At 40.5% G+C, this 288,358-nt stretch overlaps 6 protein-coding genes across 12 annotated transcripts; 3 read left to right on the forward strand and 3 right to left on the reverse strand.

Moving 5' to 3' along the window:
• The first annotated feature begins 9,565 nt into the window (after positions 1-9,565).
• On the forward strand, positions 9,566-164,839 carry LOC109427360 (salivary glue protein Sgs-3). Of its 7 annotated transcripts, none has more exons than XM_019702895.3 (6): positions 9,566-10,212; positions 10,280-10,590; positions 69,796-70,035; positions 131,483-131,578; positions 163,994-164,194; positions 164,313-164,833. In XM_019702895.3, exons 3-6 carry the CDS (start codon positions 69,901-69,903, stop codon positions 164,559-164,561), a joined length of 681 nt encoding a protein of 226 aa, XP_019558440.3. In that variant the 5' UTR covers positions 9,566-10,212; positions 10,280-10,590; positions 69,796-69,900; the 3' UTR covers positions 164,562-164,833. The 7 variants fall into 7 exon arrangements, with proteins under 7 accessions (XP_019558440.3, XP_062701034.1, XP_062701033.1 ...); XM_062845050.1 differs by having other exon boundaries at positions 9,566-10,190; XM_062845049.1 differs by having other exon boundaries at positions 9,566-10,590.
• LOC134288745 (uncharacterized) lies at positions 12,376-13,674 on the reverse strand. Its single transcript, XM_062854545.1, has one exon. The coding sequence runs from the start codon at positions 13,672-13,674 to the stop codon at positions 12,376-12,378; it is 1,299 nt and encodes a 432-aa protein (XP_062710529.1).
• On the reverse strand, positions 161,214-163,969 carry LOC134285054 (uncharacterized). Its single transcript, XM_062845053.1, has 2 exons — positions 162,821-163,969; positions 161,214-162,762 (listed from the first exon to the last, which is right to left on the reverse strand). Exon 2 carries the CDS (start codon positions 162,681-162,683, stop codon positions 162,024-162,026), a length of 660 nt encoding a protein of 219 aa, XP_062701037.1. The 5' UTR covers positions 162,684-162,762; positions 162,821-163,969; the 3' UTR covers positions 161,214-162,023.
• Positions 164,840-178,407: 13,568 nt separating the features above from the next.
• Positions 178,408-201,907, forward strand: LOC134285328 (uncharacterized). Its single transcript, XM_062845905.1, has 2 exons — positions 178,408-179,036; positions 201,769-201,907. Exons 1-2 carry the CDS (start codon positions 178,707-178,709, stop codon positions 201,865-201,867), a joined length of 429 nt encoding a protein of 142 aa, XP_062701889.1. The 5' UTR covers positions 178,408-178,706; the 3' UTR covers positions 201,868-201,907.
• Positions 201,908-202,048: 141 nt separating this feature from the next.
• Positions 202,049-233,584, reverse strand: LOC134285323 (uncharacterized). Its single transcript, XM_062845899.1, has 3 exons — positions 233,147-233,584; positions 202,243-202,548; positions 202,049-202,187 (listed from the first exon to the last, which is right to left on the reverse strand). Exons 1-3 carry the CDS (start codon positions 233,267-233,269, stop codon positions 202,080-202,082), a joined length of 537 nt encoding a protein of 178 aa, XP_062701883.1. The 5' UTR covers positions 233,270-233,584; the 3' UTR covers positions 202,049-202,079.
• A 15,797-nt stretch (positions 233,585-249,381) lies between these two features.
• On the forward strand, positions 249,382-252,066 carry LOC134285333 (uncharacterized). Its single transcript, XM_062845912.1, has 2 exons — positions 249,382-249,638; positions 250,189-252,066. The coding sequence occupies exons 1-2, from the start codon at positions 249,630-249,632 to the stop codon at positions 251,419-251,421; spliced, it is 1,242 nt and encodes a 413-aa protein (XP_062701896.1). The 5' UTR covers positions 249,382-249,629; the 3' UTR covers positions 251,422-252,066.
• Positions 252,067-288,358: the final 36,292 nt, after the last annotated feature.

The raw sequence follows: 288,358 nt of genomic DNA on the forward strand, positions 1-288,358 counted from the left end.
GATTCCCTGGAGATTCCTTCGGAAATTTATAATGACTTTCCTCCATGTTTTTTTTTTAAGGATTCCAAGTTCAAGAGAATCTTCAATGCATTTCTTCCATAAATCCTTCCATGGAATCCTTCAGCAATCACACATGAAACTCGGTCATGGAAACTTCCAAGCATTCAATCAGTAACTTTTCCGGTGTTTTTTTTTTGGAAATTCTTCCAGGGATTTAGATATTCCCCCATGAATTTCTACAAGAATTATTTTAGGCAGATTTGTATGGGTTTTCATCTGAAACTCCACCAGGCAATAATTTAGAAATTCTTCAAGGAATTCGTTTAAAAAACTTCATCGGAAATTTCTCCAGGGATTTCTTAATAAGTTTCTTCAGAAATTCTTTCAAAGATTCTCCCATAAGTTATTCTAGTAGTTTCATAAAAAAAAATTCCAGAGATTCCTTCAGAAACTTGTTTGGGTATTTCTAAACCAACTCCAACAGATATGTTCAGGAATTGCTCCAGGGATTACATTGAAAATTCTCACATGGATGTGTCCAAGATTTTTTTTCAGAAATTTGTCCAAAAAATTCTGCAAGGGTTCCTCCAGAGATTATTGCATCGTTACTTTCTGTTAATCAGACTGAAATTCTTTCAGTGATTCTTGCGGGAGTTTATACACGGTTCCCTTCAGGATTTCCTCCATATTTTTCCCCAGGCATTAATCCGGGATTTTCTCTGCGGATAACTCCAATAATTCCTCCACGGATTATTTTAGAAATGTATTTAAACATGTTTTCTACAGTTTTTACAGAAATTTCTTGAGAATTATCTCAAGATTTCCTTTTTTAGAAATCTTTGCTTACGTGTATCAATACGTTTCACCAGGTATTCCTACAGGATTTTTTTTCAGAAACTCATCCACAGATTTCTACAAGAATATTTTTAATTTTTTCTTCCGAGCGATTTATCAATAAATTTCACCAGAAATTCTTTTAAATTGTTCAATATTTTTTCTAGGATTTCCACTAAGGGTTTCCTGTGAAATTCTATAGGTATTTCTCGGAAAAGTTCTTAAAAAATTCTTCCTGAATTTTTTTCAGACATCCCTCCAGAGATACATTCAACCTAAGCTCTATACATGGATTCTGCTTAAGGTTTGTTCAGGAACTACTTAAAGAGAAAATATGTTTAACTCCAGAGATTTCCTCGGAAATTGTGCAGGAACTTTAGCAAGGATTTTCTTCAAAAGTACTTCCATGGAATTGGTCAGAAATTAATTTCAAAGTTTCATTATAAATTCTACAGGAATTTCTTTGGAAATTCATCCCACAGTTTCTCCAAGAACACTGTAGGGAATTCCTTCAGAGGTTCCTGCAGAAATCCCTACAAGGATTTTTTTTTTAGAAATGTGTCCTATGGTTCCTTCAGAAACATCTCTTGGTATGTCTTCGGAGATCCCAGTAGATTTTTTTAGACATTATACCATGGATTTTCCAGAAATTTTATCAAAATGTTCACAAATAATACTGAAGATTTTTTTAAGGAATCCTTGAAGGACTTTCTAAGAAACCTCACGAGGTTTGTTTCGAAAAACCTCGTAAAAATTCTGAAGACACCCAGCCAACACAAAGTCTTATACGATGTAGAATAGCATGTTGAAGTGGAGGCCATATACGTACATGCTTCCATTCAATCGCATCCTATTCAATAGCATATGCGATCGTGTGTTGGCTGGGTACCTTTGGGAACTCCCAGAAGAGGTTCTTCAAAATTTTCAGGAGGAGTTCTGGGGCAAAAATTGGTAGAGAAATTTCTGACGCTATCTCTAGCGCAGTTTCTGGATAAATGCCTAGGATAATACCTAGAAGAGTACCCCTTTAATTCTTAAAAAAAAGTCATGAGAACATCTGCAATAAATTTCAAGGAGAAAATGTTTGAGAATTGTTTGGAGAGATTTCTGGAAAAATCCAAAGCGCAATTTTTGAAGAAATCTCTTAAAATTGGCAAAAATCTCAGACAAAAATACTGGTGGTATTCTTAAAGAAACCCCTGAATAAATTTCCGACGAATCTCTGGAGGATTCTTTATGGGAATCATTGGAAGAACTTTTGCAGATTCTTATATAGGAACTCACATAAAAAAATATCATACGATTTTTGAAGGATTTCTACACAAATGTCTCTTAAATACAACCAGCAGAAATTTCTGAAGGAAATCCTGCATAAACAGAAAAGACCATGAGAGGATTCTTTGAAAAAAAAAACCATTGAAGAAATGGAAAAGGAATCTTTGAAATAATATCTGGCAGACGCTGGGGGCTGGTGAATGCTCTGCAGGTGTTTAGAGAAAAAAATATTTTAAAAGTCCTTGTAAAATGCTTAAGAATGAATTCTGAAATAATTTCTGCTTAAATTGTTAAAATAATCATAAGAACAAATAACTCTGAAAGAACCCCTGAAGGAATGTCCGAATAAGCTCAAATTAATGTCTGGAGAAATACCTGAAGGAAGTATTGGAGAAACCCTTGGTGGAACTTCCAGAAGAATCTCTTGAGAATGTTCTGTTAGAGTTACAACCTCCAAATATTTGCCTGACCTGATACTTGTATTACCTGGAGGAACATCAGGAGCAGAGCAATAATTTCTGAAAAGGTTTTAAGAAAATATTGGAACTTTGATGGAAAGCCCTAGAGAAATTTCTGGGAGAATCTCCAAATCATTGTGAAATATCTCCTTGAATTGCATGTTTTGAAAAATCGTTGGGAGAAACTAACGGAGAAATTCCGGAATGAAATAATTGAAGAAATTCTCAAGAAATTTTCAGATAAACTTTCGGAAAAATTCCCAAAAAACCATCCTGGAAATAATTGCGATATTTCCGGAGGATTTTTTTTTTCACAAATATTAAAAAAAAATGAAACAATAGCAGCATGAACTTTGATGTAGCAATCCTTGAAGGAATTTCCTAGGATACGCGTGGACCAGTTTCAAAATGAATCTAGGGAGAAATGTTTTGAGAAACTCCTGCCGAATTCTCGAAATTTCTAGAGGAATTCCTGTAAAATCTTCTTCTTCTTCTACTCCTCAGGGGTGGCCAGACTGATGTATTCCTGTAAAATCTACGGAGAAACCTTATTGAAATGTCAAAATGAAATGATAAAAAATCCTTCAAGCATCTTCTTTCTGTAAACATTCCAGAAAACCTTCGATAAATGGTGTAGAAATCCTAAGGAATTGCTTGCGGTGTCCCTGAAGGTTATTCTGGAAAATTTTCTGAAAATTTTAAGGAGAATTCTTCTTTAACTCATGAAAAGGATTCCCTCAAATATGTCCTTTCCTAATTACAGAAAAAAATCGTGAAATAATAATGCTTCGAGCGGTTTCCCCGGAACAATATTTAACTAGGCGCAATAGTGAAATCATTTCCTTTGGGGCGTACCAGAATAGGGGGCGCTGAAATTTGAAAAACTTGAGTAACCAACTCTGATTTTTCCATGACAGCACTCATCATCAATACAAGGTGCTTAACCAGCTCATTCATAATTTAAAACAAGCAAACCCTGCTTACCTCACAGCGTTGATTAAGTTTTGGCAAAACCCGACACAGTTGTTCATCTCACCGGTTTTATAACTTGTGCCCAGCCTCCCAGCCAGCCGTGCTCTACTCTACTCTACATTGTTGTTGTGGTGGTGATGGTATGAATAATGGACGACATCGTTTATTAAAGTTTGCGCACGGCAACTGAAACGCTTCTTGCTTGGGGGCGAACAAGAAAGTGACAATATTGTCGACTTAATCGACTGTCCAGTCCACCATGTCTCTCCGGTGCGCATTTGGGTAAAAGTAGGTTAACGACGACGCATAATACCTTCTCGGGAAAAATGAGCCGGAGATCAGCCCGAGCAGGAGGGGATGTCAAGATTAAAACAGAAATATGATGCGTTCAGCGAGTAGCACAAACTTTTATGTTGTATCAATGATTCGGTGACTCAGTTTCACAACTTTATGAACAGTAACTACCAAAGATCAAAAAAAAAACAATTCTATTCTGTTATGTTCAGCGAGTCAGGCTACACCTGCATAAGCTTAAGCCCGCAGGGTTGGGGACACAGACCATCATCAACGTAATTCGGCTATAGTTTGGTGACTCAATGATCTAGCCGGAGAAATCATAAAGTCGAGAAACAGTCGTCACTCCCGAAAAGGCTGATTTGCAAGTTTACCCTACATTGCATTGTATGAAAAGTAATCGCCTTAGCTTTGTCCGCAGTAGTCAGTTGTAGGTTAGAAAACCATTACATATACCATCAATCCACTATCGCGGTGGGTAAGTACTGAGGCCGAGTTGGCCACTTTGCGCAATTCAATTAACCCCGGTGTTACCATACTGATGATGGTCGGTGGTCTGGCCACTACTGTTCGCTGTTCAAGCTCAGACCCGTGCCAGATAATAGGAGGACTAGGAGGAGGGCTTTTAATATACGCGAGGCTAGCTCCTTGTTGGCAGCTGATGGTTGCATGAGCAAATATGAGGAAAACGAAGCTTAGCTATCTACAGTACATGCATTAACGGTTTGAGTTTTTTGTTTTCTTGTCAATATACGCCCCCATTTCGCGCCCAACTCCTTAACGATAGCGGTTTACTGTGTCAGCGAAGAAAGAAAAGATTCGTTTTACAGAAGTACGATTTTCTACGATTATTGTCGAATCAATTTGAGAGTGAAATTCTACAGGCACACAACAGCACTTTGAGTGATTCATATAAGTGGTATCTTATGTTCTACACTGGAACCTTTAGGTTAGGTAGAGCAGGGCATGTACAATTATAATTGTTACCTTAATTACGAGATTTCAGGTTTGTTTCAAGGCGTGGCTTAAGGATGTTTCAGTGGAGGTCTTAAAAGGGTTTCAGGGTGTTTCAGGTAGCTTCAGGAGGTTTCAGAGGGGCTTCATCGAGGTGTTCCCGAGAGTATTAAGGGGACTTCATAAGGTTTGAGGTGTTGTCCCATGTTATTAGAGAAAACATCGGACTACCATGCTGCACACGGCAGTGTAGGTCTCAAGAGGCTTCAAGGCTTTCAGGAGAGTTTCAGGAAAGATCCTGAGGGATTTTAGAGCACGGTTTCAAGACGTTTCACGACGACGTAGGAAGCTGGCTGCATCGACGGCCGGTCGACAACGGACCAGATCTTCACTATACGCCAAATTCTCCATAAATGACATGAATATCAAGTTCCAATGCATGAACTATTCATCGACTTCAAGGCGATATAACAACAGGTCCAGGAGGCTATCCTCGGGAACTTTCAAGATTGATAAAAGTATCCAACAAGAAAAGTGCAGACTGAAATTGATTCTCAAATAAATTTCATTGCTTTTTTTTTCCGGATATGCTTCCAATAAAATTAACCAAGCAATCAAAACACCATTCTTCTTCACCACCGTAGGAAAGAAAGGGTAAATAAATTTAAAATCCACTCTCACTTTATTTTTCGCATTTCACTATCGGACTATCGGATCGACGGAGGAACGTACGAAACGTAAACAAACCAACCAACAAAAGCCGTGACGAAAGTGGCTGGCCGACTGACTGTGGGGGGTGCCCATAAGCAGACCAAGCCACCGGCTGCGGCGATGAGGAAACAGGTTTCGCTCTCCGATGCGCTGGTGTGGTAAGGTGATCTCATCGTGCGGTGAAACGTCACGGATTACGTCTTCTCCGGATCGTGGATGGTTGGAGGGATGGACGGACGAAACAAGCCTTGAAAAATCGTGTTTTCTCCTTCTCGAGCCCGCGGTGATGATGCGATGTCTGGAGCTGGCTTGTAATGAATGGTTGACGTGCTTGTACGGAAGTTTGGATGAGAAGCGTAATATTTGTTGCGGAGTAGGATAGGTGAAAGGAGTGAGTGAAAGAAGCTGGTAATAAAATAATTAATTGAGGCACGGAGGAAAATTTAATATTTTGGAATGTGCCTCAACATTCTGTTGAGGATGATCTTTTCGAGTACCATCCCCGTCGTGACCATCGAGCATGTTGTTCTATATGCCGACGGGTCTCTGGGGGGATTCCCCACCTTTGGCAATAGAACCAGGCTCTGCCTCTTCTAAACTTCTAAGAAAACTCTCTCATCCAGGCATTTCTGCATAGCAGACCTGAACACCTCGGGAGCCTCTGCAATAGCTACTTTTAATGCCAGGTTTGGGACTCCGTCCGGACCTGGGTCCTTACCTACGCTAAGGGACGTTGCTATCTCCGCAAGTGCAGATCGGTTACTCTCTCCTAGACGTAAGCCGAAAACCCCGTCTGTACTATGAAAGGAGGCGAAGGACTAGGATCATAGCACGGCAAAAGCAGAACATCTCTGAATATTGTTTTGTAGGAGCCATTACACCTCTCGTCTTGGCCATCAGCATCCTTTAGGCATCACCGCACGGATTCGCACTCTGACCGAGACCCTCGAAGCAGGCCTTTATGCTTGCCCTTATCTCGGTCTTCAGCGCGGCTTTTGCAGCGGCGAAGTCCACCCGTCCGTCGCCCTGTCAGCACGTTCACTTTGGCGGCCACGAAGCCCTCAAAGGTGGTAGACACCAACTCCTGGACGGGGTAAATAACCGTCTTCCATATCTCCGCCATTTTTCTGGACCCACCCGCGACACAATTGCCATTGCCGGCGGGTACTCAGTATGGGTCCGCTATGATGGCGATATCCGTCTCCCACTCAGAAACTACCGACCTGACAAAGCAGTTGCCGAGCTGCGTCACAGTGGTTCAGGTTCAGCTGCGTTACCTGCAGTGTGCAGGGTGCCGGGCACCTTGCACCACCCGTTGGGTGCCTATTGTTCACGGATTTCCCGGAACATACATCATACAAATGGGTGGACTCGTGCTGCCTTGTGCCTTATGCCCTTCGGCGCCACATCTCCTACACAGTTTGCTCCTGCCAGGGCCTTTGCAGTTCCATGACTTGTGTCCTGGTTCCAGACACCTGAAACAAACCTCCGGTAGCTCGTGGCAGGTCAGATGGCATACTGACCAGCCCACCTTTATTTTAACGGAGGTACCATGGCTACCTGTGTCTCTGCCAGCCCCTTCCGTAACCGAACGGCTGAAGTGGCCACCATGCCTCAGTGCCGTCACGATCTCTTCCATTCCAGGGATCTCGTCTAGGTTCTTCACCTTCACAGCCACCTCCACTGTAAGAGCCCACCAGACTTTTGTAGGCGGCGCGCTTGCGTTCCTTGTTGCGCTTGAGCCCTAGGAACATTATGCATCGCCTTCAAGACGTTAGAGTACTTAGACTATCTCGTCTTAAGGACGAGTGCGTCGCCTTTCTCGCGCTTGGCATATACGTCTTCTGGGATTGGTATCCCTACGCTTCTGCCCATCTAACAGTTTTTTTTTCTTCTTCTTCCTCTTCCGCTCAACTGTTGTCCATAAGGGGTCCTTCCCTGGTTAACCCTAATTTGTGGTTGCTGAGAGCCCAACAACGGTCGTAATCCGACTTACTGGCATTACTGCCGGCCTCGGTGTTTGTAACCACCTAGCCTTGCGGGCACCACCAGGCAACTCCTTACCTGACGGCTGCCTCACCTGCTTCTGCGCGTGCTTACCAAAAACAACCGCATCCACCACAGCGTTTGGGCTACCCCCGAAAGTGAAGGCCCCTCGTCTGGGTAGACGTCGTAACCTTTGCTTTCGCCGGTTCTGCCACTGCTTCCACAGTTTCTACGAGTTACTCGTGGTCTTGCTTGGCTTCGTTCATTGACTTTCGAAGTTGCTTATGTTGGACATATAGGATGCGAAGTCAATGCTGTTGCCAAGCTGCTTCACAGCCATTGCAGAGAGTGCCCGTCTCACTTTTGATTGGTGGCCTTCATCAACCACGCTCAGTTTACTATTTTCCCCGACAGGCTGGCCGGGGAAGGAACCGGACTTTCAAAGCCGGCACTGTGTGCACAGCTCCGTACTCCTCCTTCCTGTCCTCTCCACACTCATTCCTCAGTACGGGTCGGTTGACACCTTCAATCGGGGTTAGTAGTGCAATTCTTAGCCAGCATCTACGCGTACAGCCGTAGACTTTAGAATCTAAACTCAAGAACAGTTTGGATAACCTAGGATATCCCGACTGATCTGATAGTGTCTATTAATCTTTCATAAGACATTACGGACATGATAGATTACAAATCGTAGCTTTGTATAATAAAAGAAGTTTCCGTTACAGCCGTAGACTTTAGGATCTCAACTCAAGAATAGTTTGGATGACCTAGGATATCCCGACTGATCTGATATTGTCTATTAATCTTTCAGAAGACATTCTGGACATGATAGATTACAAATCGTAGCTTTGTATAATGGAAGAAGTTACTGTTACAGCCGTAGACTTTGGGATCTAAACTCAAGAACAGTTTGGATGACTTAGGATATCCTGACTGATCTGATACCGTCTATTGAACTTTAAGAAGACTTACTGGACATGATAGATTACAAATCATAGCTTTGTATAATGAAAGAAGTTACTGTTACAGCCGTAGACTTTAGAATCTAAACTCAAGAACAGTTTGGATGACCTAGGATATCCCGACTGATCTGATATTGTCTAATAATCTTTCAGAAGACATTCTGGGCATAATAGATTACAAATCGTAGCTTTGTATAATGGAAGAAGTTACTGTTACAGCCGTAGACTTTGGGATCTAAACTCAAGAACAGTTTGGATGACCAAGGATATCCCGACTGATCTGATACTGTCAATTGAACTTTAAGAAGACTTACTGGACATGATAGATTACAAATCATAGCTTTGTATAACGAAAGAAGTTACTGTTACAGCCGTAGACTTTAGAATCTAAACTCAAGAACAGTTTGGATGACCTAGGATATCCCGACTCATCTGATATTGTCTATTAATCTTTCATAAGACATTCCTGACATGATAGATTACAAATCGTAGCTTTGTATAATGAAAGAAGTTACCGTTACAGCCGTAGACTTTAGGATCTAAACTCAAGAACAGTTTGGATGACTTAGGATATCCAGAAAAAATATTCTGCATCATATTCCACCATTTTTATGCAATTGACCACCAAAACAACAGGAAAACGTAGAAAAAACTCCATAATAACGCTTGGAAAAAATCCGGCTTCAAAGGGTTAACCCCCCTTAAACCTCCTGAAAAGTCCTGAAACGCATTAAAACGCCATGAAACGCCTTGAAACGCTTTGAAACACCTCTAAAACACAAATTTAATCCATGTGAAACACACCTGAAAGCTTCTGAAGCCCCCCAAATACCTCTGACACGCCTTAAATGCCTTGAAACGCTTTGGAACGCCTCTGAAACTCCCGTGAAGTTCACCTGAGAGCAAATGAAGCCCCCCAGAAGCACTCTGAAACCTCTTGAAACGCCCTGAAACGCCTCTGAACCTGGGACTTTATGGCCTCGGACGTTATGATACTGCGCCGTTTGCAAGATCTAGATATTATCTTCAGGCTTTACGTTTCACTTCACTCTTTATTTTTTTTTCCCTCAGTGCACCCGATCCATAACGTGTTGCTTATTCGATGCTTACATCTCACACTCTCTTCCTCGTCCAACAACGTCCAACCAATTGTTCAATCCACACATTCCTCAAAGCGTGACGTATAATTTGGTATTCCGGGGGAGTGCATCCCCACACACACCTGCACCACTCGCCACGGCGATGGATCACTCTCTCTTTCTTTCTTTCACCATGAACCGTTGCTTTTACTACACGTCGTTGCCGTTGGAGGCGAGGGATCCGGCCTGGCGCTGGTGATGATAATGGGGATATGCGTCCGGTCCGGTTCGGTCCGGTTGTTTGGTGTCAGTTCCAATCAGTAGTTATCATTGCGCATCGCGTTCGACCCGCATTCGTCCTGGTCTCCGCTTGTTTGACGACATCGGCCCGAAAAAGAAAAAAATAAGGTGGCACGCGACCTCCACCCGGTTAATCTAATAATTGCGCGGTTTATTTGTTTTGCCCATTTAGATCTGGGCTTGTAACAGAAATACCAATTTTAGAGAGCTCCGCGCAAGAGGGCTCTTCAGCAACGCTCGTCCACCAAAGAGTGTGGCTTGCTGACGCGCGAACGCGCGGAAATCTCCGCGTCTGACTGCTGGCTGCGGTTTGGCCTCGCTCGTTGCTGCGGCTTCTTACTTGGTGCTCTGCAAACAAAGCTTGCGTAACTCCGAATTTAAAATTAAGTAAGAAGTGGCTGCGTATTAACAACTTGAACGGTGCGCGTTTTTATTTTCTGTTTTTTTTTTCTAGTCCGCGATTTACGCGTAGGTATTGTGTTTTGCTTTGGTTTGCTTGATCGAGTGTGAAGGAGGCGCCGTCCGACGCTGCCCCCGTCGAGTGCGTCTACTACATTGTCGCAGAAAAGAGTGAAGGAAAAAGGAAAAGTGTAAGAAATTTAGGCAACAAGTGCTTCTGAAGTGTAACCAAAGTGATTAACACTACCGCCCGCGTCGGTCTATGATAAAAGTGATCCTGCCGTCGATTTCGAGCAACTCGACGGATAGCGAATCAAACGGTTTAGGAACGGTCCAGTAAGGCACTGGAAAGTGAGGAAAATTTAGGTAAGTGGATCAACAGCGTTTACTCGCTAGTTTAACGCAAATATTACTAAATCAAATCAATTTTGACAAGTTCAATGATCAGTTTAGGGTTATGACTTTCTGGTAGACAGACAGATGGAAATTCTTAAAGGAATTTCCAACGTAAACTTGAAAAAGTTATGTTGTTCTCTTATTTTACATTGTTTTTAATGGAATTCCTAAATATAATGACAAATTTGGCCATGTAGTTTCCGGCTTAGAATAGCACACGGATATTGGTAAGAACAATCAACAGACTTCTCTATGGATTTCTCCAGAAATAACACTATATTTTCATACAGTGATTTCTCTAGGCTTTCTTATGGATTTCTACCGATTTTTCTTTCAATAAACTTCCCTTAGGATTCTCCAGGCAGTCCTGATGGGGTTGTACATACTAGAAATTTCTGCAGAGATTGGTCCAGCAATTTCTCCTAGGATTTCTTAGGAAATTCTTACTTCGATACTTCTCGGATTTTTTTAGGGATTTCTCTAAAAAAAATCTATTGAGATTCCTTCAGGAATTCCTGACGGGATTATTCAAGACAATTTTCTTGGGATCATTTCAGAAGTTTCTCCGGTGATTCTTTCAGCAAATCCTTCAGAGATTATATACAGAGATTCTTCCAGAAATTACTCATGGAATTCCTCCAGGAGCTAATATTAGCCTTCCTCCGGGAATTGTGGCTAAGATTCTTCAAGCAACTCCTGCTGTGATTCTTGCAGCAATTTGTCTTAAAACTCCTCCAAAAATTCTCACTGTGATACCTTCAGGTAATCTACTAGGGAAGTTCCAGAAATTCTTCCGGAAAATCTCCTTGAGATTTATCTAAAGATCCCTTCGGTGATTCTTCCAGAGATTTCTTCAAGGATTTATCCAGGACTTCCTCCAGAGTTTCTTCCAGAAATTCCACAGAAGATTTCTTCAAGAACTTCTATTGACCTCCTTCCATGAATTCCAGCTGGAATTCTTCAAGCAATCCCCATTAGAACTCCTTCAGAAATACTTGTAGGGAATTCGCCTGGCATACTTACTCGCTGCAATACTTTCGGGAAATCCTCCTGAGATTCCTCCAGAAATTCCTCCTGCGATTCCATCAGGGATTCCTGCAGTATACTTCTTCCGATTCTTCCAGGAAAACTGTAGGTATTCCTCCAGGCATTTTTAGGGGAACTATTTTTAAGATACCCCCGGTATTCCTGCGGTTATTCCAGCTATTCTTCCTCCAGAAATTCTAACTGTGGAACTTTAGAAATTATCCTACGGATTCTTCTAGAGCTTCTCCTGGATTTTTGCTGGGGTCTTTCCAAGCAAACTTCCTGGAATTCTTGCAGAAATTTCTTTGATTGTTCTACCACGGATGTTGCGGTCGGGGTTACCTTTCGGAGCTCTTTGTAGCAAAATTCTACCGGTGAGAATCAGCTCAAAGCTGTAAGATTTTATTAATTAGAAGAGCACAAGATAGCTAGAATTAAGTTACTTACAATTGGTCTCATACTTAGTAATTTACGGTATTTTTAGTTCACTTTTGTTTCGCAATAGGGTAGTTTATAAATAAATCTGTAATTAGTTATTTTACTATTAGTATTTCAGGGTAATTTAATAAAGAATAATAATTCACTTTTACAATTCAGGTTGCACTATACCGTATCAAAACAATGATAATCAATTTATCGCCTATCACCGTCTCTGACAGTTCGCCTTCTCATGAATACTCTACTCACACTTTCGTATCCAAACGTTCTAAGCTTTCGGGGGGCGCGCCATTAGACGCATTCGTCACAACATCCTCCCCCCTTGCTGAACCCTTGTTCAGCGGCACCGTATCCGCGACTGCTGGCTATACTGCGCCCGTCGCTATCTGCATCATCACGATCGCCCACTGCTATTTCATCCTGCCTAGCTACGTCTAAAATAGCCAGGTTGCAAACCGCTCTCCTTCTTAAAGTTCCGTTAGTTGTCTCAACGTCCGCTAGTCGCACTGCTCCGTCCTTACCTGGATAGGTTCGACAAACACGACCACGTATCCATTGGTTCCGTACCTTCCCGTCGGCCACCACAACCAAAGATCCTTCCTTTATGGGCGCAACATCGGTGAACCACTTTGACCGCCGAGATATTATTGGAAGGTATTCATATTCAACAATCCAACGATTCCAGAACGAGTCCAATTTGTTCTGGATCAGCTCCCAGCTGCCTTTTAAAGCTTGTCTCTCGTCCACTGGTGCTTTGACTGGTTGCCGAACACCGTTTGAGTTGAGCATAAGGAAACGGTTCGGTGTTAATGATTCATGCTCCTCGCTGTCCAATGGAAGAAACGTCAAAGGCCGCGAGTTCACCATGTGCTCCGCTTCAGCCAGCAAATTGATGAACGACTCGTCGTCCAACTTTCGGGACATGGGCAATGATCCGAGTGCCGTCTTCACGGATCGAACCATCCGTTCCCAACATCCACCCATATGTGGGGCAGACGGCGGGTTGAATCTCCATTGGGTATTCGTGTCGGTGAAAGTGCTGCTCAAGCTACGATTAATATCCCGCAATTCATTCTCTAGTTCCTTACTGGCTCCAATGAAGTTCGTGCCGTTGTCACTGTACACCTCTTGTGGCGCACCTCTGCGAGCAACGAATCGCCGAACTGCCTTCTTGCACGAATCGGTAGATAACGTATGCACTACCTCCAGGTGGATGGCCCGAACTGTTAGGCACGTGAAGATCGCTACCCAGCGTTTCACAGCACTGCGGCCAACTTTCACTTGGTAGGGCCCAAAGTAATCTATGCCTACAAAAGTGAAGGGCCGAATAAAAGGTGTTGTACGAACTTGCGGTAGCTGGCTCATCTTCGGAATTACGGGAACAGTTTTGTATACACGGCACCATTGAAAGCGTTTTGCTACGACTCGGATCCGTGTTCTCAACTTGGCGACGTAGAACTTCTGGCGAACTTCATTCACAATGGTTTCATTATTGGCATGACGAAATTTCCTGTGATACCAGTCCAGTAACAGGATAGTTAACGGGTGTCCTTTGGGCAGTATTATCGGGAACTTGGTGTCGTAAGCCATGCAATCTGCGGAAGCAACGCGGCCATCTTCGCGCAACAATCCATATTCGTCCAGCAATTATGGAAGGTTCGCTAGTGGACTGCTCCGGCTCAGCGCTCGTCTATCTTCGAGAGGCAATTGTGCGTTCCGGCTCATTGTAGCAACCTCATCTGGGTAACCATCCGACTAAGCCAATCGCCAGAGGTAGCTCTCGGCAACTCGCAGATTCTCGCTGCTAATATCCGTAGTTTGCTCTCTTTTCCCTTTTCCGATCCTTCGCAGAAGCTTTTCAGCGAACCGGTGAACGTATGCCAGACTTCGTAGCAGCCGCTCAAATTTCGAAAACCGCGACACCTCGATTATTGGAGATGACAAAAAATGACTGCAGACGTAGGCAGGTCGCAGCTCTTCTCCTGTATCTTCCATCGTCACCTCGAACTTGTCCTGTGACCAATTGCAGTTTGGTCCTTTACCCCAATTTGTGGCTTCATCAGCTACGTTGATTTTGGTTCCCAGCCAACGCCACTCATCGATCTTCGACAAGCTCAGAATCTCGTTAACCCTGAACGCTACATACTGCCGATAACGTCGAGTATCCGATTTTATCCACGAAACAACGGTGCTTGAGTCGGTCCAAAAGAACGTTTGTTTGATCCGGACAGAATGACCTTACAGAATGGTCTTACGCAAGCGTGAGCCTATCACGGCGGCCTGCAATTCTAGTCGAGGTACGGAGGTTAGTTGTAGTGGAGCCACCTTCGTTTTAGATGCAACTAGTGCACAGCGTATCTGTTTACGATCTCGAACACGGAAGTATGCTACGCATGAGTATGCTTGTGCACTCCCGTCCACGAATATGTGGAGTTCCACGTTTTCGTAGCAAGTAGGTTCGTACCCCGGAAAATAGCTCCGAGGAATTCGCACGTTGTCCAGCTCATTCAAACTCTGCAGCCATAGTTTCCATCGCAAAAACAGGGCGTCGGGTATCTTTTCATCCCAATCCACCTTCGCTCTCCACACATCTTGCAGCAGTATCTTCCCTTGAACTACTAGTGAGCCGACTAGCCCCAAGGGATCGTAGATCTTCATCACGAAGCTTAGCATCGCCCTCTTAGTCGGTGCAGTCTTGTTTTCCAAGTCATCTTGTAGGCTAATCGTGAAGCAGAACAAATCTTCGCTCGGCAGCCACGATATTCCAAGCACTCGTTCGAAACCACTCACTCTGGTTGATCATTGAAAGGCTTTTCACCGTAGTTGGATTCACTTCCCCGATGGCTTCCAGAACTGAGGACCGGTTTGACACCCAGTTTCGAATATGGAAATCTGCTTTCCGGTGGACTTCTGCTACTTCCAACGCTAGTTCGACGGCTTCTTCTTCTGTATCGACGCTATCAAGATAGTCGTCCACGTAATGTTTGTTCTTGATCGCTGCTGCTGCCCGCGGATATTCAGGCTCATTCTCCGTTGCGTTGCGGTTCTTCACGTACTGTGACTGCGCGGGAGAACATGTTGCTCCGAAGATTGCGACGTCGGACTCCATGGTCACAAACGGTTCACTTGGCGAATTACGGAAGACAAAAAATAGCGCACTTCGATCTTCCTTCCTGATTCCCACTTGCAGGAACATTTCCTGGATGTCTCCGGAAAACGCAACTTCGCGTTCTCGAAATTTGAAAGTTACGTTCAGCTGCGGAGTGAGCATATCAGGACCCATGAGAAGCATCGAGTTCAACGATACTCCATTTACTTTCGCCGCCGCATCCCAAATAACACGCAATTTTCCCGGTTTGTTTGAGTTCAGCACGATTCCTAAAGGGAGGAACCAGATACGCCGTGGGTCGAACTCGGCCATTTCTTCATTCGTTACTACGTGGACGTAACCTTTCGATTCATAGTCTGCTATCTGTTGCCGTATGCTGTCGTACAACGTCGGGTCCCTTTGCAAACGCTTCTCAAGACATCTTAATCGACGCTCCGCCATCGGACGGCTGTCCGGAAACTCGATGGAATCTGTTTTCCAAAGCAGTCCGGTCTCGAACTTCCCACTTGCGGTCCGAACGGTAGTCTCCTCAAGAATTCTACGCACTCGTTGGTCTTCACTTCCCTCCAAGTTAGGAGCCAAGGCAACTCCTAAGCTTTCCACTGAGAAAAACTCGCGTACGTAGTCGTGAAGGTCATGCTCTGTCGTGTCGGCGCATATGTGCATTTGACGGTACTGGAAGTTTTCTTTTCCCCCTCGTACGCGACCACATACGACCCAGCCAATGCGAGTTTTTGCAGCGATTGGTTCTCGTTCTTGGCCTTCTCGAAGTTTCGTTGTCGTCAACAGGTGCGAGTTACTCAACCGATCAACAGTCCAGGCACGGCCCTCGATAACTGCTGACTGGTAGACGACGCAGATGCTGGAACTCTTTCGCCAGTTGTACAGCATCCAGCGACTGTTCCGGTAATCCTAGGTTTTCGACGGTATACACTTCGGACAGGTTGAAACGCCTGTCACCCCCAAGTTCCGAAATGCTCAGCGTGTCCAGTTCCGTAGTTGCAATTTTCTTGTTTACTCCACTAGTCCAATGGATGCACAAGGAATGTGCTCGCCCGTTTACTCCCAGTTTGTCGGCAATAGCTTTTTCCACGATAGTCACAGATGAACCGTCGTCCAAGAATGCGTACGTATTCACCGAACCATTTTTCCCGTACAATGTCACAGGCAGAATCTTGAACAACGTCGATGGAATGGGCTGACGGTGGATGGTAACAGTGGCATCGGTAACTGGCTGTTTCTTGATAGGATCCGAGTGTAGTAGACGATGGTGGCGCTTGTCACAGTTGTTGATACCGCAAACCTCTCCTTCGCATGACCAGCGTGTGTGCGAAACGAGACATCGACGGCACAGTTTGTTTTCCTTTACGAAATTCCACCGTCCATCCATCGACAGCTTCTTGAAGATTCCACAACTCGCAGCTGTGTGGTCGTGAGCGCTGCATGCAGCACAACTTTTGTTTGCTATTGCCTTGTCTTTTCCGCTTTTAGTTCGCCCTTGCCGATCCCCAGATGGGTTGACAGCTTGAACTGCATCCTTCTGCTCTTTGTGTCGAGGCTTATCGTCCTTTGTTGGTTTTACTGCGACAGAAAAGTTCGTTACTCCACTGGTGGCGGTTGTGACCTTCCTCATGTACTCGCTGAACGCCTTCAGATCAACTAGTGGTAAGTTCTCTTGGTGCAGTGCCCAGTTGAACTTTATGTTGGCCGGCAGCTTATCCACGAGCTCTTGCAGAAGGATGGGATTAGAAAGGTGATTTTCCATTCCCACCGCTTGCAAGTGTCCACACAAGTTGGGGGCAGGTGTACCTCGGACCTTGGCGACCAGATTGTGAACGATCTGTTCTGGTCTTCCGTACAGTGTCTGAAGCGTCGATAGAACCTGCGGTACGGTGAACGGATGGAGAAGGAAACTGCTAACAGCTTCCTTGGCGACTCCTTTCAGCGATCGTTGTAAGCGTAGGAGATTTTCCGAGTCGGTGTAGCCACACGCCACGGTGGAATGGTTGTAGCTACTGATGAAGAGTGGCCATTCGATGGGATCGCCACTGAACGCTGGAAGATCTCTGGATATGACCTGCCTCGCTGCCAACTGTTGGGGATTCGGGCCCTGCATCACTGATTGGCAGTGCAAGGGCGCGAAACGGTTCGGGTTTGCGGAGCCATACGGATCGAACTGAGATTGCCCTAACGGATCTGTCAAAGGTGGCCCTAACCTTGGAGGTACAAAGTTTGCATTGGGTGTTCCTACTCTCCTATCCTGACTAACGGCACTTGGGCAAGGAGACACTCTGTTTGAAACATTGTTTGGCGTACCACTTACCGGAATCGCTGGTGGGTTTGTACTCACGGCTAAACCTCACTGGAACGTTCCTTGGAAGTTAACGTTCTGTTCTGCTGGTATGCGTGTGTTCGTCACCGAGAAATGTTCAGCTGCTGAGCGTTGTTCTGTCGCCGGAAGTGTTCGACCGCTGAGCGCTGTTCCGCCGCCAAACCCTGTTCGACTGCTGAGCGAGGTTCCGCTGCCGAAAACTGTTCGCTGCTAAGACGCAAAACTTCCAGCTGCTCGACTAATTGTTGCTCCTTCTCCAAAAACGATTGCTTCTCTTCGACTCGCCTAGCTTGTTCCTGGTTGTACTGTTTCTCAAAAAGCTTCAGCTGATTAACAAGGTCCAGTTCACGCTTCCTCCGTACATCATTTTCTTTCTTATGCTGCGCTTCGACGTCGTGCTGTCTCTTCAGCATGGCTTCGATGTCTTGTAGACGTTGCCTGTCCTGCTCACGCTGTTCCTCGGATTGCCTCAGTAGTCGGATTAATTCCTGCTCACGCTGCTGTTGCTGCTCAGCCGCTTCCAACTCGTCATGGCGCCGCGTGTCACGAAAATGCTGCTGCCGTATCTCGCTTGTTTCGCGCTGCCACACTGCATAGGGTAGAGGATTACCCATTAGCTTTGGGACGATCCGCGGAAGCCTTTGCGTATTTGCACTTCGGGCGATCTCCGAACTCGTCTGAACTTGATTGTCGTCCAGGAGGCGGACATACGGTTGGATGTTAACCAATGGTAGAAGTTTAGGAATGTTAACTTGTCGTTCCACTTCACATTGCTGTGCGCTGAGAGGTTGGTTTGCACAACCGTCTTCGATTACCGGGCTGTCTCCGATGGAAATGCTAACTGTGGTGCGAGGAACCGATTCTGTAATTCCAGCTCGGATCCGCTGGTGACCACGATTGGAAAGTTCGCTGATTTCCAGGGGTGTTGACGATCTGGCAGGCCCACCAGCTTGTTCTGGTTGCATCTGTTGATGATCTTGTGGCTTAAATCCGGTAGAACTTGAATCGACAGCCGGGCCACCATCGGTAGACATTTGCTGGTGTTTGATCCATGCTTCTACTTTTTGTCAGCTGCTTGCCTGGCTCCGACTGCTTCGTCCGCTTCTTACACTCACCAGATCTTCATCCTGTTGGCGCAGAAGCTCATGTTTCCGAGCTAAGTATTCTGTCTCCCTTTCCAGCTTCTCGTTTATCGCCTTCTCAATCAGCAACTTCTCTATCTGCAATCGTTCTCCCTCCAGCTTTTCCCGCAGGCATCTTTCGTCCTCCAGCTTCTGCAGATCACGGGCGATCTGGGCTCGCCGAGCACTCGACGTACTAGACTGGCCGGCTCTGGAGCTAGCGGGGGGCGGATGGACTTTCGGTAGACATTTTACACAGATGAAGTCTTTAGCTCGTACTGTAGCTTTATCCACTTTCGCGCAAGAAAAATGGTACCAGTGCTACCATTTTTCTTGCGTATTTTCTTGCGTATTTTTCTTGGTACATACTCCGCACTCTACCATGTAAATCTCGGCATTGTTGGGCCGCGTACATTCCGTACATTCGTAGTCTCCACCGTGCTCTACGTCGATCACCGAAGGTTCGAAATCCCCGTCATTCCGAAATCGCACCTGCGCATCGTCACTGGAAAAAGGTTGGGAGCCTCTGTCGGTTGCATTTTGAGTCACTCGAGTTTGCGACCGAGTCTGACGCACGAACGATTCGTGCTGCATGATGGTACCACAATTCTTTGAGAATGTTGCGGTCGGGGTTACCTTTCGGAGCTCTTTGTAGCAAAATTCACCTTTTGCCGGTGAGAATCAGCTCAAAGCTGTAAGATTTTATTAATTAGAAGAGCACAAGATAGCTAGAATTAAGTTACTTACAATTGGTCTCATACTTAGTAATTTACGGTATTTTTAGTTCACTTTTGTTTCGCAATAGGGTAGTTTATAAATAAATCTGTAATTAGTTATTGTACAATTAGTATTTCAGGGTAATTTAATAAAGAATAATAATTCACTTTTACAATTCAGGCTGCACTATACGGTATCAAAACAATGATAATCAATTTATCGCCTATCACCGTCTCTGACAGTTCGCCTTCGCATGAATACTCTACTCACACTTTCGTATCCAAACGTTCTAAGCTTTCGGGGGGCGCGCCAATAGACGCATTCGTCACAACAACGGATTTCTCCTGGCACTCATCCAGGAATTCCTTCCGAGATTTTATCCAAAGATTCCTCCAGAAATTCCTGCATACACTCCTTTTGGCCTTTTTTCAAGGATACCTCAAACAAGTTTTCCTGCGGTTCTTCCAGCAATTCCTCCAGAAATTCTTACTAGAATACGACCAGAAATTCTTCTAGTGATTTCTATACGAATTTATCCTAGCATTGTGGCTGGAATTCTTCCGGAAAATCTTCCTGAGATTCCTTCAGTAATTCCTCCTGTAATTCATTCAGGGCCTTCGTTACAAATACCTTTACCGGTTCTTGCAGGGACTTCTCTAGGTATTCCAAGGATTTTTTTCTTTGGATTCTCCCAGGCAATTACTCATAGGATTTATGCTGAGATTTCTACAATAATACATCCCAGAATCCTTCCTCTTGAGATTTTTCCTTTGATTTCTTCAGAAGCTTTCCGGTTGTTCCGCCAGGAATTTTTATCCAAGGATTCTCTCATATGCTTCTCATGCTCTTCCTCCAGGAATTTCAGCTCGATTTCTCAAGCTATTCCTGCTGTGATTCCAGCAATTCCTCCTAGGACTCCTCCCGGAATTCTTCCATGGATTCTTCTAAGAATTTATCCAGGGGTTCCTCCAAAAACTTGCTCGGATTATTCAAGGCAATCTTCATAGGAGCATTGCTTTCTGGGTTTCCTCCTGGAAATCTTAAAGGATCTTAAAGGAGGAACCCCTCTTGATTTTCATCCAGGAACACCTCCTGGGATTCCATAAGCGATTCCTGCTGCCCCTAATGTGTCAGCAATGCATCCTAGGTCTCCTCCACAAATTCTTATTGTGATATCTGCAGGAATCCCTATATTTTTCTTAAAACTCACCCAGGAGATTCTCTAGAGTTTTTATTCATGGATTGCTAGGGTGGGGCTAATTTCAAAAAATCTCTCCGATATATGATTTCCCAAGTGGAAAGTGATCTACTAGTCCAAATAAGTCAGCTGTACAAAAATGAGCGATTTCGGTTGATATTTAGGGGTGGCGCAAAGGGTTCAAGTGAAATTTTTGCTAGAACAAACCTTCAAAAATCATTTCAAATTTAATTTTCAAACTTATTTTTTCTAGACTAAATCGGTGATTCTAGAACCCAATTGGGCCAAATTTGTGCTCAAAATTGCGATATCTCTACTGGTTTCTGAGATATTTGAAAAAAATGTCGTTTTTCAGTTTTTTTTTTTGGGTTGGGTACCAAAATATGACATAAACAATAAATTTGCAATGGAAGTCTTATAGGAATTGCCGAAGGTATTCCAAAACTATCTGCTACAGAAATTCATTTAATACAAAGAAATTTCAAAAAAAAAATGTGTGGAATTTCCCAGAGTAAAAACATTTCAGAGGATTTGCCAATGATATTAAAGCCAAATAAACTATATCATTATACTAAGAAATTGATCCTGGATCGGTATTTACTTTTACAAAAAAAAGCAAAATAATCTAGTAGTCACTGAAACTGGCACCCTGGGAAAAATCCAAAAAATTCCAATGAAAGCCCGTAACGTGGGAAGATCACTTTTTCGGGTTGCGTTACGGAGCAACCTAACCGAAACGTAGTGTCGTTCTTTTTTTCAGTTTTTGAATATATGGGTTCTGGTTCATGACCACAACCAAGTTAACTAATTTTATTTTGCAAATAGGTAAAAGCCTCCCCATCCGAGGTTAAACTTGATGCAAAGGAAATCAAATTGAGTTAGGGATCATGTATGTACTAACTCAGACTGGTAAGTGCTGGTATGCAAAGAACATACCAGAATCCTTATTACTGAACAAATATTCCTTTCTTGGAATAGTATTGCTGCTAATGTTAAAATCCGGAGCTTATGCTTTCTACTTGGGAGAGTTTAGCACTAAAATAAGGGCGATGCTGGGTTCCCGATGCATGGTCAATTACCAGTGCTCTTTTTGTGTTTTCTATAGGAAAGAAGAAGAAAACTCAACAAAAACTGTACCAAAATCGATACTTTATTGACCTTTAATGGCAATGGAGTAAAGCGACGTGCACTACACCAATGATACGGGTAACGTTGCAAAAAAGATCTAAATCTGGTTGCAGGAATATGTAAAAAAAAATCCAACAACATTTGTACATACATTTTAAGCAAGATCCATAAAAGGAGTTTCATAAGAGGATCAGGGCATTCAGTAGTCGTAAAAACTTGAATAATTTGAAGGCACAGTGTGTATAAGGCTGATACAAATTCAATTTTGACTTTTGCGGAATCCAAAGTAAGCTCGATATCCTGCCACAATGCGTCTCTGAATTTCTCTGCTGGTGTCGTTGTCGGCGGTCACCAGTGAGCCCTAGTACACGAATTCTTCAACCGCCTCGATTTCAGCACCGTCGATAGAAATTCGGGTTGGCGGGCGCGGTGATTCTCGCCTGGAGCCCTTTGCCATAATGTACTTTGTCTTCGACACATTAATGACTAATCCGGATCGCCTAGCTTCACTCTTCAGTCGGATGTACGTTTCAGCCATCGTCTCAAATTTACGAGCTATCATATCAATATCATCAGCGAAACCAAGCAGCTGAACGGACTTCGTGAAAATAGTCCCACTCGTGTTTATCCCCGCTCTCCTTATTACACCTTCTAACGCAATGTTGAACAGCAGGCACGAAAGACCATCACTTTTCCGTAACCCTCTGCGAGATTCGTAGGGACTCGAGAGTGTCCCTGATACTCGAACTACGCACATCACTCGATCCATCGTCGCCTTGATCAACCGTGTCAGTTTATCCGGGAATCCGTATGCGTGCATAATCTGCCATAGCTGTTCTCGATCGATTGTATCATACGCCGATTTGAAATCGATGAACAAGTGATGTGTGGGCACGTTGTGTTCGCGGCATTTCTGCAACACCTGGCGGATGGCGAACATTTGGTCCGTTGTAGTGCGTTCACCCATGAATCCAGCCTGATATTGTCGCACGACCTCTCTAGCTATAGACGGCGGCATAAAATTTGAGAGAGTATCTTGTGGGCAGCGCTCAGTAGTGTGATCGCGCGGTAGTTTCTGCAATCCAACTTGTCGCCCTTTTTGTAGATGGGACACACGATACCTTCCATCCACTCCTCCGGTAATACTTCCTCCTCCCAAATCTTGTTATTAACCCTCTAATGGATACCTGGGGTCCATTGGACCCCAGACCCACTTTAAAGTGGTCGCAAAAAAGTTTGGATTGACACATCGGTCCCGTTTTCACAGTACCTTCAAACTACACCACGATGAGTTATTTGTGCAAAAATAACAAATATTTCATGGCGTACTATAGATTATTTTTTATGTCAAAGTTGAACCGGGCGATTTTGGTCCCCTGGGGTCCATTGGACCCCACGACACGAATGATTATATCTTGTGATCGTCACTTCCTAGAATAATGCTGTCTTCGACAGCATTGTTCAATAGACCAAGGGCAATCTTGTGACGAACAAATTGGATTGGAATTAGCCCAGTAGGAGGCGCTATTGTTTATTCAAATTATGGATTGAAAGTTAAATTTAGCTTGAATATCTTGAGATTCGGAATGTATAGAAAGTTTATGTCTTCGGCAAAAGTGTTCAATACATCAAGGATTATTTGGTAATGAAAAATATTTTAAAGTTTTTCTGCAAAATGGCGCTAATTAGTTCGTATATGCCCAGCATCCTAGATTACCGAGTGGCAAGCGTCCTCAAATAAGAACGCTTCTTTTTAAGTGAATTTCTTGAGAATAACACAATATAATTACGTTCTGTTCACAATACCAATACTTCCAATTTGGTGGATTTACTTCAGAATTGACTCACCCGGATACCTCCAGGAAAATTTCTGAAGGAACTCCTACCAGGATTCTTCCAGAAATTAATACAGGGATTCTTTCAGTAATTCTTCCCGAGGTTCCTCTACGATTTCATCTGGGAAATCCACTTAAAAGCCCTCCGGAAATTACTCCCAAAACTACATCAGGAATTCCACCACGGATTCAACTAGGAATTCGTAAAAGGATTCTTCCACAAATGCTTTCCGAGATTCCTCCACGAAATCCTCCCAGAATTTCTTCAGGAATTTGTCTCCGAATTGCTCCCGGGTTTTCTCCAGAATTTCCTCCCGGGTTTCCTGCATGAGTTTTTCTAGGAAATCCACTTGAAATTCCTCCTGGGATTTCTTCAGGAATTCTTCCGGGGGTTGCTTCAGGAATTCCTCCTGGGATTTCTCCAGGAATTCTTACAGGTATTTCTTAACGAATTTCTCCCGGGATTCCTCCAAGAATTCTTCCTGGCATTCCTCCAGGAATTCCTCTCAGGATTCTTTCAGGAATTTCTCCCAGGATTCTCCAGAAATTTCTCCCGGGATTCCTCTAGGAGTTGCTCTCGAGATTCCCCTAGAAATTTCTTCCAGGATTCCTCCAGGAACTCCTCACGGGATTCCTCCAGGAATTTCTCTCCAGGAGTTCCTCCCGGTTACGGGAAGGAAACGTTGAAATTTACATTCCATTTTATTCGATTTTTCATGAAAATATATTTTGTATCACAGAGAACAGACATCCAAGCCTATAGAAAATTGTCTCGAAAGCTGTGCAAGGATTCAATTTTTTTAGCGTTGACAACACTAGCGTCACCTATGCGGCAAGTTGCTACAATTAGTGGTGAGTACGCATATCTACATTAGTTTTATATTCACCACCGACAACAGCGTGGGAACATTGGGATAGCAGCGCCACTACGATGTTGCACTTGTGTTGCCATTTCAAATGAACGTTTAATTCCTTACACAGTTGTGAAACTGAGCTTGGATGTCTGATCTCTGTGCTGTGGAAAATTGTGTAGATTATGATCAAAGTATAATTGTGTATATCCCATAATCTGTAATATAGACACTATAGATTCCATATGCTTTCCAAGGTGCAGACAACTGTAAGGGGCCGTCCATAGATGAAGTGGGTGTAAAAATCGTCAAAAAATGCTACGCCATTTATGGATGGCCCCTAACCAAGCGATCTATCAATTCGTTTAGCCAAACGAGATTTACGGAACGATAACGACTGTGGGTTGTGTGACGTCATTTTCTATTAGTCACACTAAATTCACTATAAAACACTCTAAAATTGCGTAATTCAACTATTTCTCCCCATGTCTGTAGATTCTATAGCAGTGGTCACCAAACTGCGGCCCGCGGGCCGCATGCGGCCCTCGACCAGGTTTCGTGCGGCCCGCGAGCTGATTTTGAAATGTATAAGAAAGTAGCCCACGCATAGATTCCATAATGAAAATATTTTAAAGCTTTCATGAGAATGAATATTATCTACTGAAGTTTTACCAATATCATGGAGAGTTTTTCAAAAGAAGTAAGATTTTTGAAAGCTTCACAAACTGTAAAATAATACTTTTTATAATTTTGTTCCGAAAATATTATACCGTTATTAACAACAGTTTCGGTTAATAACGGTTTGTTCTCTATCATGAATTTTGGACAGAATTCGTCATTAGTAATTTGTTTAATTTCACGAAAATATAATAAAAATAATTTCTCTTTTGTTTTTATCGGTGAAAAAAATTCTAGTATTCGATATACTTTATATTCAGTACTTCTACCAGGAAAAAATACCGAATTTTCACCCTCAATTTCTCTTCGGCCAAACTTTCGGAGTTTCGTAAAAATCTTCAGGGATTGGGCTTCTGGGAATTCCTTTTAAAATATCTTTTCTAAATTGGCTACAAATACTCGCATGCATTGCTCAAAAAATATTGTCTGCAGGTTTTTCTTCATTGGCTTCCTAAGAAATTACACAAGAAAAACTTAAAAAAAAGTATATCCAGGTAGTTTTTCGCAATTTCTTCCGAGAGCCCTGAAATCTCTACAAATCATTCTGACAATTTCTCAAAATCCACGAGAAGTCCCAAAAAACCTCACACTTCCAAGATTTTTTTTTTAAAGAGAGTTCGATATAGTTTTCAGGAAATCCCTAAGCTGCAGTGAGAAACTCCATTCTGCACTTATAATCTGCGCTATAAGACGTTGTAAGTTTATCCACAATATTCTTAAAGTGGTTAATGTTGTTCTAGCCAGCGACTTTATTGCTTATTTTTTGTATAACTTTTAAGTTACTAGTCTAAAATAATTTGCTCAACATTATTGATACGAAGTATACAAAAATTAAATATTACTGTCTTGAATTTCCTATGAATTGCAGAATTTTTCCAAGTGAAATAAAATCTCCTGGCAACTCCAAGTTGTGCAGTTCTTTGCTCTTGTTCAATATTAAAAAAAAAAATAAACGAATGGATTGTGTGTTGAATCATGAAAATTGTTGAAGATAAACTCTTGAATGACTTGCGGCCCGCAGTCTCTTTTCGAAATTCAATTTTGGCCCGCAAAGACAGTTAGGCTGAGGATCGCTGTTCTATAGTGTCTATATTCGGTAGGTCCATGTCCTGCCAAATAACAGCTGTAGACATCATCTCTATAAATAATAAGCATCCCGCACCTGCGTCTCCCAATAGGAGAGTTCGTATCAAATGGCTCATCAACTGAACATTTTTAACCTGCCCAACAACTAAGACACCATTTTTCTAAGAAATCAGGATCCTGAGATATTATGAGATAAAAAATTTGCATGCTATCTAACACTGCCTAGTGGTGGAATATCGAATCAAACGGTCCATAATCTATAAGTTCTTGACCAACCAAACAACTTTGCCGAAGACATCAACTATATAAGTAATCAGGATCCTGAGATATATGAGATTTAAATTTTAATAGTGTTACGTCTGTTTGTCTCTGATTCCTCTTGGGTTTATTCAAATATTACGAAACACAAAATTTGACAACTTAAGGGCTCCTCCCTTCTCCGTGCAACAACTTTTGTATGGAAAATTTTGAATGAAACGTAACACAGCGCTAGACCACCTCCCACTCCTTTGCGTTACGTAATATTTGAATGACCCCTTTTGACCCGCTGGACATATATGTCTACTCGTCTACAGCAGTGCGATTTACCCTATTGTTTCGGTACGTCTTGTCCTTGTCCACTTGTTAAGGTACGTTATATCCTGTAGATCGGGGGCATTTTTCAATGCTCACTAGCACCACCTAGCGGAAACTTCCCGAACTAAATTGTTCATCACTAGATAGCCTTGACTTTCCTAACATCTTTGCTGAAAACATCACCCTTTCAAAAAGTAAGGATCACGAGATACGCGAGAATATATGTTGGGGTCCAATGGACCCCAGGGTCCCAAAACGGACCTTCATTTAAGGTATCCTCTTGAGGGTAAACCAAGTGTAGTGCTTCTCCACCGTTTTTTCGAAAGCTTGCTTGGTAGTTGATCTGCTCTAGCGGCTTTGTTGTTTTTCAACCGGCCAACCTCCTCCTCAATCTCTTGGAGGTCAGGGGTCAGAAGTCTTTCGTCCTGTGCACATACTCCTACATCTGTTACCACGCCACCTTCGGTAGTTGCAACGTCGTTATTGAGGTGCTCATCGAAATGCTGCCGCCACCTCTCGACCACCTCACGCTCGCGCGTGAGAATATTCCCGTGATTATCTCGACACATGTCGGCTTGTGGCACAAAGCCTCTGCGCGAGCGGTTCAGCTTCTCGTAGAACTTTCGAGTGTCCTTAGCGCGGTACAGCTCTTCCATCGCTTCGCGATCTCGTTCTTCCTGCTGGCGCTTCTTCATCCGGAAGAGTTCTGCCTGTTCCGCCTGTCTGTAACATGCCTCATTCGCTCTCGTACGGTGTTACAGCATTCTCGCCCATGCTGCATTCTTCTCGTTTTTCAACTGTTCACATTCGCCGTCGTACCAGTCGTTTCTGTGATTCGGAGTCGCGAAGCCTAGTGCTGTATCCGAGGTACTACCCATGACGGATCGGTTGTCCCTCCGGCCATCTTCAAGTGTAGCTGCGCATTTTCGGGGCTATAGTAACCTGCTAATCAAGCGAGCACCAACTGGTAGCTCCTCACTTGACAACTGCCTTGCACACTTCTGCGATTGCTTGCCATAAGCAATCGCGTCCGGTGTACCCTTAGGGCTTCCCGCGAATGTGAAGGCCTTTATCTGGTTTAACAACGGCACCTTCAGCTGCCTATACCGGGCTATGTTGCTGCCGTAGTAGCCATGAGGTTATCATGGTCCTGCTTGACCACTATCGTTGACTTCTGCAGTCTAAATAATGCCCTTACCGATGTTCGATTTCAGGAGCTTTTGGTGTATAAGGTCAATATCTGATCCGTAGTTAACCAACCATTGACAAATCCGGTCTGATAACTATCCACGAACTTATTTGTTATTGATAATAGACGACGGAAGATGATCAGGGATAGCACATTTTATGTGATGTTTAGGATAGTGATCGATCGGGAATTATCATGCTTTAATTTGTCTTCTTATTTGTTTACAGAGTCCACCAAACCTCCATTCCACTCCTTCGGAAGCTGTTCGGTTTCCCAAATACCAAATCAACCAGTGACTTCCAATATTTCTTCTCCTATGATGATCTTGACATCTTATCACGTCAATAAATCCTTCTCAAGTGTAGCACATGATAATTAAACTTTGCCGGGCATCCAACAATTAAATAAACTTTTTCAGATTTCCCATACATGGTTTGTGGAACAACATCAACATACCTAATTGTGTGTAAAAAGCATTTATGGAAATCAAATTTAAATAATCGCACGATACACGAGTTTTAGATTTCAAAGATTGCATTTGCAATCATTTAATTCAAAGGACAACTCGTTCGTAGACATTTGATACAGGTCAAGTGATCGCAAAAACAACTTCCTCAATGAATTCCCTTTCACCACCGATCTCGGACGACCTTCCCTGGATGCAATCACCCACGGATTTTTTGCCTTATTTTCTCCGAAAACCAACGCCTTTCATACCCTGTGTGCAGTACTCCACCGTGTATACCGGCTTTGACGGTAAGTGAAAGTCCGAACTCTAGCTAGTAGCTGCATTATCCTTGACATCGATAGCCTAGTCTGATCCCCATGATTCAGGCTACCATCGAAGACAAACAGACGTTTATATTTTTTTCTGATTTTTCTGTATTATACAGATATTTGAGCATCTATACTGATTGCGTTTGTATGGAATACAGATTTTTCATTTGTATAGGATACAGATTTTCCACCCAAATTTTGAATGGGATACAGATTTTTAAACGAGTGATACAGAAATTCATCTGGCATCGCTGACTAGAACTGATGCACTATTTCAATCAGATTTTTTTGTGACAAGTTCAACTCCTGGTTGGTTTGAAACTTTTTAGTGGATTTTAGGATAGATTATCTTTGTACCTGCCTCAACGAAAGCAAAATTGGCCATTTGCGAAGATAGCTCTTGGCTAATAACTGTGGAAGGCTCATAGCTATGAATCAGACTATGACACTGTTAAGACATTACGCAAAGAAAAGGAGAACAAGAAGACTTACAATTGTTTAATGGAGAATTTCGATGAGCGTTAGGCCTGATTGTCTGTGCTACACTCAACGACGACCGACGGTAGCAACAAGGACCTATGGAAGACAAAGGCCTAGTCACTGATTCATTTGTTCCCTCGCTCGCCATAAAACCTGTGCCCGTTGGGTCGGGTTGACTGCACGGTTTATGCAGTTTGCAAAAAGTGAAAGGACCTCTAGCCAGTGTGCGACAACTCCACAGCAACCCCTTTCGAGGAGACCCACGGAGGTCACAAACTTTTTCGTCACTTTTTCCGCGGCCACTGCCTGCCTGAATGCATTGCAACAGCCACCACACCATCGTCCAGCAGTGACCGCAAAAGACCCGCGAGTCGAAACCTTTCAGCCCATCAATGACAGACCTTGCTCGCTCACACACTGCACGGGGCCTGTCAAATTTTCTCTGATCGAAACCTAAAATGTGAACTAATCGGGTTATTATTATTTTTTGGTCAATTTTGCGTGATGCCGAAAATCCATTCGATGCAGCGATGCATTTCGTGTGCACTAGGGTGGACCACACACGTTTCTTGTTAGGAAAATTGGCAAGGGCAAAAAACTCGTATTCAAATTGTTTCACGATGAACATCCAGCTGATTCTTAATTGAGTACTAATTGTAGAGAATTAAAAGAAAATCATTTCTAAGGCCACTCTGGTTCCCACATACACATCTAGGATCCTTCATGCATGCCCGACACACATTGCATCACGCCACGCTGCTGCTGGCCAAGAAGACGCGTAGAGAAAGAGATGCGGCAATGGACCTAAAATCGTTGCCGGCCTCAGCTGGCCGGGCGGCGTCAAGCCATGAAGAGCCCGAGAAAACCCCCATCACCCCAGTCAGTGAGGCAGTCAGTCAATCGGTGAGGAGAGTTTGGCAATCCGACTTTCTGCACAACACATTACTACTCATGACGACGAGCAGCACAACAAACGCAGAATGCAGCAACTGGTGCAAGAAATCAATTTTTGCAGATCTTGATCGGTCAACCGGCAGGCGATTGATTTTTTCTCTGCATATTTGCAGAAATAATTTCTGCGGCGAGGTACACACAATGCCAAAACGGTTGTTTTCACACCTATCAATGGAGTGAGTAGTGGACCGCCACGGTGTGGTGTCATTGAACGCTGCTGCGCCAATCGTGATCGATGGACATCGATTAGATGCAGGCATGATTGGTTTGTTAAGTGACATTTAGATGTCATTTCTAAGTATAGATCAATGTCGTTTCAATTTTGGAAAGGTTTTTAGTAATGGTTTTTAGATTTATTGCGACTTGGGGGTTCATTACGAACTTCAATCACAATTTTCTAGAAACGCCTTACATGGTTCTTGAAAACTCGTCGCCCAATTGTTAATGCTTTCCTGATGAATTCCTTTAAGAATTGAAAATTTCATTCTCTTGAGAACAGTAGCAATATCTGGTTTGTATTGTAGTTGTTATTGTAATAGAAGTGTTTTGCTGCATATCTGCGCGTCATATAGAATAGATTTCGTTTGCTTGCTATGCAACCTGAGCTACGTAAAAGACCCTTATCGCAACTGGAATGTCACGTTTTATTTCACGACAAACGTAAGAAGTTCTTCATAAACTTGAAGCATATTCCCATCAATCGCTATCTCTGCGCCTACACCACCAGACCGGCCTCCTTTGTCTCCATCCACAATCATGTACTTCATCTTGGTGAACTTTTTCGTCGTTACTGTTTTCATCGAGTACATGGAAGAGACTCGGGAAAATGAGATTATTCTCTCCCTTGTGTACGCCAGACTTTTTTCGATTCCCGCATAACTTGTGCCGTAGAAATTGGTGAGCTCGTTTCATGCTTTTATTCCAACGTGAAAGTTTGAAAGAATATTATGCTCCCATATCACTAAATGTTGCGACAGTAGAGTGACATGAGGATATTCAGGAGGAGCATCCGAAGAAATTCCAGAAGAAGTTCAAGAAGAAATTCCAGAAGCAATCCTTGAAGGAAAACCAGCAGAAACACCCGAAGGAAGTCCATGAGGAATCCCTAAGAGATTTCCAGAAGAAGTTCTCAAAAGTGTAACCGCAAAATTGGTTACAAATGCTTTTTTTTGTGTGTGAGAGAAATATATTTACAATCGATTTTCATCGCCTTATTATTGCGGTGGAAGAAGGGTGATGTTTAGAACCCTATTACTCCACACACGCTACCAAAGTGGGTAGCCACAAGAAAAATCCCCAATAGGTGGCTTGGGAGGTGACATTCTGTCAACCGCGGAAAAGTCAACGGATGTTATGGTCAAGGAACAGGGGCGAAAACGGACCGTCTCGGAGCTGGAAAGGTTGAGTGGACAAAAATCGCGATCGGCAGCTCTCTTGTGTTTGAGCCACGAAACCGGCAACATCTAATTGTGAAAGTAAAAGTTTTTTGTGGAAACCAAAACCGTAGCCAAACCGTGAAGAGTATTCTGGACAACTTACAATCCGGTCTACTGGATTTTCCGAATCCGGCAACTGCCCGGAACTATCAGTGATCCCTCGTGGTGCGTTGGAGAGTGGTTTCGTCGATATTGTGGACCCCGGAGCGAGATCTATCGACCAGCTTTGTGACACGTGGTCCGGCGGGATCCCTCGCACCTTTTGAAGACCAACCAGAGCCTCGCCGAACGCTGGCCGTGATCACTGCCCAGCTGAGTTCCTCGTTAAATTGGTCTTCCGTTGCTCCACGACCACCTCCACCTCCACCGTTCGCCACCACCGTTCACTATAACCGGCCGCCGTACCCGGCCGCCCCAGCCAAATGTTACCGTGTCTGGTACGGCTCTCTTAGCCCTCGAGGAAACTCACCGGACCAAGCCGTACCAGACACGGTAACATTTGGCGCCCAACTAAAATTCTGGAAGTTACCAGGCAAGGAAAAATATTCACAGAATATTTTTCCTTTCGAGGTGTGGGGGAGTTTTCGCGAAAATCGCATTTCTCTCAAAAGTAAATTGAAATTCGCCCTGGTTGGTTAACCTCACTGAAATTCCTGGTAGAGCTAGTGAGAGTTGGAGCTTTTGTTCGTGTTCGTTGATTGAAAAGCACGTGCTCAGAAAATAGACACTTTTCGAAGGGAAAAAGGAGCGAGAGCTGTAGATTTGTTCGCGAAGCAAGTGAAGTTTATCGGAGAAAGTTACAAACTACATGCTATTTAGACCCACCGGAATCTATCGGAGATTTGAACCGTAGAACTCGAGATTGTTTTTCCGTTGAGCAACATAGTTCGCGAATTAATCGTCCTTGCTTACGTGTTCGGTCGTTGAAGTTGGCAAGATGCCGCGTTTTTCCGGAGAATCGTTCTGCGCCATGTACCGCACTTTGCGCGTAGATCATCTGGAACCGGGTGAGCTCGACTATGAGTTACTGCTCAGGAATATCGCGATTGCAGATGATGAGTCCAGGTGTAAGCGCCGTCGCCGGTTAAGGGAAGTTCTAAAACAGGAGAGAGAAGGTCATGAACATATCCTGGAATTTGATCATGATCCAGAGATAGATCTAGATCATTGTTTGATAGTGTTCCAGCAAATTAAACGAATTCTTGAGTCGAAAGACAAAAACAGTAGTCATTGCAAGGCAAGATTATTACATCTAGGTCACCGGTTGACACTCATTAGAAATCACTGCAGTGAGGAGCTAACTACCAAATGTAGTGATGCATACCAGGAAGTGATTTCCCTTTTTTCAGAACACTTTTGGAGCGAGCACAGCTTCTTTGCTGATGATGATTCATCCACTAGCAGTAACAGCGAATCTCAACAGGGAGCGTGTGCGTTAAACCCCTCCTCTGTACCCTACACTGGTACGAAACCTAAGCGTGCCAGGTCAAAATTTGTGACAAAGCTGGACTTTACATCAGCGATGAAAGAAGTGGCGGACCTTTTCAGCGGGTTGACCACGGAAATCCGAGAGTTGAAGTCGGAGTTAAAGTCGCGAAAGTCCAGCACAACGAGCGAGTTAGACATATCTGACTTCCTCGTCGAGCCCTTGGTGACGTCTAAGCAGAAAGTTGACGATACCAACGTTCCACCTGCGGCCGGGTATCCACGGTCTAGGTCGTCCACGTGTGTAACGACGGCAATTAATGAAAGCATTCCCTTCCCAGCACCGTCATCGACTCATTCGACTAGAATTTCACAAAGTAATCAAATATCGGTCTCAAAGTTAAACACCACCAATCCCTTCTTGCTAGATTGCCCCATGGATTTGCCTCAGCCAATCGAACCGACTCGATGTGAGCCGACTGTCAAATTTACTGTGCCTCAGACCCCGATCCACGAAGGAGTTCCCCAGCCAGCATCGGTTTATCAACCATCTGGATGCATCAACTCCCAATACAATGTAGCGACCAGCTACTATCCCCGGTGGTCGGAGTCAGAAGCTCCACCACCGGTGGAGCACCGGAGTGTTTCGGATGCAACTTTTGCACGTTCTTATCCGACCGCTCCATTAGCACAATCAAATCTTCCAACGGGCACTGGAAATCTACATGGTTATCAGCAGGAACGGCGTCAGCCCGTCGCAGATGCAACCTTTGTGCGTTCTTACCCGAACGTTCAAATAGCGCAATCTATACCAACGGGTCATGGAAATCCACATTTTTATCAGGAGGAACGGCGTCAACCCGTTGTCCATCCTCGCAAAGTGATTCCGGTTTCACAGTGGAAAATCCAAAAATACAAGGCTGACGATCAAGGGCTTGGTATGAACGAGTTCCTTGAGAATGTGAATCAGATGGCTCTCTCGGAACATGTTTCGGAAGAGGATTTGTTTGATTCCGCAATCCACTTATTTGATGGTCCGGCACTCAGCTGGTATACAGCCATGAGAAGCCAAAACCGATTGCGAGACTGGCGCCATCTGATTCAGGAACTTCAAAAAGCCTTCCGCCACCCCGATTTGGACGCCGTATTGAGAGTGAAAATCTATCAATACAGGCAACAGCGGAACGAGACTTTCCAGCAATACTACTTGCACATGGAAAAACTGTTCCGCAGTATGAGCCAGCCAATGTCGGAACCAGACAAGATCGAAGTAATCAAGATGAATCTGAGGTTTGATTATCGTAAGCTGTTAGTGGGAAGGCGGATTACTTCCCTACAGACACTGATAAATCTTGGCAACGACCTCGATGCAGCAGATTCTTCGGCTTTCGCTAGGGTCTTCGGCAATCCAAAAAAGGAAACTTGTGCGCTCACTAGTGATAGGGTTAGCCCACAGCATACACGGGTGTTTTCTAACAAACATCAGTATACTGGTAAAACTAACCAATTTACAAAACCTGACAAGAATTCAAAAGGGTACCCTAACTCAAAATCAGCCAAAACTGAGCCCAAAAACAGCGAGCAACCAAAAGCAAAAACCGAAGTGGATCCCCCTAGGCGCGAGGCGCGTGGAGCGAAAGATCCGTTTTCGAAGATGGTGAGCAATTATCGCCCTCCGCCACAAGGGGAATGCTTTAACTGTCGAGATGATCACGACACGGGTAACTGCCCACTACCAAGACGGTTGTTTTGCCCAATTTGTGCTTTCCCAGGAGTAGTGTACAAAAGTTGCCCGTATTGCTCAAAAAACTCTCCGAGGGAGTCCTAAAGTCGCAGGATTCTCCCCAAGCGCCCCTTAATAGTTGCTTCGAAGCGCTTATCTCAGATCTGAGTGACTATTACGTGCCCCGATCTGAAGACGTCGAACACGAAATACGTCAACCACAGGTAAATAAAATAACCCTTGCATCTCCCGAGGGCGACGATGATCGACCCCATGTACATTTAAGCATATTCGACGTACCTTTAAACGCGCTCCTCGATAGTGGAAGTCATCGAACGATGTTTAATTCTGAAATCTTCGATCAACTTTCAAATGTCCGTCTTCGTCAACCCGCTGAACCTATTGAGTAACGGCTGGTGGAGATTCTTTGGACATTGCAGGTGAAGTTCTGGTACCCTACACGTTTCAGGGCAAAACGCGAGTTATACCCACACTCTATGTCCCCGGGTTAGCCATTAATTGCATTTGTGGCATCGACTTCTGGCGGGCGTATAACATCCGACCGACAGTATCCGCCTTTGCCATAACTTCCCTCGCAACTACCCACTACCAGGAGCCTGCAAAAACTCCGATTTTGAACGAAACGCAGAAGAAAATCCTAGACGAGGTGAAACAATCTTTCAAGGTTGCTTCTCCGGAAAAACTGGACACCACTCCACTGGTAGAGCACAAGATTATTCTCGGAGATGTTTTTCAAAACATCAAACCAGTCAGGCAATATCCCTACCCGATTTCCCCAAAAATTCAGGCCGGACTGTTTTCCGAAATAGATCGGTTACTAGCCCGGGGAGTCATTGAGGAATCTAATTCAGAGTGGTCCCTGAATATAGTTCCCATACGGAAAAGTTCTGGGGACATTCGGTTATGCCTAGACGCTCGCAAACTTAATGAGCGGACGATTCGTGATGCTTATCCCCTCCCCCATCCTGGACGCATTCTCGGTCGTTTACCGCCGGCTCGTTATTTGAGCACGATTGATTTGACAGAAGCATTTCTTCAGATCCCATTGGCCCGTGGTTCACGAAAATATTGTGCTTTCAGCGTCCAGGGTAAGGGGATGTTCCAGTTCACCAGGCTCCCATTCGGTCTCATCAACAGCCCAGCGACCCTGGCACGGTTGATGAACCGAGTGTTGGGGCAGGGTGTACTGGAACCAAACGTCTTCGTGTACTTGGACGATATCGTCATAGTCACGGAGACGTTTGAAGAACACATTCGTCTGCTCAATGAGGTTGCGAGGCGCCTTAGGGAAGCCAATTTGTCTATCAAATTGGAGAAATCCCATTTTTGCGTGACAGAGATCCCATTCTTGGGATATATTCTGTCTTCTCGAGGATTGCAAACCAATCCGGAAAAGATCAGACCGATTGTGGAGTATGAGCGGCCGACAACCGTCACGAAGCTGCGCCGATTTCTCGGCATGTCGAACTATTATCGGCGATTTATCGCCGATTATAGTCACATCACCGCTCCCCTTTCAGAACTTCTGAAAACCAACACGAAGAATCTGAAATGGAACCAGGAGGCGGAGGAAGCCTTTCAACGCATAAAAGAAAAGCTCATCACCACACCTGTACTCGCTAGTGCTGACTTTGACCACGAATTTATTATTCATACAGATGCTAGTGACCAGGCTATTGCGGGTGTTCTTACCCAAAAGATAGACGGTCACGAGCACGTAATAGAATACTTTTCTAAAAAGTTGACAACCCCTGAACGTAGCTACCACGCCACTGAAAAAGAAGCGCTGGCCGCATTGCTTTCCATAGAGCATTTCCGTGGCTACGTGGAGGGAAGTCACTTCTCCCTCGTAACTGACTCGTCCGCATTAACGTTTATAATGCGGACAAAATGGAAAACCTCATCGCGATTGAGTCGATGGAGTTTAAACCTCCAACAATTCGATCTCACAATAATTCACCGTCGCGGAAAGGATAATGTTGTACCAGACGCCTTATCCCGGAGTGTGCTAGCGATATCAATGAGGTCAGATTCGGCTTGGTACAACACCTTGAAGCAGAACGTGTCCGAATCCCCAGAGGATTACCCGGACTTTAAAGTCGAGAACGATCAGTTGATGAAGTTCGTTTTCTCCAACGATCCGGTAGATCATAGGTTCGACTGGAAGATTGTCCCTTCGCCCGACTCAAGAAAACACATTATTTCCTCCGCTCATGATGAGGCCATGCACATAGGAATTGAAAAAACGATAGGTAAAGTTCGACAGAACTATTACTGGCCTCGTTTGACTTCGGATGTCCGCGCGCACGTGCAGAAATGCACTGTGTGCAAGGAGATTAAACCACCCAATACTTCAACAGTTCCATTGATGGGGGATATGCGCGCTTCTAATCAACCCTGGCAGATTATAGCTCTTGATTATATCGGCCCTTTGCCAAGAACGAGAAGTGGCAAGCAATACATCCTCGCCGTAATGGACCTATTCAGCAAATGGACACAATTACACGCTTTCCCCAGTATTTCAATAACCTCCTTAAAAACCGTATTGCGTGATCACTGGTTCTTACGTAATTCGGTCCCTGCTATCGTATTATCGGATAATGCCAGTACGTTTACGTCAAAGGAATTTGGCTCTCTGCTGGAAGGCTTTGGGGTGAAACACTGGCTTACCTCCAGATATCATTCCCAGGCCAATCCAGTAGAGCGTGTGAACCGCTCGATTAATACAGCAATTCGATCGTACGCTCGCGAGGATCAGCGGTCGTGGGACACGAAGCTGTCCGAGATTGAACTGATCATAAATTCTACAATCCATTCAGCTACAGGTTATTCACCTTTCTTTGTAGCCAAAGGTCAGGAGGTCATCGTTGATGGGAGAGACTACCATCTTTTCCAGAACGACGATGAGCAGTCTTTGCAATCCAGAATTGCCCGAATAAAAGAAACTACACCCAGAATTTTCGAGATCGTTTCGAAGAACTTGAAGCGGGCTTACGATTTGTCGAGCCGCACCTACAATTTACGCCACCGTAGAATGGCGAAGCCTCTGAAGGTGGGAGACAAAGTTTATAAGAGAAACACAAAACAATCTAATGCAAACGAGCATTACAATGCCAAGTTGGCGGCTCAGTACTTGCCATGCACAATAGTCGAAAAGCATGGGTCCTCATCATATGAGCTGGTCGACGCAGCAGGCCGAAACCTTGGAGTTTGGCCAGCAAATTTAATCAAACCGGCCTAAACGGTTCACAAAGGAACTATCAAACAATAGTTCAGGGATTATGTTCAGACTCTACCTACCTTTCACTGGGTCAAACCTAGAAAGAACAAAGGAATTAGTTCGAAATTATCCCGTCCGAGGGCAATGACCCCTGCTACTTACCGAGATCCTCAGCTTCCCAATCTGAAAGCCACTGCAGGGCTGGATAACCCGGAAAGCATATATACACCCCTCGTCGGTGAATGTCCCGAAACATACCCTTGGACACTAGGTCATCCGCGTAATTTAAAATAAAACGATGCATCGTAGAACCAAATCCATGCGCGCGCGGATCATGGAGCATGCTGATCGATGGTCGATCATTAACTGAAATCAAATCAGTGTCCGGTAGTCGGTTCGTAGGTAGCCGATGCTGTTTAACAGTGTGCGTTAACAATTGTAGAACCCGAAGCAATAGAGCTGGGTTCGAGTTAACAAAATTCGAGCAGTTTTTACTGAAGCTTTGAAAGCAATCCCAATACTTTTCCATCGCTTTATAGACAATCGGCTCGTGTTCTCAATCCTCGAATCAAATGTAGGTCGTACGAAATTAAGACTTGAATACAACCCCAGTGCCAACTCAACCGTTGGTGGCCTCGGATCGGTCTATATTAATAAGAATAAACCTCGTCGCGTCGCGGTCGTCGCGTATGTTTTCTTCGTTGTTTTTGTAGAAAGTATGTATAAGTAAAAATTGGTAGTTCTAAGTGTTATTTTCATTAATATAAAGTTCATCTCCGTATAGCTATCCATAATTCCCTAAGGTGCATGTAGTTTTCGTTTATTACTTTAAAAGATTAAGTGTTGAAAAATATAAGTTCTCGTGACTTGTTTCTCAAGTTAAAAGTGTTTATTTCCTAGACGTGTAATGGATTATTGTCTCTGTATAGGCCACAATTTGAGTGGACGCACTAGTTCTGTTAGAAAAGTTAGTGATATTGGATACGCTGAAAAAGAAATATTTATAAGATATTTCTTTTTCTCACCGACCACAGGCGGATTGTAACCGCAAAATTGGTTACAAATGCTTTTTTTTGTGTGTGAGAGAAATATATTTACAATCGATTTTCATCGCCTTATTATTGCGGTGGAAGAAGGGTGATGTTTAGAACCCTATTACTCCACACACGCTACCAAAGTGGGTAGCCACAAGAAAAATCCCCAATAGGTGGCTTGGGAGGTGACATTCTGTCAACCGCGGAAAAGTCAACGGATGTTATGGTCAAGGAACAGGGGCGAAAACGGACCGTCTCGGAGCTGGAAAGGTTGAGTGGACAAAAATCGCGATCGGCAGCTCTCTTGTGTTTGAGCCACGAAACCGGCAACATCTAATTGTGAAAGTAAAAGTTTTTTGTGGAAACCAAAACCGTAGCCAAACCGTGAAGAGTATTCTGGACAACTTACAATCCGGTCTACTGGATTTTCCGAATCCGGCAACTGCCCGGAACTATCAGTGATCCCTCGTGGTGCGTTGGAGAGTGGTTTCGTCGATATTGTGGACCCCGGAGCGAGATCTATCGACCAGCTTTGTGACACGTGGTCCGGCGGGATCCCTCGCACCTTTTGAAGACCAACCAGAGCCTCGCCGAACGCTGGCCGTGATCACTGCCCAGCTGAGTTCCTCGTTAAATTGGTCTTCCGTTGCTCCACGACCACCTCCACCTCCACCGTTCGCCACCACCGTTCACTATAACCGGCCGCCGTACCCGGCCGCCCTAGCCAGCTGTTACCGACGGCCTCGTGGCCGGCCTCGTAACCGGTCTTCCTGGATAGCCTTCGCCGTTAACACACCACGCCGGCCAATATCTGTGACCGCCCGTTCCGGCAACCGTCGTAGGGCCTTTTATAACGCCTGCCAACGGCCCCCTCGCTGCCCACAGTCGATCTCCGTCACCAAGCTTCCTCGTTGGCCACTCGCCGCCGGCTGTTGCCAGCGCCAATTGACACCGCCGGCCTCCACCGTGGACTGGCATCCCAGGCCTGCACCGTCGCCGGTCCGAATCGCTGGCCCACGTGCCCCTCCTTGCTGCCCACCGTCAATCTCCTTCGCCGAGCTCCCTCGGTGGCCCTCGCCGGCACCAGTTCACTCCGTCGGCCCACGTGGACGGGTTTCTTCTACGGCACCCCTGGCAGACATCGTCCGTTCACCTCCCATTCACGGCAACCGCCGTTTCCGGGCAACGTCTCGCCCGTCAGCAAGCTAGCATCACCCTGCGACCGCCGTCGCTAGCACAAAATTAGCGTGAGTAAATACTTCTTCTAAAACTAACCCCAAATCCATTCCATAATAAGGTCCGAAAACTTCCACACGTCCTCACTATACGACCCTGGGACTCGAGGACCAAAAGAGGCCTTTCGAGCCCACCCCGCCGGCTGCCGTGGTCAGACCAGCAGCCTGGGGTTTTGACCGGTGCCCCCTCTGGGTTCCGGTGAGTTTCCTCGAGGGCTAAGAGAGCCGTACCAGACACGGTAACAAAAGAATTCCAAAAGGAATCCTCGAGGGAATTCTACGAGGAATCTCCGAAGGAAATCCAGGAGGAATCCCTAAAGGAAGTCAAAGAGGAGTCCACGAAACAATAACTGGGGGAATTCTCGAAGGAAGTTTTGAAGAAATCCCCATAGGAATTCTGGCAGGAAAGGGATTCCAGCTGGAATTTCAAAGGAGTTCTCGAGAAGTACAGGAGAAATCCCTTAATAAATTCCAGGTGGAATCCCCAAAGGAATTCTAGCATGAGTCCCCGAAATAATTTCAAGAAGAATTCCCGGAGGCAGTCCAGGAGAAATCGCCAAAGGAATTCTAAGAGGAGTTCCCGAACGAATTGCAGAAGGAATCCACGAAGAATTCCAGAAGGAATCGCTAAAGGAGACCTCGAATGAGTTCCAAACAGAATCACTGAAGAAAAGCCAGATCGAATACCACAAGAATTTCAGTAGAAATTCCAAAGAAATTCCAGCAGGAATCCCCGAAGGAATTCCAGCAGGAATTGCCAAAGAAATTGCACGAAGGATCCCCGTTCGAATTTTAGGATTTATACCCGAAGGAAGTCCAGGAGAAGTTCTCAAAAGAATTCCAGAAGAAGTTCTCAAAAGAATTCCAAAGGAATCCTCGAGGGAATTCTACGAGGAATCTCCGAAGGAAATCCGGAAGGGATCCCTAAAGGAATTCAAAGAGGAGTCCACGAAAGAATAACTGGAGAAATTCTCGAAGGAAATTTTGAAGGAATCCCCATAGGAATTCTGACAGGAAAGGGATTCCAGCTGGAATTTCCAAAGGAATTCTCGAGAAGTACAGGAGTAATCCCTAAATAAATTCCAGGTGAAATCCCCAAAGGAATTGCAGTAGAAGTCCCCGAAATAATTCCAAGAAGAATTCCCGGCGGCAATCCAGGAGGAATCACCAAAGGAATTCTAAGAGGAGTTCCCGAACGAATTGCAGAAGGAATACACGAAGCATTCCCGGAGGAATCCCCAAAGGAGACCTCAAATAAGTTCCAGACATAATCCATGAAGAAAAGCCATATCGAGTACCACAAGAATTTCAGTAGAAATCCCAAAGAAATTCCAGCAGGAATCCCCAAAGGAATTCCAGCTGGAATAGCCAAAGGAATTTCACGAAGATTCCCCGATAGAATTTTAGGATTAATACCCGAAGGAAGTCCAGGAGAAATCCCCAAAGGATTTCCAGGAGGAGTCCTCAAAAGAATTCCAAAAGGAATCCTCGAGAAAATTCCACGAGCAATCCCCGAAAGAATTCCAGGAGGAATCCCCGGAGGAAATCCAGAAGGAATCTCTAAAGGAATTCAAAGAGGAGTCTCCGAAAGAATTCGAGGAGGAATTCTCGAAGGAAATCTTGAAGGAATCCACATAGGAATTATGGCAGGAAAGGGATTCCAGCTGGGCTTTTAAAATGAATTCGTGAAGGATTCCCCGAAGAAATTCCAGAAAGAAACCTCGAAGAAATTCCAGAGGGAATCCTAGAAGTAATTCCCTAAGGAATTCTCGAAGGAAGTCCTGGGGGATTCTCTGAAGAAATTCCAGGAGCAATGCCCTAAGGAATTCCAGTTGAAGTCCCCGAAAAAAATCCAGGAAGAATTCCCGGAGGAAGTCTAGGAGGAATCGCCGAAAGAATTGAAAGAGGAGTTTCCGAACGAATTCCAGGGGGAATTCCTGACGAAGACCCCGAAGAAATTCTAAGTAGAATCCTCGATGGAAGTCCAGAGCGAATACCGAAAGAATTTCAGTAAAAATCCCAAAGAAATTTCAGCAAGAATCCTCAAAGGAGTTCCAGTAGAAATAGCCAAAGAGATTCCAGCTGGAAAAACCAAAGGAATTTGGGGAGGAATTCCTGGAGGGATCCCCAAAGGAATTCCAGAAAGAATCCTCGAAGGAATTCCAGGAAGAGTCCCCGAAAGAATTCCAGAAGAAATCCTCGGAGGTATTCCAGGCGGAATTTCTAAAGAAATTCAAAGAGGAGCCTCCGACAGAATCCCAGGAGGAATCCCCGAAGGAATTCCTGGAAGAGACCCCGAAGTAATTACAGCTGAAATCTCCGATGGAAGCCCAGAGCGAATACCGTTATAATTTCAGTAGCAATCCCAGAAATTCCAGCAGGAATAGCCAAACGGATACCAGCTGAAATGTTCAAAGGAATTCGGAGAGGAATCCTCGGAGGAAGTTTTAAAGGAATCCCCAAAGGAATTCCACGAGGAATCCCCGAAGGAAGTCCTGAAGAAGTCCTCAAAAGAATTCCAAAAAGAATTTCCGAAGGAATTCTAAGAGGAGTCCCCGGAAGAATTCCACGAGGAATTCTCGAAGGCCTTCCAAAAGGGATTCCCGATGGAGTTTAGGAGGAATATCCGAAGAAATTTTAGGAAAAATCCCTGAAGGATTTTCAGAAGAAATCCCCGAAGGAATTTGAGGAGGAATCCTCAAAAGATTTGCGGGGGGAATCTTTCCAGGAAGGAGGAAGGATTTCCAGGAGGTATAACCGATGTATTTTCAGGAGGAATCCCTGAAAAAAAAACCTGGAGAAATTATTATAGCAACTACATGAGAGATCTTTCAAGGTAATCCTGAAGATATGCCTGATCATCTTTCTGGAAAAATCATCAAAACAACCTCCAGGAGCGATCCCAGGAGGATCCAGGAATAGAATCCCCAAAAGAACTTCTCAAGGAATCCCCTTAGCAACTCCTGGAGGGAACTTGGAAGGAACTACTGCATGAATGAACTTCTGTAGAAATCTCAGAAGAAACATCTGGTGGAATTCTTGAATTCTCTTGGAGATAACCTTGGACCGTCTTTTATTATCTGCAAATTGTCTTGAAAATATCTTGGAATTATTAACCCTAGGCTAGCTCATCTTGGGACCCACGCTGTACTTCCCTTCCAAAAGAAGATCTCACATTTTTGCAAGTTTGTCGGGAAAGGGATTCTATCCCAGGTCCTCGGCGTGATAGTCAAGTGTTTCTATCATCACACCAGGTCCGCTCACCTCGGACCTTCTTGTAGGAATCTCCAAAAGAAATTCTGGAGAGATCCCTGAAGTCCTGGAGAAATCTCTAACGAAACTTCTGGAGGAATCTCTGAAGAAACATTTGAACGAATCCTTGAAACTCCTGCTTCCTAGATGAACTCCCAGACTAATTTCTGCCTGTGGGAACTCGTGAAGGAGGAATTTCTAATGGATCTCCAGGAGACGTTTCCAAATCTTTCTGAAAGAATCTCTGACGAAACTTCCGGAAAAATACTTGAAAAGGCTGCTACATATTCGAATAGCTTAGGGAAGGAATCCCTGATAAAACACCCAAAGGCATACCTGACTCCTGCTGGAACTACTGGGGAGATTCCTGCAGGAGCTCCTGGAGAAATCACTGAAGTAACTTCTAGGGCAATCCCTAAAAGAACTTTTATACTGCAGGAATCGCTGAATGAACACTTGGATCAATTCTAGGGGGAACATCTGCAGGAATACCTGAAGGAACTCCTAGAGAAATCCTGAAAAAACATATGAAAAATCTCCATGAGGCACCCCGAAGAAATTCCTGGATGGATTCAAAGTTCCTGGAGAGATCACAGCAACCGTGCAGTACATATGTCACAAAGGAGTACCCAACTAACAATCACTCATTTTACAAGCACCTTTACGACGAATTGATTCAGCATGATGCTGAATAACATTTGAATAATTTTCAGGCACAGTCTTTGTTCACACATATTTGGAGAAACTATAAAGCATAGTATTATGTACCAACTGAACGGATTGTTGTTAAATCGTTTTACAACTATATAGTAAAGCTGTTATTCAGCTTTAGCAAAAATGATTAAAAATGAAAAAGTGCTAAATTTTTCAATTTCCACGAGAGTTTATGACTGGAACTTAATGCTGTGAACGAATATTGTGAAATAATAACTACACATAAATTTACCTAAATCCAGATTCGAACTCGAGACCCTTCGATTGCCAGCCGCATGCCTTCCTATCTGCGCCATCCTAGAGATAATGAATTGCAGCGCTCAAATCAAAACATTAACTTCCCGTGGTTTTTTAATGATCAGACTTCGACTCCTATTCAGCAGTGGTGAATTTGCACAGCATTATGGTTAACGACTGAACAACAGAATAGTTCAGCTGTTGTTCAGTAAAAACACGTGTTTTCATCATGTACTCGGAGTCGAAGTATGATGAAAAAAAGCGCTTATTTGACTTGTGAAAAACACATTATACAGATACATGTGCTAATTTTTACATGAACTTAACAAGAAGCAGAAAAAAGTCTTGTTAAATTAAGTTGTAAATGAATTACTGCGAGTCGAATAAAAATTGTATTAAACGCTCGAATAATATTGCATTGTTAATACAAATATGAAAAGTTAAAGATTGGCTACTTTTTCAATTGAAATAGCATTTATACAGTAATGTGTACAGCATAATTTTAATTCAGCGTTAATTACTAATATAAAGCAACAATTCAGCATGCATGCTTGTTTGCGGCTGGTGATTGTTAGTTGGGTATCGACAGCGCAGGTTTTTGGTTGGAGACGAAATTAACTGTCTTTGCGTTAAAATGACTTGAAAATGACTCGAATCCAACCAAAAACCTGCGCTGTAGAACTCCTCTGAGGCAGTGTGCTGCTTGGGAAGGAGCTCCTATAGGAACCCTTGATGCAACTCCTGGAGCGATCCCTGATAGAACCCTAAAAGAGATCTTTAAAGTAACGCCAGGAGAAATCCCTGGTTGAAATTCTAGAGTTATTCCTGAAGGAACTCCTAGAAGAATTTCTGAAGGAACTTCGTTACTAATTCCGAAAAGAACTCCTGTAAAAATTCCTAAAGGAATTTTAGAAGAAATTCTTGAAGGCACTCCTTGAATAATTTGTCTTTATTTAAGAGACTTTCAGCTCTTGGTCCTAGAATAATATTTGAAGGACCTTTCATGGTAATCTCTGAAGGGTTTTCTGGATGAATCACTCATGGATCTCCGAAGGCATCTCAAAATCCTCTTTACAGAATCCGTTAAGGAACTCCTGACCTAACCCCTGTGGGAATTCCTGAGAGAACATAAAAAAAATCCACGATGATACTCCTAGAGGCTTTCCCCGAATTCTCCTGGATGAGTCTTTGAAGAAACTACTAGACACATCTCTGAAGGAACTCCTTAAGAGATCTCTTAAGGCATTTCTGAAAAAAAAAACTTTAAGAAGAAATTTAGAGGAATCTTTGAAGGATTTTTAGGATGAATGTATGAAACCATCCTGTCGGAATCGCCGAAGAAATTCCTAGGCTAATTCCTGAAGAAACTTACGTAGAATGTTATTGACGAATTCTGATGCATCTCATGGAGACATCACTGAATCTTTCTGGAAGAATCTTCAAAGAAACTTCTGGAAGAATGTGAAAGATAAATGATGCATGAAATCCAATAAAAAAAACTAAATATTTCCAAGAGTTTCGTATTTGAATCACCCTGGAATATTTTGAACACCCTTTAATTACATTTCTTAATGAGAGTCTTCTGCACAGTTTGCCTAAAACATTAAAAAGAAAAAAAAAATAGACAGACCAAAGTTCCAATGACCAGACTTCAAAATGTAAGAACATATTGTTTCCATAGCTGGAACATAAGGCCATAGCTTTAGTGATTGTTTTCTTTTTGTTGATTTTCATTTTATAGTATAATTTCCGAGAATATGATCCGTTTTATTGATAATTTGATGGTGATCCACTAGATAAAGGTTTTGATTAGCGTCTAGAACAACCTAGGTAGCCAAATATGGATAATCCATTTTCTCTTTCGTTTTTGATCATATAATATGTATCAATTTCAACTTTATGTAAACTTAGTTATTTAGTGCACTAATAAATGAAAATCGGTGGCGTTAGAAGCAGCGGCGTATGGCATGTCGCCGATGCCTCGTTTGGCGTGAGACAAAAAGTGTCGGCGGCGGTGGTGTGGCTCAGCGGCGCACAGTTCTAGAGCTTGATTCAGTTTTAGTGCTCAGGGATGCCATATATACAGATTCATCTGTATTATACAGATTTTTGAGCACCCGTACAGATTTCGTTTTATATGAAATTCAGATTTTTGAGTCAAAGCGGCCATTTATTTTTGTATGGGATACAGATTTTTCGATTTGTGCTATTATCAAAAAAAATCAGCCAATGATAAGCGCCTTAAAAGTGAGCGAATTTTTTTTTTACGCGCAGACATACATACATACACACATACAGACATCACCCTAATTCATCGAACTGTGTTGATTGATATGTGAGTTCATCCTCCCAGCCTTCTTCAAAAAAAAAATGTTTTTTAAGTGAACACATAACCTTTCAGTACGCATTGGTGTACGAGAAAGGAAAAATCCCATAAGGGAACGTCCATAAATTACGTCACGCTTTGAGGGGGAAGGGGGGTTCAGCAAAGTGTGACGACCCATACAAAAATTTCAGAGGTCTCATACAAAAAGTGTGACATAGGGGGGGAGGGGGGTTGAAAATGGACAATTTTTGCGTGACGTAATTTATGGACGCTCCCTAACATCAAATTTAAACATTTTGAATTGAAATCATTTAAAGTGCTTCTTGTATGCTTGTTATATACCCAGAAAATGAATTTTACCTAAATATGATTGAAGGTGAAAAGAGTATCTCTTCTTAGTACACTTGAAGAGAACTTTAGAACAACAAATATTTACCAAATATGCATTTAACAAATGCTCTGGGCTCATAACGAAAAACCAATAAGAATATGTGATGCTTTGATAAGACTATCATAAAACTTAAATCAAAGCAGTTAATTGGGTGGTTCACCCTTACTTCGATACTTTTGGGTGAAGGCAAGTGTTGTCCTAATCAAGTCTTTCCCACTGCCCTAAAAATGCAGCGGTGAAAATTTATTCACCATCATAGAACAGTTCAGCACATACAACATTGTCACCGGAAAGTTAAAGGCAGTCTAACAACATCAGCCCAATTATTTTATTAAATCAACTCCACCAGGAGAAACCCGTTCCGATCACCACCAGCAAACACCAACCGCGGCGCGGTCCAATGCATGTGTGGTTCACCAAATTGCAAGGTTATCAACATTTATCGAGAGCACCAACCAACCAACCAACCAACGCCACTAGGAGTTTTGCCGAACCGACTTCCACTTCACTTATCGTGTTAATGTTCACCAACCACATACGACAACGCGTATGCCGCCAAAGACCAATCCTTAACAACATTATTTTTTATTTGCTGCCTGTACATGATATTTCTTAGATTTATGGCAGCTCTGAGCGAGCAGTCAATCCGTGAACCGGGTCGAAAGCCAATCTCGAAGTCGATCGACATGAGCCGGTTTATCGATGGATTTTTTTTTGTGCGAAGAGAAGCAATTGATCAAGTCCGACAAAAAGAGTGTTTGTTTTGAATCACAAATGTGACCTCGAGGTCATTCGAATGGCGCCAAAACCAGATGGATCCGGTGCGGAAATTAATCCTTCCGGTACCGGTGCGGTTGAATTGGAAAACAAACAGGAAGTTCATCGAAAGTCTGTGTTGGAATGTATGTATGATGCTGTTGTTAGTCAATTCAGAGCACAAAAAGTGTAAAATCTGATGACGCATGGCCGTGATACCCACCACAAGGCACTATCCACCACAGACTCATTATTTTCAATTTATTGTTTGGATGATTTACGTTTGATGTGGTTTTGACAATAATTGTTGAAATATTGTTGAAATAATAATGATTTTGGTCAATAGGTCTAGGGTAAAAGCTCCCTTAGTGGAGGTAGTACCAATAGTGGTGGTAGTGCCAATTCAGCACTATTTCGACCAAAAAGCTTACAAATGACATTTTTAATAGATGCATCATAACTAATTAATAACATTAATTCAGTTTTGTGTTCAGGATTTGCCGAAAAACCTATTTTAAACAATTATTTTCCTTAATTTTTTTGCTCCTTTGCACCTATAGTGGTGGTAGTGTTCCTATAGTGGTGGGTCCCATAAGAATTCAATGGGATGCGCCACTATAGGAACCAATGTTAAATTTTACCTCCATAATAGGAACCGTGTACCTGTAGTTGGTGCAAGTGATTTATTAGCAAAAACTGAAATAAACAATGGTTTTTACATTTTTCCTAGCAAATTTAAGTGAAAATCTGCCGATTAACGTTTTCAGATGTTTTATTTTGTGGTATAATCAATTTTATTCAATTATTTTACTTCAAGGAGCTACTAATAGCACCACTATTGGTACATTTACCCTAATGAACGTTTTGATCATTTATCATTTAGTTTGAAAAATTGAAAAAGAATTCAGCTTACATTTGCGACTTGGGCACAGGTTGGTACAGAGGGCAAGTAGGTTTTTGTGCGTTTTCGAGTCGGTCATATACAACTGATTTGTTTGTTATAAAACACTGCTTATGCCGGGGCCCGTTGCGTAGTGGCTACACGTTCACTTCATAAGTGGATGGTCATGGGTTCGATCCCAGCCCCGGCACTTGCAATTTTTCTTCAGTTGCTCTTCCCCTCGAGAGTGACTGGCCCCTGATCCTCTTCTGAGCATATGCTCTATCGGACCCAGAAACATGGATATCGGCTAACGGCAACTCATAATGGACCCTCATCGAACTGAGAAAGGAGCAAGAGCCACACATTAACATCTTCGTGCTTATCATTCTACCAAGGACAGGGTAGAAAAGTGACAGCGCTGCAAAAAGACAACCAGTTCGATATAGTAGAATAAGAATCGAATACATTTAGGCGTTGTAGAAAGTGTAAGTGTAGCTGCCAATTGGAATCGCTCACGCAGTGCCCTAGTGGACAAAAGAGCTGTAAATTAGGTTAATTGGTTGAGGAATAAAAAAAATCACTCCTTATCAGAACCCAAAAATATAATTTAGAAGTGATTATACAGAGGAGAGACAAAATGGTTGGTTTAGGTAAAAAGTATAAGATTTTCAAAAAATTCCAAGAAATGTTCCTGTAGCTGTATTTTGAGATGCAACAGCAAATTCTTAAATTTAGATTCTAAGTTTATTAATAAATTAAAATTAACATGAATGAATTATTATTGTATTATACAGGTAGTTAGATCCTCAAGGCTAATCCTTTGTGGGGTGATCAAGGATCAAATTTGGTGAAAAAATTGTTGTATGTATATGGTTAAATCTCAAACAATACGGAATTATTAAAGTTTTAATTTTTTAACCACGCTCGTTCGAAATTGACTAAAAATAATTCATTCATTTTTTGTTTCAAGATCCATCTCGGCCAGAACTAAACCGAGATCTATCACTTTTACCAAAGTATGAAATGTAATAAGGACCGAGGTTTTTCCTTTAATTACTAAAATAGGCTGTTCCATAGTTGGAAGCAGTTAGGACTAGGGTTCGATTTGGTAGATCTTTCGCCGCAACGCAACCCAAAAAGGTGATCTACCCACGCTACGGGCTCCGTTAAAGATCGTGTAACTAGTGGACGATCCCTGCCCAGCACTGGTGAGACCCCCCTCCTTCAACTGCCTCAGGGTTGGCGTACGCACTTGACTATCGCGGCCAAGGAAACACTTAAACACTTTACGTTTAACACAAACCCATTTTATTTTAACTTTCACTCTACATACAGGTACCTTTATTGACTACTTTCTTCCCACTTTCTTACTGTCTATCTCCTACCTCTTTTTTGCTAATTCTTCACTCTAAGCGGGGCCCCTTTCTTCTTGCTCCGCTACTACACTTTCTCCTTCGTCCTTCCTTCGGTGTCCTCCTTTGCTGTCGTTGGGTTGGACGGCCGTTCGATGCAGTCTGAGTCGCGACTTTTGGCGTGACGCGTGAACTCTAGGACTCTTTCAAAATGGCCGCCTCTATCGTCTAACTAGAAGGCGGCTAACTGGCCAACGGCGGTCTATCCGGTTAACGGAGTGGCTTACTTGACGGTTGGGCCAAACTCCGGACCTTGATTGGTTCGCACAGCGTCAAGGCATACTTTCGGCAATTCTCCGGCCAGGTAGGCTATTTTAACTATAGCACAGGTAAGTACTAGCTTTTAGCTTAAGCCCAGGGGTCCTGGAGGGGGTTTTTTTTGGCGGTTAATGTTAGGTCGGTCGGGAATTAATGCGCTATGTTGTGAATTACCTGGATGCTATCACCACTTCTTTACTTCCACTATTCACTCTTTGCAGACCAAAGTCTTAATTTTGCTGGCTTTGTAAATTCACTTTTAGCTTTCTGTTTGCTAGCTCACGTCTTGCTTTCACAACTGTTGCAAGGTAATTGCTGGATTCTTAATGGTGGTTCATGATCCAGGCCTTCGACCGTCCTGTAATCCGCCCATCCAATTTCACCCCATCATGGCCCCCTTTACACCACCCACAATGGCCGCCCAACATATCCTTCTGCGACGCCTGGTGGTAAGTAGCGGAACTAATTGCTGCGTTACCTCACAGTGGATGTTGGGTAGTGTCCATGTTTAGATATTTAAGGACTTCCTTGGTTTGACATAAAAATACAACGAAACACAAAATCACGAAAATCTCACAAATCTTGGACACTTCAACACACCACTGGTTACAATCGAGTATGTTTTAAACCCCCTCAACCATTCATCCATCAGCATGGGTCGCCTGACACCTTGGATTGTAGTTACCTGTTTGGCGGACTTTTACCCCCGGAACAGGTGGTCCGTAGTGCTATTCTAAGTCGACAGCTACACGAGGTTACTCCAAGTTAAGAACCCACGACTACTAATTCCCTAGACGGGAGCATCTAATCCTTCAAGCTTCGGAGTCACAAGACTATCCACATTCCCTGTGGGCGTAAGACTGCACTCGATTCCAGGATTTCTTTAGATATTCTTTACGAAATTCTTTCCGGAATCCCCCACAACAATCGCTTAGGGATTCGCAAGGAACTTCTACAATTTTTTCCCCAAAAAATCTAACAAGATTTTTTTTAATTACTCCAGAAATTTCTCCATAAAATCTCCCAACGATTTTTTTTTAGAAATCTCTTTAGTGGTTCCCTCGTATGTTCTTTAGGAAATTCTAACATGAGCCCTTCAGATACTCCTCGATTTAAAACTATTTTGAAAGCATTTTACAAAGATACCTTTATAAACCCTTCCATGGATTCCTTTAAAAACTCTATCTGAGTTTTCACCAGAAAATCTTCTAGACGTTCCTTTAGAAAATTCACTATGGATTCGTTCAAAAATTTATCTAGGATTTTCTTCAAAAAAAAAAATCTTTCAAGGATTCTTCCAGAAATTCGTTTAGAGTTTTCTCCAGAAATTTTACTAGGAGCTCCTTTAAACAAAACTTAAGGTATTCTTTTAGATAATCGTTCATTTCTTGTTTTAAAATTTCATCCTTGAATTTCTTTGGAAACCACTCCAAAATTTCCTTCAGAAATTCATTCAGATTCCTCTAAAATTTTCTTCAAGAACTCCTTGAAAAACTTCTGAAGATCTCTCTACTAATTTCTTCATAGATTTCATTAAGAAGCTTCCACAGAGGTTCTTCCGGAAGTTCCTCCATAAATTAGAATGCCAAATATCTTCCGAAAAAAAAAAACATTTTCTCATCGGTTTTTTTTAGAAGTTTCTCCAAAGCTTCTTCCAGACACGAAATTCCTCTAGAAAACTTCTCCTCCAGATATGTGTCCCGATGAAGTAGTTGTAGGACAAAAGGTCGAAAATCAAAAGATCGACGATCAAAAGTTCGAAAGGACAAAAGGTTGAAATTAAAAAAAAAACTAGACCAAAAGATCAAAAGGACAGAAGGCCGAAAGGTCAAAGTAACGAGAGGTTTGCGTGATTTTGTGTAAATCTTGGATATATAAATATAGCAGCTAGTATGCGTGTTAAGTTGTAAGAATTGACTAGCTCAGGGCTCCAACCTCAGGGTTGCCACCTACTTGCTACGAGTGGACATCAAGTATACCAAGAGACTGAGGAACAGGGGCGAAACAACACAAGACATCCAAGGACCTCTTCCCGTTAAAAAGAATGGCACAAACACAATAAATTTAGCTTATACATGTATTTCTTTTGACTTACAATCGTTTAAGGGGGGAATAATCGTTGCGGCCGTTCTGTTCTTGGTGGGTCCCATGGTGATGCATGCTGGCTATGGAGAGAGAGGTGGGTCGTGTTGGCTGGCTTTGTGGTGGAGCTGGCTACTTCGCTTGGTGACACGGTCGTAGGCTATTGAAGGCGGAGGTGGTACACAGTAGATCTCCAACGGGTACTTCTGGGGTTATGCTGGGACTCGACGTTCCCGGGCTCGCTCACGGCGCAGAGGCTCATCGGATATTGGGTTCTAGCTGGCTAGACCCTCACCTCAAAGACTACGGCCGGTGCAGCTCGTGGCATGTGGGCTGGCAGTGGCGTGACGCCCAGGGACCACCAGCCCGGAACTCGCCGAATCGTTCCTATCGTCCGATTGGGGAAGTTCTTGGTGTGGTCTTGTTGGCGCTAGAGGGTTTATCCGACGTTCCGCTTGCTCGCTCACGGCGACGTGACGCATTGGATCTTGGGTCTAGCAAGCTAAACCCTCACCTCAAAGACTTTGGTCACTTCTGTCCGTGGCCGTGTGGCGGTGCAATGGCGAGACGCACGAACAACCACCAGCAAGGGACTCGCCAGAATCCAGAATAACGGTCGCTTTCCTGCCCGGCGACCTGGGATGGTTTTCCGGTTAAGGGAGTCGCAATGGTCCGATTCAGCCCGTCCACGTGCACGAAGAGGATTCTCCGGGATTCGCTGAGCCGTATCCGATCGAAACGGGCTGGTCCAATCTTCCAGTTCGGTCTTGGTAACCAGGATAGCGCTGCTGAGTCCACGCGCCCGGAGGAGGCCCTCTAAGAACCTGTTCCCTTCGGACACTAGGGGCCTTGCTGATGACTTCGGCGTATCGGGAAAACTCCTCCGATTCTGACGTGAACCGTATCACGAACACTTTTTTTGATCGTTTTCAACTTTGAGTCACTCCCGTCGTTTCGTGAACCGTCCTTTGAAAAATGCGTCCGCTCGGTTCTAAGGTCGTCACTACTCTCCCTCCTTTCTTCAATATCAGCTCACATCACTCCTTCTCCTCTCTCCCTTCCTCCTCTCCATCCCTCTCTCCTTCTTTGCTTCTTCCGGGACTCAGTGATGACAACCGTCCCGACTAATAGTTCACGTAACGTCGAGGGGTTAGTGTTGAGGTCAGATTTTTATAGCAGTTTATATACACGTAGATATCTTATGCGTCTGTTTTATATACTTATCGAATTTAAACTAATTTAGACCAGTAATTGTTTAGAAGATTTCTGTTTTATGTTTTATGTTAGGATAGTTTAACAATCTGTAATTGTACCATAATTAAATCTTTTGTACCTATTTTAATTTAACAATCCATTGTCCTTGTCAAGACCTACGCTTCTCAAGAAATGTGGAAGATCTATGTACCTATTCCTATCCCTACAAAATCTTGAACACCCTGCCTTGAGCAACCCACTTGTTCCTAAGCCTTTGGTAACAAAGTGCAGGTTTTACCATCTAAACTCCCGACTGCCGGAAAGTAATTTAGGATCGGGTTCCACCACCCTATAAGAAAATCGCCATCATCCACCCATCGAAGTACCAAAACCCACCGCCAGATGGATGATTATATTTTTGGGTTTCGTAGCCATGAGGGGTGGCGTAATGAAGTCATTAACCTTCTTAAGTCGCGTGGCTAGCCAGTACCAGCACCACGCTTATGCTCAGTACAAAAAGCTACATTTTTTCGATGTGTTGTACAATAAACATAATACAACAGCGCGATCTCTCGAGGGTTAAGGAATACACAAATGGGATAAGGGTGTAATGGATCATTTGAAGTCAGAAGGTATCGTCCCGGGTGGTTAAGGGTTTAACATTGTTTTGCTTGGATTTTTGCGCTGAAATAACTATTAAAACCATGAAGGAATACATTGAAAATTATCTGGAGGATTAATATCTGAAAGTACTGCTGGAACACGTTCTGGAAAAAATGCATGGACACATTTTCGAAGACATCCCTGCCCCAATCTTTTGAGTAGATCTTGAAATACTGAAGAAGTTTCTGATGATAATTTCGAAAGAATCACTGTGAAAATTCAGAAACAATTACTAAAGGAATACATACATAATTTACAAGACTACTAAATAAATTCATAGCAAAATTTCAGAAGAACAGGAAAATCTGAAAAAAAAATGCAAATTCTTGTAATTCCGAATTTTCTGAAAAAAAAAACCGTGGAAAACACCTTCAAAAACCCACGAAACAGAACCATTCCATTCTCTTGAGATGTATCTTAAAACAAGTCTTCATTGGCGTATCTAGGATTTTTTCCTAGGGGGTGCCTAGGGGGTGCCAGTTTCAGAAGCTTCCAGTTTGCTTTTTTTTGTTAAAGGAATACCGATCTACCCTCAATTTTCTAGTTTAATAATATACTGCGGCGCGGGAAGAACTAACAAGTTTGCTTGGCGTTTTTTTAATTCCATTAACAAATCATTCGGAATTTTAGTCTCTCAAACATTTTCAATTACGTCAGCAGTTTTTTTTTTGGTAATTAATTCGACAATGACTTTAACAACTTCCTCGTGAATTATTTTGCAAATATCTTCGGAAATTCCATCTATTTTTTTTCGAGAATTTCGTCGGAACTTTTTTAATGTACTTACCTTACCGGTCAGGCTAAGGCCGGGGTGGCCTCTGCTGTACATAGTAGCCGCCTCCATTCCACTCGGTCCATGGCTGTTTGCCTCCAGTTCCGCACTCTGCGTAGGGTCCGCAGATCGTCCTCCACTTGGTCGACCCACCTAGCTCGCTGCGCACCACGTCTTCTTGTACCGGTCGGATGACTCTCGAGAACCATTTTAGTCGGGTTGCTATCCGACATCCTGATGACGTGACCCGCCCACCGTAGCCTCCCGATTTTCGCGGTATGGACGATGGTTGGTTCTCTCAGCAGCTGATGCAGCTCGTAATTCATTCGCCTTCTCCAAGTCCCGTCTTCCATCTGCACTCCGCCGTAGATGGTACGCAACACCTTCCGTTCGAAAACTCCAAGGGCGCGTTGGTCCTCTGCACGTAGGGTCCATGTTTCGTGCCCATAGAGGACGACCGGTCTAATCAACGTTTTGTAGATGGTTAACTTCGTGTTACGGCGAACTTTATTCGATCGTAGAGTTCTGCGGAGTCCAAAGTAGGCACGATTTCCTGCCACAATGCGCCTCTGAATTTCTCTGCTGGTGTCGTTATCGTCGGTCACCAGTGAGCCCAAGTACACGAATTCTTCAACCGCCTCGATTTCATCACCGTCGATATGAATTCGGGGTGGCGGGCGCGGTGATTCCTCCCTGGAGCCCTTTGCCATCATGTACTTTGTCTTCGACACATTAATGACTAATCCGATTCGCCTGGCTTCACTCTTTAGTCGGATGTACGTTTCCGCCATCGTCTCAAATTTACGAGCAATAATATCAATATCATCGGCGAAACCAAGCAGCTGAACGGACTTCGTGAGAATCGTCCCACTCGTGCTATTCAGTTTTACTTCGGTATTTTCTTCAAGATTTCTTCAGTAATTATTTAAGGAATTCATATAGCCGATTCTTTCAGAAAACATTCGGCAATTCCAATGTTACTTATTTCGAGTTTTTTTGGAATTTCATTGACGATTCCTTTGAAAAAAAAAATCTTTCAGTCCATACAACTGTTATTTCCAGTAAATTTTTGTTTGCGCTTAATCTATTGCAAATCTAGCAGAATTTTTAGGTCGTTCTCACCAAAAAAAAACTACCATTGAGTTTTTCTTATTCCTATTCCCCAAATAAAATATTGTATTCCAGAAATTACTTCATCAATTTCACCAAGCATTTCTTTAGATTTTTTTTGCTAGGTTGCCATCAGAAAATCTTTCAATCTTCCAAAAATTATTTCAGAAATTTTCTCAAGGGATTTCTTTGGAAAATTCTTTAAGAATTACTTTAAAAAATTCTCAGAAACTCATTTAGGGATCCTTAAAAAAATAAAAAAAATAAATTCTTCTCCAGCTTTTCTTGAAATTTCGGAGTTCCTAAATTCTATCAGAAATTCTTCCAGGGAGTCTTTCAGGCAGTTATCTAGGAGTTTATTTAGTAATTAGGCATAGGAATTGTCCCGATATCTTTCAAAGATTTTTATTGAATAATCTTCCACAATTTCTTCAGAGTTCCAAAGTTTTCTTTGGAATTCTTATGGATATTCCTGCAAAAGTATCTTTTAGGATTAGGTACCGTAATCCGGGGTAACATTGATCAGAATTTTCGATCTTTCTTCAATAATTCTCTTGTTAAAGCAAACCTCACATGTTTTATATTTTCAAAACAAGTACTGGCCCTCTGAGTATGTGTTAAGCTACTCGAAAAAGTATTGTAAAACTTTAAAAACATGTTTAAATAGGTTTTTTAATCTAATTTTTGATTTTGTTGATTTGGGGTAACATTGATCATATCAGTGATCAATGTTCGTTTGTATTGAAAATACCCTTACTTGCTAAATTCGGGGTCGCTGATTTCGAATATGTTGTCCAAATTCTTACAAATTATGTACTTTTTAAATTATTTTAGGAATTAAATTCTCTAAACCACGAATAACGCCTAAAAATAGGCAATGGCTTAAGGAATTGATAGCCGACTTTTAACAAATCGTATATTTTACTGAAAAAGAGCATTTTCATAAAAGTTTCGTTTATTAAATCCAAATCTAGGATATCATATTGAAGTAATACAGTGATTTCAAACCTCATATTGTATCTAGTATTCACGCCAACCATGAATGTTTGACAATGTATCTCATTAGGTTACGAAACACAATTATGGAAAAATCGATTTATTTCAATGTTTATGAAATTCAATTTTCATGAATTGCATGTCATTTAATAGCTAAACGATAGCAGGTTACGATATACCATTCGATAGCAAAAACTAATTCAATGCAAAATGCTTGTTTGAACATTTCATGAGGTCGGTCAAGCCGATCAATGTTACCCCGCTGATCAATGATACCCCGGTTTACGGTACCTAGAAACTCTTCATTTTTGCAGTAATTCCTCCATAAATTCCTATGGAACACCCTGCAAAGATTCCGTAAGAAATCCAAAGAATTCCGTCAGAAATTCTTCCAGGGTTTTTTTAGAAAATCTTCTACAGCGTTCTTTACGAATTCCACTAAAGTTTCCTTCTGAAAGTCAGCTATAGATTTAAAAAAAAAACAAGAAATCTATCACATCGCTTAGAAAGTCTTCCATTCCGAAATTCTTCCATGCTTACTAAGCATTTTTCCACATATTTCTGCTAGAATTCCGCTAATTTCCTAATAAACTCTACCAGAAAACCGTAAATTTTAAATTCATTCAGAATATTCTCCAGATATTCCGTTACAAAATCTGCCTTTGATTCCATCCAAAATGTCTCTAATGGTTTCTTTTGAAAACTCTTCATGAATTCCTTCGAAACTTCCTCCAGGGATTTCTTCATAAAAACACAGAGAACAGACGTCCAAGCTAAAGCAGTGCGGTTGTGTAAAGCATTGAAACGGTTGTTTTAAAATAACTGGGAAAGTGACCATTACGCGGCGCTGTCACATTTCGAATAGGGGTACAACCCAGGTAACCACTAAGCACTGTTGTAAGCGTTGAAATAGCCGTCAAACAGCTTTTAATTGAAAATAAGCTCTATGCTAGTTTTTCAAATGCTTCTAAACACTATACACCGAAAGTCTTGAAATAGGCCGTATATAGGTACATAAGGCTATGTTGTAGTGCCTGTAAACTTTGTGCCTATAGGCCGAATATGAGGGCTGTCAATGCCGTTTGAATGCTTGTCGTACATGACGTTTGTATCGATAATCAAACAACCAAAACAAGAACCGATGAACGACGAAAAAACAGCAAGAATTGGCATTGGATTATGGAAGACTCGATATATTTCCCGGTGAACAAAAAATGTTTACAATTGTTGTCCTTTCTGTAAGTTTTTCGTATAAACGAATCTTAGCATAGTTTCATTCTATTTTGAAACGGTACGGAACAGCATTGTGAGGCCACATACCTCCGGACCTTTCCTGCTTGTTTCTTTTACAATTTTATCTCAGTTTCTGAGTTTTTCTCTCGGTTTTTCTCACCTGCATTTTGACCCCCCAACATCGTAAATTCATCCTAGTCCATTGTTTTAGAACCTTAGTTGAATCTTAATTTCTGATGATACACTTCTGCTCACAGAAAAAAATGATGCTGCTTCACGTTATCGATTTAAATATGGGTTTGAGCATATTGAATTTATGATGCACAGATGGAGTAGGCGGGAACATGACGGACATCTGCTTGAGAAGAGAAACCCGAGGGACTTCAGTTGAAATCTGGATCAGGCAGCAAAAAAAAAATCAACGCTGATGGAAGTCAAAGAAGCGAGGGAAGAATAGAAGAGATAAACAAATCTTTTTTTATATTTTTCCTTCGTTCCACTTTTGACAATTCTATCACCAGAGACTCGGTACGAACGGTTGGAATTAGCCGCTTATCAGCCGAATATTTCGCCAAAAGTGGCTTTTCAGCAGCCCTATTAAAATATGTAGTTCCTAATAGCTCTGTTAACCATGTTCTTTATACGCATATAGAGCCGACTTGGTACCATTTTTTACTGCCTAGCGGTTACTTGGGAAATTTGCCGTTGCTTTGCTTTTGGCGCTAGTATTGCCACGTGTGCAGCCCAGTATAGTTCCACCGAGGAAATGTGTTGGTTTTACTAGGAAAACAATAATTGTATTGTTGCTCAACTCATTTTTAATTGAAACTGGTGAAACTAATTATCAATGGGTTGCTCAAAATTTATTGATGAATTAGTGAAATAATCATGAACATCTTGTTATTTGAGCAAATACAGCACAGTCTCTGAGTAGGAAAAATTAAAGGTGCGCTAGTGAAATCCATGTGCCAAATCCATGCGCTAGTGAAATCCATGGGATCACGCTACGGCTCTGTTACTGCTTTGGGAACTTTTTAGGTAATGCTTTAAAATCTTTTTCGGCAAATTCCTTATAGATATCCCTCAGGAATTTCTTTGAAAAAATCTTCGGTAATTATTTCAGAATTATTTCGAACATCCCTTCAGAATTTGCTTGAAAATTGCTTCGGCAATTCCTTTTGGAACTCATTCTAAAATTCCATCAGAAATTCCTTTGATAATTTTGCTAATAATTCCTTTAAGAATTTCGCCGGCATGGTATTTGGAAAATTGTTCGGTAATTTCTTAGAAAATTACTCAAGCAATTCTTTGGAATTTTTTTTCAAAATTTTTTTGGCATATTTTCCGATTTTCTGAAAACCCCTTTGAGAAAAAAATGTTTTTATTACTTGTAACAAGTTTCATGGAAATTTTCTTCGGAAAGCTTCCATAATTTCTTCAAGGATGCCTTTAATAGTTCTTCTAAGAGTTCTTGATATATTCCCAAAAAAAAATCTGGATAAATTGCCATCAAAATTACCTAAGAAGTTTCTAAAACAGTTGCCAATTGTTTGGAAACTTCTTATTTAATTCTGATGGAAATGTATCCTGCAATTTCTTTGGGAATTTTTCAGGATTTTTTTGGATTTATTATGGTTTTTTTTTATTGAGAATCTTTTTGAGTTTTTCTTTGCAAATTGATTCGGCAACACCATTCCGCAACATCACAATTCCGTTGTAAATTATGAATTTTTGAATTTCCGAAGGAACTATCAGGGAATTTGCAAAGGAATGGCCGAAGAGATTCGCAAAGAAATAGCCGAAAAATCCCCAAATAATATACAAAAGAAATTGTGAAATGAGTTCCCATGGAATTATAAAAATAATTGTTTGCGAAACTTCCAAATACTGCCAAGGGAATTTTCAGAGGAATTACCGAAAAAGCTTCCAATGAAATTGCCGAAGATCTGAAAGGCATTACTGTAAGATTTTGCACATAAATAACAAAAGGAATTCTCAAAGAAAGTGCTGAACACCGAAGTAATTCACAAAGGAATCGCCGAAAAAATTATCGATGATGCAGCCAAAGGAATACCCCAAGAAATTTCCGAATTAATTAAAAAAGACAATGCAGAAAAAAATTATAGACATATTGCCGAGGCAATTTTTGGAAGCAATAATTATAAATACACTGAAATCATAAATAACTACAAAAGAAATTGCCATCGAATTGCCAAAGAAGTTTGCAAAGAAACTGAAAAAGGAATTGTGGAAGGAAATTTAGATGAGTTGCCATTGAAATTTCAGAAGAAATTTCCAATGAAATTGCTGATCAAAAAACCAAGCTCGTCGCATACAGCGCGAGCGTGGTGCAGTTTTAGGGTCAATGGTTAAATTAAAATTAATCACCCGAACCACTGCCAGAACCGAAAAACTGATACACATTTCATATAGCATCTTAGGATAATCCTATTTGAAGGGTCTTGAACAAATTAATCAGAAAACCATATTTTTAGTGCTTAAATTATAGAATATAAGTCCAAAACGCTAATACGCAAAATTATCAATGAAGTCATTGCGTTTGTAGCTTTAGTTTTGTTTAAATGCGCCATCAATAAATATTGGAAGTATCGTGTGAAGTTTTAATTTCAATATCAACGAATATCAAGGCTAATATCAAGGCAAAATTCTAGGGGGTGCCAAATTCATTCTAGGGGGTGCCAGGCACCCCTGGAACCCCCCCTAGCTACGCCAATGCAAGTCTTGTAGAAATACTCTAATTAAAGCCCTAAACGATATTTGAAAAAAAAAAAAATCCTGGAGCACTTCACGAAGGAATTCCTAGAGGTATCGTTAGAGAAATTTCAGAGAAAATGAATAGATGAATACACAGCGAATATCCTGCAAGAATCTTTTTATAAATTTCTGGCGAATCTCTGCAAAAACTTCTAAAAATCCCTCAAGCATTACCGTAAAAATCCTAAGAAGAATCACCGTTATATTTCTGAAGGAATTGTTGGAGGAATTTCTTTTTGTTTCTTCAATCACTGAACTTAATTTACAGCTCTTTTGTCCACTGCGTGAGTGATTCCCATTGGCAGCTATACTTACACTTCGTAAAGCGCATAGATGTATTCTATTATAATTCTATTCTATCGAACTGGTTGCCTTTGCGCTGCTGTCACTTTTTTTATACCCTGTTCATGGTAGACTGATGAGCACGAGAATGTTACTATATGGTCTTGTTCCCTTTCCAGTCCGATTGAGGGCAATTATGAGTTGCTGTTAGCCGAAATCCAAGTTTCCGAGTAGAACAAATCCAGTTAACATCTAGATCCAGTAATAACTTTAACTTTCCATTGAATTTGATTTTCATTGAACATGAAATAAAACAATTGTATTGGATCTCTGGAACTCATATGTTGAACGCATCCTTAAGCTGGTTCATCCTTATGTAGACATGATTATCGCTCATTGAACCCCCTGGAAACCTCTAAAATCCACTTAAACACACTGAAACCATCCCCTAAAACCCTCTGGAACACCTCTGAAACTACTCTGAATGTCCCTAAAAGTCCTTAAAAACCCCTGTAACGCTCTTCAAACTCCCTGAAACCTGCTGGGATGCCCTGGAACGTCCATGGAACCACATGGTAGTCTCCCAAAACACATTGAATCCCACTGGAATACCCCTGTGATCCCCTGAAACCCCTTAAACATATCTGAAACTTTTTGAAACGTCCCTGAAACTCCTTAGGAACCGATATAAACTAGTTCCGCGTTAAAAATCTCGTTAATAAAGACAAAAAACTACTTAGGAATCCCAAAATTGCCCCTAAAAACTCCTCATATCCGAAGAAACACCCTGAAAATGCCTGAAACTCCATGGAACTCCCCTGAAACCCCTGCAACACCTCTGGAACGCCCCTGGGACCCCTCGAAACTCCCTAGAACACCCCAAAACTTCCTGGAACGCCCCTGAAACCATTTGAAAACCTCATGAAGATGCCTGGCACGCTCTAGAACGTCTCCATAACACCCCCCTCCCCCTCATAAAACCCACTGGGACATCCTTGAACGTCAGTGGTACTCCTTGGAAGCCCTGGAATGCACCTCGGTTTCCTGAAAGCCCGTGAACACCCCTGAAAACCCTTGAAACACCTGAAACTTCTCGGAATGCCTCTGATACCTCTTGACAATCTCTGAAACGTCCCGAAAAGCCCATAGAACGCTCCTGGATCTACCTGGAATACCCATGAGACGCTTCTTAAGCTCCCTGGAACCCCTTGGAACGCCCATAAACCTTAGAAACCCCTCGAACGTTCCTCAAGCCTCCTGAAACCCGAATGGAGCACCCGATGGTAATTTAGTTGTCATAAGGTATTTCAAATCTTATCGATCTATATCATCTTCCCCTCAACCACAAATATAAGCATCTCTGCTGTACATATGTACGACGAGCGAAAGCTTTTTTCTTTGTCTGTATTAACGAGATTTTTAACCCTAGGCTAGTTCATCTCGGGACCCACGCTTTACTTCCCTTCCGAAGGAAGAACTCACATTTTGTGAGTATGTTGGGAGTGGGATTCGATCCCAGGTCCTCGGCGTGATAGTCAAGTGTTCTAACCACCACACCAGGTCCGCTCCGCGATTTATTTATTGTTTGAAACTACTTTATGACAACTTAATTGCCGTGTCATTAATTGGCTCGGTAGCTTAGTAGCTCTAGTAACTATGGTGTGGTTTTGATATTTGTGGCCGGATTGTCAGCAAAGCTTAAGGCTTCTTTCGTTACTGCAATTTTTTTAAATAAATTAAAAAAAAAAAACTGTGCAGTTTTCGTGTCATCAGCGGTACAAGCTTTTCAATATCTGTTTTTAAATAGATAATGTGATCTACTTAAGGTCCCCAAATTAATAACATAAACCGTTTTGAGGCATGAGACGTTTGAGAGGTGTTTTAGGAGGCTTCGGAGGTTCTCGGGCCATTTTCAGAGCCGGCCCAAAGCGTTTCATGGCGGCTCAGGCCATTTCAAGAGGTTTCAGAGGGATTTTTGGGGACTTAATAGGCTTTAGGATGTGAGTTTCATAAAGATTTCATGGGATCATCAGAGACGTTTCATGGCATTTTGGGTGATTTAAGAGAGGTTTTATGGGGCTTCAGAGACTCTCAGGTAAGTTTCACGGAGATTTCAAGGGGATTTCAGAGACGTTTCAAAGCGATGCAAGGCGTTTCAAGTTCAAGGCGTTTAGATGCGTCTCAAGGCGCTTCAAAAGGTTTCAGAGGTCTTAAGAGGCTTCAAAGACTCGCAGGTGAACTACACGGAGATTTAATAGGAGTTTCAGATGTGTTTGAAGGCATTCCATGGTGTATTAGGGCTTTCAGGAGTTTTCAGAAGGATTTCAGGGGCCCTCTTTTGAATTTCTTGAAGTTTCCTAAGAATTTAAATGGCGTTAAGGCATTTAAATGCGTTTCAGGGCGTTTTAGGAGGTTACAGACGGGTTTTAAGAGAGGCGTTTCAAAACGTTTCAAAGCGTTTCAATGCATTTCAGGGCGTTTCTGGGGGTATCAGAAAGGTTTTAGTGGGACTTTAGAGGCTCTCATGTGAATTTCACGGAGATTTTATGGAGGTTAAGAGGCGTTTCGTAGCGTTTCAAAGTCTTTTAAGGCGTTTGCATGCGTTTCAGGACGTTTAATGAGGTTTCTGAGTGGTTTAAGTGGGCTTCAGAGGCTCGCAGGTGAATTTGTTTGTGATTTCATGGCGGCTTCAGAGGCTCTTCAAAGGGTTTCAATGCGTTCCAGGGCGTTTCAGGAGGTTTAAAGTGTCTCAAGTGTTTTTCACGAAAATTTCATGGGGGTTCCAGAAGCGTTTCAATACATTAGTAGATCAGATGGCCTGAACTCCTGGAATTCTCGAATACTCACATACAATAATAGAACTTAAGGTTCGATTAAACACAGTCTGAGTCTATATGAGTATGAGCCTCATCCATAATGCCCTTAGATACAACTAGTAGATCTCGTTGATCCGATGACCTATACTCAAGAGCTTTATTGTAGTTTTTCAAACAAATAATGAATTCTCCACTTGACGTGCGGTCAGTTACGCGAGGATATGCAATAAACACCAGAGTGTTCTTGGATACTTCTATACAATCATAGAACTTTAGACTTGATAAAACATAGGCGGCCTAAGGCTGTGTGAGTATGAACCTCATTCATCTTGCCCTTAGAAACAACTTGTAGCTCTTGTAGATTCGATGATTTTTATTCATGGGAGTTCTTGGAGACGCTGGGGAATCATTGAACTCACCACTGATTACGCTTGTAGGTCAGATGACACAAATTCCAGAAAGTTTTTGGATACTTCTATACAATCATAAAACCTAAGACTTGATAGAACATAGATGCCAGAGGCTGTATGAGTATGAACCTCATGCATATTGCTCTTTGATACAACGTGTAGCTCTCGTACATTCGATGACTTTTACTCAAGGGAGTTCTTGGAGACCTTTAAATAATCATTGAACTAATCACTTAATAGATCATAGCTACATGAGGCTGTGCAAGCACAAAGTTCATTCATAATGGAGAAATAGATCACTGATTAAGCTTGTAGATCAAATGGACTAAATTACAGGAAGTTCTTGAATACTTCTGTACAATCATAAAATCTAAAACTTGTTAGTACATAGATGCTAGAGGATGTGTGAGTATGTAACTTTCCAGCCGACACACGATCGCATATGAAGTTAAATAGGATGCTAAAGGGCTAAAATATAAACAACTCATAGAAAATTCATCATTTTCCATACCAAAATCAGAAATTTCCAATAAAGAAGTAAGGGTGGGAGCAATAATAAACTATAAAATTTCCATAAACAAATCAAAAAGTGCATAAATAAATCAAAATTTCCCATAAATAATTGATTTTCGAGCAATAAAAAATGTCGGAATTTCCCCAAATAATTCAAAAATTTCAATAAATAACTACAGTAAAACCTCCATGAGTCGATATTGAAGGGACCATCGACTCAAGGAAATATCGAGTAGTGGAACAAAAATCCTTTGGGAAGCTTTTTGAGGGGACCATCATAGTAACCCAGAAATTATTTTCCAGTATGGAAAAATTTACCTCCATGAGTCGATATCGAGTCAAGGAACATCGACTCATGGAGGTTCGACTGTACATTTTTTTCCAACAGAAAAGTTTAAATTTTCCATAAATAAATCTGATTTTTCCATAAATAATTCAAAAATTCCCAATTGAAAAACATCAAAAAAACAACTGAAAATTTAGCAATATATACGAAACAATGTGTAAAGTAAAAGTTTCGGCCGAGCCATGCGGCGAAGCCGCAAAGAGGATTGAGGAACTGAGGCGGCAGAAGGCCGCCGAAGTTTCCGAAATCCGACGCGCCGTAACTGCGTCGATTCGGATCTAGGCAATCCACAGATCCAAGAATTTGCCCGGTAGAATGCGAACAGAGATGTTATCCCTTTTTAAAGTCCGACGAGCGTTAGCGAGTTCGGACAGCAAGCGATTGTCTGTTTAATTGCACACATAGTTTCAGTCTTTCTAGCATAATAGTTCTGTGATGTAGTATGTTCGAATTTTTTTGTTGGAAAAATGTAGTTTTTTATTGCAATTGTTGATTTATTTGTGGAAATTCTGGCATTTTTTATTGCTCGAAAATCAATTATTTATGGGAAGTTTTGATTTATTTATGCACTTTTTGATTTGTTTATGGAAATTTCATAGTTTATTATTGCTCCCACCCTTACTTCTTTATTGGCAATTTTCGAATTATTTATGGAAACTTTTGAATTTATTATGGGGCGTTTAATTGGCTGCCATGCTAAAGTGGAGGCGATATGCGTACTCTTTATACGCGGTTAAATGGAAGCATATACGTATATGGCAGGGTGGCCAGTGAATTTCAGATTTTGATTTCCCGGTTTTCTCCCGGTTTTTTTCCCGAAATTTTCATTTTTTCCCGGTTTTACTTGCTTGTTTACTTGTGTTGAATAATCAGTTCAGGAGCTGTTCCAGGATAAATTTCAGAACTAACATATGTTTGAATTTTCAATTAAACTCCTGGGTGAACTACAAGAGATTCTTTTGGGTAAAATTCAGAAATAATCTCTTAAGAATTTTAATTCCTGATGACATTTTTTTTTGCAATGCCAATGAAACATAGGTTTCTGTAAAAACTGTACATGTACATTTTTGCAACTGTAAAGTACTTTCACATTTCTTCTCATTTTTAGTTTGAACGTCAAAACATCATTTCCACTAGAATTGATACAGTATGCCTGATACTTGTGTTAAAATTTTGAAGATGTTTCATATCAACTTAATTTAAACAACATGTTCAGATTCAGCCATTTTTGGCACACAGGCTTCTTTGAAAAATATTCAAACTTTTGATGGAAAGCAATTATATAACAGAAATGCTTGCATGAATCGCCCAAGAAACCGTTTTTCTTACGCAGTACGCAGTTGCAAAGGAATGACAATTCAAATGGCTGTCACTGTGGAATTTTTATTCCAGGAATTGGTCTAAAACTTTCTTGAGCGATTCCTTTTGAACACGAAACTGGCCTTTGCTGAATTCCTTTGAGCAATCGTTAATTACTTTTAACAATTTAACATTTTTTTTTCAGAAAGCCTATAGGCTTTATTGTTTTGTGTTCGTCTCTCATGTTCCATATAATAACATTATTTGTTTTAGTAACACTTGCCAAAAAAAACTGCTTAGAATTACGTTTGGCCAAGTAAAAATACTGATTCTAGGTTTCAGTTTAGTTGTACATAACTGTTGTTAAAATTTAGCCAACGACAACGTCCTATTTACTCCATTTAGTCTGTCTTACATCAATTCCTTGTTGCTGTTGTTAAAATACATTTCCCACAATTTCAATTTGATGTAGGCAAGTGAAAAGAAACATGTGAGTGCCCTTGTTAGTTTTTTTAGCATTATTGTATTTTGGTGACATCGATACAAGACTAATTCAGAGGAAGATTGCCCTTTACTAAAGATTACTGAAACTCTTTACATTATTACGCAGGAATTATAAATTATTGTTTCTTCTTAATTTGCTGAAAACTAAGAATAAAAACAGTTATAACTTTTAAAATGACTTAACAGATCGACTTCAGCAACCGATATTATGATTTTAAAATTCTCAACATCTAAATATAACGCAAGTCGTATTTTCAATAAAATATATCGAAATATTGCAACTTCTGTTAAACCAGCAACATGCTTGGCATTACAGATTATTTTCATGGATGATAAAAAAGTGATTAATAATTAGAAATAATAGAGCAGTATGGAATTATTCCTGGAAATGCAAAATTTTCCCGGTGGCAATCTGAATTCCCGAATATTTCCCGGTTTTTTCCCGGTGATTCCGAATTCCCGGCTTTTTCCCGGTTCTCCCGGTTTTCCCGGTTCGCTGGCCACCCTGGTATATGGCCTCCACGACTTCGTGTTGGCTGGGTTGGGTTAGTCATAAAACTCTTAGAGACTACCAAAAATGAAGGTAGATCTAATGACGTATACTCAAGTTCTTGGGTACTCTCGAAATTTTCAGAAAGTATTCATCATTTGAATAGTTTTGAGCGTTTGGCGAATCACCCTAACGCAACTAATCGATGTGTTCAGTACAGAACAAATTGGGAACTCACAGTTCCGATTACCATAAATCGTGAACATGACTCAGCTAAAACGACCAGAGAATTAGGCACACCAACTAAACCAGTTTCACTTTTCAATGAACTTCACCAGATGAAGTCGCGTCCTTGCCAAAACAACAGCTCAACGTCGCAACAACAACAAACCCCGTGCCATCGAATCAATGTCACAGCTACCTGCTGGACCGATTTCCATCTCGTTGAAAGCCCACATTTTGCCTAAGCTTCGATTCTAATCCTCGCGTGCAACTCATCGTCGGTGTCGATTCGACCCGATCCGCCGATCAAGGGTTCCTCGGTTCGCCTCCTTTTCGGTGTCACCTGCCGACGACGACGACGACGACGCCTCCAAGCAAACCCTCAGATGCTCTAGATCGGACCACCGACGGAAGGTTGAAGCGGCGCGGCTATAGAACCTTCCTCGGGGCCGGGCGGCTATGACTACAAAACGGGTGGTTCCTTTTAGTTAGTAGTTCACTTTACCATTTAGCACCATTGGATCAGGTTTGTGTTGAGTTGGAGAGTTGGTGGGACTGGATCGATCGGATTAGTTGTTGAGACATATGCAAACAGTGGAGATTGGAGTGAAGCTGTCTCCAAAGAAAAACCAGTTTTCCTCCAGTCAACGAGATATTGTAGAAACGGTTGCGGCGGAGTAACAGCATCAAGAGCAGAAGCAGGTAATTTGTGTTTATTAGCTTTTTGGGTGCAGGGCCTATTCACCACTTCGACTGAAGTGCGGGTGATTTTCACCACACTCTCTTGGTGAGAGTGGGTGATCGACTGATCGAGCTCCCGTGTTGGCAGGGTTCCTTGCAATCTTTAGATTGACAGTGACTGGTAGAAGATTGACCTTGGTTATGTAAATCCTGGGAAATTTGCAGAACAGTACATAGAAGATTGTAGATTTCATCTGTATGGGAGTTGGTCGCATGAAACATTCTCAATTCCATGGATGTTCAGGGTTTTCCGATGACTTGGCAACGCTGTCGAGCTTTCGTGCGTGACTCTCTTCTAACGTCGATGCGAGAGAGTAATCTTTCCCCAGAGAAGAGAGTGAGCTTTTTTGCCGAAATTTCAGCTAACGATCACGATCGTCGCGATCGTCAAACGGTGGTGAAGGTGGGAGTCGGCCGCCCGACGATCGATCACCCTCGCTTTCGTTTGGAGCCGCCAGCAGCGCAGCGCTCGGAAAGCTACCTCGGCCGTGAGCTTTCCGAAGCCCGACTGCTGCTGCTGCACCGCACTGCACCAGCTGGTTGAGCCACACAAAAAAAGTGGCGAATGCGGCTGCGGCGGCTATGGAAAAAAGGCAAAAAATAACCAAATTGATCGCGATCAGTGATTGCCTTAGCCCGTGTGCGGTTTCTGCTCGAGGTGTTCGACGCCGCGGCAAAAGGCAACTCCGGCTGGGGCCAACCGATCATTACGCCGTTTGGATTGGTTTGAGGCACACCTCGCGCGGGCTCACATCACACATTGGACCTACTTGGAATATTGTTTGTGTCGATTCTTTTTTTTATTGCATTGCATTGCATTTCCTTTACATACCTGTCACGCTCTGTTTAACCCGCCCCAAACTAACTTCCTTTTTCGTTGAACGCTTTCTTTCACCGTGTATTTCGCAGACTGAAGTGTCCAGCTCAGAGGAGAACCCACCGGGACAATCTGCCGCCACCGCCAAGGAACCAGTATTCGAGCAGTGATTCGACGATCTTCCGAAACTTGAAACCATGAAGCCATTCAGTTGGAGTACGAGTGTGTTGGTGGTCCTGTGCCTTGGCGCCTGCGCCCTGGCCGCTCCCAGCAATGTCCGGGTGAAGCGCGGCGACACCGAACTCAGCGACGTCGAGCTTGTTGGAGCCGAGGTTAGTGGTGATCTCTCTGTACCTACTCTCTATGACCTTATTCTATTGATTTTGAACGATCATCAGTTGATCCGTTTCGCAACTTTCCCAACAACCCAATTGACTTTTTCAAAAGATCACTCAACCGCGCGAAGTCTCGTCATCCACGCTTGATCGAAAGTGTCCGCGCAAACTCGCGCCGAATTTCGGTCGGAACAGCAGTGCGAACAAGTGAGTGAACAAGTGAAAGGACGCATCAGTTATCGCCTCGGAGTCAAGGTCACTCGCGCGCCGTAGAAGGCTCGATCGTTGCAGGCAAGTGAGTGAGTGACATTGTGCGCACCGCCGATCGCTTTGCATACACGCTGGCAGGTGTTAATTGTTGCGGGCGCGCGCGTACTTGGTAAGGGGCGAGTGGGCGTATGGGAAAACAGCGTGCTGGGCCGGGACCGTGATGATGCTCTATTGTTATTGCGAGAGAAAGAACACGTGTCCGTACCCGTTTCAAGTTCAATCATAATTAGAGCCGCACGCCGAAGATAAGCATCTCAAGTTCAACAATTGTGTGATAAGCCGGAAGATCAAGATCAACCTGCCGTCGCCGCCGCCCCGCGCCGCGATCGATGGGGAGTTGATCGCGATGCGATTGCTGTGCGGTGCATGCTTGTGAAATGCGCTGCGCATTCGGGTGCAGTTATGCGTAATTGCATGCTGGAATGGCGACGATCGTAGTACGGATGGGTACGGTAGCATCGCGCCTCGATAATGATCGGCAGGAAGTGATTTGGCACAGCGATCAATGAGTTGCGTTCAAGTGATTCGGGTGAAATACCCGTTTGATTTCCTAGTTAATGGAAGTTTTTTTTTCGTGAGTGGCGAATGATAACTTAATGTGTGTTTCCATCGATCGATTTGTGTTTCCTTGCTGATATGTTAATGTGGGATTATCATTTTATTATAATTTAATAAATAGGTAATTTGGACTGAGAGTTACTTATTAGTGTTTTCTATGAATCTCCAGCCAGCTTAAGGTTAATCCTTTAGCGACGGATATGATTTCCGGTTAAGTCAAAGATCTTTCCGAATAGGAGAGTTTCCAGACTCAGTACACTGAAGGTAAACTAACAGTGTAGTGGAATTGATTGCAGTATTGAGAGGGCTCCAACTGCAGATAAAATCCCGAATATGGCATTCCATGAATACCCCGATCAGAACGGGAGTCGAACCCGCCGTCTCCGGATTGGCAATCCATAGCTCTAATCACTAGGCTAGTTGGAGACCCTTTTCTAGAATCTTCATAATTTGTATCTGGAGGTTTCTCCAAGAAATAATTTGTCGATAATTCCAGAGACGGGCTTGGTGGTCTAGTGGCTACCGCTTCTGATTTATATGCAGAAGGTCCTGGGTTCAATCCCTGGCCCGTCCCTTTCCTCCTACTTTGTATCTTTCTATATACTTTCTCTCTGCTCTCTACATATACAACTCATGTATATAAACATGTTCATAGCCGTCGCTAGAACAGAAACGGGTTGAAAAAGCCGTTTCCCTTCCTTCCAAACTTTCACAGCACAGTGTCACAATCCTATTAGAAAAACGCCTACAAGTTATGCAATCAAGCGAACTGTGCCGCACATCTTTAAAATAATAAAAACACACAATTCTATCACCTTCCCCTGGTATCCACACACCAATGTGTGAACCTTCTGCCAACCAATTCCCACCAACACTCCAACATCCGCATGAATTTGTGCTGGCGCAGAGGTATATTCGGCCAGATGTGGATACAAACGATTGCAATCATCACTTCCTTACCCCTACCCCACATTGACCTGCAACCTGACGTGGCAGGCGCCATTGTCGCCTAAAAATAGAAGATCACCAACGCTCACACACTGAAGATGCCTGCTAGTCCCCAACAGTTATCTCATTGGTCCTTGTGTGAGTGTAGCTGGTCTGGCGATACTGGAGTAGCATCCACGGGCGGTCAATCAAGCTCAAGCTCAAGCTCAATTCCAGAAATGCCATTAGGGATTCCCTCCTAGAAATGCCTGCTAAGGATTCCTGAAAAAAGTCACTTCTGAGTTTTCTTCCACGGATGCCTTCAGTGGAATCCTCAAGAATCATTTATGGACTTTTGGAAGTCCTTCGCAAACTCATTTAAAGATTCATCCAGAAGTTTAGTCCGGGATCCAGCCCAAGCAGCACACATGTCACAAAGAAGTATCGGCAGCACAGATTTTTGGTTGTACCGGAGCTGCATTCATGTAATACTAACACAAAGGCAGAATAACTTGAAAATGACTCGTGTCCAACCAAAAACCTGCGCTGTCGACACTCTTTTGTGACATGTGTGCTGCTTGAGAGGGATTCAATCTAGAAATTTCTCCAGAAACTCCTGAAGGATTCTCGCAAGCAACTCCTGAAAGGTTTCTAGAAAGTGTTCCTGTAAGTTTCCCAGAAAGAACTTCCGAAGTATTCTCATATTTTCTAAACGAATACCTGGAGGACTTCTAGAAATATATCCTGGAATAAGATAAGGAACGCCCAGAGAGCACACATGAGAAATTTTTTTAGAAGAAACTCCTCAAAGATTCCAAGAAAAGGCTACTTGAATATTCGCAGAAAGAATATTTGCAGCATGCTCGGTAAGAAACATAAGCAAATTTCCACAGAAAACACACTTAGAAATACAGGTACTCTTCTATATAACGTACAAAAAATAATTCTCTTTGTACGTTATATCGAAGTGTACGTTATTTCGAAGCAGAGAAAAATTTAATATTTTTCATGCTAGTGTTGATGTATTCGACGTGAAATTAACCCCAATTAATGATTTCGATGACATTTACAAAACCAATAATAATAAACTCTAATTAATCCACCTAGCGGTGATGGTGCCTTTCTCGTGCTTTAAAATATCCTTTCAACAAAACTCGAGCGACATGTTGATGACATTGACATAAATACAAAATGAAAACTGCTTGCTAAATCTACTCAATTTGGATACATTTTATATTAGCATATTATCCAATATTCAGAAAATATAAGACAACGATCCAAAACTCAAACCAAACAAGTGTCATGAAGCCGCTTAATTTTGAAACGTCATTTTAGATTTTCCGGTCATCATTTTATGACTCCGGATATCTACCCCAAATAAACTAACCGCCATCTTGAACATTGAGACACCATTTTGGATGTTCTGGTATTCGTTTTTGGACTCTGCACCTAAAATTACATAAAATAGTCGCCGTATTGAATTTTGGCATGTCGTTTATGATTTTCTGGTTATCAGTTTTAGACGAAGACCGGCATTCTTCCCCATTCAAACTATAGTCATATTGCAGACCTTGTGAAACAGCGCACAGCTTGGGTTTTCTGATTACAAATTTTGAATTCTGGACATATTTTCATACAAAATATGCCCATTATGCAAGAATTAAAAATCCTATAAAATAAGCACTAACTTGAATACTGGGCCATTATCTTGGACTTTGGACCGCTATTTTGGATACTCTGGTGGACTCCAAACAAATTTCCCATACCAAATACACTTATTTTACATAGTTTCAGAGCTCAAAATTCCTTAAAACAGCAACCATCTTCTGTTTACGCGATCAAATTCTTATTTATCCATTCAACGTTGACCAATCCTGCTATAACTTTACACCTTAAGAATCTGAAATGGTACAATTTGATAAGATCGCTTTAGTTTTGTCTATATTTTGTTCTCATATATGAGAGCTTAGACCTATACGTCACTGTTGTTCATACCTAATGTTTATCAGGCCATTAAACAAAGCCACGATTTAATTTTTCACATGAACGTTGGTTCTGCTACACAACAGCTAGTCTCTAATGTGATCTAAGGCTATTTTCTTGCTAACCGTTCATTAGATTATCAAAAAATCTGCGATCTGATGTGTCGTATGTATGGGTTTGGTTCATTTTTATACTTGGTAATTTCCGGTGGGATAGCCGGATCTGATTCCATGAGTCATGGACCATGACACTACCGGTTGTCCCAATTATGGTCTGAGAATATTTTATTGCTATTTATTCATCTTTACCTAATCACCGCGGTTTGATATATCGCATGAATGGGTTTGCTTCACTTTTACTTCTAACCACTTTCGAAGCCACAGCTGAACCCGCAACACTACCGGGAATCTAATGTGGTCTGACCCTATTTTTCCATCAGGTTGTCGATAAGTCGTGATCAGTCTTCGTTCTACTGCTCGTGTTGTGAGTAGGTAAGAGGTAACGATAGCGCACGAATGTAACAAAGCCGACTGACACCCGACTGCGGCAACGAAATGAAGGTAGTAAAAAGTGTCGAATGTTTACAAGACTGGTCGTGATTTGATGTACCGCATCCATGGGTTTGGTTAAATTTTACATTTTACTACCCGGATATGATTCCGGGTAACTACCGGCTGAACCAAATATGGTCTAACATTATTGTCTTGTTAACTGCTCATCGGTTAACCAAAAACGCTGCAAATTGAAGGTGTCGCATGCAGGGTTTGACAATTTCGACGGGATTCTCTGAACCAATTCAGGACCACTACCAGTGACGTAAGGCTATTTTCTAGCTAACTGTTCATCAGGTTATCGCAAAAGCCACGATTTGATGTGTTACATGCCTGGATTTGGTTCACTTTTACATTTGGCCTCTTCCGGCCTCTCAAAACCGATTCCGAAACACTTGCTGACCGTTCATTAGGTAATCTAAAAAGCCGCTATTTGATGTGACGCATGTACGGGTGTGTTTCTCTTTCAGATTTAACCACTTCGGCGGGAACCCCGGAACGGGTTCCGGAACACTACTGGTTCAGATATGATCTGAGATGGTTTTCCTGCTCATTGTCCATCAGGTCATCGAAAATGCCGTGGTTTGATGTGTCGCATGTATGGGTTTGGTTCAATTGTATATTTGGCCACTTCCAGTGGGACGCCTAGAACCGGTTCCGGAACACTACCGGTTCAGGTATGGTCTGAGATGATTTTCCTGCTCATTATCCATCAGGTCATCGAAAATGCCGTGGTTTGATGTGCCGCATGCATGGGTTTGGTTCAATTGTATACTTGGCCACTTCCAGCGGGACGCCTAGAACCGGTTTCGGAACACTACCGGTTCAGATATGATCTGAGACTATTTTTCTGCTTACCGCTCATCAGGTTATCGAAAATGCCGTGGTTTGATGTGTCGCTTGCATGGGTTTGGTACAATTGTATATTTGGCCACTTACAGCGGAACGCCCAGAACCGGTTCGGGAACACTACCGGTTCAGATATGGTCTGAGACTATTTTCCTGCTTACCGCTCATCAGGTTATCGAAAATGCCGTGGTTTGATGTGTCGCATGCATGGGTTTGGTTCATTTTGATATTTGCCACTTCCGGCGGGTCACCCGGAACCGGTTCCGGAACACTACCGGTTCAGATATGGTCTTAGACTATTTTTCTGCTTACCGCTCATCAGGTTATCGAAAATGCCGTGGTTTGATGTGTCGCATGCATAGGTTTGATGCATTTTCATATCTGGTCCCTTCCTGGGGTACCGTTCCGGAACACCTAAATGGCCATATCTCCGGAACGGCTGAACCGATCCGAACCATTTTCAATAGGAAACAATGGGACCAGATTCCGCGTCGAATGAACCGTCGGTCATTGAAATCGGATGAGGTTTACTGCCAAAAAGTGATGTGAGTTTTTTTGTACACACACATACACACACACACACATACACACACACACACATACACACACACAGACATCACCTCAATTCGTCTAGCTGAGTCGATTGGTATATAAGACTTGACCCCTCCGGAGGCTCTATCAAATTTTCGTTTTTGGAGTGAACATATAGCCTTTCGGTACACCTTGGTGTACGAGAAAGGCAAAACATGAGTTTTCATGAAAAACTCATTTCGTTTTGCCTTTCTCGTACACTAAGTGTACTGGAAAGGCTATATGTTCACTCCAAAAACGACTTTTTGATAGAAGGCTCGGAGGGTCAAGTCACATATACCAATCAACTCAGCTCGACGAATTGAGGTGATGTCTGTGTGTGTGTATGTGTGTGTGTGTGTATGTGTGTGTGTGTATGTGTGTGTACAAATAAACTCACATCACTTTTTGGCAGTAAACCTCAACCGATTTTAATGACCGACGGTTCATTCGACGCGGAATCTGGTCCCATTGTTTCCTATTGAAAATGGTTCGGATCGGTCCAGCCGTTCCGGAGTTATGGCCATTTACGTGTACCGAACCAGTACCCTTGGAAGGGCCCATACATAAAAATGTAACAAACACATACATGCGACACATCAAACTGCGGCATTTTGGATAACCTGATGAACAGCCAGCAAGAAAACAGTCTCAGACCATATCTAAACCCGTAGTGTTCCGGAACCGGTTCCGGGAGTCCCGCCGGAGGTGGCCAAATATAGAAGTGAACCAAGTCCATGCATGCGACACATCAAATTGCGGCATTTTGGATAACCTGATGAACAGTCAGCAAGAAAACAGTCTCAGACCATATATGAACCGGTAGTGTTCCGGAACCGGTTCCGGGAGTCCCGCAGGTAGTGGCCAAATATAAAAGTGAACCAAATCCATGCATGCGATATATCAAAGCGCGACTTTTTTGATATCCCAATGAAAGGTTGGCATAAAAAAAGACTCAGACCATATCTGAACCGGCAGTGTATCGGAACCGGTTCCGGATGTCCCGCTGGAAGTGGTCATATATAAAAGTGATCCAAACCCATGCATGCGGCACATCAAACTACGGCATTTTCGATAACCTGATGAGCAGTTAGCAAGAAAACAGTCTCAGACCTTATATGAACCGGTAGTGTTTCAGAACCAGCTCCGGGTGTTCCGCCGGAAGTGGCCGTATATAAAAGTTGACAAAACTCTTGCATGCGGCAAATCAAATCACGGCTTTTTCGACAACATGATGACCGGTTATTGAGGAAGTAGGCTAAGACCACATTATGGACTGTCAGTAGTGCCGAAACTAGTTCCCTCCGAAAGCGGCTAAATATAAAATTGAACCAAACCCATGGCTTTTTTGATAACCTAATAAACTGTAGCAAGAAAATAGACTCAGGCTATTTAAGAGACTATCGGTAGTGTTTCGCAACCGATTAGGGGCCGGAAGTGACACCAAACCCATGCATGCGATACCTCAAATCATGGCTTTTTAGGTAACATGATGAACAGTTGCAAGAAAATAGACGCAAGCCCTATCAGTGTGTTCCCGAGCAGAAAAGAATAACAACTGAATAACATATCAAGGTATGTATTAATATTTAATACTATCATACCTTGACATGCCCTGCATTAGTGGTAATAAGAGGCAAAATAACAAAAACGAATACCATAATTTTGTATAAATAACACCTGGAAAATACCAAGTCTTGTTATTTGAATAATATTTGAATACCTGAAATTTCAAGCACACTACTAAGTACTGTATTTGTTATTCAAAACGTATTGGATAACAAAGTAATAACATTTCCTATTATTCGATTGTTCATTTTGGGGGTACCTCAATTTGTTATCAACCTGGTATTTAATAACAAAAGAATAACAACTGTTACTATTGAATTGTATAGTTGTTCGAGAGCTCTATTTGTTATCAGACAGGTATTCAATAACAAAAAAAATAACAAATGTTCGTATTAAATTGCGCATTTGCTCGATAGCTCAACTTGTTATCAAGCAGGTATTTTATGGCAAAGAAATTACTCTTATTGAAACTGATAATTTCATGAATAATTTATTTTGTTATATATAGAGGCATACGCCTTCTTATATTTTTTAAAAGAAAACTTAGATAAATTGAAAGGGAAGATATTTCAAAGTATTTTTCGGTCGTTTTTCAATACAACTGTGCGGAGTTCACATTATGTTTCTAGAACCGAAACCATTGTTTAGGAAACCATCAAAAATTGGGATTCTCCTAAAAAACAATAGCGTAGACTTATATCAAGACTTTGAAGTACCGTAGAAAATCGTTTAATATTGACGAGCCAGCTGTGCACTTAATAATATTAGGTTTCGCGTCGAATACACATATACCTGATAATGTATGGCCAATCATATATTAAGTATTGGGTACCAGGGTTCGTCTATGCTCTACGAGCTTGACTGCTATTCTACCGCTGGCACGACTTTTCCCAGATATACTGTGAGAACTATTATATCGATCGCGAAAACTATCAAACAGCTGTAACTTATTGCGAGAATTATATCGATCGTTAAAACTACACAGCAAAAAAAATCTTGTGATATCACATCATTTTCGCTGCACATCAGTCGCGTCGTAAAAGTGATGTACAAATTACATCCTTTCCACGTAGCAAATTAGCCGCCGCAGCTTGACAGAGGTCTAGCAATCGCTAGAACCGGAACGATAGATGAATCATATATAAGTAAAATATTGGCATGGATTCGTACACTGATCCGCTGATTGTGAGGCATATCCCTTGCCTCTCGGCTATTTCACCGAGTTAGAAGGAAGGTGATAAATATGATACTGCTTCTAAATATTCGCAGGAATGGGTTTGTTGACACTTTCCAGTGCCAACCAGGGTGTACATGGTGAGTGTGATAATTGTTGGAAAACGATGCAACAGAGTGAAATTGCGTTCGAAATTGGGTACGTCGCCAGAAATTACGCGCCTGGATATTACAAAATTATTTGCTGTGTATCAAATAGCTGTAATGCAGAACTATCAACTTTGAACGATAAAATAAGGTTTCAGTGTCAGGAATAAATCTTTTAGGGAACTCGCGCAGTAAAGTCTGATAACAAATTCCACGACGATAGTCATGTCAGGTAGGTACATAGAATTTTCAGCAGGAATAAATTGCACAGTGAATTTGTCTCAGTTTTTTAGGCCTTCACAATTCGCAACATTGATTTTGCATTAAAAGGATCTGATTTGTACCTGAGAGGCGACACTAGCTGAAATACCCATCCCAGAAAAGACAGAAAATAATCGCAAAAACTTTTGCGGGTTCTACCGGTTTTTCTGGTTTTTCCTCGTCTTGGCAAACCAGTGCCACAACCCAACAAACCATTGAACCATGAAAAGTTAGACTCACCATTAAAATCTGAAATACCCTGCCTTCCAATCTTGGCGGGCTTACGTGAGTTCTCCTCGAGCGGGATGTTTGTCGATTCCAAACTCCAATACCAATCCAACGATGTTCTGGTGCTTAACTGCTATGTTTCACAATAGCATCGTTCCTTAAGATCTGTCTGCTGTAACGTTACAGTAACGTCGACCAGCACTTCTAAACAGATCAGCCTGAAGCCTACTTCCAGATTTTGTTATCGACATCAGGTTCTCTTTGTTGTGATGCTGCCACTACGTTAATGTCTTCATTTTCCGCTCACAGGCTTCTGTTAGCAAAAATAAAGAATAAATGTATTATGTTGAAAGCTCGCAAAATTATGTAAAGCTATGATAATATTTTTATTCACTTAACAACGTAAACCGCTTATTAATGATTTTATTTATTTATTTATTTATCTACTCTACGCTTATTAATGATTACATCGCGATCACCTAAGCAATCTTCGATTATTTCATTCGTAATAAGGCCGGAACAAATCTCATTTTCTTCTTTTGTCACTTTGGTCATTGACTCGTCAAGGGGGGACGGAAAATAACAAATGTGTTTGATGAAAAATTACCCAAACAATTAGGCAAAATCATCAAACATATCGGATTTGTTAAGGAATTTTCTCGGTAACTCTAATTTTACCTAAAAAAATACAAATCTCTTGAATAATTTATTTGTGTTCCCCTTCAAGTTGTCTTGGAATTATTCCATGAAACATTTCAAATAACAGAAAATCATGGCTTACGCAGCGGTTTAAACTGTTTAGTGAGTCCCCTTAATGACGGAATTGGCACGCTGTATTGTACACCTTGTATTCTTTACAGCGTGCCATTCCGAAGCAGCGGAAGGAAATGAAAACAATGTTGCTATTTTGGTTTCGAACTGAAAACACAATGACATAAAATGATAACGGCAATCGCCAAAAGAAAATTGCAAACACAAGTTCTGATTTCAGATACACGCATCACAGACCTAAGGAGATGACTAAAAATTTCTTGTAGTAAATACCACTTATACTCATACTAATAGTGGAAAATGTTCCACAAAACTAGTAAGTTTAAAACTTTTAGTATAATTAATGCTCTGTTTACTTTTATTCAGAACAATAATTGAGGGGCCCAGAATCAAAGGGGTGTAAGTGATCATTTTGTAGATTTTTAACTGAGCATATCATAAAATTCTTCAGATTTCAAGCTTTCAGAAACTTTTTTGAGATTGTTTCTACGATGATTGGAAAAATCACAATAAATCAGAGAAAATTGGGTAAATTTTGAAACTCCACACATTTTGTATGGGATGAAAAATTGGTCAAAAACTTTGAACTTCATTTACTCGAAAATGAGTTTTTGTCACTTACACCCCTCTGCTTCTAACCCCCTCAATTGTGATATTTACTCCAAAAAGTAGTGAACTGTGGATTACTACTTTTTATTCATACGGGCCAATCTTCTCGATAAACTCAAACAAAAAGTTATTGCAAGGTTTCAAAGGTGGTAGACTCACACCCATATAGCCGCAGATGTAAAGACGTTGGTATCCAGTATGATCATACTGGGGGTGACGGGTTCGATTCCCGGTCGCTGCAGGAACTTTTCGTAAAGGAAAGTGCAAAATGGTCATTGTTAGAGGAAGTAACAATGTCAGTAAGTAACTGTTGAAGTGTTCATAGAACAAAGCTGAGAAACAGGCTTTTTTCAGTGGGGATGTTACGCCAAAAGAAGAAGAAGACTCAGGCTCAACACATAACGCCTTCGAAAACATAATTGAATCAAATTAGCACGGGTGACTACAATTTCGAAAGAAATCCATAGTTTTATTCAATAAATTTGTTAATTTATTGAAAACGTATGTTTCACCACGTTAGTTTGAAAAAAAAGCAAACGTTTTTCTGGCGGCGGCCTTCCGATATCTAATATAGGTATCAGCATGTTTATTGAGTATTTAGCACTAAATTGGTGTCCGAATCAACTTCATTGATTTCTGCTGCCTTTCCTATGCGTTAAACATAACGTCGGAAGTAGCGCGCTGTATAGTAAAGCTGTTGCACTTGCACTATACAGTGCACTACTTCCGACGCAGGGGGAGCGCAGGGGGAGCAAGCCAAAAAACCTTAAAAAGCCCAAAAAAGTCGCTAAAATCCGCAAAAGTTTTGCGGGTTTTATCGACTTTTTTGGGGTTTTTCGGCTCGACAAAACTAGTGTCACTGCCCCCGTTCCGACATTGTGTTTAACGCACAAAAAAAAGCAGCGGAAGTCAATGAAGTTACGTCCGACACGAATTAAATTTTAAATTTAAATTTTAAATAAATCCACAATAGATTGCACTTACCTTCATATTTTCCTGTAGCAAAAATCGCTTTATCCGCAAATTGCAGATCGGGGAGCTTGATGGCCCGACCGTAGAACTTCATTTCCTTTCCATCCTCCCTTGCACCTTCACCTGCGCCGGTTCCAGCAAGTTTCTCCTCTTCCTCGACTTTGGTTTTTTCGTCAATTTCCAGGTCTGTCTTCAGATTGGCGAGGCCAAATTAGCCGATGTGATTATCATAGGACGATGCTGACGGGGCGCACTCGGTTTATTCAGAAGCGAAACAGCATCAGCTTCGTTTTGCGGGTCCAGCTGCATCTTGCGGAGTCCTTCAACGATGACGCTTTCCATCTCGGATTTTTCGGTGGCGGGGGACATCTTCCGATGGTTTAAAACCTTATCTTATGGTAAAAACACCTATAAATCTCGTAAAACTATTCCGAAACTTTTCGTCGCTTCCGTACTGTTTGTTTTTGTTGTTGAAACACGCGAAAATCAACTGACACAGTGGCGATGTTGTGGGCACACATTTGTGAACAGCCGAACAATGTGGAAAAATAAAACAATGCACCGCACACATTTCGCGTGTTGCTGACTTTTTGCTTTTACTCTCTAAAACAAAAGTACTCATTTTCAATAAACATCCATGCCGCACATAGAATGTGTAACATTCGCAATTTTTTTTAAATGCTCGTATGCTCACATTTTAGAAAATATCAATATTGTTCGGTATTTAAATGGTGGTTTATAAACCCAGTGAGATTGTCATATCAAAATTATTGTAAAATACATGTTCATGTGCACGAGCTGATTTAAGAATTGTAATGTAAGAATGTTTGTTGAAAATAAGTGCACCACACACACCTTTTCTGTGCGTAGCCATTTAAGCGTGTACTTTGAGGCGAACCAACGAACCAACCAAGGGTTGAAAACCTCATTAATGAGCCATTTTACGAGACGTTTCGGATCAGCTGACCGCTCATTTCATGAATGAAAATTTGACAGGAGGTTGCGCCCAAGCCCGTGAGTGTTAATATCAATATCAACACTGTTGTCGTTTCGTAAAATAGACTATAGTGGTTTCTGCTTTTAGTGGTGTTGAGTGTACGTACACGTTGCATTACACGAACACTATTTGATCGTGACCAAAGCGATCTCTTCAAATCACACCATTTCAGATTCCTGCGGTGTAAATGTATAGTAGGATGGATCAACGTTTTATATAAAAATATAATTTAATCGCGTCAACCTTATACAGTTTTTCAATCTCCAATCTCCTTATGCTTCTAAAATTACTGCTCACAATTCGGGTGCGGCTGGTTGAGCCCTCAATCTTCTCATTGTGATTGAAATTTGAATGGAAAATCTACATTTTCTGCATTTTCCTCGTAGGGAGGTCAAATTTTACATGAATAGTGTTACCAATGATAATAAAATATAGCCTAAAGTGTGCTGAAATAAACATTGGCGAAGATCACAAAGTGATCTGTGATTGTGAATAAAATTAACCTTCTTCAAGCATTAGCTGACGCTCACCCCGCTGCCGTAGTGGATGGAATGGGGTCACAATGACCCCAATACACGACCAGGGTTAAGGTGGTCAAGCAGTCAACTGACAGGTCTGATCTTTTTCTGCTCTGTTTTGTTGTTGAACATAACATCGGAATATGTATCATCAATAAGTTTCGAAAATCGATGATGGCTTTGTTAAAATTGTTGCTAGTGTAAAGTGTTTTCAGGATTCAGGAACATTTTGGCTAACGTCGAAGAAAAGTTTATGAATACATATTCGACGAGAAAGGCACTATCACCACTAGGTGGATTAATCTGGGTTTTTTGTGTTTCGATATAACGTACATTTTGCTTCGATATAACGGAGACTAAATTATTCCCCAAATTGCACTTATTTTGGGTAAAATAACTAATGCTGCAACAAAACATGGATTTGAGTGATTTCGTAGTTTGTCTGAGGGTTATTCCTGGAAAAAAAAAATCAATGTTGTACGTTATATCGAAGCAAAATGTACGTTATATCGAATTCGCTATATCGAGGGTACGTTATATCGAAGAATACCTGTACTGTAGAAGTTATAGGCTCAATTTATATAAAGATAATACAGCAAAATCTCTTGGACAAGTTCAAGATGTTTCACAAAAAGCTCTTGCCCGAATAGCAAGAAGAACTTCTATAGAAATTCCCGAAGGAACTGGCAGGAGATGTTCTGGAAAAGTCCCTGATGGATTTCCTTTGAAAAAAAATATCACGAAGAATTTCTGAGGAACCCCAGAACAAGTTCTTGGAGGATTATCATAATGAATTTAGGAATGGATTTCAGAAAATAATCTCAAAAGAAATCCGTAGGAAATTCTGAAAAAAAAGCCCGCGGAAGAACTCCTGGAGAAATTTCAAAGGAATTATCTTGGTGAGTCTTGAAGGCACTAGGAAGAATTTCTTGGGTCAATCGTAAAATAAGTTCCTCAATGAAATCTGATTCCTGGTGGATCTCTCGAAGCAATACCCGTAGAAACTCCAGAAGGAATTTGAAAAGAGACATCTGGGTTTGAAGGAACTCCTGGGTACTTGAGAAACCACAGGGGTCAAAAACTCTTCTGCGAAATCATCTCATCGGATTCCAAGAGGTAACCAAACGGTATGGTACGAGATAAACTATGCCACCAGATTGTTATGGAGTATACAGAACTGTTGGCAGAATCGATGTTTGTTGTACAGCTGGTCTTGCCATAGATGATTCTGGAAAGGCATTTCAAGGAACGCTGACTTCGCTTATGACCGATGGGAGGAACGATGTTGCAGAATTACCCCAGAATAAGGACTGTTCAATTTATAAAACGGACAACTTTACAAGGCTATAACAAGGAGACGCGTAGTTCAAATTTAACCACCCTTGTTTCGTTGTTCAGTACGTCATCTTCCATTATAGTCATCATTTTTGAATCGAATAAAAATAGTTTTATTTTATAGAAAATCGGCCAGGTGTTAACCCTCTCTTTCCCATGGTAGCACAGGTGATCCACTACTTTGCACTGTTCATTTAACTCTAAAACAAAAACGAGCAGAGAATTTTTGACCAAATCTGGCATAATAGTTCATTAAACATATACAAACATCTGACGAAAAAATGGGAATGATCTAACTTATCCTGTATTTGTATGAACAGTGCAAAGTAGTGGATTACCTGTGCTACCATGGGAAAGAGAGGGTTAAATAAGGTGAATTTTTCGATTGCTGAAAATTGAAAATGTATATAAAATTACTGTTCACATATGGTATATCGTTTTTAATACCAGAAAAGTATGTGCCATGCTGCAGCAGCATGGACTATAAACATTCTGGCAAAATTTAAACTCAATTGGAAAATTAAGTGTTGAGATATTAAAGTCTCAAGTGAGATTCGATTTTTTGAATAAAATTCAAGTGTAAATCAAAAAGGGCATGAAAATATTAAATAATCATTTTTTTTATGCATCCAGTCGAAAGTGGGAATAATGTGGTTTTAAATGCAGAAAACTGCGTCTTAATAGCATTGCTGGTTTGATTACTGTGCGCCATTACAGACACAGTAATCAAAACAGTTTCGTTCTCTGAAAGTTCTTCCAAATATCCATGCAACCCAATGCAAATTTTGCATAACAATGATGTTGGAAATAAAAACTTTGCAACCGATTATTATTAAATAAGGTGTACAATGACATAGGACCAACTTTAATGAAAATAAATAATAACAAGATTCGCTAGAGTCGAAAATCTGCATCAATGAAGCAAAAAGTATGAAATTTTTTAATATGACCATGTTTATGAATTACATTTTTGATAAAAAATACAATTAAAAGTAAATTTTTCTTCTGTATCATTCAGAGAGTAATATTCGACTACTCTGGACAAATTTTTAGCCGAATCAGTGATGCTATTGCAACACAGGATTTAAATGATCATTTTTATAACAATTTCTATGAAAACAAGGCAACTCACTATATCAAGCTGGAGACTGCTTGGTGCATTATTACTGATCAACTATTGAGCTTTACCCTTAGTAGAATAGTATAAACTTCCAATTCATTTAAAACTTCATGAAAATGTGTACGTTAAGTATGTGGAAAGTTATGTCGAATTTTGAGAAATGGGTTTTTATTGATGTTTTACGAAAATCGCTTCAGTTACACAATAAAAAACATGTTGCTTAATGTTATATTTTTCCTACATTTGAGAATAGCTATAGAAAGTTATGCAAAAAACTGATAATGATTGTATTGAAAAATAAAAAAGATATCGCACGAGCAAGTTGTCCGGTTTATAAATTGAACAGTCCTTAGCTAGATAATTGACAATACTTCTAACACACTTGATTCTATCAAAACATTTAAATTTCAAAAGAAATTCATTCAAAACTTCGTTTGACAATTCATTCTTTTTTAAAAATAACACCAAAACATCATCAGGTATCAGTAGGTCGGCTCCAGAGACACGTTCTCCACCATTTGGGAAATTTGTGCCATCGCCATGAACACGAGCCTTTTTATCATTTACCTGAGGGAGAAGGAAAGGAAGAAAAGATGGGACAGGGGAAAGGATAGGTAAGGGAATAGGAGCGTCATGCACGTATAAGTGTACCACAATAGGTTCAAACAGCGCCCTGAAAAGAGCACTGTGATAATGCATAAAGTGTAAAGAGAGCCTATAGCTCTTTACCACAGCGGGTCAAGAACAACAGAACGTCCTGAAGATGCAGGTTTCTGTAGTCAGCTTCACTTAATAAGTGTTTACCGAGTACTCGGAAACGCAGTTGCACAAAAACTGGACAGTTACATATCAAATGATACGAAGTTCCATAATCAGAATCACAGCTATCAAATGCAAATGAATCAGCTTGCTGAATATTCACCATGTGATAGCTGAGTCGGCAGTGGCCAGCCAATGCTTTGACCAGCATGCTGCAATTTTGCTTTGACAGATTTGTTAGATACTATGCCACCCCTAGAGATGGCTCAGTACAATACAATTTGGTTTGAGGGCATGACTCCAAACTATTCCAGTATTGTCTGTGTTGAGCAGCAGTCCAGGTGTGAATCTGAAGCTTTACCCAACACTTCGATGTCGGAATAGTTGGCTCAGGGCCAATGAGGTCATGTGATGCTCCAGTGCGAGCTAACTCATCAGCCAATTCATTTCCAGCGATGGAAGAATGGCCAGGCACCCATACAAGGTGAACAGCGTTTGCTGATCTTAGCTCCTCGATTTGAGTTCGACAAGCGATAGCTATCTTCGACCTGGAGTTGGCCGAAGCAAGTGCTTTAATAGCAGCCTGGCTATCTGAACATAACTATATTACTTTGCCCATTACGTGCGGCTGAAGTGCTGATTCCACTCCGCACATAATAGCAAATATTTCGGCCTGAAAAACGGTGCAGTGTCTACCAAGTGAGATAGACTGATACAGCCTTAGCTCACGAGAATAAACACCAGCACCTGCTCGACCTTCGAGAAGGGAGCCATCAGTGTAACATACGATGCCGTCTGGAATACTTCTCTCCAGATAACCAGATGTCCACTCTTCCTGGGAAGGAAATTTCGTGGAAAATGTCCTGTATGGAAAATTACAAGCAATTGTAAGATCACTTGGAGCAAGGACAACTTTGTCCCAATTCACCAAAAGAGGAAACAACGATGTGTGTATTGAACTGCGGTTCACAGGAGTTTCCTCTAGTAAACCGAGTACACGTAGACGGTAAGTGCAAGAAAGTGCTTCTTGTTTGAGATGAATATGTAGTGGAGCAACGTCAAAGAGAACTTCGAGCGCTGCCGTGGGAGTTGAAGAGAACGCTCCAGACATCGCCATTGAGCACATCCTTTGCAGATGGCCTAACTTCAATTGGATCGTTCCTTGAACCGTTCTCATTTCGTCCTTTTGGCACCACACAAGACATCCATAAGCCAATATTGGCCGAACAACAGTTGTGTAGATCCATTTGATATACTTGGGTTTTAGACCCCAAGTTGTACCAAAGGTTCGCCGGCATTGTCCGAAGGCCATACAAGCTTTCTTGATTCTGAACTCAACATGAGGTGTCCAGGAAAGCTTGGAATCAAGAATGACTTCAACGTACTTTACCTGTTCAGTCACATCGATTTCAGAATCAAAGAGACGCAAAGGTCGAACTCCATTACGGTTTCGTAAAAAGAACAATAGATGTTTTACTCGGATTAACTGAAAGGCCATATTGGCGACACCAACCCTCAACCACCTGAAGGGCGCTTTGCATCAGTTCGAAAAGGGTGGTGATACACATACCAACTAACAATGCAAGGTAGTCGTCGGCAAAACCATAAGTAGGAAAACCGCTATTATTGAGTTGTCTCAATAGCGTATCTGCTACGAGATTCCACAAAAGCGGTGACAAGACTCCCCCTTGGGGGCATCCACAAACACTCAATTTCCTAATCGCCGCTTGACGCAATGTCGAGAAGAGATGTCGGTTTTTGAGCATTTGGTGAATCCAATTGGAAATCATTGGAGATATACCATGACCCCGTGCGGCTTCCAATATGGCATCGAAAGGCACGTTGTCAAAGGCACCCTCGATACCTAAGAAAACACCCAAGCAGGATTGCTTTTGAGCGAATGCCTTCTCGATATCGTAAACAACCTTGTGTAAAAGAGTCACAGTGGACATACCAGATTGGTAGGCATGTTGGTTCACATGAAGAGGCACGTTGGCCAGATGAACATCACGGATGTGATGATCCACAATGCGTTCTAAGCATTTCAGAAGAAAAGAGGTCGAACTGATAGGTCTGAAACTCTTTGCTTCTTTATACGACGCATGACTCACTTTCGGAATAAACTTCACAGTAATATCCCGCCATGATTTTGAAATATACCCTGTAGCAAAACTGCAAACAAGTATTTTTTTTTCAAAACATGTTTGAAATGATCATATCCCTTCTGAAGCAAAATAGGATAAATCCCATCTGCCCCAGGTGATTTGAAGGGAGTAAAGCTATTTAGTGCTCACTCAATCGATTCTATAGTTATAATACTCCGAGCCAAGGCCAGGGAATCATAACTACAAGAAAAGACATAAGGTTCATCCGAAGATGTAATATCCACACATCCAGGGAAGTGTGTGCTGAATAAGCATTCCAGAACTTCCTCATCAGAGCAAGTCAGATCGCCATTTGGCAAACGAAGTTCGTTCACTCGGAAATCCTTAGATTTCGCAAGGATTTTATTTAACCGACTGACTTCACTCAAACTGGAAACATTTGTACAAAGGTTTTTCCAGCCGGATCGTTCAGCAGACCGGAGAGCTTTCCTGTAGGCCTTGCGAGCCGACCTGAAAGCCTCCGAACCAGCCGAACGTCGTCTGTTCCAACTCTTTCTACATTGTTTTTTGAGTTTCGCCAGATCAGAGTTCCACCAAGGGGTTCCTCATGTGATCTTCACAGATCGTAGAGGGCATGCTTCTTCAAAAGAGGAATTCCATGGTGTCATGTCAGTCGATCCTGAGCGACCATTTCAAAAATATCTGAAACTTTGCACAGTTTTTTAATTTCATATAAATCGCCATTTTTTGATATTAAACCTTCATATTCACTCACGACTAACTTTTCAAAAGGGTGTATGCGAAAATAGTTCTAAAATATTCTAAAAGCTGTACAGCAAAAACGGATTGTTCGATTGTTATAAATTTTTCAGCAAAGTTAGATAACTAAATGATGATTCCTTAGAAAATATACACTGTAAAAAATTTCTTTTTCTACTTTGAAAAAATATGATCTTTGTCACAAAAACTCAAATATCTCAAAACCCTATCTTTTTACCAACTTCAATTTTTTAGGGGAAATGGCCCATTATATCAGCTATCTACCATAAAATTTTGGTGATGGTAAACTGATAAACAAAAAAGTTATGACATTTCAAACATTTCACAATTTTTACATTTAGTAACAAAAAAAATTTTTTTCTGTGTAATTTCGAGAATTATATTTTGATGCTGATTTTATTGTAAAGGCTACCGCCTGAATTAAACAAGTTGTTTTCATGATACTTTAGTTTGATTATTCGTAATTACTATAGTATCTATTTGAAACTTAGACGCGATCCAGTGTTGTGATCAAAAATATTGAGATTGTCATACTTTTTATTGTACGTGACTGGTGAAAAAATCCCTTGATAGTGTTGAAAAGCTGTTGATTATAAGAAAAATGGAATTGAATTTATTTTTGAGACAAAAGCTGTATAATAAAAGTTTTATATACGCGTATACGTCTAGTTTATCCGCAAAAAAAATCCCTCTTACACACTTATTTCTAAATTGCCTGTTCGGTACTTTTTCGACGAGATTATAACAGCAGTACGATCTCGGTAGTTTCGGTAATCGATTTTACTGAGGCTCAGTAAAACAACTGTCAAAATCGTATGGAAAAGGTAAACAATGCATTTTTGCTGAACGAGTTCGGTGCTCAGCAGTTTTAATCTCGTCAAAAAATTACCGAACTCGGTAATCAAAATTAAGTGTGTAGAGAACAGACTTTATGATCGGAAGAATGCGAGTAACTTCAACAACAACAAATGCATAAGAGGTACATACCACAGACAAACAGACGAAACGCCTAGAACAATTTTAGTGAAAATTCATCGCCCAGTTCACACTATCACCAGCTGGTGGAAATGTTTCACGAAACACTGCGTTGTGCAATATCGTCATCAGAAGGCGCTAGTGTGAAACGTCAAACGCAAAGAAAAACGATGGGCGCTCTTCTTGTTATGAAAGCCACAACCAAGATTCAAAATGATCGTTGAAGGCGTGGTCAATGAAAATTTCGCCAGTGTTACGTTTGTTTGTCTGTATACATACCTGACAATGCTCCCGAAAAAAACAAAAAAATACTACCGCTATGAATATTAAAAATTGTATAGTAATTTTTTTCTTCAGCCACCAACACCAAACAAGTAAGTTAAAATTAATAAGTGATTTTGTTTATTATAATCTAACGAACAAGATGAACAGTCGCTTTCTCAAAGGTCTTCAACTCAACGCTCTCTTGTAGACCGTTTGTGTCGTTCGGACATTGGCATTGAAAAGGTCTTCACCGTTTGGGTTTCAAGAACAGAGTCTCTGGTTTATTCAATGTTTAACTTACAGCTAGTCTCATTATAAAAGTCTACAAACCAATACATATGAAAGTTCCCGAGTGGAGGAGGCGCTAAGCATCGATTGACCAATCGGCGGCGATCGGTATGTAAGTTGTGATTGCTGTAAAAAAGATGCAACATCTGCATAAGGCGCAGTGTGCTTGACGACAGTGGAGGTCTGTAATTTGACCTTCTGTTGCTCGGGTCTGCTGGGTACAGTGGACTCAGCATGGCGCAATGATTTAATGACCTGCACTTGAGGAGTGCATGGTAAGCATGTGATACGAATGTAATTTGAGAATAAAGTTGAAGAGTGAGAATTGATTTGTTGCAGAATGGTTCTATGTTGAGCAATTCACTTTTATGTTTATAGAGCTTCGCTTACACCTCATCCCTCAGAGAAGAATGATATTACAAAGTAAGATTATTCGTCTACAAAATTTTGAAAGTTTGTTTTTATGAAAATATTTATACTATTTTAAAACTAACCGAGTTTTTTCACTTCATAGCTTGTTGCTATGAAACATTTACCTACTTCAGTTTTTGTTTCAATTTTTTATATTATTATTTATTTTTTTTACTGAGGTTAGGCTCGGTGGAATTCCTACATTTAACGTTTTAAGCTACGATTAATCTATTTTTATGAACTTTGAGAATTTCTTCTGACAAAAGATTTTTGATTATAATGTTTGGGTGTTCTTCTGATAATATTTCATATGGTCCGGAATAAACGGGATCGAGTTTTCTTCTGTTTTCTTTTCTGAGCCAAACTTTGTTGTTATTGCATATCTTAAGTGGATTTGCTTTTTGTTGTTGCGATTGAATCCTTTTTAATTTTGATTTGTCCAAAAGTTGATTTGCTCTCTGACAGACTGTTTGTAATTTGAATTTTAGTTCAGCTAGATAAGATTCATAGTTGTTTATTGGTTCAATTGTTACGTTATTTATAAACTGAGTTGGTAAATTAGCTTGTTTCCCAAAGATTAGCTCAAATGGAGTGAACAAATGTTCGGAGTGTGGAGTTGTGTTGTAACTCAAAGAGTAGAACATTAACCAGGAATCCCAATCATCATGTTGTTCGTTAATGAAGTGTCTAAGGTACTCATTAAGACAACGATGATTGCGTTCCAGGCTTCCTATAGTTTGAGGGTGGTAAGAGGTTGAAAATTTTTGCTTTATTTCTAGCAAATGGCATACGTTATCAAAAATTTCGTTTTTATATTCGGTACCCAAATCTGATTTTATTACAGATGGGCACCCAAATATGAGTAAACAGTTTTCTACTAAGGCTCTCGCAAGAGTTTTTGCTTGTTTGTCCGGTATGGGAGTTACTATGATGAATTTCGACAGATCGCATTGAATAGTCAACGCGTATCTGTTTCCTTTTAATGACCTGGTGAAAGGTCCTATTGTATCGATTGAGATAGCATCGAAACACTTGGTCGGTGTTGTAGTTTTCATAAAGATTTCATTAGTTTTAAAGGTATGTTTATTTTGAATGCATTTAAAACAATTTTTAATATAAGTAGTAATAGTATTTTTCATATTAGGCCAATAATATTTTGACCTTAATCTTTTAAGTAATCTATTTGTACCAACGTGACCTCCCGTAGGTGAGTCGTGGTTTTCAGATATCAATTTTTGTATCATATTATTATCTTTAACTACTTGTACCGGTACATATATAATAATTTTTATATCTTTTAAAATTTCATTACACGCTTTCTTAAACACCTCTAGTGGTATTAACGTGAATATTTTATCGTCTCGTTTCATAGCTAACGTTTTAATATGTGCTTTTTGAGACATTTCGTTCATCACCTGCAGGCAGTTTGTTAGTTCAATTTGACCGTTCGTATAGAATAATGCTGCTTGAGCGATTACTCTTTTCAGGTTCTTGGTAAATATTTGCAAATTAATTTTGTTATGTCTAATGTCGAAGATGATTTTTGGGATGTTGAATGCATCCAAGTTGTTGACTGATTCGTAAATATTGAGGTGATCAGTCTCTTTATTATGAGAATCAGGGATAGTTGATTCATTACGTTGATTATTTAGTTTATTTGTTACGGATCTCGTTTGAACTGGTAATATTGACAAACTTTGTAGTTCTTCTGAGTTGAGAATAATACGAGAAAGAGCATCGGGGCCCACGTTGTTTTTGCCTTTAACGTATTCAATGTCAAAACAGAATTCTTCTAAGTCTAATCGCATATGTGTGAGTTTAGACGATGGATCCTTCATAGAAAATAAATACACCAACGGACGGTGATCAGTTTTCACTGTAAACCGTCTGCCACATAAATAAGGTCTAAAGTGAGTTATTGCCCAATGTATGGCAATTAACTCTTGTTCGATGGTAGATTTGTTTGTTTCGCATTTAGAAAATGCTTTACTGGCGTATGCTATTGGCATTTCAATGTTATTGTAATCTTGAGATAATACTGCTCCGCAACCTAATTTGGAAGCATCTGTGCTTAAAATGAATTGTTTAGAAAAATCGGGAAATTTAAGAATTTGCGGCGATAAAAGTTTCATTTTCATGTTTTCAAAAGCATGTTGGCAGGCGTCAGTCCACATGAACTTAACGTTTTTCTTCAACAAAGCGTTAAGTGGGCTGGCTAAATCTGAAAAATACGGTATGAACCGTCGGTAGTAATTACAAAATGCGACGAATCTTCTAACTTCGTCTGCATTTTTAGGAACAGGATAATTGGAAATTGCATTATATTTTGACTTATCCGGTTGTATACCTAGTCTGCTAATATGATGTCCTAAATAAGTGACATCTGCGCAGAAAAAGTGGCACTTTGAAGGATTTAGTTTCAAGTTGTACTTGGCTAAATGTTCAAAAACGTTTTCTAGATTCATTAGATGATGATTTATAGAACATCCAACTACTATTATATCATCAATGTACAAGAATGCACATTGTGGAGGGAGACCACTAAGGGCAATGGTCATCATCCTCTGAAAACTGTTTGGGGATATATTTAAGCCAAACGGTAATCTATTAAATTCAAAATGTCCGGATGATGTGGAGAAGGCTGTGAACTTCTTTGAGTCTTCTTCGAGTTCTATTTGATGGAAACCGGAAGCTAGGTCAAGGGTTGAAAAATATTTTGCTCTTCCAAGCTGATCCAAAATTTCATCGACTCTTGGAAGAGGGAATTTATCGGCTATGATTTTCTTGTTTAGTTGTCTATAATCGACAACTAAACGCCATTTTTTATCTTCTGATTCCGATTTTTTCGGAACTAAAAGAATCGGAGAATTGTACGGTGATACTGAAGGTTGTATTATACCGTCATTCATCATTTTGTTGATTTGAGAGTTAATCTCACCTATGTGTGCCTCTGGTGTCCTGTAATTTTTTATATAAACAGGAGATGGATCATTCAAATGTATTTGTTGCTTGTAAAAATTATTACAAGTCAAAGTGTCAGTTTTTAGAGCGAACAAATTACTATATTTGTCGCAAAGTTTCATCAATTTATTTTTTACGTTAGTTTCAACATGAGATAGGTTTAATTCTTCCGAAAGTTGTCGTGATCTATTATTCATCGGATTTTCCGAAAAACTGAAAATATTGAAATTGCTTAGAGGTACACAATGGTTTGTAAAGTTTTTCTTTAGTTTTACTACTTTATCAGTAGTGTTTATAAATTTGACTACTGAATTTAAGGAATTAACGATAGTGTTTGCGCCAAATATTCCTGGTAGTATTTCAATGGAAGGGAAAAGGTAATCACCTTCATCTACAATCAAACCTATTTGTCTAAAGGCTTCACATCTTGGAGGTAGGATAATGTCACCTTTTAGATTATCTTCAATAATTATTTCTACTAGTTGACCTTTGTTTAGACACGATAAAGTCCAAGTATCATAGTTGATGATACATTGGTACTGTGAAAGAAAATCTCTACCTAAAATACCGTCGGTAGGGATTGGAAAATTATCCTCGACTACTTGAAAAGTATGGTTTATTGCAGAATTGTCTGGGAGTTGAAAATTGGCATTAATTGATCCAATAGTTTGGACTGGGTTATTGTCAATTCCCGTAATTGAACATTTTTCAGTTGTAATTACAATTTCATTTGGTTTCAATTTTGAAAGTTTTATCAAGGAAATTTCTGCACCTGTATCGATTAATAAGGTACAAAGTGAGTTGCAAGAGTTTAAGTTTAAAGTTACGAAATTTGAAAAATTGGTTTGGATTTTGTAAATCCTTTTTATTGCCTCATTTGGGGTTGTGCCAGGTTTTGATAAGTAATTGTTGGTTGTTGCTGCATTAGTTGTACATGTTGCATTTGAGATTGCTGGGGCATCTGTGTTGGAGGTTGGCCCCCAACTTGGTAGTGTTGCTGAGGGCCCAAATGGTTTCCCAATTGTGTGTGATAAACACGTCTCTGAAAATTTCCACCTCTAAAGTGGTTTCCTCCGCGGTTATTACGCATGTTAAATCCGCCACGACCACGATTTTGCCCAAAATTTCTGTACTGTAAAGAATTTTGGTATTGTCTTCCAGGATTGTTTCGTTGATAATTTGTAAAGTTTTGGCCTCTGGAACGGTTGTTCCTGAAATTTTGGTGTGAAACTACACCGCGTTTGACATGGAAAATGTGTGTATTAGCTGTCACGTTTTCCTGTACTTTTTGAATTGCAGTCTTGATGTCTGCAAAATCTCCAACTTTCAGGATTATTTTAGTTTCTTGACTGACGGTGTTGTTGATAAGCGTATCAACACCAATTTTAGTGGCCATTTTACCTGCCACGTCATCGGGGATTTGCTGTCCCACGTAAATGTTTTTCAATTTACTGGTCAAATTTTCTATTTCCGTGCAAAAAGTTTCTACGTTGTCTTTAATTTTAATCGATTTTAATTTTGCTATGACGCTTTCTGCGCTAGTTTTTTCTTCACACCGATTTTTAATGTTTGTTAACAAATCGGGTATCGAAGCAATGTTATCAGGTAGACCGACTCTAGCCTTACCTGTCAGTCGCGTTTTGACAAACTTTAGAAGCATTGGGTGATGGTTCGCATCATTTAGTTCCAACAACAAATTCACTCCGTCGGTAAAAGCATTTAGGCTTTCTGGCGATCCGTCATACGTCTGTAGCAGACTGGATGCCATTTTCAAATCGAATTGAGCCATGATTGGGACTATGGGATCTTCCTCTGTCAATAAACTAAGTTTATTATTTACAATAGTAATTATAGATAAATGTGCGTCTCTAGACGATTTGATAAGAAAATTTAACTTTGATAATGGTATTTTATCTTCGAGATCTAATAAACTTTGTTCGATGTCAGAGAAAAGTTCTTTAGCGTAATTTGATTTTGCAATTAACGTTTCTTTTCTATGTTTATTATTGATTGACTTTTTCAAGTTGTTTGAAAGCTTTATCAATTGTACTACATCGTCTTCTAATTTCAACATGAGGGAAAAATGATTTTAATTTACAGTCACTTTAGTTAATCTGTTATCTACTGAATAAGGATTGATTCCATAATAGCTCATAATCAATAATAATTTTAATATAATGTAAAAGTTTATAATTTCATAATTGGTTCATCACTTAGCTTTTTGGTTTTAACCGTATCCTTCCTCGATGTTGCTGTGAGTCGTCTAATCGGCATACCGGTGGCTTCGTTGTTTGCTGCGGCTTTGGGGTGGATTTTTATGTTACAAATTTCTTCCGACAGAGAGGATTTTCGCTCCCTGTTTCGCGCACTTTTCCCCACTATATTCGCTGGATCGTTAATGTTTTTTGAATATTTCTCATGCAATTAAGAATGTCTCATGCACTTTTGGTACGATATTGTAATTCGTTGTAATTCACGGTTCACGTAGTTCATTATGTAGAGTAATGTTTTTAGACGATATTGGCTAAACTTTCCGCGCGTCGCGGGCGATTTTCGATTTCGCGCATTAACACGCGCCACACCCTACACGCTGCTATTACGGTGGTCGGACCGATTCCGCTCGCGGCCGGGGATGGCAACTGCTGGCCTTGCAGCTGTCCTTGTTGCTGCTGTTGCTGTTGGATTATAATCTCGTCGTTTTTGGAATTATCGGCACCCATTTTCATGGCACTTAGTCAGAGTCACACTTTTTTCACGAGATGCTAAGTTTATGTTGAACACTTATTATTTCACTTGACTTCGTTAATGGATGCTATTCCAAGCCGATTTGTTATATTCTTTCATTTCCACGAAGTACGTGTGAATGATGTCGATTATTAACTTGATTGTACACACGACACTGATTATCAATAGGAGACAAAGTCCGTACTTAGCGATTTGTTTCATTTCGAACACTTTGCAATTTTGAACTGTTAGGTACAATTGTTACTGATATCCTAAGTCGCGGTTCGCCATGTGTCGTTCGGACATTGGCATTGAAAAGGTCTTCACCGTTTGGGTTTCAAGAACAGAGTCTCTGGTTTATTCAATGTTTAACTTACAGCTAGTCTCATTATAAAAGTCTACAAACCAATACATATGAAAGTTCCCGAGTGGAGGAGGCGCTAAGCATCGATTGACCAATCGGCGGCGATCGGTATGTAAGTTGTGATTGCTGTAAAAAAGATGCAACATCTGCATAAGGCGCAGTGTGCTTGACGACAGTGGAGGTCTGTAATTTGACCTTCTGTTGCTCGGGTCTGCTGGGTACAGTGGACTCAGCATGGCGCAATGATTTAATGACCTGCACTTGAGGAGTGCATGGTAAGCATGTGATACGAATGTAATTTGAGAATAAAGTTGAAGAGTGAGAATTGATTTGTTGCAGAATGGTTCTATGTTGAGCAATTCACTTTTATGTTTATAGAGCTTCGCTTACACGTTTGATGAAAAAAAATGTTCAAAAGAGTTACGAAATCTCACCGAAAGCACCATAGATAAACTGAAAGAGACTGGTTATGCCCAAATGTCCACATTGTGTACAAAATTACGCAATTTCACGTCCTGCCGTCTAGAATTTGACAAACGAGCCATCTGTACACAGACAAACAGACGTAACACTCTTCAAAACGGCTTGGCACATGCATTTAACGATCAATTCAAATTTCATTTGTTTTGCGCGATCGTTCCACCAGATGCGCTAGTGTTCGATCGCTTTGACGTTTGTCAGTGTACACGTTACTGAATGATGCAAACGAAAATAACAGGCAATTTGTGTAGTAGTGTGCGTGTCAACAAAACGTCAAATCGAAATCCATCATGGCCGACAGTGTCGCGCGCGGTTCTACCAACAGGTGGCAGTGTGCTCATGAAAATGACACCGGGCAAAAGTTTTTGATGAATTTCCTCTAAGAGTTACGTCTGTTTGTCTGTGATCTGTATATCATCGGTAAAGCAGGGCGCAGGAAGTTCGAAAACGACAACAACTGAGAAATTGCCATCAGCGACATCTGTTTAAACAATTTAATTACGCCCCTTTTCAAAAATGCCCTGTAATATTCTTCAACATCTATACCCATTTCAATATTTTTAACGTTGCAAAACACGCTTTCAACATTCATCTTGAAGAAGAGGGAAAACACTTGTCCTCAAATGTAACAGCAAATTAATGAATAAACGACTAATGCGCGGAGGGCGTGATAAAATCGGAACATTACTGTACATAGTATATTATATGTATATATAATATATAATAAAAACAACTTGTTTTACTCACGCAAGGCCATTAACAATAAAATCAGCATCAAACTTCAATTTCCGGCCGAAATAATTTACACTAAAAAAAATTATTACTAAATGTGAAAATTGTGAAATGTTTGAATTGTCATAACTTTTTTGTTTATTTTCATGGTAGATTGCTAATACAATGGACCGTTTTCTCTAAAAAATTACGTTGGTAAAAAGATAGGGTTTTAAGGTATTTGAGTATTTGTGACAAAAATGATATTTTTTAATGTTAAAAAGATTTTTTCACAGTGTATATTTTCTTAGGAATCGCCATTTAGTTATCTAACTTTGCTGAACAATAAAATCAGCATCAAATCGCGATTCCCGGCCGAAATAATTTACACAGAAAAATTTTTTTTACTAAATGTAAAAATTGTGAAATTTTTGAAATGTTATAACTTTTTTGTTTATTAGTTTACCATCACCAAATTTTTATGGTAAATTGCTAATACAATGGACCGTTTTCCCTAAAAAATTCAAGTTGGTAAAAAGATAGGGTTTTGAGATATTTGAGTTTTTGTGACAAAAATGATGTTTTTCAATGATAAAATAGATTTTTTTTCACAGTGTATATTTTCTTAGAAATCACCATTTAGCTATCTAACTTTGCTGAAAAATTCATAACAATCGAACAATCCGTTTTTGCTGTGCATATTTTTGAATATTTTTGAACCATTTTCACATACACCCTTTTGAAAAGTTAGTCGTGGCTCTAAATAAAAATTTGATATCGAAAAATGGCGATTTAGATGGAACTGAAAAACTGTGCAAAGTTTCAGTTCAATAGAAAATCATGAATTAAAAATTTTCCTTAATTTTGATGCTGTTGCTTGGAATCGCTCAAAAGCTTCCATGATGAAGGTCGTTGTAGTATCAACGGCATCATCTAAAACACTTAGAGTGTCAATGGATGGTGAGTATCCATGAAATGTGACCGCAACCAAATCAGTAAAAAGATCCCAGCTTGTTGACCGGGGATTCCTGAAACGCAATGTTTGCGAAGTAACAATTAAATGATCAAAAAAGATTTAGCGATGGTCAGATAAAGATTCTTCATCTGACACATGCCAATTGGTCAGCTCGTGACTAATTCTACTAGAGCAAAGCGTTATGTCTAACACTTCCTCTCTAGCAGTTACCATGAAGGTTGGGCGGTTGCCTATGTTAAGTAATGCAAGATCTGTTCTACTTAAGTACTCCATCAAACTGGAGCCTCTCAAATTAATGTCTGAGCTGCCCCAGATGATATAATGAGCATTAGCATCACTGCCAACAATTAGCGGAAGGCCTTTTGAAGTGCATTATGCGATGACTTGTTTGAAAGCATCCGTAGGGGATGGTTCATCATGCGGTAAATAAACCGAACAATAGACGTATTTCCTGTTGAGATTTCCAACAGATACATCAATTGTGAAAGCACTTACATCTCTGGTGGTTAGTTCAGAGATGAGTGTAGCAACTATTGCGTTGTTGACAAGCACACAGGCTCGAGGCATGACACGCGAGTTTGCCATTTCATGTTTACTGAAAGTAGCAAACACCGTATTCACAAGGTTTCCAAGATATAATTTCCTTTTGCGAAAGTAAGGTTCTAGGACTAAGGTCACTTAGGCTGTACCATTTTGCATAAGCCTGCAGATATTGATCGTTGCTGTTGATTGTATGCTAAAGTTTAATCTGAGCTATCCTAATCGTAGCCCCTACCCTAAGTAGGCACGATTGAACTCGTTACAATCACAACGAAAAGACGGACAGCAGCAAATAAACCAGATTGTACTTCTACACCACGGTTTTTGAACTTCATTGAGTGATATTTCCGGGCTCTTCATGTCGATTTTGATTCTTTTTGCACCAAAATGAAGATAATAACTTATATTCTTCGAATAGTATCTGAAACTTTGATAAAAGTTTCAAGAAAGTATCAAATTTCTTGTCGTCCGGCTAAAATTCGTCATTTTTTTGCGATGGTGTCCCGTTACGCTGCATTTCTTGATTTCAAATAACAAAATAACCATTTTTGGAAGCAAAAGTTTGATTCTCGCGCAAAACGTAACGCGTGGAATGTGTCAATAACACACGAGTGTAAACAATCATTGCGCACACAACTGTCCTTTTACACATATTCTAATAAATGTTTATGGCATGGATTCCCAAGCTGTGGGTCGCGACCCCCAGGGGGGTCGCCGACCTTTATCCAGGGGGTCGCGAGGAACAGTAAAATATTTTACTGTGACAGACAACAAATGAGGGAATTTCTATGAGGGGTCGCGAAAACTACGTCTGTTGGCAAAAGGGGGTCGCGCGACCCGAAAGTTTGGGAACCTATGGTTTATGGAATTGAATGAGGTGTAGTGGAAACTACCCAAAACAGAACACCCGGCCTATTCGGTGCTACATTCTATTCAAATTCAAGAACTTTTCAACCCTAATCTATCACTCATGATTCCTTCTGATAGTGAGTGTAGTATACCTGGTCTGTTGTACGTCGGAGGTTGGGTCGGTGGGTGACTAAATGCGATGGCTAGATGGGCAGTTGGTGCCAGAGCCAGTTCTAACTCCCTAATTCACATCTACGCTCTGTGATCATGCCAAATTTACTATTTAATATTTAATTTAATTTCACGACCATCTGTAGTCTCTTACTCCGCATCCATATATCAAATCTCCTATCGGTTCTCTGGATGCATCGATAATGTCACGTCACGTACCACGAACGAAAGGGAAAGTGATCTGCCTTGTTGATCCAGGCTACGGTGAGGTTGAGCTGGAGATTGGATGGTGATACACTAGGGTGGTCCTCACAGACATTCTCATCCAGCCAGAAACGTCAATTTCAGCATCTGAATGAAAATAAAATCCTCTTCGACTGGGACGGGAAGGGTAGAAAGCTAGCATCAATTGTCACAATCATCTGAATTCGGAACTGGTAGCATGCACTCAGGCTGAAATTCTCGACAGCTCGTTTCAGTCCTCCAGTGGCAGTTTTCAGAGTTACAACTCGTACGACACCATCAGCTCCGGGGTGTACATTCACAATGCGACCCATACGCCAACGCATCGGTGATTGATTCTTATCCTGGATAACCACCAACTGTCCAAATTCAAATTGAAAAGGTGGTTTCCAATGCTTGGATCTGCCTTGCATTTGTCAGAGATATTCCCGCTTCCACCTACTCCAGTAATGCTGAAGTTGTTGCTGAACTAGCTAGTAACACTTCAATCGGTTTGTGGGTATCTGTCGTAGGTCCAGTTCCGGAAACTACTGCAAGGAACTGCCAATCAAAAAATGCGCTGGAGTCAAAGGTCTGCATCATCCGATATTGGAGACAATGGTCTGGAATTCAAACAACCCTCCACTTGTACTAGCAGAGTGGCCAAGTCCTCATGTGGAATAGGATTGGATCCGGTAACCCGTAGAATGTGATGCTTTGCCGATCGTATCGAAGCTTCCCATCATCCTCCGAAATGTGGGGAGCCGGGAGAATTAAAATGCCACTTAATCCCCTCGTTGGCACAAAACCTAGCAACATCCTGACGGTGTTCAGCGTCCTTCCATAGTCGCAACAGTTCCTGAAGCTGATTTCGAGCTCCGACAAAACTCGTCCCATTATCGGAATACAAATCGGTACACCTTCCTCTGAATCGTCGGAGTGCTTGCAAAAATCTCTCCGTCTACAAGTCGGATACCAGCACAAGCACACGAACAGGGATACATATGCTTTTACGGCAGCCTTACGTGGTAGATAGACCGGACCAAAGTACACAGTTCGAAAAAAACCTGTAAATTTATGACGGATCGAATGTAACAAAAGGACCCCGTCATATATGATGGAAATTTTTGTGCGCTCTTAAAATTACATTGCAGATATCTGTAAGAAAATATAAAGAAAAATTGAGGTCCGAGCGAGAATTGAACTCAGATCCTTGGAGTGTGAGTAGCACGCCCGAGCTCTCTCGGCTATCTCAGCTTGTTGAAAAGAGGGCAGTCAAAGTTAAACTGCTTCTACCATAATGCACGCATTCCCGACTCCGGCTGCTGCAGAAAGTACTGCGAGAGACAACGGAGAAACCGCCACAGCTGCGAGCAGCCGTTCGTTTAGCTGATGACGAAGAGTGGCTGGCATGATTTATAGCAGATGCATGTAAATTTAAAGCGAATATGCTTTAAAATCTGTAAACAAGCCGTCTGACCAGCAGCGGGCTGCTCAGCTGACGTTAAATGTTGGTGATTTACATTTTTCTGCCGCAAATTTCAGTTGATCTTGAATTTACGTGCTGTTTAACTTTCACATTTTTTTGCTGTGTAGACCACTCCGGTTTTGGGGAACGGTCGAAAAACCAAAACCCTTGAATCGGTAACTCTCCCTTAAATTGTCGTAGGGAAGTGGAACCATCTCGGCCGTGGTCCTATTTTGGGCACTTTTCTGCCATAACTAAGCCAATTTTTAACCAATTGACACAATTTTTGGAACGCGATGATATACGTATTACGTATATCGATATACGTATATACGTATATACGTATATATGTAGCCGTGCGTATATACGTATATATGTAGCCGTGTACAAGATTTCAAGTCAATTGGTTTGAAATCGACTGAGTTACAGTGAAGAGTGCCCAAAATACCGGCCGCTGCCCAATCGGTTCGCTACCCTACTTGCCTTGGTTTCGACCTGAAGCGTGTGAGGCATTGGTGAACAATCTGCCGGGCAACATTCCTTCCTCCTAGAGGCCTGTAGCGCTGCCGAACAGTTACCAACAGAAGTTGCGGACCAGCGTGAAGTAAACGCAGACGATGTTGCTCAAAAACCATCCTGGTTTAACCAGGGTGTCTGGCTGGGAGAATCATAGGGTGCTTGGTGTCTTCTGCCTTCTAACGAAGCTGGATCTGAAATTGGCCAATTGCTCCGTGCTTCGGTTAACCAACTAGGCCCGCGCCATCAGAAATCGTTGTTGATGATCTCCTTCGATCCTACTCCCCTCGAAATCAAGTCAGCCGGGTTGTCTGTACCTGCCACATGTCTCCACTCGCATCCTTCCGTTATCGCTTGGACTTTCGCAACTCTGTTAGCGACAAATACCGATCACGTCGATGGAGCAGCCTGGATCCACCGTAGGGTACCCGTAGAATGCACCCAGAAGGTCGTTGCTTCGTAAACTTCAGCTGCGATTCATCCAAACATTCTTGCTGGTATTTTTGTAGAACATTTCTCGGGAATATCTACAGAAACTTGGATAGAGTGGGACTTATCCATGAATTTTCGTAAGGATTTCTACAAAAATCTCCCCAGAATTATTCCGTGCAGCCAGTTATTTATCTAGGGATTTTCATAACGATTCGGTTAAAAGTTTTGCTTGATTTCTTCAGAAATAACTGCTGGGATTCCTAAAGAAATTGTATATGGAATTCAAAAATAAACATCTATAGACGCCTTGAGTTATTTCTCACTATATTATTTAAACAATTTATCCTGAAATTCGTCAGTGTATTTCTTAAGGATTCCTTCATAGATTTTCCTTTAGGGAAATTTCTGTGGATTTTCAGGGGTTCCTTCTTGGAATTCCTCCAGGATTTATTAGCGTTGGAGGAATATATCTTGGTATAGCTTTGGAAATTTCTTAAGTGTTTTCTTCTGGATTTCCTGCAGCGATTCTCCAACAAATTATTGCTGGGAATTCTCCTGGAATTCATGCTAGAATTTCTCAAGACATTTATGCCGAGACGTCTCTAAATAATTTCACCAGATATTCCCCCAGAGCTTTTTTCAGGTGGAAATTCATTTGAAATCCTAGCAATGATCCCTTCGGGGATTGCAATAGGGAATCCTTTAGAAATTACTCTTTAAACAATCTCTAGAGGAACTTCCAGATATATTCTAGAGAAATTTCTAGGTTAAACACAGGAGTGACTTCTTTGGGAATCGCAATGGGAATTTCTGGAGAAATCCCTAGATGAATTTATTGGAGAAATTCCACAAGCAATCTTTTGAAATATACATGAACAAATCACGGGATGAAAAACGTGGATGATACTTGGAGAAATTGTACTATGGTTCCTTGGTGAAGTTCTTTGAAGAATTTCCAACGAAATTCTTGTAAGTAGATCTTTAAACGAATTCTTTGGAAATTAACCGGTATTTCCAGAAAAATCATGGTGGGAATCTGGAAGAATCACAGGAGGATTTCTAGCTTTAATCATTGTAGGAATCTCAGCATGCTTCCCGTAAGAACCTCTGAAGTTGTTCCATGTTCTATGGGGATCCCTATTAACATGGGACAACTATGCTGCACACGGCAGTGAAAGAATCCTAGCAATTTTTTTTTAATTCTCTGCCTCAACTTCCAGAATCCAGACGAATTCCTTTTGGCAGAATGAATTCCTGTACAACTCCTAGACCAATTTCTGCATAAATCACTGGACGAATTTCTGGAAGAACTCCAATAATAATTATTTGATGTAGCCTTGAAAAAGAGTCAGTCATTTCTGGAGGCATGAAATTTGATGTAAATAAGTATTTTCATGTAAATGTCCGCTTTATTGAAAAATAAAGAGATAAATTTATAAAAATTGCACTTTGTTCTGGTTTGTAAATATAGTTCTTGGTGGTGGTAATGGCCTGAATACGAGCCGAACTTCATACCTTTCATAACCTCTGCCCAGCATGCCCACCAAGTGCAACGACCTTCAGTTCAAAAGTGTCAACGACTTCCAGCACGAAACTGCGTCTCGTCATCAAAGTGTCGCACCCGGGGAGAGTGTTAATCATCAACGTCGAGCGTCGTAACCGAGCTGAATGATATAACCCAAATCTTGTCATACCACATCACAACTCGCGGTCAACCTTGCTCTCCAATCTGCCTGCGCAGAGGTGCACATGGTGTGGTTGGTGGCACTGTTAGTTTATCAAACCACGACGCAATCTTTGAAAATGGAAGATGGTTCGGTGCATTTGAATAGTTGGTGACACACTTTTAGATTGGTGGATGACATTTTAGAAGCGATGTCGTTACCATTTGTTAACAGTGTTCTCTAAAAAAGGATGCAATTCGATCGATGGGAAATCGTCAAGAAAATTGATTAAGAGGTATGTCAGATGAAACGTTTTCACAGAGCAGTTTTAACTACGTTTTGATCATTGTAGGTTTCAACATTTTTCAACCATTCCTCGTTTGTCCACCGCAGAACTGCATTGATCCATTTGAACTAGAGACCAACTTTCAAGACCTTTACCGACGCTAGTTTTAATAGCACACAAATACACTCGCACTGCATTTGCACCAAGTCAGTTACCTCTTTTTAGTACCCATGTATATGCTGCAGTTACTAAGCCTAGAAAAACCAGTTGCTTTATGGGTCTTGCAAGCAACCGTCCAAACATCTAAAAAGCGGAAAAAACATCTCTCGCCCTCCCGACCCCTTTCCTTCCTTTCAACCGACCGACGCGACGATGGCATAAAACACATGCTACCACGCAAACTCCACATCACACCACGTCTGCACCAGCACTCAGCAATAACATTATTGCCACTTAAGACCTTCGGCTCATATTAACGATACCTTACCTATTTATAGCCGCCACTCACTAACAAGCTTATAGTCGCTACCGACGACCGCCAATCCGGGTAGTGTTTGATCTTCTGCAACACTCCTATTCGCACACGCATTTGATTACCATATCGATCAGGTTGACTTTTTCCCCAAAAAACAAGAAAAATGAAATGGCCCTTGAACGGTCGGAATGTCCTACCACCATCGATAACAGGAGAATCTGGGTGAACGCGCCACTTAAGAAAAGGTTTGTGAGGTTGATTCTTGGAATTCATCAGACCAACGTTCTTGGAAAGAACGTTCTCTGGGTATGAAAGTTCAATATTTCTGTGAATCGAAGCCGATTGGCATTTCACACCACGTCCCCCTTTTTGGTGCTAAACTTAAAAGCCAATAATCATATGCAATAACTAATAATGTGCCCACAGATGGAGCAAACTACATAGGCATTCGCCACCACGGTGACGCCTTTGAGCGGGTTGATCAGTCAGCTGTGTGTTGAATGACACCATGCAGCTACTGTGTGTGTTGGTGGGTCCAATGGTCCAATGGTCGAATGGTTGGTGGTGATCGTTCGCCGACTGTGCAAAAAACCAATTCTCCTTGGCTGCAACTTTTAAGCATTTGGCCTGCACAGCATAGAGCTGGTGTTGTGAACCATTTTCTCCAATATGACGCCCCTGTAAAGTTGTTTCGATTTATACCTGTATGAAACAGAAATCTATAATCTTGATCGAAGAAACTAATCTAGTTTGATCCCATAACCACAGTATAATAAGTACAATTCTACTCTCCTACATATATTTTTTTAAATATCTCTTCTGTTACATACATGTTTTAAACTAGATTCTTCCATGTTGGTTTGTTGTTTACACTTTCTTCAATCTCAATAATTACCTCTTTATTTATTCCTATAATAATAATAGCTATCTCCATCTCTATATCACTATAACCGTGTCTGTCTCTTTCTCTACATCTATCTTTAAGTCTATCTTGATAGAGATCTTACATATCTACTTCCATCTCTTTCTATCAATTTCTTTATCAATCTATTTATCTATCTCTTTATCTACCTCTTCCGGTGTCCATTTATTTTTCCATGTTTTTTTTCTTTCTTTTTATTTATCTCTATCTCTATTTTCATCTTTATCACTATCTCTATCTTTATCTTAATCTCCAATTTATCTCTGTCTTAAACTTTATCAATATCTCTATTTATATCTTCTTCTTCTCTATTTCCATCTCTATGTCTATTTTCATTTCTATCTTTACCTTTGCCTATTTCTTTTTGTATCTCTATCTCTGTTTCAATATATGTCTCTATCTTTGTTTCTTTCTGCATTTATTTATTTTTTGTATCTCTATATTTATCTCTATTTTTATCTCTATCTTTATCATCATCTCCATCTCGATCTCTATCTCTATCATAATCTCTCATACTTTATCTGTTTCTATCTTGCTCTCTGTTTATCTTTCTATCTCTATCTCTTCTTTCATCTATCTCAATATCTATATCTAGTTCTATCCTTATCCCTGTTTCTGTCACAATATCTGTTTCTATCTCTATTTTTATATTTGTGTATTTCTTCTATCTCTATCTTTATCCATATCTTCATCTCTATTTTTATCTCTATCTCTATGTCTATCTCCGCCTCAAAATCTGTCTTTACCTCTATTTCTATCTTTGTCTTTATCTTTTTCTATATATATCTCTATCTTTGCCTATATCTCTATCTTTTTTACTGTCTCATTATCTGAATATATCTTTATTTCTATCTATTTCTTTTTCTATCTCTTTTGATAATATTATCGCTATTTCAATCTCTATATCTATCTCTATCTCTATCTCTATCTCTATCTCTATCTCTATCTCTATCTCTATCTCTATCTCTATCTCTATCTCTATCTCTATCTCTATCTCTATCTCTATCTCTATCTCTATCTCTATCTCTATCTCTATCTCTATCTCTATCTCTATCTCTATCTCTATCTCTATCTCTATCTCTATCTCTATCTCTATCTCTATCTCTATCTCTATCTCTATCTCTATCTCTATCTCTATCTCTATCTCTATCTCTATCTCTATCTCTATCTCTATCTCTATCTCTATCTCTATCTCTATCTCTATCTCTATCTCTATCTCTATCTCTATCTCTATCTCTATCTCTATCTCTATCTCTATCTCTATCTCTATCTCTATCTCTATCTCTATCTCTATCTCTATCTCTATCTCTATCTCTATCTCTATCTCTATCTCTATCTCTATCTCTATCTCTATCTCTATCTCTATCTCTATCTCTATCTCTATCTCTATCTCTATCTCTATCTCTATCTCTATCTCTATCTCTATCTCTATCTCTATCTCTATCTCTATCTCTATCTCTATCTCTATCTCTATCTCTATCTCTATCTCTATCTCTATCTCTATCTCTATCTCTATCTCTATCTCTATCTCTATCTCTATCTCTATCTCTATCTCTATCTCTATCTCTATCTCTATCTCTATCTCTATCTCTATCTCTGTCTATTGCATTACACCTCTATTTTTACCTGTGAATTTCTTTTTCTTTATCAATCTCAATTTTTATCTCTATTTCTAGCTGTGTCTATTTATTTTTCTTTCTCAATCTCTATTTTTATCTCTATCTCTATCTTTATCTCTATCACTATTTTTATGCCTATCTCCATCTCCTATTTATCTCTATATTCATCTTATCACTATATGTATTTATATCTTGTTCTCTACCTTCCTCTCTATCTCTATCTCTATTTCTGTTTCTACCTCTGTCTATTTCTTTTTCCATCTCTATCTCTGTTTCAATATCTGGCTCTATAGCAATTTCTCTCTGTGTTTATTTCTTTTTCTATCTCTATCTCTATTTTTATCTCTATCTCTATTTTTATTTCTTTTTTAATCTCTATCACTATCACAATGTCTGTCTCCATATCCATCTATGTATATTTCTTTTTCTATCCATATCTCTATCTCTATCTCTATCTCTATCTCTATCTCTATCTCTATCTGTATCTCTATCTCTATCTCTCTTTATATCCCAGTCTCAATATACGTCACTATCGCTATTTCTACCTCTGTCTATCTATTTTTCTATCTCTATTTTTATATTTATCTCTATCTACCTATTTGCTTTTTAAATCTCTTTTTCCATGACTGGATCTATATCTATCTATGTCCCAATCTTTAGCTAAATCTTCATTTCAACTACTTCTTTCCGTCTTAATTTATATATCCAAAACCTTTTTTTTTTTTTCTATCTCTGTTTCCATATTAAGCTCTAATTTCATCCCTATACTTATCTTTATTTCCATCTCTATTTCTGTCTCTGTATATGTCCTCTGTACATGCCTCTGTATATGCCTCTTTCATTGTCTATTTCCCTCTTGTTATTTCTTTTTTTATCTCGATTTCTTTTCTATTTTAATAACTTTTTCTTCTTTTATTCAACCTCTATCTCGATATCTACCTTTGATTTCAACTCAAGCTCCTAAATATATCTTTATTTCTACTTTCAATTCTGTTTCTATCTCTATCTTTGTCTTTGTCTTTGTCTCAATATCAATCCGTGTCTCCTGTACCTATTTCTATCTTTAAACCTACCAATTATTTCTACGGTAAAGGAGGGGGGGAGGTGGTACTGACAAATGATCCCATAACCATCCGATTACACAACAAACGTGTGATCGATTGAGTCCACGATGCACTGTCACCAAGGATTGAAAAATGAGGAGAATTTCTGAACATGATTGACATTTTTGAAAAACAGTTTTGCCTGACATTTCAAAATTAAAAAAAAACTTCAAATTCATTTTTTTATTTCTGGATAAGACGCCTATACAGACCCTCGAGTTTTCAAACACGTTAACAAAAATAATTCAATCCACACATTATAAATCTGGAGCCTTTCTTCTGTTCAAGATATATTATATTGTAGTTTTTTGTTTGCAATGATATAAGATTTAGAGCTTATTTCCGGTTATTTGAAAATCCGGTATCCAAACAATTGACTTTCAGAAGTCTAGGTGTAAAAATTAAACCAATGATTGTATGATTGATACGCACATAAAAAATATGGATTTTTATTTATCTCCCATAGAAGAATTTGTTGGTCTATGTTTATTTTTTTTATATGGCAATTTGTGCAGAACGTATTCAACATACCTCTAAGGACTGATATGCACATAATGAATCAAATGAAATGTTTAACACTTGGCATATGTTTCCCATTTTATTGAAGCAGGATATGTGTGAATATGAAGAGCTGCAACGTTGTGCCCATACTTTCTTGAATACCCTATACTTTCTCTTTTTATTCTTGCATCACATTCTGATCCTATTTTGTTTTAGTATTATTTTTTTCTTATTTTCATTCTTTTATTGATTTTTGCTTTTCTGCACTCTATTGTTAATGATTTATTGCTTCAGCTGCAACTATATCCCATGTTTATTTTACTTTTTTTATACAAATTTTACTTTTTTTCTGATTCTGATAATTTTTTATTCCCATTTCTATTTTAATGTATTCTGGTTTATTTTGTTTATTTCATGTTAATTTTTCGTTACACACGTTTCTGATTATTTTTTTTAAATTTCATTCAATGTTTGTTACTTTAGCTGTACCTACGTTTGGTTCTCCTTTAGTTTTGATTGGTTTCATAACTTTTATATATTTTTTGCTTCATTGCTTATTATTTTCCTCTCACAGTTTCATGTTGTATTTATTTTTATTTCTGTGTATTGTTCTCCTTTGAAATTGTATCCTGTCCACTCACTTTATTGTTTTTGACTTATTTTTTTCCAGTCTCAAATTTTATCTTGCCCAATCATAACTCATTGACTAAATAGTTATGATGTCTTACTGTCCTTTTCATTTTTTTTGTCGAAGTTATATATCGTTTGTGATCCTAGTGGTACATTTTTTTCTTTTTTTTTGTTTCTATTTAATTTAGCTTTAGCATATTGATTTCTTGTTTGCTTCTTTCTTATTTTCCTAATTGTTTACCATATCTTTTCCACTTATTACTCATCAATCTCTGTTTTACTTTCTAATCTCTGTTTTGCCTTTCTCGAACACCAAGGTGTACCGAAAGGCTATATGTTCACTCCAAAAATGAAGTCTTGATAGAACCCCCGGAGGGCCAAGTCTTATATACTATTCGACTCAGCTCGACGAGTTGAGATGATGTCTGTGTGTGTGTATGTGTGTGTGTATGTATGTATGTGTGTGTGTGTGTGTGCGTGTGTATGTGTGTATGTGTACAAAAATGTCACCTCACTTTTGGATAGTAAATATCATCCGATTTCAACACTTTTGGTTTCAATCGACGCGGAATATTGTCCCATTGTTTCCTATTGAAAATGGTTTGAATCGGTCCAGCCGTTCCGGAGTTATGGCCATTTAGGTGTTCCGGACCGGTACCCCAGGAAGGGGCCAGATATGAAATTGCAACAAACCCATGCATGTGACCCATCAAACCACGGCATTTTCGATTACCTGATGAACAGTAAGCAGGAAAATAGTCGCAGACTATACCTGAACCGGTAGTGTTCCGGAACCGGTTCCGGGTTTCCCGCCGGAAGTGGCCAAATATAAAAGTGAACCAAACCCATGCATGCGACACATCAAATCGCAGCTTTCTCCATAACCTGATGAACAGTAGACAGGAAAATAGTCTCAGACCATATCTAAACCGGTAGCATACCGGAACCGGTTCCGGGTGTCCCGCCGGAAGTGGCCAAATATAAAAGTGAAACAAACCCATGCATGCGAAACATCAAATCACCGCTTTTTCTGTAACCTGATGAATGGTAAACAGTAAAATAGTCTCAGACCATATCTGATCCGGTAGTGTTCTGGAACTGGTTCCGGGTAACCCGCCGGAAGTGGCCAAATATAAAAGTGAAACAAACCCATGCATGCGAAACATCAAATCATCGCTTTTTCTGTAACCTGATGAATGGTAAACAGGAAAATAGTCTCAGACCATATCTGATCCGGTAGTGTTCTGGAACTGGTTCCGGGTAACCCGCCGGAAGTGACCAAATATAAAAGTGAACCAAACCCATGCATGCAACACATCAAATCGCAGCTTTTCTATACCCTGAGGAACGGTAAGCAGGAAAATAGACTCAGATCATATCTGAATCAGTAGCATGCCGGAACCGGTTCCTGGTGTCCCGCCGAAAGGGACTTAATTCATATATGCGACACATCCAATCGTGCCCTTTTCGATAACTTGTACGATCAGCAAGAAAATAAGCTAAGCCCACTATAGAAACTACTGATAGGAATCGGTTCGAGGTGTTTCGCTGAAAGTGGCCGAATGTAAAAGAGAACCAAAAAATATTCGCGACACATCAAATGGCTTTTACGGTATCCTGATGAACGGTTACCAAGAAAAAATATCTCAGTTCATGCTTGGGAAAACTAGTAGTGTCCCGGAATCGATTACCGGTATCCCTCCGGATGTGGACAAATGTGGAAGGGAACCGAACTTCATGCATGCACTTCATCAAATCGCGGTTTTTTCGATAAGCTGATGAACGGTTTTCAAGAAAATCAGCTCAGATTACGTTAGAGACCACCGGTAGTGTTCCACAACCGGTTCAGGTGTCCTGCTGGAATTGGTCAAATGTAAAAATGAACCATGTAAATTTTCCGGATCCGGTTAAGGGTGTCCCACTGGAAGTGGACATGTATAAAATTGCATCAAACCCATGCTTGCGGTACATCAAATCGCTTTTTTGTCAGTAACCTGATGCATGGATAATGAGAAAATAGTCACAGTCCACCGAAGTTACTACCGGTAGAATTTTTAGTTCCGGGGGTCTCGTAAGCAATACAAAATAGACTCAGACTACATAAGAGGCCACAGGTGGTGTTGCAGAAGCAGCGTTGGGTTCTTCAGCGGAATTACGAAAATGAACTAAATCAATGCAAGCGATGGATATGTGTAAGAGATGCAAAAACCTATTAAAAAAAACTAAAGTAATCTCATCAAATCACACCATTTTGGATTCCTGAGACGTAAATTTACAGTAGGATGTGTCAACGTTGTATGGAAAAATAAAAATTAAAGCGCATCAGCCCCGAACATTCTTTTAAATCTTTATTTACTACGTCTAAAATTACTGCACAAAATTTTGATGTGACTGGAGGGCGAGATCTATAATGTGGTTGATATTTGGATGTGATATAGCATTGGCAATTCAAATTAATTACTTCATAAAAAAAATTACATGAATCTTGTAACCAATGATAATAAAATATACCATAAAGTGTGCAGATAAAACTTTGTCAAAGTGATTTCTGTGAAAAAAGTTTAATCCTGGCTAGTAATTGTCATCTTGGTATGAAACAGTCTCCAGTGATGGTGGTCAAGCAGTCAACTGAAAGGACTGATACTTTCTGCTTTGCCCATACGTTGAACATAACGTCGGAAAAAGTGCCCTAATTCAATGATGGCCTTGATAAAATTCTGAATTTTCTAAAAACAGTATTCTCATGATTCAGAAACTCGTAAGTGGTACAGTCCCAGATCGCTGTTATGAGCATTTCCTCCTTCTCGTTCGTTACCAAAGCACAAAGATTTGGGGCTGATCACTGACTCTAAGGCAAGATTGATTGCATCGACGGAAAGATCATGAGTACATATTCGACGAGAAAGGCACTATCACCACTAGGTGGATTAATCTGGGTTTTATTCTTCCTTTTCGGTCAAAAACTTTCCACTTTTATATTTATTCTTCATTTCTTATTCAATTCCATGTTAGTGATAGCTCCTTTCTATTGTCATTCCATTTTGGTACCATTTTAGATTCTGCTCTCATCCCTCTTCTCTGTTTGGTCTCACCCGGTTGTTTCATTATTTATTTGTTTTTGTATTTATATTCTAGACCTGTTCGACTTGCAACAGATTTTTTTTCACATCAAGTTCGCTTTGTGTTCTTCTTCATTATTTATTCAATTGACTGCTTCAATCGTGTCCCATTGTTTCTATTTTTTCATACACATTTGCTTCAGTTTCTGTTTAAAGTCTGCTTCATTTTGCAATTGGTTTGTCTGTTTCCCCCTTTATATAACTTCCATTTCCATTATTTCATTACCCCTTCCTTTTTTCTAATCTTATTTCAATTTGCTCTTTTTTAAGTTATGAATAATTATGTTGTAGTTTGTTTCCAATTGTTGTATCATTCAAATGGAATCACGTGCAGCTTCTAACCCATTCTTACTCCGTATTGTTTTTTTCTTGTCGTTGATTTTCAATTGATTTTTTAATTATATAGCCGTTTTAGTATAGTTTTTATGATAAGTTAAATCACAATTTCTCTTGTGATTTCTTTCAAAATTCCCAAAGAGATTCTTCTGATTCCTTTCAGCTGGGGATTCTCCTGGATATCATTCCAGAACTTCCCAAGCCATTTCTGCCGGCCAAACTCTTTTCAGAAATTCCTCCATTGATTTTTTTTTAGATATTTCTTTAAAGGTTTCATTGGAAATTTCTCCAATCGCTCTTCTAGAAATTTCACTAAAAAGTTTTTCAGGAAACTTTCTAAGGATGCCTCGGGCGTTTTTTCGGAGATTTCGATAGGAATTACTAAAATTACTGAAGGGATTTATTAGGGAACTTCTCTAAAGGTTAATGAAGAAATTGCTTACGGGGTTCCTTCAGAATTTCTAGGAGGGATTCATTCTGTAGTTCTTCGAATTATTCCTTCAGGAATTTTTCCACAGTGTGTCACAGTGATTCTTCTACGGATTTCTATAGAATTTGTGCTTACTATTGAGATAAGTGGATACGCGGCAGAGGATGTTTTCGACATAGCACACTCTTAAGGCTGAGGAAACAAATCCTTCCCTAGCCGGTTCCGCTTCCGCTGCCGTGTATTGTCTTGTAAAGATCACAATTACTGCACCATCAAGCTGCCAGATAGTTTTGTTCCAATAGGGATGTCATGAAAGATTCAATAGTTCTGCTGTACAATAAAAAAGAAAACATTACATGTACTAGAGCACTGAATTTTCAAAACAAATTCTATATCGTCTGCAATCACTTCAGTTTTTTAGCACAAAAAAACGAAAAAGCTTAAACTATAAACCGTCTAAAGGTGATATTGGGAATGAGAGGGTTAAACAAATGTGTTGTCTGTTCCAGTATGTGTTCTATTGTTTCATTACTTGATTTTTTTTTAATTTTCTTTTATACTCTATGCTCAATCCTATCTCTGTCTGGTTGTCCATTCATATGTACATCTGTTCCACCTTTGTTACCCACGTATGTTATTTTTAATATTTTTATATGTTAAATTCTCCAGTTCATTGCTTTCTGTTTCTTTTCTGCATTGTTTTCTCTGTTTGTTTTTTTCTTATTTTTATTTTTATTATGTTCATTTCCGCATTTGTTTGTTTTCTGTGTGTTGTCTTTGTATATCATTTCTCTTTTTCAATTTGCTTTTTCGAATGGTTACTTCACTGACCACTGTTGTCGAAATTACTTCCTTCTTTGTTCAAATATGTTTAAATTCAGTAACATTTAACATATAAACATGTTTTGTTTTTTTTTTGTAATTGCCACTACTTTACAGGTCGGATTATCCGGAGTCGGGTTCTGCAGCTTCTCAAACATATATCTTAGTAACGAAACAGAGATGGTTATATTTGCGGTTTAGGGGAAGATGATATAGATCGATGAGATTGAAATTGAACCTTATGACAACTAAGTTGCCGGGTCATTAATTGGCTCGGTAGCTTAGTTGGTAAAGCACTTGTCTAGCGAATAAGGGTCGTGAGTTCAAATCTCACCTGAACTGTGGATTTTTTCCCAATTTAACCAATAATTTACCCATCTGTACATATGTACGTTGAGTTATCTGAATTTCATAACGAAATGTTGTACGAAGCTGAAATTTTGATTTTTTTTATGGTCAAAATTTCAGCTTTGTACAACATTTCGTTCCTGAGAAATATGTTTAGGAAGCTGCGGAACCCTTCTCAGCATAATCGAGTCCAATCTGTTTTTCTTTTTTTTTTTCTTACCAAAAGTTTTTTCCATTCCTCCTATAATTCTGTCCCATATTTATTTTTGTTCTCTTTTAAAACATGCTGGTTTGCTCCTTTATTCCCTTCTGTTTATTCCTTTTGTTATCACGTTGATTACGCTCTACCATGCTGAACCGGATCTTCGGCAGTGGTTTTCTTAATCCGTGCAATTTAGTTCAACCAAATTTTAAAAATATTTTCATAAAAGCTCCTGCAATTTGCTTACATTTTTGAGCAAGTGGAGCCTAGTAGCCATCCGGTTATAGGGTCACCTAGGTTCTAATGAAATGAAATGAGGGTTTGATTTCCGTTCCGAATGAAACTTTTCGTGAAAATAGTTTCTTCTCTGTATCTACCGGTGCATCCTCCGTGTGCCCCTTGCCAAATTTTGATTCGCATTCAGTCTGTACTGCCTCTGGATAAAAACGGTATCTGTGTCTTTCAAATGAATGTTATTCATAAGCGTTTTTAAATTAGTAGTTTGTTTTCATGGTCTATAGATTCCCTCAGCTACGAGCTTCTATCTGAAAAGGTCCTTCGTGCTATCTGTTAAGCGATATTTCTCGCCTATGTTTCGTAAAGGGCATGTAAAAAGATAAACCTATATTTTTCTAACAAAAAATAGCTCGAATAGTATATTTGAAGAAGTTTAAAAAAAATACACTGAGAGTGATATTCATAGTGGATCTATTTTTGATGTCATATAATTTCAATTTTTCAATATTTTTCTGTTGAAATCTGACTTCCAGCCCCAAAATTTATCGAGTAGCCCACGATGGGCAAACATTTCTAGTTTTTTTTTTCATAATTTTTATTTTTCAAAGTTAGGCCGGCGTGAAAATACTATTATTTATGGTGAAAACGCATCAAGTTATTCTTGTAGATTTGAAGGACTTTACTGTGGGACAGTTTGGCACACCTCCCAGAATATAAAACACCTTTGATATTTTTGACGAATGCTAAATAAATACATATAAACGTAACCCACGTCCAATTTCAGCTTTTAGAACTGATACATAAATTTTTTCCTTTTTTCTGATTTTCATGGTATTCAGGATGTTCTTGGTTATCAATGAAGTCTCAAATACAAATATTCCCATTTTTTCCCTAATAGAGGACTCAATTTGCAACAACTTCGCCAAAGAGAGTATTCTGTTATATCGAATGGGTGCATTTTTACAGCCGTTTCTATGTTGGGGTCATATATGACCCCTCCGGCTCCAAAGGGTAAAGGTATTGTTAGATGTAGGAAAAAATATGCATAGTGTTTTTATTGAAATCTGCACGTTAAAATTATTTTTGATAAAAAAAATTTAAAAAATTCTTTGTTGTTTTAAAAACGGATATAAAATAAAAATTCGTGAGGAAATAAAAGCATTTGACCATATTGTGCTGCTTAGCAAATTTCGAGGCTGGAAGTCCACTTTCTACAGAAAAATAATAAAAAAATCGAATGAAAAGGTTTTTGAAAAATTGAAATTATATGGCATTTAACACAGATATGCGATGGATATTACTCTCAGTGTATTTTATTTTTGTTAATTTTCTTCAAATATCTTCCAACATCTTCGAAGACATCATTTCAATGCAATCGTTTTTAATTATAATGTGTTCAAGAAGTTAATTAGGTATTGTTCATATGCCATTTTCAAAAGTTAGGTGAGGTAAAATGTTTATATATTGATGCCCAAGTAAGTGATGCAATACAAATTGGACTTCAAGCTGTTACTTGGGGTGATTTTCTGACGTTTCACAATAATGTGTATAGACTGATCAGAATTTAGTTATATCATGTTCAAGTAACACTACAAGTTCAACTTTTCAAGACCCTATGTAAATCAGCAGGCACTTTTTGCTCCAGATAAACCTAGCAAATGCAAGGTTCACAGACAAACGCCGAGGTATGCGAAAAGGGAGTACGTTTAGCGCCTTTACCCAGTTGACTGCGGCGGGTTCTGAATCTCATTAGCAGCAGTGGTAGACCGGTCGTACGTCGTCGAGTCAGAGGCGACTCAAGGCCAAGGAGCTAAATGGTGGGGTGTTGTCGAACCTTTAGTACTGTAATTTGATTGATGTATACGACTGCGCGAAATGACACTCATGAAACTAGTTCGACATGGTTCCTTTCACCCAGTTGATGAGGATTTTGTCCTTAATATGTTTTTTTAGGTACTTGCAGCTTGTCCTGCGGTGAAATATCTCTATATGTTATGATGGTGTTTCGGTCTTGATCTTGTTTAAAGTATGAAGTGCCGGGGGAAACAGTGCCGTTAATGGTAGCAATTGTACGCTATGTAATTAGCGAAAAGCATGCAATAACACTTTGCGTTCAGACAGATCTTGTTTATTGCTACGAGATCACAAGATAAATGGCTCATCAACGAGTCGCCTGATGTACATGGTATCAGCTCTAGAATTTCTCTGTTCGAACAGTTTTAGCTATCGTGCTGAATTGACAACGGATTCCGACTCATCTCTGAAAAACTCCGTCAACTCAAATTTCCTCATTCTCATCAATCAAAACCCCCGAACCACAGCATCACGTAGCGGTGTGGTGCGGTGGTTAGTGTCTCAAATCGTTCCAAGGTCGTCCCCAGTGTGCAGTCAGTGATCGTCGGAAATTTTCTGCTCGTTGAGTCTGATATTCACCATTACCACCAGACCGAGCTGAGCTGACATTACCCAAGCTCCATAGAGTCAGGAGTCGCAAGATCAACCTACCGAAGCGTGCCTTCTCGCACTGCGCTTTGAAATTGCTTCCAAAAGATCATCAGCTGCTGCTACCTACCACGCGGCTGCTGCTGCTGCTGCTGTTTGGATCGATTTCATAATTTCAGCTGCTGCAATAGAGAAAACACCTAGCCGGCTGTCTCTTTTGCTCTCTGGAAATGGATATATCTCTCTCGTGTGGTCATGGAATAGGGGTATGCGATACATCGAAAGGTGAAAACGCTTACTCTTCCTTGTTTACCAAGCTAATTTTTCCCAGTGGACCTGATAGATGGTTGAAGCACGGGATTATCACACAGATGATTTGGGATCGAATCCCACTTCCCATAAACTTATAAAGTTAGTATTGATGTTCATATTCTTAACTGAAGCATCACAGGCCCTGTTAAAAACCCTGTTTATATGACTGTTATTTTTTTTTTTGCTAAAAATGTAATAACAAAAAAACTTTATAGAAGCGTTTTGTTTTATATACACTACCCGTCATAAGTACGGACTCGCTTGAAAAAAGTATTGCAACACTTAGTTGAATTTTGCATCACTTTTAAAAGTTTAGCATCACCTTAAAACAACTACATATGTGCTGCTAAATCTCAAAATGCTGAAAATATACAAAGGTACAGTCTTCAGCAAAGTTATTCGGAAGGACGTTGGCATCACAATGACAAGCAGTTGGATTCCAAATTCTGCCGCTAGGTGACGCTAGTGAGCATGGAAAATGAGCATAATTAACTAGTTTTAGCTTGTGATGCTGATGAGATAAAAAGTTCAAGTGAATCAGATCTAAGTCATTTTAATCCGAGTGATACAGGTCTGATTCACTTCATATTCAAGTGATTCAGGTTTGATTCACTTCATATTTAAAAGGTTCAGGTCTGATTAGCTTCATGCTCATGTGATTCAGGTCTGACTCATTTTAATTCGAGTGATTCAGGTCTGATTGACTTGATATTCGAGAGGTTCTGAATCATTTCATGTTCAAGTGATTCAAATTCCATCCACTTCATATTCAAGCCATTTAGGTCTGTTTCACTTTATATTCAATAGGTTCAGGTACGATTCACTTCATAATCAAGTTATTCAGGCCTGAATAATTTTAATCCAAGTGATTCAGGGCTGATTCACTTCATATCCAAGTGTTTCAGGTCCGATTCACTTCATGCTCCAGTGATTCAGGTCTGATTCACGTGATATTAAAGTGATTCAGATCTGATTTACTTTATGTTCAAGTTATTCAGGTCTGATTCACTTCATATTCAAGTGATTCAGTTTTGATTCACTTTATTTTCAATAGGTTCAGGTCTGATTCACTTCATGTTCATGTGATTCAGGTCTGACTAATTTTAATCCGAGTGATTCAGGTCTGATTCACTTGATATTCAAGTGATTCAAATTCCATTCACTTCATATTTTAGTCATTAAGGTCTGATTCACTTCATATTCAAGTCATTAAGGTCTGATTCACTTCATATTCAATAGGTTCAGGTTTGATTCACTTGATCTTCAAGTGATTCAGGTTTGATTCACTTCATATTCAATAGTTATTATTATTACTATTTATTAACGACACTTTACCATTATTGTGGCATTCGTGTCATTCATATTCAATAGGTTCAGGTCTGATTCACTTCATATGCAAGTGATTCAGGTTTGATTCATTTCATATTCAATAGGCTCAGGTCTGATTCACTTCATGTTCATGTGATTCAGGTCTGACTCATTTTAGTTCGAGTGATTCAGCTCTGATTGACTTGATATTCAAGAGGTTCTGATTAATTTCATGTTCAAGTGATTCAGGTCCGATTCACTTGATATTCAAGTGATTCAGATTCCATTCACTTCATATTCAAGTCATTCAGGTCTGATTCACTTCATGTTCATGTGATTCAGGTCTGACTCATTTTAGTTCGAGTGATTCAGCTCTGATTGACTTGATATTCAAGAGGTTCTGATTAATTTCATATTCAAGTGATTCAGGTCCGATTCACTTGATATTCAAGTGATTCAGATTCCATTCACTTCATATTCAAGTCATTCAGGTCTGATTCACTTCATGTTCATGTGATTCAGGTCTGACTCATTTTAGTTCGAGTGATTCAGCTCTGATTGACTTGATATTCAAGAGGTTCTGATTTACTTCATGTTCAAGTGATTCAGGGCTTATTTACTTCATAATCAAGTGATTCAGGGCTGATTCACTTCATATTCAAATGATTCAGGTCTAATTAACTTGATATTTGTGTATTACCCATTTATTAATAGATCGAATATATCATTTCATCAATCACGGTAAAAGCCCTGTTTGAAATTCGTAGTAAACAAATCTATTTTGAAACATATCTAACGTAATCAAAACCGCGAACAGCAAAATATCATTCGAAAAACAAAAAAAAAATGGCCTAGATAGTCCGATTAGCATTGTGCTTTGAAATTCAGCTGCCATCGTCTGGCAGCTGGTAGTCTTAACCAGGCTAATCAGGTGATTCAGGTCGCTTCTTCGAATGCAAACAAACCCCAACCCCAACCTCTATGCTCATCAACACTCCCGCCCAACTACACCAGCTAACCAACGAACCAATAACCCAGAGAGGATGAGTCGCAAGCCTAGGCAGAGCCTAGGCTGCCTAGACTTGCTCGTCTGCCAACAGTTGCATAATTTAAAAGCATTCATAAACGGTTGCAACTTGTGGTTCCAAGCGTGAAATGTTGTACTCCGAAGAAAGCAACAAAAAAGTGCAAACATCTTGTTAACTGCCAATAATTTTGAATCGGCACTGGGGAAGGCCTCTCCTTTTCGCAAGGGTAATTATCGGATGCCCGCTCAATCATACCAAATCGCAATCCGATCAAATCAAATCGAAATCTTCGGTGATACATTGCCCGGCACGGCGGCATCATCATCGGTCGGAATCGGTCATCTGGTCATTTTATCTTCTATTTGTACATCGCTTTATAGCTGTTGTAATGGTGAGCAAGGAATGTAATCATCGCTTGTTGGTTGAGGTGGCAGTAGTCTGTACCGGTCAACACGGGGGGCTTCTTCAGAGCTTGTGCTGTACTGATGTGTTTGTCCGTCCAAGCTTTGCGCTTAGTCCACATTACTGACTGTTTGTCTGTTAGGAGTCTACGCTAAGGGTATACGATGTAGCTTCTGTACCATGTTGATGGAAAACGTGAGTCCAACAATTGTTCACATAGCGATAATATGGCTGATATAGCCAGAGTGATAAATATTTGAACATTCTGATTGTGATGGGTTCGATTCCCGGTCGATGCAGGATCATTTTGTAATGGAAATACTATTGACTTTGTAGGCCACACGAAATGCGAACGCAATACGGTCAATTGAGAAAAAATGCTCTCATTTGATATCTGTGGAAGTGGAACATGAAAGCTACGAAGCAAACTCTGCCCCATTTGAGGCGTAACGCCCGGAAGATACCTATGAAATGTTGAAAATTGATGTTTAACTTCATTTAGTATTTTGAAATGCCGGCTATCAGTTTGTGCGAAATATATGGGTTCCAAAATAGGTTATCAAATCCCACGTCCCACGTTAAATAAAGAGTTTTGCGGTATTTTCGTAATGGAAGTGGACATTCTTATACGACCTACTGGTAATCTACTTCTTCATCTGCACGGAGAAACTCAAGTACCTATATTTGAGTATTTTTATACTCACTTTGAGGTTATTCTCAAATTTTTACTGTAAGTTCATCAACTAGTTATGCATCAGTGAACAAAATTTTGGAAAAGATCGGGCTATTCTGCACGAAGTTATAAGCATTTATAAAAAGAAATGCAATTATAAAAAGAATCCACGGGAAAAGACAGCAGAAATTTCTAAAGGTATACCAGGAAGAATTCCTTGAGAAATCCAAGCAGAAATTGTAGAAAGAATCAAAACAGGAACTTCTGGAGGAATCCTTGCACATATTATTGGTGGAATCCATAGAATCCATAGAAAAAATCTTTGGAGATATCCCCTTAGGGATCCTAAGAGAAACCCTTGGAGAAATAATAGGAGTTTGAGGTCGAATTCCTAAATAAACTACACCAAAAAGTTGTGGATGGAAAACAAAGATTTTCAAGCTTGAACCACTCAACACTAAGATATGTAAGACCTCCCAGGTAACAATCTGATGCTGTTTAAATGTTTCTCCAACTATTTTAAATCCGGCCTCTCTTCAACTTAGTGTTCTTTGAGCACTTCCACAGTTATTAATTGAAGGGCTTCCTTTGCCTGCCATTGCATGAATTTGTATATTGTGAGGCAAGTACAATGATACACTATGCCCAGGGAGTCGAGAAAATTTTCCCGACTGGGACGGGAATCGAACCCGCCGTCTCCGGATTGGCGATCCATAGCCTTAACCACTAGGCTAACTGGAGACAACTTAATAACAGTGAATTCGGAAAATATTTCAATAACAAATTTTGATATTAATATGTTATTGATAATAATCGGAGAGCAGAATTTGTTATGATATCAAACTCGTTACTAAATAAGTTATAATACTTATTACATAAAATTATTCGCTTTGTCTCACAAGCCCGCCAATAACATGAGGTTTATCACTCTGACGTAAGAAATATTTTCAAATGATCGAAAAACACTATATACAGCTTTTAATTCATTCTAAGAGATTTGAAGTCGCAAGATAACCGAACTTTAGTAATTTCTATATTATCAAATACGACGAGCTTATGTCGAATTCGTTTATTTGCACCGCCTGCACCGCTTTGCCACCGGGTGTAGCAAACTTGCACCGAAACCGTTCGTTTATTCGCAGGTACTGTTCTGTTTTGACACCCGATTGGCACCGGTGCAAGAAAATGCTACACCCAGTTTGAGCGCGGTGTAGCAGGTACAAAGCTAGATTTACCAATACATGCATATCGCTGAACTTGTATCGTGGTTTTGTTTTGGTAGGAATGATGAATTTCTCTTCGGCATTAGGTAAACAGTTTTCTTGGATATTCATTTAACAGCAAATCTGTGCGTTTAACAATTATTTTAACTTGATCGATGATTATCACGTCTTTCAATCAACTTCTGAGGAATCTTCACAATTTATCGGTAACATGAAATTTCAAAGAGTTGATTCAACGTATATTTTTCCCATTACTATTTTTTTTTTTGATTATCGCAAATATGTGGATTACTTTTAATGATTTTAATCATTAGAATTTTCTGTCGCATGGTGATCTATCAATTATGAAAAAAAATGACGTAATAAAAGTTTGATAAGCCCAGAATAGAATAAAAATCTATTCATTCAAATTGGACTGAAATGTTACTGAAGTAACAGAGACATTTTGTAGGTACTGTAGTATATAGAAGTATAAATAAATAGGTTTAATTAAAACATCCAACAGCAGATTTGCTTCAGTGTATGGATGTTTTAATCAAACTTATTTATTTATACTTCTATACACTAGTATATAGAAGTATAAATAAGGCTGATACAAATTTATTTTTGACTTTTTGTCTCCCCCCCCCTTCAAAAATTTCTGGCTGGATTTTGCATTTTGAGGGGGCAGATAAAAAAATATTTATCAAAATATCGGGTCTTGCCAAAATATCTTTAACAAATCCGATGAGTTTTTAATATTTTTCAGAATAAATGCTTTATTATTTTTATCCCCCCCCCCTCGACCAGCCAAAGAGTGGTGGGACAAAAAGGGAAATAAATATTTGTAACGGCCTAAATAAGTTTGATTAAAACATCCATACACTGAAGCAAATCTGCTGTTGGATGTTTTAATCAAACTTATTTATTTATACTTCTATATACTACAGGTACAAACAGTTTCAAAAACCGTAAATTCTATTTTTTTTTCTTACAACAAATATTGAATTGTTTAATTACATTGAAAGTCAAACAAATGTCACTAAAGGATGGTTAAAGCGTTTTTAATATGAGTTGCGTTTCAATAACGTTATGTTCTAAAAAGCATTTATTTATTTTTCTTTTTACTTTGTAGCTAAATGTTTTCTATTGAACTGCCTTTAACATTTTTTGTGTTAAATTTGTGCACGTAGATCATTTACAATTGTATGTTAGCATCCTTTTTATTAGGCAACGGAAATTGTTTAATTCTAAAGAGTTGCTTTTAATTGAACAATTATTACGAGAATTTGAAGAAGATAAATAATGTACAAGTGTTAAAACATTGGATAACAATTTTCAAGTAGCATTTATTATTAAATACAAGTTTATCATGTACAAGTGGATTACTGAAAACTTTTAACCCTCGAGCGACCGCGCTGTTGTATTTTGTACAACACGATGAAAAAATCTCGCTTTTTGTACTCAGCATTAGCGTGGTGCTGACGCAGGTAGTCAACCGCGCGAGTTACGGAAGGTTAAACTTGTTAAATTGGATATGGAAAGTAAAAAATAAAAATAAATAAAAATAATTTTGTTCATCACGGAAATCATGAAAACATTGATTATGTTTATTTTTGATATCCTTTATTGTTTTCATTGATGCTCTCACGCGCTCTTACTAATACCATCATAAGCTGTCAACAAATTGCACCGAAACCGTTCGTTTTTCCGGTGTCAATTGCTACACCGGTGCAGTGCACCGTCGGGAATAAACGAATTCGACATTAGATTTCCATCTGTAATTTATAAACTTTTCTACTTTAATTGTTTTCGGAGCATGGTTTTGAAATCAACATGTGTACTTGAAAAAGTTGGATTGTCGATAGCAATTTGTGATTTTTGTTTTGTTTTTTTTTTCAGCATGGAAACTGAAGAATTTTTAGAATGCTCAACAGTTTTGCAGAATTTTTTTTTGTGGAAATATTGTACAGATTATTACAAGTTTTCTGGAAACTTTGTTTTAATTCCTCCGATTTTTCCCTGGATTCAAGAATTATGTCGAATATTCCTCCTGGATTCTACAAGGATTCCACCAAAAAATTTTCTATAATTTCTCCTGAACTTCCTCTGATGATTCCTACAGGACTTTCACGAGAATTTTTTGCACTATTTTTTTTCTAAAATTCCTCTATTTATTTCTTTAAGGATTCCGTCAAAAACTCCTTAGGGGCCGTTCATAAACCACGTGCACTTTTTGGGGGGAGGGGGGATCTGGCCAAAGTCTACGCTCCATACAAATTTCAAAATTTGTGTATGGATAAAAGTCTACGAGGGGGGAGGGGGGCCTGAGATGGTCAAAATTTGGTCTACGTTGTTTATGAACAGACCCTTATATGTTTAAAAAGTGACTGTGTCATAAAATTCTTCTAGAAATTCGTCGACAGATTTGGTCATAAACTTTTCCATAAATGACTCCAAAATCTTCCAGAAATTTCTCCGGGTGTTGTTCTACGGAATCTTTAATGGATTTTCAAAGAATCCTCTAGAAATTCCTCCAGAATACTGCATAAAATCCCTTCAAGGATTTCTTCACAATTTCCTGTGATCATTAGTCCTGAAGTTCATCTTAAGATTTTTCTCAAAATTTCTTTGAGGATATCACCAGGAGTTTTTTCGAAAGATTCTTCAGGAGTTTTTCAAAAGTTTCTGCCAAGAATTCTAATAATTGCTCAGAAGAATTACCTTCGAAATTTCTAAGAAAATTACGCGAGGAGTTCTCTTGAAGACTACTCTAGGGATTTATCTAAAGTTCCTCCAGAACTTCCAAGTGCGAAAATTATTTAAGGAATTCTCAAAAGGAATCGTTCAGAAATTTCCTTCTTAACTGAATACAAAAATTGAACAACACAAAGGGACAGGTCATAATTGTCGAATTGTTCCTGTAATTTCAAAACTTGTTACTGTTGTGCTATTGCTGATAAGTGGATCAATACTACAACAATAACTAAACTTGTACTTCAACAAAACATGTTACTTAAATGTAATTTAGTTAATGTATATCAAAAGCTTGATTATAACGAAATGAGATTGTACAACAAAATTTGTTATGAAAAAGCTATGCCTTGATAATTCAATAATAACAAAACAAGATATAAAACAGTTCATGTGATTCCGTAGTTATTAACTTGCTATTCTCCTCTGCTCGGGTTAACGGCTTCGCAGTCTTAGGGTTCAAAAAACGAGTTTCATTATTCAACCGACGTTTCGACACGGGGATAGTGTCTTCCTCAGGGGGAAAATAAATATTAACATTTTTGGTCAAATGTTTTGTCTAACTTTAACTGTCTCGTTTTGTGTCGTTTTTGGTACATGCTTACACTTCGGAATCACTTAAACAGTTCAACGGTTTTTTGGCATGACTGCCATTAAGAATACCATTGGGAATCCTTGAACAATCCCTGGAAAATTCCAAGAGAATTCTTAAGAACTCTAAATGCAATCGAGTTTAACTAATTCTTGGTCTAGCAGAGCAGGTGTTGCAAAACTTTTGCTTCCTGTTCAGTTTCTCTGGATTCCAGTTTTAATTTCTCCACCTTTCCTGCCACACGCCACATGATCTGCCATCATGGACCTCGGAATTCAAAAAAAAAAAATCGGACTCATGTTCCGTAAACGGTCGTTTAAGAACGTCACGATCCGTTGGAAGCTTTCCGCTCAGCACGCTTTGACACAAACGTCGATGAGAGGTGTGTGGACTTTCAACACACTAAAAACACTGGGGGTTTACATATACAATAGATGCGTTGTGTGGATGGACATATAATTCACCCGAAAGAAGGCGGTCTGTGGAAAACATAACCTCATAGTTTCGAGCTTAACTTGAATTCAGGTTAGTCATTACATCTTCGGGTCTTCTCGTGATGCAGTTGGCAACGCACCTGTCTAGTGAGTAGGAGTCGTGAGTTCGAGTCTCACCGAGAGGACGAGTATTATTTTCGCAAATTCCACTCCAATTTGTCCATTTCTCACTCACGACAGTATTTGTAAAGTCTTACCTCATAACGATGTTTATTGACATTTCTATGGAATAGGAATAACCGAAAAAAAAACATGGAAGACAAGAAATTCTACATTTTTTTTGGATTATAGGTGAATATGCTGAAACTCATGAAGAACTTTTTGAAATACTGAAGGAGTTTCTGATATTACTGAAGGAATCTGGAAAGGAATGCAAGTAGAAGCTCCTAGAAAATATTGCTGGAGAAGTTTCTAAATAAACTCCAGGAAGAATTGAAGCTGAAATCTGCAGGGATTTCTGAGACAATATATAGAGGAATGTCCGGAGAAATACAAAAGCGAATCTGTGTATGTACTTCCGCAGGAATTTCTGCTTAAATAACTAAAAGAAATTATGTCAGTATCTGTGGAAGAACTTACTCAGTTCTTGAAGACAAATTTCGGGAATTTCAAATGAAATCCAGGAGAAAATCACTGGAAAAAAAAATTCTGAAAAAGCTTCTGGAGGAGTTCGTGATAAAAATATATGGATGAATTTCTGAGTAATTCCGTGGAAAAATGCCCAAAAGAGATCTACATATAAGTTTTTGAAAAAAAAAAAATTGACGAAAATCTTGGATAAATTTATGATGGAGTCTTTGGAAAATTAATTTGCTAAATGAATTCCTAGGAAGGATGAAAGAATCTTTGGAAATATTTCTAATTGTAATTGCTTTATTTATTCATAACGATAACCTATTGGATGTACCATATATAAGGTCAAAGAAATCTAATGGAATATATTGCAGGGTTTGTGAAGAAATCTCTGGAGATATTTGATGGAAATAATTCCCTTGATGATGTTTTCCTGAAGGAATTTTAAAATTAATTAATTTGTGATTCTTTTGAGCAGATATTGCTTCAGAATCCAATGGAATTTCTAAAAGAAATATGCTGGTTGTTCTGAAGGAATCCACGGAGGAGCTATTGAAGAAACAATGAAAAGTTTTCAGGAGGAACCGTGGAGACATTAAAGGAAAATAGTTATTGTTGAACACTCTTAAGAAATATGTTTAAAGAAACATTTTGTTAATCAATTTCTTGAGAAATTTCAGGAAAAAGAACTCTGGAGGAGCTTATAATAAAATCCATGAAGAAAATTTCCAAATGAATCCGTTATTGAATTTTTGGATAATGTTGCTGTTAGTTTTTCCAATTTAACATTTAATGTCCGAAGAATTATCCGGAAAACTTTCTTAAATATTCTCTGGAAGAATTCCTGAAAAAATCCTGCAGGATTTTCTATAGAAATGGGGAATTTCTTAATGAATCAATTGAAGGATTCCTACGAGAAACTGTCGAAGACATTTTCAAATAAATTTCTGGGATTCCCAGGGAAATTTCTAAAGCGTTCCATCGAAGATTATTTTCACAAATTTCTGGAAGAATCGCCAGTGGAATATATTGGAAATTTCCAAATGAATCTCAAGTCTTTTTTTTATAATCCGTGAATTTATTTAGCAATTTAGGTGGTATTTTCTTGAATATATAATGAAAATAATTTCTGGAGGAATAATTCCGAAAGCAGTCCGTGACAGATTGTTTAAAATAATTACTTTTGGAATTTCCTGGAATAATTTTCTAAAGTAGAGTTTATGAAATAATACTGCAGGAATTTCTAAAGCAAATGTTCCGAGAGAATTTTTAGAAGATTGGTTTGAAAACATCCGTGAAAAACAAATGTTGTTGGAATTTCTGAAGCAATTCTAAAAAGAGTCCATGGAAAAAAAGTCTGGAGAAATTCCACAACGCATTTCTGAATCTCTGGAAGCATAAAGGAGATTTTTCTTACATTTGTAATACTCGGAAAGGGTTGTTCTTCTTATATTTGTGAGGATGCAAATCCAAATCTCCAAAAGCTCCTCTAGAACTACGTCTCGTTTCCCCAAGGAATTGTATCTAGGATTTCTCTGACATTGATTCTGAAAATTTTCAAGTTTGTCTCGTACCATTCTGCTGTTTTATCTATTAGAATCCGATAAAGTTTGCGAAGAAGAGATTCAGACCCCTGGGGTTTCTCCAGTACCCAAGAATTCTTTCTAACCCATCTTTTGAAACTCCTTCTGGAGTTTTTACGGGGATTGTTTTGACAATTCCAGGAATCAGCGTTTATTAGAAAGCTCATTCTGAGATTTATCCAAGAGATACTTTTGAAGTTTTTTCAAGAGTTGCTTCTGGAATTTACCAAAATGCTTCCTCTGAGATTACTCCAAAAGTTTTTCCGAGGTTTTCTTCAGGAATTCCTACGGGATTTCTTCCAAAAATATTTCCTGAAATCAATCCCTTATTTCCGTCTGATATTCCCCTGGGAGTTCATTATGAGGTTCCTCATGTTATTTCTTAAAAATTGTTTCTCTGATTCCAGGAGTTCCTTCAAGGATTCTTCAAACAGTTCCGACTGGCATTCTCCCAGAAAATCCGTCTGGAACTCATCCCAGAATATTTCCAGCAGTTGTTCCATAGTTTTCTGCAGAAGTTCTTCTTGGTATTCGGAAAATAGTTCCTTTCGGAACTTCAATCGATGAATTTGTCCACGAGATGTTGTTGTATTCTCTTTATAATTGTTTCTGGAATTTCTCCAGGATTTCTTAGTCCAGCAGTTTTTGTTTTGTAAAAACTCATGTAGCTCCTTCTATGAATCCTCCAGGAGTACCATTTGGAAAGCCTGCAGCAGTATCTTCTGAAAATCTTTGCTTTTGAGAGCTTTCCTGGTGTTCCTTTTCGAATTCCTGGAGTTATTACTGAGAATCTTCTGAAAATTTGGGAATCCTTCAGAAATTCTTTCTGTAGGACTTGCATCAATTCTTTTTTAAAATTCTCCAGAAGATCTTTATAAGAATCCTCCAAGACTCTAAGTTATGATTTCTTCAGGAGTATTCTGGGAATCCTCCAGAAGTTTCTGTTGGCATTCCTTCAGGAGTTCAGAAGTTTTTTTTTTAACTGTATTAACGCGATTTTTAGCCCTAGGTTAGTTTATCTCGGGACCCACGATTTACTTCCCTTCCGAAGGAAGAACTCACATTTTGCGAGTTTGTCAGGAGTGGGATTCGATCCCAGGTCCTCAGCGTGATAGTCAAGTGTTCTAACCATCACACCAGATCCGCTCCAAGAAATTTCTCTTTTTGAATTTACGGATCCCAAAATAAACCTCTAAAGGAATCGTAGAGGGAATTTCTATAATAATCGACAAATTGAATTCCTAATGGAATCTCCTGATATAGTTTCTGTGGGAATCAACAGAACGAGTTCCTGGATGATTACCCTATCCAACCTAGTGTTTTTAAGCACTTCCACTGGTAAAAGGCTGTTTTTGCAAAACCATAAGTATAACTGTGGGGCAAGCACAATGATGCACTATGTCCAGAGAAGCCGACCAGAACGGGAATCGAACCCGCCTTCTTCGGATTGACAATCTACAGTTTTATCCACAACGCCATCTGGAGATTCAGATGGCGATTCTGGTGTAATCCATATATGCAGTTCCTGGCAGAATCTTCAAAAGATATTCTTGGAGGACTCCCTATTAGATAGGAATCCTATGTGGCATTTTTGAAGTAATTGAGTAAATATGTAAGCTACTGAGACACAAACGCCTCCAAAGTCATCATGGGTGCTTCTAATTCTTGCATGGATGCATTGTCGCAAGATAATGATTAACCAATATATATCCATTATTCGAAATTTGGTAAAAGTTTTAGTGTTGACGAAATCGGAGCATGACAAAAACGGTTTACACCTATATTGTGAAATAGTTTTCAAAACCTTTAGGCAACTTGAATCGTACTCTTGTAAGAAACTTTCTGTCTGAAAAGCATTGCCAAATTTGATAAATCTGACGGACACTCTGTGCCTAAAACTGCTCATACATTTTACACACAAATAAAAACACGTTTCACACCAAAACACCTACATTTCTTTTCCCCGCCTCTTCTCATCCACAGGACGCGTCCCTCGGCAACGACCTTGACCGTGACAAGCGAAAAATTCCTGACCCCAAGTTCGAAGCCAAGAACGCCATCCTCGGATTCGTTTTCGGAGTAAGTACAGCCACCTTCCTTCCTTGTCTAACCCCCTTCTGCGTATACACACCCCCCTCGCAAAAGCTGCCCAGTAGAAAATGACCAGCAAAGCGCACCAGCGGCGAGTAGTCCGCGAAACCTAGAGAAATTGGACACCAACATCGTATCAAAATTTCCGAAGCTTGGCCACACTCACCACCACCACCGACTGTAGTAGAACCGCCTCCCCCTGCAATAGAAACCCAGACCTCAGCTGAACTGCTTTTCTCCCTTATACCTACACATGGTGACAACCGCAACAACGCAACGATTGACGACGGTCACGTGCACAGCAAACAAACCGAGAATGACAGCCTCAATGAACAACCACCTGTCGGGGATCGGGTCTTGTAGACAGTAGAGAGAAAAAAAAAAACTAACCAATAATAACGCTAATTTCGATGCTTTGGGTGCGTGGTTGTGGTACCTACCTAACCTAACCAATAAGCTTCACGGAGGTGATTTGTCTCGGACAATAATGACAGGACAGCTTAAATGTGTCGGTCGTCTGTACGACGGTAGCTTGAATGCTCTCTCACGCGCACGCGCGTGCACCTCTAACGATCCGCCTAACAAGCGAAGCAAGTGACTGTGACCTCTACTCTCGTTGGTTGGTACTTAGTCAGTTGAATGAAGTCCGCCGCGACTGAATGGAGATCGATCGTGACGGATCAGACACAAAATTGAGACCCCATCATAATGGCGGCACGGCGCAGTGCGCGGTCATTTTGGGGGAAGGTTTGTTGTCAGAGGAACAATCGAAAAATGAGGGCTATTATGTCAGCTGGGGCGAGCGGCAGATCGATGTAATTGGGGTTTTGCGGAACCTTTATTAGTAACACAAGTTAACAAAATAAAACGAAAGTCGTGAACTTCTGTCAACGACCAAAATTTTTGAAGCATAATTTAGCGCTGATTTCGAAACCGTGCTTCAAAGAATTTAAAGTAGAACAGTTTTTGAGTTTTAGCTCAATATCGAGTTTTACAACTTTTTAAAATATGGAATTAAATAAAATTCAAATATCTTGCGTTTTGTTCAACCAATTTTTAATCTTTTTCCATACATTAAGAGCTGACTATGATACCATTCGATCATCTGAATGCAGGTTTTACGTCAGATTGATGACATTCAAGATATTGACGAGTTTTGGGGACGATCTTCTTAAATTTTAGCAAATTTTCCAAAAATATTTGAAGAAATGTATTTTTTTTCAATAAGAAAAAAAACAATTTAAAAATTCTTTCTCAACTTTTGTTTGACATGTTATATGTCGGCGAGTTACAGTAAAAAATTCAGCTCAATCGGAGCATTGACTACGGAGAATGAGATGAATGAAGTGAGTAACTTTGCCTAAAAATAGAACAAAAATCGATTTCAAATCATCAACCTTGTATGGAAAGTCGAAAAAAATTCCGCTCTACTGTAATTTTTTTCCTTTGCGTTATCGAACTCAGGGCATGATTCTACACCAAAAACGATCATCAGATTACCGAGTTCAAAAATGCTGTAAACTAGTGTAATTGAGAGATGTTTGTAAATGTTGTTGAGTACCGCAAGCAGGGGGCAATGGGACCTTTTTTTAAGGATTGTTTGTTCAAGTTCTTTTGATCTTGATCAATAGCTGTATATTTAGTTATGATTGAAACGAATTTGGTAACACATAAGAACCACGTGAAGTAGAATCTAGGGCGTTCCGACAGATTTCGTTGGCATTTCAATGGGATTACAGGAGTTTCAGGTACGTTGCAAGGAGTTTTAAAGGCGATTCAGGAGGGTATCAGTTGCTTTGCAAGGATGTTATAAAGTGTTTCAGGAGTCTTTTATTGACCAGGTATTCGGGGTACATTGTTCATATTTTCCAGAGCACCGTATTAAAGAACTGTTCATATGATATGGCTGACAATGCATCTTGATAGCTGTTATGTCATTGCATACATGGGGATGTATTTTCCACCAAATACGTTAACCGGTTCTTCAAAACGGTGCTTCAGAAACCCCCTGATACGCCCCTTGACACTGCATGAGACCCCCTGATACGCTCCAGGTACACCCCTAAATACCCTAAAGCGCTCCTAAGACCCCTTAAAGTTTCCCTGAGACCCGCTGGAACACCTTTTAGACTCCCTTGAAATCCCCTGAAACCCAAGTGATACCTTTTCACGCTCCTCAGACACCTTTATCTTTTGGAGCCTGAATGTTTTGGCGCTACTGCCGCAACCTTGCTGGCGTCTAACACGATCTTATGCTTGGTTTCAGCCTCGGGGTCATATATGCCCCATCCGGCTCCATAGGGTTAAAGCATTTGGAACCCCCTGCAGAACCCTGGGACCCTCTCAAGAGCCCCCGAAACCCCCACGAGATCCCCTGAAACGCCGCGGCGCGCCGCTGAGACCCTTAAATGCGTCCTGAAATGCTCCTGAGACCTCCAAGTATTGTCCCCTGAAACCCTAAGAGATCTCTTCCACGAAACTGTTTCAGGCGTTTTCCTAGAAATCTTTATTAGGATCTGTATTCTGGTTCTGGTTCTCAGGGGATTGTCTCTAAATTCTACTAGCCATTTCTCCCGGAATCCTTGGATTTTTTAAACGCCTTCCTCTAGAAACTCCTTCTCTAAGGATTATTTTCGTTATTTTTATAGTTTTTTTAAAGGATTTTTAACATGAGCTCTGGAGCTGTTCCAAAGACTTCTCTTATGATCCCACTAGGAATACTCTTCTAAATTCTTCCATTTCAAGTTTCTCTATGGATTCCTTTTGGACTGCATTCCAGAGCACCCATGTGGGATTCTTCCACGTTTTTTTCTTGAAAAAATTAAAAAAAAACCGTTTTGAATTCTTTCGATTCTCTTCGTTTCGCAAATATCTCTCTGAATTATCCGAAAAAATCCATCCTCAAATATTCCTGAAATTTTCTTCAATTTCTTTATAGATGACTTAATAATTCTTCAGAGACAGTTTCTGGGAATTCGTACAGAGCATACTTCCAAAATTTCTCTAAGAAATTATCTGCAAAATTCTTCTAGGAATTTCTACCAGAACTCTTCTAAGAATTAATCGCGGAATTCTTTCAAGGACATCTTGCGAATTTTTACAGGAAATTTGCTAGGAAATTTTTCCAGGGACTTCTTCGTAGGATTTCTTTTTGAGAATGTGTCTAGGAGTTCCTGCTTCTTCGAGAGATTTTCCTTCGAGTTCTTCCAGAGATTATTTTTTTCGGAAAATTGTCTAGATTCCTCTTGTTCTTTTTCTATTTTTTTTAAATTTGTTTAACATGGATTCTTCCAAAACTTCTGAAAATAAGGTATGCACACAGGAAAATCTAGCCACCGCATTTTGGATAGAAATTTCTCTATTTTCAACGAATCGTGGCAATCTCTAGCGCAAATGAAAGCTTATTGTGTAAGGAATCGAAAAATATTTACTTCGGGATATATTTTGACATTGTGTTTAAAATAGAGTCAAGGGAACAAGAAGTCCTCGAAAAGTTTTTGCACAAACGTGCTGAAAATCTGACAATGTACATTAAAGCGACCGTCCCCGCAGACCTAAGATAGCTTTCAAGTATTCGGTTCTATACATCATTACAACCTGGAAAGGTTGCAGATCAACTTAAGAGCAAGAAAAAATCGAAGTTTGGCAAGAAATACATAGTTTGGTCAACAATATGAATTTGTGGTTTGAAAAACCGAACTTTTAGAAATACATGTACAGCAAATCATCTTTTTCACTACGGGAAATGTCGGGAAAAATGGCTGGCACCCCTTATTCAAAAGCTTAGATATTGTGTATTGATTTGAATTGATTTTTGTCCCCTGTTTTTGGCGGAGAATGCTTGCGTTTGTATGCAGAAAACTATGTAGATATTGTACTGCATTTTTCCAAAAAACGTAAAATCTCATACACTTCAAAACTCAACCCAATTGAAAAATATTGAGTAACCGTGAATTGGAACCTTCAAAAAATGTCAAGAACGACAGCTTTCATCGAAAAATAAGATTGATTTTGACACAAAGGTGGTAAAAATTTCTTGGCATGCGGTCGAAGGTACTGTGCAAAACTTTACGGAAGGACTCAAGCTCAAAACTCGAGATGACGGATATAACAAGTCAAATCAGCAATGTCTTGATGTTGATTTAAAGTAAATTAATGCTTTTTTTACGATGAATTGCTTTTGGTTTGGGAATAAGTTGGAATGAATTATTACTGCTTGATTTTCTTTGGCCAGATTTTGCTGTGCGCATACCTTACATCTCTTAGGATCACTCTAGGGATTCATTTCGAAATTATTTCATTTCAAATTTCTCTATGGAAGAAATTTTTTGGACTATATTCCAGAGCATCTCTGTGACTCGCCAAAATTATTACAGATACCTCCTGGAATTCTCTCAGTGATATTTTCCAATGCCTTATCAGGATTTTCTTGAATTTCCTAAGAAAATCTTTCTTCAATTTTCTCTTGAAATAAGAAAAATTTTGAACTATTTCATCCGAATTTTTTTTCGGAATCCTTTCAAGAAAGTCTTCAGAAGTTCTCCTCGAAATTCCTCTAAATTTATTCCAAAAATACTACTGGTTTTTTGCTTTCAAAATTCTATCCAGATTTTTTAGAGATCTCCTTTACAATTTTTTATGCAATTTCTTCCGTAATGCTCACAAAAGTACTTTCACGAATTGTTCCAGAGAATGCTCCCAGAATACTTTCAGCCATTCTTTTCGAAAAAGTTTACCGAAATTTTCCAAGAAATTCCATTTGAAATCATCCTGGATTTTCCATCAGAGATTCCCTTGGAATTTTTTGTTTCTTTTTTTTGGAATTTGTACAGTAAGAAGTCTTGTATTAATTATTCAAGGTGTTTAAGATTCTAGTCAAAATCCCACCTGAAATTATTCCAGGGATGCTTTTTTCAGTGCGCTTTAAAAGATTTGTCGTTGGATTTGTTTTTTTTTCTGGAACAGCCTTCGGATTTTTTTTCAGAGCTTCCATTTTGGGAATATTTCCAAAAATTCCTGCCTTTTTGGGTTCTCCAAGACTTTTTAGGACGAGGTTTCTTCAATACTCCAAGACTACTTCAAACTTCCTAGATATTCTTCAGAGATTCCCCCCTGAATTTTTATAGGGATTTTTTTCCAGATTTTATCCGAAATCTCGAGATTTGTTTCGGAATTTACTCGTTATTTTTTTTCAGATTTTTTTTTTTAATTTTAACGTGGATTCTAACAAAACCATCCCAAAGGCATCATTTTCCAGTGATGCCTACGAGAATTTCTGTATGGATTTCTTTTGGAATGCATTCCAGAGGTTTCTTGTGGAATTCATCCACGGGATGCCTTCCAAAATTCTTCTTTTCCGGAATCCTTGAAACGATTGTCCTAGAATTCTTTAGTAAATTTTTAACTAAATTTTCTCTTTGAAATCTGTAAATTCAGTTTTATTCTTCCCGAAATCCTTTCAGGATTTTTTAGGAATACTTTTTAAGTTTTATTTTAAAATTCTTCCATGAATTTCTCCTTAAAGTCTTTTAAGTATTCCTTTCAAAATTTTTCTAGAGAAGTCTTATGGAACATTCATGAGCATTTCCCCCGGAATTCGTTACGAGACTCTTCCCGGAATTCAGTTTTGCGTTATTTTTATATTTTTTATAGGGATACCTCCTAAATTTTCCAGTGATTTCCCTCAATAATTCAATGGATTTCCTCCTTCATGCTCTGGTTACTTCCGAAACTTTTAAAGAATTATCTCTCAGAATTATTTTAACGATTTAATCAGTAATTCCTCCCATATTTTTCAAGGGTCTTTTTAATACATTTTTCAGTAGGGATTCCTCTCCATGGGATGCAATATGTTATTTCATCCAGACATTTCTCTCAAAGTTCTCCCAATCAGCGCTTTGAGGTATTCTTTTCTAAATTTCTCAGAGATTCTCCTATTTTTATTTGAAAGAATTTTTGTTCGGATTTTTTTAAGTTTAACTTCCAAGAATTCTTTTGAGAATTATTCCATGGGCCTTCTACGTTCCAAAATCAACTCAGAAATTGCATCCGCATACCTTTTCGGCATTCCCTCCAGAACTTGTTCAGCAGGCATGTATTCCACAATTTCTGTGAAAATTTATCAAGGAATCTTTACATGCATACCATCCGAATTTTTTCATGGATTTCTCTATTTTTTTTAAATTATTCAAAAAATTTGCCCAGAAATTCTTTCCGTAATTTTTTTTTTTTCTCGGAATTCTTCATATGTTTCTTAAGGATTTGTTCCAGTGATTCATCCTGGAAATCTTTCAGATTTTTTCCAGTGATTGCTTCCAGAATTTTACCAAGAATTCTTCTTTTGTTGCTCTGATTGCTTCCCGAAACTTCTGCAGGACTTTCTTCCGGAATTTTTACAGCAACATCATCAGGGATTCCTCCCACATATTTTCAGTGAAGTCTTCCAGACATTTTCAACAGGGATTTCTAGTGTCATTCTCTTTTGGGAAATTCGCAATTTTTCCAGAGATTTCTCTTTATGTGCTCTCAGTGTTTAAGTTTTTCCAGATTTTTCAGGGACTGAATTTTTTCCTCAGAATTTCTTTCAAAATGTGGCTTGGGATTCCTTCGTTTTTTTTTTCTGGGTATTTTTTCAGGATTTTCATGGACTTCTACTTGAATTCTTTTAAGAGTTTTTTTTCCGGAATCTCTTTCAGTGGGGATTTCTCCTTTTAAATTTAGCCTCAAGTTCTCCAGGTATGTTGCCCCAGATAATTCCCCCCTGATCCTTCAGTGATATTTTCTGTTTTTTTTTCTAAAAATTTCATTCAGAAATGGATTTTTGGGGATTTTTCCGTTTTTTTTCTGGAGTTTCGTTTGGGAATGTTTTTTTGGAATTCTATTTAAATTTTTCCTGAAGTTTTCCTAGGACTCCTTCCAGAATTCTGCCAGTCATATAACCTGCTCTTCTTCTTTTTTTCAGAATTTCCTCAAGAAATTCTTCGTGGAAATTTTCATTCCGGATTTTTTTCTTAGAACTCTTTCATGACTCTGGATTTCTTCTGGATTTTTCCGATAATTGCTCTCCGAACACTTCCAGGGTCATCATTTAAAGGATGTCTCCCTGAGCTTAACCATTTTTTTTGTTAAAAAAAACTGTGATCCTTCCTAACAAACGAAATTTTGAAGGCATTTTTTTAGAAATTTGTCCCGGGATTTCTTCAGAATTTTTTTCAAGAAATACTCCACAAATTCTCCCAGTAAAATTCCTTTACATATTCTTTCAAAAAATATATCGAAGATTTCTTTGGGAATTTTTACATGATTTCGACAGTTTTTTTACGCTTTTTTAAATATGTCACTAGCTATCCCTTTGAAATTTCTCCAAAGATATTTTAGAAGAATTTGCATGTTTTTTTTTAGAAATTGCTCAAAAAAATGTATAAAAAAAATCCAAGGTTACCTCAGAAATTCATCCATAGATGTTTCTCATGAAATCATCCACGGTTTCTTCAAAATTCTGCATCAAATCAAAAGTTCAGAATTCTTTCAAAAATGTATCCGATGATTTCATCAGAGAATCTTCCATGAACTCCTGCAGAAATTCTTGCAGAGTTTCCTTTACAAACTTTCCAGGAGGTTCGTTAAGAAATACAGTACGAGTTTTCACCAGGAATTTGCTCAAGGACCCCTTTAGAGCATTTTCAATAGATTCCTTGCAAAGTTGCGTAATGAATTGTTGCAGAAATTCGATCCAGGAATTTGGGTTTAAAACCTACAAAGGTTACTTTTACAAACTTCTCCAGCACTTGCTTCGAAAAATTTTCAAGGGTTCCAACAGATGTTTTTTCAGGACTTTTTTCAGATATTCCTTCAGGAAATTTTTAGAAGAATTCCTTTAAGTAGATTTTCATAGATTTCTTGTGAAAGATTACTTGAGTTTTTTTTTCCATAAAGATTCGTCCAAAAAATCCTTCGTAAATTTCTCCAGGTATTCCTTTAGAATTTTGAACAGGGATTCAGGAACTCTTTTTGAGACTCTTTCACAACTTTTCCAGTGATTTCTACGAGATATCTGCAGAAATTACTTCAAAGATTCCATTGCAAATTCCCGCAGGAATTTGTCCATGAATTTCTCCGAGGAGGCTCCCAGAAAATCCAGAGATTGCGTTATTAGTTTTGGTGATTCAGGCATGAATTAGTTGAAGAGATTTCTTCAGGATTGCTTCTATATATGTTTTCATTTATTTCACCAGAATTTTTTCTCTATGAATAATAGCGTGGGTCGTAGAGGTCGTTTTTCAGATCAAGGTTTTTTTTGGCTCCATTTTGGGTCCTGAACGACTGTACAAAATTTGTGCGCGATCAGTCATGCCTACACTTTGCGCATCGCGATTGAAATTTGTATAGGATTTTATATGGGAAAACTCACTCTTTTGCATTTTCCTTATAAAAGAATAAAATTGTTCTGAAAGTATTCAACCAATTACGTAAAAGTATAGCATCAGATGTCCTGTAAAGCTTTGCTGAAGACCGCAAAGCGATCCGAGTGTTGTAACAGAAGTTATAACCTACTGATCTCCTGAGTGTGGTTATCTTTTAAAATGCAAAATAATAACATCAATAATAAAATCTCAATTTTTAGCCTGACTTTCGAAGAGTGTATCTTTTTCCACATGCATCGGATCGCTTTGCGGTCTTCGACAAAGTTTTTCGACACATCCTGGGATATACTTTAACATTAGCGGTTATATGGTATAGAACAATTTTGAGTAACTTTCAAGAAAACTACGAAAAAGTATGGTTTCTCACATAGAATTCCATACAAACTTCAATCGTGATGCTCAAAATGTAGGCTAAACCAATCATGCCAAAATTTTGCACAGTTATTTGGGACCTCGATAGGCATCTAAAAACTTTGATCTGATTGAATCTGATCAATTTAAAATTTTCCCATACAACGTTGACCTACCCTAATGAATAACCCTATGAATTTCTCCCTGGGTTCCATAAGGATTTTTTCTCCAGAAATATTTCCTACAAACTACTTAGATAGAAAAAAATAGCTTAAAGAAATAGCTCAACAGACTTTTGTAGGGATCATAACAGAAGCTTATCTAGAAGCTTTTTCAGGTATTCGTACATTAATTCCTTTAGAAATAGGTTCACAAATTGCTCCAGGAACACTTCTGGAAATCCATCAAGAATTCTATTAAAGATTTCTTCAGGATTTTTTTTCGAAAAATTCTTCAATATACGTTTCTAGGAATTCCACCACCTCTAGTTTCCCGCGCATGAATTTCTCCAGGTTTCCTCTAGAGATTCATTCAAAAGTTCATTCTGAGATATTTACAGGGATTCTACTGGAGATTTCTTCAAAAATACCTTCAGCAATTGGGTTTTTTAGGGGTATCCGGATTATTTTATAATCGGATTCTCCACCCAAAAATTAGTCGAAATCCAAAATTTTATAATTGTTGGTGCCCGGGAACTATTTTTAAAATGCATTTAAAGTTTGTATGGGAATTTTTTTTTGTTCGGGTCGAACTGTCATTTTATCGATTGAACTGTCATTCTATCCTCGAAAAGTAAAACTGTTTTGTTTTTTAAACCATCAAAACAAAGCTTTTTGAAACCAATAAAATCACGTTATACTCAGAAAAATGAGATCTATCGATTAGGCTATAGAAAATAGAAATATTTTATTCACTAAACAACCCAATTCTTTCAGAAAATCCTGTTTGGATTCCTTCTCGGACTTTTTCAGATATTCTTTCAAAAATATCTGTGGAGACTTCTTCAGGATTCAATGGATTTCTTCAGGAATTTCTTCAAAAGTTTTTCCAGAAATTCCTCTGGAAATTTTGTTTGGAATCCTCCAGAGTTTCCTTTGAAAAATCGTTCAAGGGTTCCTTCAAGAGTTACTTGAGAAATTCTATAAATCTTTCCCGACGAAATCCATACAATCAGCTGTTTGTTCGAAATATAACTTGAAAATCCTTTACAGTTTTGTACAAGAGATATTCCTCCATGATTTTTTCAGAAGCTCTTCCATAAATTGCACAAAAATAACTGGGATAAATCTTGAAAGAATCCCTGAAAGGATTTTTGAAGAAATGTCTGGAGGATTGTCTGAAGGAATGCTTAAAAAACTCATGGTTGTACATTTAGAAATTCTTGAACATTTTCTGGAGGAATTCTTGGACAAAAATTCCTGAAGCAATTTCCGAGGTTATCTCCTGGGGAAATCTTGTATAAATTCCTGGGAGATTACATGAAACAAAAATTAAGAGAAGTTTTCGGGAGACCTCTGGAAGTAACTCCAAGCGAAATAGCGTCATTGGTTTCTGGAAGGAGTCCTGAAGAAATCCGTTGAGAATTTTCTGAATAAATTTCTTAAAAAATGTCTGCAGAAATTGCAGATAAAGAAAGATTACTGGAGGAGCTCTTGAAATAAACCTTCAATAAATTTCTGAAGGATCCATGAAGGGTTTTCTGACAGGATGCTTGGAAGTATCTCGGAAACATCTACAATTTTTGAAAGCATATTTGTACACAAAAATCCATGAAGATCAATTCATTGAAATAATACTTTAAAAAAAACTGGAGAATTCTATTCAGGTACTCATAGGAGAATTTCCATGGTTTGTTATATAATGCTAATGAACAGATTCTGGAGTAATTTCTGCAGGAATTGCTGAGAATGTTTGGAGAGTTGAGAAATTTTTGGCTCCAGGGCTCCAGGAGTGTTTGAGGTTTTAGGAAGTTTCATGGGATTTCTAGGATTTCAAAGGGGTTCCAGAGGGCTTCTGATTGTGTCAGTATCCTTTCTGGTGGTTGTAAGGCATTAAGGGGAGTTCCTATGGATGTTTTCGAGGGTGTCTCAGAACAGGCCCGAACAGAAGGAGGCAAAGGGAGGGTTTTTTTTTCTGATTCTGGCTAAATGCGGAGGGGCGCCTTGTGCATGGAATACCGGTAATGAGAGGGCTTTAACCCCCAATCCCTACCCACCTTGTGCACGTGTTTGTCTCAGAAATATTTTAGGATGTACTAAGTGTAGTTTGGGAGGTCTCTGCGGGAAACTGGGACGCTTGATGGGACATCTATGGGTTTCATGAAATCTCCAGAGCACTTTGAACTGATCTATACACGCTACTGGAAGCCCCTGAAACCTCTTGTAACCGTTTGAAATTCCCGTCATATCTTCCTTCCTGAACCACCTAAAGCTCTCTTAAATCTCCCTAGAATACCCCCTCCCCGTGATGTTTAAAAGGGACTTCAGTGCCCAGCTTAGTATCTGCCGTGTGATAGAGATTATGGGTTAGCCATAAGAGAGATTGCATTGTGAAAAAAGGGAGTGCTCATGATGTGGGCTCAAATGCAGTACGGCTTTCTATTTCGCAGAATTTCAAGCTGTTCTGCGGCTTTATTGGATAAAGCGCCGGTTCAGCGAATATGGAATATCTCTCAATTCGTCAATTAACAACATTCTGTCACTTTGATTTACAAGTTTTCATTTCAAAATTTGAATGATGCTTGAAATTGAACAATAGTCGTTTTATGCATTCAACTTGAAATTTCTTATTCTTCATGAATATTTAGACATTTTTCCAAAGATTTATTAGGAATTCGTTATTGGAATTCCACGGAGATTTGGCATTTGTTGGAAATAGTTCTACAAACTCTAACAGAACCCTCATCGAGAATTGCAGGTAACATTTCCATGAAGGTCTCACTAGTAGTTACTTCTTGAACTCAAAAGCTCTTGGGCTTTCCAATACACTGAGGAATCATATATAAAATCTATGGGTGTAAATTAAAAAGTTGCTGTGCTCTGAAAATACCTATATTTTCCACGTCTCTAAATCAAAACAATTATTTATATCCAACTTTAGACATAACTGCTATAACAAACATCCGCCTTTCATATATGTGTAACTTGCCTTGAAGCGATTTTTATTGCCGTTCTGATCGACACTGTCCCTGACAGTTGACTTTTGTCACACAAGCGACACGAGCTCACACTCGCATAATTGGTGTGCAAACAATCGGCGACGACGATGGGTCGTTTGAATGACCCCTCACCGTCATCAATCGTTAATTGTCTTCATCATAGGAAGAATCATCAATCTGCGGATATCTCTCCGTGATCACTTTGGAAAGTACCGAGAGAGCCACTCATTCTACGATGGTGTACAAACAAGTTCTTATTGAATGTACACACTAAACAGATCCGTCACGACACGATCGAAGGGGTCTACTACTGCTTAAACTTGGTTAAGGTTAAGGTTGCCGCTTTCCAGCATTTGACGAATTTGAACTAACTCCACTGAGGCAAAAGGGGCTTTCTAACCAATTCTAACCAACCACAAACTGCTTTCAAACAACAACTCATACCAACACACCCACACGAAGCGTCAGAAGGGAAACTAACGTCCCCCGTGTAGTAGCGAGGGTAGCGAAGGTCTCTGCAAAAAGCGAAAAGGTCCTCACAAACCCACTCAACCCCTCAACAGAAAATCAACTCCCTGATCGATGCCAAGACCCGGCTGGTGGACAAACTGGACCAAACGAACATCGAGAAGAACAAGCAGCACCACATCGAGTCGCCGAAACCGATCACCAGCTTCCAGACGTTGGTTTCGTCCGTAATTACGCCGAAGGTGCAGTTCATCACATCGAAAATTGGTTCGTTCAGCGGTGGACTCCTGGGAGGATCGTCCGGCGGCGGAGGACACTCCAATGGAAATGGAGATGATCATGGCAACGGAAGTCCGGCGTCTCCCGGACTGGGAGGTGTTGTGTCATCGCTGTTGAAGCTTTCGGGGCCGATCCTATCGGGATCGTCGGGAGCCAATGGGGGAAATTCGGTTTCGCTGGGGGATAACGACGATGATGATGAGTAGATGAGAGGCGGGGTAAGAAGTCCGAAGAAGTGCCGTACCATAGTTGAAGACATTTAAGTTTTGAATTTATATCGGATCACGGGGCAGGGGCGGATGGTTTCCGGGTGGGGTTCGGGTGGAGTTTTGGAGTAGTTATGAACTGAACAATCATTAATTTTGCAGTTGAGTCTGCTGCGATGCCTTTCCTAGCAACAATTTGAAGTCCGGTTGGCTTTGAGGAGGTTCCTAAAACTGTCATAAACCTGGAAGAATTAATTTCGGTTTTATGATGGTTCTAAGAATCTCCTCGAGTTCGTTGGACTTGAAAATGTTACTTGAACTGCCATTCTCAAGTAACGTTTTAGGTCATGTAGATCCAAGGAGGCTGTAAAGACCTTCATTAAAACCAAAATAAAATCATCTTGGTTTTATGGCGTTCTTTTAATCCCTTCAATGTCAACGAGTCTTCAAATTGTTGCTAGGAATTCACTTTACGCCCAACGTAGTTTCTCGGTGTTCAGTCATACATGTGAATGGAAGCTCCGAAAAAATCATCTCACTTGGTTGAAAAACTATTACGTTGGGCATATAGTTGGTAGCACCGTGTGATAGTAGTATTGACTATATTATTTATATACTACATTTTTCATCCATAAAAGCAATCAAATTCAATGGCTTCTTTGAACTATTCTGATTAGATCGTCCTATCCTCTTTGGAGCCACCATATTGTCCTGGCTAATCCGGGCAAAAGTTCATTTAAATATGCCTAGCGGTCATAAGGACCACCCAAATGTTCGTATAAGCCTTTCTCATTTCTCAGGCTTCTATGGGCTACTTTAATTTCCTCCTGGACCACTTAAATTTTCTTGGATAGCCAGAAGTCTATTCTTCGAAGCGGTGATCATTGCATCTATAATCCACCATGATCCTATCCTCTATTGGAGCCACCATAATGTCCAGATTGATCGGTCCAAGGTTCATTTGAGTCAGCCCAGTGCAGTGTTCATGAGGCGCTACCCCCCAATATTCGTAGAAACCTTTCTTATATTTTCATGATCCTCTTTCAAAATTCTTTGGGCTACCTTATCTCCATTTGTACCACTCCAATGTTTGTTTGGACTATCCTAAGGGCTTTTTTGACTACCTTGATGTTTGTTTGGACCATTCCGATGTTTCCATGGATCATGACCATGCTTCTTTGGGTCAAATAGTGCTACATCGGCCATTCCACCTTTTGGTGATACTCTTTTTTGTAAACATGGACACTTTTAAAACTCTTGTTTTGATCTGGATATATGAGGCACTTAACCTTCCGTAACTCGCGCGGTTGACTACCTGCGTCAGCACCACACTAATGCTGAGTACGAAAAGCGAGATTTTTTCAACGTGTTGTACAAAATACAACAGCGCGATCGCTCGAGGGTTAACAATACTATAATGGGGCCAATGTTTCGTCGAACCTAGTCATTTTATTCCTAGTAATCCTTGTAACTATCATGGCCATCGTAATGACAATCTTAACAAATTCATCGTATCTTCGGCCCTCTCAGATTTGACTATCCCAACCTCTATTGGAGCCACCTAAATGTCCAGATTGACCAGTCCAAAGATCATTTGAGTCAGTCTGGTGTTAATTAGACCATCTAAATGTTCGTTGGGACTTTTTTTATATACCCATAGGCCTTCCTTATTTGGACTACCTTATTTCCATTCTCACTACTTTAATGTTTATTCGGACTACCACAACAGCTGCAGTCTATCCTGATGTTGGTTTAGACCGTCTCGATTGCCTCCAACGACCGTTTACATATTTTTTTAGGCCAAATAGAGCTGCTTGGGACAGTCCAAGGCCCTTTCGGTGATGCTCTCCCTTCCAATTTAGTCATCCTTACAACTGTCATGGCAATTTTGATGTGTAACTTTTTATAGTTCTTATGTCGACCTTGGTTACCCGTAGATCCTTATGAAGCGCCTTTTGTTCATTATAGTTGCGTTCATAAGGACAGCTCAAACGTCCGTAATGGATTTCATATAGCTCCATGAACCCTTTACATGATTCATTGGGCTACCTTAACTTCATGTGTACCACTTAAGTACTTTAGATCACCTTGAAGCTCGTTTTGGACATTCTTTGGGCAATATGTCTATCTTTACCAATTTCAAGTTGGATCATATGGTATATCCAAATCCTCCTTAGAGCCACCAGATTGTCCAGATCGACCGGTCCAAGGTTCGTAAAGACTTTTCATATATCTCTATGGGCATCTTTCATGATTGTTTGAGCTACCATTTCCAGATGGACTAGTTCATGGTTCATTTGAGTAAGATAATGTTCATAAAAGCAGCTCAATCGTCCGTAATGGATTTCATATAGCTCCATGAGCCCCTTACATGATTCTTTGGGCTATGAACATCTTTACCAACTCCAAGTTAATGTGGATCATACGGTCTATCTAAATGCCATGTAATCCTCTTAGGAGCCACCATAATGTCCAAATTGCCCAGTCCAAGGGTTATTTGGGTCAGCCTATAGCTGATAAGCGTCATCGAAATGCTCGCCCAAGCATCACACATGTTATATAAAAGTTACGACAGCGCAAGTTTTGGTTGTATAGAAGTTTATTTTACGTTATTACAACACTATGTTAGAATTACGTATAATAAACTTCTATACAACCTGCGCTGTCGTAACTCTATTATAACATGTGTGTTGCTTGGGCGTAAACACATTTCTTATATCTCCATGGGCATTTTTCAAGATTGTTTGAGTTTCCCAATCTTCATTTACACCAGTAAAGCACTTTGGACCACCTGAAGCTCGCTTTGGACATTGTTCGGACATTATGTCTATCAAGACCAATTCATAGTTAGGGGCTGTCCATAAACCACGTGGTCATTTTTTTGGGACTTTTCAACACCCCCCCCCCCACCGCGTGGTCATTAGTCCATACAAATTTTTTTATTTGTCCATACAAAATGGTCATTGGCCGAAGCCCCTCCCCCACCCCAATGACCACGTGGTTTATGGACAGCCCCTTATTGAGGGTCATCCTTACATTTATTTGGTCCATATAAATGTCATCGAATCCTCTGTTGGAGCCACCATACTATCCAGATTAACCGGTCCATGGTTCATATGAACTAGACTAGTGTTCATAAGGACAGCCCAAACGTCCGTAATGGATTTCATATAGCTCAATGAGCTCCTTACTGGATTCTTTGGGCTACCTTAACCTCACTCAAGAACTTTGGACCTCGAAGCTCGTCTTGGACATTCTTTGGGCATCATGTTCATTTTTCCGAATCCAAAATCAATGCGGGTCATCCTAATACATATTTGGTCCATCTCAGCGCCATCTTATCCTTTTTGGGGCCACCATAATGTCCAGATTGACCTGTACACGGTGCATTTTAGTCAGCCTAGTGTTGATAAGGGGCACCCAAATTTTCGCAAAGACCTTTCTTGTATCTTCATGAGCATCTTTCTCGATTGTTTGAGCTTGTCAGTCTTCACTCTAGTCAATTAAGCACTTTGGACAACTTTGAAGCTCGTTCTGGACACTCATCGGGCATCATGTCCGCCTTAATCAACCCAAATTTATTGAGGGTCATCCTTACACCCATTCGGTCCATCTAAATGTCATCGGATCCTTTATTGTGGTCGCCATAATATCCAAATGGACTGGTCCATTGTGCGTTTGAGTTAGACTAGTGTTCATGAAGGCAGCTCAAACATCCGTAATGGATTTCACAAAGCTCCATGAGCCCCTTGTAGGATTGCTTGAGCAATCTCAACCGCATTTGCGGCACTCAAGTACTATGTACCACCTTGAAGCTCGTTTTGGACTCTCTTTAGATATCTTGTCCATCTTTACTAATTCAAAGTTAAATCGGTTCATTTAGGCCATCTATGTGCCATCTAAGTGCCTAATCCTCTTTGGAGCCACCATAATATTCAGATTGGTTTATTTGAGGAAGCCTCGTGTTCATAATGGCAACTCAAGTGTCCGTAATGGATTTCTCATTGAACTCAAAACCACCCTGAAGCTTGTCTTGGACATCCTTTGAGTATAATGGGCCAGTGCTTGAGAAGCAGCCAATTCTACAATGTGCTTTGACTGTGTGTTAATCACTATTTTGAACCACTTTCCCAACCAAAATGTCTGCTTCCCAAGCAACACACATGTCTTATAAGAGTCAAGGCTGCAAAAGTTTCGGTTGTTTAGAAGTCACTATGACTTACTCCTAGCATTGTGTTGAAAGTAAGCCACATTGACTTCCAAACAACCAATTCTTGCATTGCAGTGCATTTTGTGTGACGGGTGTGTTGCTTGAGTTCACAACCCGGATCGAATGCCGAATGTTACTGTTATTACAACTTTTGTAAGATAATTTTATTATAAAACAGTTCGTGTCAGTCTGAGCTGAGTACAAAGAAGCCATTTTATTGATCTCTTGGATACTTGAAACTCCTCTAAACTTCATTTTATCATGCATTTCCCAACAAAAAAAAAACAAATTTGTTACAATAACGCTTACGTAACTTGTTTTTGTTACATTGAAGTTACAGCATCCCAAGCAGCACACAGATGTCACGGAGGAGAGTAACGGCAGCACAAGTTTTGGTTGCGCAGATGTGACTGCCCAAGCAACAAACAGGTTTTATAGAAACGCAGATTTTGGTTGCATAGGAGTCATTTTGACGTAGTTCTAGCATTGTGTTAGAATTACGTCAAATTAACTTCTTTACAGCTAAAACCTGCGCTGTCGTGATTCTCACACGACATGCGTGTTGCTTGGGAGTGACTAACTTTCAGCATAATGCTGGAAGTAAGTCACAGTGACTTCTGCGGCACCAAAACTTGCGCTGCCGTGACTCTTCTGTGACATCTTTGTCGCTGCTTGGGCAACGTTATCACAAACCTCTAACCCCAAAACTCCACCCAAAAACCACCTGCAAGCAATTTAGGTCAATTCATGTAGAAAAAAAGCAAAAAAAGATAAACGACGCTAACAAATGTATAAAAGAGGAAGGGCTAGTTCGTAGTACGGGATAAATCATGTGTGTAGAAATGTTCCATGCGTTACATCGTTAAAACATCGAAATCATAAAAACAGAACACGAAAATCATGACGACGTCAACAAATTCATCCACATCTTTGTGTGATCACGCAATCGCAATCAATCATTCATTTTTACGTGTACCTATTTGTATTTGTATAGAGAGAAAAGATACCGAAATATGTAAATTTGTAACCCGAGTGAAGCTCTAGTTAGGGAAGAGTCATCCGGAGGAACCGGGTATGCGGTTACTTCACGGAGTTATTTGTATAGTTAGTTGACAAAAATTGTTACAAAAAGTGAAAATTTAAAAAAAAAAGGATGTTGTTCAGATATAAACAGAAAAAAAAACATTGTAAATTGTACATATACATGGATGTCAAACAAGGATCGAATCCAACCGAAGTAAACCTATCGAGGTAAACAGAGTGTGAGAGAGTAATAAAAGCTACCATAACAAAAAAACATTAACCACCAACACGTGTTTTGAATGTTTCCCGATGCATACTAATCCCTGATGATGATGTTGTTGATGATGGAATCGTGTGTCTTCCAAATTCCTCGGTCCCCGGTTAGTTTTTGTCTGTCTGTACATAAAAGGGGGTGCTGTTGCACGCCGCTGCCGGCCGCACCATTCGAACACCGATCGATTTGGGGCGGCGGCCGGCGTGGAGGGCTGTTGTTCTTGGTTCTTGTATCTTGTTTCTTGTTGTTGGCACCCTAGTACTCTAACCATGTTTCGTTGTTGCATGTCTTGTTGTTGGTATCGAAGAAGAAGGGTTCAGATGAGTGAAGGTTTATTGCGGAGTTGCGCGCGGTTCGGTTCGGTTCAGTTCGATGTGGTAAGTTGTGCATATCAATGATTACTCAATGGTGACGCGAATTGGCGTAACCTTACAGGATTGCCCGGTGATGATGATCGATGATTGATTGGTAATTCTGGTTGGGTTAGAGTACTATAGGTAAGGCTCAAGGATCTGTCGCGATGGGGATTTCCGGAGTAGTTATTCAATGCGATGGCTGGTGTATCAGGCTTTGAAGATTATTTCCAAATCATGGTTATTCTTGAAATTGTTTGTCCAGCAAGTTTTCCTTTACCACAATTTGTAATAATGTTTAGCGAAAGACTAATGGAAAATGATTTCTCTTGAGTCCATCTTTTTTTTACATTTTTTTTACGAAAGTGTTGAAGACAACAGCTAGATTAACATAAGTTAGTGAGCTCGTTTTATGGTAAAAATTCATTAAGTTTTCAAAAACGACATTTTTTTAAATCATGACGTAATTTATGAACGTCACCTAAGGGGAGCGTTTTGTAACTTTTCAATAGTCCATTTTGATAATATAAGTCAAAATAACGCATAAAAGCTGTAAAATCACATTTTTTTTACCGATTTTGGCAACAACATGTCACTTGAGTTTTGTTGAAATGGGTTTTCGAAGGCACGAGAATGGCGCCAGCACCGCTAGGTGGATTAACTAGGGTTTTTTTTGTAACAAAATTTTCTAGTGATTTTTGGGAATTTTCATGTGTTCTACAAAGTTATTCCTTGTGATAAAATACACCTCTTTCTGTTTTTTTTTCTTGTCGGAATAACGAAGAACAGAGCTTGCATCTCAACCTTGAAGAAATCCCAAAAGATTTCTTTGTGGAATCTTTGAAGAAATGCAACAGAAGGAACTCGTGGACAGAATTCATAGCTAGAGTATATCATGCAATTACAGCAACTAGTGTGGGCTGCCTTTTTTTCTTGCTCATGATAAACGCGAGAAATAGCGGGATGAGAGATGGGGCAAGATCCCCTCTTCCATCCTTCTTTTTCTCATTTTTGTTTAGGACGATAGCGAAAGCAGAAAAAAGCTGCCAACGCTAGTAATTACAGCTGAGATTATTCCAAAAATGCCTGCTGTTACTCTTTCAGAGTTTTCTGCGAGGATTACTACAGAAATTATTTTAGAATGTTCCCAGTAAATCATGTTGGAAATTTCCTTGAGCTTCCTTTAGGAATTCTCGCTGGTATTATTCCAGGAATACTACCGCAATTTATTTGGAAATTTCTGATAGACTCTACCAGGAAGTTTTGCTGAGATACCTCCGGCAAATTTGGCTGGCACTCTTCCTGGAATTCTTGGAGGACTCCCAACAGTTATAACTGGAAAAATCTCAGCTGAAAATGGTTGGGAAACCACAGCAAGAATTCCTAGAGAAATTTTAGTAGGAATACCTGCTGATACCCGGAAAGATATTCCTAAAGGAATCCTTGAAAAAAAAATCTCTAAAGGAATCGCAACAGGAGTTTCTAGGAATCCTAAGATAAGCCTCTGAAAAATATCTTGGAAGAATCACAGGAAGGATATACAAATGAATCCTTGCAGACACCTCTGAAGCACTCCCAACGAGAATATTTAGTTTATTTTTTGAAACTAATCAAACGTGTCGTTCGCATTCTGTTTAATACGACAGAATGTTTAGACTTTATGGGAATCCCATCAGAACCTTGTGGAGAAATTATAAAAGAATTTCTACAAAGATTTCCATAGGATTGCCTCCAGGAATGCCTGATGCAATTCTCTAGAAATTCCTGCTGGGATTGCTGAAGAAATACCTTCCAGGATTCCTCCAGAAACTTCTGCAAGGATTCATCCAAGAATTTTTATGGCTTTGGCACTATAAACTCTTTCTAGAATTTCTCCAGCAATTCCTGCTGTAATTTATTCATGGATTCTCTAGAAATGTAGTATTCTTGCTGGGAATCCTCTTAAGATTATTGTAGGAACTACTGCTGGGACTCTGCAGGACTGCTACTGCGATTCCTCTGGACATTTCTTGCAAAAATAATTCATGATTTTTTCTGGTTTTCCCATACAATATCTGCAGGGAATACTCCAGTAAAATATTCCTGCTGGGAATTCTTGGGAAATATCAGCAAGAAATGGCGTCGAAATTTTAGTAGGGTTTCCTGAAGGAATCTCAGCAGTAATCATTGGATTATAAAGAGCAAAACAATCCGGAAAAAACCACTGAAGGAATCAAAGCAGAAGACCCTGGAAGAACTTGACTGTTGGAGATATGTTCTATGTTAGGGAATTTGGCTTATCAGTCCTTGATTCTCTAGAACGAAATGTTTGTCCTTTCGTTTCGGTAACGGTTGTTACCATTCTGAAGGACGAATCTTAAACGTTTTCGTTCTAGAGAAACAAGGAATGATAGACCGAAATCCGTAACTAAGAACCCTGGAATAACTTCAAGAGGACCAGGAATCCCAGGAGGAAATCCTGGAGAAATCCTAGGATGAATTTTCGGATGAACACCAGCAGGCTTCTCTAGAGGAATTACAAGAGAAATTGATGAATAATTTTTTTGAAAAATCCTCTAGAAATTTCTGCTGGGATTCCTCCATAGATTTCTCGAGGAATTGCTCTGTGGATTGAAAAATTCCTCTCGGAATACCTCCAGCAGTTCTTACTGTGATTCCTTTATGAACTCTGCCAGGATTTCTTCAAACATGCTTACTGAGATTTCTCAAGCGTTTCCAGATGGAGGTTCTGCAGTTATTGTTCTAAGAGTCCTCCAAGATCTCCTGGAGGATGTCCAGCAAAAATTACTTGAAGAATCCCAGCAAGACTTTTTTGCGTATTCCCACCACGAATGCCTGGGGAAATTCTAGCAGCATTTTAAAAGCAAATTTAATAAGATGAATTCCTAAGAGGAACTTTAGAGCAATTCAGTAGGAATCCCTAAAAACAACTTAAGGTAGTGGAATTCATAGATAAGCTTGAGCAAAGACTGCTGCATAAGCTTCTAGAGAAACTCCTGGAGGAATCCTTGGGAAAATCTCTGGGAGTATCACATGAGGAAAGTTTGGAAGAAACATAAAAGGCATTCTTGGAGAATTTGCAAGCGTAATTTGTGCAGGATTTTTTTTGAAAAATGCCTGTAGAAATTACCTAAGATGCCTCTGCAGTTATCCTAGTGGGACTTCCAGGAAGAATCCTCATGTAATTCCTCCACAACCGCCTAGCAGAAAATTCTTGATGAGATTGCTGCATAGGTTTCTCAAACTATTCCTAGAAAAATCCGTCCTGTAATTCCTCCTGGGATCCTATAGAAACCCCTCTCGATTTTTTTAAATTTCTCTCTTTAGGAATTTTTTTTTTGAATTTCCAGCAGAAATTCCTGCCAGGATTTCTTCAGGGATTCTTGCCTAGATTTGCGAATTCATCAGTCATTACTCTTAGGAGTATTTCTGGAGGATTCCCAAAATGAGTTTCCTGAGGAATGCTAGTAAGTATTTCTGGTGCATTCCACCAGAATTTGAGCTGTTGAGCTGTGTCTTTTTATAACTTTTGACTACTGATAAGTAGTTGATCAACTTACAGTGAGAATTTGAGAATATTTGATGCACTTTTCGAAAAGTTACAGCTAGTTTAACATTTTTTGAAAAGTGAAAATTTTACCTGTCCCGATCATTTTGTGTATCCCCTGTGTAATGTATAATATACATACATTGTTTGTTTTGCCTGAAATATTTACGAGATTTGCTATCAACGAAAGAAATTAGAATGTTATCGTATATAACGCTTCATCATACAGATTTAGTGCTTGAAACCATGCTAAACATTTTTTCAAGAGCTCCTCCAAAAAGTTAGAATATTTAAAAAGGTTTTCTTTGTTGTGGAACTTCCGTGAACGGAGTGTTTTTAAAATATATTTTAAAAATAAATTTGAAATGTGACCTATTTAAATAAAAATTGCAAATCCATCAACTGGATTTTAAAGTACCATAAATACAGTAACGTCACAGTTTATAAAAACAGTTCCGTGATGATAACGGTTCAATATTCGCACTTAGCCTTGTTCTTATGAAGGGTGTGCGCTACAATGGGATGTAACTTTCGTTCTAGTATTGCAGTCTTTATGCAATTTGGAATGTGCATTACCTAGCTAGTATACTTTTAGATCTATCTTATATATATATATATATATATATATATATATATATATATATATATATCTTATATATATAAAAATGCAGTGGCATACGTGGGACTGCGCATAACTTGCGAACGGATGGTCCAGATTTGGTTCGTCTAAGTTTCGTTCTGTTAGTTTTCACCCAAGGAAGGTTTATGAGGCATAAATCATGGAAAAATTGAGAGTTTTTTGAAAATCGGGTTTTCGTACATTTTGAACCGGGACTTGCTTAACTAGGGACTTGAAACGTCAAAAAACGCAGTAGGCAAGACAAAGTTTGCCGGGTACAGTCTGTCTGTCTGTCTGTCTGTCTGTCTGTCTGTCTGTCTGTCTGTCTGTCTGTCTGTCTGTCTGACCGCTATGGATTCGGAAAATTCTGAACCGATCGGCTTCAAATTGTGTATGCAGGGGGTTTTGGGACCGGGGAAGATTCTTAGCCTAGTGTGAGACCTCTTCGGTCTCTGGAACGAGGGGCTTCCATACAGATGACTTCGCGGGGGACGTGCCTATGGAGCTGCATGTCAAAAAAAAACACAGTAGGCGACGTTTGCCGGGACAACTAGTGCTAGATAAAAAATTAGTTTTTTTTTATCACACCCAAGGTATTTAACCCCTTAAAGGGCTGGGTCCTCTTAGGCAGCTCAAACAATACGCGCACACTTGTTGTTCGTATGCCACGAGAGTGCGGGAGATTGGCATCTAAGAGCCGTAAGAGAGATAAAGTTGTGAAAGACGGACCCGGTTTCGGGTGGTGCTTCGAATCCAGTTTGATTTTCTATTCTGCAGAATTGTAACTTGTTCTGTAGCTTAGTTGGTTAAAACGCCGGACTAGCGATAACGGAGTCGTGGGTTCGAATCCCACCAAAACAAGTGGTAATTTTTTCACAAATTTATCTCTCAATTTGCCAATTTGCCAATTCAAGTTTTTACGTCAATTTCGGAGGCATTCCAGGAAGCTTCAGAGAATTTATGGCAAGTTATAAAGGCGTTGCGCGGGCGTTTTCGGGGGCTTCGGACAGACGCAGATGTGTGACATGGGGTCCGAGGGGGTTTGACGCGCGCCGTTGTAAAAAGTAGAACACTGTTGTGGGAGGTGCTGGATTTCGCCGACTCTTTCAGCAGAAATTGGACAGGCATTTGTCTTAATCAGCTACAAAGCTGCAAAGTCATTTTTATTGAATTATAAGTTTCAATAACTATTCGTATACTTACAAATTCGGTAACCCGAGAGCACAATCTGCTCATGTGCTGAAGGCTCGCTAGTTACTGAATCTGTTGTTACTTGACTACTGCATTATAGTATAACTGGGGATATTTGTAGGGGTGTTCATATTTTTATTATTATATCAATAACGGTAGGTTGAAACTTTGCCTTCGCATCCTTTGCGTAACAAACACTATCAAAAACATCGCTCGTCGTACCGTCTACCCCCGTTGGTTTGAACGACACCTCATGCAAACCAATTTTTTAATTTAAACTTCTAGTAATACTATGAGCATCGAAAAACACACTAATGGTAACCCTTTTTGTTGTTTTGTTTTGATTTTGCATTCCGTTTTACCCCATTCCATGAGCAGAATGACATTTGAACCATTTTTAGTTTGAACGATGTGCAGATTAGCGGGGGTCAAATTAAAAAGTGTTCAGATTAGATGCGTTCAAACCCACGAGGGTAGACGGTATACAGCGCGAGTGCGGTGCAGTTTCAGCTGCTTGATGACGCGCGTCCAGAAAGTTTAAGGGGGATTTCGGAGGCATTTCAGGAAGTTTCAGAAGATTTTAGAGTATTGCACATACACAGTTAGAAAAAAATCACCGACTTCGGGAATATTTTACCGAAATCTCAACCGTTAAGTTTGTTTTACAGGAAAAATCGGAAAAGATGGCAACTTTTATCGAAATTCGTTAGAGTTTGACAGATAAACGATAACATTTTACCGAAATTTGGTATTTTTTTACAGAATTTCGTTAAATATCCATTACCGAACGCTCAGCGGTTGAGATTTCGGTAAAATTTATCGAACGCGATTAACTGTGTATGCGGTTTTCTGGGATTTCAGAGGGTCTCAGATGCGTTTCATGGAGTCCGTGATGGTTTTGGAAGAAGTTCTGAGGCTTTTCAGCAAATTTCAGTGAATTTTCAAAGACTGCTTCAAAAAAACCCTCGAAACCCCTTAAAACGTTCACAAAACTTCCATAATCCCATTGAAATGCCCTTAAAATCCCCGTATTCCATTTGCAATGCCCTCTAAACTCCGTTTTATTGGTGTTCTTGAAATCCACCCTGAAACGACCCTTACCAGGAATGAGCATGAGCATGAGCATGAGATGACCGTACAATTTGTAGTTGCTACTCCGTTACTGACCAGAACATTCAACATTGCACAGGGAACCAAAAGGATGGGGCCTGGGTATAGCTTTCCATCATCAATGTGCAATTCTGAAGGTTCGTAACTGTATATTGTCAGTACCGGTGCCGGCCACGTCCTTACGGTCATTGAAACGACCCTTAACAGAAATGCCTCGAAACGCCATTGGAACCAACCGCTATTCTAATGAAACGCCACAGAAATCGTCATAATCCATTTGAAATATACCTGAAACCCCTTGAAACGCCTTCAAAAGGATCCAGAAATCTTCTATAACTTTTCGAAAATTTCTGATATGCACCTTCAAAAGCACCTTTAAATCTCTGGAAACGTCTTTGAACGTTCAGGAAACCCCCTGAAATTATTTGAAATGACTTGAAACGCCCCTGAAGCCCCTTTAAAAATCCATGGAACTCTCTTATACAATTGCAACGCCACTGAAATCCCCGTAATCCAATGAAAACGCCTAGCGAACGGAACGCCTTCCGAAAGGCTTCTGATATCCTCTGAAACGTTCCTGAAGACTCTTGAAACCCCACTTTTAGGACTCATTGGGAACTTCCACTTAGCTCCATCTTAAACCCCTGACTTAACAATCTTAACTTAACTGAATCTCAACTTAACAATCTTGAAGCCGTTTTTGGTGGAATGCCTGGAAAACATCTTCGTAGAAATTAATGGATTATCTTTAAGGGTGGGGTTTTATAGTAGCTTTCTAGATGGATTTCATAAAAAAATTACAGTAGAATTGACAAATGAATTCCTTGAAGATTTTTCCAGAGGAAGTTGCCGCAGGAGTGGTGGCTATTAGGAGTTCCCGGTGGATTTTTTTTTCTGGAAAAGCTTTGAAAAAATGTTCCTGGAGAATTCCTGGGGGAGTTTTCAAAGCAATCCGTCAAAGCAATCTCCACAGCAATTTGCTGTAGGAATTGCTGAAGGATTTTCCTGGAAAGTGTTACCTAGAAATCCATAGGAGTCATTTGAAGGAATTCCTATAATTTTCCAGAGAAAGTACTTTAGATTTTTTCCTTAAGATTTCGTAGAGAACCCTTTTTTTTAAGTTCTTGGGCAAATTCTTAAGAAGGAGTTGTTGAAGTTCTGAAGTCGTGTAAATTTCGTAGAGGATATTACTAGAGAATTTCCTGGAGGAGCTCTCGGAGGGCTTCTTGGAGGAATGCTTAAAAACATATAGTCTTTGGAATATTTGTGATTGTTCAGGAAAAATTAACTAGTTTTCCTATTTTTTTTAGAATTCGGTGAGCATTATGGTAATACACGGTGTATTTTCGTGGAATTGTTAAAAGGTTTCAGTATTATCCTGGCTCCAACCTCCAACTAGGATTTCTTCAATTGTTTTTTTGCCTTTCTCGTACACTAAGTGTACTGGACAGGCTATATGTTCACTCCAAAAATGAATTTTTGATAGAAGGCTCGGAGGGTCGAGTAACATATAGCAATCAACTCAGCTCGACGAATTGAGGTGATGTCTGTGTGTGTGTATGTGTGTATGTGTGTGTGTATGTGTGTGTACAAATAAACTCACATCACTTTTTGGCAGTAAACCTCAACCGATTTACATGACCGACGGTTCATTCGACGCGGATTCTGGTCCCATTGTTTCCTATTGAAAATGGTTCGGTTCGGTTCAGCCGTTCCGGAGTTATGGCCTTTTAGGTGTTCCGGATAGGTACCCCAGGAAGGGACCAGACATGAAAATGTTACAAACCCATGTATGCGACACATCAAACCGCGGCATTTTCGATAACCTGATGAACGGTAAGCAGGACAATAGTCTCAGACCACATTTAAACCCGTATTATTCCGGAACCGGTTCCAGGTGTCCCGCCGGAAGTGGACAAATATAAAAGTGAACCAAACTCATGCATGCGACATATTAAATCGCGGCATTTTCGATTACCTGGTGAACTTTTAGCAGGAAAATAGTCTCAGAACATATGTGAACCGGTAGCATTCCGGAACCGGTTCCGGGTGTTCCGCCGGGAGTGGCAAAAGAGAAAAACGAACCATATTCGTGCATCCGACACCTCAAATCGCAGGTTTTTCTATAACCTGATCAACGGTTATTACGAAAATAGGCTCAAACCAAACAAGAAATTACCGGTAGTGTTCCGGAATCGGTTTCGAGTGTCCCGCCGGAAATAGCCAAATATAAAACTGAAGCAATCCCACGCATGAAAAACATCAAACCACGGTTCTTTCAATAACCTTATGAACAATGAGCAAGAAAATAGTCTCAAACCATATCTGAAACGGTATTGTTCCGGAACCGGTTCTGGTGTCCCGCCGGAAGTGTTCAAATGACAAATTAAACCAAACCCATGTGGTTTTTTCGATAACCTGATAAACGATTAGTAAAAAAATAGGCACAGATCACATAACTACTGTGTAAATGTAATAGTGAATAGCGGCTTTTTCGATAACCTGAGGAATGGTCTGCAAGAAAATAGTCTCAGCCTGCATCAAGACTACTGGTAGTGTTCTGGATGTCTCGCCGGAGGTGGCCAAATATAAAAGTGAACAAAACTCATGCATACAACACATAAAATTGCGGTTATTTAGGTAACCTGATGAACAGTTAACAAGAGCCTAGTCTCAGACCAAATTTGGGATCCGCTGGAAGTGGTGAAATGTAAAATTGAACCATCAAACCGCGGCGTGTTTGTAACCTTATGATCGGTTAGAAAGAAAAAATGGTCAGACCATATTTTAGACTACCAGTAGTTTTACAGAACCAGCGTTGGGTGCTTCGTCGGAATTACAAAATACTCAAAATGAATGCAAACGATAAACGATAAATCTTAAAATTTTACGGCACATAGAAAATAAATACTATAAAACATATTTATCCAAAATAAGGTTGTTATAAAATATTTTGATTAATGTAGCCAAGTGTACATGTCATCAAGGGAGAGACATGATCCATCAAAACTACAAGAAAACTTGAACAGAAAATTAATAGGAAGCCTCTGAAGTCATTTTCCCTTTGAATGAATCATGTGCTCAAAATTTGATCAAGTGTGACCCATTTTTGTAAATTATATCATAAGACACGCCTCCATAAAAACGCAGTTTTGAAAATTTAAACACTCAATACCCGTCTGTTGCAATAGATGTTTACCTGCCATTTTGTGCGAAAATTGGATCTAGTTTTGTATTTTCCTTAAGGACAGACTTGTTAGAATCCCAAAATGGCCGCCACAATGGCCGACATTGGCACCTACTCACGATTTCGAGGGCACAAATCTCCTCGTAAACAAAATCAGCGCACCTGATCTTCTTATTTTAAGCTTATTACAAGTGAGCAAGAACAGAATAATAAAATAACTGTTGTTTAAAGCTTGCTTCTTGAGTTTTGTGCGTCTGAAGTTCTGATGCACTGTTGAAGCGGGATTTCAAGACGTTTGTCCTTAAAGTTACCGGCAAATTAAGAAAAAGAGATCAAGTATAACAAGCCTCCCTTATTCTCATGACTTAGGAACACATTGACATGCGTCGATGGAAACATCATAAGTACATATTCGACGAGAAAGGCACTATCACCACTAGGTGGATTAATTTGTGTTTTTTTTTATTCCTTTCAGCAATAGAAATTTCTTTAAAAGTTTGTTCCGGCGAATCACATATATGAAGCCGATTCAAATTGAACTATCATTCCTGGTTTAGTATTTAGTGCGATTCACAATTCAAGCATTTATTAAGGACAAACGTCTTGAAATCCCGCTTCAACAATGCATCAGAACTTCAGATGCACAAATCTCAATAACAGTGCATTGTATTATTCTGTTCTTGCTAACTTGTAATAAGCTTAAAATAAGAAGCTCAGGTGTACTGGTTTTGTTTACGAAGAGATTTGTGCTTACGAAATCGTGAGTAGGTGATAAAGTCGGCCATTGTGGCGGCCATTTTGGGATTCTAACAAGTCTGTCCTTAAAGCACAAGACGCTGGCATTGTGACACTACAATTTTTATATGAAAACAAATAACCACGGTACGTTTAATAGGCTATCAAAAATTAAAAATTCAACGAATCTATCTGAAATTTTGGATTTCAGCAACTGAAATATATAGGAATCTGATAAAAATATTTCATCTATGTGAAAAGTAGGGTCTTGTACCATTTGGGCAGGTGTACCTATTTTGGGCACTTTCCATCATAACTCAGTCAATATCAAACGGATTGATTTGATTTTTCGTTTGGAGTTAGGCACGTACAGTATCTAACTCTATACAAAATTTCAAATCAATCGAATTGAAATTGACTTAGTTAAAACGGCAAGTGCCCAAAATAGGTACACCTGTCCAATGGTACAAGACCCTATCTTCATTTTTAAGGTTTTGACCGTCCTCATCCAACTTTTTTTTTGTCTGTATTAACGAGATTTTTAACCATAGGCTAGGCAAGTTCATCTCGGGACCCACGCTTTACTTCCCTTCCGAAGGAAGAATCCACATTTTAGGAGTATCTCGGGAGTGGGATTCGGTGTTTCGCTGGGAACTGTGTTTCGGTCTAATGATGATTTTTTGGCTTTGCTCTATAAAGATAAGTTGTCAGGATTGATTGAAACCTGTTTACTTGTTTAAATCATTCTGGAACTCAGATCATTTAGATCTGCAGGAATGCTCGTAATGGTGCATATAAAGAGTGTAAAGAGAATGCGGGAGAGTTTTCAAAAAGTCGTCCGTAAATGACGTAGTGTTTTTTTTACGATTTTTGACACCCTCTGTTGGCGCGAGTTTCTTCGGGATTAGGGAAACACATATCGAGAGCAGCGTTTGATTACGGCAGCTTCAATGCTATATTTAAAAGAATTCATTTTAATTATTTACATGGTTTTACTTAAAATTAACTTACATGACAGTTTCTTAATCACTAACGAACTCTTCCACTCAACGCTCAACTTAACACTAAATCTCCTTACAATTCTAATATGTACATTCACATCCAATTAATTCCTATTGGATAGGACAGTTGCCAGTTTCACTCAAATACACGCGATACCGTCGCAACATTCTCCCCCCCGTGAAACTGGTAACTAACTATCTCATCACTTTTCGAATCTATATACATTTCAATTCTTGCATTAAATTTCCTCAATAACATCTCTCTGTACCACTGTGCAATGCAGACGGTGTGGTAGTCTTTACAAAGCAGCTCCGCCGGGGTCAAAAACAATACATTCAGAAACAGCGTTGCGTTCAACACTGACGACGACGACGGGGGCCTTCTTCACTAGTGCACATTCTTCTCTCATATTCACCGTCGATTGTTTCACTTCCATCTCTATCGGATCAGAAGCAAGCTGCATACTGCGTGCTGATTGATTCTGATTAGAATGGATTGTCGTCGATACGATGGGGACCGTGTGCGGGATGCCATTGTTTTCATTAGATACCGCTGAAAGCGGCTGGGGAGGTTGCGTTCGCGGAGCAACGAAATTAATTTGGGATGTCGTTGTGGTTGGATCTGGAGCATTGGAGCAGGCAAACTGTAACTGGGCTTGGTCGTTCAATGAATCGGACTTAGTTGTTGTCGATTCATTTCGGACACTTTTCCCACTATATCTACACATTAGTGCCTCTTTCTTTGCCGCGTACTCCAATTCAATTTTCTCCATCGCATCGGAGAACTTTTTATCCATCTGCGCAAGTTCGCGCTCGAACTCCAGTGCCCTGCGCCTTTCTTCATCCTGGCACTGTTTGCGCCAAAGCGCTCTCCGGACTTCGAACTCTTCGAGTTGCTGCTTGAGGGCGTCCAGTCGGGTAGCCATACCGACTTCTTTGTGTTGATGATTTATCATCATTGAAGTTTGTTGGCGCGAGTTTCTTCGGGATTAGGGAAACACATATCGAGAGCAGCGTTTGATTACGGCAGCTTCAATGCTATATTTAAAAGAATTCATTTTAATTATTTACATGGTTTTACTTAAAATTAACTTACATGATAGTTTCTTAATCACTAACGAACTCTTCCACTCAACGCTCAACTTAACACTAAATCTCCTTACAATTCTAATATGTACATTCACATTCAATTAATTCCTATTGGATAGGACAGTTGCCAGTTTCACTCAAATACACGCGATACCGTCGCAACACCCTCCTTGTAGTCTTTTTTCCCATGTCTTATACATGGCTCGCAGCATAATCGGAAACTCCCTACTTCCCCCTAAAATGCTACGCCATTTATGGACGACCCCAAAAGAGGAGAAAGATAAGTTCCGGGTTATTTCAAGAAGTGGCCATAGGTGGTTTTAGATGAGTTTGGAGGAGGGAGGGAGGCTCATGGGCGCTTTTCATTTAACCTTCCGACAGTCGCGCGGTTAGCCACCATCGCCAGCACCACGCTTATGCGGGGTACAAAAAGTGAGATTTTTTTCAACGTGTTGTACATTAACAACAGCACGATCGCTCAAGCGTTAAGGATATATCATTCCAGAGAATCAAGGGGCTTTAGGTGCGTTCAAAGGTCTCAGGAGGTATTTGGGGATTTTCAGCAGCCTCAGGGGGTTTTAAGGAGGTTTCAAAATTATGTATCATCAATTTCAATTTCCAATTTTTTCAGAGGGAGTTTCCAATTTTTTTCAGAGAAGTTGTGGAGTGAAGAAAGGTTGAGGCGTTTTAGGCGCTCCTGGGATATCAGAGGATGTATAACTAGTTCTAGTTAAAATTCACGAATAAATAAAATGTTAAAGAAAAGAAAAAGTTTCGGAGGTTCTCAGGCCGTCTCAGAAGTTTTCCGGGGAATAATAGGGGATTTCTAAATATTCCAGAGGGTTGCGTGAAATATTATTAAGGGTTTGCAGCAACGTTATTTATCGACGTATTCCGAAGCTGAAAATGTATTGATTTTGTTTAGGCTAAGCTTCTAACTGCAAATTGAATTCTCTTTGAAATCATAGACGATATCGATGAAACAATTTATAATCCCAATCATTCCTGGACATCTTGATGCATAGAATATTAAAATTTTAAGTTCCAAAACACAATTTAGCAAGTATTATTTAATTGTCTTTATTATTGTCACTTTCAGTCGAAGTGTTATAAGACATTCATTACTACCCTTATAACTTCCACTTTCATAATAATCGCATACACCCTTCTTCCCCCACAGGCCAGCAAACAATCGGCCGGTCAGGCTAGCCAGGCCGTCAAAGATGCCATCAACCCGACCCGACCACCGCCAACTTCCACGACCGACGACACGCCCGATTTCAACCGCCAGAAAGTCTCCCTCCAAGTGCCGGACGCCGTCTTCGGAAGCTCGTTCTCTCTCATTACCAACATCTCGACGCAGTTCGGTAATCTGATCATGGTAAGTGCATAGTGGAATTGGGAGAGCTTTCGATGTGCTCTCACAGAGGCCATCTGTGAACCATCGATGAAAGCTTTCAATTGTGGAAGTAAGTACTAAAAAAGCTCGCCAATTTTAGAACTCCGCTCGCCGTGCCGGACAGTTTCTGTGGATCGTCCAACCTCTGATCGGTAAGCAGTTGACCATTGAGGTTCCGACTACGACTACCACCACCCCAAGGCCAACGACCACAACCACCAGGGCTACTACAACCTCCGGGACCACAACTGCTAGGAGCACCACAACATCCACCACCTCAAGAGTAGCTACCAGTACTTTTACGGTTGTCAGCTCCAGAGCCGATACGAACACCAATGAAATCAAATAGATGGGGTTTAGGGGATGCATCATTGGACGAGAGCTAATAACTGTCAAATTTTCGCACAGGAAAGTCTTGAAAAGATTGGTGATGAACAACTATTAGGCTTAAGGGATGATATTTAAGGGCGAAGCAGGTCAAGTGGAGTGGATGCTTGTTACACCAATTATTTATTTCCAGCTTAGCAAGTAAGAACGCACGAAGCTATGGTGAAGCAGTTACCTTTAGGTTGTAAGATCATATGTAAAATAAACGATCACATGTTTTTGTCTTTTATTGTTGTTTTTCATGGTGGAGCTTTGCTTACTTTTGTCCAACTGTTATTTGTAACTTTCGAGTTTTACCGAGAGTTTAACTTTTGGCAAGTGAAAATGTGAGATAAGCTCACAGTATCAGTGGATTCACACATGTTTGCAAATGTAAATACTCATAAATAATTCGTAACCGTGATTGAGAAGGATCATGGACAGAAATGCATACACACCAAGTTATATTCGTTGGTAATTTAAAAGCTTTGTGGGTTATTTTGAATGCTAAATGCATTCAGCAATACGAATTACTGATTTTCATCATATTTTTTTTTTCAAATTCAACCTTTCTATTGCATCACGATGGGAACAGCTCGCTGACATAGTGTACGGTTTGGGTAAGAAATTACACCCATGCACAAGGAGGGTTAATGATGCAAATGCAGCATTGAATTGAAATTCAACAAATATCCTATTGCTAGTTTTTTATTTGCATTGATTAATTTCTAACTATGGTGTTGTTCATAAACTGTGTAGACTCATTTTTGGCCATCTCAGACTCATTCAGGCTTAAGGCCATGCAAAATTTTGGAAAAATTCGCTCTCCCTCGTTGGCAAATTTTCGAAAATTGTATGGAGCGTAGACTGCGGTCTTCGAAGGAAAGTTTTATGAATGATTTTTCTACAAGAAGCATTGATCGATTTGAATTAAGGAGACAATGGACGACCTCTGGGATTTTGTATCTGAAAGTGTAACTTTTCCCATAGTAAATCCTATGAAAACTTTGGACCGCTTGCGCTAAATTATAGTTTCACCGATTGCGCTGAAATTTTGCACAGTTCATATGGAACCTAAATGGAATCAAAAAAGTCGACTGAAGCGAGAATTTGATGTTTGTCCCATACTCAGGGATGCCAGATGATTTTTCCAAAAATCTGTATCAGGATTTTAGAAAATCTGTATTTGTCTGTATTTTGAAACTGTGACTGAAAGCAAAAAAAAAAAACACCAAGTTTCCGTAAATCCTGTCAGACCCCGTTAGAAATCTGTGGATGCAACATGTAAACAACATGTTTGTGTCCCGAATTTTGCACGAACATTTCTATTTGCAGTAAGTTTTCACTAAGCGGTGTAAATAGCAAAACGTTATGGTTTTGAATAGTTAAATGAATATGTCTATTCTTAATAATTCTGAACTTTTACGTCGCCGGATTTCTTTGAAAATTTCTCCAGTACGAAACTGATTACACTCATTCAAAATCCTGAAACTGGTTCACGGGTTTCCGCAGAAATTCTTTTCGAAAATCCTCATGGGATTCTTTAAAGGATTAAAGAGCAAATGCCTTCAGGGATTGCTACATAAGCTATGCTTGTATTTCTTAATAAATTTTTTTAAATATTTTTGGGGAAATTCCTCCAAATTTTTTTCAGGAGTTTTTCTATAGCATTTCTCCAAAAAATTATCAATGATTTTCTCCAGGGGTTTCTCCATGAATTCCAAGAGATACTGTTCTTTAACAAACATTCAGAGATTCTATCAGAAATTTAGAAACTTTCAGTTTGTATGAAGAACTAGTATATGATAAAATACACAAAAATAGAGAGATTATAAAAAATAATCTTCAAGAACCATTCCAGAAAATTTTGCTTGAATTTCTACCTAAAGGATTACTCCATTTTTTCAGAAATTTTCTCGGGATTTTTTTTGGAAATTCCTTTAGAAATTCTCGAAAGATTCAGAAGTTCCTCCAGCAGTTCTTCCAAGAATTCCTTCAGAAAATCCTCCAGGGAATCTTTAGAAACTTGATGAAGGATTTCTTAAAAAAAAATCCAGAAGTACCATTGTCTGCAATGTCTCCATTTTTGTAGAGATTTCTTTAAAAATTCCTCTATGGATTTTCCAGGAATCACTGCAGAACTTTCTCAAGGATTCTTGCATTGATAGAGTTACTCCAGAAGTCTATCAAGTTTTTTTCATTTTTTCTAAAAAAAACATGAAGGAGTTTCTGCAGGAATCACTGAACGAATTTCTCAAAAAGTCTTGGAGATCCCTGGGAAGAGTTTCCGAACAAATTCCTTTAGGATTTGTGAATAATTTACTTGAAGAATTTCAGAATTTTTATTTCCATTAAGGAACTTCTAAATTTTGAAATCTTGATGAAATCTCTGGAGATAAATATATCTTCACATTCGAATTTCTAGAGAAATCTAAGCAGAATTCTGAAAGAAATCTAACTCTTAAGTAAAAATAGTGACAAGTAAAAAGAAAATCGGGTTAAATAAGTACTGTGCCTTTGAATTCCACTAAAAATTTGCATCCTTTGACAGATACGTATTTCAACCTCAACTGTAAGGTCGTCTTCGGTATCTCGTACTTGACTCGACTTCAGTCAAGTCCAGTCGAGTCAAGTGTGAGACACTGAAGACAACCTTACAGTTGAGGTCGAAATACGTATCTGTCAAGGGATGCAAATTCTTAGTGGAATTGAAAAAAACAGTACTTAACCCGAATTTCTTTTTTTACATCATAGAAGAAGTACCTGGAGAAACATTTCGGGAAATCCTTGGTGGAACGCATTACAAAACATTTGCAAAGATCCCAGAAATAAATTCTTCAGGTATTTCTTAAAGAATTTTCGTAGAAATTCTTTGGAAATATTCCTGAATGAATTTCTCAAAGAATCCGTGGAGATATCAATGGAGTTATCCGTCGACAAAAAACTTTCGATAACTTTTTAAACAAATATCCAGAAGAGTATGTAATGTTTTTCTTGCTGGAGTTTAAGAAGGAAGCCATAGAAATCTATTCGAAAGAATTCCTGGAGAAATTAATCAAGGAATATCTTAAGAATGCCCTCTAGAAATTTCTCAAGGAATCCCTGCAAGAATTTCTTTAAAAAAAACCTGCCCATTACCGATGTTCCATTACTAGACGCCTCTCCGCCTTTTGCCGAAATAAGGAAAAAAAAACCATGCCGTCTTCTCTGTGCTTCAACAAGCTAAGATGGGCAAAATTGATATAGTTTATTAGCTTATACATAGTTTTCCTTATACTTACATAATCTTTGAAAACTTGCTTAAAAACTTCACTTTGGGCGAAGGTTAAAAAGTTTTATATTACAAGATTAAGATTTCAACGTGATAAAAACATAAAAAACGCCCTTAACGTATGCTTATTACATATCTAGGACGTTTTATGCTTCGTAATATTTGTTTTATTAAATTCAATTCTAAAGAAAAATCCTGTGATGAAATGATTGAGAATTGATGTCAAATGTGAAAAATATAGATAATTTAATGGATTTGTACTCTCAATAATTTTTATTACTTTATTTTCCATCTTGCATGAATGTACATAAGTGACCCGATTTTGTCAGCCCCTTTCCGGGACACATTTTTTGCTCTCCTCGAAAACCTGAACAATTTTTCAAACGTTTTATCCCTCTATGTTTTGCCCTTTAGCTGTAGTTTGATAATAAACATGGATAAATAGGTTAAGTTTGACCGTAAAATAACGAGAGCAAAAAGTTTGTCGCAGAATGGGGCTGATAAAATCGGGTCCTCACTGTATGAGGAAAAAAATATGTGGAGGAAAAATCTGTATCAAGATCATAAAATCTGTATTTTTTCTGTACTCTGTATCCTGTCTGTATCAACCTCCAAAAATCTGTATAATACTGAAAAATCTGTATATCTGGCATCTCTGCCCATACTACTGAGCACATATACAGGGGATAGACAAAATGATCGGGACAGGCAAAAATTCCACTTTTCAAAAAATGTCCAATTAGCTGTAACTTTTTGATAAGTGCATCAAATATTCTAAAATTTTCACTGTAAGTTGGTCAACTAGTTGTGTATTAGTGGACAATATTTGGAAAAGATCGGGCTATTATGCACTAAGTTATAAGCATTCTAGAAAAAGGTAGAAATATCCGATAGCCAACTTTGAGCTGTTATATCTCCGGATTCAATGAACCGAATGTAATGAAATTTTGTCCATTTATGACTCATATAATGAGCTCTGAAAAACGTTTGACACAACTTGAAGTTATTAACGAGAGAAAAAGTTATAGCGATTCCATTAATTTTATGATTTTTTAGTAAATTGGTCTATTTGTAATATGCATCCCATTACTTTTTCAATGAATTGCCGCCTATGTTGTTACTTTCTTTCAAAACATATCTGTATTCAAGAGAATCAGAGGGAATTTAACTTAACTATAATTAGCATCTTGAATTTTAAAACGATGTTGAAATTTAAGAAAATTTGGTATTTTATTAGAAAAATAATCTAATCAATATAATTTTCTTCCGTGTTAAGAATTTTAAGTTATGTCAAAAGTATTTCGAAGCTCATTACATAAGTCATAAATGGTCAAAATTTCATTACATTCGGTTCATTAAATCCGGAGATATAACAGCTCAAAGTTGACTATCGGATAATGTTACCTTTTTTTTAGAATCTTTATAACTTCGTGCAGAATCTTTCGACCTTTTCCGAATTTTGTTCACTGATACACAAATAGTTGATCAACTTACAGTGAAAATTTGAGAATATTTGATGCACATATTGAAAAGTTACAGCTATTTGAAAATTTTTTGGGAAGGGAAAATTTTGCCTGTCCCGATCATTTTGTCTATCCCCTGTAGCTGCACTCTTAGGCATGAGAATTGTGCAGCCTATCGGATATATTCTAATGCTGCTTGCACACCAGAAGCACAGAAGGTCATCTTCCATCGATAATAGCCGGAAACAGTGGAAGCGATATGTATCTTGAACACACTGGCAGTTTTCGAAAGAACGCCTGCTTATGGGGATTGAAAAGCTGCACTTCGACTACCCTGGATTGCCTTGTGTTTTGTATGGAGTATCCCCATCGCCAGACCCGCCCACCCGGATCTTGATATATTGTACGAATTGCAGAAAAAAGTGTGATAACTCTTACATTCTCTTCGAATATGTTGGATACTGTATTACTCCTAAAATTAGAAATTCCCTCAGGAATATCTTTGAAAACTTCTTTAAAATACTTGTGGAATACACAAGGCATTTCGGGAATAAATACATTAGTTAAATATTCTCAAAAATTTCCAAATTGAGGGATCCGGTCATGATTCTTACAGTGATCCAAAACAGTCATTTGTAGTAAAAAAAATATAAAATTTCCATATGAACGATCGTGGGTCATGATAGGTTTCAGTTCAGTTTTGAGCGTTTTTTTAGCATTCAAAAGTAATTTATTTTTTATTAAAAAAGTGACTCAAAATAAAACTCACTTCAATCAAGCGGAATGAATGCCTTAAATTATAACATAAATTTATGATTTTTTTTATGAAAACATTGATGTTCAAGTCGTCTTACGACCACTCAAATCGTAAACCTAATTGCTCTAGGAATTCTTCTAGATATTTATCCAATTATTCTTCCAGAGATTTTTATAGGGATTCCTCCAGCAATTTCCTCAGGGATTTCTCCAGAAACTCCTTCAGGGAATCCTCCAGGAACACTCCCAGGGATTCTTCCAGGAATCCCCCAGGAAATCCTAAAGAAAATATTCCAAGGAATTCTCCATACATTTCTCCAACGATTCTTCACTTGGTTATTCAAGGAATTCCTCCAGGAATTCCTTCTGGGAATTTTCCAAGGAATCTTCCAGGAATTTCTCTGAAGATTCCACCGGGAATTCCCCCAGGTATTTCTCCAAGTATTTCTCTAGGGATTCTGCTAGCAATCCCTTCTAGGGGTTCCTCCAGCAATTTCTTCAGGGATTCCTCCAAAGATTCTTCCAGAAATTCCTCGGGGTAAATCTCCAAAAAATCCTTGAGGAATACCTTCATGAATTTCTCCAGGAATAACTCCAGGCGTTCTTCCAAAACCTGCTACAGAAATCCTACAGAAATTTATCCAAGAATTCCACCGGAATACCTCCATTCTTTCTTTAGGAATTTCTGTAGGGATTCTTCCAGGAATTCCTCTAAGATTACTCCAGGTTTTTTTTAGATTCCTCCAGGAATTCCAATGATATTTCGTCAGGGATTCATCCAGGAATTCCTTCATGAATTATTCCGGAGATTCCAGCAATTTCTCATGGGATTCTTCCAAGAATAAGGCAATGCATTGCTACAAGAGTTACTCTAATGGTTCATCCAGGAATTCTAACAGGAAATCCTCCAGGAAATCTTCCTAGGAATCCACCAACAATTCCTGGAAGGATTCCTCCAGAAATACCTCCAGAGATTTCTTCAGGAATTTATTTGAAAATTCTCAAGGGATTCCGATGACTTTCCTCCAGGAATTCCCATAAGACTTTTCCAGGGTATCATCCAAAAATTTATTCAAGTATTCATCCAGAAATTCCTCCTAGATTTTTTTCATGATTCCAGTGAGATTTCTCCAGGTGTTCCTATGAGATTCCTGCTGAAACGCGTATGTAATTTCTCCAAGGATTTCTCCAGGGATTCGTCCTGTTTTTTCTCCAGGAATTACTACAGAAATATTTCCTGGGATATCTCCAAAACTTCATTAATTATTATTATTATTATTTATCTTTATTATCAAGATTTTTAATTTTCGGCTGGTTCATCTCGCCCCATTGATTTCTTCGGAAGTTATCTAGGAATTCCTCCACAGATTCCACCAGGTATTCCTCCATATATACCTTCAGGGAGAACTATAGGGATTCCTCCAGGAATTCCAACAGAGATTCTTCTAGGGATTCTTCCAAGAATTCCTCCAGGTACTTCTGCAGGAACTCCTGGAAAAAATCTTGAATGAATCTCAGAAGAATTTCTTGGTGGAATATCGGTTGGAATTCCTGGACGCATATCATAGAACTTCTGGAGAAATCTCTTTGGTATTTCTTGGGAAACCTCTTAGAAGAAAATATATATGCAGGAGTTTTTTCAGGAGTTCTTCAAGGACTGGGTTTGGGAATTCCTTCAGGAATTTCACCAGGATGAGTTCCTTCGGGAATATCTCCAGGAGATTCCCCGGGAATTCCTCCAGAAGTTCTTCCGGGGATTCTTCCAAGAGCTCCTAAGAGAATTCCTCCAGTAATTCCTCCGGGAATTCTTCAAGGAGCTCCTTCTGGAATTCTGCAACAGTTCCACCGGTAATTCTTCCAGGAATTCGGGAATTTCTGCAGAAGCTTCCTCGGGAATTCTTCCAGGAATATCTTCAAGAATTCAAGTTTAAGTTCCTCCGAGAATTTTCATAAATTGTATCCAGGAATTCATCTAGCAATTCCTGCAGATGTTCCTCTAAGAGTTTTTTTTTCTGGAATTCTTCCGGGAAGTTTCCTTTTTCCAGAAATTCCTTCAGGACTTTCTTCGGAAATTCTTTCATGAATTACTTTAGGAATTCTTGCAGGAATTTCACCGGGAATTATCCCTTTCCGGGAATGGTTTCAGGGGGTTTTCCAGGAGATCTCCCGGAGCCCCCGGAGATTTCTGCAGACGTTCCTCCAGAAATTTTGCAGGAGTTCCTCCGGTAATTCTTCCAGGAGTTGCTCTGGCAATTCTTCTTGGATTACTTCTGGTGCTTTCTGCAGAAGTTTTCTCGGGAATTCTTTCAGGAATATCTACGGGATTTCTTTCAGACCTTCCTTCAGGATTTCTTTCAGGCCTTCCTCCAAGAGTAGTTCCAGGAATATCTCTGGAATTCTTGTAGCAGTTTCTCCGAGAATTCTTCCAGGAATATCTCTGGAATCCTTGCAGGAGTTCCTCCAAGAATTCTTCCAGAAGTTTTTTTTTAGAACTTCTGTTGAAGTTTCTTTTGGAGTGATGCTGGGATTTCTCCTGGCATTCGTGGTAGGAATCCTTCAAAAAGTATAGTTGGTATTTTTCATGCAATTTCTACTGCGAATCTTCCAGTAAATCCTGGAGGACTCCTAGAGAAATAACTGCAGAAATACCATCTAGAAATACTTAAGTAATCTCAGTTAAAATGATTGGAGATACCCTGACAGGATCTTCTTGCTGGGGTTTTGTCAGGAAGTATCCGAGAGGAAAACCCCTAAGGCAATCATCGGAGCAATTTACAGAGGAAGCTTTGAAGAAATCTATGGAGGAATCCCAGCAGAATTTTCTAGCACAATCGCATCAGGTATTCCAGAAGAAATTTCAACAGGATTTTTGGAAACATTCTCCAGCAATTTCTCATGGAATTCCTCTTGGAATGCCTGCTGGGGTTCCTCCGAAAATTCATCCTACGATTGCTCCAGGATTTCCTCCTGGGATCCCTGGTCCTCTTGAAGTTGTCCAGGGTTTCTGCTATGATTTCTTAATAGATTTTTTCATGAATTCCTTCTGCTCTTCGAAATCGAATAATTTCTGCTGAGGTTGCCTTAGAAAATCCTACTAAAATTTCTACGGAATTCTTGTCGAGATTTCTCAAGGATTTTCAGCAGAAATAGCTTCCCGGAGTATTCCCTGTGAGTTATGGGAAACCCAGAAAAAAAAATCATGGAGAATTCCTTCCAGAAATGTCTAGAGGAATCCCAGTAGCAGTTCTGCACAAACCCAGCAGTAGTTCACAACAATCTTAAGTGGATACCCAGGAGGAATACAACATTTCATAAAAATCCATGAATAAATTACAGCAAGAATTGCTGGAGGAATCCCAGTAAGAGTTTCTAGTGGTAAAGCCATAAGAATTCATAGATAAATCCTTGCAGAAATTTCTGGAGATATCTTTGAAGGTATTTCTGGAGGCAATCCTTAGGAAATCCTTGTAGAAATCCTCTTAGAATTCCTCCACAAGTGCCTGATGGGATTCATCCAGAGTCTAAAAAATCTTGTTGGGATTGCTTCAGAGGTTTCTACATGGATTTCTTCAATATTTATTATTGGGATTATATAGAGGATTCCCAGCAGAAATTGCCTGAGGTCTCCCAGCAAAACTTCTTGTTGAAGTCTATCAGAAATTTCCAAATAAATTCCAACCACATTCCTGTGGACCAGCGAGAATGCCTAAAGAAATCTCGAGGCGATTTCCAACTGAGAACATTCTAAGACAATTTCTGTAGAAATCATCGTAGAAATCTCTGAAGGAATCACAGAAGTTTTTTTTTGTTTGAAGAATCTCAGCTGTAATTACTAGAATTGACAGATTCTTTTCTTACTCGCTCTCCTAATCAAACACGAAAAAGAGGAGGATGGAAGAAGGGGACTTGCCCCGTCCTTCATCCCTCTGTGTGTAACAAGGAGAATTAGTGAAAAAAAAGAAAATGCTGCCAACGCTAGTTGCTGTAATTGGATGACGTACTCCAGCAATAATTCATGAAAAATCCTAGGTTCCCTCCAGAAATGTTTCTAAAATTCCTCCGGTGATTTATCCAGGGATTTCTTCAAGAACTCCACCAGGAAATAATTTTGGGTTGTCGAGATGCACACACTTAGAATAAATTACAGTATTCGGTGAAAAGAATCACCGAAACTGGTCTGTAAACAAGCAAACTACAGTATTACGGCGAAATCGATGAAATTACAGACGAAAATAGGTGAATTCTAAGAAATCACCGAAGAACCGGTGAAATCAGACAAATTCAAAGAAGATCTGTGAATATTTTACCGAACAGACCGGTGATGGGAGTATTTTACCGTACTACTGTAAAATGCGTTTGACAGCCACGCCGGCAGCTTTGAGCATCAGTTCGATTAGAATTTGCGCATCATCTCCAAGCAAGACTCTCTTGTACAGTGGTAGCAAGTGTGGTTCCTGATCAGAAGGCCGTGTAGTCAATCCCATGATCGACATTTTCATGAAAATAGAGGATTTTTGTCCTCTCATAAAATCGCCGTAAATTTGTGAAAAACTACCGTACGGTCTGTAATATTTACGGATCATTTGTAAAATTTACCGTACGTTCAGTGATATTCGTAAACAAACATACCGAACGTTCTGCGATTTTTACGGTAAATTTGTAAAAAGTACCGAACGTTCCGGTAATTTTGACAGATGCATTTTCCTGAGACTCACAGTACGTTCGGTGATTTGAAAAATCACCGAACTTTTTACCGTACGTTCAGCTGTTGAGATTAGGGTAAAATTTTACCGTAATCCGTCATTTTTTCTGAGTGTGCAGGCTCTGTTCCACTTGGAGCGTAATTCCAATAACAGGAGGAGGTGTATTACATCACAAAGAGTAACTTGGTAGAACACATGAAAATTCCCAAAAAAAACCCTAGGAAATGTTATACCAAAAAATCTCTTTCAAGGGGTCGTCCACGAAAATGACACATAACTCTTAAAAATTAGCAAATAAGGTCATGGATTGGTCAGAAAACTTCCTACAATACATTTTTCTGCAACTTTGCAGAAGACACCAATACTTTATTTCCAATTCTGCAAAAAGTCAATTTCTTGGCACTTTTAGGTGGATTAGTCACAAAGGTGAAAATTCCAAAATAAAGAGTTGATTGTATAAAGCAAATTCTTCTAAGACACCATACCGCTAAAGTCAATATTTGAGGCTGCATCATTTTCATTTATTTAGTTAACATCAAATTCATGATAATACTGAATCAACAATTTGCCGCCATAATACTCGATTTGCAGCTGCAGCTCTCCAACGTCGGTCACGCCCAACACTCGCCAGATCACGCTCCACCTGGTCCGCCCATCGTGCTCTCTGCGCTCCACGTCTTCTTGTACTAATCGGATGGTTAGCAAACACCAACTTTGCAGGGTTGTTGTCCGGCATTCTTGTAACATGCCCTGCCTATCGTATCCTTCCGGCTTTGGCCACTTTCTGGATGCTGGGTTCGCCGTAAAGTGCAGCGAGCTCGTGGTTCATCCTTCTCAAAAATTTGAGGCTGCAAAAATTGAATTATTGATGTGAACCTTGTGTGAACCCCAGTATACAGTGTGTAGCAGGTTCCTCCGGAGATTATATCCGGTGACCACAACCGATAGCTACTAAGCGCTCCAAAACTGTTGATGAACAATGTTCGATGGTGGAGGAGTAAGTTTTAATGAAAAAAGAGTGAATTTAATTGGGAATCATAATGGAAAACACGCTGTGTACCAAAAAACGGCCCTTTTTATAAGAATCCGACCCCGTGACCCACCAGAATAACTCCGGCCACAGGGACCATTCCGACGTTCTCTGTCCACTTTTACAAACTGGACATGTACGAGTATGCTGCAAAAAAAATATTCAAATCAGTTGGGTATTCGCTGAACGGCGAGAGTTTTAGTTCATATGCGCTGACTCAGGCCGATTCAGGTTAGGTTTGATTTGAAAAAAAAAACTTGAATAAGCTGTTATACAGCTGTAATTGTTACTTCGGCTGAAACGCCTTGTTACGCTTAAAAACTCGTATGAAACCCTAGTCAACCAGTGATCGTATAATATGTTGAATAAGATGTTAAAGTGGAGGCGATATGCGTACATTTTACATGCGCCTAAATGGAGGCATGCACGCATATGGCCTCCACTTTATCATCTTATGCAACATCTTATACGATTACTGGTTGTCCGGGACATTCGTGAAAGTCTTCGGGAACATCTTCGCAACCCTTCTGAAACTTCAAATTGAACAATAAGCGAGAATTGGTCAGCAATACGATGAGTATGCGCCGTGCGGTAAGCGTCACCAAGCTTACAAGCGTACCATGCAATGGGGTGAGGATTCGATTCCCGCTCCGAGTGATGAAACTTTTCACAAGAAATGTTTCTTCCTCGTATCCACTGGTGCTCGCTCGTAATGTGTGTCGTGTCCGTTGTTCAGTGTTAAGTTTCGTTCAGTCTGTGCAGCTTCTAGCTGAAGACGGTGTCCATGTCTTTTTTTAAAGAAAGTGGTTTCAAGGGGTTCCAGGGGTTTTCAAAGGCATTCCGACAAATACCTTCTGAAGCGCCCCTGAGAATACCTGGTGCCCTTCTGAGACCTCCTGGTACCCCCTAAACCGCCAGTGAGATCTCCGTGTACCCCTCTGAAACCTCCTGGATCCCACTGAGACTCGTTGGGAGCCCCCAAAACGCTCCTGAGATTCACTGGAATTGCCTGAGATCCACTGAAACGCCCCTGACCTCCCTGAAGTGCCCTAGAGTTCTCTTGTAATACCCCTGATGACTGGTACATATCATTCAGGCCCCAGCTAGCAAAGCTTTGTTTGCCATTGATGACGTTTGGCTCGACATAAACCTATCATTGACCTATTTTTATTTTGGCCAGCAAATCCAACACAGACCCAAAAGTTGTTCGATGTGCGTCCAAAAGTGGTCCAATATTAGGTAACATTTGACCCAACTTTGATAATTTTTCAGTTAGGTGAAATTTTTCAGGGGTTTTCCTGTTTCATGCTCCTGAGACATACCCCTAAAACCTTCCTGAGGGCCCCTAGAACGCCCCTGAGACTCTGTGAAGCGCCCTTCAGACCTCCTAGAGCCCCCTGGATTGCCCCTGAAACTACCCTGAGACCCCCTTGAAACGCCTCTGGGATATCCTGATACCCCCTGAAGCACTTCTGTAACCTACCTTGCTCTCACCTTTAAACGCCTTCTGGCCACTGTTCCCATAGTTACCGTTATTACATGACAATACATACATAAAAATAATTTGCAAAGAGGTCTCAGCTTGGGTTTCAGTGTAGAGGTAAGAAAAGGCTGGATATGGTTTTATTACCGTAGTATTATGCACGAAAAAAAACGAATGGAAATTTAAATTGTAGTATACATACTGTTCCATAAATTCGAGTATTACTCTGCCGAAAAAAAAAAACATTACCCGTAGTTCTGCGTACGAGGCGTAATCAAGCAACACTAAAAAATGTGCCTTGACTAATGATCAAGTGAGTTGAGAGCGTATACACCTTAACTAATAGACTTTAGTTTCTCGTAATTTCAAACAAGGGGTCAAGATGGGTCATGTTATCTAATTTTCGCATTGTAAACAAATTTCTCCTGCTTTTGTCTTGCACGAGAGGTTGCGAGCCTTGAAAGGTCATTGCAGTCACGTCGCTTCTTCACGTTAATCAGGACCAGCGATGAACGAAACTGGGTCACCCACCATCCTGATCACTGTCCTCTATCTTCTCTGTGCAGTTTAGTCAAATTCAATTTGGTGTTTTCGAGTGAATGGGTAATGATGGGGATGGGTGACGGCGATCAGCAACCTTCGAAAATCTATTAAGCTTGCTTTACGACGTGTTTCAAACACTCGAACTCAAGCCGAAATTTTATGTTGCCTCTCTAAATCTACGCAACTTGCCACTTCGGCGAATCCCTTAACATCCAACGGTAAAATACCAATCGCATCTTATACTGTTACCCGTCCTTGCGTGGTGCAGCCACTCTTACCCAGTCGAACGCGCACAAATCAAAACAAAGCATCGAAGAATTAATTACAAAACACCACCGCGCACCGTAAGACAATTCCTCAGCATCACATAGGGGTACGGATGCATGCTACTGAGTGGCCTGTTCAGAACACATGCCTAGGTCAACTGGAGAGCTTTTGCGCGCGCCGAGCCGAGCCGCTGAGCCTCGAAATCCAATGTCAGCAGCAGAGCACTTCGCGAACTTGCTCACCATCGTCATCGTCGTTGTCCATGCGCACAATTGAATGAAAACCGGCTTCTCTTGCGCGGAGGGGCAGTGCCTGTGTCCATCGCAAGCATCGGTAGAGCGCAATTAAACTCGAACACGAGGGGACTAGATCTGCACTTGATATCTCGTACAAATTTCGAATTTTGACTATTCAGTATCGAACAATCCGCGCAGGACGAGAGACGAGTTCGGGCGGACACTCCCTCTTCTTTCGGGTTTATGCCTCTCGGTTATTCATCATTTGGGCGAACGCGCGCGTCCGCTATGTAGTGCTGGCACAGGTCCTGGGCAGTGTCCTACGAATATTCGGTGCCTGTGGTAGAGTGATCGGGAGATGTGACAAGAACGAACGATGAATGTGGTTGGAATTTGTGGTTTGGTGCGGTTGGTTTCGCTGCTGGGGCTGGTGCTACTGCTAGAAGGCGGAGGAGTGCAGTCGAAGGCCATCGGGAGTGTGACGACAGAGGAACCGCCAATCGATAATGGAATTGTTGTTGCGTCATCATCGTCGACGGAGTTCTCGATCGGGGGAACATCGCAGGAGACGGAGATCAGGACGACCACAGAAGAGGTGCCAACGATCGATCGGGAGCATGTGACGTTGCGCATTCCGGATGAACTGTTCTCGTCGACGGCGAATCTGACACTTCGATTGAGAGATTTCCTAGGGCAGCTGTTGTTGGTAAGGATTCTTGTTGATTTGCTGTTCTAAAAGAGCTTCGAGAGATGTAATTGAGGTTGACTATACACACAAAAAAAAACGGTCAATTTGCCAATGTAAAAAAAGTTGGAAATAGTGTACAAATCTTGTGGGGTCGCGAAAGTGTGTTATTTTTTTGTCTCTCATTATGCATGAATGAAAGACAAACAGTTTGAACAAGAAATAATTCGCAATCGCTAAGCGCACATGCAAACTGTGTACATCGAAGATGAATTGATTTCTGTGGTTATGAAAGGAAGCCGGGTGGTCGGATGAGGTTTGAAGTTTTCTTGTAACTTTTCTTCTCATGTGTTGTCCATAAACTACGCAGTTCAATTTTTGATCATCTCAGAGCCCCCCTCCTCTTGTAGACTAGAGTCCATACCAAATTTTGAGAATGCGTATGTAGCGAACTTTTTTCTAGAAACCCTCCTTTGGAGTCAACATAATTTATGGACAGCACATTAGGGTCGTATAATCAGTTCTTTCTGCCCTAATATTTTTCAATAATTTGGTCAAGGATCAGGATTTCTCCTGGTGTTCTTTCCGGGATTCCCTCCATAGTTCCTTCTGGGACTCCTTAGAATTTTTTTCTGAAGTTCCTTTTTGGGATCCAGAAATTTCCCTCAGGATTTATCCAGAAGGACCTTTCGGGATTATTTTGGGAACTCCATAAAAAAAATCTTCTGGGAATCATCCAAAAACTTTCTCTGGGATTCCTACGGAAACTCCTTCTGGGATTCCTTTGGCAAGCTCTTTCTTCATTTCTTCAGGAATTACTTCCTGTATTCCTTTGGAATCTTCTTCAAAAACTCCTCTGAGAACATTTTCAGAGATTCCACCAGGAACTTCTTTCAGGATGCCTTTATGAACTGCTTAGGAATTTCTTTCGGGAAAATTCTCCGTGGTTCTTTAGGAAACTCCTTCCAGGATTTCTTCAGAAATTTCTTCCAGGATTCTTCTAGGATCCCTTTTCTGGATTTCTCCAGGAGAAGTTCATTTCAAGAGTGCTCTAGAACTTTTTCGAAGGATTCCTCAAGGAGTTTTTGAGGAGTTCGTTATGGATTTACTTTAAGAGTTGCTTATGAAAACCCTACAGGAGTTCCTCGAGGAATCCTTCCTCCAACAGATTCTTAAGTAATTCCTCCAGCAGCTTTGTAAATTTCTTCTGGGTTTCCTCCAATAGTTTCTTTCAGGAAGGCAAACTTGAATACATTCCAAAAGAAATTATCGGAATTTCGGAAGGAATTCCTGGAGGATTCCCAAAACTACTTGAGAAATTGCGAAAGGAATCCCTTGAAGTCTCAGAAGTAATCCAGAGAGGAGTTCCTAGAGGAACCCCAGATGGAACCTCTCAGAAGAAACTTCTGCAATGATGCCAGAGGGAACGTTTCAACCCTTTGGAGCCGGAGGGGTCATATGACCTCAACTTAGAAACGGAGGTATAAATTCACCCATTCGATAAAACAGAATACTGTATTCGTCAAAGTTGTTGCAAATTGAGTCCTCTATTAGGGAAAAATGGAAATATTTGTATTTGGGACTTCATTGATAACCTAGAACATCCTGAACACCGTGAAATTTGGAAACACAAAATAATTGACCTACCAGTTGTTCTAAAAGCTGAACTTGGATATGGGTAACGTTTATATGTGTTCAATTAGATTTCGTCAAGCATATCAAAAGGTGTTTTATATTCTGGGATGTTCTAGGTGTTCCAAACTGTCCTATAGTAAAGTTTTTCAAATCTACAAGAATAATTTTATGTATTTTCGCCACAAAAAATAGCATTACATAACCTACTGAAGCTCTTGTCATCTACAATGTTATTTATAGACACTATAGGGATATTCCAAGTCAGCCAAACTACTCTGGAGTTCAGAACTTTAGGTCAACACTTGCAACAGTAGCGATATCTGATATGCTGAGTAACGTTTCATAATCAACCGTAGTTACTGAACAATCTGATGTCTACTAGCTTATTTTAAACCTTTGGGATATTCAGGGTCGACCAAACTGTTCTATAATGAAGTCCTTCAAATCTACAAGCATAACTTTATGTGTTTTTACCAAAAAAATAATACTACTGCATAATCTGCTACACAGATAAAACATTTCCTGTAAAATTACGCCAATAATAATGCACATAATGGGAATGCGATGATTGGCGCAAATTTAAGCGCGATATGAATTTCACCACCAAAAGAGTCTCAATCCAAAGGGCTGCTCTGCACTCCCACTGTTCGTGTCGATTGCCGAAAAATCTTCATACGAAATTTGCCAGAATGTTGAGGAGCGGGCTTTCCAGCTTTTGCATCGATGGAGGCAAACTTTACAGAACGATTTTGCGTTTGCGTTTTCGTAGAGCGGCCACTTAGCACAATTGCACATATTGTTCACTCCAGGGAAGCAATACAAATTGCTTGCTACCTGGCCAAACCACTTCAAAGCTCACACATTTTTAAAACACTTAAAACTAAATCTTGTTTTCTAGACACAAACAAATGAACTGTCGTCGACCAAAGATGGCTGCATCACGTCGGCTCTACTGCTGATGCTGACGACGGGATGGAAGGAAAAACGTGTAAAAATGCGATAAGTTAGCATAAAGCTTTGAGGAATAGAATGTGAATTTCAGGGTTGACGCATAATATAGCATTATTTCTGGCATTCCCCGCATGTGCATGGTGTTTGGCACAAAATTACGCGTAAAAACTTATTACATGATTTATCTTTCAGCGATTTTGCCAATTGTGCTAGAGATAATTTTCAGATTTTTTTTTTCTGTGTGGGATCCGCGAAGCTCTTGAAATCTCAAATGTATTAGCGCATTTGTCCAAAAGTACATGCGGCAAATCTCTGAGGAAAGGAACAGCCGCGCTTTTTTCTCCCCTTTTACTCCATTCTTATGGCAGATAACATTGCGGCGTTTCCTCAAGTGCGGCTGTTCCTTTCCAAGAGGATTTGCCGCGTGGAATTTCGTGTAAATGCGCGTTTGGTACTTTATAAAGGTCGCGCGGTGTATCATATTCAGCACACCACTCAATAATTTAGAGACACTACAGGGATATTCCAGATCAGCCAAACTATCTAAGAGTTCAGGACTTCAGTTCTACACTCGTAACAACAGCCATATCTACTATACTGAGTAACGTTGCCTATTTATCCGTTAAGGTTAACAGGTCAGCCAAACTACCTTAGAGTTCAGGACTTCAGGTCTACATTCGTAACAACAGCCATATCTGCTATACTGAGCAACTTTGCATATTTATCCGTGGTTGCTGGACCAATCTGAAGTCTACTTTTTTAATATAAACCTTTGGGACATACAGGTTTGTCCAAACTGTTCTATATTGAAGTCCTGCAAATCTACAAGAAAAACTTAATGTGTTTTCAGTACAAAAAATAGCATAACATAATCTGCTGAGATCCGTGAAGCTCTTGAAATCTTAAATGTCATTTAGAGACACTATGGGAATGTTCCAGGTCAGCCAAACTATCTTTGAGTTCAGTACTTCAGTACTGAGTAAAGTTCCATAATCAATCGCGGTGACTGGATCAACCTGATATATTATTATGAACCTTTGGGACATTGAGGGTCGTCCAAACTATCCTGAAGTTTAGCTCTTGATAGTAACAGTAGTTATTCTCATAATGAACTTTAGACTGTAATCTGTAATCCCCCTGGCATATCATGAGTCATTTCAAGATAGTGTAATGCTGTGCCTTATTGAACAACACTCGGCAGTGATATCGATTAAGAACCACGTTGTGCGTTGAGGTCCGAAGACCAAATTAAACTGATTTATTCTACCTGGGAAGACCCCTTTTATAGGGCCAGCCAGACTGCCAAAAGCAAATCATACAATGTGTTTACGGAAAGACACAATCCCCGTGTCGAAACGTCGGGCAAATAAAGAACGTCGTTTGTTAAATAAATGACTGCGTAGCCAAACATAATCAATTTACATAGAACCTTATGGAAGTTTTCTGGAGTGATTTATGCTTGGATCAGCGGACGACGCATCGTCGTCGTCTCGATCGAACCGTCGTATGCTCGTATCGATTTGGCGAGCGATACATTGTTGTAATCAATTTGCAAACGTAAGCGTTGGGATACGAACGATAGCACGTTCGTCGCGTATGTAGAATTGGCTCGTTTTGCACTACAATAGTTTATAGATATTCCAGATCAACAAGTTTACTCCTGAGGTCTACACTGGTGATAATAGCTTTTGCCACTATGTTTAGTAGTGTTACAAGATCCACTGCACTAACCAAAGAAGTTACAGGAACAATAAGCGTTGTACCTATTATTTTTTGGGATATTACTGAGCTTAGTTGATAAAAATAACCACTGTGACAGAAGACATATGTACTGGACATGATAGATTACAAATCGTAGCTTTGTATAATAAAAGAAGTTACCGTTACACCCGTAGAATTTAGGATCTAATCTCTAGAACAGTTTGAACGACCCAGGATATCCCGACTGGTTTGATTATTAGTGGAGCCAGCTTTTTTCTCTTTTCTGACTCACCCCCCTAAATATACACGAGAAAGAGTGGGATGAAAGAGGGGGCAAGCTGCCTCCTCTTCTATCTTTCTCTCTCTAGTGTATGTCTAGGAGAGTGAGTAAGAAAAAAGAAACTGCTGGCTCCGCCAATGCCCAAGTAATCAGTAAGCATTTAAAATAGCATTTATTCAGCATTCTAGTAGCCTTTACGACAAGGCGTTTAATGCTATTTGACCGTATATGCACCTATAGTGCTACACCACAGCAGGCTTTGGCAAAATAACAGGCTGTCTCAGTGCTGCTCCTTCAGGAACGTCGTACCAAAAAGTCAAAAAAGCGTAACGCGGTAACGCCTCGTCGAGCAAAACAAAACAAAAATAGCTTTACGTCTGCTTCTCGCTCTCTCAACGTTCCCGCTTCCTCGTCTTTGCACACTCCAGCTGATGTAAGGTGACATTTTTTTTGCATGTTTTAGTAGTTTTTGGGATTTGAATTTACGATCCGAAGATTACTCAATTGTGTTTGCTGCTCAAGTTCTTCACGCTCCAAGATGTGCTACGGCTGTTCCGATGGCGTGCGATCGTTCCCTCTTCTATCTGCAGCATATAACTCCCTCTTCCGAATACAGGTATGTTCCGTTTTTATCAACACGGTCCGCGATTTTCAGTTGACAAAAACGGAATAGTGATAAAAACGGAATAATTTTCTTTAACAAAATATTTTGCAACATTTTTATACAAATTGGACGATTTCCTGTAGAACACATTCCAAAAGTAAAAATATGCAGTATATAATGAAATTTAAATGTTTTTGATGTCTTTTAGCACATCTTGGTTGCACAGTTCAAATTACAGTTTTCTGGCTGTGACGTCGACAAGAGGTTTTCACCACCATCTTAACAGAGTCCTATGAAAGTTTCAACTAGGATGCTACTTGATAATTCATGGGCTTTACTCGTAGCGGTGAGTCTACGCCGAATGAAGCATTCGCCTCCACTAGTCTCGGTCCTGGGCCAATTGCTTCCAGTCACCCTCAACGTTTAGAGCCGTTAGGTCCTCCTCAACAGCCAAAAGCCACCGTGTGCGTGGCCTACCAGGAAGCCGACGACCCCTACCTGGTTCTCTGCTGAATATGGTTTTAGCTTGTCGTTCCTGCGGCATACGAGCTACGTGCCCAGCCCACCGCAGCCTGCCGTGTTTTATTCGTTTCACTAGGATAGTTTTAGGATTCACTAGGATACTTTTAGAAAATCTTCAGGAAATTTTCTATGCAATCACTTGTATTTTCTCCAGAATATTGGATTCTCCAAAAAGTTCCTCCAGAATTCTTGTAGGTTACCTTGTACCATGTCGCTTGTTTATCTTTTGGAATTCGATAGGGGGTCCTCCATAAATGACGTAGCATTTTTAAGACGATTTTTGACACCCCCACCCCCCTCGTAGCCTATTTTCCCATACCTAAAACATAATCATAGCATAATCAGCGGCTCCCCCTCTCTCCAAAAATGCTACGTCTTTTATGGACGGCCCCTAAGAATTTGTAGAGAAAAGAGGTTCTGTCCCTTATGATTGCGTCAGAAATTTCTTCCCGGATCAACCTAGGTCTCTTTTTAAATTTCTTCTGGAGTTTTTTTGGGGATCCCCTCAAATATTCCACCAGGAATTGGAATTTATTAACCATACCATTATGTTGGTAACAGCTCGCTGACGTTGTGTACGGTTTGGGTCTGGAATGGCCCTAATGCACAAGGTGGGCTAAAAAAATCATTCTTGGATTTAACCTAGGTCCAAGTTCATCAATTCATCCAAGAGTTGCTTTGGAAATTCACCAAGATTTTACTTTTGAAAGCTAGGAGTTTCTCCGTTTCTTCAAAATATCCTACGGGAATTCATACAAGACTGCTTTCTGAAATCCCTCCAGGATTTTTTTACTGATATTTCTCCAGGGGTTCTTTCTGGGATTTCTTCAACAGTTTTTTCTAGAATTTCATCAGAAGTTCTATCTTGGATTCATTTAAGATTTTCTTATGATATTTTTTTACTTTGTTATGGTATTTATGCGCAGTAGAAACATCTACACCTACTAGAACTTTCACAAATTTTCCAACACGATTTCATCTTTGTTATTTTCTCATGATTACTAGATGAACCAGCCATGAGCTGAAAATCTCGTTAATAAAGATAATATTGTAATAATAACTATCACCGATTTTTTACCGCGTTTCCTGGGAATCTCCCAGAAGTTTAGTCTAGTAATCTCCGGGGAGTTATTCCTGAGGATCCTCCAGAAGTTCCTTGTGGGAATTCTTGAGAAATTCCTTCTAAGAATCCTGTATAAATTCTTTTAAGAAATAATCCAATTATCCCTCGAGGGATACTTTCAGAATTCATGGGATTTCTGTAGGATTTTTTATAGGAATCTTTTGTTACTTCCTGAAATCCTTCAGGAGTTGCTGGTGAAATCTCCAGATCGTTTTCCAAGATCCTAGACCCCTCCTTTTTTGAGAAACTCATTTCTGGAAGCTATAACTCCTAATTCACCTAAAGGAGCTTCTGAATTATTTACTGACGATTTTTAAGAAGAAATCCATTAAGGAATCTGGAGGAATACAAGAATCGCTAGTAGAAATTACTGAAGAAAATCAAAATTGCATTTTTGGAGCAAACGAAAGATGAAATCTCGGATAAAATTCTATAGTAATCTCCTGTTAGGCTAGCAAGGACAGGCAAAGAAAGCCCTAAACTGTTTAAGTTCTCGAAAAACACTTGAAGTGGCAGACCAAGTTCCAATTGGTACGTAGAGCTGTAAAGAAGAAGAATAATAATAAGAAGAAGAAGAAAGGAGAAGAAGAAGATCTTCAGAAGGAAGTTTTTGGAGGAATACTCAGATGGACATCCTGGAGCAATCCCTGTGCCCTAACACAATAGGCTAATGAAATAAAAAAGATGTTCGATTATCTATGGTGATTTTTTTACTATTGCCGGATAATCAAATCCTTCTTTTGATGGTTTTATATCCCTTTCGGGACGAACCAGCACAATCGTGCTGTTTTTCGGCATTGGTTTTACACATTTTTTCAATTGTTTTTTCCTTAACCTTCCGTAACTCGCGCGGTTGACTACCTGCTTCAGCACCACGCTAATGCTGAGTACAAAAAGCGAGATTTTTTCAACGTGTTGTACAAAATACAACAGCGCGATCGCTCGAGGGTTAAAATATGTGATGTAAATATTTTTTATGATCGAGTTATTACTCTAACTTTTATTTCTGAGCCTCAGCTTTGGTTGGAATTGTTTATGAAAACGCCACAATAAGTTAAACAAAAAGTAAACAATCACCCAACAAGTTGAAAAAGTTTTATCCGTCGTATTTTTATAAATATTTGTTTAATCCAGGTATGCAGGAATAAAAATTGATAGAAAAAGAGTAGTTCTGCAAAACGGTGAAGAAAAAGTGGTGCTTTGTTGAAAAGCACAAGATTTCTGGGTGGTTAAAGTGGGACCAGCACAATTGTGCTCTTCCGTCCCCAAGGCGGTCCAAGTTCCTTCGGAAATTGCCTATTCTTAGGCGTTTCATGGTATAGAAGATTGATTTTAATTATTAAATCACAACAAAGTGATAGTTTAGACGTATAATTTCATTTCAAGGAACACGATATCAGCTTGTACAAGTTTTTTAAAGAACTTTGAATACTTGGGTGAATAATATTACTCCAAATTATCTAAATGCTGCATTAGATTGGAACAGGGATTTACTGTTCTTATTATCTTCTTCTTATTCATTTCTTTGATTTGAATATCCTGTCTAGCTGATCTTGTTTTCCTAGATTTGAAATTATACGTCCAAATTTCTGCAAACTAACACTTTGCAGTGATTTAATAATTACAATAAATCATCTGTATCATAAAACGCCTAAAAGTAGGCAATTTTTAGCAATTACTTATGTCGTTTTCGTTTTTGATTCAGTTCCAACCTGGGTTGGAACTGGATCAGATCACAGTTGCAACATCAACCCGACTCAGGTTCGCTCGTGTTTAAATTTGTTTGACGTTTGTTTGTTTACACATTTTCCGCCAATCCAGTTCCAACCCAGGTTCAAAAACGAATTCGACATTAGAGAACATCGACCGGCTTGAGGACGGACCAGCACAATTGTGCTGGTCCTAATTTGACCCCAAAAAGTGTATAGGTGGATAAAGTAGCCGAAGTAAAAAAAGTTTTATTCTAGAGGACGTTAAGTTTATAAGAGAAAATTTGAGATAATCATTCTTTTATGGTCCATCACGAAAGGGATATGCACATCCCATCTATTATTAATCTATCATAATTAGCAACTTTTGGTACACTTGTAAAATGATTGAACCATTTTACAAAGCGACAAAATTGTTGATGATGATATTGATATTCACGTGTTAACTCCTGCCACCTCCTGTCAGATTTTCATTAATGAAATTGGCTTGGTTTAATTTTTGTATTGGATTATTCGTTTAATTTTTCTCATTTTAAAATAAGAAGTAAAATTATGTTTGAGAGATAGCATGAATCAACATTATTTATAGCTGATTTTGAAATGTGTAGAAAGCTACTGTGGCGTATACGTCTTCTAATGTTAAGCTTTAATAACTCGTTATTAAAGATTAATGTTAAGCTTTTAATAACTCGTGTTCTAGGGGACAAATTTGACAAAATTATTAGTGTTGACAAAAACGGAATGAAATGTTGACGAAATCGGATAGTGACAAAAACGGATAGTGATAAAAACGGATAGTGACAAAAACGGAACATACCTGTAATATTATAATCCACAAAATGGAAAATATAAATTTTGGCAGACAATTAAACGTTCCATAATAAATACAAATTTTCCCATAAATAATTTGAAAAGTCCCAGTGAAGAAACAGGGGTGTAAGCAGTAATAAATAACAAAAGTTCCATAAACAAATAAAAAAATGCATAAATAAATCAAAAGTTTCCATAAATAATCGATTTTTGAGCAATTAAAAACGTCAAAAATGCAATGAATAATTCAACTGTTTCAATAAAAAAAACCATTTTTCACAGCAAATAACTTCGAATTTTCCATAAATAAATCCAATTTTTCCATAATAAATTAGAAAATTCACAATAAAAAAATATAGAAAAAGCAATATAAAATTCAAAAAATGCAATAAAAAATGGCGAAATTACCCATGAAAAACAAATGCAGGAAAGTATGAGACAGTGAAATTCTGAATCGCACTTACATGGCTAAAACGACTGAAAAGCTTGCGTAACTATGATTGCAATTTACCGAGCAATCGCTTGCTGTCCGAACTCGCTATCGCTCGTCGGACCTAAAAAAGGGATAACATCTATATTTGCATTATACCGGGCAAATTCTTGGATCTGTGGTTTGCCTAGAATCGAATCGATGCAGTTGCGGTGCATCGGATATCGGAAACTTCGGCGGCCTTCTGCCGCCTCAGTTCCTCAATCCTCTATGCGGCTTCGCCGCATGGCCTACATAATTTTTTAGCTCAAAATGCATTTACGTTTATTGCTCGTTTTTAGACATTTATTGATAATTTATTTTTTTGTTTATTGCACTTTTTGAATTATTTATTGCTTTTTCGATATTTTTTTATTGTGAATTTTCTAATTTATTATGGAAAAATCGAATTTATTTATGGAAAATTCGAAGTTATTTGGTTGGAAAATTGGCTTTTTTTATTGCAACAGTTGATTTATTCATTGCATTTTTGACTTTTTTAATTGCTCAAAAATCAATTATTTATGGAAACTTTTGATTTATTTATGCATTTTTTTTATTTGTTTATGGAAATTTTGTTATTTATTACTGCTTACACCCCTGTTTCTTCACTGGGACTTTTGGAATTATTTATGAAGAATGATCATTTTCTTATGAGTCGTTTATATTTTAGCCATAAATTTTTCGATGGTCATGTTCCCATTTCCCAATCCAAACCAGCAGCAGCATCGTTTCGTGCTGAGCTTTTGGGTGAGTAAGGGAAAAATGAAAAAGCAAATAAAAATTTGACAACAGAGGCATAAACCCTGTAAGAGAGAGACAGCATGCGCTCTCAAACACATAACATGTCTCCCATACTCTTTGCTCGTAGCATTTGAAGAGCAGTTAAAAAGCATTCTGAATGCTCCCAAGCGTAAACACCTGAAGCAGTTGAAATGCTAACTAACAGCCAAAAGCTTTGGAGCAGCACAGGTTATGCTAATTTAAGGCAGTTATGCATTCAAACTGCTTATGTAGGGCAGCAAGCAGTTCAAATGCTTTAAACGGTCTACTGTACGGCTTATTTAAAATGCTTAAAGCACAGACAAACAGACGTAACACTTGCGAAATTTCCATCGACCCCGCTTTCAACGATCATTTTAAATTTGCATGGTTGTGGCATTCACAACCAGAGGCGCGCGCGTTGTTTTTCTATGCGTTTGACCTTTCACACTAGCGCCTTCTGATGAGGATATTGCACAACACATTAATTTGTGCAACTTTTCCACCAGGTGATGGTAGTGTGAACTGGGCGACGGATTTCCATGAAAATCGTTCGAGGTGTTACGTCTATTTGTCTGTGCTTAAAGGTTACCTGGGTGTCTATTAACCTTTCAGAAGACTCACTGGGTATGATTAGTGTAGATTTTTATAATAAAAGAAGTTACCGTTACACCCGCATACATAAGGATCTAAACTTAAGAACAGTTTTGATGACCTAGGATATTCCGACTGGATATCCAGAAAAAATATTCTGCATAATATTCTACCGTTTTTATGCTATTGATCACCTAAACTACTGAAAAATGTAGAAAAAACTCCATAATAACGCTTGGAATAATTTCGGCTTCAAAGGGTTAAAGAACCTTGAGAAGATTTTTCCGGAATCACAAGAGTAACTCCTGGTGGAACATGGGAAAAAAAAATTCTGGTGAAACTACGCAATGAATTCCAAGAATAATCCCTAGACGAATTGTTGGAGCAATAGCAGAAGGATTTTATGGATCAATCCTAGAAGGGATTCCTAGAGAATTCTCAGAACAGATTCCGGTTGAATCCCTGAAGCAGCTCCTGGAGGAAGGCCTTAGCAAGTCATAATTAAACGCACTTTCTCATGTAGGTACGCGAACCCCTCATTTTGAACTCAATTAAACCACCCATGAAATGTGTCTAAGTGCGAGGCCACGAATCGTCAAGGACTTTTCTTAGTAACATTAAAGACCACGACGTGGAGTGCCCTAGAACACAGATCTAGAACGCAGTTTTGCACATTGTCTATCGTGGCTTTGCACAGTAGTCCGTGGTCAGTTTCACATGAAAGTCGTTCTCGTCCATAACTCCAAAACTCGTTGCAGTTGATATAGTCGTATGCTGCTTTAAAATCGATGAACAAGTGATGTGTTGAGAGTCAAATTGACCGGCCACTCATTCGCTTTCGTAGACAGATGACGGAAGATGATGACGGGATAGCACGTTGTAGGTGGCATTCAAAATCGCTCTGAAGTTCTCACATTCCAAATGGTCGTCTCGCTTCTGAATGGGGCAGATTGCTCCTAGCATGAACACTCCTCCAGTAGCTGTTCGGTTTCCCAGATCTTGACTTCCAATCTGTGCCGGCAGGTGGCCAACTTTACTGGGCCAATCTTGAAAAGTTCAGCTGCGATACCTTCCTTACCAGCTGCTTTGTTGGTTGTGAGCTGGTAAATGGCATCCTTAACCCTCGAGCAGTCGCGTATTTGACTACCTGCAGCGACGCCGCGCTCACGCTGTGTACCACAAGCGTGCATTTTTCATGGTGCGTGTACGCAGTTAACTTCCCTCAGCGTGGGAGTTGGCTCATTTCCGTCCTCTGCTACATTGTCGTAGTCGTTCCTCTTGATGTCGTGGTCTCCCGTGCCTACGTCCTCGACATCATTCAGGTGCTCGACGAAGTGCTGCTTCCATCTTGCGATCACCTCACGTTCGTCCGTCAAGAGGCCTCCCTCCTTAAGGACTGTATCGTTAATTATGAGTACACCTTTGAGGCTCTGTATTAGAAAGACTATGCCTTATTTTGTTAACTGCTTTGTGTCTATGTGTTGCTATCGTTGTACACAAACGATAACCTTCATTAAAAGTTAAAGTTTTTCCTCAAGTGAAACAAAGCGAGGGTTTACGGAGGAGAAGCGAAAATCGATTGTGCCCAGGCACTGCAAGGAAAAATGATCATCGCTAAGAAAATTAGCAAAAATTGAATGTGTTAGGGTTTTTGTTGTCCAAAATGCTATCAAACGATTCGGTATGCATAACACACTGAAAGACTTACTCGGACGCGGCAAAAAACAGGTGCGTCCAAGCAGGCCCGTGCACAGAAGTGGCGCCAAGGGAGGGGTTTTCCCCGATTTTGGCAAAAGGCGGAGGGGCGCCTAGTGTATTAAGCGTCGGTAATGGGGAGGGTTTAACACCCAAAACCCCCCCCTTGTGCACGGGCTTGCGTCCAAGTCAAATTTGGACAGCAAAACTTGCAAAATCGTTGAAGGAAAATAGGAGGTATCCATTAGAGATTACGCAAAAAAAGTGTGAAACGACTGTTGGTATGGTTCAACGCGCCAAGGAGCGTAATTCCCCGAAGACCTACCCAAAACAGAAATGTCCAAAACGCAGTCAAATTCTGGTGGATTATGTGAAAACTCAGGCTTGGAAGCTGTACGACGATGTTTTGAGCAAAAATTGCATGTGCATATTCAGGGATGATGAAACGCATGTCAAATTGGACTACAAGGTACTTCCAGGGGCACAGATTTTCATTGTTAAGCATGGCACGGATGTTACGAATTAGGAGAAATCGATTTTTTGCGAAAAAAATGGGAAAATGTGTTGGTTAGGCAAGCAATTTGTCAATGTGGTATGAAATCGTCACCTTTCTTCACCGTCCCGTATGAACGTCGAAATATACCGGAAGGAATATCTCCAGAAACATATTCTGCCACTCATCTGAAAGCACAAAGGTCCTACATTACTTTGGCCGGATTTGGCATCCTGCCACTATGCGCGTGACACCTTTGACAGGTATGAAGTAAACAATGTTCAATTTGTGGAAAAGGCAATGAATCCTCTAAATAAGGCCCATTGAGAAATAGTTAATTTTGATGAAAGGGAAACTACGGAAAAAGGATAGAGGAGCAGAGGACGTCACAAAATTCAAGAAAAACTGGGTCAACGTATGCAAAACCATCGTCGGAACGGTTGTCCAAAACCTTATGAAGCACGCCCAGAAGAAAGAGCGAGAGGTGGCAAGATCCACGAAAAATTAAATATACAATCATGTCATGGACTTTTCTGATGGTCAATGAACAATGTAATTGAATTTAATTTACAAAATAAATAAAACATTTTGAAATACAGCAATTTTAAGGTGTACTCATAATTAACGATACAGTCCTTATCCATTCATATGCGTTGAGCTCGTAGAACTTCCATGTTTCTTGAGAACGGTACTGCAGTTCCATTTCCTCGCCCTCCGCTTCTTTCAGGTGGCGCTTTTTCCCCCGAAAAAGAGATGGGTCTGCTGCTTCTGCTTCTGTTTGTGGCGGGTTCCTTGTTGCAGCATTACCGCCCGTGCTGCTTGTTCAAACTCCTTGTCGAACCAATCCTTTCGTCAACTCCTTTCCACGCTCTCGGCTGCGTCGTTGATGACTGCTTTTACTGTTCTCCAGCAGACCTCTAGAGGGACCACATCGAGCTCAATTCTGCGCGTATGCTGAGGTGACATCCGTGGCGGTCGCCGGTACCGTACATTGTTGATGACGGATAGTTTTGGGTGACATCTAAACATCACCAGGTAGTGGTCTGAGTCGATGCAAGCGCCACGAGTTTCTGACGTAGATAATGTCGGAGATGTAGGGTATTAGTTCCCTTATTAAGCATATGACTCCCATTTTCATCCTACTGAAAACAAAGGAATGAAGCGCTGTTTGTTTTGTTTCTTATTTTTGTATTTTTTGTTAGGAGTGAGCATGCATGAAACCAAAAAGAACGGAATCAATCGATGCCGTAATCGCTTGTTTTCGAATAGGATGAACATGGGAGCATGAGATTAATGATGGCACTCGTACCCTACGTTGTGGTCGTGGTCGATTTGCGATTCCGTCTGCTGTGTTGATCTCCAGATGTAAAGATTATGGAGACTTATTAAAAGATGCTACGTTTGGCCATGTTTTTGGAGCCGGTGAAATCGGTGAGTCGTACGCCGTTTTCGTTCGTCAGCTGGTGGGCGTAGAACTTTCCAATCGTCGGTCCGAATAGGACACGATCGGTGGAGTACTAGATTTGAAGTAATGAGCTGAATCTTTGTATGGTGAGAAGGTAAATTCTCCGTTTCTGCAAGGAAATGGTGCAAAAAGTGTGAGTATTATGATTCCTAGTCTAATTACATGCTGTTTGAGCAAAACTTTGGAAAACTGTTCTGTTAAAGAGACAAGAAATGGAGAAAACAACAAAACAGTGAGTGTAGAATTATGTAGCGTTATGTTAAAATACAGATAAATAAAAACAGAAAAAAAAACAAAAAAGTTTTCCAATGTTTTTCTCAAACAGCATCAAATTAGACAAGGAATTCTAATACCCACGCTTTTGCATGTTTTTTTTTTGCGGCTGGCTCGTAGGGTTTGACGTCACCCTCTACTTTCCGGAGTGCACAGATGAGCATAGAGTCCTTCCATGGCACTTGAACGTTGTAAAAAAAATATTATATAGATTTAAAAAATAATAATGATAGATTAAATAAAATTAAAACAAATAATCTTGTAAGATCTAACCATAAGCAACAAGTCACTCATTTGATCTTGAAATATCAAATTTTGATATTGATTAGTTGTTCCACGAACTTTTTTGATATTATTTTCAGATCTTTTACCCGAGCAGAAGGAAATTTCGACAGTTTAATAAAATGTCATTAGCCACAATATAACAAATATCAGTGAAGAAAAATGTACCTGAAATACCAATTTTGTTAGTTTTAATAATAACATAATATCATTGAATTTGGAAATATTAAAAAAGCAAATAATGAACTCCAAAAAGCTATGGATATTGATCCAAAAGCAAAATTGATTTTACAGTATTGCCAGACCAGCTACATTGTAGCTGCTACATTCACGCAAGCAACCATATATCTCGCCGGGGGCTAGCATGCATCTTCAGTGTGTGAGTGTTGGTGATCTTTCTGTTTTTGGGTGACAATGGCGCTTGCCACGTCAGGTTGCAGGTCAATGTGGGGAAGGGGAAGAAAGTGATTTTCTGCAATCATTTGTATCAGACCGAATGTACCTCTGCGTCTGCACAAACTCATGCGGGTGTCGGAGTGTTGGTGGGATATGGTTTGGCAGAGGGTTCACACATTGGTGTGTGGATGCCAGGTATAAGGTGCTAGATTGGTGCGATTATTACTATGATGCTAAAGCGGCACAGTTCGCTTGATTACGTAACTCTTAGGCGTTTATCAGATAGATTGACACTGTGCTGTGAAAATTGGAAGGAAGGGAAACGGCTTTTCAACCGTTTCTGGTTCCAGCGATAGCTATGAACATATGAACATGAGTTGTATGTATCCCTTTCGGGGCGGAGAGCAAACAAGCGAAATTTCCATAGAAATTGCTCAACTTTGACTCTTTAGCACTCTCAGAATTTTTAATATGTCAACACTTTTTCCTTTGACATTTGAAAGAACTACTCTTTATCTTTCTATGTCTAGCATTGCCCACCAAGATAAATCGGAATTTTAAAATTTACGACAGATGATACTTCTTCAAGTATTACTATTTTTGCTCACTTTTTGTTTAACTTGTCGTGGTAAATCTCATACGCAACGTAAACAAAAGTTTGTTTGCACACATGCAAGTATAAATTAGTAATGGATCAAGTATAAAAACATTTAACATCACTTGAAACAAAGACTAAATAGATGAAAAAATACGTAAAACTGTTATTGCTCAACAGCACAATTGTGCTGGTTCGTCACGAATGTGATATAAAGAGGAGTGTAGAGACAGTGAATAGAATGAAACAAAGTAGAAGGAGAGGGACAAGCCAGGGATTGAACCCAGGACCTTCTGGATATAAATCAGAAGCGGTAGCCACTAGACCACCAAGCCTGTCGAACTTCGTCAACTCAAATTGCTGGACAAATCGGCATTTGATGATTATACCAGAATCAGCAAATGCGTTTGCCGTGATTTCAGTATATGAATGAACTTCTGCTACGCAGCTGTCATTTGTAGTCGTCACCATCTTTTTCGTCATTAAAACGGCACATAGTGCAATTATTTCGATACATAATCTAAGATTGATTGATGATGAAGTAGAGTGAAATTTTTATTTAATTGGATGTCTTAATTAAAGGATTCGTACAGGTTCTGACTACTGTTCTGTAAGTATTGACAATAAATTTAACTCCTATTACAGACGCGTTGCTCGACATGCTCTAACAACAAATGTCTGGTGAATGGCGATAAGCAGAAGACTTTTTTACACAACAAGTAATAAATAAATTACTTTGATGTCTCAATAAAGTAAAATAATTAACCTTCAGAAAAAAATGCTATAAATTAAAAGAAATTGCAATATTCTGCTTGAACAAGTTGCTCACTATTCGGCACATAATGATTCATTCCAATTTACTGAATGATCGGCAACGTAAAAATTTTGCCGATACCCAGAAAACGAAACTAAGTGCATTCAGAATTTGTTTCTTTGCATTTTTCAAGAAATTATTCAAGAAACTCTTTTATAAGGTTCTCCAGTTCTTCCAGGTATTCTTTCAAAGATTCCTTAAAAAATAATGCATCAAGGTTTTATTTTGTTTCTGCAGGATTTCTTCCAAAAATTTCTTCAGGGATTTTGTGTGCTAATCTCTTCCGACATTAAATAAGACATTTTTCTGAAAACTATTCCAGATTATTCAGGAGTTTTTCCATGCATTCCTTCCGAAAGTCCTTCAGAGTTTCTTTCAGAAATTTATTTAGGAATCTCTTTAAGTATTTAATCAGTACCCTTGTTTGATTTTTTTTTCAGGGATTTGTGCGGACATTTTTAAGATATTCCTACAGAAATTCCTTTAAGGGCTTCTCCTGGAATTCCTCCAGAAACTTCTCAAGCAAGTTTTATCCCGTAATTATATGCAAAGTTCCTCCAGAAGTTTCTCATGATTCTTTTTCAAAATAATCAAGGGGATGTCTTAAGAAGTTTTTTCATTTTTTTTTTTCATGCATTCATAGAGGAATTCCTCCAAAGATACCTTGAGAAATCGCTTCAGTAATTTTTGTCCATGGATCACTCCAGAAAATATTCAAGAATTTCTCCTAGGAATCTGCAGTAGTATCACAAGGAGTTTTTCAAGAAATTGCTTCAGACAATTTTGCAGGGTTTTCTCTATATGCCCTGTCGAGAATTATTTCATGTGTTTTGGACCATACTTACCTTACCGGTCAGGCTAAGGCCGGGGTGGCCTCTGCTGTACATAGTAGCCGCCTCCATTCCACTCGGTCCATGGCTGTTTGTGCAAGTGTTTTGGACCAATTCTTGATTAATTGCTCTTTTCTGGCTATACCAGTCGACCAGTATGTCTGAAATAGATGTACAAACTTGATCTATTGTTATGTATTGTTATGTATTGTTATGCGGTACGGAGTCCTGGGTTCGAATCCCACCAAAACGAGTTGTAATTTTTTCACGAATTTATCTCTCAATTTGTCAATTAAACGTACTTTGCTTTTAAATGCCTCAAGTTTTTACGTCATTTTTGTGCAATTTCTGGAAGAACTATTGAAATAAATTCTGAAGAAATAAATGAAATAATTCCGACTAGAAGCTCCAAAAGAATCCCAGGTGATAAATATGAATGAACCGCAAGAACAGTTTGAAAAAAAAACCCTTGTGGGAGTTTCTGAAGGATGATGACTTAAGGCCTTTCTTGGAGATACTCTTGGAAGATTTTTCGAATGAATCTTCGTGCGACTTTGAAACAAATATTAAGAAGAATTTCTCCACGGAAGCACTTCTGAAGAAATCCCTTGTCGAAATTCCCGACGAAAATCATTAAATTGCAATGAAGGTTCTGGAGATATTTTTGAAGGAATTTGAGAACCCAGCAGGAATTTTTGAATTAAACCGTGAAGGAATTTCTGGTGAAGTTTTCAGTAAATCCCTAGAAATCTCAGGATGTACTTTTGAATGAATCTTTACAGGAATATCTGTCTGAAGAAATCCCAGGGAAATTCTTGAAGGAATCCGCGAAGATATATCTGAAGAACTTCCAGGTAAAATACCCGGAGAAATCCGGCAACCCTTGGTGGAGTTTTTAGAACTATTAGGGTTATTTTAAAAACATTATTGGAGAAACGTGTCTCAAAGATTCCCTGGCGAAGTTTCAGAAGGAACTTTTGCAAATGTATCCAAAAGATTTGTTGAAGGTTTCTTGTGGAATTATCTGAAGGAGCCCCCAGAGAAGTTTATTAAATTATCCCGGGACAAATTTTCAAAAAAATATTGGAGAAGTTTCTAAAATAAACCTCGTTAAATTTTGAGTTCGAATTCCTGGAGTATTTTTTGCAGGAAAATATTTTTTTTAAACCTGTAGAAAAATGATTAAGAAATCACTAAAATTTTCAGCAGGAATCTTCTGGGAGATAAAAAAAAAGAATTTCTGAAGGGCACTTTGGAAGAGTTTCAAACAAATTTTATGAAAGATTTCCTAAAGAAATGCTTAGCGAAATTTCTGGAGGAATTCCAAACTTTTGGTTTTCTGATGAAAATATTTCCAAAGAAATCTGCAGCTGATTTGAAAGATTTCCCGTACACATTTCTGAAAGAACCTATGGAAGGAATCTGGAGAAACCCATGGAAAGATTTCTAAAAAAATGCTTGGAGAAATTTTGCAGGATCCTCTAGAGAAAATTCTAAAAGAAATTTTTCAGGAATTCCTGAAGCATCTTCAAAAAAATCAAAAGAAATCTATAGAAGACTTTCTGAAAGGGATTCCATGGAGCAGTTTTGGAAAGAAATTCATGGAAGGTTTTATGTAGGAGTTTTTGAAGTTATTGTTGGGGTATTCTCTACAAAATTTTAGAATATCGAGAATATCAACAAGGAATTTTCTCAGTATTCTCGGAAAGCATTTCTAACAGATGAGAAATTTGTGGAGGAACCTCTCAATGAATTTCTGTAAAGTTTTGAAAAAGGTCATGGAGGAATTTCCGAAGCAATTCATGCTAGATTTTCCAAATTAATTTCGGAAATTTCGAAATTTCGGAGGAATAGCTTATGAAGGGTCTCCAGCCAGCCTAGTGGTTAAGGCTATGGATCGCCAATCCGGAGACGGCGGGTTCGATTTCGAGAAAAGTTACAATGGTATTTTTTTCTGAAATTTGTAAGAGCGTAAAAATCTAAAAATCACATTGATAATTTTCCTGTATATGAAAAGGCGTAAGAGACATTTTTAATGTCGCAAAAGAGATTGTTTAAACAAGTATGGGAGAATCAATATATAGAAACCAAAACTTTCTTGTATTTGTGAGGACGGAACAATATCGAAAAAATACACAGGCGATTTTTTATTTCCAGTAGGGTGGAAGCACTGATCATCCATTTGCAAGGGCTGCTTATAATGGGAGCTTTTTTTCATCTCAAGAGCTGATTACTCAGTGAGTAACTTGGAGTAAATTCGAAGAAACCACTGTGCTATAGCCTAGGCTGTTAAGTAGGGTGACCCACACGCATATAAAAACAAACAACAACAAAAAAAATACAAAGTTTTACATTCTGATTCAGTTGTTCTGAACTCCTAGTAGCTACGTCTAAAATTTAAGCGAAGCCGGTTATGTCTAAGGTGGTACAAACATAGAGAAGCAATTCATGTGAATATTACATTTTAGGAATACCTTTATAATGTTTCAAGTTTGAAGAGGTTGAGGGATTCTAACAGGTTATTCAATGTTATTATAAATGAAACAAAGTTACTCCTGTAGATGTTCAAAGCTGAATTCCAGGAGTGTTCGCAACAGCTATCCCAAAAACAACTGTTCTAAGCATAAACAAATAAGCATTAATGTATACCATTTCCAAAAGCAGCATTGAACGCCGTTGAAATATAATCTATCCTATTTTTTGACCATCAAAAAGGTCAGAATGTTCTAAGTTGCCAATAAAGTCGACTTTAGATCGCAAATTCACTTATTCATATTTTACCCCGATAGAGGAAAATACTTGCAATAGCTTCGCCAAAGGCATTCTCATAACGTGGGTGGTTTTATGATGTTATTTTTATTGTGCTCATATATGACCCCTACGGCCCTAGAGGTTTAAAAGGATAAAGAAAATCCTAAGCTATTGGATGAGCTATTAAGAAACCATTAGTTTAGAATTAGCTATGTATAAGTTAAAATACACGTTAAAATTATTAAAAAAAAATAATAAATTAAGAAACCTCTGGAGAACCGCGCTGTGAATATTGCATAAGATGGAAGCGTAGAGCGCTACCAAAAATTCCTTCAAAGTCAAAGGTGAGAATAATTTGGGTAAGCTAAAACCTTATTGAAAAGCCTTTGGAATCATCATATTAAATTTTCAAGAAAACCCCCTTGAAACGCTCCTGAAATGCTATCGAACGATACTTCAAACTCTCGAAACGCCTTAAAACGTTCCAGAAAGCTCCTTAAAATCTCTGGAATGCCTTGTAAGGGCGTTTAAAGGCTTCTGAAACCCCCTGCCCCTGGCCCAAACCTTCCTAATTCATCAGGTGGGGAACAATTCCCTGAAATGTTCCTGAAGCCTCTTGGCAACCCCTTTTCTGAGTTCTATGGGAACTTCCTAGAAACCCCCTTGGCCTTATCTCAAATGCTCAGGTGGAAGATATGTTCTCGCAAACTTGATTCCCTCATTAAAGCCTTTACTTAATTTATGCAAGAAATTCCTTTTCTTTATGCTCTTTCCAATTTATGTACATTTTTTTATGTATGCACCTCGGCCAATGAAATAAAACGAGGTTCCAGTGTATTATAAACAGCTGCACGATTTTTACTTCTCTTGAGACTACAGTTGATGGTCAAATTGTTTGGGCTACGCAACTTATTTTTTTGTCTGTACTAGCTGTAAATTTTCATAGAGTGCACCAGAAAAATCTCAAATTATACCTTTTTATCAACTTATTATATGTAAATCATTGGTACAAATTGGGGCTCGATTAGTTAATCTTTCACAAAGCTAGAACCGTTCTTGTAAAATACTATTTTTTAGACAACTAATTTTTGAACTGTCATATCTCGGAAACCAGTAAACCGAATTGAATGAAATTTTTAACGTTTATCAACAAACTATTGATACTTGATACGACGTTTTAAAATGTTATATTTTCTCACTACGACTAATGTTATACCGGTTTGACATTTTTACCCAAATAGAGGAAAATATGAAAATATGAAAATATGAAAAATAAAAATTACTAAATGTGTTTTTCTTTATTCCAAATAAGCTATATTATATCTTATTAGAGATATCATAAAAACAGAAGTAGACAATCTTTGGGTAATTTAATGATGTTGATCCAAAAAGTGTAAATCCACAACCACTTTTTTCAAACGTTCAAAAAGAACCTATGTTTTAATAACTTGTGATAATAAACTTTCGAGATTTCATTCATTTCGGTTCACTGGTTTCCGAGATATGACAGTTCAATAATTTGTTGTCCAAAAAATAGTACGAGAACGGTTCTAGCTTCGTGAAAGAATAACCAATCGAGCTCAAATGTGTACTAATGATGCACTGCACATCCAATAGGTTGACAAACAGTCATTATTTGAGAATTTTTGATGCACTCTATGAAAAGTTACAGCATGTTAAACTTTTTGTGAGAGAAAAAATAATTGCTTATCCCAAACATTTTGGCCACCTCCTGTACCTTATACAGAATGATTTTGAACTAATATCATACAAATACTAATGCAGTACAAAATCCTATTGCTTTTAGGTGAAGGTATTTTCATGAGCAAAAATGTGCAGAAACACATGATGATTTGCTCAGAAAAACCAATTGATCATTTATTTGTGCAAACCGTAATTTGGGCTCATGAAAATTAGCTGTGTGGCTTCGTTCAATCTTAAACTTACTAATACTTTCAGATTCCTGAGACCAACTAATATTTTCTATTTATCTTCACAGAGATCCGTCGCACGGCTAGCCAAAATGATGCGTTTCATTCAACCCCTTTTCGGCGGTCATCTAGTGATTGAAATTCCGAAAGACCTGGAGAAAATTTAACGCTAAGCTAAACCTAGGTAGATCATTTTATTAAATATCGTCTAGCATATATCGAATAAAAAGATCGTGCGCGGCAACTGCACTGATAGTGATGACTCACTGCCCTCTCCTAAACTATATCCTGATGATGAAAGTGTAAATAAAAATAGTTGTGTCTGTCTATAATTAAAACAATTACGTAAAAAAATTCTTAAAATAGAGCAATCTCAATCTCAAACTTCGTTTGACTCCGTTGTGGTGGTTGGAATCTGAATGTGCAGATTGCGTCCAAACAGCGGCTGGAAGAGTTGTAGGAAACGCGCCGAACGGATTGCGGTGTTCTAAAATGAATAAAACTAAGAATTAAGGAAATTGTTAAGCCCATTTCTCACTCACCGTGATAAAATCTCCGAATATCTTCGCCACCGCCAGAACCACATTGGTGGCATTGCCGAACAATCGATCGGGAATTTTCAACGACACCTTTTCGCCTTGGCCAAAGTTATCGTTCTCGTCGAAAGTTTCCACGTCATTTTCCGTATCTTCCGGTGCTTGGCGACCTTGTTTGGCTGAGGGTGAAGCCACCCGTGAAGGGGGCTTGGGTTTCTGTTGTAGGGCTTTCGTTATGACGAGGTTGGCAGCAAGCATATCTTCCGGTTTGAATTTTCGCTTCGTTCGGCTGACGTCATCGCTGAATGAGTCCTGAAATGGATAGAAATGGATAGTCAATAGATGTAACTTTGAAAGTATGATAACTATGGGAGTTTTTCGGCTTTCAGTCACGGAAAAAGCGTTGATACGTTTATATCATTGCCAACGTTTCGATCCTTGAGTTGGGATCTTCCTCAGGGCTCGATCTTAATCTACTTGTGATAATCGTATTTTGCACACGATTGTATGTCAGATTCTCAAAGACACTGCACTTTTCTCGTTCATCACCAGCACCCTAGTGGGATGTTGGGTGGATGGTACGAAAGGGAGACACTCGAGACAAGAAATCAGCGGAACACAACACTGCGGCTGTTATAATCGCCGTTCGGATTTTACTGAAAGTATGTTATTATTATACCGCCGAGGTTTGGCGATTAACCGTCGAAAGAACCAAACATCGAAACTATAACAAAAATAAGTTGAAGGGCATCGGACGACTTCAACGCGAATGTAGGTTCCGGCAACTCGGACTATGAGCAGAGCACGTCATGGGACGCTATGGTCTCGCAGAAATGAGCATGAACGGAGAGCTGTTTGCAGAGTTTTGTGGCAACAATGACATGGTGATCGCTATTTCCCCTTTTACCAGTGCACAAAGTGACATGAGTTTCCCTTGATAGAGTCACGAAATATCAAATCGACCATTTGTGCATCAGCCAGAAATTCAGAGGGAGCCTCCTTGATGAGTAAACGTAGCGCTGCCAAAATGAGCTGACATCCAAATTTTCATGAATTTTGGTGCCTGGGAACCTATGTAATGCTTTCTGAAATTATTAGGCTTTCATAACACACTCGTTTTTTAAGCTTAATTATTCACCCACTCTTTAAAGGGGCTTGAAATACCCACTTGCTAATGGGGTCCACAATTTATGCTAGTTATTTTCGTTGTATCAGATCTCAGGAGCGTTTGAAAAGGGTTCCAGGGTATATCGGTGATCTCGAGAAGTTTCAAAAGGGTTTGCAGGGGATTCTCAAGGACATTTCGTGGGGTATCAAGAGGCTTCAGAGGGTTTCCAGAGGTCCTCAGGAGCGCTTCAGGGGGCCTCAGAGGTATTGCAGGCATGGGGATTCAGGGGCCCATGGAGTTTCAGGAGGGTTCCAGGAGTTCTAAGGGGCGCTTTTGGGGGTCAAAGGGGTATTTTAGGAGGTCCCAGGAAGCTTCAGTGGTGTCCCATGGTGTGTCAGGGGTGCTTCAGGGGTTCTCTGGGGCGTTCCAGGGGGTTCCATGGGGTCTAAGTGAATTCCATGGACTCTAAGGTGCTTCAGGGGGACTTTAAGGGGGTCCTAGTAGGCTTCAGGAGGGTTACAGGGATCTCAGGAGCGTTACAAGGAGCCTCAGGAGGCTTTAGTGGCGCTCAAGAGGATCTCAGAAGTGCTTCATGGAGTCTTAGAGGCATTGCAAAGGCTGTCAGGAGCGTTTCGGAGGCCTCATGGGCGGTTCAGAGATATCATGGGGTTTCAGGGAATTCCAGGGGCTCTAAAAGGTGCTTTTGGCAGTCTCGGGGGCGTTCCAGAAGGTCCGAGGGGGCTTCAGTGGAGTGCCAGGGTGTTTCAGGTGTTCTCAAGGGTGTTCCAGAAGGTCCATCACAGACAACCAGTCATCGTATAAGATGTTGCATAAGATGTTAAAGTGGAGGCCTTATGCGTGAATACCTACGTTTAGGCGGATGTAAAAGGTACGCATATCGCCTCCATTTTAACATCTTATGCAACATCTTATACAATGACTGGTTGACTGCGATGGGTACAAGGAGTTCCATGGAGTCTTAGGGGGTCGTAGGTGGTCTCAGAGTGTCCAGGGGGTTTGATGGGTCTCACTATTCCCTTGGATCCATCTCAAATACCCAGAAGCAACACCTGTTCTTGCGAACAAAATTTTTCTTATTGTAGCCCTTGACATAATTATGAACAAAATTCTCTCATTGCATGCTATTTTTAATTTATGCGCTTTTTTAAGTTAACCTGTTTAAGTTAACTTTTTTAAGTTTTTTAAGCACCCCTAGCCCATGGTATAAAAAGAGGTTCCAGTCAGTGTATTAAAAAATGCGAATTATAACGAGCGAAACCTGGTAACACTGGTAAGCTCTTGAGGAAACCGGTGATCTCAATAATTCTATCAAGGAATCGGATTTTCAGCAGACATTTGTTTAGATATTTGGTTGAAAATCTACCCAGAATTCGTTCCTGAATTCCATTTTGTATTTCTTTTCATATTTTCTTGAATTCCTTCTAATATTCCTCTTGATATTTTACAGCAATTCCATCTTAAAATCCTTCCGTGTTTTTTTTTTTTTGCAAAAATTTTCAAGGGATTTCCACCGGAGTTCTTCGTATATTTTATCCCAGGCTTTGCCCGGAGGTCCTCCAGCAACATCTGAGATTTACTTACGAGATTTCTACCAAAATTCTTCCCGGGGTTACATCATGAGCCCCGTTCCGGATTTCTCCAGGTGTTCCTCGCATAGGCTCCTCTATAACTTTTCATGAGTTTCAAACAACCCTTCGAACATTTCGCTCAGATTTGCTCTAATTTTTTTTCTCGAATTGTAGCTATTTTTCACGAGATTTCTTTTGAGGTTCCTTTCGAGATTTATTTGAAAGCTCGGTCTGGAGTTCATTGCGGTATTATACCAGGATTCCTTCCCATATTTCCTCGGGAAGCTAAGTTTTCCTAGAATTCCTAGTTTTTAGTGAATCTCAAAATTGAAAAATCTCACGAATAACTTTGCGAAGTTTTCGGTAAACTCCCAGAAGAAACTAAGAAGAGTCTCAAGAGGAGCCTCAGAAGATATTCGAGAGGATGAAACTGAAAATCCCAGAAAAAACACTTCAGTAACTATGAGACGAATTATGGTGAAGATTCTGGAAAAAACTGCCAATACCAGGGGGATTACTACTAATAATTCTGGAAACAACTGCAAGATAACTCTAAAAGCCTCTGACAAAAATGTCGAAAGAAAAACTGGATGAGCAATATCATCATATCTCCGGCAGATATCCAAAACTCGGTACGCCTCAGAGGCTATCCATGGGGTCTCAAGAGCGTTCCGGATGGTTTTAGTGTTGTTTTGGGGGGGGGTGGGTCTCAGGGCGTTTTCATGGGGTCTCAGGCAGTCCCAGGGGTTTCAAAGGGATTACAGGGGTCTGGGGGGCGTTTAAGGAGATTCAAAGTGAGTTTAAAGTGGTTTCAGGGTATCTCTGAGGTGCTTAAGGGGGCCTCAGAGGCGTTTCAAGGGGTCCCAGAGGGTTCCAGTTCCAGGTGAGGGGCATTCCAGGGGGGATTATGAGCGGTCTCAGGGACGTTTCAAGGTTTTTCAAGAGGCCTCAGAGGCGTTTCAAGAGATTTCAGGAGCCGTTCCAAGGCCTCCCAGGGGACCTAAAAGAAGTTTCTGGAGATTATTCAGGGGCGTTCGAATGGTCTTATAGGCATTTTAGGAGGTCTCTGGGACATTTCAGGGGGGCTCAGTGGGTTTCAAAGGAATTCCAGGAGGTTTCAGGGGCATTCCATGTGATCCTAAGAGGTTTCAGGGAGTACCTGGGCATTCTCAGAAGCGTTTCAGGGGGAAGTATGAGGTGTGATTCAGGAGCTCTCGAGGTGTCTCAGGGACTCACAAGCGGTTTGGTTTCCCAAATTCTATGGGGCAAGTCATGTTATTGAATCCCCATAATCCATCGAAATGCCCCTGAACGCCCTTCAAAGGCTCCTGAGAGCTTGAAACACTTGAAACCCTTCGGCAGCCCTTGAAACGGTATCAAAAAGTTCGTAAGACACCTCCAGAACAAAATTCTTGAAACGCCCCTGAAAGCTCCATAATCCAACTGAAATGCCCTTTATGTATCCGAAAACCGTTTGAAATGGCCCTAATACCTCTTGGAACGCCTTAAAAGGTTCCAGAAACCCCCTTAAACGCCAAAGAGAACCCATGAAATGCCCCTTCCCGACTAGAAACTTGTAAAAAAAGTTTAAAATAGTCCTAACAAACCATGAAATTAATAACTCATTGGGATATAATCATGTTCAACATCCTTGGTACTTTCAAAATACTAAAGCTCAATTATATCAAGTCATGTTATAAATGCCGTTTAATAACTCATTGGATTATAACTAAGTTTTGAGTCTTCGACATTTGAAAAATTATTGTTCAAAATTATATCATACCAGCAGTCCCGGCAAACGTCGTACTACCTGCCTACTTTGTTTTTTTTTTAACATAGCTTCCATGAAGAAATTCCCCTCAAAATGGAATTTCTGGTTTTCTCATTTTTCTTACCTTCCCGGTCACTTTTCCTAATTATTTTTTCGTACGAACACGTCAGAGCATTGGCGGAATGCAACAGTGAAAGAATCATATCGATCTGTTGACCCGTTCCCGAGCCTATTCGTGACATACAAACACCATTCCTTTTTATTTATATAGATTTTGATAGAAGCTAGTAATCCTGAGGCTAAAATACATATCACATTTTGTTATAATTTTGATATGATTATAACAAAATAGGTTATAATCTTGATTACCTAGATCAATGTGCTTTTTGCTACAATTTTAGTTATTTTATCATCATCCTGCATCTAGTGTTATAAAAAGTTACAAAAAATATCATAACATCATAACACTATATTATATAATATATATATAATATAATATAATATAATATAATATAATATAATATAATATAATATAATATAATATAATATAATATAATATAATATAATATAATATAATATAATATAATATAATATAATATAATATAATATAATATATATATAATATATATAAACTTGGTATAATTTTCCAGTCGGGATGCAACAAAATTGTATCAAATTTTGATAGAAGCTAGTAATCCTGAGGCTAAAATTCATATCACATTTTGTTATAATTTTGATATGATTATAACAAAATAGGTTATAATCTTGATTAGACTAGTGTAGTTTTTGTTACAATTTTAGTTATTTTATCATCATCCTGCATCTAGTTATGTTATAACATAATAAGTTATTGAAAAATATTATAACATCATAACACAATATGATATGAACTTGTTATAATTTTCTAATCGGGTTGATTAATATCAAATGCTCCTAAATTCCCGAACTCGCTAAAATGTGTTAAAGACTCCTGAGATCCCTTGAATTGCCCTTAATGTCCCTTAAAACGTCCCTGAAACCCCCTTGGTAATATTGAAATGCCCCTGATCTCCCTGTAACCGTATTTAAACGCCAACTAATCTTGACAGAACGCACATAAAAAATTCATCAATTCCCCTGAAACAAACCTTAAAACGCCTCTTAAGCCCCTTGGACCTTCCATTTTTGGAATCTCTGGGAACTTTCTGGAAACCCTCTTAGCCCCACCACAAACTAGATTCCCTTATTAAAGCCCAAACCTAATTTATGCATAAATTTCCCTCTTTTTATGCCTTTTTCGATTTATGCAGTCCCAGCCATGTGCATAAAAAGAAGTTCAAGTGTATTCTCTTCAGAGGGTTCGAAAAGTCGGTACAAGACCGCATTGGCATTTAATCCATATACCAGCCTTTGCCAATTGTGGCTTTTTATAAACCTTCCAGAATATATGAATAATTCTGAACTTTCAACAGTGTTTGATACAAAACAAATAAGTATGATAGACTCTTCTTAGGAACATTTGAAAACAAACGTAAAATTGAACCCAGCGTACAATACTGGCATAAATCAAGATTGTTCCATCAGTTTTGAAAAGTTAAAGAGCTTGTCAGTTCCCGCCTTTTCTTTGAATCAAAACAGCAATTAGTGCTCCATTCACATGTACCACCTTGAACATTGACACACTACTGTGGGACAACAAAGAGATGCTTCAACGTGCGGACGTAATGGCCGTTTTTTGCACATATGCTTCTCCAAAACTCTTCAGTGTATAATAACGTGTACTTACTGTCGCCGAGATGTGACCAAAAAGTATGCATAATTTCTTCACAACGGGAGCTGTTGTTCAGTTTCCTTGACCAGGAGAAAACGCAACCACTGTCGCTGCTGGCTGTGAGCCAAATTAGTCATGAGAGAATTCCTCGCCACATTTAAGCACAAAGAAATTGACACCACGCGAAATGATCGTTGGTACTGCGTCGACGACTGCAACTAATTGCCTCTTTTTGGTCGATGGACAAATAATAATAACAATAATGAAATCGCCTTCCATTTCGCCTTTGCATTTCGCTGATTTAAGACCTTGCCGTAGGACAGCCGCGAAGTTTTGCAAGCAAAAGAAAAAACGGACCCATCCCACGCAGACAAACCGACCTTTGAACAAACTTGGCCACGCGTGGCCTCAAATCCCGCCTGTTGGACCTGCCTACAATACTTTTGTTGGTACAACCCCCCAAACCAACCTTGCCAAATTTGTGTTTCCATCTCCGTCAACGAAAATTATAATGTGACACAAGGATTACTCAATCCAACTGGCGTTTGACGTGCACGTGTTACTCATCTTAATACTCCCAGCACGCAACCTCCGACATGTCTTAGATTTCAATTCATCAAACGACCCCTGAAAAAGAGAAACATGCGACTAACCGGTCAGTAACCAGTCTTCCAGCACTCCCATACCTACTATTTCTGACCTCGGCGGGCGTTGCAAACTCGCTGTAATCCGTCCATCACTCTGAAGCCCAGAGTCATCCCAGAGACACTGTTTTTTTTGCTGTCTCCGTCCATCTTCCCCGCGTGCAGGTGTATCACTTTCGGTGGTTGATTAATGGAGCTCCGCGGTGGTGGTTAGTTGGATACTGGCAAATTGATTGAATAAGTGCTGACTAAACGGTACCGCGAGCGACTAATGGTTCCCTCGGTGAATGAATAGTGGCAATTTGTCATATTTGTTACTTTTATTGGACCCATCATCTTAGGGCTCACCAGTTGGTAGTGTAAATAGCGGTAATTTTGGTAATTGACATGCGAACAAACGCAGTGAATGGGGGATCGCTGTTTTTGAGTACACTGAAGTTTTTTTTTTTACGACGGTAATGGTCCCGCGTAAAAAAAAACCGCATAAAAAAAACGCGTTATTTCAAGACCCGTCGTAAAAAAAACCGCGTTATTTCAAAAAACGTCGTAAAAAAAGTCAAGTCACGTTAGATGTGGTGCTGACTATTTTACGCGTGTTTTTGAAAAAACGCGGATTTTTTTTACGACGGTTTTTGAAATAACGCGGTTTTTTTTACGACGGGTCTTGAAATAACGCGGTTTTTTTTAGGACGGACCGCGTAAAAAACCGCGTAAAAAAAAACCGCGTAAAAAAACCGCGTAAAAAAAAACTTCAGTGTATTGATGGAATAATTCAAATGAAGAATCGCACGATATAGGAGATAAAGAGCAGACAAAAGATGCATGAAGGCGATGAAACTATAGAAACATTAATCACATTTGGCTGGTAGTCTACCCTAGAACTTGGTAGATTGAAGCAATTGCGAACCAGAGCCATGCATGTCCACGGGTCATGAGGCGATTGCAGTGAGCACGTACTGATGAGGAACGAAATGAGCGACGGACGGGTGGTGTTCGCCGCTGCAAAAGCCTGAAGACCGAGATAAGGGCAAGCAAAAAAGGCTTGCTTCGAGGGTCTCTGTCAAAATGCCAATGCAAATCTGTGGGGTGATGTCTACAGGATCGTGATGGTCAAGACGAGAAGTGTAATGGCTCCTACAGAGCAATCTCCAAAGATGTTGGAGGGGATGATCGAGGGGCTTTTCCCGCGTCATGGTCCTAGTCCTTGGCCTTCTTTTGTAGGGGACTTGGGCTGGCGATAAGGAGAGGGTCACCGATGAGAAAGTTACGATGATTGCAAAATCACTTAGCGTGAATAAGGCCCCAGGTCTGGACGGAGTTTCGAACCTGACCTTAAAAGTAGCTATTGTAGAGGCTCCCGAGCTAAGCTTGTCTACTTCTATTGCCAAAGGCGGGGAAACCGTCCGGAGACCCGTCGGTGATTAAAAAGATCATCCTCAACAGGCTGTTAAGCCACAAATGGTCTCTTGAGCAGCAAGTTAGCCTTCCGGAAGGGAAGGTCGACGTAGACGCTATCCTGTCGGTTACATATACCGTCGAGATAGCGCTTCAGCGTAAAAGAAGGGGATACGCTACCGTGCTGTAGTGACTCTGAATGTGGGGAACGTGTTCAATAGCACCAGTTGGGTGGCTATTGCCGATGCGCTCCTGCACATGGAGAAACCGGGTACCTGTACAAGATTCTCGGAAGTAACTTGCAGAATAGAGTACACTAAAACCTCTTTTTATGCATGTTATTTTTATGCACTTTTAATTTATGCACCTTTTTTATGCCCTGCATAAAAAGAGGGAAAGCTACTCAGAACCAATATTGTGCATGAGAATATATAACAATGACGAGAACTATTGCAGCAGTGGCCAAGGGGTGTTAACAGGAGAGAGCAAATGAAGGTCACAGGTACGTTTTTGCGTGTTCCCGAAGGTCTCATCCTCATGTGCGTTACATGGGGTCCTAGTGGGTCTTTAGGGGCTTTCGGAGTCATTCCAGGAGGCCACAGAGCATTTTATCACAAGCGTTGCGGAGGCGTTTGTAGGGGTTTTGGTTTAGGGAGATTTTTGGAGGCAATTCAAGATGTTTCAGGCCATTTTCGGCGTGATTCAGAGGCGTTACGGAAGCGTTACGGAGGAGCTTTCGGGGGTTCGGAGCTTCTCTGGTGCGTTACATGTGGTCCGAAGGGGGCTTAAGGGGGATTTTAGGCATTTCCGGACGTTTCAGAGCATATTCGGCGGGATTCAGAGGCGTTACGTGAGTTTTCGGGGGGTTTGCAGCCTCTCAGGTGCGTTACATGGGGTCCGAGGGGGATTTTGGAGGCATTTCAGGATGTTCCAGACCATTTTCGGTGGAATTCAGAGGCGTTACTCAAGCGTTACGAGGTGTTTTTGGGGTGTTCGGAGCTTCTCAGGTGCGTTACAAGGGGTCCGAGGGCGTTTAAGGGGGATTTTGGAGGCATTTCCGGACATTTCAGAGCATTTTCGGCGGGATTCAGAGGCGTTACGGAAGCGTTACGGAGGAGTTTTCGGGGGGTTGGAGCTTCTCAGGTGCGTTACATGGGGTCCAAGGGGGCTTGAGGGGGATTTTGAAGGCATTTCCGGACGTTTCAGAGCATTTTCGAAGGGATTCAGGGGCGTTACTTAAGCGTTACGAAGAGTTTTCGGGGGGTTCGGAGCCTCTCAGGTGCGTTACATGGGGTCTAAGGGAGATTTTGGAGGCATTTCAGGACGTTTCAGAGCTTTTTTGGCGGGATTCAGAGGCGTTACATAACCGTTACCAGGAGTTTGAGTGGGGGGGGGTTGGGGCCTCTCAGATACGATACAAGGATGCCGATGGGGTTTAAGGGGGGTTTTGAAGCATTTCAGGATGTTTCAAACCATTTTCGGCGGGATTCAGAGGCGTTACGGAAGGGTTATGATAAGTTTTCCCGGGTTTCAGATCGACTTAGGCGCGTTACATGGGGTCGTGGGGGTTTCATGGGGATCTTGTAGGCATTTCAGGAAGTTTCAAAGGATTTTTATAGACCCCAACGCAATATCTTTTAAAACACCCGTGAAAACCCCTTTGACTCCAAGATTGTCTTGAAACCCCCTGATACGACCCTGGCCAAAAATGCCTTAAATCGCCCCTGAAACCTCCGTAATCCCATTGAAACGCCCTTGCAATCATCATAATCAATTTCAAATGCCTCTGAAACCCCTTTGGACGCCTTTAATAGGGTCCATAAACCCCTTGAAATGAACCTGAAAACCCCTTGAAACGCCCCTGAAATGCCATCAAACGCCCTTAGAATGTTCCTGAAACCCCCCTTAAACTCTCTGAAATGACTCTGAAATACCTTAAAACGCCCCTCAAACCTCTTACAACGTCCTTCAAAGGTTTTTGAGATCCCTTGAATTGCCCCTAAAGCCCCTTGGAACGCCCCTGAAACCCACTTAATACTATTGAAATACCGCAAAATTCCCCGTGATCCCATGAAAACATCAAAAAATCTTGACAGAACGCCCTTGAAAGGCTCCTCAAATCCCCCGAAAAAAACCCTTAAAACGCCCCTGAAGCCCCTAGGAACCCCCTTTTTGGGTTCTGTGGAAACTTTAGGGAAACCCCCTTAGCCCCACCGCAATTTCCCAGGAGCAAGACCTGTTCTCGCGAACTAGATTCCCTAATTAAAACTCAAACTTAATTTATGCATAAATTTCCCTCTTTTTATGCCTTTTTTAATTTATGCACATTTTTAATTTATGCAGTCCCAGTCATGTGCATAAAAAGAGGTTCCAGTGTATTAAGTCTATCAGTCATTGATTGTCACAACATAGTATAAATACATTGTGTATCGAGTTCGGTTTGTTATAAATATGTGAACCGTCTCTTTATCTATGCTCTTGTTTCGGGGAAGAAATACCGCGTATCAAGCCTATTTAGCCTGAATAGCAAGAAATGTTCTGCATGGCCACAACTGTAAAGGCGTTACACAGTTACACATCAACATCCTCGTGCTCATCATGCTACCATGATAGGGTAGAAAGTGAAAGCAGCGCAACGGCAACCAGTATGTTATAGTAGAATTAGAATAGAATACATTTAGGCGCTGTACAGTAAGTGCAGCTTCCAATTGGAATCGCTCACGCAGTGCCCTAGTTGACAAAAGAGCTGTAAATTAGGTTAAGTGATTGAAGAATAAAAAACCTCAGATTATTCCACCTAGTGGTGATAGTGCCTTTCTCGACGAATATATACTCATGATCTTTCCGTCGACATTAGCCAAAATGCTTCTGAATCACTTCATATAGAAAAGCACAATTTTTACTTCCAAAAAGCAACAATTTTGGCTTTCATCGATTTGGGAAACTTATTAATGGTACATATTCCGATGTTATGTTCAACAGCAAAACAGAGCTAAAAAATATCAGACCTCTCAGTTGACTGCTTGAACACCTTAACCCTAGTCGTACATTGGGATGACCCTATTCCATTCACTACGGCAGCGGGGTGAGCGTCAGCTAATGCATGAAGAAGGTTAACTTTATTCACAATCACAGATCACTTTGTGATCTTCGACAAAGTTTTTTTTAGCACACATTAGGCTATATTTTAGTATCATTGGTAACACGATTCATGTGAAATTTGACTTCCTTACGAGAAAAATGCAGAAAATGGAAATTTTCCATTCAAATTTCAATCGCAATGAGAAGAGCGATGGCTCAACCAACTGCACCCAAATTGTGAGCAGTAATTTTAGAAGCAAGGAGATTGAAGATTGAAAAAACTTTATGCGGTGTTGATGCGATCAAATAATATTTTTTTCTATAAAACGTTGATCCATCCTACTATATATTTGCACCGCAGGAATCTGAAATGGTGTGGTTTGAGAGATCGCTTTGGTCACGATTTTATTCTCTTGCATATATGAAGACTTTGACCATTTTTTCACTTATAATCTTACCCAACGTTTACAGGCTATTAAAAAAAGCTACGAATTGATTTGAAATTTATTTTGTTAACTTTAATAATTCTGCTGTTTTATGTGCAGCTTGCATAGGTTTTGTTCAATTTTCGTTTGACCAATTCCGGCGGGACACTTGGAATCCATTCCGGTTGTCTCACATATGGGCTGAGACTATGTTCTTGTCAACTGTTCATCGGGTTACCAAAAAAAAACGAATATTAATGTAATCTGAGGCTATTTTTTGAAAAGCACGATTTTGGTTCACTTCTATTTAATCACTTCCGATGGAATACCCGCAACTGATTCCAAAATACTATTATTCTAGATGTGGCTTGAGACTATTTTCTTGTTGACCGTTCATCAGATTATCAATAACGCCGCTATGGTTTGGTTCCCATCTATTTTACCACTTCCGGCGGGTTACTCGTCTCATCACTAGTTCTGGAACACAACCGGTTCTCCCAAATATGGTCTGAGATTATTTTCTGACTAACCGTTTATCAAGTTGCTGCATAAGTCATTGATATGTAGCATGTAATGGTTCTCTTTTACAATTGACCATTTCTGACGGGACACTCGGAATCGGTTCCGTATCACACTGATATGGCTTGCGTCTATTTTCTTGCAACTGTTCATCATGTTACTTAAAAAGCCGCGATACCTCAATGCATGGGTTTGGTTTCACTTCCAGGCCCGGAACCGGTTGCAGAACACTATCGATAGACACTATCTAGTCTGAGCCTATTTGCTTGCTAACGTTTATAAGGTTATCAAAAAAGCCGCGCTTTGCTGTGTCGCAAGCATGGGTTTGGTTCAATTTTATATTTAGCCGCTTTTGGAGGGAAACCCGGAGCTAGTTTCGGCACTACTGGCAGTCCCTAATGTGGTCTTAGTCTACTTCCTTGATAAGCGGTCATCAAGTTGTCGGAAATGTCGTGATTTGATGTGCCGCACGCATAAGTTTTGTACACTTTTATATTCGGTCACTTTCACCGGGACACCCGAAACCGGTTCCGAAACACTACCGGTTCAAATATAACCTGAGTCTTTTTTATGCCAACCTTTCATTATCAAAAAAAGCTGCGCTTTGACATATGTCGCATGCATGGGTTTGTATCACTTTTATATTAGGCCACTTCCGGCGGGACACCAGGAACCGGTTCCGGAACACTACCGGTTCAGATATGGTCTGAGACTGTTTTCTTGCTAACTGTTCATCAGGTTATCGAAATTGCCGCGATTCAATGTGTCGCATGCATAGTTTTCGATCACTTCCGGCGAGTTCGGTTGAGGTTTAGTGCTAAAAAGTGATGGGAGTTTTTTTGTACACACACATTGTTACCGGATAATACTCGGCAACAATGGAACTTTGGTTCCAAATTGTACATAAATTAAATTAAATTAAATAATGAAAATAAATTACTTAAACCAATAAAATTTGATTAATTTTTGGTAGGGAAAGCTAGTTTTTCTTAATTCAGATATTAAAATAAATAAAATAGGATGGCTCCATACACAAAAACACAAACATGCACAAGGCCTTTGAATTATATAATTATTATTAATATTACTAACAGATAGGCATTTAAAACACTATTCACAATTTACACTTAAAATTATTGTACAAAGCTTACTAAATTTACTAACCTAATCATCACCATTCACATCTCATCGGAGAACTATGCGTTTACGTTCTCCCATTTCCGGGAGATGAGCGAGAGCGTCGGGAGAGAGCAGGAAGATCGGAGGGTAGTGCGAGCCTGGGAGATCGTCTGCGAGTCAGTTGCTACGGGACTTTTGAAGAGAACGAACGTTACAGTGATTCTCACGCGCAGTTTTTGCCGATTCCCCCCCCCCCCCCCCCCAAACGAATACGGGACAAGTTCCGATATAAAATAGAGTACGGTAGTCCACCCGGGCAGTTTTGCTGGGCCCGTTCCGCGAGTGAAAATTCTCCAGCTTCACTGGTAGTAGGTGGAATTCCCGTGGAGGTCTATCAATACGGAAGAGTTAACCCCATCCCCTGCCGGATCGAAGTCGCTTTCCGACCTGGTAGCAGGGGCCACGTTTCCGGAACGATTCCTGGGAAGCCTTTGTTAAGGAATCACCCCAGCCGGCCAGACGACGCCTCGGAACGACCCCATCTGGTCCGGGACGAAGGATCCGGTTTTCCCCGGCCACGTGGTAATCCCCGAAAAGGAGTGTGGCCAAACCCCAATTGATCAACCAAGGCCGGATCGTGCCAGCGAACCTTCTCGGTGCGACGTCCAAAGGATACTCGAGCGGCTAATACCAAGAAATCGCCCGTTAACCAGCCCACGTGGAGACCAGGTGCCGGTAGTTTGCGAGCCCCAAAGCCATTTCGCATGCCACCAGCGGCTGTGGAGTGTACGACCGGAAGTTATTGAGGCCTAGACCCAGCGGGGCCCGGTAGGTACGCCTCCGCTCGTTGAGGATCTGGCCGATGTGGTCCTACCCCCGCCGTAAGCACCAGAAGCATATTACCCGGGGGCGAACGACGATACACCCCCAGAAGTACGACGACAGGCAGCAAGAAGACCAGGCGACAACGTCCAGATGCGGCCAGGGGCTCCATTCAACGGTATTCGATCACGGTGACCAACAGGGCGTACCGGATTTTCCCGCCAAGATCTTCTAGCGTCGAGGTCAACGTGCCTGCGCCTCCCCGGGAGCGCGAATCCCTCCTACGTCCATTGAAAACGTCGAATCGTCGTCTGCAGTGTACCAGGTATGCCTCGCAATAGCTCTCTCTCCGCATGAACGTAAACGTTAAAGGGCCCCAACGAAAGCAGCACGGCCGCAACGGGTACCCCTCCTTTCTTCTTCCCCCCCTCCTTTTCCCCAGTATTGTCCCTTTCCCTATTATGTTAAATAAAAATTAAGACTATAAACATGAATTTCTGAACGTTTTGTAATTTCTTTCACGCTGAGCCTTAGGTGTATAGTTTGTCCACTGTCTGTTGTTGTCCGATATTGTCCGATGTTGTCCACTTTGAGTGTAGTGAGTCATTCCAAAGTTTGCGTAAGCGCCGACCCGAGGTAAGAGCCTCCCTGAGCTAGCCACTACTTACAATTGGCGATCCACGTAAAGAAACATATTCGTAGTTCAGTGAATTACGAATATTTTCACGCACTTGGGGTGACTCACGATCACAACTTTCAGTCGGTTATCGTGAAGACGTCATTGTGGTCGAGGTGATTGTTTGAGCAAAAAGGTAATAGTCTGTTTGATTGAAAAAAAAAATATAATAAAAAAAGAATAATGGATTTTCACAGTTCTTAATGCTTTAGGGTTTCAAGTATTTGGCGATAAAATTTACGTCATAATTCTTTAATTTCATTTTTTTCATTATTTCCAGTTAGTATTAAGCTTCCATCAACCTTGAATTGATAAATGAACTTGTAGCATAAGATGTACATATTAATAGTTAGGTCATATTGAAGTGAATTCGAGAAAGTGAATTTAGATTTTTGGTTGAACTAGTGTGTTTTAGAATCAAAATGGCTACTGGAGGAGATCAGACGATTGAGTTAGTGGAAGAGAACTTGCCAACGCACTTCTACGACATTAGAGTAGATCATCTGAACGAAGATGAGCTGGAATACGAATTAGAGATTCGCGATATTCTTTTTGCGAGGGAAGATTCGATGTCTAGAAAACGCCGCGCTTTAAGGGAGAAGATTAAATGCGAGAAAGAGGAACGGAAGGGAGGCGATAGAACGTTAAAACGAAATCCATTGGATGAGTTTAGGTGTTGCGAGGGAAAACTACGAGAGTTGGAAGAGATGTTACAGGGTGCAACGAAGGATCTTCCACCAAGATGCCAATCCATTTTGTTGCACTTAGGTAATCGAGCTCAATTGCTTAGACAATGTGTAGGTCCGGATATGCAATCACAGATTGACGGTATGCAAATTAGAATTTTGAGGTACCTTGATCAATTCTTTTACAACAAGCGTCAGGAGCGTCACAATTGGAACGCAGATATCGGGTTAGAGAATCTATTTGACGAACCGCAGAATAGAGTCTCAATAGACAATGGAGTATCAACAGAAATTCCACAATCAAACAGAAGACAAAATGCACCCCCATCGGATACGGATTCCGACATTCTAGGTTGTCTGGTCCGATTGGGATTACTGGAAGGGGACAAAGCAGATCCAGAAGCAGTCAGAAATGGTCTGCTAAAGCTGAAAAACGAATTATACCTTTTACGTAATATGAAACCAACCACGCACTCAAATCTGGTTAACATGGGAACATCGAGCCCGGAATGCCAGGTTACATATACTGGAACTATTCCGAAGTCATCTGGTTCGAGGGAAGCTAGCTTGGGAAACCACGTTCGAATTTCGGAGCCAGTAGGTTTAGCTCAGTGGCCCCGGCCAAGCCCAGCTGTGAGCATGCCGAGTCTTTATTCCTGGGGAACATCCTGTCCGTTAGGGGCAATGAATTCACACAGTTCGGGAGGTAATTTCTATCATTTCCCAACTTACCCGAGTATCAGTACTCAAACCAACCCTACCCTATCAAATACGGTTCCAAGGGTAATGACGTCAGCTGGTCCAAGCGCGAGTTACACTCGGTTCCCAGAGACTTTCTCTGGAAGGGACTATACAATTCCAAATACGAAGCCCACCGAATGGAATGTAGGATATGACCCAACCGCGTACCGATCTAGCCTATCCGCCGATGGCTGGAAAGTAATGCCGTATACTTCAGTAACAACGGTTGCCAGCTCATACTCTCATGCACCTTCTTTGCCCACGGCACAGAATCCCATGATTCAAGTGCCACTTTCGAGAGCAGAACCTATACCGGCTTCCTTGCCGGCTTCGAATCCTACTAGTTTCGGAGTCTATCCAAGCGCGCCAGTCAGTTCAATTATCCCTCCTGTAGTAACAACCACATCAGTGTCGTTCTTACCTGCCAATCCGATCCATTTTGCCTACAACCGCAAATCACTGCCGGTATCTAAATGGAAGGTGGACAAATACGCGGGAACGGACCAGGGATTGAAGCTAAATGAATTTTTACATTTAGTTTCGCAATTAGCGTTGTCTGAGCATGTCTCAGAGATGGAGCTATTTGATTCGGCGTTTCACCTGTTCACCGGACCAGCGTTAAGCTGGTATATGTCGAACAGATCTGCGGGTAGGCTGGCAAACTGGAATCATCTAGTTGCTGAGCTCCGCAAGACCTTCGCCCACCCTGAACTGGATTCTTTGGTACGGGCCAAGATTTATCAAAGACGTCAGCAACGATCGGAGACCTTCCAGAACTTTTATTATGAGATGGAGGGAATGTTTCGTTCCATGATTCATCCCATGACCGAAGGAGAAAAATTAGAGGTTCTCAGAAGAAACATGCGTTTTGACTATAAAAAAGCTCTTTTATGGAAACCCATAGCTAGCCTAGCAGAGCTGCTGGACGCAGGCCATCAAATCGATGCTTCGAATTTTTCACTGTTTGCGAAAGCATTCGGGACTGAGGCATCGGTCAATGCGGTTTCTTCTGGAATCCCTAACCGGGAGGGAAATAAACCTCGATCGCAAAACCATTATAAATCCCAGGAAAAGGTCAATTTCAAAGATCGAGAGGGTCCCCCGCAAAAGAGGGAAGGAGCTGCCAAAGCAGACTCTAAGGCCGCATCCACGCCAAATCAATCAGGAAGGCCAGAAAATCCTCGAGAAGGAACTTCTAACCCTTCTCGAACCCTACAATTTTTGGTTGAGGGCTATCGGCCACCTCGAGGCAATGAATGTCTTTATTGCCGACAGACCAACCATAACCTGGACCAATGTCGTAGCTATAAAGGCAGTATATGTTTGGTATGCGGTTTCAGGGGGTTCGAAACCCAAAACTGCCCGTTTTGTAAAAAAAACGGACTTCAGATGGTCGAAAATCGCCGGCCGTCGAATCCCAACCCCAACGCGTAAATACTTTCCCTAAAGGGACAACCCCTTCTGATATGTGGGAGCCAGTATCAGAAGAGGCATATGATTCGGGATCAATGGAATCTCTAACTATTTCCCTATCACGGCTATGCGATAATCGACCCTATGCGAATATCAAAATATACGGCTTACCGGCGAAAGGTCTTTTAGATTCCGGAAGCCAACTAACCATAAGGGAGCGTCCATAAATTACGTCACGCAAAAATTGCCAATTTTCAACCCCCCCTCCCCCCTATGTCACACTTTTTGTATGAGACCTCTGAAATTTTTGTATGGGTTGTCACACTTTACTGAACCCCCCCTCCCCCCAAAAAGCGTGACGTAATTTATGGACGTTCCCTAATAAATGAAGACACCTACCTTAAACTGAAATGTCACAAATTACAGCCACTGAATCGTCCGCTGAGAATTTGCTCAGCCAATGGAACCCAGCTTGAGGTGCTTGGAAAATTATCCATTCCTTTCAATTTTCAAGGCATGGTTAAAATAATCCCGACAGTCGTAGTGCGCCAGCTGACGGTGAGCTGTATTCTAGGAATGGACTTCTGGCGAAGATTCAATATTTGGCCTACGGTTCAGAACTGTGCTCTCGAAGAAGTAGATGAACACCCGCTTCTCCTTACGAACCAAGAAAAAGCTCAATTGGAAGGGATGAAAGCACTTTTTAAGGCAGCGGAACCGGATAAGCTTTCCATTACGCCATTAGCCGAACATAGAATTGAAATCGCCGACGAATGGCGAGGGAAACCACCGGTTCGTCAATACGCTTACACTTTATCTCCAAAAGTCCAACAAAAGGTCGCGACTGAGCTTGACCGAATGTTGAGAATTGGCATCATAGAGCGGGCACATTCGGACTGGTCATCAAATGTGGTGCCCGTCATTAAACCTCCTGGGAAAGTTCGTCTATGTTTGGACGCAAGGAAGATCAACGAGCGAACCGTACGGGATGCCTATCCCTTGCCCCACCCTGGACGCATTTTAAGCCAGCTACCGAGGGCTCGATACTTGAGCACCATCGATTTATCTGAAGCTTTTCTTCAAATACCCTTGGAGAAAAGCTCAAGGCGGTACACAGCATTCAGCGTCCAGGGAAAGGGGATGTTCCAATTCACCAGGTTGCCTTTTGGGTTGGTAAACAGCCCCGCGTCTCTAGCCCGATTGATGGATCGGGTACTGGGCCATGGTGAATTGGAACCGAACGTCTTCGTATACCTTGACGATATCGTCATTGTTACGGAGACGTTCGAGGATCACGTACGGTTGCTACGCGAAGTTGCACGCCGGCTTTCCCAAGCGAATCTTTCCATAAACCTGGAAAAATCGAAATTCGGCGTTAGGGAGTTGCCATTCCTAGGTAACTTGCTTTCAACGGATGGTTTGCGTGCTAATCCGGAGAAAGTACGGGCTATCGTGGAATACGAGAGACCCACCACGATAACTAAGTTGAGACGTTTCCTAGGAATGGCCAACTACTATCGCCGATTTATCGACGATTTCAGTGGCATTACCTCGCCGTTGTCAGATCTATTGAAAACTAAATCCAAGCTGATTAGCTGGAACGCGGCAGCGGAGAATGCGTTTAGCCAGATCAAAGAAAAATTGATTTCGGCTCCAATCTTAACTCCTCCTGACTTCACCCAGGAGTTTACTATACAGACCGACGCGAGTGATGTGGCGGTGGCAGGGGTTCTCACCCAAATGCAAGATGGTCAGGAGAGGGTCATAGCTTACTTCTCACATAAAATGACAACTCCACAACGAAACTATCATGCTTGTGAGAAGGAAGCTTTGGCAGCTCTCCTGTCCATCGAAGCATTCAGGGGATACATTGAAGGGTCGCACTTCACCCTGCTAACAGACTCATCGGCCTTGACACATATCATGTCCACCAAGTGGAAAACGGCAACGAGATGCAGTCGTTGGTGCCTATCTCTCCAGCAACATGATATGAGCATAAAACATAGGAGAGGCAAGGAGAACGTAGTTCCCGATGCACTCTCTCGAAGTGTTCCTCAACCCACCTCTTTGCAGGAGTTGACACTTCCCAGTCGATCGGTCAATGCGATTAACCATACTGACGATCCGGCGGAAGTTTGGTATAATGATACGATGGAGAAGGTGATGGATGATCCTGATTCCGCGGTAGATTACCAAATTCGGGAAGGACAACTCTTTAAGTACCTTTCAAATCCTGATGAATTGCACGACGTGCGATTCGACTGGAAATTAATTCCCGCTCCACAGGAACGGCGACGAGTCATACAGCAATGTCACGATGAATCCATGCACCTGGGCACCGATAAAACTATTGCCAAAGTTCGGCAACAGTTTTATTGGCCCCGTATGGCCGTGGAAATTCGTGAGTATATACAAAATGTACCATATGTAAAGAGTCCAAGGCGCCCAATATTGCACTAGCCCCCCCAATAGGAGAGCAGCGAGTAACAACACATCCGTGGCAAATAATCGCTCTGGATTTTATTGGTCCATTGCCACGGAGCAAGAAGCAAAACCAGTATATACTGACAGTGACGGATCTCTTCAGTAAATGGGTCATGTTGTGGCCTTTCCGGAAGATTGATAGTACTACTCTTTGTACGGTGCTCAGGGACCAATGGTTCTATCGGAACTCCGTTCCGGAGGTGGTCATTTCAGACAACGCGTCTTGTTTTCTGTCTCGTGAGTTCCGAGACTTGCTGGTTCGATTTGACGTACGGCATTGGTTGAACTCGAAATATCATTCACAGGCCAATCCGGTCGAACGAGTCAACCGGACTGTGAATGCCGCCATCCGTACGTACGTCAAAGACGACCAGCGATTGTGGGACACTCGTCTATCAGAGATAGAAACTGTCCTTAATTCCTCTCTTCATACAGCGACCAGCCTAACGCCTTATTTCACCACACACGGGTATGAAATGATTGGTCGAGGATCTGATCATCGCCCAAACGAATCCGCGTCCGAGAAATCTCAAGACGAGCACAAGGCTCATCAAATTGACGTGTGTGGCAAAATCCGCGAATTAGTGCAACGTAAGCTCAAGCAAGCGCATCAAGAAGCACAAAAGCGCTACAACTTAAGGCATCGAGTGTTTGGCAAGGCATTTGAGGAAGGTCAGCTAGTCTTTAGACGCAACATGAAGCCGTCCAGTGCGGTTGAGAACTTTAACTCCAAATTGGGCCCTCAGTTTATTGCAGCGCGTATTAAGGCAAAAAAGGGATCCTCATCATACGAGCTGGAGGATTTGGAGGGCAAATCGCTGGGAGTATGGCCTGCAGCGCACATCAGGCCCGGATAAACTCTCAAAGCGGCGATTTCTTTGTTGTTCACTTTCAACTACTAGTAGAATATTTACGTTCCACTTCAGTAAATTAAGCTTCAAAATACGTTACTTCAATTACTATCGTTGCAAGTAAGTTGAAGAAAGTAAATAATTCACGATGACTATGACCTTGAACCGGTCACAGATATCGTCTAGCTAAATTTCATTCGCAACTAAAACAAACCACCCGAAGATGAAAGCTATTAAACATAAGATGCTCTCTTCAGCACGGTTCAACAGCTACTGAATTTGAAACGAATGTTTATTTTGGTCAAGCCAGAGATCGCTTGTTGACAAATGTATGTGTCTTAGTGTGGAGAGGCTGATAGTCTACCAGCAACCATGCGTTCGCATGAAAATAAAAATAGATGGAGGTGAAAATGCTGCCTCACATCCTCGTTGAACAAATCCTTCAGAAACGTTCTCTTCTGGTTTCTAGGGAAATAGGAAAGATGAACCACCATGGAGAAAAATATTCGAATAAGGAACAGTGGAGTCTTCGATATTCGAAGATCTTAACAATTCTTTGTTCACAGGCTTCACACAAGACTACTAGTTGTCTTAGTGAATCTCTCGAAGATATGAATTGTCTATGAGACTGCGGTAGGAAATAACTAAATAGAGTAGAATCCCTAATAGGTATAGATATTAGAAGGAATGAATGAGAATTGAGTGAATGATGAGGGTACCCAATGAATGAAGGTGAAAGGAGATGGAATGAAAGAGAATTTAAAGGTAGCGGCCGGAGGAATCCGATTACATTACAAATAGATTACTGAGATATAAAAGTACGATAGAAGAGCGCTATAATCTCTATCGCCACAGATTTATTGCAGGGATCTGAGAAGGATCTAAATAGTTCTCAATCCAGGGGATGGAAGCTAAGCTAAGTGGAACTAAAGAAAACAAAAGAACCAGGAAAAGTCGAAACAATATCACCCAAATTAACGGAAAAGTCCGAAAGGCCATGGAGAAGGGCTCTGAAAATCCGATTACGTCAAATTAAAACTAAGGTCCAGACCAATTACCCGAAACTTCACCTTCACAGAACAAAAGCATTGATTGATTCATGAAAACCCACTGAATGTAGGATGTAAAAATTCCCATTCTGAGAATTTTTTTTTTCAAGGGGGAGAATAATTGTTACCGGATAATACTCGGCAACAATGGAACTTTGGTTCCAAATTGTACATAAATTAAATTAAATTAAATAATGAAAATAAATTACTTAAACCAATAAAATTTGATTAATTTTTGGTAGGGAAAGCTAGTTTTTCTTAATTCAGATATTTAAAATAGGATGGCTCCATACACAAAAACACAAACATGCACAAGGCCTTTGAATTATATAATTATTATTAATATTACTAACAGATAGGCATTTAAAACACTATTCACAATTTACACTTAAAATTATTGTACAAAGCTTACTAAATTTACTAACCTAATCATCACCATTCACATCTCATCGGAGAACTATGCGTTTACGTTCTCCCATTTCCGGGAGATGAGCGAGAGCGTCGGGAGAGAGCAGGAAGATTGGAGGGTAGTGCGAGCCTGGGAGATCGTCTGCGAGTCAGTTGCTACGGGACTTTTGAAGAGAACGAACGTTACAGTGATTCTCACGCGCAGTTTTTGCCGATTCCCCCCCCCCCCCAAACGAATACGGGACAAGTTCCGATATAAAATAGAGTACGGTAGTCCACCCGGGCAGTTTTGCTGGGCCCGTTCCGCGAGTGAAAATTCTCCAGCTTCACTGGTAGTAGGTGGAATTCCCGTGGAGGTCTATCAATACGGAAGAGTTAACCCCATCCCCTGCCGGATCGAAGTCGCTTTCCGACCTGGTAGCAGGGGCCACGTTTCCGGAACGATTCCTGGGAAGCCTTTGTTAAGGAATCACCCCAGCCGGCCAGACGACGCCTCGGAACGACCCCATCTGGTCCGGGACGAAGGATCCGGTTTTCCCCGGCCACGTGGTAATCCCCGAAAAGGAGTGTGGCCAAACCCCAATTGATCAACCAAGGCCGGATCGTGCCAGCGAACCTTCTCGGTGCGACGTCCAAAGGATACTCGAGCGGCTAATACCAAGAAATCGCCCGTTAACCAGCCCACGTGGAGACCAGGTGCCGGTAGTTTGCGAGCCCCAAAGCCATTTCGCATGCCACCAGCGGCTGTGGAGTGTACGACCGGAAGTTATTGAGGCCTAGACCCAGCGGGGTCCGGTAGGTACGCCTCCGCTCGTTCAGGATCTGGCCGATGTGGTCCTACCCCCGCCGTAAGCACCAGAAGCATATTACCCGGGGGCGAACGACGATACACCCCCAGAAGTACGACGACAGGCAGCAAGAAGACCAGGCGACAACGTCCAGATGCGGCCAGGGGCTCCATTCAACGGTATTCGATCACGGTGACCAACAGGGCGTACCGGATTTTCCCGCCAAGATCTTCTAGCGTCGAGGTCAACGTGCCTGCGCCTTCCCGGGAGCGCGAATCCCTCCTACGTCCATTGAAAACGTCGAATCGTCGTCTGCAGTGTACCAGGTATGCCTCGCAATAGCTCTCTCTCCGCATGAACGTAAACGTTAAAGGGCCCCAACGAAAGCAGCACGGCCGCAACGGGTACCCCTCCTTTCTTCTTCCCCCCCTCCTTTTCCCCAGTATTGTCCCTTTCCCTATTATGTTAAATAAAAATTAAGACTATAAACATGAATTTCTGAACGTTTTGTAATTTCTTTCACGCTGAGCCTTAGGTGTATAGTTTGTCCACTGTCTGTTGTTGTCCGATATTGTCCGATGTTGTCCACTTTGAGTGTAGTGAGTCATTCCAAAGTTTGCGTAAGCGCCGACCCGAGGTAAGAGCCTCCCTGAGCTAGCCACTACTTACAACATACAGATACACACACGCACATACATACACACACATACACACACACAGACATCACCTATGAGGCAGCAGGGACGAAAGTCCTGGGGCCTGACGCACCCCCCCCGCTTGCGAGTCAGCCGCGTAGTCGCCGGCTAAGAATAGGTCTACTAACCCCAATTCAAGGTGTCAAGCGACCCGTGCTGAGGAATGAGTGATCGAGGGGGTGAAAAAGATGCTCGATCTTTAACGGAGCCTGTGGGGTACCTGGGCACCCCCCACAGTAAGCTGTCCCTTACCGCGTTAATGCAGGGCTCTGGCGTGGTGGACATTCTTTCCCGTGCTACTCGTGGGATTTAATCATGAAGTCAAATAAAAATCAGAATCTAGGTGGAAATAGTGGTGGGATCAACCCCTTCGCAAGAAGCGGGTTGATGAGATCTCCGACAAGGAGAAGTGAGGAGATAGGCGCTGGGAGTTGCGTACGCAGCTCAAGCGTGGGTGCTCCAGTCCACTTCCCGGCAAGCCAGCCGGTGGAGGTTATGGACGGAGCGTGGTTGTTGAGGGCCATCAACCGAGGATCCAAAGGACGGTCCGCAATAGAGGTGGCTGAGCAGCAGCTTTGCAAAATCATCGACTTTGCGTCCACTAAGTCGAACATAAGCAAGGACCTGAAAACAGCCTTGCTTCGACTTAGGGCGTCGATCGACGATGCCAAGCAGGAGCACGCGGCACTCGCGTTGCTGACTGCTGCAGCAGCGGAGCCTGAAAATGAGAAAGTGCCGAAGTTTACCCAAACGGAGGCCTTCTCCTTCGCAGGAAGTCCGAATAAGGCGGAAGCGACTGCTCGCGACAAACGGGGCAAGCAATCGCAGAAGCGGGCGAGGCAACCGTCAGGCGAGGAGCTGTCTGGCGGTGCCCGCAAGGCCAGGCGAATCATTACCCCGAAAGTCGGTAATAATGCCGGAAGGTCGGACCCCAGCCAGGGTTCCCGGAAAGCTGGGAAGGGTGGGCCTGAAAAGGCTGGCCCGTCCCGGAACGATGGGAACAAGGGGTTGCGACCGCTAGTGGGCCCTCAACAGCCACAGAGTAGGGCGATCCAAGGGGAGGACCCCCCTTGGACGAAGGTAGAGCGGAAGAGGAAGAAGAAGGCGAATCCGCAGGTAGTAGCGCAGGACGCCAAGCCAAGGCGTAGGAGGGCAGATGCCAAGCGCGAGAAAGGCGACGCTATCGTCATCAAGACGGAACAGTCCAAGTACTCGGACGTCTTGAAGATGATGCGAAGCGACGCCAAGCTTGAGGGTCTTGGAGCCGACGTACGCAGTATTAGACGTACTCGTACGGGCGAGATGATCCTGGAGCTGAAGCGCCAGAAGGAGCACAAGGGCGCCGCCTATAAGAGGCTGGCAGAAGAGGTCCTTGGTGAGGGTGTGCAGGTGAGGGCTCTGACACATGAGGCGACTCTGAAGGTCAAGGACATCGATGAGATCACCGAAGTGGAAGAGCTCGTCACGGCACTGCGGCAACAGTGCGATGTGCAGGTGGCCGCCGCAGCCGTTAAGCTACGGAAAGGGCCAGCAGGGACACAGATAGCTTTGGTTCAGCTACCTGTGGCGGACGTCAAAAAGTCCGTTAAAGTAGGGAGCATAAAGGTGGGTTGGTGTGTATGTCACCTGACATTCCACGAGCCACCAGAGGTTTGCTTCAGGTGTCTGGAACCAGGACACAAGTCGTGGGACTGCAAAGGCCCCGACAGGCGCAAACTGTGCAGGTGATGCGGCGCTGAAGGTCATAAGGTCCAAAGCTGCACGAGTCCGCCCATCTGCATGATCTGTACCGGGAAATCCTCGAACAACAGACATCCGATGGGTGGTCCAAGGTGCCCGGCCTTCAAGAAAGCCGCAGTGAACAACAAATCACAGTGCAGGTGACGCAGCTGAACCTGAACCACTGTGATGCGGCTCAGCAACTGCTTTGTCAGGCAGTTTCTGAGTGGGAGACGGATATCGCCATCATATCGGACCCATACCGAGTACCCGCCGGCAACGGCAACTGGGTCACGGATGGGACCAGAAAAATGGCGGCGATATGGACGACGGGTAAATACCCCGTTCAGGAGTTGGTGTCTACTACCTATGAGGGCTTCGTGGTCGCCAAAGTAAACGGGGTCTTCTTCTGTAGCTGTTATGCGCCTCCGCGGTGGCCGATCGAGCAGTTCACGCAAATGCTGGACCGCCTAACGACCGTGCTAACAGGGCGAAGGCCGGTGGTAATAGCGGGCGACTTTAATGCCTGGGCCGTGGAATGGGGAAGCCGTTTCACGAACCAGCGGGGTCAGATCCTGCTAGAAACACTGGCCATCTTAGATGTCGACTTGGCTAATGTCGGTACCAAGAGTACCTTTAGTCGAAACGGAGCGGAGTCAATTATTGACGTGACCTTTTGTAGTCCTGGCCTAACAAGTAGTTCGAACTGGAGAGTAGATGATGGCTACACTCACAGCGACCACCTGGCGGTTCGCTACAGTATCGACTACAATAACAGCAGACAGCGGATAGAAGAAGAGGCGGCTAGGCCAAGGCCAAGCCCTCGCAGGTGGAAGACATCATACTTCGACGAAGGGGTATTTAGGGAGGCGCTCCGCCGTGAGCGAAACTTAATCGGTTTAGACGGCGACGAGCTGGTAGCGGTGCTCTCACGTGCGTGTGATGCGACCATGCCTAGGCGAGTCCACCCTAGAAATGGGAGGCCACCGGCTTACTGGTGGACCGACGCGATTGCGGACCTGCGCCGCGCCTGCCTACGGGCTAGGCGGCGGATGCAGCGAGCACGATCAGAGGAAGAGCGAAACGAACGGCGGGTGGTGTTCGCCGCTGCAAAAGCCGCGCTTAAGACCGAGATAAGAGCAAGCAAAAAGGCCTGCTTTGAGGGTCTCTGTCAGAGTGCCAATACGAACCCGTGGGGTGACGCCTACAGAATCGTTATGGCCAAGACGAGAGGTGTGATGGCTCCTACAGAGCAATCTCCAGAGATGTTGGAGGGGATCATTGGAGGACTTTTTCCGCGTCATGATCCTAGTCCTTGGCCTCCTTTCGTAGGACAGCCGGGGACTGGGGCTGGCGATGAGGAGAGGGTCACCGATGTGGAACTTGCGGGGATAGCTAAGTCCCTTAGCGTAGGTAAGGCCCCAGGTCCGGACGGAGTTCCGAACCTGGCCTTAAAAGTAGCTATTGCAGAAGCTCCCGAGATGTTCAGGTCTGCTATGCAGAAATGCCTGGACGAGGGAGTTTTCCCAGAAGCTTGGAAGAGGCAGAGCCTGGTACTATTGCCAAAGGCGGGGAAACCACCCGGAGACCCGTCGGCATATAGACCAATATGCTTGATTGACACGGCGGGGAAGGTGCTCGAAAAGATCATCCTCAATAGAATGTTGCGGTTCACCGAGGGCGAAAATGGTCTTTCGAGTAACCAGTACGGCTTCCGGAAGGGGAGGTCCACCGTAGACGCTATCTTGTCGGTTACAAAAACCGCCGAGAAAGCACTCGAGCCTAAGAGGAGGGGAATTCGCTTTTGCGCGGTAGTGACTCTGGATGTAAGGAATGCGTTTAATAGCGCCAGCTGGTCTGCTATTGCCGATGCGCTCTTGCGTCTGGGGATACCGGAGTACCTGTACAAGATTCTCGGAAGTTACTTTCAGAATCGTGTACTAGTCTACGACACGGAGGTGGGTCGGAAGTGCTTTCACATAACCTCAGGAGTCCCGCAAGGTTCCATCCTGGGTCCGGTGTTATGGAATGTCATGTACGACGAGGTGTTGAGGTTAGAGTATCCAGTGGGAGTGGTGATTGTCGGATTTGCCGACGACATTACGCTCGAAGTCTACGGTGAAACGATCGAGGAGGTAAAGTTGACTACCAACCACTCGATCAAGGTTGTGGAGGCGTGGATGCGGTCCAGGAAACTGGAGCTGGCTCACCACAAGACAGAGGTGACGGTTGTTAACAACCTGAAGTCGGAGCAGCAGACGGAGATCAGTGTAGGGGACTGTACTATCCTGTCAAAGCGCTCCGTCAAACACTTGGGCGTGATGATCGACGATAAGCTTACCTTCGGTAGCCACGTCGATTATGCCTGTAAAAGAGCCTCCACAGCTATTGCGGCACTGTCCCGGATGATGTCCAATAGCTCTGCGGTGTACGCCAGTAAGCGCAAGCTTCTGGCTAGTGTTGCTACGTCCATACTTAGGTATGGCGGCCCGGCGTGGGGCACCGCGCTAAGTACTAAATGCTACCGACGGAAGCTGGAAAGTACTTACAGGCTTATGTGCCTGAGGGTTGCGAGCGCGTACCGTACCGTGTCACACGACGCTCTCTGCGTCATTACTGGTATGGTGCCTATCAGCATTCTTATCAGTGAGGACATGGAGTGCTTCGAAATGCGCGGCACAAGAGGCATACGCAGGACTGTCAGGATGGCCTCTATGGTCAAATGGCAGCGCGCGTGGGACAGTTCCACCAAAGGAAGGTGGACCTATAGGTTGATACCGAGGGTAGATAGTTGGATTAATAGGCGCCATGGGGAAGTCACATTCCACCTGACACAGGTCCTTACAGGACATGGTTGCTTCCGACAGTATCTACACCGTTTCGGGCATGCGGATTCTCCCGAATGCCCAGTGTGCAATGGTTTAGAGGAAACGGCGGAACACGTTTTGTTCGTGTGCCCGCGTTTTCGCACAATGCGTGACCGCATGCTTGCCACATGCGGGGAGGACACAACTCCGGACAACTTGGTCCAGAGGATGTATAGGGATGAGTTTGGCTGGAACGCCGTTTCAACGGCTATTACCCACATCGTCTGGGAGCTACAGAGGAGGTGGCGCGTGGACTCGGAGAATGGCTAGTCCAGATGCAGTACAAGAGGTGGTCCAGGGGTTCGGAGTCGGCTTCGTAGGTCATACCGGTGCCCTGCGGTCGAGATCGACCCTTACAACGATTAAGTGGCCGCGGAGAGGAAGTCCCGGTAGCGGTGATGTCGTGGCGTCGGTCTACTGGGTTGGATCCGAGCCCGCGGTTGGAAAGGGGTCCCCGGCAAGGGTCGGGGTAGGTGGAGACCCTGCCGTCAGCAACCTACGGATGCATCTGATAGGGCCTGAAGGGTAGTGATACCCTTCCTTTGCGGGCAGGTCAGATCGGGTTGCATGTGGGCATCAGTTCTTGATGTCCGCTCAGCAGTAGGGCGCGGGCGGGGTTGACTCTGCCCGCCTTCCGAGGACAAAGGGAGTGGCGAGGACCACTCGGGAAACTGGCTAAGCGCCAGCATGCTACCGTGATGGACTCTCCAAAGCGAGCCATCGATGTTCGTTGCTGCAGGCTACGCAGCTAACCTTGTGGGTGCGATGTGCACTAGCCCCTCTCTGAAGCAATACCTTCTTGGTGGTTCCGGAGAGACGTAGGGTTTGGCGACCATAGGAATGGTTTAGTGGGTACGAGGAGAGAGTAGTCCTGGATTTTACTTTTGTTGTAGAAGACGGCCTGTCAGACCTACACTACCCTAACCTTCTGTTAGGGTGTCTGTTGTGCAGATTATCCCCCTATGGTTTAGAAGGAAAAAAAAAAAAAAAAAGACATCACCTAAATTTGTCGAGCTGAGTTGATTGGTATATGTGACTCGACCCTTCGGGCCTTCTATCAAAAAGTCATTTTTGGAGTGAACATATAGCCTTTCCAGTACACTTAGTGTAAGAGAAAGGCAAAAATGTTTACTATCCCCACAATATGTGCTCTTAGTTGATCGATTATTTGAATAAAATTAATATTACTCACTATGCCGCCTTAATAAGTCCTCATAATATGATGTTAATTGAAATACTTAATCTGGTGAAAGGCTTAGGCAAACTCTCCTTAATAGCATGACAACGTATCATTAGCTCTTGGTTTTGACAAGGTCGTTTTCACGGGGAGTAGATAATTCCACGACCACTCAGATCTAGTTTTTTTTTTCATTCGAAAGTTCATTAGCCACTGCAGCTTACCTACATTAGTTAGCTGGATTTCAGTGCTATGGTGTAACTAATTGGACATTTTTTTGCACACTGGTCAAACGCCCGGAGGAGAACGGTAGCACGCCATTAAGTTTAGGGGGGCTCTTCGTAGTTGCTGTCGGTTGGTAGTAATAAGAGCTCTCCTCATTTGGGGTCATTCTCCATGAGTCCTAGACATGTATTTGGACGTCAAATGATTGTTGGGAGCCGAGCAATGACATCTGAAACGTGTATAATTAATGACTAGTATGGAATATTCCTGGGTGGTTTGAAACATGCAAATGCGGAGTCTGTTGAAACGCCGAAAGCCGGGAGGTCAAACGACTAACTATAAAAGGTTAGTCCCCGTTGGTTGTCGCGTGCTTGAACTTTTTTTTTCGTACAACACTAAGCTAATCCGGTTTCCAGATAGATTCTTCTGTCAATCATTTTTTAACTCAATCACTCTGCAACCGTCCGGCAAATATGTCCCGAACCTTCAGAGCGTGATATGTCATTGCGGATTCTAAGCACTTCAGACGCCTTGTAATATGTATACAATATCCATACCAAAAACGTGTTCACAATTCAGCACGCATTGTCACGTAGCGAGACACAGTCGCCGATGCACACGTCTTCTAACCTTGTATGTCAATCTTCACCGTAACCGTTCTTCAGTGAACCACTATTGCTAGAATCCAGCACACCGATCAAGACCTTCGCCAAAATCACTTCTTCGTCTGCCGGGGTCTTCACATATCCACTGCTTCACCGACAACCGTCCGTCTGTCAATCAATTATTGATCAACGGTGTTTCAACGGTGCCATTATTTCACTCGTAACCAAATTGCTACCGCCTCGGCAGTAATTTTCACTCATTTAAATCCCCAGTTCCGCGTCCCCCGCATCATCAACACTAACCTCCGACTTCAGCGGATCAATTCGGTCACGATCCCAATCGGCGACGCCAACGGCAGCTGGAGCGGCCAGAACTTCACTCCCGACGACAAACAGCGCCACCAGAGCGGCCCGCAACAATCGCATTCTTGTCTTATCCAACAGCCAGCCACCGACAATCCGCACTTTCGTTTTCAATTACACCAACTAGGTACTCCAGATCCAACACACGCGTGCGCGCGCGAGTACGCCAACCAGCCAACCAAATCAAGAGCTTCTCTCTAGACTACACGACGGACGGACGACGCGACGACGGTTTGATCCACCAACTGAACCATCTCGGACGACGTCACCGTTGCGTTGTTGTTGCAGTTGTTCTCGGAGATGCGAACCGTACAGCGATATCAACGCAAATGAACCGGCGTGGTGCGATCGTAAAAACGGATCGACGCTGCTGCTGCTGTTGCTGCGAGTACAACTCGTTTATCAGTAGTACCACCTCCACGTACCCACCTGTGGACACCAGAAGAGTGCAAGAAACAAGCCGGTCCACGAGATTGGTGTACCGTGTGATGGGGGGAAGTTGGTTCGAGGAAGTCGTTTCTGCGGTGTGGAAATAGTCAAGGTGTCACTATTGAACAACTTTTTATTAGAAGGCAAGGATGTTGTTAACTGACAAATTGAGAGTTACATTTGTAAAAAAAATCGTGTTCTGATTTGAACCCACGATTCCGCATTTGGTAGACCGGTGTTTTAACCAAATATGTAAGCAACAAAACAGGTATGATTTTGTGGAATAGAAAACCAAACTGAACCTTTCTATTCTGCAGAATTATTATCTGTTATGTGGCTTAATTAGTGAAAGTGCCGGTCTAGCAATTACAAAGTCGTGGGTTCGAGTCCCATCAGAACGGGATTTTTCAACCAATTCATCTCTCGTTTTTTTTTTCAATTGATATGTAACATTCTATGCCTCCTTATAACAAGTTTTTTGGTATGTTTCTGACATACCAGCAAATCTAGTAAATGCCAATGCATATCATTGTGCTCCTATTGTATATGTATTCTCTATAAGTGCCTTTTCACCATGTTTGAAATTTCATATTTTCTGATCTGTCGTGTACAGCATAGTTGTTCCATGTTACTTTTCGAAGACTTTTATTTTTTTTTATCGCCAGAAACAATTCCTTAAGAAATACAGGTAGAATTTCTGGCAGACTTTCTTGAAGGTGAAAAAATCTAGAGAATACCGGGAGAAATCCCGAGTGAAATTCATAGTGTGAGCTCAGAAAGAACTTCTGGTGTAATATCAGTAGGAAACTCCAGAAGATAATATGCGTTAGAGACGAATGCCCCTTCAGGGTAAAGTCTCTCTAAACAATAAAAAAAAATCCGGAATAATTCCAGAAATGAAGAAACCCGTGAAAAAACTTTTAGTGTAATCCTATCTGAGTGAATCCCAGAAGAAACTTCTGGATGAATTTCGGTTGAAATTCCTGGGAGGATGTCTCAAAGAAATAATCATAGAAGAAACTCATAAAGGAAAATCTCGATATCGAAAAAAGTATTCCAAAAAAGAATCCTTGATTTAAAAAAAAATCCAACATAGGGAATCGCGCCACTTGAGCGGTGGTTTCTATATTCGTCTGTTTTCCACTATACCCGAGCAGAAGAAAATATCAAAAGCATAATAAAATATGTTATTTTGACTTAATAACTGTATAATAGAACCAGTATTTTTTATGTTATTAGCATAACACATTAAATATGTTATAAACTTGTCTGTCATAAGCGGCAAAATAACAGATATCATAACAAAAAAAAAATTCCTGGAAGACTTACTCAATAACATGTTTTGTTAGACCAATCACAACTTAATAACAGGTAATTTGTGAACTTGTTACTGTTGTGTTATTGTTCATCACATATTTGTACATTCTCTATAGTAGAATAATAACTAAACTAGTTCTACAATAAAATATATTATTTAAATGTTATCTTGTGGATATATCCCAATAACTTGAACATAACAAAATAAGATTGCCCAACAAAACATGTTTTTTAAAAGATATATTCTGATAAGTTAACAATAACAAATTATGATATAAAAACAGGTTATGTGATTCTTTTGTTATAAATTTGCTATTCTCCTCTGCTCGGGTAGCTCAGTCAAATTTGAACCAATTGACACAACTTTTGGAATGTGGTGAGATAGGTATAGTATCTACCCGTGTACAACATTTCAAGTAAATTGGTTCAAAATTGACTGAGTTATTGTGGAAAACAGACGAATATAGAAGCCACCGCCCAAGTGGTGCGATACCCTATTTCTGAAGAAATTACGGAATAAATACCTGAGTGAATTTCAGAAAAAAAAGCTTCACAGAAGGATCTTCGGGGGAATTGATAATTCCTAGGAGGAATCCCAAGAGAAATCCCCAACAATAAAACTCGTGGAGGAGATCTGGATGGAATTTCCGAATGAATGCCTGAGCGAATCCAGGAAGAAATTCTTTGAAGAAACTACTGAACAACCTTAAAAGCTACCACTGAGGAAAACTCAGAAAAAAAAATTTCTGGGTGAATTTTAGAAGGTATAATCATCAGAAAGAGGAAGCCTCGAAAGGAGACATTTTATTAGGAACTCCTGGATAAACTCAGAAAAAATCTTGAAGGAATTTCACGTAAACTTCAGAATGAAACCCATGAATAAACTCATAGAGAAATTCAAGAAAAAAACTTCCGGAAGGATCACAAAAAACGAATGGAAGAATACCAGAAAGAATATCAGAAGTAATTTCTGTAAAAAAAGGATCTCCTAGAGGAGTGAAGCAGGCAAATTCGCTGGTATTTTTTTACTCAATGAAGTCCACCCGTAGCTTATCATAGTTTTATTTTAACCTAGGGAAGTGGAACCATCTCGGCAGGGGTCCTATTTTGGGTGCTTTTCTGCTATAACTCAGCCAATAGTGAACCAATTGACACAATTTTTGGAACGCGATGAGATACGTATAGTATCTAGCCGTGTACAAACTTTCAAGTCAATTGAATTGACTGAGTTATAGCAACCTACCTTGATGCCTTGTTGGCTACAAAGTAACTTTACTCCAACGCCGAGCGTATAGTAGAGCACCATCTTCGTCGGTCTTGGGTGATGTTCCTCCAGTTTCCCCGAACTTGTAGTGATAGTAGATCTTCTTCAAACGCGTGCAGCCAGCGAATTCGCGGCCGCCCACGAAGTCGCTTACCTCTACGGTTTCTCTGCTGAATATTGTTTTCGCTATTCTTTCTTCCGACATTCGCACTACGTGTCCAGCCCACTGAGGTCTGCCGTATTTTATACGTTTCACAATATTCGCATCTTCGTACACTTGGTACAACTCGTGATTCATGCGACTGCGCCACACTCCATTTTCTTATTTCCAACCGAAAATTGTCCGCAGCACTTTGTGCTCAAAAACTCCAAAAGCTTTTCGATCTCCCTCTTTTAACGTCCACGCCTCGTGACCGTAGAGGGCAACCGGAAGAATCAGCGTCTTATACAGAGCGAATTTTGTTTGCGTTTGCAAGTTACGGGACCTAAGCTGGCTACGCAATCCGTAAAAGGCCCTTTTCGCAGCTGCAATACGCCTTTTCACTTCACGGGAAACGTCATTGCCACATGTCACAAGTGTTCCAAGTTAAACAAATTCTTCAACAACTTCAAACACTTCCCCATCAATCACTACCTCAGTACTAACACCACTAGGCCTGCTTCTGTCTCTACCCGCTACCATGTACTTCGTCTTGGTAGAGTTAATCGTCAAGCCTATCCCCGCTGTCTCTCTCTTCAGAGGAGCATAAGCTTCCTCCACTGCTCTACGATCGATGCCGATGAGATCAATATCGTCCGCAAAACCGAGGAGCATGTGCGACCGTGTGATGATAGAGCCATTCCTCTGCACGCCTGACCTCCTAATCGCTTCTTCGAGTGCAATGTTGAACAAAAAAAATTGAAAGAGCATCCCCCTGCTTCAATCCATCCAATCCATCAATCCATCCAATTGATTTTGATCCATCCAGCGTTGCGCGTATCAGTCTAATTAGTTTCGCCGGAAAACCATGTTATGACATTATCTGCCAAAGCTCATTTCTTTTCACTGAATCGTACAATGAACAGGTGGTGAGTCTGCAAGTTATATTCCCGAAATTTATCTAGGATCATCCGCAGGACAAACATTTGATCCGTCGTTTATCGGCCCTCACGAAAACCAGCCCGGTATTCGCCGGCGAAGGACTCCTCAAGAGGTCGCAGTCTGTTGAACAGGACACGCGACAGTATCTTATACGCCGAATTTAAAAGGGTAATCCCTCTGTAATTGGCACACTCCAGTCTGTGCCCTTTCTTGTAGATTGGGCATATGAGGCCATCCAACCAACTGGTGGGCAATTCTTCATCCTCCCAAATTTTTATAATAATCTGGTGGATTGATTGATGTAGCTGCTCGCTTCAGTGCTTAAGAAGTTTGACCGGAATCTCGTCCTTCCCAGCAGCCTTGCTGTTTTTCAGCTCCTTAAGGGCCTTTTTTTCCTCATCCAGTGTTGGTGGTTCCACTGCTTGAGTGTCATCCATTATGTTAATCCTGTTCCTGGGTGCTCCTTCGCTGCTACCATTCAACAAATCTTCGAAGTGCTCCTTCCACCTGGCTGCCACCATTGTTTTGTATGTCAGTAAATTTCCTTCCCGGTCATTGCACATGACGGGCACTGGCGCAGTCTTGTGCCACGCGCCATTGACAGTTGCATAAAACCTCCGCATATCGTTCCTGTCCATACTTTCCTGCGCTTCAGCAATAACACTCTCTTCATGTTGCCGTTTTTTTCTGCGGTGAATTCGTTTCTCTTCTGCTCTTGCAACCCTGTCCCGCTCTCTGTTCTTCCGGGTACTGGCCACTAGCATTTGACTTCTGGCGGCATTCTTTTTGTTCGTCACTCGTTGGCAGTCGGATGGTACTACTGTGCAGCAACCCCGTCGGCTGACAAGCGAGAGTTATAGCAAAAAGTGCCCAAAATACCGGCCGCTGCCCAAGTGGTTCGCTACTTTCAGAACGCACTCGGTTATTATACTTTGCTTGGAAGCTCTGTGAAATGAACATCATGTCTCATGTTTTCCGCAAAAAGCTGTCCCATATTGTATTCGTACACATAAAATCTGTCACACAAATCATGGAGGTGAGGAGTAAGTGTAGTGAGTAATGATGAGCTAGAAGTTGGAGTACTTAAGGTGTCATGATGCATCACGAAGCTTTCAAACGAATCATTGACTTTTTGCTTTTCGATGATTGTTTGCCTCACGTTTTTGAAGTGATAAAAAACTGTCAATTCTGTAGCAACGCAGCAGAAAAAGTATCATCGCAATCACTGCGAGTGAGCAAATAGGATGATCCTTTTTCATACGAACATTCACTTTGAAATTTCGAGCCACATATCCAACATGGCTGTCGATGCCGATGACGCCGTAAAAAGCCTTAAGCTGTGCGTAGTAATCAGTGAAGAGTGTGGAGTGAGAAGTGGGAAGTTTTAAGTTCCCCTTTCATTTTTTTATTTTAGTGACACTTTGCAGTGAATTGCAAGGAGTAAGCAGAGAATAGTGAAGATTGAGAAGTGAGGAGTAAGAAGTTAGCAGTGTAAATTGAGGGATAAAAAGTGAGTAGCTAGAGATGAGCGAGTAGTAAGGATAGCAAAGCGGGAAGAGTGAACAATGAAGAGTGAGAAGTGAGAAAACTGGAAACATAGGACAGCCTATCCTGGCAAACAGGAAATGGGACAATGTGAACTAGGGTACCGTCGTGCGGGGCTACTTTTGAAATGCGGGGCTACTCTGGACACTTTTTAATCTGGATTTTTTTAATTCAAAATATTGTTCAAAACTATTTGATGTCTTTGGGACTATTATGAAGCAATAGTTTTCCCTTCATTTGGTTGAAATTATTATTCAAACAGACCGTTTATTGCTTGTCAGGACGCGAAAAAAACATCGAATAAACCAATAAAATATACTTAACGTATCAGAACATTTAGTCTGTAAGCATTGTTTCTAAAGTTCATAAATTTCAAAGGGTTGATCAATTCATTCAAAATGTATCAACGTAGCATATACAATTGAATATTTGTATCGGTATACATTATAAATGACCGTTTCACATAAATAAAGGATTGATGGTCCCTTTTTTCAGACTATCTATATAGCAATATCACACTACTCATAATACCAAAGGTAGCACAGAACCATCTTTAAACGCATATTTTTATTGAAATTATGTATGATACAGTATACTACAGTATTGGTACAAGGTAGTTTTCTAAATAACCCTGGAATTTGAAATGCAGTTATGTTATAGATAAAAATGTCCAAAGCATCCTCAATCCGGTTCTATATGAGATGTGTCCGATTGGTGTATGAACAACTTTTTTGTTTGTTGATGGATTTAGTTCAAGTTTTGCATACATCCTACATACATACTCACGATTATTGTGTGTAAAAATTGTGGACATCCATAAACTACTCTGTGAGTTATAATGTCATGAAGTTGAAAAACCATGAAAAAGTGTAAAAAGAAGCTCCGCACGACAGTAACCAATTGGGTAGTTTTTTTTTTTACTTGTTCGTTTATTTGGGAGGCTCGGGCGCCACATGGGCATAACTGAGCCGAAATCTTTTGTTTTTACAATGATTTTACATTTTACAATTTATTACTGCCTTAAAACTATGTTAGTTTGGGAAGCCGAAGTACTCGCGGCTGTTTCGAGGTTAAGGATTGAAAAAAAAAAATTAAATAAAATAAAATTAGGAAGGAGGGATTTATGGGTTTAAAACTAAATTATTTGCTAACTTATACTAAAACATTGATGGGACAAATTGTCCATATCTGTAACGGAACCAAAAAGAAAGGACTTTATCGGTAGAAAACGACAAGAAGAGGACAAACGGAAGGGGGATGACGACAGACAGGGGCGAACAACAAAACCAAAAGGCGGACATCCAATTGGGTAGTGGCTAGTTTTTTGGGTACTCCTCCGCTATGACTCAGTCAGTTTTGAACCAATTGACTAGACTAATCGTAGCTCATCGCGTACAAGAAACAGTTTAATTGATTCAAAATTGACTGGGTTGTAGCGGAAATGTGTCCAAAATAGAAGTCCTGGCGAGATAGTTCTATGGGACAGCTTATGCTGTTTATGGGTAAGTTTTTCTTAATCGCAAGATTTATTGGCATAACATTCGCACCTGCACTTTTAATTTGAATTGCGACGCTTCTATGTAGGTTAATTCGCCAATTGTTCAACAGTTAGAACTGAATTTTACGTTTTCATTTATTTTTCCGTGCATAATTCTGCAGAAGTAGAAAAATATCGAGGGGTCGTCTAGATCTAGTCATTTCTCACATCTTCAAATTAAATTCCCCTAAATTCCGTTATTTTCTAACAGAAGTTTAAACATTTGTTTTCCCTGAAATTCCCTGGAACTCTACATGCAACCCCTTGAAATTCCTAGAACAATTCTCCCAGAAAAACTCCTTGAACCTCCTGAAACTCCTCGGAAATCGCTTGAAGGCTTTTGGAATGTTCTTTGTCATTCTGAAACTCTGAGGCCCCCTGGAACACTAATGGAACGCCCTGGGACAATAGGAAAACCCCTGAAACGCTCTGAAACCCCCCGGAACGCCCCTTAAAACCCTATGAATACTTCTGAAACCCCTAGAAAGCCACTGGTACGCCCTTGAAATCCCCTGCAATGTACCTGAAACACACTGGAACGCCTCTTAAGTCCTTAGAACGCCCGAAACCCCCCGAAACTCCTGAAACCCACTGTAACGCAAATGTAACGCCACTAAAACTCATTGGAACGCTCCTGAAACTCTTTGAGAATCCCTGGAACACTCTTGAAAACCCCGACAACACCTCTCAAATCCTTTTAAAGCTCCTGGAACGCCCCTAAACCCCATGTTACATCCCTGAAGCATACTGTAACGCCCTTAAGTCCCTTAAAATCCTTGGAACATACCTCAACTCAGTGAAACCCCTAAAAACCCCTGGAATATCCCTGAAAAGCCCTGAAGTATCCTTGAAACCCCTTGAAAACAACCGGAACGTCTTGGAAATTCTTTAGAACGCCCCTGAAAACTCCAGAAACAAATCTGAATCCTTTTTTGAAACAGTCTCGGAACGCCACAAAACTACCTGGAACCCCTTGGAACGTCTCTTGAGAAAACCCTAATATCCCTTTAAACACCCTGAGACCATCTGCAATTTCCTTGAACTGGAACGCCCTTGAAATCGAGAGCAAAAATGGAAGTCATGCTAACAGCTTCAGTAATCAACAACTGGATCGTGGATACATAATACGAGTCATTCATCGAAATTTCGTGCTTCAGAGGTTTAGGAAGGATTTGAGGGGTTTCAAATGGTTTTCAGGAAGATTTCATGGAGTTTAATGGGACACCAGTGGGGATATCCTGAAGGCTTTTGGAGAATTGGGAGCGTTTAGGTAGGATTTCAGTGGGTTTCACGTATGAATTGAAGACATTTCAGATAAGTGTCAAGGGCAAGGTCAAGGGTATTCAGGGGATAATTTTAGGTAAATAATTTAGGTGAAAAAATATGCAGGGTAGATTTCATTGGATCACAGGAGTTTTCACTAGGTGCTACAGAAGAGAAGTTCCAAAGCTGTCATGAAGTTCAAAAGGTTTCATGGTATTTCAGGCGTTTAAGTGATTTTGAGGATTTCCGAGACGTTTTCGGGAATATCCAAAGGTTTCGGGGCCTTGGACGGGTTTGGAAAAGATTTTGAGGGGTTTCAGATAGTTTTCAGGAGTGCTTCCAGATGGTTGCATAAGATTTCAGAAGGGGTCTCAAAAACTTTTTCATGAACAATTTCTAGGGTTTTTAGAGGATTGCTCGGAGATTTCAAGAGGTTCCATAAGATTTTAAGAGATTTCAGTTGAATCCAAAGATGTTCTAGGGAACTTTTGAAGTGGTTTCAGAGACTTCAAGAGGGTTTCTAAAGTTTTTCGATGGGTTTCGGTTTATTTCTGGGGGCTTCAGGGGTACATTATGTGCAGGGTATTTTCATTATGTGCCGGGGAAGTTTCAGGGGCCATCAGGAAGACTTCAGGGGGTTTCAGAGAATTTCATATGAAGCTTGATGGGGTTCAGGATTGTTCCAAGGGGTTTCAGGTGAGTTCAAGAGTTTTATTTATTGGGTTTTAGCGGGAGGACTCACAGGGTTTTATCAAGGTTTTGGGGATTTAAATAAGACTTAGGAGGCTCCATGGGTGATTATAAGGAATGTCATGGAGGTTTGATGGGGTTCCGGGGGATTTCAACAGGTTTTAGGGGATTAGAGAGGGGCTAGACAGGTTTTATGTGAGTTTAACTACATGTGGATAAAAGGTTTCACCACAGCTTCAAGACTTTTTTGCTGAGTTTAAGAGGGGAAGTTATGTTTAAGAGTTCAAGGAGGGTTTTATGGGCAAAAGAACTTCGGTGAGAGAATTACACAGAATGGTTGTGTAAAAGACGGTTTAGGATATTTTAGGGTAGCTTAACTGTGGATCTTTTCAAAATATAATCAGATCACCAAGTACCCGCCACTGTAGAAAAAAACAAACTTAAGAAAAGGGTTTCCAGAGACTACCAGGGACTGGTAGGGAAAGCATTCAAGTTCTCAGGGTGGTTTAAATGCGAAAAAGAGTCTCAGGATGGTTTAAGTATGAGGAGTGTTGAAGGTTTCGAGAACGATTAAGGAGATGGACAAAAGGGAATCTCATGGTGATATAAACGGTCAGAGCAACGAGTGGCAAAAAGAAACTTGGAGAAATCAAATGGAGGTAGGCATACCTGTCAAGAAAGGCAAGGGGAAAAAAGAGGAGGTTGAAAGGGTTCCAAGAGAGGTTGCATAGGTATTCCTTCAGAGATTTGGAGGGTAGAGGCATGGGTATTTGAGCGAATTTCAGAAGAGCAAGCGTGGTTGAATAGTTTCATGATTCCATCCATTGATTACTTCACGCTCAGAGGAGGCCGGGGGGTGGTTAGCAAATTGTAACGACCCACATAAGCATATCAGCGATCTCATACGAAATGTGAGGCAAACGGCTTGAGGGAGGTTGAAAAATAACTAGGTTTGCGGACGTAAATTGCAAGGGTTTGAGGAAGTTTCAAGGGGGCTCAGGAAAGTTTCAAAGACTCTGAGAAGTGTTTTGTAGGGGTTTCTGTGGGTTTCATCGAGGTTCATCCCAGAAGGGTTCCAAAAGACCATACAGGAGTTTCAGAGGGTTTTCATCATAATTTCATGGGGGTTTCTGATGCTTTTTAGGGGGGCTTAATGGGTTTTTTCAACATAATTTGAAAAGAGGTTTTTGGAAGAGAGTGTGTGGTAGGATTTCGTCCGGGTGCCAGTTTGCGCGCGTTTGCTTCGGTGGTTCGATTTTTTTTATTCTCTTTCTATTTTGTATTCCAAAGTGAGCATTTCGACGGCGGTGAGTGTGCGGTGGACGCGTCGTGGATCGAGTCGGTTCCGAATTTTTCGCTTCCCGCCGGCGCTATGTAGTTCCCAATACACTTTTAGTTGATAATAAATATTTTCTTTTATTTTTTGCATTTACACAAAAGAGTGAAAAGTGTTAGTTCGGGCTCGCCGGTCGAAAAAAAATCCGGGCGCCGACAAGTGAGTCGCGTTCAGTGTATTTCTGTGTGGAATAGACTAAAGGCTTCTGCTCCCTAGTGGAGTGGAGACGCGCGATAGAATTTTCTTTATGGCTTTTTGCGTCGAAAAGTGGTCGGTTGTTAACGGCGGTTTGTGTATATTGGTCAAATCATATCACCAACCATAGGTGGCTCCCGGACTGACAATGTACCTTACCCTACTAACAAAACACTCCTTCCTGAGACAAACGTGGAGAAGCTAGCGGGGTGTCAATAACAGCGGCAATACAATCAAACTCCAAAAGGTTAAAAGGGTTTCAAGGGTTGTTTCAATAAGATGTGCATTAGGGTCGTTTTGACCCAAACCGTGCGCTACGTCAGCGAGCTGTTGCCAACGTGATGCAGTAGGAAGGTTAAGGAGGGTGCATATATGCATTTCATGGGATTTGACGGATCGGACCCCATGTAACACACCTGAGACCCGCCGAAACCCCCAAAAACGCCGACGTATCGCCTCTGAAACCCGCTAAAAATCCTCTGAAGCTTTCTGAAATGCCCTCGAAATCCCTCTAAAACCCCTCGGACTCCATGTAACGCACCTGAGATCCTAAGAAACCCCCGAAAACGCCTTTGTTACGCCTGAATAACGCCTCTGAAGCTTACCAAAAATCCTCTGAAACTTTCTGAAGTGCCTTCGGAATCCTCTAAAACTCCCTTGGACCCCATGTAACGCACCTAAAGTTCTCAGAAACCCCTGAAAACGCCCACGTAACGCCTGAGTAACGCTTCTGAAGCTCGTCAAAAAATATCTGAAGATTTCTGAAATGCCTTCGAAATCTCCCTGAAAGCTCCTCGTACCCCATGTAACGCACCTAAGATATTCCAAAACCCCCAAAAACGCCCACATAACGCCTGCGTAACACCTCTGAAACTCAACCGAAATACTCTGAAACTTCTTAACATGCTTTCGAAATCACCTGAGACTCTCGGAAACCTACACAACGCTTGCGTAACGCCTCTGAAACTCGCCAAAAATCCTCTGAAGCTTTTATAAATGCCTTCAAAATCGTCCTAAACCCCATCCGCAGTCCTGACTCATATGGAGGTTTAGGTGTACCTTATTCAGGTTGTAGGTATTGGATTTTGTGGGGTTTCCAGATAGCCAAGTGGTTAAGGCTATGGATTGTCAATCCGGAGACGGCGAGTTCGATTCCCGTTCGGGTCGGGAGAATTTTCTCAACTTCCTGGGCCGAAAGGAAAGCTACAGTTAGAGTTTTTAGTAATGTTGAAGGGAATAGGAGAGAAGCAAGACATAATGAATGAAGACTTTCAAGACAGCTTTAGGAGTTTACTGGTGATTCCAGGGTTCTTCGCGGAGAGCTTACGGCGGTTTGAAAGGGATGCTGAAGCTTTGGGAGGCTTCAAGGGAGAGGTGTTAAATGCTATCAAGTCCTCGAGGCACTCCGGGCTTTGCTTTGGTCATTTTTCTGAGGCTGTCACTTTTGCAGCAGTTCTGCAGAAGTTGTTTGAAAAGGTTTAAAAAGTCTGGACCTGATGGGATGGTTGAAGGACATGCTTATCACGTCGAGATTTCAGGTACGTTTCAAGGAGGCTTCAAATGGGCTTCAGGAGAGTTTCAAAAATATGTAGGGGTCTCCAAAAGGATATGAGGGTGTTTTATTGCAGTCAGTGTTGAAAATTTCATTTCGTCATATCTAAATTCAATCGCCTACAGCTAATTTTAGAAGCTGAACCTGAGAATATGGTATATGAAAAACTTTTGCGGCTAGACCAGTTCTGTTAGAAAGTCACGGAAAACCCGATATTTTTCGAATATTTAAGGTAAATGTCACGGACCACCTTTGAAAAATGCTAAATGAAATTCACCGTGAATATCATTTGGCATTTTTCAAAGGAAGCCCGTGACATTTACGTTAAATATTCGAAAAATAGCGGTTTTTTCGTGACTTTCTAGCAGAACTGGTCTAGCTGCACAAGTCTTTCATATACCATATTCTCAGGTTCAGAGGTGTTTCAAAGGGTTTCAGGGGTTCTAGGGGACGTAAAGAACTTCTTGCACACAAAACTTTAAATAAGCTTCATCTGCAGATAACCTGTAATTGTACAATCCGATGGAGAATTGTGTTAAAAGCGATGGAGGTTATTTTGTTACAGCAAACTCGATGTAACAATTTTGAACTGTGAACAGATGGTTTCAGGGGGTTTCTTGCAGTTTCAGAGCAGTTCCAGATGGTTCTAAGTGGGGGTTCAGAGAATTTGCAGCAATTTATGCAGCTTCAGCGGGTTTCCATATATGTAGTTCTGGGAAGGTTTTTGGTATAGCTACAGTAGATTTTCTATGTGGGCTTTACGTGATGTCAAGGTGTTTAAGGGGATTTCGGGATAGTCTTATGAAAGTCTCAAATGTGCGTCAAGTAAGAGTATAGGGCATTTCAGTAATGTTTTTGGGGGTGCCAGATGGGTTTCGGATGCGTTTGTGGTGCTTGAGTAGGGGACTTGAAGGCTTTATAAAAGATTTCGTGGGTTTTCATTGGATTTCAGAGCTATTTTATGAATCATTTTAGGAGCTTTTATGTACATTTCAGGGGTTTTCATTGGTTTCAGGTCATTCCTGGAGCTTCAGAGGATTTAAAAGAGATCTTGTGGGATTTAAAGATGTTATGTTGGAGCTTGAAAGTTTTAGAGAGTTTATGGAGGGTTTTGAGGGCCTTCAGAGGATTTGAGGAGTGTTTAAGGTGGGTTTCATGGGATTTCAGTAGGCTTTTAGGGATGATTTCGAGGGTTATCAGAGGATTTTAGGCAGTGTTGGGAATACTCACTTGCAAGAGTAATACTCACTTGCTTCTATCTCAGTCCAGAAGCATGCTATCAAAAAATGATATTTGAAGAGCTTTTAGTTTGTAGTTTAATCTAAAAGTTTGCCGAATAAAATAAAAGTCGCAGACGCATACCAAAGTTATGAAAGAGCTGTGAGTACGAGGTGAGTAAAATTAATTTATACTCACATTGTGCTCACAGCTCTCTCACGGTTTGGGTATGCGTCTGCGACCTTTACTTTATTCGGCAAACTTTTAGATTATACTACAATCTAAAAGCTCGTCAAACATCATTTTTTGATAGCATGGTTCTGGACTGAGATAGAAGCAAGTGAATATAACTTTTCCCAAATGAGTATTCCCAACACTGATTTTGGGTTGTGTAGCGGACCTGGTGTGATGGTTAGAACACTTGACTATCACGCCGAGGACCTGGGATCGAATCCCACTCCCGACAAACTCGCAAAAAAAATGCGAGTTCTTTCTTCGGAAGGGAAGTAAAGCGTGGGTCCCGAGATGAACTAGCCTAGGGCTAAAAATTTCGTTAATACAGATAAAAAAAAATATTTTAGGAAAGTTTCTGGATTGATTTAATAGGATTTTATTTAATTTTCAGAGGTTCATTAATGTTTCAGGAGGTTTCAGAGGGCTTTAAAGGATTTCTGAGGGCTACGAGGAGTTTTGTGGCCTAGGGAAGGTTTCAGGGAAAGTTTAGAGGGGTATTAGTGGCTTTTGAAGTCAATTTGTGCAACGCATAATTGTGTACAATAACCCTACTCTCGTTGTACCTCACACCTCACGCAGCAAAATAATAAATAAATAGTTTCTACTCTGCCTCCACCTTGGAAAGATGAACAAAAAGTCAATCGGTGTATTCTTATAATAAATATTATTTCTATGGCATTTCTGGAGGTTTCCAAGGGGGTCTTTGAGCAGGAGTCTTAAAGGGTTTTATAAGAGTTTTGGTTTTTTTTCCGGAGTACTTCAGGAGGACTTCAGGTGAAGATTTCACGAGCTTTCAATGCAACTCAGAGTATTTCAGGCGATCTAACGAGGACTAGAGACATAGACATGCTTAAACGTAGTTAAGGGGTTCCACGAAATGTTCAGATGAGGTTTTTATGAGGGTTTCAGGAAAGTTTTACGGTTGAACCCTCTTCTTCTCTCAAACCTATCTGAACATCTTTCTTCAATATTTTTCAGAAGTACGATCATTTGATAAAACAACAACCATTCTACTTCCAACATACGGTACCCGCAATTTCTCGGCTCGTTGGCTGCCTGACGACTCACCTCCGCTTGAAACCTCCGTGCTCCGGCTTTGAGACACTTAAGACTTGAGGCGCGTAAGATGCTGAGAGGTTGTTTCTCGCGCGCAGCCATAAAGTACCAGGCCCTACCTAAGTAGATACAGGCTACCTCTACAAGCCTACCATATGAGTGGTGGCGCAAACATAAAAATTTTCGCATGTCGGCGAAATGCGAAGAGAGTCGAAATGGAAAATTATCAGCCGCAGTCAATCGGTGGGTATGAAGGGCTTGCACACCGCACCGTATTTGGGATGTTGAAGGTGTACAGTGGCTGGTCAATTTTACGATCTACCAGCGGTTGTTACACATTTAAGGGCACTTATGGATGATCGTTTTGTGATTGACTCGGCTGAGAGTGCGGTTTATGTATGATTGGTACATCGTGTGATGAAGAGATCCGATAGTCTTTATGGAGTTCATCCGTTGCAACGCGTTGCTGGCAAGAGTATGTTAATCTCTATTGAAGTTGTATCGCGCTCTTGATCGCATGCTAACAGGGAACTAGAAGAGAATGATCATTAACCAAGTACCACTCAGGCATTCATCTAAGCAAATATGTGATCTGGTTCGGTAATATTGCTAGATGATGTCAGTTTCATCGCTAATAGTAGGAGCATTTGCATTTATGTTACTCTCAATTGAACTGGAGGTCAACAGGTTCAATTTGCGCCATTACCGTATATTTCCAGGCTTTAAATCGAGCATTACCTGTCGCCCAAGAAGAAAAATGTGGTTTCTTGCTACATGTTCCAAATCGAAGCGATCATTTAACAATTAACTACCAACGATAAATATTAACCTCCAACTTGGGAACGAAAACCTCCGCTTGATTTATCGCTCCAACTGTCGAATGCGATGCAGACTTCTCCGCCCATGAAACCGGGTATTACGCAAAGGTCGTCGCCAGGCGCGTCACTTGACATGTCAGCGTCGTCGTCGTCGTCGTCGCCACCCTCATTTTTCATCCCGTGCCTTCGATGGATCTGAAATGCTGAGGCTGCTGGCTGTTGCTGCTGACCTGCTCAATTATCTGCATAATATTGAATGGCCCCTCATTACCTAGGCCAACAGCGCGACGAGTTTTCGGTTTCGGTCAGATATGTAGCGTGCGTGCGGTGCGGTTTCCGATGATAACCGCCGCCAACATCCATCTTTGGCGATGGCTGTTTACCTACCAAAACGATGTTTCGCTTGGTAGTACGATAACAAGAGGTAGCTAGTGCGGTGCGCCCATAAAATACACCATATCAGCCTTTTGTAGATAGTTAACTTCGTGTTACGGCGAACTTTATTCGATCGGAGTCCAAAGTAAGCACGATTTCCTGCCACAATGCGCCTCTGAATTTCTCTGCTGGTGTCGTTGTCGGCGGTCACCAGTGAGCCCAAGTACACGAATTCTTCAACCGCCTCGATTTCATCACCGTCGATATTGTAGTAGGCTTATGTTCTGTACTGGATCATAGTAGACTAAGGCTATGGAATAATAAAGACTTGACACTTGTATTATACCACCGAAGTGATCAGACGGAACTTATTCAGCATTATCACATTGGCGGACGAGGTAAATTTTCTGTCGGGAGAAAACGGCTGGCAAGCATCTGGACCTGGAAGCCTGAAATCTGCTGAGGAGAATTAAGTAGCTGTTCAAGATCTTATTATCAAACCCGTTGAAGAAAATGGCTACGGTAATTATAATTGTGTATATTTTATTGCCTTTTCGTGTCAACCACTACCACTGAAATTTTCCAAACATAAAAAAAAACCAGGATGACGTAGGGAAGTTGATTCCAGTCCGTGAACCTGGTACGTTAGCGCAGGGAATGTTAAATTCCAGACCGCATTAAAGAAAAAACCCAGGATAACGTAGGGAATGCAGAATTCCAGCCCGTACACCTGGTAATCTCGCGCAGGGAATGTTGAATTCCAGTCCGCATATAAAACCCAGGATAACGTAGGGAATGTAGAATTCCAGTCCGTACACCTGGTAATCTAGCGTAGGGAATGCCGAATTCCAGCCCGCAATTGAAACCCAAGATTACGAAGGGAATGAAAATTCCAGTCCGTATACTTGGTACACATTCGGAAAAAAAAATCATAAATTTCAGTTATTTGACATGTAAGTGAAAATTGTTGTTTGGGAATTTTCACTGGTTACCTTAGTAACAGTTGACACGAAATTGTGACTTGCAGAAAAAAAACAGTGGCCACTTGATCAAATTTGAAATTGATTTTCAGCTCCATTTCAACATAACCCCTTTCGTGGAACATGGTGATGGTCCAACGTCTACCAGGTGGGAAAGCTGGAGGGACCAGTTCGTATCGTACTTGGCATTGAAGGGAGTTGATGACCATGGTGAAATGTATCGCGCACTAATGTGTTTCGGCGGATCCGATGTAAGGAAGATTGCCCAAAACGTCGGTATTGATGCAAGCTGCGTACTTGATAACCCGTACCGAGCGGCAATGGAGATGCTGGACAATTACTATGCCCCTCGCATGTCACTGCGTTACGAAAGGTTCAAGTTTCGACAACTCCAATTCAACCCCCACGAGACGTTGGATCAGTTCACGTTGCGTTTGCGGTCCCAGGCGTCGCTGTGTGGTTTCGGCGATCAAATCGAAGAAATGATGATGGATCAAATCGTGTTTGCTACAAAGGAAGATGACAAGCTAAGGGCTAAATATCTCGAGGCAGACACGTCACTGGATGAAATGTTGAAGATAGGACGGACCTATGAATCTGTAAAGCTGCAAGTTCGTGAATTCCGTGGGATGCTGACGAAACCCGCTCCGATTGAGGAAGTTAATGTTGTTGAACGTCAGAAGTATCAGAAGCTATGTGGAAGATGTGCCGGAAATCATGGTGAGAAAAACCGGTGCCCAGCGCGCGATTCGCAGTGTAATTTGTGCAGATTACCAGGGCATTACGCTCGATGCTGTCGTCGGTCAAGAAAGTTTGCGAAACATCCCGATCGGAAGTTTAAGAAGTCGGAGGACGGTTCACTGGATTCCAGCCGAAAACTTAAGTTTGTTCGTGAGATAGATGACGTTACCAATAACGTGGAAGTGCGCGAGTTGTTCCACCTTAATGGAAAGCGGCGGGTGACTGGTACCGTTGGTGGCGTTAACGTTTGGTTTGTGGTGGACACCGGTGCTGATGAAGATGTGCTGAGCAAGGATGATTGGAAGATGTTGAAACGGACTGGTTTTGCTGCATATGGCGTACGTAAGGGTAGCAACAAAGTTTTCCAAGCTTATGGGAGTCAAAAGCCTTTGACGGTCCTGGGTGAAGTCGAAGCTGAAATCAAGATTGGTTCCAAAAGCTGCATTACTACCCTTCACGTAATTCAAAATGGAAAATGCTCGTTATTGAGTGGTAAATCGGCAGAAATGCTTGGTGTTGTCAAGTTCCTTCACGCCTTGTCCTCTGTTGAGTTGCCCTACATCAAAGGTAAGACACAACTTTAATTACTATTAGATTTGAATGGACTAAAATATAAAATTTAATGCTCAGATATGTGTGCTTCTATCAAAATAGACCGAACGGTTTCTCCAGTAAGGCAAGCATACAGGCGTATACCAATTCCGCTGGAAGAGATTACTCTTCTTAAGTTGAAGGAGTTAGAACGTCAGGGAATTATTGAAAGGGTCCATGAAGCTTCAGAGTGGGTATCCCCTATGCTGGTAAAAAGAAAAAGTTCAGATGATGTCAGAATAATCATTGATTTACGTGCAGCAAATAAAGCTGTTATCAGAGAGGTTCACCCACTACCCACAATGGAGCAGATGATCAGCAAACTCAGAGGAAGTACAATTTTCACTAAGCTCGATGTTAAACAAGCGTTCCATCAATTACTACTCAGAGACGATTGCCGTTACATCACAACCTTTATTTCTCCTCTTGGGCTGATGAGATATAAAAGACTCGTATTTGGGTTATCGGCTGCCCCAGAGTTATTCCAAAAATGTATGGAAACGATCCTCGGCGATTTCCCTTGGTTGATCGTCTTTATAGATGATATTTTAATTTTTGCTCCTAATATTGATATTCTGAAGGTATAATATCATGCTAAAATATTGTTCAATATTTTTAAACATTATCACTATTGCAGTTTCGTACTGAACTTGTTCGTAGTCGCCTGCGGGAGAGAAATGTGACGTTAAACGAAACCAAAACGGTTGAAAATGTCAGCCAATTAGAATTTCTGGGATATCATTTATCAGCTGAGGGAGTAAAGGTGTCAGATGAGAAACTTGCAGCAATAACGAAATTTCGACAACCGAAAACATCAGAGGAACTTAGAAGCTTTCTGGGCTTAGTTACATTTGTAAGCCGCTACATACCTGACTTGTCCACCACTGCACAACCGCTTAATTATCTTACGAGGAAAGGCACACTATTTCTCTGGAAAGAAGAGCATCAGCGAGCCTTTCAAGCTCTAAAATCAAGTTTAGCTAAAAATGAAACATTGGCATTTTTCGACCCAGATTTGGAAACATTTTTAGTAGCAGATGCCAGTCCGGTCGGTCTTGGAGCCGTACTTTTCCAAAAATCCAAACAAGGCGTATATAAAGTCATAAGTTATGCTTCGAAATCACTATCGGAAGTAGAAAGACGTTACGCACAAACCGAACGTGAAGCATTGGCCTTAGTTTGGGCGCCAGAGAAATTTCATTATTACCTGTACGGCAAATTCTTTTGGCTAATTACTGATCACAAGCCACTAGTCTCTATCTTCGGAGATCACGCAAAGCCATGTGCTAGGATTGAAAGGTGGAAACTTCGATTAATGGCTTATGATTATAAGGTCATATATCGTCCAGGAAAATCGAATGTTGCTGATCCATTTTCAAGGCTATGTGACGAAAAAGGTTCCAATGTGGAAAGCTTCGACGAAGAAAGCGAAAGGATTATTTGTCAGGTATCAACGGATTCATGCCCTGTAGCTATTTCAATCTCGGAAATCAGAGAAGCGAGCAAGAAAGACATTGAAATAAGTGATTTAATAAAATGGTTACCGTATCCAGTTAAACGATGGCCAAAAACTTTGTGTCAGTATAAAAAGGTTGTCAACGATCTATCGACAGACGGTGAAATTTTACTAAAAGGTCACAAAATTGTCATTCCGCGAATTCTGCAACATCAAGTACTGCAACTTGCTCACGAACCACACTTGGGGATCGAAGCCATGAAGAAACGTCTTAGAGAAAAAGTGTGGTGGGTCCGAATCGATGCGATGGCCAAGAAGTACGTAAATGCTTGTAATGGATGTCTGCTAGTTTCGGAACCAGATGTAGAGCCCATGCGAAGAACAGAAATTCCGGAAGGACCTTGGCGTAAACTGGCACTAGATTTCACCGAAGTGGCTAATGGCGTACATCTATTGGTGTTGGTAGATTACTACTCGCGATATCCTGAAGTGGAAATCATGACTTCGACAACAGCCAAATCAACAATTTTCAAACTGAGAATGATTTTCACTAGATTTGGATATCCCGAACAAATTGTTTGCGATAATGGTCCCCCATTTTGTTCGGAGGATTTTATTAACTTTTGTAAGTTGAATGCAGTTACTATCATTCACTCCGTGCCGTATGCGCCGTTTCAGAATGGACTTGTTGAAAGGTATAACAGGTCGCTATTGAAAACGATAAGAATAAGTACAGCAATGGGTCGAGACTGGAAAAGCGACATGTATGACTATTTATTAGCATACCGAAATACTCCACATTCGATAACGAATGTGGCTCCATCTAAATTGCTGATGGGCAGGATACTGAAAGATAAACTTCCAGTAGCAGAAGAATCAGAAGGAAAATCCAACATGATCGAAGTAGTATTTATATATTTTTAGATTTTTTCGGCATTGAATCATACGACTTATTTTACAGCCTGAAACAATCGAAATGAAGCATCTTGACAGGACAAGAAAAGAAAAAGGGAAAGATTATGGTGACAATAGACGAAAAGCAAAACATTCCAAAATCGATGTAGGAGATCACGTAGTATTGAAGAACGTGATTAAACGAAACAAGTTGACGACAAATTTCAACCCTCAACCATTCCTAGTCGTGAAAAAATCTGGAACAAGGATTACTGTGAAAAATCTATCAAGTGGTGTTGAGATGGATAGACACGTAAATCACGCTAAATGCCTTATTTCTTGTAATCCGTTCAGGAGTGTTAGTCTTGAAGAATCCAGTCCTGCAGAAGATCAATCGACCTCGAATCACGAGCCTGAGAGAAACCCAACATCGAGAATGGCTGGAGGCGTGTCCCTGGATTCATCATCATCACCTATTCGTTCAAAGCGCGAGAAGAGAAAACCAGATTATTTGAATGATTATTTTATTTACAAATGTCTAAGATTAAGTTAATATTTACCAGCTAATAATTTCATTGTTGAAGTTTTATAATACATGTTAAACTTAATAAAATATAGGAGAGATGTAGTAGGCTTATGTTCTGTACTGGATCATAGTAGACTAAGGCTATGGAATAATAAAGACTTGACACTTGTATTATACCACCGAAGTGATCAGACGGAACTTATTCAGCATTATCACAGATATGAATTCGGGGCGGCGGGCGCAATGATTCTTCCCTGGAGCCCTTTCCCATCATGTACTTTGTCTTCGACACATTGATTACTAATCCGATTCGCCTGGTTTAACTCTTTAGTCGTTTCCGCCATCGTCTCAAATTTACGAGCAATAATATCTATATCATCAGCGAAACCAAGCAGCTGAACGGACTTCGTGAAAATCGTCCTACTCGTGTTTATCCCCGCTCTCCTTATTACACCCTCTAAAGCAATGTTGAACAGCAAGCACGAAAGACCATCACCTTGCCGTAACCCTCTGCGAGATTCGAAGGGACTCGAGAGCGTCCCTGATACTCGAACTACGCACATCACTCGATCCATCGTCGCCTTGATCAATCGTATCAATTTATCCGGGAATCCGTATTCGTGCATAATCTGCCATAGCTGTTCTCGATCGATTGTATCATACGCCGATTTGAAATCGATGAACAAGTGATGTGTGGGCACGTTGTATTCGCGGCATTTCTGCAACACCTGGCGGATGGCGAACATCTGGTCCGTTGCAGCGCGTTCACCCATAAATCCAGCCTGATATTGCTTCACGAACTCTTTTGCAATCGGTGATAGACGGCGGCATAAACTTTGAGAGAGCATCTTGTAGGCAGCACTCAGTAGTGCCCGAAGTGTTACTATTGAATTGTTCCTTCAAAAAGGTTTCCGGCAGTGTGTCTCTAGAGTTCCTGCGGACTACACGTGTTTCTACAAGTGTGCTTCCAGGTAAGATCTTTTAGAAATATTTTCAATGCAACTATGGCAACCAACTTAAAGGTGGGGGAAGGGGTACAAGAATAACCCACACCTTCTTTATGGACGATCTGAAGCTGTTTGCGGAATCAGTACAGAGGCTGCATCAACTGTTGGAGCTTGTGACGGTGTTCAGCAACGACATCCGGTTGGAGTTTGGAATTGACAAACGTCGGTCAATTCATCTTCGCCGGGGTTGAAGGCGAAGGGTACAAATACCTCGACTTCCTGCAACGTAGAAGTATTCGCCACACAGCGATCAAGAAGGAACTGCAGGACAAGCTCTTGCATCGTGTCAATTGTGTTCTGGGGAGCTTTCTGTCAGCCGGATACAAAGTGAAGACGATCAACACGATTGCTGTGCCCCTCCTGTTGACCTACAGCTTTGGGGTGGTAAAGTGGACCAAGACTGACCTCGAGGCGTTAGAACGAGCAGTACGAGTGGCCTTCACCAAGCACATGTGTCATCCTGAGTCGTTCATCAAGAGAGTCACCTTGTCACGAGTAGTAGGAGGAACAGGCGTCCAATATCCAGGCACTATGTGTCTCCCTGATCCAGCAATTTCGGGCATATTTCGTACAAAGCCCCAATCGCACTGCATGTAAAGCTGACCACGTTTACAGCGCCCTGCATCTGGTGCAGGAGGATTACCAGTTGAACTGCGGCATCAAGACCGTTGACGAGATAATCGTAGCGTGGAAGCAGAAGGAGTTGCAGGGGACGCACTCCCATCGACTGGAACTCGAGCACATCGATAAGGCGGCGTTGAACGCGTGGCAGGTGCGGAGTAACCTCTTCTCGGAAACAGAAAGTTCATTGTAGCCATCCAGGACTGGGTAATTGCGACGAAGAACTTTCGGCGGTACATATTGCAAGAATCATACTTTGAATACATAATATGATTTGAATGCACATAATTTGACCGACTTTTTGAATAAACGCTTACGGGCAATGAGTTTTGACTGTTATAGCGTCACGTAGAAGGTGTGCCGGGAATTGAATTCAGGTTATGCCCAAAATACACATGGAATAGACGAAAACAGAATTCGAGGGACAATTATTCAATCTTATTATTTTAAGGGAGTAATTATTTTACAATATTTTATATGATATGGAAGAAATTTATAAATTTGTAATTGATACCAAATTGGTCATGAAATTTTAGGGGAGGTGCAAGAATAAAATCGATCATTATTGGTCAGTGCTTACATAGACGGGAATTAGATGAAACCCCCAGTTGTGACAATCAAACAGACACTTCGATTGACTGAATTTCACAATAAATGTGATTAATACTCCCATCATTCTTCCAAAACAAAGCAATCAATTCACCTATCTGGCTTCAACACCTGATTCGAACTCCATCAAATAAACTAATCTGCTCACCTGTTCCTTTCACCTCTCAACCGCAGCATGGGGTCTCCTACCCGTATCACCTCGTGAGAGGGAGCTTCCAAAGCCCCAAACATCCAATCGTCTTCTGAGGTATGTATTATCAGCTTGTGGGTTGTGCAATTGTTTTTCCTGCTTTGTTTCCATCCGTCCATTCTTCAGCTTCATCGGCACTTTTCGTGTGAGTGTTGCTGCACTGCACTCACGAAGGCAGGTAGGTACCTGATATAATCCACCATGTGTGTGCCCTGGCCCTGCCCTGCGCGCACCGTTGATTGCTAATTTGGTCTTCCCACGCGTCAACCTCCATTACCTAAAGGGGGGCTGAAAACAAAAGCGCAAACAGCAGTGTTCGCGCGTTCCCTTTCGTCAGCCGTGCGGCGGCGACGAGGTCGAAGATCCGAAAACAATTTACCAATCGGCTGTAGGTGGCTGAAAGCGAAAACGGGGCCTCTATCCGTCCGTCATTCAGTTGTTCGCATATGTGTCATACCATGACGTGGCACGGCGGCAGAAAAAAAAATCCGTTTGTCTATTGAAGTTCTTCGACGCAGAAAGAGATGATGGATTGTCTCTGCGGACGTGAATAAATAAATATTTAAGTGACGACCCGTGAGAGTGTTGTTGGAGGATGCTCTTGTGGCTCAAGTGTTGGCCAAAAGAAAATATCGCGTTTTGCATTCGATGGTCTTTGCTTCGAGCAAGTCTTTCGCCACACATTGGAACGGCAGAGGGTTTTTGCGATAATTGAAGGAATAACATCTATTGGAAGGAATGTGGACATTTTTTTCTTCTTACCTATTTTTAATATCATTATTATTTTTTCCCCTTCGTATTCTTCATTTTCTTTGTGGCTTTAAGTTTCCACTAGAACTTGGTCTGTCTCTCTTTAACATAGCGTTTATTGAGCACTTCCTCAGTTTTCAATCGAACGGTTTTAGTTGACTGTCATTCTTCATGGAAAATCGTATCGGAATCCCACTTCAACATAGCACCAGTAATACAGATAAACGAATCTCAAGAAGTAAACTTCTAACGATAGTATAATTTTTATTTTATCTTACCGACAGGTAATTAGCATGAAATAAGAAGAACTGGGTTAGTTAATCGTGAGATTTGTACGCTCAAAACCATGAGTATGTGCCAAAGTCGGCCGTTGTGTCGGTCATCTTCAGGTCCTAATGAGCTTGTCCTTAAGGACAGACTTGTTAGAATCCCAAAATGGCCGCCACAATGGCCGGCTTTGGCACCTACTCACGATTTTGAGGGCACAAATCTCTTCGTAAACAGAACCAGCGAACCTGAGCTTCTCATTTTAAGCTTATTACAAGTGAGCAAGAACAGAATAGTAAAATGCACTGTTGTTTGAAGCTTGCTTTTTGAGATTTGTGCTTCTGAAATTCTGATGCACTGTTGAAGCGGGATTTTAAGACGTTTGTCCTTAACTTTTGAATAAACGTAACCTCAAAATGTATGACAATTACAAGTCTCATGCCATTTTGATTGAAGGGTCTTGTTTTCAGGGGTCCCAAAAAAATCAAATTTTTCAAAAACCAATTAAAAATGGAACAAATTATTTTTCATCAAATTCCACATCCAGATGTTATCCTTTTAATCAAGTAATAGTTATTTATATGACGAATTGCAAAAAGTTGATTTTTTCAGCACAAATCGAACGTTTATCCAACGAGGCTTGCCAGACGAGGGTGAGCTCGATGAGGTGCCTCTAGAGAACTACTGGAGTACAGTGAAAGCAGTCATCAACGACGCAGCCGAGAGCACCATCGGGTACGTGGAACGGAATCGACGGAACGAATGGATCGACGAAGAGTGCAGAACGGTTTTTGAGAAGAAGAACGCAGCTTGGGCGGTAATGCTGCAGCAAGGGATCCAACAGAACATTGAACGTTACAAACAGAAGCGAAAACAGCAGACCCGCCTCTTTCGGGAGAAAAAGCGCCGCCAGGAAGAAGTGGAGTGCTGTGCCGTTCTCAAGAAACACGGAAGTTCTATCAGAAACTCAACGCATTCCGCAACAGCTTCGTGCCGCGAGCCAAGATGTGCAGGGATAAGGACGGAGGCCTCTTCATGAACGAACGTAAGGTGAAAGCAAAACTTCGATCAGCACCTGAACGAGGAGAACGTAGGCTCTGGAGACCACGGTAACGGAGGAAACGATGACACCAGTGCAGCGGAGGACGGAAATGAACCAAGTCCCACGCTGAAAGAAGTTGAGGTTGCCATTCATCAGCTCAAAACTAACAAAGCAGCTGGTAAGGATGGTATCGAAGCTGAACTCATCAAGATGGGTTCCAAAAAGTTGGCCACCTGTCTGCACCGGCTGATAGTCAGGATCTGGACAACCGAACAGCTACCGGAGGTGTGGAAGGAAGGGGAAATCTGTCCCATTCACAAGAAAGGCGACCATTTGGAATGTGAGAACTTCAGGGCGATCACTATTTTGAATGCTGCCTACAAAGTGCTATCCCAGATCATCTTCCGTCGTCTGTCACCTAAAACGAATGAGTTCGTGGGAAGTTATCAGGCTGGCTTCATCGACGGCCGGTCGACAACGGACCAGGTCTTTACCGTACGGCAAATCGTCCTTAAATGCCGTGAAAACCAGGTCCCAACGTATCACCTGTTCATCGACTTCAAAGCGGCATACGACAGTATCGACCGCGTAGAGCTACGGAAAATCATGGACGAAAGCGGCTTTCCTGGGAAGCTGACTATACTGATCAAAGCATCGATGGACGGTGTGCAAAACTGCGTAATGGTTTCGGGCGATCTATGCAGTTCATTCGAATCTCGCCGGGAACTGCGACAAGGTGATGGACTCTCATGCCTACTCTACAACATCGCTCTGGAAGGTGTGATGCGACGAACCGGGCTCAACAGCCGGGGAACGATTGTCACAAAATCCGATCAACTTGTGTGACCTGGCGAGCATTGGGCGCGGCTGAGGATGGAGAGCGGCAGCCACAAACCGAGTACTAGGAACCGTACTTAACCCGATTTTCTTTTTATTTACAGATATTCCCCTAACAAGCCCAGGTTAATCATCATCGAGTACTATTGTTGATTATGTCTTGTCTTAAATGTGATGTTTAACAAATAAATGTATCAGCCATTCCATAGAAAAACGATATACCGTCTACCCTCGTTGGTTTGACCGCATGTAATCTGAACGCTTTTTAGTTTGACCCCCTCTAATCTGCACATCTTTCAAACTAAAAATGGTTCAAACGTCATTCTGCTAATGGAACGGTGTGAAACGGAACGCAGATCCAAAACAAAACACCAAATCAGGTTGCCAGTAGTGTGTTTTTCGATGCTAACAGAGTTGCTAGAATTAAAAATGAACCCCGTTGGTTTGCATGAGGTGTCGTTCAAACCAACGGGGGTAGACGGTAGTGCATCTCCGATTGTCGTGAAACTTGGTGGGCTTGTAGTTCTTCGGAAATAATTAGACCCGTATTTTTTATTTCGTCATTAGGGTGACCAATTTCCATATAGGGTGGTCCAAAAAAATGAAGGTTTTTCAAAACTAAAAATTTTCAAAAAATCGTAACTTTTGAACCATTTTGACCGAGTTCAAACTTCTTTTCTTGTTTGAAAGCTATCGAATTGTAGTTTTCAGGAAAAAATACGTTAGAGGGGCTAAAATGTTAAGAGTACTATAAAATATGCAAATATATTAGTTTTTTACGTTTTCATGGTCTCGGGACCAAAGAGGTACCCTGGTTTTATATTTTTATCAGAAAATTCAGGAAATTTGGCGTAACATATCAAAATGTACGTTGTTTTGTTTTTGAGATATGATTTTTTGAATATAGAGAGTATATTTTAGTACTAGCTACTCTAAAATTGCTTGAAATTGCAAATTCTCTATGCAAAACTATGCATAGTATTGCTTTTTAAAGTGATTCCTGGTGATCCATAATATTATAAGGTGATTTGGTATCCATAATATTATAAGGAATCAAAATATAATCAAATTTAAAAAAGTGTCTTGTATGGGAAAATTTGACCTTTTATTTTCAAAAAATCATATCTCAAAATCTAAACAACATACATCTCTGATTTTTTGATATGTTACGCCAAATTTCCTGAATTTTCTGATAAAAATATAAAACCAGGGTTTCTCTTTGGTCACGAGACCATGAAAACGTGAACAAACTAATATATTTGCATATTTTATAATACTCTTTACATTTTAGCCCCTTTAACGTATTTTTCCTGAAAACTACAATTCAATAGCTTTAAAACAAAAAAAAAAGTTTAAAATCAATAAACTGGTTTAAAAGTTACGATTTTTTGAAAAAAATTAGTTATGAAAAACCTTGATTTTTTGGACCACCCTATATAAAACTTGGTCACCCTAATGACGAAATAAAAAAATACGGGTCTAATTATTTCCGAAAAACTACAAGCCCACCAAGTTTCACGACAATCGGAGATGCACTGTATCGTTTTTCTATGGAATGGCTGTATGTATGTATGTATGTATGTACGGTGTAGTTCCTTCAAAAATTTATCCTCACAGAAAGAAATTATGAAAATTAAACAACACGTAAGCTAAGGATCGACTGAAAATTATAACATAAACTTGAAAATTACAGCCATTTGCAGTGAGATGATACAGTTCGCTCAGTAATCAGCCAAACATGCGTATTGTTTACAGATTTACAGATGCAACAACGTAAACGAAGACATCCACGCTCAGTCGTCAGCCAATCAGAATGTGATTTCGCCAGCCTCGCTGTGGGGACGGCTCTCTCTCTGTGGCCGAAGCGGTACAACAGTTTGTTCGTTTGTGGTAGAACATGTTTATCTTCGCTTGCTTTTTCTTCAGCTTGATGAGATAGCCTGGAGGGTTTATGCGTGGACTCTCACTCAGAAGATCTGAGTTCTATTCTCGTGTTGAGATTTTTTAAGTGTCTCTGAACAGTCGGTGCAATAATTAGCACTTCTCTCATCAATCAGCAGTGTAATTTTAAGATAACACATACATTTCTGTCAAACCCGATGGAGGGTCAATTTGTTACATTCAGTTCGTAAAAATTTACAGATTTTGTTCATACTGTGCAAGATTCTCTCCATGAAATCTTCATAGAATCGTTCTAGGCATTTCGCCAAGAATCTCTGCCAATAATTCCATCAAGAAATCCTCCAGGAGTTTTTTAAGAAAATCCTCGAAAATTCTTCCAGGAGTTCCCTTAATAATTTCACCAAAAATTCCTTCAAGAATTTCTCCATGAATTTCTCCACATGTTCCTCTGAAAGTTCTGCCAAGAATTCCACAAGGAATCTCTTTAGGTATTCATCCAAGAATTCATTCAGGAGTTCTTCCGAGACTTTTGCCAAGAAATTCTCCAAGCATTCCTTCAGGAATTCCTCCAAGAATCCCTCTAGGAATTTCGCCAGAAATTCCTCAAGAAACCTGCATAAAACCTTCAGAAATACTTCCAAAATTTACCCCAGAGAATCATCCGAGATTACTTTCAGCCATCACTCAAGAAAGAAACTTTTCAAGGAATTTCTACAGAAATAACTCCAGGAACTTCTTCAGAAATTCCACGAAGAACACTTCCAGGAATTCCCGCAGTGATTTGTTTATGAAATCTTTTCAATAATTCCTCCAGAAAGTCCTTCATGAATATCTCCAGGATCATTCAGAAAACCTTTAGAAATTCCTCAAGAAAATACTCCTAGGATTGCTCTAAGAATTCGTTCGAGAATTCTTTCTGGGATTTCCTCAGAAATTCCTCCAAACAATTAATAAGGAATTTTGCTAAAAAATAAACTCGAAATTACTCCAGGAACCGCTTCAGGAATTTATTCATTAATTCTTCTTGGAATTCCATGGGGAAATTCTCCAGGGAATTCTCCAGTACCTGCGCCGAGACTTCTGCCAAGAACTACTGCAAGAATTTCTCAATGAACTACTCCAAGAATTCCTTCAAAAATTTCTCCGAACATTTCTCTAGGGTTTTGTTCGAGAATTTCTCCAGATATTCCTTCAAAACTTCTGCTAAGAATTCCTTCAAGAATCCGTTTAAGAGTTTCTTCAAAAATTTCTTCAAGGATTGTGACAGTAATTCTAATGAGAATTTGTCCAAGACCTACTTCTCTCTAGGGACTTCTCCAGGAGTTCCTTGAAGAATCATTTAAAGAATTATTTCAAGTATTTCTACAAGAAGATTCCAGGAATTTCTTCAAGAATTTCTTAAAGAAATTTCTGTAGAAAATCCTGGAGGAATTCCTGGATAACTTACTGGAAGAATTCATGCTATAATTTGTTTTTCGAGAATTTCCTGGGGACATTCTTTGATAAATTCCTGGTGGAACTCATGGAGGAATTTTTGAAGTTATTTTTTTTTCAATTTTTATTTTTATAGTTCAACAAGTTCTAGATATATTTGATATGTAGATGTTTGGTCCGGATTCCAAACATGGCGACCAGGGTATCCAAGATGGCGGTCTAAAATCCAAGATGGCGGCCTAAGATTCAAGATGGCGGTTGTTTGATGAAGGTTCAGACTCTAACACTATGCAATGTAGGTATATCATGTATCTCTATGGTTCATCGGTGTAGTTCCTTCGAAAAATGCTTCAAAAATTTATCCAAGACTCTCGCCAAGAATTACTCATAGAATCGTTCCAGGTACCTCTCCAAGAATTTCTGCCAATAATTCCTTCAAGAAATCCTCCAGGAGTTTTTCAAGAAAAACCTCGAAAATTATTCCAGGAGTTCCCTTTATAAATTCACCAGAAATTCCTACAAGATTCCCTCCAGGAATTCCTTAATGAATTTCTCCACATATTCCTCTAAAAGTTCTACCAAGAATTCCTCAAAGAATCCCTCTAGGTATTCCTCCAAGAATTTATTCAGGAATTCTTCCGAGACTTTTGCCAAGAAATTCTCCAAGCATTTCTCCAGGAATCCCACCAAGAATTTTTTCAGTAATTTCCCCAGAAATTCCTCAACAACAGAGTTGCGTAATATCAGTCTTGTCAGTAGTCTTGTTGACTACTGATATTGCACCATCATCACCATCACTCCAGACCGATCAATATCAAAACGACAATGACAGGCAACGACCTGATATTGACCCGCACTCTAGATCACAATCATCGCAACTGATGTGATATTTTAGTGGTTTTCGCCAAAACTCATACTTTTTTTGTGACCAACATGCAAAACTTGTTATTTAGTACCACATATTAAAATATTATCTTGGTAAATCTTCATTTGGATTTTTTTTAAACGAATTTTAAAGATGGCTTATCAGTGATATCTACACACCATCACAGTCAGTCCAGTGCTGATGGAACAAGTAAAGTGACGGTGACTCAATTGAGCGCACGCTGACTTGGATCGCAGGCGGCCTATCAAAATCAGCGATTTGCTTACCATTATTGACAGTGACAGAGTGCAACTCTGCTAAAGAAACCTGTATAAAATCTTCAAAAATACTTCCAAAAATTATCCCAGAGAATCATCCGAGATTACTTTGAGCCATTACTCCAGAAATTCCGCCAGGAATTTGTGAAGAAACTTTTCATGGAATTTCGACAGAAATTACTCCAGGAACTTCTTCAGAAATTCCACGAAGAACTCTTCGAGGAGTTCCTCCAGTGATTTGTTTATGAAATCTTTTCAAGAATTCCTCCAGAAATTCCTTCATTAATAGCTGCAGGATCATTCAGGAAACCCTTAGAAATTCATCAAGAAAATACTCCTGGGAAAACTCTAACAATTCGTTCGAGAATTTTTCTGGGTTTTCCTCAGAGATCCTCCAAACAATTATTAAGGAATTTTGCTAAAAAATCTACTCGAAATTACTCCACTTCAGGAATTTCTTCATTAATTCTTTTTGGAATTCCATGGGGAAATTCTCCAGGGAATTCTCCAGGAACTGCACTGAGACTTCTGCCAAGAACTCCTCCAAGAATTTCTCAAGGAACTACTCCAAGAATTCCTTCAAAAATTTCTCCGAACATTTCTCTAGGGTTTTGTTTAAGAGTTTCTCCGGATATTTCTTCAAAACTTCTGCTAAGAACTCTTTCAAGAATCCGTTCAAGAAATTCTCCAGTAATTTATTCAAGAATTGTGAAAGTAATTCTAATAAGAATGTATCCAAGACCTGCTTCTCTCTAGGAATTTCTTCAGGAATTCCTTGAAGATTTTTTTCAAGAATTCCTTCAAGTATTTCTACAAGAAGACTTCCAGGAATTTCTTCAAGGATTCTTGAAGACATTTCTGGAGAAAATCCTGGAGGAATTCCTGGATAACTTACTGGAAGAGTTCATGATTCAATTTGTATTTCGAGAATTTCCTGGGGGCATTCTTTTAGCAATTCCTAGAGGAACTCATGGAGGATTTTTTGAAATATTTTTTTTTTTTCATTACAATTTTCGGGAGAAATTTCTGGAGCATTTCCTGGAGTATTTCCTGTAAAAAATTCATGGAGTTATTTTTGGAAGAAATCTAAAAATAATTCCCTGAGAAATTCGTGCGAGGAGTTCCTAAACAATTCCTGGACGATTTCCTGAAATAACTTTGGGAGGAATTCCTGGAAGAACTCCTAGAGCAATTCCTGGATGAGTTTCTGGAGGAATTCTTAGAGGAAATTCTGGAGAAATTCCTACAGCAATTCCAGCAGGAATTCCTGAAGTTATTTTCGCAGGAATTCCTGGAACAATTCCGGGAGGAATTCCTGGAAAATTTAATGTTGGAATTCCTAGAGTACTTCCCGAAACCATTCCAAGAGGAATTCCTAGAGGAATTGGTGGAGTAATTTCTATAGAAATTCCAGAATGAATTCCTGGAGTATATCCAGCGGTAGATCGTAAAGGAATTCTTTGACGAATGACTGATGGAATTCTTTGAAGAGTTTCAGGAGAAATCCCAGTGAAGAATTTTTGGAAGAATCCCTGTTGGAATTGCTGGAGGAATTCCGGGATGAATTTCTGGAGGAATTCCTGAAGGAATCCCTGGAACAACTTCTGGAGGACACCGTTGAGAAACTACTGGAGAAATCCATTGATAAAATCCTAGATGAATTAGCAGTCATTCCAGGAGAAAGTGTTGGAGGAATTTCTGGAGGAATCCCTGGATTAGTTGTTGGTGGAAATTCCGGATGAATTCCTGAAGGTGCTCTGGAGGAATTTATGGATGAGTTCATGGAAGAATCCACGGAGAAATTCGTGAAGGAATCCATGGGGGTAATCCTGACGAACTCCCTTAAGGAATCCCTGGAAGAATTTGTAGAGGAATCTCTGGAGGAATCCCTGGAGGAATTCCTGGAAAAATTCCTGGAGAAATTCCTGAAAATTAACTTTAGGAATTCCTGCTGAAATTGCTGTAGGAATTCCTCCATAATTTCCTCTATGAATTCATCCAGAAACACATCCAGGAATTCCTCCCAAAATTATTTCAGGAAATCGTCCAGTAACTGTTCCGGGAAATACTTTGGGAATTCCTCGCATAAATTCTTCCGGGAATTATTTTAGGTATTCCTCCAGAAAATACTCCATACTTTTTTACAGGAAATACTTCAGGGAATCCTCCAAAAAATCCTCTAAAAAATAAAAATAAAAAAAAACTTCAAAAATTCGTCCTGGAGTTCCACTAGGAATTCCTTGAAGACTTCCTCCAGAAAACTCTCGGAAAACAAATTTCATGTGGGAATATCTTGGAGCATTCCCGAAACAATTCCAGGAGGAATTCCTGTAGTAATTACAGGAGGAATTGGTAGAGTAATTCCATATAAAAATTCCAGTAGGAATTCCTGTAGTATTTGCTGGAGGACTTTCTGGAATATATCCAAGGGTATATCGTGAAGGAATTTCTTGAGGACTTCCTTGACGAATGACTGATGGGATTCTTGGAAGAATTTCAGGAGGAATCCTAGTGAGGAATTCCTGGAAGAATCCCTGTTGGAATTTCTGGAGGAATTCCTGAAGGAATCCCTGGAACAACTTGTAGAGAACACTGTTGAGGAACTTCTGGAGGAATCCATTGATAAAATCCTAGATGAATTAGCAGTCTTTCCAGGAGAAAGTCCTGGAGGAATTTTTTGAGGAATCTCTGGATTAGTTGTTGGAGAAAATCCTGAAGAAGCTCTGGAGGAATTCTTGGATGAGTTCATGGAAAAATCCATGGAGAAATTCGTGAAGGAATTCCTGGGGGTAATCCTGAAGAACTCCCTTAAGGAATCCCTGGAAGAATTTCTAGAGGAATCTCTGGAGGAATCCCTGGAGGAATTCGTGGGAAAATTCCTGGAGGAATTCCTGAAAACTTTCTGGAGGAATCCCAGGAGAAATTGTTAAAGGAACTTTTGGGAAAGTTACCTGCAGCTGAGGGAGTTTTCAGGGAATTTCTGGAGAAATCCTTGCGGGTCTCCCGAGGAATCCTCGGGGAACTCCTGGAGAAATTCCTGGGAAACTTCTGCAGAAATTTTCAAAAGGTTCTTGAAGTTATTCCTAAGGAACTCCTGAAGGAGTTGCAGCATAGCTCCTGATGAAATTTCCGAGAAACTGCCGGGAAACTCTTTAAGGATTTCACGGGAAGTTCTGGAGGCATTTCCAAAGAACTCGTGGAGTTAATCTCGGAGAACATCACAATGAATTACTGAGGGACTTTTGGAGGAATTTCCCAGGAACGCCTGGATAATTTTCGATACTTAAAAATACTGTAAAGATCATCCGTATGTCAGTGTATGCACAAATAACACAACGTGATACTCAAAATAATCGGGAAAGAATTATATCGATAAAGTTGAGAGATACAAGAGTAGAGCTTGTAGAGCTTGAAGGTCTTAATTCCAGAATAGTTTGGATGACCTAGATTACCAAGTGAATGTTGCTCAGTAATAAAAATTGCACTCTGAGGTTTATGAGTAAGATTTAAGCTTAGCTTAGGGATGGATCTGTAATTGAACTCATGAGTTCAGGTCCTTCTGCTTAGCATAAGCTATATTTTTCATACTACCGGCCTCACCTGTTGATTAGATATCCATCTCTATAACACATGTGTTATAATAATCATAATAATAACTTCCGATGCATTGAGCTTAAGCTCTTTTAACCATTATGAGCGCCTCTACACGAATCTACAGTAAACTAATTACACCACCAAATCACCAACTCCATGCAGCAAAAGCTTTTAATATCAGTAAAAAGCTTCTCATCGACTCACCAAACCATGAATTGCAGCTCATGTTGGTGCTTCGTTCCCATCAAGCTTATTCCCCACGCTTACCCCACCAGCAACGATGCCAGTAGGTAAGCCCACCCCAACATAGAGCGTCCTGAGCAAGCACTCCTAACCCATTCAAGCGGCGGTGATGCTCTACCGCTCGCTCATAAAACCGGCGGCTCAGGGCGTCAAACAAGTGTAGGTATAGATAGGTATTTAAAATTCATGATGCAATTGAACCCTTCTGTGGTCCGAAACGAAACACTGCACTGACTGTGACTAGTACCCGTTCGTCCGGGTGCTCTCACCTCCTCCGAGTTGGCGCGGATCACACTGCACATGGATGGATTGGATAGCTGGTATTGGTTCACCATCGCACCGTACTCAACTAACCGACCGGGTAATCTAGTTACTACAGCCAGCTACTAGCTGCTTACCAGCCAGTCCAACGGACTCTCGGAGTCGAACGCTTTTGGTGTTCTATTTGTGCGTTGGTTGAATTCCTTGGACTGGGTTGCCAAGTGCCGCCAGTACGGCGCGGTAATTGATAGCGGGTAGATCGTTGGATGTTTTTTGTTGTTGCTGGGTGGAGTGTATGCGTATGAATCAATCCTGAAGAATTAATGATCTTACTACTTTCTGGTGTTCTGTGAATCGAGTTCAAGAAGACTACAGTCAGTGTCAGTACGTGGGAAAAACCACGATGAAATTGTGCTGAAGTCGCGTGAGGTGTAGTCCTTGAAGCAAGGTGCCCTAAAGGAGAATATGACCTGAGAAGAATTCGTGGTGCAGTCGTTGAAGAACGTAAGTGTCGTCCAAAGGTGAACCGTGAACCTGTGCGTATGGAATGTCAAAGGGCTCCGGTTTGCCTTGGCCTCCGATTTTGTGTTTTGTTGAAGCTCGAGTGGATCGTTATTGTTTTGCAAATATATCGGGGGGAGGTAAAAAGTGACAACTCGAATATCAAGCTGCGCTCCGTGAAATCGACCACACAAGGTCATGTCGTGTGGTTGGTTACTGGTTATTCAGTGAATGAGCCCCTTACAACTCCGTACGTAGAGTCGTTTCCGAGTGGCGTTTGTAATCGCTCGCTGTGGAATGTCTTTGGCGCGTGAGTCTGTACCGGCTATCGAGCGCGCAGGTCGAGTCGATTAATGCTCTTTGATGACGAACAACGATGAGGACGACGACGACGACAATGCATGCTTGATGCTTATGCGCAACGAGTGCGACTGGTGCGAGGTGGCACATACGGCGGCGAACGACATTGAGATTGATTACTCCGCTTATGTGATTTACATTTGTGTACACGCGGTGTGGCGCGGCCCAGCACAGTGAGCTTGACGAATCAGTTTGGCAGCTTGTGTTTACTGGAACAGAAGGTACCACAGCTGTACCCACCAAGTAAGAAACAAAAAATTGAACACTAGTACCAAACGGCATCGGAATGGCTTTCGATTTATTAAATTGAAACGATGGATCAGGTGGTCACTCAAATTGGAGGGGTAGGTAATTACATTGGTGGCTATTCGGCATAGGAAATTATGATGGAAGCACACTGTTTGATTGTTTTTACTAATTTGAATCCATTGAGAAGGGTCATTTGGAGGGAAACGGAGCAAAAAATCGTTGATTTCCTCGCCGTTCTATGACAAGGACTTATTTTGCTAATGGGTAATTGTAGAGGTTTCATGGTCCATTTTAAAACAGAAGTTTTCATTGAAGAATTTGATGAGTACAAAACTCAGAATTTTCCCATTTGATTCGTATAGCTAATATACAGGGGATACTCAAAATAACTGGGACAGGTAAAAATTTCACTTTTAAAAAAATGTTCAACTCGCTGTAACTTTTCAAAAGGAGCATCAGATATTCTCAAATGTTTACTGTTAGTTCATCAACTAGTTGTGTATCAGTGGTCAAAATTTGGAAAAGATTGGGCCATTCTACACAAAGTTATAAAGGTTCTAGAAAAAGGTATAATTATCCGATAGCCAACTATGAGCTGTTATATCTCCGGACTCAATGATCCAAATGCAATAAAATTTTGATCATTTATGACTTATATAATGAGCTAATTAAAACATTTCCAGAGTAATTCGCGAATAGGGCGTAACTGACAAAGCAATAACATTGTGAAAACAACAATTTTGCTGATACAATTTCAATTCCTTTTTAGGAGTAATTCAGAGTAATTCAACATGAACAAGCTTAAATGACACAATTCTGTCACATTCTCTTGATTTTCTAATAAAACTATACGAATTTGTTAATTTTTGCCCTAAAAATTGCATTTATTTTATTACGCCCGAATTGATGCCCGATAATGCCAAATACGCCCAATACTATGCGCCTTGAATCGATATCAATTTCAGAATCGCCTTTTACTATTCGCCTTGTTTTTGATTTTGACAGGATTTCGCCGTTTACTTTCGCCGTGTTTATGTTTTGATTTCAGATTCGCCTTTTACTTTCGTAAACAAAAACACCAGGAGTGGAAGGCGTAGTTCTTGTTTTGTTTCGTGAGACACAGAATGGGATTACGCCTTCTACTCAACCCGTGATTTTCAATAGTTAGAAAAGTGAAATCAAGGAAAGTTTGTGAGTGTTTAGTAGGGAAATGTAGCATCTTTTCACTCTTATAATCACTTAAATTGTGTACATTTTGTCAGTTACGAATTTCAGTTTTCGCGAATTTCTCTGGATTTGACTAAACTTAAAATTCTTCACACGAAAGAAAATTATTTCGATTAGATTATTTTTCTAATATAACACCAATTTATCCAAAACTTCATCATCGTTTCCAAATTCGAGATAGTAATTATAGTTCATTTTAATTTCCTCTAATTGAATTGAATATATTTATGTTTCAGAGGAAAGCCACCAAATAGCCTTCATTAAATTGAAAAAGAAATGAGATGCATATGAAAAATAGATAAACTTACTGAAAAAACATAGAATAAATAAAATCGCCATAACTTTTTTTCTTTTTAATAATTTTGAATCTAGTCAACTGTTTTTCAAAGTTCATTATATTAGTCATAAATGATCAAAATTCCATTGCATTCGGTTCATTGAATCCGGAGATATAACAGCTCAAAGCTGGCTATCGAATAATTATACCTTTTTCTATAATCTTTATAACTTTGTGTAGAATGGCCCGTTCTTTTCCAAATTTGAACCACTGATACACGACTAGTTGATACTAGTTGATGAACTTACAGTAAAAATTTGAGAATAGTTGATGCCCTTTTCGAAAAGTTACAGCGAGTTGAACATTTTTTTAAAAGTGAAAATTTTACCTGTCCCAGTTATTTTGAGTATCCCCTGTATGTCAGGTCTATAATCAGGTACTACATGCGGGTCTCCAGTTAGCCTAGTGGTTAAGGCTATGGATCACCAATCCGGAGACGGCGGGTTCGATTCCCGTTTCAGTCGGGAAAATTTTTTCGACTCCCTGAGCATAGTGTATCATTGTGCTTGCCTTACAATATTCAAAATCATGCAATGGCAGGCAAAGAAAGCCTTTCAGTTAAAAACTGTGGAAGTGCTCAAATAACTCTAAGTTGAAGCGAGGCAGGCCAAGTCTCAGTGGGGACGAAGAGCCATAAAGAAGAAGAAGAAGCTACTACATGCCATGGGATATAAACATAATCAGGGGTTTCCAAGACCATCTACATATAACATTATGTGGTTAAGACCTTCAGATCTACACTCGTAACAAGGCATCATGCACATAACAAACTTAATATAATGTATTTACGTAGACTTAGAAGATCAGATTAATCATATGTCATGTATCTTAGACTCTAATGATGTCATCGAGGTTACTCCAAGTTACACCCTGAGAAACCAGCTTTTCAAAAAAAAAAAATAAATAAATAAAAATCAACTCCTTTTATGAACATATGCTTATTTGAAAAAGTTGACCAATCCTTATTTCGTTCAAGAATCAACGGGCTTGGTGGTCTACTGGTTACCGCTTCTGATTGGTATGCAGAAGTTCCTGGGTTCAATCCCTGGCCCGCTCCTTTTCTCTCCTACGTTGTAACTTTCTGTATACTTTCTCCCTCCTCTATTCTTTATTACACCAACGAACTTAACCTCAAAATGACTGACAATTCTCAGGTCATTTTGACAAGTGTAACACGAGCATGAAAAGGACGCCAACAGGATCGGTAAAGTAGTAGATTTTTTTGTCTTCTTCGTGCATGTGTGTGATCTGTTAAAATGACCTGAGAATTGTCAATCATTTTGAGTTTAGGTTTGGTGGTGTAATAAAGAATATTCAGATGTTCATAGCCATCGCTAGAACAGAAACGGGTTGAAAAGCCGTTTCTCTACCTTCCAAACTTCACAGCACAGTGTCAATCTGTCATATAACGCCTGCGAGTTGTGCAATCAAGCGAACAATGTCGCATTATCTTCAGAGTAACGATGTGATGAACAGTGAATCCATGTAAATCGCAAGTCCGTTTTTTGTCCGCTAGTTTCAACCGAGAAACAGTTAATTAAATAGTGAAAATATATACTGTGCATATCATTCTGTTGTGATTTTCTCCATCTTCACGAACTGGATAAAATTCACCGAGTAAAAGAGTGATTGAGCTGATAAATTATCAATCCTAAAATCGACCAACAATGAACGCGACAGAGATTTTGCCTTGCAGCCGATGCCCGCTCCCTATCGACACCAGTGCGCTTCAATATGTAGGTACGATGTAGACTCTGCAATAACCTTTGTGCTGCTATTACCTCTGAGCAGTTGAATGTATTATCAGTTTCGGATCGATTATTATGGCTATGCGATAAATGTTTCGCCAGCTTTGGAAGCTGGAAAAAGGAACAAATACTGGAACCTCCATTGTGTGCCGTTGAGACAACACAACAACAAATCGTTGAACTACAGTGTCAAGTATCCGGTATAATCACTACGCTTGCAGAAATGACATCGAAGTTGAACTCGACGTCAATAGATCTACCATCGCATCAAACTAAGCCTGTTTCATCATCAACTTTATTGGAGGGATCGAACTGCAACGAACATTGTTTCAATGAGAACCATACCAGTTCAGGGGAAGACAATGATAGTTTTTCTCTATATCTAACGAATATTGACAGCTCGGTTTCAGAGAATGATATCAATTCGATGGTTTCTCGATGTTTAGAAGTCTCAAATGAAGAATTCATATCTGTTAAAAAGCTTGTTCCCAATTGGGTAGACTGCAGCAAACTTGATTTTGTTTCATTTAAAGTAGTGCTACACGAGAAATGGAAATTGCGAGCATTAATTGTGTCTACATGGCCAAGAGGAATAAAATTTAGAGAGTTCGTAAACCGGTTCGATCATATATGGAAACCCGAGTGTAAAACCTAGTTTTCAATAGAAGTACGTTTTTTTTTTTAATTTTATGCATAGAAAGCAAACCAGATGTTCTTTTTTCTTCAATGAGTATATTGTTATTGTTCTAAGTCAGTGGTCACCAAACTGCGGCCCGCGGGCCGCATGCGGCCCTCGACCAGATTTTGTGCGGCCCGCGAACTGATTTTGAAATTATAAGAAAGTGGCCCACGTAAAGATTCCATAATGAAAATCAGAAATTTCAGCATATGTTAAAACTTTAATGAGAATGAATTTATTCCAATATCATGGAATTTTTTTCAAAAGTAAGTTTTTTGAAAGTTTTTCAAGCTGTAACAGGCTACGTTTTCGAATATTGTTTCGAAAATATTCGAAACTGTTGTTGAGAACGATGTGTTTCGCTTAAATAATGAGTTTAGGCTAAATTTCACAGGCTCTCTACCATGGATTTTCGACTCGTTATTAGTAATTTATTTAAATTCACGAAAATAAATCGTGCGAAAAAACTTCCTTGTTTGTACTTTATAATTGCCACTTCTGCCAGGAAACTATTTCATTTTCTTTTACAAGAATTGTTGCCTATAATTTCTTTTAAAAAAAGTGTTGCCCAAACTTTCGGAATTTCGCTAAAAACTTCAGGGATTCGGCAAGATACTCTTTCTTCTCTTAGTAGTCCTTTTGGGAATTCCTCTTAAATATCTATTCTAAATCGTCTACAAATACGTGTTCACATTGCTCAAAAAATCATGTCTGCAGGGTTGTCTTCATTGAATTCTAAAGAAATCATTCTGAAATTTCTCAAAATCCACGAGAAATCCCAAAACCCTCACAGTACCAAGATTTTTTTAAAATACTTCTCAGGAAATCCTTAAGCTGCAGTAAGAAACTCGGGAATTTTTCAAAACTGGATCCAGAGGTTTTTCAAGAAATTTGTTCGTGTTCATGTCTAGGACTTCCACAATTCTGCACTTATAATCTGCGCTATAAGTACGCTGTAAGTTTATCCACAATATTCTTAAAAAGGTTCATATTGTTCTAGCCAGCGTCACTATTGCTTATTTTTTGTGACTTAATGTAGCTTGTCTGAAATATTTTTTTCAACATTATCAATACCAAAAAACTGCAAAAACTATGTTGTGTTTTTAATACCATACAATTTTCAATTTTTTTTCCAAAGTGAAATAAAATCTCCTGATAACTCCAGGTTGTTTGGTTTTTTGCTTTTTGTTTAATGTTAAAAACTGTTATTTGTAAAATTTAACTAATGGTTATTCTTTAAACTTTTCGAAAAATCAAACAAATATATTGTGTGTTAAATCCTTGGTTAAATCTTGAAAATTATTGAAAATAAACTCTTTAATGACTTGCGGCCCGCGGTCTCTTTTCAAAATTCAATTTTGGCCCGCAAACACAGTTAGGCTGAGAATCACTGTTCTAAGTATATAGCTAGTAGTTAAGAAGATGTAATGTTACTTGTGAATGATTAGTTGATGTTTGTTATGATTATAAGTGAAAGTTCTCGTTTGTGTGTAGTTGAAATATTGTCTGTGCTTTCATTTTCACTTGTGTTTATTAAGTCTTGTGTTTAGTTTTTAAGTAATTCAATAAGACCGTGTCTGAGTTGAATCAGCCAATAAAGAAATAATGAATAATAAATACACTAAACTATCACCACGCACCAATGTGTGAACCCATTGCCAACCATATCCCACCAACACTCCGACATCCACATGAGTTTGTGCAGATGCAGAGGTATATTCAGTATGATGTGAATACAAGCGATTGCAAGCATCACTTCTTTCCCCTTCCCCACATTGACCTGAAATTTGACGTGGCAGGCACCATAATGGTCAATCCATTGATGACTTCTGGAGAAACTTCTACAAGAATTTCTAGAGAATTTTCTTGTACAATTTCTAAAGAAATGCCGACGCATAATAACTGGGGAAGATCCTGAAGGTAACCCTGTAAGAATTTAATAAGAAATGTCTGTAGGAACCTGTAGAGGGAATTTTAACAACAATTACTGAAAGTATTTCTGGGAAAAGTGTTGCTTTTCTAAAATAATTTCGAAAGAATACCTTGAAGAAACTCTTGAAGAATCCCCAGGAGGAATATCTGATCGGGTTTTCTAGAAGAATACCAATTTTTTAGAAGAATTCATTGAGCAGTTTGCTGAGAAACTTCTGATAAAATCCTAAGGACCATTCTTTGTGAAATTCCTAAAGACATTTTCAAAAAAGTGGAAATCGTTGGAGCAATTCTTTTGTGCGGCTAGTGTGCATCTGCTTAGGAGTGTGGGTTGATTCCCGCAGCAGCTGTCAGGAAAAGTTATCGGCTGTTCCACTGGGCAACGCATCCTAGTCGTACTTCTTTCAAAGAGCGAAAAATTTCACTGGAAGCATTGAACGTGTCCGTTTTTTTAATTCTTCCCGGAACCATTTAGGAAAATCCTGCCAGCATTTTCTTTCTGCGACAATTCTAAAAAAAATGTACGGTGGTGTTTCGGTTTCATTACTACTAGCCCTAATTCACACTTTTCATTTGACAGCTGCTCTAAAGCATTCCGAAATGAATTTAAAATTCATATAACATAGTACCGTTTACTAGAGCAGATACAAAATGTAAACTACGGTTCATAACTTTTGCAGTTGATCAATTATGAAAAAAAAACTCTTTCGATTTTTTAAAGGGATTCCTTCATAAACTTTTTCGAACAAACTTTTATAAATTACACAAGTTTACAACATTTTTGAACTCGGTAAGCTGATAATCATTTTTGGTGTAGAATCATGCCCTGAGTTCGAAAACACAAAGTAAAAACATTACAGTAGAGCTGATTTTTTTTTCGACTTTCCATACAGGTTGATGATTCGAAATCGATTTTTGTTCTATTTTTTAGCTAAGTCGCTCACTTCACACATCTCATTCTTCGTAATCAATGCTCCGATTAAGCTGATTTTTCTCTGTAACTTACCTTCATATGATATGTCAAATAAACAATGTGAAAGAATGTTTTAATTGTTTTTTTCTTATTGAAAAAAAAATACCTTTCCTCGTATATTTTTGGAAATTGGAATTTTAGTTAATTCCATATTTTAAAAAAGTTCTAAAACTCGATGTTGAGCTTAAACACAAAAACTGTTCTACTTAACATTTTTTGAAGCACGGTTTCAAAATCAGCGCTAAATTGTGCTTCAAAAGTGTTGGTCATTGACAGAAGTTCACGACTTTCGTTTTTTTTGTAAACTAGTGTTATTCCAATGATTTCTTTAAAATACATATCTTCCAGGAATTCCTTCAGATTTTTTTTCGGGATTTCTTTCATGTAGTTAACCAGAGATTTGTTCAGGAATTACTCTTGGGATTGAATTGAAAATTCCAGCAGGAATGTGTCCAGATATTTCTCTAAAGATTCTTGCGTTATTACTTTTAGCGGTTCAATCAGAAATTCTTTCCCAACAGATATTCCGCAACCTGTTTCGCCGGTATTTCCTCCACGCATAACTCTAAGAATTTCTTCACGAATTTTTAAAGGAAATTATTCAGAAATATTTCCTACGAATTTATACAGACACATTTTGTGGAGCCTCGTAGCCGTGCGGTTAGGGTCACCAAGCTTATAATCGCACCATGCTATAGGGTGAGGGTTCGATTCCCGCTTCGGGCGTTGAAACTTTTCGTGAGAATAGTTTCTTCCCCGTTTCCACTGGTGCATGCTCCGTTGTCCATTGTCTAATGTTAAGTTTAAAACAGTCTGTACAGCCGAAAGCTGAAGACGTTGTCCGTGTCTTTTTTTAAGATATCTTTCTAGGGACATTCGCACAAGCTTATTGTGGCATTACTCCGGGTATTTTAACAGGTATTCCTCCAGAGGAATTACGTCCACAGATTGTCCCTCGAATGTTTTCAAAAAATCCTCAAAAAATATTACTTAAAAGCTTCTCTAAGAATTTTCCTAAAAAATCTTCATTAAACTTTTCTAGGATGTTCAACAGTTTTTCAAGAAGTTTCTTTAGATTTTTCTTCATAAAATTCATGAGAAATTTCTCCTGGGATTCTATCAAAAACTTCCTTTGGATTTATTAACATATTCCTCTAGACAGAGATTCACGCAAGAGTACTTCCTGAGATTTACACAACGATTTTACTGGAGATTTCTTCGGAAATTGGGTTCTTTAAGGGTATCCAGATTATTGCATAACCGTCCAAAATTTAGTCTAAATGCAAAATTACATCATTTTTTGTGCCCGGGAACTATTTTTAAAATGCATTTAAAATTTCTATGGGGAATTTTGTTTTGTTCGGGGCGAACCAAGGGGCGAACTGTCGCTTTATCGGTTGAATTGTCATTCTATCCACGAAAATTAAAACTGTTTTGTTTAATTAACCATTAAAACAAAGGAATTGGAACGCAATAAAATCACGTTATACTCAGAAAATGGCAATATTTTATTCACTGAACAACCCAATTCTTTCAGAACTTCCTTCAGAAATACCTACTCAGATTGCTTTTACAATTCCTTCAGAGATTATTCAAATATATTCAAAAAATATTCAAAAATATATCCAGACTTCTTCATATGTGTATTAAGGAATTTCAGTTTGGAATTTTTACAAAAGTTCTTCCATGAAGTTTTTTTTGGAATTCCTGCAAAAAATCAATGAAGATTCCTTCAGAAATTCATCCAAATGTTCATACAAGAATTTCTTGATAAATTTCTCAAAAGATTTCTGCCTAAATTACCTTAGGGATTTTTTTAAAGATATTGCTGCTTGGCTTTCGTCAATATCTTCTCTGATTTCGAGTTTTCTGTAGACATCGATTCAAAGATTCATGCACCGTTAAAAAATTCTTGAAAGAATCCCTGAGGAAATTAAAAAAAAAATCGCTGAAAGATTGTTTAATAGAAATACTCCTGGTGAAACCTTTGAAAATTCTCAGAAGAATTATTGAAAATTTCTGCAGGTATTCCAGGATATAACTTCCTTTCAATTGAAAATCAGAAATTCTCTCTAGAGGAATTCCAAGAATTGCCTAGAGAAACCTCCCAAGGAATTCCAGAAGAAATCTCTGAGAGAGTTCTTAGAGGAATGCACGGATAAGTGTTGTGTATAAATTAATATTCTCGAGGCCCAATGGAGTTTTAGGTGAAATCCATGGAAAAAAAGCTTGAAGGAATCCTCGAAGTAATTTCTAGGAGTGATTTCCATAGGCGTCTTTTGAGGAATACTAGAAAAATAACGGAATTTCTGATGAATTCTTCAAATAACCATCTGATGAAAAAATCCAAGAAGAAAATATAATGGACGAAGACATGTCTGGAGGATTCTGTAGGATATTCATGAAGGATTTTATGAAGATTTCCTGGGGGTCTCCTCTACTGAATTTGCAAAGAAAGTTTTGGGAAATTCACCGATAAAAAAGAAATCTGAAGAAAAAAAAACCTCTAAGAACAAACCTTTAAACTCTAAATAAAACTCTTGAAGTAAGCATTGATGGAAAAAAAATTAATGGAAAAAGGCCTTGTAGGATCTTCCGAAAAGCATTCAAAGATGGTATGATAAAGCCAATACCTACAAAAGGTCTTCACATATGTCATCTCTGTCCCCAGGGTCCAATTTGTAATACATGTTAGAGCAACATAAACTCGTGAAGGAAATGTGTGCTACTCAGGTGAGATTTACATTAACGCACCAAAGACCCAGGCCATATCCCTAAATAGTTCAGTGCCGGAATGATCCAACGAATCTTCTGAAAAGTATACGCCAATGTCAAATCCGAATTACAATGTACCTAAATCAGGAGCCATACTGTGTAACAAGAACAGGCCCTCATACTACCTTAACGCAAGCTCAATATAGCAAGCTACTGGCCAATTCCGAAAGGTTCACCTACATGCCATGCATCCAATCAACTATCGTCCAATTCTTCACCGTGGAACCGGCTCAGATGCACTCGAGTTTGCAAATCTGATCTCCACCGATCGGGAGTTGAACGGAAAGTCATTTTGCCTACTAGCTAGCTGCACTGCAACGCATGGAACGACAATATTTTGATCAAAACAGCCGGTTTCAACAACTTTGCGCGAGTGGTTAAAAAAAAAACGGCGGTGGGATGGATGCAGTAAACGATCAGCATCAAAACACAACCAAGCGACGGCGATGGTGCCGTGTATGTGCCAAACCAAATGACTCCACGTGAGAGAGCGGCTAATGGTTCGTTCTTCACACATTAATGTTTTGCTAGGGGCATTAGACGGGTACCTCTGGGGCTTCATCAGCGTAGCAAAGTGGGCTGACTTGTAGGTCAATGCTCCTCTTGCAGTAATCCCGTCAGTTTCAGACTTCAGTCAGCGCAGTGTGATCAACAACAACAACTTAGATGGTTTCTATGCGGTCAGGTGCACTACACAGATGCCCGATTGGACCTGGCTTCGGATTAGTTGGATTTCAAAGGTCGATTGAAATGCACCATGCGTGGTGGTGTAATCCAAAGCCGTTGTTGTTTTGAAAACGAGTGCTGAGCTAATCGGAATCGCGATGGAAAGCATCAAAATGCACTTCGGCTTTCGAAAAGTTCTTGGTGCGTACCGGGAAATGAAGTACTTTATTTCTCCTATGCGTAAAAGCAATCAGAATTGCTAAGGAGGTGCGTTTGATGATCGAAGCTCAAGCACGCACTGTCTAGATTGCACAGCTGTAGGTATATGCTTTTTTCCTGTATGAAGAAAAGTTAAATCACCAGTCGTGTTTCTTGCCTTGATTGAAAAACCGAAAGTTATTAGCTGTTAGCACGAAACAAAGAAGCTGACCACATGCAAACGAATAACGTTTGCATGGTACGAAGCAGAACTATCTGATCGTCACTTTACCTTACGTAGATGCATTTGAAGCAGCCATAAATAGTAGATTTTAAGACACGCTAAACAAAGGAATGGAACCTAAGTGCTTATCGACTTTTTGTATAAATAGAATATTTTACTATGTCTATCAAAGAGCCACGTCATCGACTATCCAGCCAGCTATCTGAAGCCCCGTCCGTATGCAAATTCAATAGCACGCATAAGCATACGCAAATGCAATTTACCGTTTTACTTGCTTTCAGTCCTGAGAACCCATGGTGGAGAAGAGGGCCGAATTGAAAGATCTCCATCCTGGGTGATTGGCAGGCATCGCCTTGACCTGTGGCCAGGTGAAATTTCTGTCGACTTCCTTTACACTCAAACCTCCATTTAGGTAGGATCCATTTAGGTAAAATCTATTTAGGTCCCTTACCCTATTTAGGTAACGTTACCTAAATGGAATTTGATTGTGTTCAGATCAGTTGGAGTACTTAAGATTAGGTATAAGATTGGTTTATGGGAAAGAAGTAGTGAGTGGTGTTAGGGGGTGGGTATGGGGGGATGAGGGGGGGAGGTGCAATGTTGCCTCCTAAACACCCCCCCCCCCCCCCCATGCAGTGTTGAAAAGTGCCAGTATCCAGCGTCATTTCCAGCTGAAATTGAGATAATCAACCATCCATCCATCATTCCATTGATATTAGCTCCAGTATTGATGACGTCAAACCCGACATCAACCTATCATTCACCTGTTTTTATTTTGGCCACCAAACCCAACATAGACTCAACAGTTGTTCGATGTTGGTCCAACAATGGCCCAACATACGATAAAAATTGACCCGACTTTGACCCGACATTCAATAATTTTTCAGTCTGGCGGAATTTTGCAGGGATTTTCGCAAGGTTTTTCGTGTTTCGTGCCCAGCTAGTCATTTGAATGACAATTCTGATCTAAGACCCTCCAAAACCCCCGAAAACGCCCCTGAAGCCCCTCCCTTCCTGAAACCCACCCCCTCCTGAAACTCCTTGAAAGCCATCTGAAACTCTGCATGATCTCCTCTAAATCTCCTAGTAACTCTCCGTTGTTGAACTTCTTTGCAACCTTGTAATCCATTTAGGTAATAAACTGAATCCATTTAGGTAATGAATCCATTTAGGTAAAAATTCTATTTAGGCAGTCCCGACTCATTACACTCAAACCTCCATTTAGGTAGGATCCATTTAGGTAAAATCTATTTAGGTCCCTCCATTTAGGTAACGTTACCTAAATAGAATTTGGTTGTGTTCAGAACAGTTAGAGTACTTAAGATTGGTGACGTCATACCCGACATTAACCTATCATTCACCTGTGTTTATTTTGGCCTCCAAACCCAACATAGACCCAACAGTTGTTCGATGTTGGTCCAACAGTGGCCCAACATACGATAAAAATTTAACCGACATTGACCCGACATTCAACAATTTTTCAGTCTGGCGGAATTTTTCAGGGTTTTTTTTTGTTCCGTGCCCAGCTAGTCATTTGCATGACAATTCTCACCTGAGACCCTCCAAAACCCCCGAAAACGCCCCTGAAGCCCCTCCCCTACAAAAACTCCCTTGCAAGTTCTCTGAAACTCCGCATGACCATCTTTAAATCTCCTATTCGAGTCACTCTCCCTAGTTAAACTTCTTTGCAACCTTGTACTCCATTTAGGTAATGAACTGAATCCATTTAGGTAATGAATCCATTTAGGTAAAAATTCTATTTAGGCAGTCCCGACCCATTACCTAAATGGAGGTTTTGGTGTACCTAAATGGAGGTTTTAGTGTATTTCCTTGTTGAGGCTGCGGCGTTTCGAACCTCTGGGTCTGCCTTTGCTGCGATGTCCTGTTGGATCTAACGCTTGTTTGCAGATTTCGTTTCCGCCCCTGCGTAGAGTGTGGCCGACCCACCTTCACTTTCGCTCCCGAATTTCTGTCGCTATCGTCTTTTTATGACATCGTGGATGGAGCTTCACGTTGAAGATCCAATTGTAAGGCCATCATGCACGAATTATATCCTCCAGCAATTCCTCCAGGAATTCCTCTAGAAAACCATCTAGGATTTTTTTGCCAAAATTCCTCCAGAGAATCCTAAAGGAATGTCTATCGGTACATTTCCAAGAATTCCTCCAGGAATTCCTCGAGGAATTCCTCGAGGAATTCCTCCAGGGAATGCTCCACGGATTCCTCCAGGAATTTCTTCAGGAATCCCTCCAGAGATTCAAAAATTTCTCAAAAAACTCATCAAGAAATTCCTCCAAGATTCTTTTAGAAATTTCTCGAGGAGTTGCTTCAGACATTCCTCCAGAAATTCCTCCAAGATGCCTCCAAGGCATTCCTCCACGGATTGCTCCAGAAAATCCTAAAGGAATTTCTCCCGGAACATTTCCAGAAACTCCGCGAGAAATTCCTCTAGGAATATCTCCAGGATTTTTTCCAGGAATTACTGCATTAATGAATTTATTCAGAAATTCTTCAAAAAATTCCTCCTGAAATTCTTCCAGGTATTCCTTCAGAAATTCCTCCACAAAATTTCTTCAGAAAGCCTAATATATTTTTCCAAAAATTCCTCAAATAATTCCTCCTGTAAATACTCCAACAATTCCTCCAGAGATTCTTCCTGAAATTTCTTCTAGGAAAAATATGTTATGTCCTCTAGAACTCCTCCAATGTTTGCTCCACGGATTGCTCCAGAAAATTCTAAAGGAATTTATCGAGGAACCCTTCCAGGAATTTCTCAAGAATTCCTCCATGGAATCTTCCAGGGAATTCTCCAAGAAATTCTCAAGGAATTTCTTCAGGAATTCCTCCAGGGATTCATCCATAAATTTCTTCAGAAATTCCTCAAAAATTCCTCCGGAAGTACCTCCAGTATTTTTTTTTTCATAATTTTCTCGAGAAGTCCAGAAAATCCTCCAAGAATTCCTCCAAAAAATCTCTTAGAATTTATCGTTAGGAATATCGTTTAGGATTTTCTGCCAGAATTCCTCCACAGAATCCTAAAGGAATGTCTCCCGGAACTCATCCAAGAATTCCTTGAGGAATTCCTCCAAGAAATCCTTCACGGATTCGTTCAGGAATTGCTCGAGGATTTGTTCCAGGAATTTCTGCAGGAAGCCTCATATATTTCTCCAGTATTTCCTAGAATTATTTCTCCAGAAACTCCTCCAGTAAACACTCAAGAATTCCTCCAATATTTCCACCAGAGATTCCTCCGAGAATTGCTCCAAAGATTCTTCCACGGATTCTTCTAGGAAATTCTCAAAGAATTTCTTCAGGAATTCCTCCAGGGATTCATTCTTAAATTTCTTCAAAACTGCTCAAAAATTCTTCCAGAAATTCCTCCAGGAATTCCTCCGGGGATTACTGTCAGAATTCCTGCAGAGACTCCTAAAGGAATGTCTTCCAGAACTCTTTCAAGTATTCCTCAAGGAATTCCGCGAGGAATTTCTCCTAGGAATCCTCCACGGATTCCTGCAAGAATTTCTCCATGTTTTTTCAGGAATTTCTTCAGGAGTTCCTCCAGAAATTCATTAATGATTTTCTTCAGAAATTGCTAAAAATCTCCAGAATTGCTCCAGGAATTCCTTCAGAATTTTCTCGAGGAATTTCTTCAGATATTCCAGAAATTTCTCTAGGAAGCCTCATATATTTTTCCAGATATTCCTCTAATAACTCATCCAGGAATTTCTCAAATAAAAACTCCAGGATTTCCTCCAAGGATTCCTCCAGAGAATCCTAAAGCAATTTCTACCGAAACTCTTCCAGGAGTTCCTTCTGGAATCCCTCGGGAAATTCCTCCAGGAACTCCTCCATGGTTTCTTCCAGGAAATTCTCAAGGAATATCTTCAGGAAAGAATGAATCCAGAAATTCCTCAAAAATCCCTCCAGAAATACCTCAAGGAATTCTTCCAGGGATTCCTCCTGAAAATCCTCTAGGAATTTTTGTCAGAATTTCTTCAGAGAATCCTGAAAGAATGTCTTCCGGTTCCAAGAATTCCTGCAGAGATACCTCCACGTATTCTTCCAAGAATTTCTCCAGTAATTTCTTCAGAAATTCCTCCATGGATTCTTCCTGGAATATCTTTAGGAATTTCTTCAAAGATTTCTCCGAGAATTTCTCCACGGATTCTTCCAGATATTCCTAAATCAATTTCTCACGGAACTCTTCTAGAAATTCTTCCAGGGATACTTCCATGGAAATCCTCCAGAAATACCCCCAGGAATTCCTCCAGAAAATTCTCTAGGATTTTTTGCCTGTTCCTCCAGTATTTTCTTTTGGGATTCTTCCAGAAATTGCTTCACGGATTCCTCCAGAAAATATTAAGGAATTTCACCTGGAACTTTTCCGGGAATTCCTCGAGGAATTCCTCCTGGGGATTATTCCAGAAACTTATCCAGGAATTTCTTCAGGAATCCCTCCTGGGATTGATCCATGAGTTTCTTCAGAAAATCCCTAAAAAAAATCTTTCAGAAATTCCTCGAGGAGTTCCTCTAGACATTCCGCCAGGGACTCCTCCAGGAAGCCATAAATATTTGTCCAGAAATTCCTTTAAAAATTCCTCCAGGAATGCCTTTAGTTATCCATCCAAGAATTTCTCCAAAAAATTCTTCAAGAATTTCTCCAGAAATACCTCTCGAAATGCAAACTAGGATTCCTCCAGGTATTTCTTAAGGGATTTCTCAAGGAGTTGTTTAGGTGTTCCTATAGAAAAATTTCCAGGTATTTCTCCACGATTTTTTCCAGGAATCCTTAATATTTCTCCAAAAATACCTCAAAGAATTCCTTCGGGAATTACTCCAGGATTTCCTCCAAAAATTCCTTCTGAAACACTTCCAGGAATTTCTTCAGGGATTTCACCAAAAATTTCTGCAGGGATTCCTCCAGGAATTCCTTCTCAAATTTTTCCAGAAAAATCTGAAGAAATTTCTCCCGGAACTCTTTCAGGAATTACTCCAGGAATTCCTCGAAAAATTCCTCTAGGGATTCCTCCCATTGATTTCTACAGGAATTTTGTTTTTTTTCTGGAATTTCTCTTAGGATAACTACAGGGATTCCTCTAGGTATTCCTTCAGAAAATCCTCTACGACTTTTTCCAGAGATTCATCCACGGATTTCTCCAGACAATTAAAACAAATTTTCCTGGAACTCTACCAGAGGAATTCCTCCAGGGATTCAACAATGTTTTTTTTTTCAGATATTCCTCAGAAATCCCTCCAGGAATTCTTTCAGAAATTTCTCGAGGAGTTTCTTTAATCATTCCTCTAGGAATCAGCAAATATTTTTACAGAAATTCCACAGACAATTCATCCAGGAATTTCTCTAGAAATCCTCCAGAAATTCCCCCACGGAATAATCTTGGACTGCAAATCGGTGAGTCGATAAGGAGAGCGTTCTTCCAGGGATTCCTCCAGGGATACTTCCAGAAGTTTCCCTAGGATTTCTTCAGAGATTTCTCCCGAAATATCTCCAGGGATATATCCTGAAATTCCTTCATGGACTCTTTCAGGAATTCCTCCTAGAATTACATACATGAGGGATTTCTCCAGAAATTCACCAAAGCTTTCTGCAGGATTTCCATGGATTCCTTTAGAAATGCCTCCAGGGATTCCTCCAGAAATTATTATAGGGATTCCACCAGGGATTTTTCCATGAATTTCTCCAGGGTTTCTCCCAGGGATTCCTTCAAAGTTTACTTCAGGAATTCCTCCAGGGGTTCGTCAAAGAATCCCACCTGGAATTCCTCCGGAAATTTCGCCTGGAATTTTTCGAAATATTTTCCAGAAATTCCTCCATGAATTCTTCCAGGAATTCCTCTACAGATTTCTCTAGGAATTCCTTCAACCCTTATGTGGCCGGCAGGGTACCTGGGTACCCAGCACCCATTTAAAATACACGGTGTAGAAAAAAGCAAAAAGTTTGCCGGCCACATAACGGTTAAGAATGCCTCCAGGGTTTCCTCATGAAATTCCTCCAGGGAATTCCTTTAAAAATTTCTCCAGCAATTTCCTTTAATAGTTCCTCCTGGAAATTCTACATGAATTTCTTTAGACTCCTCCAGCAGTTTTTGAGAGTTTCCTTCAAGAATTCTTTCAAGCACTCCTTTAGTCATGCCTCCAAGAAATCCTCCAGAAAGTCCTTCAGAGATTCCTCCTGAAATTCCTCCACGGATTTCTCCTGGAATTCCTCGAGGTGGTAGATTGATTCTCAAAATGATCCACGGAATACTATTTTGATACGCGAATTACAAAAATGGTATAAAATTCAATTGTGGCGTATAAGATCCCTGAATGATACAATGAACACCTTGATGAGCATCTAGAAGGTGCATGGAATTTTAAAAGGTGTGTGATGTGAGTATGGTATATTATACACCTTAATAATAATATGAAATAATAATAATAATAATAAAAATGAGGCACGGTATCCAAATATGGTGCTGACATTACTTATTAGTTCAAAGATGGTGCGTGAGATCAGCATGGATGCCTAGATGATTCTGAGAACATCATGGTTGTGCATGGGATACTAAGAGATTATATGTGTCAGTGGTACATTAGTTGCCACCATGATTCAGTGATTCTTAACATTGCGTGGATAGATCCAAAGTGCAAGAATTGCAAAAATGGTACATAGAATTTAATGTGGTGCGGAAGTCAATATGGATCAGGTATATGGTGTACAATTTGGTGTACGGTATGCCAAAATGGAGCCTATAAAATTCAAATGTGAATTAAATGCTTAGATGACGCATGAGATGGTGCATAGATGTTTTTGTGAACATCATGGTGGTGCACGGAATGCAAACAAGCTGCATGATGTCTGTATGGTGCATTAGTATCACCATGATTCTGTTATACTCAACATGTGTAGGTGCACGAATTGCAAAAATGGTGCAGGAAACTCAATGTGGCACAGAAATCAACATGGTCCAGGTACATACATGTAATGCTATTTTGTATGCGAAATGCCAAAATGGTGCATAGGATTCAAATGTGAACCACATCATAATGGTGCATAAGATGGAAAGGTTTGAAGAAGGTGCATGATGCTAGTGTTCTGCATTTGTCGTCACCGTTATTCAGTGATGATCAACATGTTGCATGGTTAGATGCATGAATTGCAAAACTGGTGCATAGAATACAGAAAAAAAAGTATTTTAAGTGATAATCACACCATAATGATGCATCAGATGCCTATATGATATGATAAACGCTGAAATGGGGCTTGAAAAGCTTTGATGGTGCATATCAGTATGATGCATTAGATACCTAATTGATTAAAAGACATTGCATGGGATCAGCGTGATATCCTGATATGCGTGGATACCTAGATGATTCTGTGGTCATCATGATGGTGCATTGGAAGCTTTGAAGAAGGTGGTTAGAGTACTGTTTCAGTCGTCACCGTTATATATTTATACTCGATATTTTGTATGGCTAGGTGCACGAATGATGAAAAAGGTGCTTGGAATTCAATGTGGTGCCGAAGTCACCATGGTTCACGTGAATGGAATACAGTTTTGTAATACAAAATTCCATAATGGTGCATGTTATTTAAATGTGGTGCTGACATAACTAATTAGTTAAAAGATGGTGCGTGAGATCAGCAAGGATGCCTAGATGATTCTGTGAACATCATGGGTGTACATGGGATATTAAGAAATTGCATGTGATGCATTAGTTGCAACCGTGATTCAGTGATTCGCAACATTGCATGGGTAGATGCAAGGTGTAAGAAATGCAAAAATGGTGCTTAGAATTTAATGTGGTACGGAAGCCAACATGGATTAGGTACATGAAAAACAATTTGTTGTACGACATGCCAAAATGGAGCCTGAAAAATTCAAATGTGAATTAAATGCTTAGATGATATATGAGATGTTCAGATGGTGCATGTAACTTGAAAAAGCTGCATGGTGTCAGTATACTGCATTTGACGGCAATATAATTCAATTAATCTCAATATGGTGCATGAGATGCTATTAACCTTCGGGGAGTCGCATCTTTCGTCGTTCGCACCATATTTCTTGGATATATTTTTTATAGAAGTGCCCCCCTCTTGACCCCCCCCCCCTCTGTGCACGCTAGTGGACTGATGGTAAGACCTGCCACTGGGGAGCGATTGGCAAGATCATCGAGCTTGCTCTGCATATCAGAGTGCCGTTAAGCTAAGAGAAGCGTCATCAGCCAGTTCGTAATCGTTTAGGTGCTCCATGGTAATGAGCT

The sequence above is a fragment of the Aedes albopictus genome, chromosome 1, assembly GCF_035046485.1.
Source record: "Aedes albopictus strain Foshan chromosome 1, AalbF5, whole genome shotgun sequence".
In the NCBI taxonomy this organism is placed as follows: domain Eukaryota; kingdom Metazoa; phylum Arthropoda; class Insecta; order Diptera; family Culicidae; genus Aedes; species Aedes albopictus.

Excerpts from the sequence above, each read along its gene's own strand:
- LOC134285323 (XM_062845899.1), bottom strand. The coding sequence starts at position 233,269 with ATGCGATTGTTGCGGGCCGCTCTGGTGGCGCTGTTTGTCGTCGGGAGT. Across the intron at positions 202,549-233,146 it reads TTGATCCGCTGAAGTCGGAG|GACTCATTCAGCGATGACGT; the intron begins GTTAGTGTTGAT and ends TATCCATTTCAG. Across the intron at positions 202,188-202,242 it reads TATTCGGAGATTTTATCACG|AACACCGCAATCCGTTCGGC; the intron begins GTGAGTGAGAAA and ends TATTCATTTTAG.
- LOC134285328 (XM_062845905.1), top strand. The coding sequence starts at position 178,707 with ATGAATGTGGTTGGAATTTGTGGTTTGGTGCGGTTGGTTTCGCTGCTG. Across the intron at positions 179,037-201,768 it reads TCCTAGGGCAGCTGTTGTTG|AGATCCGTCGCACGGCTAGC; the intron begins GTAAGGATTCTT and ends TTATCTTCACAG.
- LOC134285054 (XM_062845053.1), bottom strand. The coding sequence starts at position 162,683 with ATGATGATAAATCATCAACACAAAGAAGTCGGTATGGCTACCCGACTG.
- LOC109427360 (XM_062845049.1), top strand. The coding sequence starts at position 69,901 with ATGAAGCCATTCAGTTGGAGTACGAGTGTGTTGGTGGTCCTGTGCCTT. Across the intron at positions 131,579-163,993 it reads TCCTCGGATTCGTTTTCGGA|GCCAGCAAACAATCGGCCGG; the intron begins GTAAGTACAGCC and ends CTTCCCCCACAG. Across the intron at positions 164,195-164,312 it reads AGTTCGGTAATCTGATCATG|AACTCCGCTCGCCGTGCCGG; the intron begins GTAAGTGCATAG and ends CGCCAATTTTAG.
- LOC134288745 (XM_062854545.1), bottom strand. The coding sequence starts at position 13,674 with ATGGCTTACGACACCAAGTTCCCGATAATACTGCCCAAAGGACACCCG.